Here is a 287,323-nt window from a genome sequence, read left to right as displayed (position 1 = left end):
TGCTTTTGTTTCTGGCAAGAAGGAAGAGTGAGCTGTGGTTTGATGACCAAAGACTCAAATTATACAGGGTTTTGTTACCCCTGCGGTGACTCAGTTGTCTCACTTGGATAATAAACCAACTTGCTGCTTTGGACTCCAACTGCCATCCTTGGAGGCATACTCATCCATAGTTTCAGAAGGTGATTTGAAGCAGGATCCCAACTTAAGTGGTCCGAATTGCCTTTTGAAGGTGACTTCCTTAACTCCAGATGGAGACTAGCCTCTAACTTAGCTGATTCAGAGAAATACACATGTATATGAGTGGTGGTACTACCTCCTCCCTTGTTGATTTTACAGTCTCATCAGTTCTTCCTTAGTTCCTTTGCACTGTAAAGTACCAATCCTAGCCATTCTTTATGTGAAGCTCTTTGGGACACAGTCTCTTACTACGTGATTGCACTATGCTTGGTGCCCTGACTGGAGCAAGTGAGCATTTCTCAGTGCTGCTGTAATACAAAAACCTTTGGTAGTTCTAGAGCCCAGAGTGAAAACTGAAGGCCTCAGTGAATTAGCTATGGTAACCACTATAAAAGACTCCATATTTCTGCTAGCCAAGAAGAAACGAAGCTGCAGGTGAGGGCAGACTGTTCTCCCTGTGCCCTGTCTCCATCTGGAGGGGCTTAGACTGCTTGTGGCCACAGGCAAGGTGGAAGTTCCCAGCTAGCAACACCTCCAAGTGCTTATCTGGAGTTGGCAGTTTCCAGCATGGTCCCTTTCTGCCAGCTGTGTGTTGGGGGGGGGGGGGGGCCTTTGGGTTTTGTGCAGGTATTTTGCAACTACAGTCCTTTTAGCACAAAGACATTTCCTGGTCATAAAGAATATCCCCTCCTCATTTGTGCACTGTTTGCTTATAGAAACACATATATGCATCAAAATGCACATACAATATCAGGCACAGTAACACAGAGATGAAGCTCTGTGCAGCAGAGAGTGGAGTACAAAATCATGATGGCACCCTACAATCATCCCTTTTTGCTGCTTTCTGCTGAGGCCTTTCCTGTAGATTGTGATCGTTACATTCGAGGTTTCCTCTGCTGGTCTGGTAACACAGACTTCACTCTACCATTATCCTCATTGCATAAATGGGAAAAGTGCAGCTGGGAACCCAGAACTGAGAGTCACCAGTGTAATACCAGGCACCTAGTGCCTGAGTCATCCCAGGAGTCACCCAGGAGAATGAGCTTACTGCCTTAGTCACCACCAGAACAAAAAAAAAAGCCTGAATCAGGTAAATTGCAGTCAGTGGTGGTAAGAGATGAGGAATTTCTGGGTTGCTGTTTTGTCTTTAGAAAGCATGGTCAACCCTATCCTGTGTTAACAACTTCCTGGGGTCCTAGATTTGCTAAAATTATCTCCATGAAAGAATGGGTTCACTTATTTACTGATAATTCAAGTATCTCAAGTAATGACTCAAGCTGATAAGACCCGTGGTCATTCTGGTTATTGAGGGCAGATGTGCTGCATTTTACCACCTGATGTGGCTCATTTAACCATCACTATTGAAACTCACTCAGAGTGTAGCATTTTTCTTGATTGGATTAATGATATGTTTCTTTACTGAAAAACTTGCATTTAGCCATAGGAACCTAGCCATCCACCCCCAGTACAATCATCTTTGTTTCAAGACAAGAAAATAATTAAGCAAGAACTTAATAAATTGATTAAATAGAGACTTTATCAAATATAAATAGCGCTGTATGTTGATGACCTGCATCTTCTGCTTTGCATCTTCAAAGTCCTTAACTAGTGTCCACTGAACCAGTGGTGGGTTGTGGTTTTTTTGATGCAGAAGACATTGCATTAGCATCAAAAGCTTGGAAACTAGATTTTTTTTTTTTCTTTCTTTCTTTTAAAGACAACTAAAAATGCAAGTATAAACTTCCTGGGATTTTTAGTAGTCTCTGTTTTTGAAGGGCTTCAGTGTGTTTGGGGCAAACATGATGCATTTGGAGCTCATTTGATTAAAAAAAAACAACCAACCTTTAAAACAATCATTAGCTACTTGCCCTCCAAAAGGAAAGTTTTGTCTCATTTAATACTAGAACGGCCAACTAGAGCTAGCTTTATTCTAGCCTGCTAGAAAAGGCTGTCATTCTTCAGAGATACCACAAGAGGGTAGTTAAAGAGAGACTGAAATACGTGTAAGCTGACGGGATGGGTATGCTGTTTCGTGCAAGGTGAATGTAGCTGTAAATTATTTTTATGGGAGTCTGATCTGTGAGGAGCTCTCCTGTTCCTCTGCATAAATGACAGAAATCTCAATGGTGCTGTGGCAGGCAGTGATCAGGTTGACTAAGGAGTGACCTTGCTTTATCGCATTTAATAGGAGGGACTCGAAGTGGTCCATACCCAGGGCATTCAGCTAGATAAAGGCAATTATATTTTGGAGAGTCAGACTTATATTGCATGGTGCTACAGTCTAGCAACAAAGCACATTGCTTATGTTAAGGGAATAAAAGATGCTTTTCTATAGCAGATAGTATGTACGATATGAGTTAGTCTATGTCAGCTCCTCAAAGCCTCAGCTTTGAGTGAGGACAGGAGTCTGGTTTTTTTCCATTACCTGGCTTTTGAAAGGATCAGCCAAGGACTAAGCAAGAGAATTGCTTCATTTGGAGATGGGAAAAAAATATGCCAAATTTTCTAAGGGCATAAATTAAAGTGGTTTATTTAAAGTCATCAGAGCTGTCTGCTTCACACCAGAAAACTTGGCCCTGATTTTCCTCTTCTACCCTTGTCACTGTTGACATGTCAGAGGTGAGCTAACGTTTCCCTGATACTATAAAAGCCATCCTGACTCTCATGAGGGGCTGCCTGCCTTGAGGGGCATCTCCTTGAGCAAGGCCTGAGGAGCAGGGGGCACAGCACGGCCCCACAGGGCCCCAGCTGCTTTTCTGTCAGGCTGAGGGCCACAGCGGGCCTGGGAGGGCTGTCACCTCCCTTCCCACCAGAAGGCCAGACCCCAGACAAGCACCTGGAAATTGGTCTGTCCCCATGGGCACAGCCAGGCTGGCATCTGACCAGGACCCATTCCCTCAGAAGGGGCGATGGCCCTGCATGTACCCTGCTCCCAGGACCCCCAGGGTATGAGCCCCTGGGCCGGCCAGTCTCACTGGCGACAACTGCGCTCCTCTTTGAACAGATCAGCCCTACCTTCTCACAGCCAAAATCCGGGTGCACAGCTCTGCTCACATGGGAGTCACAAAAGTGGTTCTCAGTAAGCCAAGCAGCAAGGTGGTTCGGTGGTGGTGGGGTTGAGCGTGGCGTCGAGGAGATGGCGGCTTGCACCTGCGTGCCCCGGGGAGGGCGGGAGTGGCTCAGCCCCCCGCCGGCTGCGCAGCCCTGCACTGGGCTCCCTTCAGTGGCACGGGGGGGGGCTGCAGGCACTCAGCCCAAAGACAGAGCTTGGCAGGACCAACGGCCCTGATCAACGTCTATCATCCACCTTGCAGCATTGTTGTTGCGGTAGTTTGTTGTCAGCAGAGTCATGCTATGATAGTCATTACGGTTTTAAATGACTCATTTTCCACTTAACTGTGTTATTGTGGCTTGCAGAGCATCTGGAGCTTTGCAGCAGTAAATACATTACTGAATACTACTACTGTACTAATCTATTTCTCTGAAGCATCTATTTAGCAAAATACAGTTGGGGTGGGCAGGTGTGTCTGTGCCTGCGGTTCCCAGATCAGCTCACTGCTCACCAGGCATCTGTTCTGGTGGTACCACACCACAATGCACTGGCACCGGGCAGAAATGCGTCCGGCTGGTGACATGCAGAAACTAGTTGATCATCTTTAGCATGACTTCATGCTGCCTGTAGTTGGCATCTTTTTATGAGAAAATAAGAGATTCCTGTCAGATGCACATGAAAGACCCTGTGTTGGTGCTGAGGCAGCCAGGCTTGTGAGGTGTTGGTGTCCAGGGAATGATGTGGCTCTGCTCTGATCAGTCCTTTCTGACAGGAAAGACCTCTCTGGACTCCTTATATTTTTTTTTTTTTTTTTTCCCCCCCTCTGCGCCTTTTAGTTGGGTGCAGGCACGGCCGGGAATCGAGCTGCAGAGGGCAGTGTGGGCGAGAGAAACCGGAGCCAACATGGCGGTGGCGCTGCCGGCCCGCGGGCGCATTCAGGCACTAGAGGGAGACGCTGTCCCAGCCTGCCAGGCTGCGCCTGGGAGCAGCGCTCAGCCGTGGCTGAGGCCCTAAAGATGGACTTTTTCTTTGGTGGTGTGTCTGTTTGGGGAGTTTTAACCCCGAAACGGACCCTGCCTGCCGGGAGTTCTTGTGCCAGGCCGCAGAGAGGCGGCAGCCGGTGCCCCTCAGGCAGCCGGGCCTCTGGGTCTCCCCAGATCTCAGCAGCCCCTGCTTCTGATTTTAAACCTGCAAGGTGTTAGCATAAGAAAAGTTTAGGTTGGGAGTTATTTTGATAAAAGAAATCTTGAGAAACATCTAGAGGAATGCAGCAAGCTGGAAAAAAATGCACCAGCTATAAGTTCATATGTTGCCTGCGGTGATGGAAAAAATGAAGAACGAAAAGAAGCAGGTATAAGAGACTGGGCTTTTGCAATGTATTTATTTATTTGCCATCAAAAGAGGCAGTAAACGCCTTTCTTTTTCTGCCAGCTCCTCTGCACACAGTCCCTTGTGTTTGGGCCCGGTGCCCTGAGCCGTGGGAAGGATGAGGTGGAGGACGTGGCTCTCCTGCTGCTGCCAGCCTGTGCTCCCCGAGGCGCAGGGCTGAGCCGGGCCTGGCCTCTGCTGGGCCGGTGGCTCCTGGCCTGGCAGAAATGCTGGGGAAGGTCACTGTCGTGGTGGTCTGCAGCGCCATGTGAAACTGGTTAAAAGTAAGAATTAAAGAAAGAAAAAAAGACTGTTTGGGAGGGGAAGGAAACCCCCAACTCCTCTCCCTTTTTGAGATTTTTTGTCGCTCATGTTCAGCTTATTGCCTGCTTAATTTCCCACTTTTATCTCAAATTAAGAAGGTGGGGTGCTGGAGAACACTTTGGTGTTTTGTTGGTTTGTTTTTTTTTTTTTTTTTTCACCAAAGTTGAGTTTCATTAGCCAAGTTTGAATGGGAAAAGGTTTTTTTTCAAATGCCATCCTTGCAAGTCCTCCTCACCTGCTGAGGCAGCATGTTGGGATGGCCAGAGAACAGAACAATGGGTGCCAGACAGCTTGTCTCCAGCAGTCACTCCAATTCTGTACCAGGATGGGCTGTATCCTCCACCTTGGCTGTAAGAAGCAGGACCTCCAGATGGGTTTTTGAACTGGAGATTGTATGCACCCTGGCATTGTATATGTTTAGTGTGATAGCGGGACTCACGGGCTTTGGTAACATGGGAATACAGCCAGACCATGTAGAATTAGAGATAAAATTTGTTCTCATGCTAGTTGTGTGGAGGTAAATGAAGTGTGTATTGTTCTGTAGTGTGTTACTTCAGTTGATTGTGTGTTCTAAAGTTGTATTTCAAAGCAAAGGACCAGAGGCTTCAGGTTTGATTTCTGTTCTAGCCTTCTGGGGAGTCGTAAGAAAGTCATAGTGAGAATCTGTGCCTCTGCTTCTTTCTCCGTGATATGACTCTTCCCCCATAAAGAGCTTTTAGATCTATTATTAGAAATTCTGTGAGAGGTTTCATCGTGGTGGGTTTTTTCCCCCCAGTTGTATTTTCTAATACCCCTTAGCAATGCAGTAAGTCTGTTCTGGCAGATTATTTAGTTTTATCTTTAGGCTGACTTGAATTTGGAGGGATTACAGTCAAAGTGGGCATCGGATTTTAAGAATTATTCTGTAATGATTCCAATAGCTTTATATTGCTGCTAATTCTAAACTCCATTTGTTTGGAGTCAAGTGAACTTGTTCCCTGTCTCAGCAACTTTAACTTAGTAAACTTTGCTCTGAATAGCACCAAGTTTGCTTGATAAAACAGAGAACAGTCTATCTCCAGTAAATCTAGCACAGAGTAGTTGGATCTCTCTCTAATTGATCATTTGCCTTAGTTTCCATGAAATCCTGGTATCTAGATTACTGTGGGATCAAACTGGACTTTGGTTTTGTCTATGTACCTTTGACAACTTTAGTTCTACCCAAATATGCAGAGCTGAATTTTCCTGCCACCAAAGGGCTAAGTCATGAATGTTCTTGACTTCCACTTCCAAAACACCTTGCATATGAATGCCTGCAGCGTTTTGGCGTGTGAGCTAAGCACTTAGCTAAACTTGGGAATCCGACTTAAAAATAAGAAGACAGCTCTGCAACACTATACTTGTTGGTGATTCATGCTTTTGATTTTCATTTTAAACACATCCCATCAGTGAAATTGCAGTGAAAGACTATCATATTGCATGCTTAACTCACCCAGACAGGAAAAAGACCCTTTCAAATACATGTATTAGGAGGGACAAAAGCCAAATGTGATGGTTAAATTTAAGATTGTAGGATTTTCTTTTATCTAGAATACTAGATTTGGGGTTTGGCTCTTAGAAAGGAAGATCAGTTTACTGTTATCCTTTCTTTTTGGCATGTGGCTGTCTTCAGGAAGTTCTGATGGATTCTTTGGATGGCTTAAGTATTGGCAAATATGGAGTTAGTAGCCTGTAAAAATATCTGATGGGTATAAAAGCAGTGCTTTAACATCAGTCTGGGAGAGGATGCTTTATGAGGATATTTATGCTCTTGAGGAAGGGACAGAAGATTGTCTAATGGGGAGATGAACAGGAGATCTAAAAGGAATGAATGGGAATGATTTGTACATAATAGAATACTCAGTTCCAAAATAAAATGCTTTTTTATGTGAATTTCTGGTGCAAAGACAGGTTAAAGGGCTGATGATACTTGTGAACCTTTTCCTCCTGTAGGTAGCTGAAGACCTGTTGAAGATGGTAATAAACTCTTTCACTGCTGAGCATCAGAGAAATCCCAGGAGTTTCTAAATTTGCCACAGGTATGAAAAAATTTATTAGTGATGTTACTGGAAAAGTTATGGCAAAATCACCTATTTTGATTCACTCAGTAAAGCTGTTGCATTTGTATTCTAAATGTGGAATACAAAGGGAAGAGGTTATCTGGCAGTGGCACCGCTGTGGGATTGCAGAGTTCTGTATTGTCTTTTCAGTTCAGGCAGAGACTCATGGGCTTACATAGTTTACCCAATATCAAAATGAGCCTAATTTTCCAAAATTCGCCATGTATGTTATACATTGTATTAGATCTCCATCCTGTAGATCTATGAAAACAATAAAGAAGAAAAGTCACTCTTCTGGGTGGAGAACAAAACTCTCCTGATAACTTTAAGAGACAAAACAGGAAATGTCATTTTGAAATGTCCTACCCAAAATGAAGTAATGGTTTCAGCCAGTCTGAGATTGTTTGCCAACAGACCAAACAGAGAGCTGGGACCATACTGGCTTCGGGAAGCAGAGTTCAGCTCTCTGTGAATCCCAGTTTTGCTATGCATATTCCAGAGCAGGACAAGTTTCTCAGGGCTGCTAAGTCAGGAACTGGGTCTTTGCAGTAACCAGACTTTCAGGTTCCCAAAATACTGATACATATCAGTCCAGAGGAACCCAAAGTATTTTCTAATGAAGATATTTTCATTTTGAAATCTGAGCAAAGGCTCACTTGTCTTTTCCCTGAGGAGCGCACAGACCACAAATTTGAAATCTCTGCCAACTTCAGCAGACACAAGTTTCCTAAGGCTGCTGATCCTGTAGCAGTTAAACCAAAAGCCCTTTCAGGTAATTTACATGTCTGCTCTGCCTGTGATGTTGTGAAATCCCTGCAGCCTACTAGGAGAGTACACGGGGAAACTTGCCCCTGGTGCTGGAAGCCAGTAAGTTTCCATGAAGCATTTTCATTTTGGTTCATTGCCTTTTTCCAGTGTTTTCCTGGAAAATTTTCAGCTTCTGTCATTCTGCCTGGTGTACTAAGGTGGCAAACACCTCAGGGCACAGCCTGGCACGCCGAATGTGTGCACATGGTACTGAGCCCTGTTTGCAGCTGAGTTGTAATGCCCAAAGGCTACCACAAAGCTCTAAATACTTGGTGAGCCTTGTATGCTTGGCTAAGGCATGTCTTCCACTGTGTCACAGATAACATGTCATATCTAGCTGAAAGGGCTTTGATACTTTGCTTAGGACCTCACACAACTGCAGAACTAAGGCAGGAAAGGGAATTGCTGCCTACCCACCAGGAGGATGCTTCACCTCAAAGCAGCTGCTGCATGTTGTGCCATGATGACTTTAGCTGATCCCTATGGGGCTATTTGCTTGTTTAGATTTGCTTCATCTTAGTAACCTGTACTAGACTCTGTAACACAGGAAAAGATGTCTCACTAACCATGTATGAAACAACCAAGACTGTGCAAAGACAAGGATACAGCTTTGCCTTAACAGGATGGGCTTTGGTGCCAGAGTGTTTTCAGTGGTTTAAGTGTTGCCCAGCTTTTTCAGGCAGTAAAAAAACACTTGAAGGCAGAATTTGATAGATGCTCAAAGCAATAGCTTTGCCTACCTTTTCAGGTGAGCTTCTTGCACAGGTGGGAGGTGATAGTATGGGAGAAAGTATGTAGGCATTTGCTCATCAGCTACAGCTGCAGCCTGGAGGAAGAGGAGGGCTAGGGGGTTTGCTCTGTTTCTTCTCTGTATTTGGTCATCCTAAACTAGGTCAGGGTACGGGTCACTAAACTTAGCATCTCATTGAACCATAGAGAATAGTTGAAAAGTTACAGTTACACATTGAAGACAGAACTCTGTCCATCTTGTGGAGAGTGTTTTTATTCCTAGCAGTCTTGGTAAGTCTTAGGTTTTGCTGATATCTTGTAGTATGTATTGGGCTGATTGTCTAATGATCAAAATGGCTCCTTTTTGTTTAGGATCTCTGTATCTCACAGCCTTGAATGCTTTTCTGGTTGTTTGGGGGTTTTTTTTGTTTGTTTGTTCTGTTTGGGTTTTTTGGTCATGATTGTAAGAGGAGCTTTATAAATGGGGAACCTAGTCAAAGAAAAATGCATGGAGGTGGTAAAGGAGGAGGGGATGAGACCTCAGCTGTGGTTTCCTAAGTCCATCCTTTTTCCTGGTTTGGTGTAAGCACCATTAGTAGTGTTGTTACTCTAGAGACCATCTAGCCAGATGAATCGTGTTTTTTACATAATATGTAAAGCCCTAGAGCTGGTGATTTCAAACCATGAATGACTTTTGGGTTTGATGAATTCATTCTGAGGCTACTAGTGCTCAGGCTGCTCTTTACATGAACAAAGGACTTATCTCTTCTGGGTTGCAATGTAGCATTTTTTGCCTGCCCTAAATTCACTTAATTTTAACTTAATCGCTCCGTATTTTTTAATGTTTCTGTGAGACTACCATGTTGCTGTCTCAGCAGTAATAGTGAGAAGTTGAAAGAAGTTAATCGTGCTGTGTAGCTCAATGCCTTATGGTTTATTATTAAGAATAAAGACAAGCACTCCACTATTTTATCTCTAATGTGCAGTTAACTTAATTCCTAATCCTCTAAAGAGATGGTGTTCTTCCTAACGGTTTGGCTTCTGCCTTGCTTTCAAGCTGCACATGAAACTTAAAAGCTGAAATGCTCAGTGCTGAGAAAATTTTAATAAATGCATGCATAAGTCAGTCTTCATTAGCTCTTCCTTAAACATTCAGGGAGAGAAGTTTTCATTTTACTGGAGTGCCTAGTTGAAATTAATGCTTAGCAGGCTGTTTTCCTGTTCCTCTTGTGCATATAATGGCCATTGATTCATGGTGCAGTGCAAACAGATATCCACGGGCTGATACAATGTTACCTTAGTTCTCTGCTTTAAGTGCTGGTGACTGTCTAAAATACCTGTTCCTCCTCAGCTGCTAGTTCTTTTCTTAGCCTGGCCGCCGCCTCCTCCCCATTATTTTCATACCTCCTTGCTAGATCTAACTGTTTGAGTATTCACTGAGGACATGTGGGCTGTGGTACAAGTTAATAAGCTTCTGCAAGCAGCTAGATCTTTACAATGATAGTTTTCTTTCTTTTCAGTGTACTGCAGTGCAATGGTATTTAGCAAACAGCTTAACAAGCTTCATCTGCAGAATTTTGACATTGTTGTGTTTTCACTTGTGGAAAAACTTGCATGTTTGTCCCTGTTCACTCTCCGCCTGGGATACGAGCTCCAAAATGCTGAGGTGACATCTGTGCTTAGGTTAAGTTTTCAGCAAAACCCCATTGTTTCAGAATATTGTGTTCATTGCCTCTCTCTTTTGCATACGTTTAATTTTAGCCTCTTGCAATCTTCCTGTTTCACTAGTATCCCCCACGTTCATCTTACTCCACTCAGCTAATTGGATTAACGCACTTACTATATTTACTGTACACTATTGATTTGATAATACCAATCTTCCATCTTAATCATAATCTCATATTTTATCTGGCCTCAAAACAGCCTTGCTAAATGCCCCTCCTCCTCCAGCTTTGCACTTAGACTTTGTATAAAATCACAACAGCGATTAAAAGCCCTGAAGCTAATCATGCTCTGCCCTGCAGGCCCAGTGTGCCTTGCTGACTTCATAAGTGCTGAAAGCTAAGGGGTTGGATAATGCTCCCGCATCTCTTCATAGCTGCTTGATGGTGACATAAATGACCTCCCAAAATCAGAGGCTTGTGTTTTTTGCAAGTGGTTAGTCACTTGGGTGCTTAGCTTTGGTACCTTCGGGGGAGGTTAAATATCTCAAATATTTGCTTGCCTGTGCTTCAGTGTTCAAACTTCTGGCACGAGCTCAACATCCAAATTCCCTGGTGACCTGTGAAAATCTCTGCCGAAGTGTCTAAAGCATATAAATCTTAAGCTTTCCTAGACTCAAGAAACGTTTGCAACAAGGCAAAGTCAGATTCACTGAAATTATCAGCAGCTTTTCAAGAATTGTGACAAAATGGAACCTGTGTTGATCCTCCGTAAAGGAAGTCTTTTGTTGTTTGACAGTCAGATGTGCAAGTTCAAGTACATACGGACTCTGCAGAGTTTTCACCTTCATGTACATCTTTATTTTGATTCCTGATTCCTGAAAAAAGCATGCTCATAATGTAGACTGCATTCTCTAAAAGCCTGAAATTGTGCGCTGGGCTGGACAGTGGCCTTCCCCAGCTTCTCAAATGAGCTGAGGCTTCCTCCTCCCTCACCTTTGCTTGGCTTTGTGTGGCTCTGAACACGTTTGAGGCTCCATCTGCCCTGCCCCAGCTGACAACTCGTGCACTGTGGAGGGGAGAGGGCATCCGAGGCTGATCCTTTCTAAGAAGCTACTTGCCCTTGGGATCCTGGCAGTTCTTCTGTCTCCTCCAAAACAGTACTGCAATCACGACTTATTTTGGCACAGGGAAATGGGAAGCAAAATAGTCTGCCTGCCCCTTTTTGCTGTTGATCCAACATTTTATAAATAGGGCTCGTCCCCACTCAAACTGGCTGTACAGTCCAAAACAGAGGCTATTGTGCTCACACACAGAGTGTACAGTCTCCAGGTGTAGGCAGGTTCATTTTCTGTCTCACTCTGCAGTTGTCACAGAGTTTTTAAGAATATTTTCATTACACTATGGCAGTTTTAAGACACTTCCTTGGTTTGACAGCTTCTACACCAGCTCACTGCTCTCATCACACAGATGAATTTCTCTTTCATGTTCAATATCAACATTTCACTTCTCTGAGATCCAAAGCTGTAGCATAAGCAAGGAGAGGACATCCATCGGAAAGTGACAGACTGTAAACCCAAGGTGTGTGTGGATGCTGTCAGAGGGATACCAAAGGAAGATGGGATTGTGAGGGGATTTTTTTTTTGTGCTATTTGATGTTAAATTGACTTCAATTTTAGTTCATTCCTTAAAGAAAACCTCCTGAGGCTAAAACCACAACCCAGGACAGCAAACATCTTGTGATATTTTGCTCTCTTTTGCTTGTGTTGGTGGGGAGTTAGGGCCTCCAAATCCCTCTGGAGACTGTATCAAGGATGTTATTTTTAAAAAAAAAATTTTTTTTTTTTTTTAAAGCTGGGGTCTTTGTTTGCCCCTTTCAGAGACTGGGCAGTGTCACACCTCATTTGGGAAAAGAAACAGAGGCAAAGTAATCTCTATAGAGACAGTTGAGCATTGGAGTTTTTTGTCCTGGTCTTCTAAAGCTTGTCTTGGGCTAGCCTCTCTGCTGTTGTAAGCTGTGACCTGTTCAATGCCAGTCCCAGTGGGGTGGCGTGTTCTGAGTTAGGGTGCTGGGGCTGGGTTGTGCTAGGCTTCCTTGCACCTCTTTGCTCCCTTCTGACCTTTTGCACCCATGCAGCTAATGCCAGACAGTGCTTCATCTTGAAAGCTCAGCATTTTATTTCCTTTACTTTGTATCTAGTAGATGGATAGCTGATCAGTGCTCTGAGGTGCTGCTGTAAGTCTGTTTCATGGCAGCTTTGAGAAAGGAAAACTTTGTGATGCCTTTCTGAGTTAGAGAAGCATTCCTTGGGTAAAAGTAACTCCTCCTATCTGCAACACCTCTTCCAGCTTCTCTCTAACTCTCATGTAGGCTGTAAACAACTTTTAGCAGTCACTTTGTTATTTTTCCTCCTCTAAAGCATTTTCCAGATTCACTTCCTACCACCTTGCTTTCTCCAAGGTCTCGCTTCCCTGGGAGCCCTGTGAAATACTTGCCACAGCCGCAGCGTAGGCAGGCACAGAAAGGAAGGCAGGCAGTGGGACGGGGTGGGAGTGCTCGTAGCAGCAGCTGGCTGAGCCTTGTCCCATCTCCTTCCTCCCACCTGTGCTATCAGAGGTTACAAGTGTGCATTTGGGGGTAGTTTCCACCCCCTACAGACAGGGCTGTGGGGCTGGGATCTGGGTGGCCCAGGTTTGCCAGTGGGATTTTGGGGGTGATTGCTGAGGATTTCCACATGCAACCTGGAGGTCAGGGGTTGGCAAACAAGGTCCTGTTGCATCTAGAGGGCTGGAGCTGTGCCTTAGGGGACAGGCATTGTCAAAGTAATGAGTGCTGTTGCAAGTGGAAGAGCAAGGTTTGGGGAGCTGTGTGTGGGTTGGGGCATAGGCTGGAGGGGGTTGAGCCGAATGGTGCAAGGGCTGACTTTTTTGAAGCCTTAGTGCAAGTATTTAAGAAGATAATGTGTTTAGAAGAGGCTGGAGCTTGTGGACAGGGCTTAGGACAGGCCTAAGATGAGGCGGGGGTGCCCTCTGTCTATTACCACAAAAAAAAAAAAAAAAGGCTGATGCTTGTAAAAATCTGATTTTCATCTGAAATGAGTGTAAATGCTGCATTTCTGATTTGATTGTGTTTGCTGTCTGACTTGATCTTTGTTGCCATATGGGGCAATGTGCCCTGTGGGGCAGGAGAGCAGTGGCCTCTGTTAGAGCTGCTGGAAATGATGGGGTTTGAATGAGTCCTTTAATAAAATTCCTGCCTTTTGGACTGGACAGAAGGCAAATATTGACTGCTGCTTCAACTGTTTAAGCACATCTAAACTTCATTTTGCAACATCTTATTTCATGTTCTTTATACTCTTGTGTGGTGTCAGTACTGCTGTCATCCTCTGGTGCTGCATTGTTGAAATGGTTAACAGTAGAGTTACTTTAATACTGAAAAGCAAAGTGTCAAAGTACTGCAGTGCAACACAAATGACAAATGGCTTTTAAAGAACAACCTTTTAATATTGAAGCTAAGGGACTGTGAGCTTTCACTTTTGGATGTGGGGGGACATATGACATTAACACTAGTTGTATTGAGGTATTCATGTGGTGTTACTAGTGTAACCGCAGATGAAGTCATTTTGTCTCAGGAAATCTCATGTTTTCTGTGGTATAGTCTACAGTGATCCAAGTCTGAGGAAATGGGTTAGTCAAAACAACAAACTCCTGTTTTGGATGTCTTTTTGATATAAGTTTTCTGAGGAGCTCCAGCTCCCGCACCAGACTTAGATTACAAAGGAGGAGGATATGCTATTGCTGCCACTTTGCCATGAAAGCACCTGTGTGACCCTTGTATTCCCATTGACTATGACTGTAACCTGTAGAGCTCTGCTCAGAAACAATCCTACTGCGAGCAGCTTTTGATGCCCAGAGCCAATTCTCAAATTGTGCATTTCACTATTTCCTATTCAGAGATCATGCCTGAGTTGTCTGTCTGCATTTGATCCACTGAACCTTTTTTTTGGTAGTTTGTCTGTTGCTTTTCTAGTGTGCACTTCAGAGACTGGGTAGAAATAGCTAGACTGCTGAGAATGAGTGGGGTGGGAGAAATACAGCAGAAAAAAGTACTAGTTGTATCTGTTCAACCTTAGCCATTCTGTGACAAAATAAACTGTTTTCACTTCCTTCCCTTGTGACAACTTATCTTGGATTGAAGTTTTACTTATATTTCTTAATAAAGAAATAAACTTACCCCTCAGAGAAAAGGATTACTTACTACTCTAACTTGCTAATTCCTTGCACTTCTTTTAACAAACAGTGCAGTAGCTGATAGCATGCAGTTTTTGGGAGGCCCAGCCCTAGGCTGCGGCTAGCTCAGGAACTGCGAGCAAATGTTTTTTCAATCTGGTTCTCTGTCTCCAAACAGCAGTGCAAGGCTTGTGAAATGGGAGTATAAGTTAATTTAGGGCAAGACTTTCAAGGAGTGGTGGAGGCCCCTTGGTGTGTTCAGCTTGGAGAAGAGAAGGCTGAGGGGGGACCTCATGGCAGCCTACAGCTTCCTCAAGGGAGGTGTGGATCTCCTCTCTCTGGCAACCAGTGACATGAGGGAATGGGATGGAGCTGCGTCAGGGGAAGTTCATGCTGGACATAAGGAAAAGGCTCTTCGCTGAGAGGGTGATCAGTCACTGGAACAGGCTCCCCAGGGAAGTGGTCAGGATACCAAGCCTGTCAGAGTTCAAGGAGCGTCTGGATGTTGCTTGTAGTCATATGGTTTAGTTTTAGGTAGTCCTGTGAGGAGCACGAGTTGGACTCGATCCTTATGGGTCCCTTTTGACTTGAGATATTCTATGATTCTATAACATAACATGCTTTTGATTCATGGAGTAAATACGTTGCAAAGCAAGCACATCAAACCAGCTCAGCTACCTGCATCTGATGAACGTACTTTTGGGTGGAAAAGTTAGTCAAGCATTTCTGAATTGTGTGCAAACAGGCTTATTATGGCCTGGAAACATTCACGTCACTACACAGAAAAAAGTATCTGCTAAATGATGTTGCTTTGTAGTGGATAGCTTTGTTTTAAAAAACTGAGCTTGCAAATTAGATTTTGTTTCTCATAATAGCTTCTCTAGAATTTAAGTAGTGCTTGGCAAGTACCTGAGGGGCATGGACATCCTCTGGTGTAATTTAGCATTGTCCATGACAGGTAAGTATTACTTCATCTCAGAGCAGCAGAAAAGCAGAGCGCCTTTTGTGGTGTTTAATCAGGGGATTGGTGTTAAGAGCCAGATTATGATAAAAATGGGGAAAGTTTATATAATGGAAGTGTCTAGTTGTGTAAAAATAACAGCTAACAGGTGGCTAGTACTAACCAGGCAAATAGGAGTAAATTATGATTTGGATGCAGAGCTGTTGCCTTGTTGAAGATATCCAGCAATTTAATAAGCTCCAGGAATGTAGCAAATTCCTAAGGGCCCAGTCCTGCAATGCACTCTGCAAATGGACTTAATTGAATGGTAATGAGGCTAGTTATGGGCAACTGTTCCACTTATATTGCAGCATTGGGTTCAAACTCATGAGTGCAACATATGTTAGAGCATTACTTTTAAAAATAAAATTTCAAGTTGTCAAAAGGCCATCTGAACACCTTATTTATGCATTTAACTTCATGTAAGACTTGAAACGCACGTTCCTGCAGACAGGCAGCTGATGAGGTGCTGCCTGAACCCAACCTGCAGTGGGAAGGACAGTTGAAATGTTTCTGGTGAACCTTGTAAGTTGATCATGTTGTGATCTGGTACATAAGTGCTCCTGTTGAGAAAAGATATGTCAGTCCTTAACTAAATATGACCTGAGGAGTTTCCATGTGCAAAGGTTTGAGGTGGGCTTCTGGTTTTTAAAAGCTGTGAAGCCAATTGAATACTGAAAGTGGTGGCACACTCTGTGCTCCTGTCATAAGTCAGTGATTTTATTAATAAAAAGTAATACATTCTTAAATCTATAAATATTAATAGCCAAATTTCTGAGTGTAAGAGAGATCACTCTGAACAAGATTTTGTTGTGGTGGGGTTTTTCTTATTATTATTCCTGGCAGTGTTTACACACTGACAGTTTAAAAGAACAGCAAATACCTTCAAATGTTTATTTAGAAATAAAATTGGCAATAGGGCTGACTAATACTGCTGAGGATTGGGATCCAATTACGTGACATATCAAAGGAGACTGACAAGCACAATTCCCTGAATGGGATCTTGGAGGGAAGATGTGGTGCTGCAGTGATAACTTGTGCTGTACAATACAATTTTCATCCTAAGATGCTTCCTCTGGAGGTGAGAGAAGCATGTTTTAGTAAAATGCATGACTTTATTTTATCATATTTTGGGTGGAAAGTAGGCAAAGTTTGAGGCTTCTATATTAAGAGTGAGTTGAAGTCATTTAAACTGCATCCCGCACATCAAATTCTTTTCTCCACACTGTAGGTGCAGTACTTGTCCAATTCTATTTCACATGCCCTCAGGCTTATATATAAATCTCAGCTGAAATATAATACTATAATTACTGTCTAACTATTTTTAAATAGGTAAAAATTACCTATCAATACATAATAAACAGAGATAACAGAATATTTTATTCATGTTTTCTGAAAGCTTCAATTATTTCTATTTGGATATCAATTAGAGTTTGCTTTTAAACAGAATTCAGAGTAGTTGCATTCAATTCACTTACTCTAAATTAGATGGCAGTGTGTTTCACTTAATATAAATTGCATGTGATTACTTACAATCAGTTTAAATCAATAAGTTTGTGATGGATTTTTACCCTGTGCTGTGGTTTCTCAGTAATAAATCCCTTGTTTAGTCCAGCAGGCATCGCTTCTTTTGGCAGCTTTCCATGTATTTCAGTAATGAGTATTGGATAGGCACAGTTTCAGCAAATCAGCATTTAAGAAAAAAAAAAAAGTCCCTATAGAGGATAAACGCATTAAAAAAAATCAATTTAACTCAACTAGTCCCAATTCAAATGAATAGAATACTTGGCTTTGAGAATCTTAGAGTCTGTTCCTTGTAGCAGAAACTTGTACAGATCCTAGCCTAATAATTTAAAGGCAGGGAATCAGAATGTGGTCTGTAATTCAAGGGTTGGAAGCTTTGTTAGAAAACCTGTGAAGGATACGTGCTGAATATCATTTTCATGTTGGATTGCTTGAACTGAGTCACAAGCTGGCTTGACCTGTTCCTGAGGCTGTGCCACCTCTCTGCAGAAACCATTGTCTTCACCTCAGAAGATGAGACTCCTGTGTACTAGAGGAGGAGTTACTCTGGAGAAATTGCATAGTGGTCATAGTGCATAATAAAAGATAGCCTAACTGCAAAACTCTTTGTAATTGAGTTTTAGCAGGAGTAGAGAAAAGAGCCCCAAGAGGTGGTGGTGAGGCAACAGGCACTTTTGGATTGACAAAATCCAGGATGTCCCCATCCATAAAGTATGGATTGAAGTATGGCTTGCCAGTGAGATGGGTAGGAAAGTTGTTTGTGAGTTCCTTGAAGATGAAGGAAAATGTGGGCTCGAGGGATGATGGAGCACAGTGAAAGCCAACCTGGTTATGGCACTGCATTGGTGTGAATGGCAGCTCCAGCCCCACATACTGTTGAAGCTCCTGGCAGAAAATCTGTTGATCTAAAGCATCTACTCAATCACATAGGGATGGCTATAGTAATTAATTGAACCAGAGTGGAGAAATCAATTTTCATCTTCCTGAATGGAAAGCTGCTTCTAGGCCAGGAAGCTGTTGCCCATCTCTTATGTGAGCTCTATTCTCCAACTCATTTATGCTATAGTGTGAGTATATGTATGCTCAGCCTTTCTCCCATTTCACGCTTGAGCTCCTGGTTATAAAAGGCACACACTAGCACAGTGTTGCTTCCCAAGACTGAGCAGACTTCACGAAGGAATTCTTAGAAGAAATAAAGCATGGAAATGAATTAGTGAAATCCTGAGCTTCAAAGACTGCCAAAAAAGTCAGGGAGTGCCAAGTATTGCAAGGTCTGGCAGTGGGAAGGCAGCGAGGGAGCAATGTAGTGAAGAATCTGTAGAAAGAGAGCAATACAGTGTAAAACAAGCATTTGTTTTGGTGCAAGCATGGTAGGTTAGGGATAACTTGCATAAAATTACTGAAATGTAATGCAAGCACCAGGGTTAAATATATGTACTATTACCTGCTGGATGCTCTGTTTCTTTGTATAAATTGGTCTATTTTTTCATTCTTTTCTGGAGCACTTGGGTTGGTTAGGAAGCAGGTGGCAATTATGGAGCTCCTGCAGCCAGAAGTGTGGTAAAGGGCCATTTGACAGCATGGGTTGCCTTTTTGTTTTTAAAGGACCTGCAGATCTGCTGGCCGTCTTGGCAAGAAATATCAGCTGTTTGTGGCTATTTCTTTTCAGCAGAATGAAGCGTACTGGGTTGGGTGTTGTCATGGTTTGTCCCCAGCTGGCAACTAAACTCCATACAGCTGTTTGCTCACTTTCCCCCGGTGGGATGGGGCAGAGAATCAGAAGAGTAAAAGTGAGAAAACGTGGGCTGACATAAAGACAGTTTAATAGGTAAAGCAAAAGCTGTGCGCGCAAACAAAGCAAGACAAAAAATTCATTCCCCACTTCCCATTGCAGGCAGGTGTTCAGCCATCTCCAGGACAGTAGGGCTCATTCACACGTAACGGTGACTTGGGAGGACAAACACCATCGCTCTGAATGTCTGCCCATTCCTTTTTCTTCTCCCAGCTTTATTGTGCTGAGCAGGACATCATATGGTATGGAATATCCCTTTGGTCATCGGGGTCAGCTGTTCCAGCTGTGTGCCCTCCCAACTCCTTGTGCACCCCCAGCTACTCACTGGTGGGGTGAGAAAAGGCCTTGATTCTGTGTAAGCACTGCTCAGCAGGAACAAAAACATCTCTCTTATCAACACTGTTTTCAGCACAAATCCAAAACATAGCCCCATACTAGCTACTGTGGAGAAAATTAACTCCATCCCAAGCCAAAGCAGCACAGGTGTTCTGGTCCTTCATCTGCTTTCCCTGTGATGATGCAGAGGTGCTTAGCATTTGTTGATGGACTAACCTGCAACCTCCACATATGTGTTCTGTGTCTGCTTGCCAGGCCTGTGTCCCAGGCCTTTCCCCCTGCTGTTTTTTCAAAAATACATTATTAGTCCCTGAACATGAAGGATTATTTTGTATCTGGGCTGAGTGCTCTAATTTGTAAAGTAATTGCCACTGGATCCAGGCCTTGCATCAAGGCTAACACCAAAATAACTGTTCAAGGTGTTCATGCATGTATATAATTTTATGCTCTTAATTTGATTTAAAAGATCATAGATCATAGAAGATCATAGAATGGTTTGGGTTGGAAGATACCTTCAAGATCATCTAGTTGTGTGCCCCCACAAAATGACCCAGATGTCTCTGTCCTGCACCACATCCGACTTGCAGCATGTGTGGCAGTTAGTCACTTCCACTCAAATGGAAACTAGTTTTGAGAAATACTTGCCTGGGAGCACAGCTGAAAGTATAATTATAGCACATGGGAAGACCACATGCTATAATTGAACTGTTGCTGATAGGCAATGAAAAATTACTGTCCTTTGAAGACTGTGCCCATCCTTTTCTCTTTATCATGGTATCTGTTTTAAGATCAGTTTGTGGTAATCATAGTAGTTGGCATTTCTCATCCTTGGAGCCTTTCAGTTCTCATCCTTTCAATGCAATACCCACTCTGACTTCTTAACCTGTGCTTTAAGCTGCTCTCGAGGTGTTCCAAGGAGATAGTGTAGGGAAGAAATATGTTCATTACACTCACTAATATGCCCTTTTTCTCTGCGTATGGATACCATAGCAATTGCACAATAGCAAGAGCTACAGGTAAGGTGCCCTGTGATCTTAAATGAAGCTTCTGTTTCTGGTGTTACAGTGCCAAAGTACACAAGTCTGTTGCAATGGTGCCTAAGGGTCTGCAGTTACCTTTAGCATATTTACCCTATCCAAAGTAGGGCAGATGGAAATGGCTTCTTGTGACAAATATTAATCTGGTATATAGCCTTGCACCTGCCTCTGCTTTTTTTTTTATTGCTCAAGACCATTTGCCAGTGCATCGCAGCTCAACATGCGGTTTTTCTTTCCTTGCCTTTTAGGCAAATGTTTCTGTGATCCACCACCTGCAAAAAGTTTTGCGTAACTGTTACCAAAATCCCTACTCACAGCCATCTATGCTCCTGCTGAAGCCTCTGGCTGAGCAGTCTTGCTGTCTTCAGTAGGAAAGGATGCTAAAGGCAGTGGCTGAATCCTGGGAGGTAGCAAGGCTGCAGAGAGGCCTTTTTTTTTGGGGGGGGGGGGGAGGGAAGTGGATGGGGAGGGAATTGACGTTCCCAGCAGAAGCAGTTACTAAACTTTCCACTCAGGATGGGTGCTGGTGGTGCAGGATGCTCTGAGCAGCGGAGTAAGGGTCTTCTCTTCCATGTCCCCTTGCAAACTGGTGTGAAACACTGTAATTGGCACATGGTTAAGCACTTCCAGTCACACAAAGCTGGTCCTTTGCACTATACAGCTGTGTGAACAGACTTTAAGATTTCCCCTAGCCCTTGCATGTGGCTTGAAACACATGGATGGTTCTGGTGTGGGTATGCTTGAATGCCTTGCGATATACCATTTGGAAATCTGGTTTTTCTGTGCCTTGTAGAGTAGCAGTTCTTTCCAGGCAGTCATCAGTATGCTGCTGTGTTGCCTCCCAAACACTTTTCATCTTTGGGTAGCTGTGCCCGCTACTTCAGGCTTGCCAAACATCTTAGATCTTTGCCACTGTTACAGCTGATCCATATTCCTATGGACGATTTTGCATTTCAATGTTGTGAAATTTCAGAGGGGACTTCAACCCGCCTTAGCCTTTCCTTCTGCTCATGAGTCATTTCTGGGAAGATACTGACTGAAGCAGGCTGAACCCTGACAAGTAATAAGGCTGCAATCAGAGGAGGCAAAAAATGTTCTCTGCAAAACTTCTTCCCCTTGTTCTCCTTTCTCTGAGGAAAAAATGTGCAAGTTGGCAGGTGCTGAATCTGAACAGCAGAAGATTTTGCTCCCCTTCACCTCCCTGGGAGAATGGGGAGTGACAGGCCTGGCTCTTGTGTGCCCCCCTGGCTTGCTGGAAGAGTGGTGTGCAGCCTTCTCCCAAGTAACTAGCAAAAGGACAAGAGGAAATGGTATCAAGTTGCATCAGGGGAGGTTTAGATTGGATATTAGGAAAAATTTCTTCACCAAAAGAGTGGTCGGGCATTGGAACAGGCTGCCCAGAGAGGTGGTGGAGTCACCATCCCTGGAGGTGTTCAAAAAATGTGTAGACGTGGCACTTCGGGACATGGTTTAGTAGACATGGTGGTGTTGGGATGACAGTTGGACTTGATGATCTTAGAGGTCTTTTCCAACCTTAAGATTTTATGAATCTGTGATTTGTATTCCCAAGTCACGGTTAATGCGTGATGGAGCCCTGCTTTCCCAGGGATCACTGAACACCTGCCCACCATGGGAAGTGGGGAATTAATTCCTTGTTTTGCTTTGCTTGTGTGAGCAGCTTTTGCTTTACCTATTAAACTGTCTTTATCTCAACCCACGGGTTTTCTCACTTTTACTCTTCCAATTCTCTGCCCCATCCCACTGAGGGGGAGTGAGCAAGCGGCTGCGTGGGGCTGAGTTGCTGGCTGAGGTTAAACCACGACAAGTTTGGAAACATCACAATTACAGTTGCAATCATTTGGTGCTAAGCTACCGAGGATTCAGAGGGTCCGTGGCAAGTGCGTTCACGTTTCCCTCTCTCCAGTCTTAAACTGTTTCTTTTCTTTCAAGGAAGATTTGGAGATAGCCTATTCTAAAAATACCTGCTGGTGAACAAGCAATGTGCTAAAGAAAAAAAAGTTTCTTTTACTATTCTATTTTACATCTTTCTGTAGGTACTGTTGTGTGAGCTTTGTTTTCTGCAAAGAACTTGTGGTTCCTTTGGCAAGGGAGGACTTGACAAATGTGCGGTCCTCTTAAACAGAACAACTATTTTTAGAAACAGAAGTCTTTTGATCCTCAGAAAGGACAGATTCCACCCTCCATCCCCCCCACCACCCCCCACTGCATTCTTAGGTTAAATTGCAAGTCTAATGGATGAATCAGAGACTTGACTTTGAACAGTCCGTATTAATAAAAAAAAAAAAAATTACAGTGAGGTTTCTTCTCTCTCCCCCTCTTCCCTTTCCTTTGACTCTCTGTCAAGGTGGTGGTACTAAATTTCTATTGTCAGTAAAGATTTGGCCAATGATTTACCCTGTGTGTGTGTAATGACCAGTGAACTTGCCTTGAATGTGGAAGCTTTGAGAAGCTTAGGTGGGAGTTTGTAGGTTATCTAAGAGACAAAGCTCCTTTTCATAGTGGCACTGTGCTCAAATAAAGTGTTTGGGTGTTTTGCTGTAGCTATGCTTCTTGATATCCAGCAGCTTGCATCCTATCTCTACTATCTGAGTGACAGAAAGTATTGTCTGCATGGTTTCTGCTGCAGCATGTCTTCATTTCAATTGCAAACTGTGGCTATTAGTATTCCACAAATAATCGTTTAGGCACTTGGGTTTCTCAATAAAAGGAGAACTTAAAACAAGACCGGACGTGAGACTCTGGATAAATGTCTCCGGGAAAGCTTCTGGGTTTTGCCCAGAGGCTCTCTGATATCATCAGCAACCTGGGCTTATTTTATAATTGCCCCCCAATATTCTTCACACGCATTTTTTCTCTTTGTAACAAAGGCAGACTTTGAACTTGCATTTTATTCTATACTTTTTTTTCCCTTTTGGGTACAGGAAAGATTTCTCTTGCTTAGCTACCAAAAAGCAATACAGAATTGAGTGGTTTTTCCTGAAGGAGCTGAGGTAGCTTGCTACCTGTGGGGACTTTCTGAGGCTACAGGTCAAGCTGGTGAAGGCAGGGGGTGCTGGGAGAGAGCACACTGCTCCTCTTGGGCTGTGGCCTCAGGGAGCTGTTTTCTGGCTCTGTCTTGTTTTCCATCCATCCTGTCTTCTGATTCCAGTTCATCCATGTCAAATAAGCGTGGATAAAGCTGAATTGCCGAGCCCCTGGGTTGGTACGGAGCAGCTAACTCCACTGAGAAGAGGAGCAGTTGGTGCTTGCCATGGCTGAGTGCATCTGAAGAACATAAAGGAATTTGGGATGCACAGACTGTAATGTCTTTCATCTTGCCAGTGTATTACCCTACAGGATCCTTTCCGGGTGCTTTAAAATTTTTCAGGATTAAATGGGGCTCTCCAGTGACCTATTCGCTTGCTCTCCCATTCCTGTGAGAGAGAGTCTTGGATCTCTGGACTGTTAGCATGACATGTTTTTAATGCAAAGTTGTTTTGTTTTTTCTCCTTTTTTTCCCTACTTTTTCTGATAGTTGGATTGGGCTGGTTGTAGCCTAACTTTATTATAAAGCCTTTCTGTCTGTCGTGAAGGGCTGAAGACATAATCACTACTTTCTTATTTTAATTCTAAAATTGCCTTTCAAATCTTACCTTTTCATTTCTTTTGTAAAAGTCTTCTCTGGCCTTTTGAGGGATGAGCAAACACAGTTTCAGTACTGCAGTTTCGGTAAAAGGCTATAAATCGCTCCCTGTGCTCTTAACACAGAATTTACATAATCCCAAATCGTGTCATTGGAAGAGTAACTTCTAACTGCTTAACTACATTTAAATTCTATGAAGCTGGATCCATGTCCAGGGATGGTTCTAGCTGGAGCGATGTGGTTTGCTTGTTCACTCTTCATGGTTTGCTTTGTCCAAGCGCAGCTTTTAAAAATAAGAGAGCGTGAAGTACCCCTCTGCCTCTGTTCATCACTGTGCAAGGGAGCTACTTCCTTTGTGAAGAGCTGCAGTGCTCAGCTGGGACAGACTGAGGTGCATGGCAAGCACCCCACAAGCAGCAAGGGGGGGACAACGAGGGGAACGGGGAGCAGACCCGCAGCCCAGCCTCAGAGTAGGGAGCACCGACTCCTGGAGAGACTGAGAAGGTGATGAGGAGGGAGGAGCCCCTTGGTTTATCCCTGCCTCCCTCTTCGTGTGTTCACCTGGGAATGGCGATACTTGTTTCAGATCCTTTTATTTGAATCCGTCAAACTCAAAATTTGCTGTTGCAGAATTTAACCTGCTTTGGTTTGTTTTCTCCCAAGCTAGCTCTGGAGAATCAGTGCTCTTTTGGTATTTTTACTGTGTTCACTTTAAAGGAAAGGTGTAGGCACATCCATCTCCCAGCTCTAGTTGACGCAGGATACTGTCACATAAATCAGAGCGTCAAAATGTGTTCGCTATGGAGGAAGGTCTGCTTTTTGATTATACTAGCTTATTATCAAATATATTGCTCTCAGGCAAGTGCAGGGAACCTTTTCCTTGCTAAAGGCTATATAGACCTTTCAAGTAACTTTGACAAGCTATACATTAAAACACACAGTTGTGGTTTTTACCCCTTATGTTACTATTGAATAATTTTGCTGTGGGCTTTATGAAATAAGTAGTTAGCTGTAGTCAGCCGGAGGGTTGCAGATTCACAACGTAAGCTTGACAGACTAATAAGCTTTCTCTTAATAGTGTCTATAAAGCTGATGCTGCTAGAGCTGTAATGTAATTTCTCAACTTGAAGTCAGATACATCCAGACATGCCAGCCATTTTTTTCCCAGCTCTGTTAGCCACTGCAAAGCAGCCACACCTTGTTGGAAATGTTGATAACAGAGGATATCTTTTGTAGGAGGATAGCCAGAAAATAACCCTGAGCAGCAGCCCAATCTATGTCGTAAGGGAAAGAGAGAGGTCGCAACTGCATGCAGGCATCAGGATTTGGAAGCTGGGAAAAGCAGAAATTCCCTTGTGAATAGAAACTAAGTTTTGGCAGATGTCCTATGGGCCATGTGAATTATTTTGAAAGAATTAGATTTTTATTTTTTATACGAGAGTCTTGAGCAAAGTCAAAGGACTTCAAATATGGCAAAGTTTTGCCGTTAATGGCACTGAAATGATTTGTCTTTGGAGATAGCAGCATCTTTATCACTGGTGGTTGCCACAGTCAGACTGGGTAAACACCTTTTGGGAATGGTGTGGGTCACAGCTGACCGTGTCTGAGGCAGGGGGACAGATGAGGCAAACTTACTCCCCTCCTGCCCCCTTGCCTGGTGTTCTAGCACTTGCAACTTTGAAAAGTAACACCGGTCTAATGCGTCTTCCTCATGGTACACACTGGCCCTGACCCTCAGCTTTTTTCCCTTTCCCAAAGAGCAACAGGGGCACTAACTGTTGCTTCTGTAGGGAAGGCATCCCAGGCCACATGTAGGTCAGCAGTGCTGTTTGCTTTTGGAGAGCAGCGCTGGGAAAACATGTTTCGGGATCTAAGGCTCCAAAGGGACTTCTCTAATTCTTGAAGTTTTTGTGAGTTTGCAGCTTGTTAGGAGTGTGAGTAGGTTATGAGTGAGGTCTGTAAGTAAGCATTATGTTGAAGCTTATCTCCCTCAAACTTTGAAGGAGATATCTTCCTCAAATTACTGGCAATCTGTATAAAGGAGGGAGTGAGTATGAAAAAACTAATGAAAGCATATAATAGTTTTTGCAAGCAATTAAGTAGGAGATAGTTTTTTGGCTCTGGAGAGAGTAAACAACTAGAAAATTATGGTCATTTGACAGCAGGAAATCTATTTTTTGTCATTACTGTATATTGGAGAGATCAGTAAATGAGACTGTTTAAACCTTGATCAGTCACCAGCCCCCACAGGATCACTTTCTTCTTTCCTCTCTCTCTTCATTTCATTTTGTTGCCAAGATTGACAGATTCAAGTATGAAAGGCTTTAAATATGTGATCATTCCCGTCTCAAGGATTTGCCTGGCTTTTTAGTTTTCAAATCTCATTTCAGAACACATTGCATTAAATGACATGAAATTACCAAGCACTTTAATTACTTTTTTTAAAACAAACCGTTCTTATCCATTGCTATTGCTTACAGACTCTATGACGCAGAAAAGTGTAGTAGTTTACTGGTGCAATAGCACATTCCCTAATTGTATTGTGCTTCAGGACATGAAGAGAAGTTACCCAGCTACAGCTGGGTAACTTTGGGAAGCACAAAGCAACTTCTAGTGCCAGAATTACAGCTTGCTGTAGGACTCGTCCTTTGAAAGCGTCTCCACATTTTGAAGAGTACTGAAGGGCCAGCTGTGTCTCTTGAGCATCTTTTGCAGAAGGGAAGACCCTGATCATTGATTTGGAAATGAAGATGAGTGGGTTGTATTATATTTGTAGGTGTTGCTGCTAATACTGTCGACATTGACTTGCTGCTGATGTAAAGTTTTGTTACCTGGGAAGGAGAAGTGAAGGAAGGCAGAGCAAAATGGAGCACGGGATAAATTTACAAATCTTCTAATAAAAAAGAATGGTGATGAGGAAAGAATTGTTGTTTCTAATTGGAATGGATGGTGGGATCTTCCCATACAAATTACCATTTCTAATTGACTTGTAGGAGAGTGCTCGCTCCGGTTTTTCTGCAGTGGTGTTGCTAGGAAGTGTTGCTAGGCAACTATTCAATGACTGAACCGACCTTTAAGATAAATATATGTATTTTTTCCCCATTTTGATGCTGGAGAGCAAACCTCTATTTTGTCTCTTGTACTGGCCTTTCTCTGGGCAGTAGGGAGCTATTTGGGCATGGGGATTGCTAAATAATAGTCTGCTTAAGATTTGGCAAAGCTGTTTTATAGGCACAATCTTTTTGTGCTTAACATTCTCAGGAGCTCAATATCTTTCTTGCAATGTGAGTAGCAAAAGTTGGCAAATAACGTCATGAATAATTTATCTGATTAATTTTGTGATCTTTATTGAATAGATCATTGAAGAAACATTCTTCGCTATTCACCTGGCTACACAGAGGCAGGCAGGGCAAAAGGAGAGCATGAGATGACTGTTGGTACAGTCTGACAAATAGGATTTTAAAGACTCATGTTGATTAGGCCTTCTCGTAAGAAACCTGGTGGCATAGCACAAAGCAGCCACTGGGACCTATTGGCAGTGTTTTCCTTTTACCAGCTGTCTTTGAAGCAAATCCCTTTGTTTATTATCATATTCAAATGAATCATGCTCATAATTTTTGCAATGCTTCTGCCTGTCTAAAATGAGTTATCACATGCTTTTTTTTTTTTTTTTCCCCAGAGGAACAGTTTGAATAATCTGTAAGGCTCATAATTTAAAAGCACCTCTAGTTAAAGACAAGTTGCAGAATGCTATAGGGATATTCTAGTTTTTTCCTTGGCTAGGGCTGAAGTCTCAAAACGCAGAGGCTTGCTGAGAGAGCATTGAGTGCCAGCCATATAGGAGTCCTATACTTTGTCTACAGCCCTATCAGAGAGCTGATACGGAGGGGCACCTTCTGCTCCATGGAAATGCCCAGGCAAAGTTCACATCCTTCAGGGATGGGATATGCGGTCCCTCTCCAGCACAAAGCAGTGAAGAGGAGGAGGAGGAGGATCCTGAAAGCTGAGGCAGAGCAAGTTATTATGTTGCTAGGAGCTGGATGGTGCTCTTCCTTCTTACAAACGCTTGAGTATTGCAGTGGCCGGCTGAATGAAATAAAATAGAAGTCAAGGCAAGGGAAAGCACCTCTGAGGAGGGAAAACAGAGAGCAGCCACCGGCTGCAAGGGAGGCAGGTTTTGCTTGGCTAGTGCACAGCAGCTGCAACCTGCCATGTGCTATATCGTTCTGCTCCCTTCTTTCCTCCTTCCACCCAGGCCTAAAAAGAACTGCAAACAAGAATACTCACTCCCCATCTCCAAACTTCCCAGTAACGTCGCAACTGTCCCTGGACCCACATGTAACCAGTCTTGGAGGATGCTGTGATTGCTTTTTAAACTATTTTTGATATTCTGCCTCAGCCCTGTTGACCTTCAGATCTCTTCTTGCCCATACATTGCCCCCCTCTCCCATATATACTCTGCGCAGTGAAGAGACCTGATTTCTTGCAGTGTGTGACAGACACCCAGCTGATGCAATCCTTGTTTTGACATAAACCCAGGTATCTACCACTGTCCAAATTAAAATAACCCATTTGTTCCAAGCTTTAAGTTAGCTGATGGGGATTTCCCAATGCATGTCTCTACTGTGCTTGTTGCCAAGGAGGATGTCCTTGGATTCTGCTTTTCCAGAATTTAGGCATTCAACCAGGTGAGACTGAGACTGCCAGGGAGGAGGAGGAGAGTCTTGCAGTGAATAACGCCGCAATAATTTCTGAAAGAAGGTGGCTTTTGCAGCTCTCGGGGCACAGTATGACCTGTTTCTACTACATGTAGCAAGGACTCGGGATCATTAGCATGAAATTGAATTTTGTGTTAATCAATTTAAGGCAGTAGTACAGCACAGAACTGACTAGCACATAATTTCATTCCTTCCCATCCCTTAAATCACAAGAGAGCTTCCATCCAAACTTGAAGGGGAACACCTGCTCCTGTGTGGCCATGGGAAAGAGTCAATGCTATGACTGGCCTTTGTAAGGGAACAGAATTCAGATTCAATGAAGCAACCCAGGGCTTTACTGGCGATGAGGTGGAGGCTGGCTTATTAGCATTTGTTTTTGTCCTTGCTTTGTGCTCTATGCCTAGGAACACCAGTTGTTTTAAATTAGGCCAGAATGGAAGTATTAGAGGACTGTGACAGGGTATTGTGTGGATATTCTATTGCCAAATTTTAAAATCTAGTCGGGTGTAGTAACCTTATGTTTACCAAAACAAAAAAAAATACAGTCTTCAGTCTGAATGTACAAATGGACTTCTCTTATTCCTTTTTCAGAGGAAGCATCATGGGTGCACACAACATCTTAGAGGCTAAAGATTTGTGTGTGGAAAGTCTAGATTCTGCAAGTACTTAACTCTCAGTGCATGTGTAGTCACAATGAAATTAGGAGAAATCATAGAACAAAATCATAGAATCATTTAGTTTGGAAAAACCCATAAGGTCATCGAGTCTAGCCATTACCCTAGCACTGCCAAGCCCACCACTAAACCATGTCCCTAAGCACCACGTCTACACATCTTTTAAATTCCTCCAAAAATGGTGACTCCATCACCTCTCTGGGCAGCCTGTTCCAGTGCTTGACAACCCTTTGCGTGAAGAAGACTTTCCTAATATGCAATCTAAACCTCCCCTGGCACAACTTGAGGCCATTTCCTCCTATTCTATCACTTGTTCCTTGGGAGAAGAGACCAACCCTCACCTGGCTGCAACCTTCTTTCGGGTAGTTGTAGAGAGCGATAAGGTCTCAGCCTCCTTCTCTCCAGCCTAAACAACCCCAGTTCCCTCAGCCATTCATCACAGGACTTGTGCTCTAGACTTTTCACCACTTCGTTGCCTTTCTTGGGACACACTGCAGACCTCAGTGTCCTTCTTGTAGTGAGGGGCCCAAAACTGAACCCAGCACTCGAGGTGCGGCCTCACCAGTGCCGAGTACAGGAGGACGATCACTGCCCCAGTTCTGCTGGTCACGCTATTTCCGATACAGGCCAACTTACTCTTTTAAAACTTAATTTCTGGAGGAGAGACACTTTCATTTTCTTTCAATTGTAGAATGCCTGTCAGTTGTTTAACATTTTAGCAAGTATTTATAATTGTTTTCAAAACTATGGAAACATAGTTGCTTTGATGTTTGGGTTTGGATACCCCTATAACACCTAGACGTTATTGGAAATAGAACATTAACATGTATTTGGCTTTACAGTAGACTACAACATAACTCAGTCCTTTCTGCAGGCTACTATTCTCTAAAACAGCGTGCTGTTGTTCAGAAATGACTTTTAACTGAAAAAAGCAAAAATGGGTAAGTTACAGAGCTAGAGAAAAGGATTCAAAATTCTACAGCTTGCCACAGACTACCATAGCTTTCAGGATATATCGATTTTGCAGCATTAAACAGTATATGCGATGCCAGGGCCTCAATTGAGAACGTGTAGAATGAATAATTTACCACCTAGAGAGAGTGAGCTTGTCTACAGGAGTAAGAAGAAAAACAGCACTGTGAACCAAGAATCTGCTCTCAAAGCTGAGTGCTTTCTTGAAAGTAGGAGCATCTGATGTTGAAAGACCTCTGGAGGGTGAGGCTTGTATGTGAGAAATTCTACACAGCAAGCAAGAGGAAATGTGTGTGTCTCATCTCATGGCTTCCCTTCCCTGTGTGAAAAGATGAGAAGCTCTACAGATGCATCTTTGACCTGGGCAAAGCTTCAGGTGGTCCTGCTTGGAGAAGACAGACTGGGGTTAAGGTTCAAACCTTCGCCTCTTCATGTGATCCTGTCGTGTAGAGGGTTGGTCAGGAGAGATGGATTACTTGCACATCAAAGGAAAACACAGTGTTGGAAAGGCTGCCTTTTGTTTAACTCCTTCAGGCTTTGGGTGCTGGTTTGTTGCAACCAGCGCGGAGATGACTGTTAGAGAGCCTTCTCTCATTTCCAGTTGTTCAGGTTAAAGGATAAATCTGTCTGGAATAGAGGGTTAGCTAGCACAACTAGCCAGACCTTGGGATCAGCTCACAAAATGAATTGTGAGAACAGTGTGTGTTTCCAGTTCTGTGGAAACATTAAAACTTGGCACCTGCATAAAACTTCAGCAACAGAGATGATTTTCCGCAGAGCTTCTCACATTGTCTGCAAGGCCATTTTCTGAGAGGTCTCTGACTCTTCTGACTTGCTCACTTAATTGGTATTATTTAAAAGGCAGCAATTCTTCTGTCCTCTTCCATCACCCAAAGCACATATATACTCTACCTCCCAGCATCATTCTTTCCTGTTTCTTAAGGAGAGGACAAAAAGAATAGGATTAAGGCAAGTGATAACGGGTAACAGTTAACATATATTTCAAATAAACCAGCAAGTTTTCACTTAGTATGACAAGTGAAGGAGGAAAGTGGAAGTTGATAAATGTGAAATGAAAATGTTTTTCTACAAGCAAACTATGGGAAAATACATGGTAGAGAAATGTCATTTCTTCCTTCTGATCTCATCTGTCTCTTTAGCCTCCCTTTGCTTGGATTTATGTGAAAACTTGTGGATCAGAAAGTGTCATGTCTTGCTGGTCAGATCACCAAAACCAAGGAATCTGCAGCCATGGGTTCGTACGCTGCTCCACTGTTGGTTTTGAGCACATGGTTTCACTTTCCTGGGCCTTCTGTTTCCCTCTCTCTGTAAAAGGGAGCAACCTCACATGCCTGTTCAGATGCGGACTTTAAGGAAATTTATAGAAAGAGACTTGCAAAACCCAGCAGGCTGTATCTGAATCCCTGGGGAGGAACCTCATACGATTTTTGACATTTTTCTAACCACAATTATACACAAATGTTCATGTGTCTTCTGAAAACTAGACACAGTTGGGGAAATTGAAATATGTGCTGTGAAACTCTCTGGGATACGTAGAAGTGCTAATAGATAGTAGTTGTACTGAATGGTTCAGGTTTTGGTTTTCCAGAACTGGCATTGCCACCCTTTACGTTGACTTGTGTTTTGTTCTAAGGTACAAGTTGTTTGCCGTAACATCAAAGCACAGATTCTTTATTATTGTAATTACTGTTATCAGTGTAAAACTTGAATTCACTCCTAACTTTATTTGAAAGATGCCTCTAGTAAATTGAAGTTCTGGGCTAGAATAATATCAAGAACTGGAGAGGTCTTTGTCAATTCACTTGTGTGATTTGTAGAGGGTAGTAATGCAGATGACAGATCGCACTATTTTCTTGCAGGGCTATAAGCAGGTAAACTAGCAGGGAAATGAAAACGCTCACCTGCTTGAACAGTCCACTCCTCTTGCACCTTTCAGAGGATTGTATTATCCTTACAAAACATGGGTGTTTACTGTTGAAAAAGCTGGTGCTAATTCTGTTGTTGCTTGCCCAAAGAAAATGACCTTGCTATAAAAGAGGCTAAATGTTTCCAACCACTCCCAGAAATGAAGAAAGCTATTGCTCTGGAATGGCTGTAAATTTGTAAATAGAGGCAAAGAAATAGCCAGTACATGTTGGACAAAGGTTTAGGGCAGTACTTCGCTTTCCTTATCTCCTTATGTTACCAGAGAAGTAAGAATGCACTGTAATATGAAGGCAGATCTAGAGGCATGGAGACTCGTGTGCGTGCCTGGGTACAAAGAGCCTCGGGTTGTTCCTGTTCAGCAAGGAGTCCTGACTCTGGTGAGTGATACAGCAAGAAGGCAGTATTTAGAGGGTTATTCTGAAAGTACAGTTTTATCAAGTACTATCTTGTTGGGGATGTCAGATTTTGCAATTGCCCCTTCACTTCAGAAATCTTTGCTTTCTGGATTTCTTTACTTCCATTTCATCCTTCCAACCCAATTCTTGTATTATAATATTATATATATAATTATTATATTTTCCAGGTTTGCTTCTGTGGCTGGACACCAGGTGCCCCTAAAGCCGCTCTGTCTCCCCCCCGCCTCCGTCAGGCAGGGGAGAGAAAACACGAGAGGCAATTACCGTCACGGGCAAAACAGACTCAACTCGGGAGACAGTCCTCCACCAACTTCTCCAACGTGAGTCCTTCCCACAGGCTGCAGTTCTTCACCAACTGCTCCAACGTGGGTCTCTCCCACGGGGTGCAGACCTTCAGGAACAGACTGCTCCAGTGTGGGTCCCCCATGGGGTCACAAGTCCTTCCAACAAACCTGCTCCAGTGCGGGCTCCTTTCTCCACAGGTCCTGCCAGGAGCCTGCTCCAGCGCGGGCTTCCCACGGGGGGCTTTGCACCTCCTTCAGGTGCCTCCACCTGCTGCGGCGTGGGGTCCTCCACGGGCTGCAGGTGGAACCTCTGCTCCCCACCATCCTTCCTCCATGGGCTGCAGGGGGACAGCCTGCCTCACCATGGTCTTCAGCATGGGCTGCGGGGGAATCTCTGCTCCAGCACCTTGAGCACCTCCTGCCCCTCCTTCTGCACTGACCTTGGTGTCTGCAGAGTTGTTCTCTCGTATCTTCTCACCCCTCCCTCTGGCTGCAGTCTCCACAGCAGTTTTTTCCCCCTCCTTAACTCTGTTATCCCAGAGGTGCTGCCACCGTTGCTGATGGGCTCGGCCTTGGCCAGGGGTGGGTCCATCTTGGAGCCGGCTGGCGTTGGCTCTGTTGGCCATGGGGGAAGCTTCTGGCAGCTTCTCAGCCCAGCCGCCCCTGTAGCCCCCCTGGCTACCAACACCTTGCCATGCAAACCCAATGCAGTTTCTCTAACTAGGGACAAGTAGTTTCACTTCAGGTTTTGTTGGTAAACACCACCAGTGGAAAACTGGCATTTTTTAATGGGAAGACTTCAAAAGCTTGTATCTGCATTAATTTCTCCCTTACAAAAATGTTCCACAAGAAACGAAGTAAATGACCCTTTTTGCCACTGCATTATTCTTGATCAGTGGCACCTACAACGGAAGCAGGGTTTTTTTCAGACCAAGAAACTGAAAAATCCTGAACTTGTGATTCCTTAGGTGACCCAGAAAGAACATGGGTCTACCTCAATCTTTGCAGGGTGGGTGATGTGGAGAAAAGAGAAGGGCGCCCACATCTGACTTCTGCATGCTGGTTTATAAAGAGAGCACTCTGCTCTAGAGGCAATTGTGTAGGAGGGGATGCAGGCTGGGGAAGTTGTGCCGATAGCACAGAGGGACTAGTGAGTGCTCGCAAGACGCCTTTGCCTTTTCACTTAGCGTCGGACCTGATGCCATCTGCATTCCATCAAGAAGATGTGTTCTGAAATTAAAACAAGTCTGTGATAAGTTTAATAGGATTCATGAGTTTAATCTCTCTTGACAAACTGAATTCATCATGATAGTAAGAGGAGTTACTAGGCAATTAAATTGTTTTAGTTTCTAGACAGGGTATTTAATGAACAATTGCTATGAACATATTGCCTGATACCAGGTTTTAATACTAGATGATAAAATTATTTCCTGCCAAAAACTTTCTGAATGTGGGAAACTAGAAAATATATTTAAGCCTAAAAATGTTATTTAAGTATTCATGAAAGAATATTGGAAAAATGCTAGAGAGCATATTGCTAACTCCACTTCTTTTTAAATGAAAGGTCTTGTTAGTTGGAAGACCAAATATTCATTTTTCTGTTAAAAATCAAAGAGGGCTTTCCACGCTGGATTAGAGAGGCTTCTGGTTTTAGAAGTCCATGCTGAACCATATCAAATATAATGGTTAAAACTGAGAAACACTCTGCAAGCCTCCAGCTCCAACATCTGTTGAAGAATGAATAGAACAAAGAAAACATAATGGCTGTGAACAATATGAGGGAGATAGTATTCTTTCATTGCTGAATAGGATTTTTTGAACCACAGTCACTACAGTAACATTTGAACACTTCCCAGTAGTAAATTAAATAATGGGGCTAACATCTGTATTCTTTTATCTACTTTTAGATTGCAAGAGAATTCATCTGGCTTGCACGAGTGGCTATCTCTGTTCCTACAGCCATACACACCGTTGTTGCGTATCGCATTACTGCGATATGCAGTCAGGTCTCTTCGAAACAGCCTTTATCTGCCTGTTTGCTTTTGATACAGTTGTTCGCAGCACTGCGGAGAGAAGTGCAGAACAAACACGGGGGCACTGTGGAGTTCAGAAACCAGGTAGGGCTGGGGAGGCTGCTTGGATATAAGTCTGCCTGCACCAGCATCTGCTTCTTGCCTGAGCAGGACCTCTTAAAATGAACCTCTGAGTAACATAAGAAGGCTCCCACATGCTTCGTGTTGGAGCTTCTCGTAAACATAGATCCTCACACGCAGGCAAGTAGACCGAAGAGGACAAACATATGCTAAAAAGCACCATATTCTATAATGAGATACCTACAGTTATGTTAGGCTGTAAGGGGGGGAAAGCTTTGAAAAGTTGAAGGAAAATGACTGCACTGTTACCAGCAGTTGTTTCCTTCTAACTTCAGGGACAGAGAAAGTGTAGTGACCCCCTAATGTCTTTAGTAATCTACTGACATATGTCAATAGTATACAGAGATGCAGCAGAACCAATTTACTGCTGTTTGTGTGCTATTGAAGAGTAAGAAGTTCACAGTGCCTTTTTTTTATTTTTTGCTTCAATCCCCAGGGAGAAACTTCAATGGCCTGTATCCACACTGTGTGTAATAACTTTTATGATAATCATATTCATATTCTTGACTCTACACAGAGAAATATTTTAGGAAAAATAGCTAAGGAAGTTTTTCTTGTCCACAAGAGAGTCTTTGGCCTCTGGAGAGGATGCTTCTTGGGTTAAAACTGAGACATTCCTTGCATGTATCTGGATAATGTTTGTTACATAGACTCTGTGACTTGCTTATGAATGAGCATGAAAATTAATCTCCTTCTTAAGAGGATATATAGGTTAGGGGAAGCTTGAGAGATTATTATATCCTGTTTGAGAACATATCAAGTGAATAGAGCTTAATATTATTTGTAATGATACATTTCTATCTGACACTAGCATAATATACCTGTATAGAAACTTAAAAATCTATAACTTCATTAGTGAAGCACATTCACATGTTTACTATAATGCTTCAAACCGTCACTTTTGGCTATGGTTAAAGGTACAGATAAGGCAATTGTCTTTTCGACGGAAGGCAGCTGCATATATTGCTAATAAAGTCTGTTGTATTAATGTGTCTCTGTTTGAGAATCATCTTGGGGCGAAGCTCCTGTTTAAAGGCCATAGCCACACAAATGAGCTGCAGATGGAAAAAGCAGGATGCGTCTCTGTTCATTTGCTAATGAGGGAAGAGTGGCTCCTTGGCTTCATGGATGAACAGTGGCTTTCTTTTAAATTATGTGAACTGAGGATATGAAACTTAGGATAAATGGACAGGTTTATGCCTCTATGAAAAAATAAAAGGGATAGCTATCTCTAACCTCTATCTTCTTGTGCTCCATTATTTGTCACTTCTTGTGGTATTGTCAAAACATGTACAGAAAACACTGAGCTAAGAATTGCTCAACGTGCATTTGGTGGATGTTGAGATTGTCTTGGGTTTTCCCCCCTCTTTCTCAATACCTAACTGAAATATTAATTAACATCTCCAGTTCTGATTTTGTCTCATAATTAAGGGTTTGCATAGCTGGGAATCTGCAATTGTTGGGAAAGCAGACTTTAGAATCCCTGAGGATTTATATTCCTTTTCAAAATCATAAACAATGTTGGTGTTGACCTACATAACCTCTGATTTTTATTTTTTTAACCTAAATTGTTGCAAAGGCTACTAATTATAGTGTACTCAAATATAAATTAGTAAGCCATCAGTAAAAATTACATTGAAAGCAACATTATTTCCCATAACATTAATAAGCGCTTTTTGGGGTGTGATTTATTTTTGCAATAATTACTGTAAATTCTCCTGGAAGATGTATTTCTGTGTAGTTAATGTAATATACATGTATGCAATTTTCCATTTTAGTGCCTATTGATTGCTTCATTTTTCATCTGTATTAGGCTATTCTTATAATTTCCTCTGGGCTTTCAGAAATGGCAGACATCAAGGGAAAATTGTAGTCGCATGTCCTATGGGAAATGCAAAAAAGCAAATAGATCAGAGTCTAACAGAAAGGACTGAATTCAAGTGCACTTGCATCATGAGAATTTAAACTGCCTTCCAACCTTTTAGACATCTGAAAGTATTTTATTGAAGGAACTTTGCTTTTATGTATTTTACCGGGAAATGAATTCTCATTGTGAGTGGAGTCCTTGTGCATGTAAGAGAAGTGTGTCCATTCTGCTCTGTTTGACAATCTGTAAGTTCAAAAGGTGAAGATGAATCTTTCTCACTAGCAGCTGTATCATTTGAAAACTCAGGTTCAAGTTATGGGTAGCTCAGGGAAGTTATATCATAGAAGATTCATTCCCAAAATTCAGATTTGCTACTTCAAATCTCCAGGGTTGTAAGGCACATTAGTATCAAAATATAAGAGAAGGTAAATCCACTTGTATCCAGTGCAGGTGAACTGAGAAGCAACTGGTTTAGATCAAAAAAAAAATATATATACATCTGCAGTCTAGATCCTTGTAGTTAATTGGTTCCTCTCTGCTTTCATCTCTCGTGGCCTCCCCGTGGTGGTCTGCTCGGAGGGACAGGCTCCACTTTCAGGTTAGGTGGTGCAATGTTAATTACAGATGTGAATTTGGCTTCACAGCTCTGAGTAAGATAATTAAATATCTTCTTATTAATATATCCTGAGTGCCACAGTATGTAGCTGTTTATAATACAGTCTGAGATAATGTAGTTAATTTACATTACGTTGGTAGTAGTAGCTATAACTTTTTGCTGGTTTAATGGTAACTTGTGCTTTTACAACCACTTGACAAAGAGAGTCGGGGCGGGATTTGGCTGCAATTGAAGAGTGCAGGGACAAAATTAGAGCAAAAGGGCTGACACCCAATCCTTTAAGATCACATTATTCTGCTGATATGGAAGCTGTTGGTCAGGGACAGAAAAAAACTCAAAACAGTAGCATTAGAATTGATAAACTGGTCCTCGTGTGATGAAAATGAGATTTTCAGAGGTGCCCGTGAAGGAGTCAGATACCCAATTAACCTTTTTGGAGGGATTTGCATACCTGACTTCTTTAGCTTACTTTGAAAATCCCAGTAACCGTAACTATTCTGTAACGAAGACCTTTGCAAGTTACATGGCAAAAGTCTGGCGCCTTTTTGATTTCATGCATTTCTTAGTGCACATAGCAAAACGCTTTAAAGAGGTGTTTCCTTGTGAACAGTAATTTGGAGGTTATTTTTATGCCCTTCCCGAAAGATCAGCTTAAAAACTCCCTTGCAAGGTTAAACAGGGGGCCAAAATCAGGTATCAACAAATGGTATAAAAGATAGAAGTTCAGTTCTTTTTTTTGAATTAATTTCAACCTCTTGGTTGAATACTGCCCTCTGCTCGTGATTTGGCACTGTTAGTGCTTTCTACCTTTGCTATAACCTTTTCCACTGGCACTTCAAATTCAAGTGGGTCTTCCAAGGCCACTAGCTCCCACTGTCTTGGAGGGAAAAAAGACTTCTAGCACTGAAACCTTCCAACTGAAAAGAAAAAAGATAATTTTTTTTTTTTTTTTTATTGTGGCCTTATCTTCTGTGGAAGCTCCTTTTCTACCTTGATCATGCACTGGCCCGGCACACTCTCTGGTAAGCTACTACCTAGGACATTTTTGATAAAGGATTTATTATTAGATGTTACAACTTTTGTAAGCTTGTTCCTCAAAGTATTTTGGCCTGTTTTGTACTACCTCTACAGTCAGCCTGCTGGAGTAGTACGTGCTGCTTTCTATTTGGGGTACAACTTCACCTTGAAGCCTCAGTGTAGTGTTGTCTTTACGTAACCTTTCTGCCATCTGCAAGGATCTTGCTCTTTCTGACTGCACTTCTGAGGTGTATGGGGGTTTTCTGAATTTAGTTCAAGTTGTTCTTGATTGCAAAAAGTCTCTCATTTTTCTGTTAATCCAAGATGGACCTTGAACTTAAACACACAGGGATCCACGGGCCAAAGTTGATCTGCATGAACAGGCATGAAGAACTGGATCCTCAGTGATGGCCAGGGCCAAGTCAGGGGTTGCTGTTCCTGTGGCTCCCTAATTAACTACTTAGTGAAATAGTCATTAGTGGTACTGAAAAATAGCCTTGGCATTATGCCTGGGTATGACATTTACTTGATGCACATGGGGGGATCTGATTCTCCCATTACAGCTGCATTTTTTTGGCACTAAGTTTCTCTGCTCTCTGTGAGCACACCAAACTCATGGCTGCTGCCAGCAACAGGCAGTTGCTAACATAAATCTGTTCTTGTATTTCTCTTTTTAAGGCCTTGAAGATGCTACTGCTAGCCATATGTGCCAGAGTTCATTTGTGTTGAGAACAGGCAGCTGGGACAAGTGTCTGTCTAGCTCTTTGTACAGTACGATATCTGCATGATGAGGCGGTGGGTGTGCATAAAGTAACATCGTTGGATTTCCAACTTTCTACACCTGAAAACCTCTTTTCTTTATCCAGGTCCATGCACATTAAGAGCAAGTTCATGTAAAATGCCAGATGTCCTCGGGAAGAGAGATCTTTCCAGCTAAGACTGGGGAGGATGAAGCACTATAGAGTGCACTTTGTGCATACCAGCCTTGAAACCCTGATCCAAACTCCTGAGAAATCCTCACTCTGAGCTAGCAGTGCCATGCAGATGGCAACTGACTCATTTAGTGTCATTGACTCTTCAAATGTTCTCCACTCCAGCTGCAGGAACATGCCAATTCTAGTGGCACAAACCTTACTGTTATTCCCTAATGCATTGTCCTTTCCCTACCTTCTGTGAGCCTGAGGAGCTTCATGATTTAATTTACTTTGTAATTTTTAAGCAAGTCTCCCAGAGCAGTGGACACACATCCTGGTCTCTTTTTTTGATGGGTGTGATACAAATAAAGAGAGGATTTCTGCTGGGGAGAAGAAATGCTCAGAAGACCTGAGGGTGAGAATATCTAATTACTCTTCTGCTTCTTGCTTGACATAACCCATTTAACTCTTCAATCACTTCCTCAAAGGTGACTACAACTAAGAACTGTTAAGTTTGGCTATTTTTGTGAAGCAACTGAAGATATCTAGGCCTGTCTGGCATCTTTCTAGGCTATTGTTCTATGGCAGTTCCTTTACTGGGAAAATATAACATTTGCTAAAAACTTAATACCTAGGACAAAGTTGCTTAAGTAAATTTGCTGAGATAAGGCTGGAGCATTTTAGCGATGAGTTTAAAAGGAGGACTAAAGAGGAGGGTAAGACACAGAAAATTAAGTAGGCAAACTGTGTCTTTGCTGGGCCGACGCTGTTCTCAGGAGTGCTGAGACTTTCTTCTAGCATATGGGAAGTTTTATAAGGACATAGACTCAGGCAAAAAGCAGAGCAATTCAAAGATCATCCATCTCTTCTAGTGATAATAATTTTTTAGCTTTTATCTCCCTGTGAATCTAAAAGCACTTATAAAGGAATTGGTATAATTTTTCCCCATTAGCCTGTGGTCAGCTAATAGCCAAACTAGAAATTGAACTTGAGCACTGGGTTGTCAGTCTGGTAAAACACCGGGATCGGGGTCTTCGCCAAGCTCAGGAGAGGAGACTCCTGACTGACGGAAGTGGGTAAGGCACTGAACTTTGCTGTAAGCTCCCATCTGTTCCCGGGATCGCAGGCCATCCGGTATCTGGTGTGTTCGCAGCATGCACTGTTCCTGGTGCTCTGCCTCCTCGCTGGTGGCTCTGCGCAGTGCAGGGGACACTAGGGAGGACATCAGGACCCGGGTTTGTGTTGGAGCTTTGGAGCCAATTGGCTCATTTTTTGGACTAGGCAAAAGGGTGCGGAAGTCAGGTTTTGTACAACAGGGCTTTACGAGGCTGTTGTGATTGCCTTGGGAAGGCAAACAAGCCTGGTAAATGATTGTTTCAATGTTGTTATTGCTTTGCAATAGTGTTGAGTGGAAAAATCTAGTTGTTTGGGTTTTTTTCAGTCTCCTGAATCCGTTGTTATCAGATGATTTCCTGTTATAGGTCCTAAATTTATTCAGGAGATCCATAAGGAAACCCTAATAGCTACAGTTGTACTCCTGTGTGTCTGAAGGGTAGGCTGGTTGTTTTTGAAGAAATAAAATATGACAGACAGAAGCTAGTTAAAAACCCAGTGATTTCAATACATGAGATAATGTGGCAATGACTACAGGCTGATTAGCTCATCTCATCTCCTGGATCAAATTACTTACGTGTAAGTAAACCATTTCTGAATCCCCCAAACAGGTTCTGATATTATCAGTGGATTTAGGCAACTCCAAAGGTTCACAATAAGCATGAAGAAGTAAGTATTCTGTCTTTACGCAAGAAGCAGATAAAACCTTACCCTAGGTATGTGCAGTAACACAAATGTACGTTGTATCTGGTTTCCTTTTATATCTTCTTATTCCAGTTGACAACAAGAGTCAGATGTACCAGATATCCTTAATCTGGAAAAGAGTGTCAGCAGTATCAATTTTTTCTCTGCTTTCATATTTCCTGCTCTTCTAATACTCAAACCTGCTGATCTTATTTTTCCTGGCCATGCTTCTCTATGTACTCTCTTTCCTATTTCTATTTCTCTGGCTTTGTGCAGCTCACTGTATATAAATGTACACATAGCTACCTTTACTTGGTTCTTCCAGGAGAAAAAGAAACTACAATAATAAATGAAGTCTGGTAGGTGGAATGAAGGTGGAAATAATGTTGCAGAGTACATCATGTCTGTGACTGTAGGCTACTTTGTGGTAGATCTGTGTTTATTTTAGAAGCGTCTTAGTTAACTGCTAGCTTTCTTTTACCTGTTCCACACTTTAAAAAAAATATACTAACAATTTTCATGCAGTAAATAGAAGGGCAACACTTTATGGCTGTAAAAAAATATTGGAAGAGAAGCCATTTTTCCATACTGAAAACACTGTAAAACAATAATAATAAAATCTTTCTTCATCAGAAATAACAATTGAGATCAAAATACTTTAACACTTTTGAGAGAAAAAACTTGTAATTTGAAGTGTTGAATTAAAATTTTCCTGTTGTTCTACTTTCAGTGCGAGAGCCTTAGTTTCCAGGTTGTCGATTAGCGAAGGTTAGTATAACATAATCTCTGCTCCTGGAATTTATTCCACTTTGTGCAGTTTCAGTTAAATCTCCCATGTAAGTGAGGGGGCTTGCTCATCTTCATAGGTGTCTACCAAATCACTCCCTCAGGTCTGACTTTGCAGTAGCATTGCGAAAGCACGCACGAACCTTTGCTGAGGTTGGGAAACAGGTATTGCGATAGGGGAGATGTTGGTGGCTTGGCCAGAGTTTTAACCTCTGTCCCTCGGTGTTATTCTGAGATGTTGCTCAGAAAGCATTTGCAATGAGTTGTTTTCTGGAAGGTCAAATTGAAGGTGATAGTCAAACCGTGAATGTGGGAAGGGTGGGGCAGTGAGACATGGGGTAGTTTCAGTGGAAATGGGTCTTTCAGTTTGAATTTATGCTTGGCAGATATTGTAAAGAAATTACGAGGAGGTCAAGGTCCAGTTCCTTCTGCAGAGGGAGAGGAGTCGGGAAGAGAAAGCAGATCTTGGTAGAATTAGGTGGAAGGAATTGGCACTTATATCTCTGGAAAGAAGGAAGAGAAGTCCTTAGTGCAGATGGGCTGGAAATTGCATAAAGAGGTGAGACGCAGTGAGCAGATGCACTAAAAAGGCAAGACCAAAGTGGGGTGTGTGAGACCGCTGGTTCAGCTATTTGGCTTGGGCAAGCTGAACCAAAGCTACAAAAGCAACAAGGACGAGGGGCTCTCCAGGCTTGCCTGTGGGACTGTGACAGGCTTTTGGCACCCTTGCCCAAACCGCGCTGCCGTGCAGAAATCCTCAGCAATACAACCACCCATCTGATCGCTTCTACCAATGCTTGCATGTTCTCCTGGTCTTTGAAATGAATCCACAGTGAAAAGGAGAATTTTATTTGTTTCTCTCTGAACCTCTCCCCATATTACCCTACCAGAAGTGGTACTGAGCAATTGAAATCATGATGAATACAGAGACTTACTTCTATTGAGGGCCCAGCTATTTGTTTCTGAAGGGAGGGGAGAAGATGGATATTTGGGAATAACTTTCTGTTGTGCTGGTTTATAATGAAGCAAAACTGCATGTTTGCATAAGGAAAAGGAACTAGAGAAGTTTAAACACTGGTATTTTGTTTGAAAAGCAATTTTTCATGTTAATTAAACCTATGCAGAGCAAACCTTCTATATGACACTTGGTGTTACAGATGGCATGGGCTGGCTTCTGAGATCTCTGGTTTGAATCATTACCTCTATGTAATATACCGTGGGCCAACCATGCATGATATTCTCGACAAGGATAAACCCAGCTGGCTCATATGAGCAGAAACCAACATTTATTTCAGTTGGCTATGGAGTGATAGTCCTTTCAACATTGCTCTTGTTGCCAAGTCTACTTTCCAAAACCCCTGAGGATTTTGCTGAATGTTGTCAGGAACAGTGATTTTTCACACTTCTGCTCTTTGCAACCATCTCAAACTTACCCTTACTTTCCAACTGTAAAACTGGTTTTTTCATCATATAGCCAGAACATTTTGAATGAATTCATATGGTAAAATAAATCTGGGAAGCTCTTCCTGTCTGTTCTGGAGAAAGCTGCATTCCAGACATCGTGGGATGGGTATACAAAAGGGAGAGTATTTTGGTGCATGCGATATGCTTTTTAAAAAAAAAAAAAAAAACAGCTTAAGAAAGTACATGAACAAGAATACAGAATTTCAGCTCATGAGAACTAGAAGATGAAATGGCTCCAGGATCTGTGGGTCAAGAGGGAAACTTGGTGAACTTCTGCGTATAAGAGATGCTTTCCTAGTGCTATGCCTGTCCTAAAATGTGAACTGTGCATAGTGCAAAGAGAGCCAAACATGCACAGTGACATTAAGGAGGAAAACAAATGCGGGGGGGTGGCGTGGGGGGTGGTGGAATGAAGCTATTCAGGCAGCGAAATGCCAAACAATTGGCGTTCACTTTGAGGGTACTGTGCTGCAGCCTGATTTGGTCCAGAAGGGTACTTCAGGCCCTGTCTAACCGAGAGCTTGTAAACACTGCTTTTATATCTTCTAATCTTGTTCTTGCCTTGATTGATCTTACTGAAGAGCAAGAGTAAGTCTAACGAAAATACTCAAAACTTGAGGAAAAAACCCTGTTTTTACAGTAACACTGAGAAATTTCTCTTTTAAAAAGAAGTTTATTTCTTGAAGCAAGACACTTTATTTTACTGTTACCTACGCATTTAAGAAATTTATGTATATGAAATTTGATTTTCCTATAAACCTGTTGAATATAGACTTTGCATTAGTTTGAACATACAAACATTCAATTGACTCTCCTTAGCATACAATAAAATCACCTTAGTTTGAGTTTACCTTTATTTTATCCCTTGTGTATGCCGAATTCCTGGTTCTTGCATTTGAAACGCATCCAGGATGGAGCCATTGGAAATGTAAGCAAGGTGCTGCAAGCTGAATTGCAGAGGGAGTGTGTGAGGAGTCTCTCAGCTCAGGGACATAAATCCACTCCTAGAGAGCGAGGAACAGGATTGTATTGGTTATTATTGCAAATTCCAGGTGCTCTCCCATCCACAGAAGAGCTGCAGGGGACAGAACAGGCAGGATGATTTAGACTTTATCATTCTTTCTTGTTGACCCACCTTGCTCTTTTCTTCAAGACTGAAGTCCCCAGGAGCTCCTGCGTGTAAAGCTCGTGTCATTTTGCAGAGGAAGAAAACCCCATACGGTGTAAGTGTTCATCGCACAGAGGAGAGCGTCAGTGGCTTTGCCCAGAAACCGTAGGGTGGCAGCTGGTTGCGTTGTTCAGCTCATTCGACGACTGCCCCCGTTACTGCTCTGTCCAGAGAGATAGCCAGTTTAACTGTGGCCCGTTTGCAAATAATGTGCAAAAACTCTTGTGCTTGGTAGGAGGGGTGCGCGTCTAAGTGTTGGAACTGAGTGTGTTGCCTAAATGAATGCTACTTGATCCACTTGGCTGTGCTTCTCTATAAAGTATTTACATAAGTGCACCCAAAATAAATTACATTTTGATTACTTCATCACTGTGAAGTTATTGTAATTAAGAAGATGGTCAGAGAAGAGTAGCTGAGAAATTAACAGGAGCCTGAAGGATTTGATTAATAAGGAAAATTGCTAGAAGGTGCGGAGGGTGACGGAGGGAGGGATGGAACATAATACACTATAAATATTTGAAGAACAAAAATATGAAGAGGGATTACACAAGACAGAAGCAAGGTGAAACTAGAGAGGTACGAAATAAATGCAAGGAAGAAGAATGTTGCTGACAGCGGGATGTTTCAGACTGTGTACACAGTAGCTCAGAGGGACACTTGCCCAAGAGCATGTCTTGAACCTAAATTGAATAGACAAGGAATAACAACCTATAGCAGGCAATCCTCTATGGTGAGGCAGGAGGGGAGGATGAGTGACTCAGACATTCATGGCAAGATTAAGTACTGATAACACGGCTGGCGCTCTGCTATTTTAAAGTCGAAGCATCATGCAGGTGTGCAAATGGGAACAAGATGGTCAAGCAGTCTGGTGCATAGACCTTGTGGAAGGGAAAAGCTGAAAGCTGTCAGTCCTGAGATTTTGGGAAAAGCATTACTGTCAGTGCAGCTTCTAATTTCATCTTAATTAAAGAAATGTATTTTTGTGATAGAAAATGGATTTTTAATTGCATTTTAGATAGCTATGATTGTGTTTTAGACCTATCCCAGTTGCTCCACGGTGCTGCAGCTGTCGGAGGTGTGCATGAAGTCCCAAAGCCATGTTGCGGGAGGAACCCTGCGCTCGTGTGTGTCTCAGGTCTGCTGCAGGACAGGACTAACAACCACTTGCTGTCTGCTCAGCACACTTTATAGAAAGCGTCTTTTTAAAGTGGCTCATACGACTTCAAAATGCAAACCAGTAGGATTGCAAAGTAAGTGTTCAAGAAAGTTATCTGGCAGTGTGTAACTTCTCTTACGTGTTCTCCACCCCTGGATGCAGAATAAGGTCTCCCTTCAGCCAGCCCACAGGCTCCACATCGCTACTCTTCCCTCCTTCAGCCCCCTCCTTTCAGTTAATTCCGTGCTATCAGGCACCATAAAATGAAATGAATAAACTCAGGTCTATGTGATATGTCGTTATTTTATAATGTTTCTCAGTTGTCCAAAATCCTCTGCAGAAACACATCCCAGTAGATCTATATAACTATCTCCAGTATTTAGTATAAATTCAATAATAATCAGCAAAAAAGATCACTTACAATGCTCATGTTGTATTTTACGTTTAGTGAAGCTGTTACTGCAGTCATGTCTTTTATTTATATTAACATGTTAACTGTAACCTAATAAAGATGCAAAATGCATGAAATCAATATGCCTACAGATTTAAGGAGTGTATATAAAGGAAATTTTCAGATTTACCTTCTTATTTGTTGAATACAGACCTTGCATTAGTTTGAACATGAAAGCATTCAATTGACTCAGTTTAATTTTGTTAATTAATTTCAGTTATTGTTTTCCTTGCCTCTCTAATTCAATTTTAAAATACTTGGATCCCAGTTAGAAAATTCCCTTAAGGTGTAACAATTTCAAATTATAAGGTTTATTAAAAAATATCATTTGGGCTCTAAGAGCTTATTAGTTAAAACCTGTGTTCCAAGATAATCTTCAACTTCACAGAAAGATTTCAGTTTTTTAAAAGCTTTTTGTTTCTATTTTTCATTAATTTGTAACTTGAGAACTGTGGAAAGCCTCTTATTCAATAGAGAGAACTTTTCAAAGCGTGCCCAAGCCTATATTTTTTTTGACAAGGGAAAAGCATATCAACTTATTTTTGTGCAGCTTTTTATCCAAAATACTGAGAGCTCTGTATATAAATGCTAATCAAATTAGATCTGGTAGAAATACAATTTTTTCCTGCACTGTCTAGTAGTGAACCTGATTTCCATAATGCTTTTTTGTTGTTGTTAAAAGCTGTTGCTGAACTGCAGAGAACCTCAGGACCGCAAATAGCGGCAACTACAAAGCATTTGGGAAACTTGTTTGTTGGGTGGTTTTGGTTTTTTGGTTTTTTTTGGTGGTTTGGTTTTTGTACTGGCCGTGGACACTATGCACATTCTATAACTTTACTGACAAGATAAGCGTCAATGAGTTAGCAAATTATCTGGAGATCCGTCCTGTGAGCAAGTCATGTGTGAAGAGTTGCTAGTGCTGCTGTGCTGGCCTCGTTAAGATTTCTACATAACGCAAGTTGGAGGGGTTGTGCTGCTGGCTGGCTAATTACCCTTCTCTGTCACACAGGACAAATGAGGAGAGCTTGGGCAGTTTGGTCTCCTGGGGCTGTTATTGGTGCTCACCTCGGGTACCTGCAGTCAATGGGGCCCCTGTGCTTCCCCTTTGCAGAGCCTTGCTGTCCTGCTTCTGGTGTGAACTTCGTCACGTTTCTTTCAGATTCCGTACGAGGATCATTTCAGGTTGCATCTCCCCAGGTACAGTCTCTTGGTCCAAGTGGAAGAAGCTCTGCCCTCTGCCTGGTGAGCAGACCTGGTGTCCGACAGGACACGTTACACTCTCTCAACCGCCCGTCTTCAGACTTGTGTGACCTTTTCTGTGTGTGTGTCAGAGTGAGGATCAGGCCAGTGCGACTTGCAGCTGTCAGGAGCCTTTCCGTAAAATCCTTCAAAACTTGGATCTCTAATGCATTGAATACTGTGCCCCACTCTCAGGGCACCTGAGTGATGTTTAAATTTCAAGGATGTGAGTACTTGCTTCCACAGGCTTCACTGCGACTTCTATGTGTCAAATTTAGTAAATGCTTAAGTGATGAGTTAGGGGCTTGGAGACTGGGGCTCTTGTGCCAGACAGTGTAGCATTGGGCCCCCAAGCCAGCTGATAATCCTAAATCCCATAAGGGTTTATTTTTACAATTAAAAATGCAAAAGCTCATGAATGTTGTATGTGGTCACATCAGTTGTGCACATTCAAAACATCAGTTAATCACAGAAAGAGAATCAGGCTGTGTACGATGCTTTAATGTTCACTATTGGGAAATTAGGAGGGAAAAGGCCACTTCTGTTCATTCTTTGGGAGTAACAAGCAGCAGCTATACTTGGCTGGGGCAGAGGCTTGTGCTATGAGATCACTCTGGAAAACAGAATTCGTAATGGATCAAAGTTGTAAAGTTGTGATCTGACCTATGGCTGTGTCACTGAGCGTTTTCAAGGGAAGTGCATTCAAATGTGCTCCTAAATGCTCATCATCTAATGAGACAGAATAAAGAGTAATTCTTTAGGGAAAGAATTAATAAAAAATAACTGATATGCCACACCACTCGATTTACAGGACTTGGCCAGAAAAATAAGAATTTCTAAAAGGCACTGGGGCGTATGTGTATTGGTGTGCTTAAGGGGGATATGCCATGCCTGGGTTAATTAAAGTTTTTTTGTCCACTGGGGCTCTGTACTGGCTGAACTCCTTAGCTGTTACAATGGAAACGGATTTGGCTGGGATTTTTTCGGTGGGTTTTTGGTATTTTTGGTTTTAAAACCAAGTAGTTTTTTTGGGCTTCCTTCATGGCAGCTGGTTGTATATGCTAACTTGGAACAATTTTCTAGGTAGATCTTCTTTAAGCTATAAGTGCTCTTGGGGCCAACTGAAGCCGAGGAACCCCACAGCTGTGGATGTTGTCTCCCATTACAGCTGGAGGCAGTGAAGTGTTTAGGGATTAAGAGAAAAATCCCACCAGCACCTGGCTGCATCTTACAAAACCCAGGCCCTAAGTGACTTTCCCAGTATCTCACTAAAAGTCCCTTGGCACAGTGGAGAGTTGTCATGGATACTCCAACTCCAGGACATTATAAAGCCTATCATTTGTTACATTTATAAAATCTTCAACACTTTAAAATCTGCTCTCAGTACCATTACAAACCTACATCAAAGCATATGGTACAGCGCTACAAGAATAACCTCTTTACCTCCTCAGGCATGGTGAGGGCTTTGTTGCTCAAAGAACTCCAACAGTGGCAATGAGCCATCACCTGAGCACCATTAGGACACTCTTTAATGTAAATAAAGGTAAAATTTGTCATGGTTTGACTAGAGATCCCTTACTGCTATGGATGTGACTGCCTTTTTCAGTCTAAAGTGTTCTGTGTTCCCTTAATTGAAGTGAGCTATTTTGGATACGTGACATCAATTGATGAGCACAGACCTGCAACCCCAGAGCTGTTTTGTATATTTTGGAAGTTGAGGCAAATGCTAGGATAAAAGGTTGACTTGGTTATTTGTTTTAGTATAAAGATGTAGGGAGGAATATTCTTCATGTTAAAGTTGCAAACTGGAGAGCATAAGGAAAAGTTGAAAACAAGACCCATTATTAACCGGTCTTGGCTTTGGAGTGGGTCTGTGTTTAATAGTCTGGCAATCTCTACCCGATTTCCCTGTTTAATTGCCAATTAGTGCAACAGATCTCTATGCATCTCTTCAGAATTAATGTTAGCTAGGTGCTGACAGATCACAAGGAGAAGCGAGGTGACTAGAGGATGGGTCCTGAAAGGCAACTTCTTCCCTATCTCCTTAAATATTCTTCCTAGGAGCTGACAGCAACAACAGTACCTGTGTTATTCCTCTATTGAGTAGATGGAGGGAAAACAGATACATTTTTTTCAGAAAACTTAGCTTTCGGGCTAGGTTCTAGTAAAAATATTTAGGTTGACTCTCCAAATGACTAAGCTGTCAAGTGCACCAGTATTCACATGTGATTCTCCCTTTAATGTTAAAAAGAATGAGTTGTAACTTCTCTGGGAGCATGGCATTGATACTTCATGGCCTGAGTGAAGCAGATAGCCAATGAAGGCCCGATTGAAAAAATCTGTGTGCTAATCATAACTCCTTCTGGCTGTACTTAGTATGGGCTAATAAATTTGTAACTAAAGCATGAGCACTGTCTGCTACTCTGTAGTGAAGAAATACAGCCTTGCTTGTCATCGGCCGCTAGGAAGGCATCTCCGGTTGCCTGTAACTCTTTAATGTGTACATCTGAAGTCGGAGCAGACCTGTGGGTAACTGCTAAGGAAGGTCATGTTTGACAGGTTCAGACCCTGTCCCAGGGCAGTCGTGGCACGCCGTAGGCTTTGTTATGTGAAGAAAGATGAGTGGGTGAGGGTTAAAACTGCAGAAGAGCTGCAAACAAATTCAGAAGAGAGCTGTCTGCAGGGGAGGACTGCACTCCTGAGCTGGAGAGGATGCCCTCCTTTCTAAGAAAGAAAACAGAGGGGGTGAGTTGGTACATTTTCCTGATGAAAGTGCGTGCCCACTGACATCTCCTGCCTCATCCTGGCCCCGAGCTAAGCGCTGCAGGCAGAAAGGACGCAACCGTACTTTTCTATCTGTTCTCAGTGCTAGGAAGTGAATCCAGTGACAGCACATCCCTACAGAAAAGATTAAGAACAAATACAATCTCCTCCTGAGCTGTGCTTCAAGGTCTTGTCCAGGGCCTGTTAGAGATAAGACATTTTCTTGCAGCCTTCACTGCTTTAGGCCCTTATTCTATATATGCAATGCATTTTTGCAGGAGCATTCCGTTATCTCTGGCTTCGTCCTGTTTTCCAGCTTTGGGGTTCGTGATGTCATATTCTACACTTTGGTCAAATCCTGTACTACTTTATTTTTCTGGTCTCTCTCAAGTGAAGGTGAGCAACAATATTAGAGAGGATTAGACATGCTGTCAAAATAAAAAGTCTTGTTGGTGGTTTTGAACTTTAAGTGCAGGAATAAATACAGGAAGTTAGCATTTCTTTCGATCAATGACTGAATTGAACTTGGATGAATCATTGATTTATTTATTTTTTATTTTTTTTGTGGCAGAGATGTACTAAATTGCATCAAAGAATGCATCTGTGCCATAAAATTAGAAGTAGTGGGTTTGTGTACTTATAGAAAATGGTCTAGTCTTATTCAGGATGATGGTAATAAATACCAAAAGCCATGCAACCTACGAGGAGATATGACAGACCTGTAAAAAGAACTACTAAAATTTGAAGACTCTGCCATAAGCCTCCTTTGGTATTTGGTGAGTCTGCCGAGGTTAGCAGCAGTAGAACAACTTTGCTTTCAAAAGGGATCAGTTTCTTGAGATTTTGGTGCAGATGCTGGCATTGGCCATGGGAATGAACCAGTGTAAAGATGCAGCATCCTTTTGTAAAGCAAGAGGAAACTTTCTAAGAATAGTAACTTTTACAAAATAGTTGTGCGGGTTGAGACTGTGAGGGGTTGCAGCATTTTTTCTTGAACGTCCAGGAGAAACTGTAAAGCTGCCCTCATGGTGGGGTTGAAAAAGTGATTATGGTAAATCTACACTTCAATGGCTCTCCAGTCATTAGCTTCAGCCTCAGGTATACTAACCTTTCAAGGAGAATAAATCAAAAATGCTTAAAAGTTTTAGATCTGCTGAAGGCAACACCCACCTTCTGCGTAGTTAAAAACATCAAAAGGGAAAGAGGGCTTGATAATAATAAAGTTTGGGAACTTGAGAAATTATAGAGGTCACTTCAGATCCCATTGGCCCCTGAGCAAAACTGTTTCAAGGCATTTTAGTTTTCTGACCTTCTTTGTACATATTTGAAAGCCACAGCTTTTTACCTAAAGCTCTGTAAAGAAGATTAAACAGCTTTTTAACATCTGCTGTGTTCATAGTGTGTAGGAAGAGCTATCAGTTTGGGTTGCTATTAAGATGGATGGGTTTTTTTCTTGATTTGGAAAAGGTATTTAAACATATTTTGGTTTATGTTTTTGTGTTCTATTATACTCTGAAAATGGGGGGGGGGCGGACGGACAACCTTGCTTTAATTTGGTGACTTTCATTCAAAAGGAAGTAACTGCTTTAAAACCAAAGCACACCCATATCTAGGGGTCAGTTCTCTTGCAGGCATAAATAGCAGTGTCTGTTTAATAGCAAGCAGCAACTCCACGTAATGATGTAGTATAGTAGTATATAAATACAAAGGAAAACTGGGAAAAAATAGACAATAAAAATATAGACTGGTTGTTGATTAACAGGACCGTGTTCCTGGAGAAAGGTGCCAGGCATAGGGCCCAGAGGTGCAGGGAGAGGGACTGAGAAGAGTCCAGAATTGCAATTCTCAACCCTTTGGTTCGATTCTTCCATGCTAGTCTCGTTTTCCCTTGGTTTTGACTTCAGTCAGTAGAAAGTGGCTGCACGTATGTTTGACATCCTTCGTGGAAGCCCCTGCACTTAACAGATGATGGTTACCCTGTTACTGGATGTCTGGGCTAAAGCAGAGCTTCCAGCAGCACAACAGCATTGGCCTCTTGGTGCGGCTTTGGCTCTGGCTCTGATCCAGTGGAGGAGCTGGGTGGCCTTGCCAGCAGCAGCTTCCAGCCTTAGGTGGGTTTTTCTCTCCAGGGACTCTCTTTCCAAGCGCAAATCTGAATTCAGGGGTGTACACTGCTCAATTTATAAATTCCCCAGGGTTCATCTCATGGGACAGAACAGCAGCAGACATTGAGGGGGAAATGGTGGTGGTTACAGTATGCTCTAGCGCTGCTAATTACAACCAGCATTGCAGCGCTCTGATTCCTTGATGTTCACATAAATTCCCGCTTCAGGTTTATAACCCAGGGATACAGGCTTCTTGCTTGAAATAGCCTCGCAATCGCATCTGGAGAACTGTGGATTTGTGAACTTCAGAGGAAAAGCCAGTTGCCAAATCTCTTATTTAGCTGAATTTCCCTTAACTTTAATAAGAGTTTGAACTCAGCAGAGGATGCAGAGATTCAGCCTGAGGTTTCTGGAATTCAAATTTGCTGTCGCCTGATATGAATTGCCTTGCATGAGTCAATTAGCCTGTATTGAGGATCAATTTTTGTTCCTATTTTATATTTACATGCTTTGCTCAGAGCTTGTCTCTGCTGGGATTAAGGAATTGCCTCTTTGTGAGGTTGTTCCAGTGATGAGTGTAAAACTAAAGTTGAGCAGAGTTGTCTGATGTCTGGGCTCTAAATTACAGCAGTGGTTCTCTGGGCAGGTTATCTGCACGTGTAGGATGCTTCTGGTGAGGAGCAGGAGGCTGATGCATCTGTGTCTGGATGCTTTTGTATCCCACAGCTTTTGGGATGGGGCTTTGAACGCAGGCTTGAACTTCTTGGAATATTCTTATTGTCGGAGCCAGCAGGAGTGATCGTGCTTCCCTCAAGTCTGTTTAATGAATGTAGCGCATCAGAGTTTGGTGTGCTTTGTCCCAGGGGTAAAAGCTTTTATAGCTCAGCGTATTTGCTAAGATCTCCACTGCTCTCTCAGGAAGGAGATTAGCTGAGGAAGTAAGTTTTGCTCCCTTAGGAACTGTGGTGCGTTGCCAGTTTGTAAATACACAGATGTCATCACAAGAAAAAAATCCAAATATTACATCAAGCTGTGATGTCTGAAACTTTGTTTTATATTCTAAAACACTCTTGCTTTGATACCGAAGACTTAGATGTCACAAAAGTGAATGCGTATGATTTTTTTTTTTTGCAGGGCTACAGCTAAAGAGAATGGTAAAATTCCAATGGTGGCTACTGTTAGTATATTTGCAGGAAAAAACCCAAATGTCTTCCTAATGTAAACTTCATGCTGTATTTTCTGTAGTGTGTTAGTCACAGTGTAACAACCATCAAGAAGGGAGATAGGAATATAACCAACCCTCTCTAGCCTCAGACTAGCCTCTATAATTGCACATCTTCTCCTTTGCTTTAGCTCATAGCTTGAGTGTCCCAGATGATTTGAATTCTTATGTGGAGTTGGAGGAGAGTGAAGTTGCCAGATATTTTAATGTAGCTTTATATTTGTGACATGAGATGTTGGGCTCAGAGAAATTGATTCCACAGCTTTGTTTTACCTGAAAAAGGAAAAACGTGCAGCACTCTTGAGTGCTGTGAATAGGCTCAGATTATTTCATGCCTGAATTTTCTTTCCGATTACTGCGCGACAACAGCCTTCTGCAGTGCTCTCCCTAAACCGCAGTGGTAGATGGGGCTGTTGGTGTATGAGATGTCACCTGGCACCGTGGTCTTTGGGACCTAATCCCCTTTATTTCTGCTTCCTTCTCACAAAGAAGTAGGTCACCGCTAAGTTGCTTCTGGTGCTGCTGTACTAGGTTCCCTTGTTCACCTCATTTTTTTTCTCTGAACCGAGGGAAAAGAAGATATAATTTGCACTAATCTTCAAGAACTGATGCAAAATCCCAGTGTTGAGATATGAAAAAATGAGGCTATGTGAATCTGTGAGAAACTGTGGTGCAAACATGTAGGTGATTCAGGAGAAATGATAAATTTAACAAACGTATGCCATGTATTTTGATGCCATCACTGCTATCATCAGGCTAAAAAGGTCCCTGCTGCAGCTTTGACATAGGATTGGCTTCTTTGGGTTTTTTGCTTTTCTTTTCTAATTGCATGCAGCTACAGTATTGCAGAAATTCATATAGGTGGTGGCTGCCAAGCTGATCCAGGCTATTGTCTGCATCCAGTATCTCAGCGCTGACTGCATGCTCTGCCAATGCTGCTGCACCGTGTCCTGCAGTGATGCTGTTTGTCCCCAGCCCCTCGGGACTGCGAGCAACCTTCCTGCTCATCTGTCCCTCACGCTGCCTTAAAAAGCTTCAACACTTCAGGTCACTGCGCTGCAAGGGGCCCTGCTGTTTTCTCCTACTCCACCGTATGCAGGTAAACAAGCCCAGACTCTCCTTGCAGACACATTTGAATAGTTCACTCTTGTTATCCTCATCAGGAAATGTAGGTGGGGGGAGAACAGAAAGCATCTTCCTGTGCCTCACTTTTTTAGAAGCCGTAAATAATACAATATAACTTAAACTTTCCTGGAAGGCACTTTGTGCAATCTGAGCATTTTTCACCCTAATTTATCATCTCTGTAAAGTATCTTGTTTTCTTATAGATTTATTGTTTTCCTTTGCCCAGTGATTCCCTAAGCCTGCCAGTGAAGTAGCACTTTATTTAATGTATATATAATAAAGGGCTTGGCAATTAAATAACAAACACAAGAAAAAACCCTACCCAAAAAATGCTTTGGGATTTCGTTATTCAAACAATTGCCTTGTCCCTGTGGAGTATCTACAACTGAGACGAGTAAAATCTCTCAGGTTTGATTTGGGGATAAAGCCCCTTGGAGAAGGGTGTTGGTGAGGAGGAGGAGGAGGGTCTGGAGGCTGTGCCGTGAGGCTGGACCCTTGTTCTCACCGTAGGGTGCTTGGGAGACCTCAGCACGTTGTTTAGAAAGGAAGTTCTGCTATCCAGGATGCCCCACTTTGGTCTGTTGGATTCATTAATGTTGTGGGCATGATCCCTTTAATAAAAGTGCCGATATGAAGCAGTTTAATAGGTAATTAAACCTGATGAGCCAGGAGGAGGTCCTTTCCCATGCTGTGAAGTGCTCTGAGGCAGAAGGAAGCTATTTAAATGACTCTGAAAGATGGGGGTTTCACTGGGGGTTACAAGGGCAGCTCAGCAAGGACGCTGGTACAGAGGACAGCACAGCAGGGTTGGGTGTTTAGTGGCAACCCTGCTTTGGACTTTGGCGTTTTTCAGTTTATCTAAGTCACAGAGAGTGCTAGGCAGGCAAAGCATCAAATTAAAATAAAAAGAAAATATTCAGCCACGTTGGACAAGTTAATATGCACTAGGCAAGTACATACACAGATCAAAGACAAGTGTTTGGTGATGTCTGAATAATGCTGCCCTTTAAGGGACATGTGCTGAACTGTAAGGTTCCTCCTAGGACACGGGTATGGGCTAATTGCTGCGCTGTCAGTCTGACAGCCTCAGGTGCAGCTCCCACTTTCCGCTTTCTTCTCTGAAAATAATCAAGATGTTTTATTCACAGGCTCTTGCTTGTGGCTCTCTATAAACGACCACCAAAGTCTGCTTTCAATGCGCTTAGACGTTAGCAGGTATGGATATACCTAAGGAGGAGTGGGCAAAAGGTACATTCCCCTTGGTATGAGTTGCTGTACACTCTGAAGAGCTGTGATTTGATGTTACTATGCTCATGCATCTTCCTGTTTAGGTCAGGGCTGTGCCCTTAGCAGCATAGCAGGGATTTGGTGTTTGCTGGTTATTCTAACTGTTGTCCACTCAAAGCTGGATTGGCCTTGACCTCACAGGCTCAATATAATCTTAACTGCTGGTTCTATCTTCTGGAGTATCCATCTCCTGTTCCTCCTAAAGGATTCTCCATCACCTCCCTTCAAATACTAGCCAAGAACATTTTCCTTGTCTGTAGGCCATTTTTCTTCCTCTTGTTGTTTGCCTCTAGATTTGAGATGTGCTATAAAACCCAGTGTGTAACAGGATACCACATGATATCAGAGTTAGTGTGTGAACCTGCAGGCTGCTGCAGCAGGCGTTAGACCTTCAAGTCCACCTTGAGTCCTTGAGTCAAGCTGCAGCTACGAAACACAAGCCTCTTGCTGGCTGAAAAGTATGGTGGGCTCTTTAATAATAATCATGGAGTCATGCGGATCCAGGATTTGGAAAAGGGCTATAACCGCCAGGTGTAAACCACTGTCATTGTAGCAGTTGCACTAGAGGTATGGCACATTGGATATACTTACAGGAGACCAGGCTTTGCTGTTCTTATCCACGGTTCAGAGTTACTTTGTGATCTGTTCCAGGGACGTAAATGGGTTTTACTAGGTAAAGCGCTATCTAGTATAAATAAAGATGTCAAATATTAGTCCATAACAAAAATCCAAATAATGGGTGGAAGATGATGGCTTTCACTGTGTACCTAGGTGTCTTATAGCTAATATGCCATAAAAGTGTTGTCTTTTATAGCCATGGCTTATATGGAAGGTGAGTGATGTTACATTACTCAGCCTCCAGTATTCCCTTTGAACATGCTGTTATCCCCAGCTATACACCAGCACTTGCAGGGCCCAGGAAGGTTTTCATTTACGGACCATATGGAAAATATCTCTTTGGCTGACCTGTCATTTATTAATGACACCTTATGAAATCTTTTGTTTGTTTGTCTTTGCTGAGGTGTTCTTGCCTTCTCTTGAAATTCAACTCTCCTCCCCTGGGCAAGCTGATACTGTTGTTTGCTTGCTGGGGAGATGAAAAAGATATGTCTGCTGAGGGTTAAACTTCAGTTACGGGAATAAGCAGCGGTAGCAGATGAGATCCCTAATAAGGCTCTTGCTTCTGTGAAAGTGCCCTTGATGATGCAGATGGAAGGTAGATCAGTATGGAAAACATGACCTAGATGTTCTTTCTAAACAGAGTACTTACATATACACATAAATATATATATATATATATATATATATATATATATATATATATATAATGTTGTTCCAGGCACTGGCAGCTCTTTAAAGGAGCGGCGAAAGCTCTTTTTCTTTCAGAGAAATACCACATCAACAGGCTTATTTGCCTCAGCATAGTCCCCAGTGATTAAAGCTACACCTCCAAGAAAAGCTGAAAGCTTTGCCTACAAGCCTTCCTCCTTGCTAATGCAGCTGAGAGACCATTCATTATCCCACCCAAGGCAGAGTTTAAAAACAGATCCTTTTCAGGATCCTTTTGCTCCCTGCATCAAAAAAAGAGAGATTCAGGCATGCTCTTGTTCAGCAGCAGAACCAACTATACAGAGAAATATTTTAACCTTTCTGCATTGATTTCTGTGTAGGACACCCATACTACAGGTATATAGACCCTATACTTTCTGTGAGTGGTCAGTTGATGTGCTTACTCAGAAATTTTGGAGAAAGCTGTTTTGCATTATTGAATGTTTTTTAATATGAAGTCTAATTGTTGAGGGTTCCTGGATAATTGATAAATTATAGCCATGAATAGCTTGAATATGGCTAATACGAGCTAGAGAATTGCCATTTTTATAAGTAGATCTGTCAAGTTATTAGAGTTCATAGCATTTGAATAACCATTTATTCAACATTCACTTAGTTAAAATTAACCCTTTCTTGGCTCATTGCATGTAGTATGTCAACATTTATTTTGTTCCCTGCTTGAATTGTAGTCCAAGTTAATGTTGTGACCTTGTAGCTGTTCATCACAAATGATCTCATAAGCAGAATGGAACTAGATAAACAGCCAAGACAACTCAAACACAGACTTGTACATACTGGTTATTCATGTGATTCAATTCAGTGAGCTACCATAGTGAAATTTTAAATATGGGGCTTAAATGGGTTTCAGTTTTATGTAGGTATTATCCTGGCCATTTGCACAGGAGCGATTAATGGTCTGTAAATATGCCTTCAGGTTCCTATTGCACTACTGAAACTGTCCACACGAAAGAAATAAAATGTATCTTTGCAACAATTCACAAATGCAAGAATTAAATCCAGTAAATGGTGGTGTTTTATTCACTGAATTGCTCAGTCTGAGTAACTTTTCTCCCACCCTGCCAGTGAAAAGTTTCATGCCAAAACTCAGTACTTGGGATCCCAGTTCTCCCAGCACTTACTGGTATAGTACATTTTGTCTAAATGAGTGGAGTAATTGACTTCAATAGGACTGTCCACGTGCTTGGAGTCAGGTGTGCTTAAGCATCGGGAGTGTCAATAAAGTAATTTTTCAGTGTATGGACGTCTGACTCAAAAGGCCATTCTGTGCCCACGGGCTCTGGAGACCAAGCTTTCCAACTGGTAGCTGTAACTGGTAAGCTTAAGACCTGAAGTCCTTAATTTCAATTACCTCGAGAGGTACTCTAGCCAGACTGCAAAATAATTTGTATGTGGCACCTCTCTCTGTTAATCCCGAACAGTGATAGCTGGTGTACTCTGTGCACTTCTTAGCCTATTGAATTTAACCTATTGAATAGTTTCTTCTGATCCTGTCTGTGATTCCTCCTTCAGGGAGGAACCACTGCTGGCAGCTTAGTAGCTAAACTGAGCGAGTAGCTTTTCTGTTTTGGTTTGTGTGGTTTTTTGTGGTTTTTTTTTTTTTTTTAATTTATGCCTATACATAATTTTGAAATGACCTACTCAGTTTTTACCTAATGCAATTTTGTACAGGCAGAAAAATCCATCCATGGAATTTTACCATTCAAGATTACAAATGCGCAGTTTGAAAGCAGGCTTTTTCCACCTCTTACCTACCAAACAGGGATAGTCAGGCGTGTGTGTTTGCCTGGAGCGATGCCATGTGTATCCCACTCTCCAGAGACCTGTTTGCTGTGTGCACGTGCCTTTCTCCACACCCAGCTGGTGCAGAAGAGGGCTTACAGCATCGGAGTGGGAGATGACCAAAATTATTTCAAAGAATCTTTCTGCTGTCTTTTTTCTGAACACCAAAACATTGAATACTGAAAAGGAAAGATATACATTCAAATTTAGCTGTCTTGTCTTATCTGGTGTGAATATGCCCTAGAATAGTTGTGAACGGCACTTCTGAATAGCCAGACCAATGTGAGCTCTGGAAATGGGAGGATGCTTCCCAGTGGGAGCAAAGCGGTTTGCAAAGCTGCTGTTGGGATGTGTTCAGCCTCTCAGGCCTGTGGATCTTGTTCCTGCTTATGTACTGTAACCTCTGTGGGTCATAATAACCTTTCTTTCTTTCTAGAACTGTCTCCTCTGTACCTCAAGTACTCTCTTTGAAATTTCTATACTACTAGTGACAGCACCATGGAATGAGTCAGCTCCATGCTGCTTATACTCTGTTGAATGAAGTGATGCTGAAAACATAACTTCTTTATTACTGAAACCTGGTTTTGACAGAATTTTAGAACTCAGCTCTTCCTTGTAGATATGTGTGTCTAACTGATAGAAAGCAAACACTGAAACCTGATGTAAAGATCAGAGTTACACCACCACACTGATGAGTTGTATGCCCAACACTTGCCAGTGCAGGAGCACGAGAGCAGCAATGCTCTGGTTAATTACTCTGACACCTCTCTTCCCTAAAAGGCTCTGAGATGAGTGAATCTTGGGAGGGGGGAAGAAATTATGGTATATAGTAAGTTATTTCCCAGAGAAATACCAAAAATATTTTTCCCCTGAGTATTAGCTTTCTGCAGTAATCACTCTGTGTAGAAAATGCAAATACACTGTCCAGGCCACAAATAAACCCAGGCTGGAACGGCATCGCAGCTGGTCCGTGGGCCTGGCTCTGCTGCTCGGTTTCCTCCGCCGTTTCCATTTCCAGCTCCGCTGTCTCTAGTGAGAGGTTTGAGCACACAGCCACAAGCTAGAAACTCACCTTGCATCCTGCTTGTGTTTTCCATTTCTCTGAGATTTTGAGGACCTTAAACATGACCTTGCTTGAAATATTTGAGAAAAGTATCCCTACCCTGTGATAAGGTAACTCCTGTACTCCTCACCAGAAGCGTTTTTCCATCAGCCTGGTCTCTTCATGCTGTCTTTCCCAGAAAATTTACCTTCCTCCTCTTTTCTGTTTCATGACCTGCATCCACTGGCAAGAGGAAAGGACAAGACCAGGAACTTGTAAAGGCCGGGGAAAGAAGCAAGTTAGGAAAGATGTTTAGGCGTTGGCTCTATACATGAGAATCTCAAACTGTATTTCCCCCTTGCATTCCTCAAACACTCTTTCCTCCCTGTCCCACCATGTCAGCTTGGCCATTCATGTTGCAAAGCCCTGCACAAATAACCAGGGTATTTAGGATTAATAGGTGCGCTTTACTGTTTCCATCCACAAAATGGATATTGCTCATCTGGAGGTTATGGTCAGTGCTGATTGCTCTAAAGCTCCTTAGAGTTATGATGCTGTAAAAAAAATGCAAAGGCTATTTATAGCTTATTATGTTTTATATGTAATATTTACTACCTTCCCCGCCTTCTTGTGTAATGTAACAAATGGCGTCCTGTTTCCTGAAAATGTGTGGTAAATCACTTGTTCAACAGTTTTTTCAAGTATCCTTACTTAATGTTAGTTTTCATACACACATTTTGGAAACTATGTAAAATATGCCTTAAATAGCAGAATAAAATCAATGCCAGGGCTCTTACAGCTTCTTCCACCTGCTTTCAATGCAGAGTTGCCAAACAATTTCAGTGTTTTATAGCCTGTTGCCCCAAATCAAATTCCGTGTTGCTTTTGGTTTAAGGGCTAATAGCTTTTTGAAATATATTAGTGCTTTCTGGTGACAGATCCAAGATTAGCTGTTTATCCATAGTTCCAAGAGGTATTCTATAATCCTGTGGCACAGTGAACTTTATGAGGAATTTTACAAGCTTTCATGAGTGCATTGTGTTTTTAAATGCTAAAAAAGCAGTTAAGGAGAGAAGAAAACAAAGCACTGCAGTGTCTCTGTATGATGTTCCACTGGTCTTTGAGTGCAGCACTGCTAGCAAGTGAGGAGGAATGACTGCAGGATGTACAGTGAATGAGGAAATCAGCAAGCTGAAAGCTTTAAGCACTGCAGAACTGGTTTACTAGAGGCGTATAGACCTTAACATAATGAACAGCAAGAATAGCGTAAGTCTTCCTTGAGCTGAAGTCGCTGGCAAACCTTGAGCGTGCACTTGGTAGCAATAGCACTGAGAGAATGAGATCCATTTGATTCACCTTCGCTGATTTTTCACTTAACGTGATTTCTGAGGCAGCGCAAAAGCAGGACCTTTGGAGTGCATTCCTTGCTCTGCTGCCAGTCCTTGTGCGGGTGGTTCGTGCAGGGCAAGGAAAAGGGAGAGCGCTCCTGGGGCGAGGGCAGGGCTGAGCACACCCATGTTTCTTTGTGTCGTTGCAAAATGTGGATGTGACTTGAGTGAATCCCTCCATCTCTTAATGCCTTTTCCCCTTCTGCGTGGGGAAAAGGGGAAATACCCAGGTGCTATGATGAGACAGATCAAAGGAGAGAGAATTGGATAGGATCAGCACAGCCTTTTTCCCTTAAAAAAATCCTCTTCTCTGCAAGATCTTCAGCCCCAGATGCGGATGTATGTGCCTTCAGGGGATGCATTTCAGAGGCAGGGTCTAGCACATAATTCTCTCTCTCTCTGCTTCCTTAAGGATGTCATATCTTTCACCCACAACAAATGCTATTGTTGGAAGGAAAACAGAAAATCTTTCTGGCCATTCTTCTGAAATGAAAGCAGCAATCTTCAAAGCTAAAACAAATCCCTTCAGGGTAACTCAAAACTACTTAGACCGTATGAAAACAGGCAGTTTGTTCTTGTGAGGTATCAAGATTCGCAACTCTTTTATCAAGTTGGCGCTACCTGCAGAGATGTTTGTATCTAGCAGTGGCTGGAATGGTGTGGGACACAGGTGGGCTGTGCTTGGTGGCAGAGAGGATTGCTTGAATCCTGCTTTTATAACTGGGGAGAAAATAACAGCCTATTTTGGGCACCAGTTTTCATTTGATGGAGCAAGTTATAGGTTTTACTCAGCCTTGGGATCTGCTTTCCTTTGCAGCTCCACCATCCAGTGACTGACCCAGCTGTAGCTGGTCATCCTCTTCCCATGGTCTTGCAGCACAAATGAGCCTGACAAGAAAGCACAAGGCAGCCAAAACTCGGGCTTCTATTGTCCCAAATCTCCTAAGGCAGCTTCACCTAAACATTAAGCAAGAGGAGGAGACAGGGTTTTCCCCTGAATCACTTCCCAGCTGAGAATATTTGCAAGAAAAAGGAGAGTCCTACCTGAAAAGAGCTGCTTTCAGGAGCCTCCACGCTGGGGTTGGCAGTTTTGTGGACCCCACCTCCCAAACTAACCACCCTTGGCTGGTGATGGGGAATGTTTCAGCACCATGGCCGAGCTCAGGATTTCAATGTGTTTAAGAGCTGCTTAAAAATACGAAGGTAATAGCAGAGAATGAGTTTGTGCGGTATTTGTGCAAGAGGACCGATCTACCAAAGATGTCCCTTTCTGCGTGAGCACCAGCTGCTCAGAACTGCTTGGCACTTTGGGGATTTATGTGCAGAATGGAGTTCAGTTATTTAATTCAAAGTGTAAACATATATATGCCTGTTTCTTGACCTACTTGATTTTCTAAATGTTAAGAAGTGCTTTGAAGTATTCTTTTTGCTGGGATGCAGACTTCCTGAAATTTTTATGAGAAGCATCTTTTAGGTTCTATAACAAGAATATTATTCATATCTATCAATGATATTTAATCAGTGTGATGCAGTACACAGACTGGCATTCATTAAGCAGTTGTTGCAATCTGCGATACCTCTTTATTAGGAGGTTTAAATTTTTAAGGTTAAAATAGTGTATTATTTCCAGATGGTCAGCCCACCATTCATAATCGCAGCAGGATAAAAGCTGCCCTAGCATGACTGTAATGTAGTTTAAACACAAATCCAGTGCAAGAGATATCTTAATTATCTAAAAAAAGAGTTACATGAAAAGACCTAAAGAAGCAAATATTCATGCACACTGGCTTGTAAAACTCACAGTAGTTGTTGGTTTTTGTTGTTAGTTTTCTTGAAGATGACGCTCTATTTTTGACATCAATACATGGAGAGCTCTCACAGATAAGGAAAAAAGAAAAAAGCAGGTGTGTTTTCCATTGATACCTGTGGCTGCAGCACGGCCAAATCCTGACTATGTGTCTTCAGTGCAATCTCCATGACTCCGAACCACCGTCCTGCCCCAGAACTGGTCTTCTGGGGGGAGCAGGGTGCTGGGGGAGCCATGCGCTGCACCCCCAGGAGTCTGTGGGTTCAGAAAAGGCTTGGAGTCTTGACCCTAAGCTGAATACTTGATATAAGGCATAGGATACGAAGGAATTCTTGAGCATGAGCTGTAGCATGTAGAAAGTCCTCAGAGCCAGGCTTAATGAGCAGTGGAGATGGGATACTTCGTTTCTAGGATCTCTTCTGCTGTAACAGAGGCCAGATTGCTTACAGGAAGCAAAGTCAGGCTTTTAGGGAGAAAACAAACCCTGAAAGGTTTTATTTTATCCAAGCTAACTGCCTTCTTGTCGACGCCTTCGTCGCACTGTCAGATCTGCCCTTCTGACAGTCACGTGAAAGGCAACCCCAGTGTTAGTAGGTGCAGGGATAAATTGCAAAGTGGCTTCGGGGACCTTTCTGGATTTCCCTGCTTTCCACTGGCACGGATGTACTGCAGTGCTGATGAAGGGGCCAGCAGCTGAGCGTGTTAGCCTTGAACTTCAAAGGCTGGTGGCAAACTGAGCTCTTGTTCTAAAGGCTCTTGGTTCGATCCTGGCCAGGTCGTTTCTGTCATCTCTTGATTTCCTTGGGAATTTTTAAAGCTCACTTCTTCAAAGGTCATGTAACATGAAGCAACAATAGTATTCCCTGGCTCAATGAGATGTTCTGAAGGACAATGAGATTATTGGGTGCTGAAATAATATGGGTCATATAGGTGTCTTCTGTAATAAAAAGAAATAAGTGGGGATTTTTCTTCTAGTCACATAAAAAGTCAATATTTAAAACAAATTTTCTTATTTTTTAACAATTTCTCAAAATTTCAGTGAACTTGCTCTTCTCCCTTCCCCCCTGCTTTTCAAGAAAGAAGCCGAAACTTTTCTAACCAGCTTTAATAAGAATAGAATAGAGTAGAATAGAATAGACTATTTCAGTTGGAAGGATAAGAATTAGATTCTGGTCATCAAGCTGAATACTGAAGTTCAAAGCAGCAAATCTGAAGAGTAGTTGAGCTTTAAGCTATGATTTTGCTTTTTCTGAGTTCTTTCATTTCTGAACTCAGTCAAGAGTTGAAGCCATTCTAGAAGCTTTAGAAATGCTGATCCTGAAAGATAGTTATTGATAACCATTGCAAAGATCTCTTTTTAATATCCTCGAGGGAACCAGAAAGCAATCTCATAAGCTAAAAGTACAATAAGTTGCTTGTTTTTTCACAGCATTTGCCTGATGTGTCAGCGATGAGCTGTCCATGCCTACAGCCTGATCTTAAAAATTCATGAAATATGAATAGAGTCATTGTAATGTAGAACTAAATATGTTCCCAAACTTTGAAGATAAAACAGAAGAAAGTTAGTTTTGTACATTAGCTGTTCCTGTAGTGGAAGAAAATTTTGAGGCTGGAGATAAAGGGTTCGCTCCTTGATGTTAAATACTTGCCTAAATTACTGTCAAAAATGAATCCAGAGAAAGCAGGCAATGTGCCATCAACTTTTTAATGTTAGCTTCGGGAAAAAAAAATAAAAATCCTTTTTGCAAGCAGTTACTCATTTCAGAAGATCAAGCCTCGCACGGCCAATAACCCGGGGGTACGGGGAAACGTACCGATGTCGGGGCAGCACGGGGCTGCAGCTCTGCACGCGGCCAGGCCTTATGCTGCAGCTCGTGTTGCGATGACCCTTCTCCAGCTGTTGCTGGCAGGCGAGTGCACGCTCCGTGCCTCCTGCGGAAGCTGTTAGCACTTCATGGAGCAGATTCCTGCAGGGAGAAAACACCAGTGTGAAAAACAAAGAGTCCATAGGTAATATGGAGGCTTGAATTTACCAGACCTGAAGGGGGAGGACTTTCTCAGAGGTGGTTTTGGGCAGCGAAGGAACAGAATTAAAGCTGAATAATCAGAAATTCTTGAAAGCCTGAGAGAAAAAGGAAAGACTGGCAACTCCGGAGCACCACCTGAAGCCTGAAAACAAAGAAACCCAATTGCGCTAACAGTACTCCAGCCAGAACTTTAAGATTTTGAGGAAAGAGCGCGTGGCTTTAAATTGAACCCTTGTGGGGGTTTTTGTTTTGGGGTTTTTTGGTGTGTTTTTTTTTCCTCTTGCAGATCACAGTTTTCATACAGGGATTCAAAGTCACAAAAAGCCTAATTTATGCAGTTCAAGCAAATTTATCTAGGAAGCCCCAAACATCTGCTTTCTTATGCTGGTGTTTATAAGGTTGGAAATGGAGATGTTTAGACTTCTCCAGGTGGGTGCAGGGTTCCCCCCAGCAAGAGCCTCACTGGCTGCCAGCCCTGGGAGAGGGCTGAGCTGGAGCAGAGGGGAAGGCGCCTTTCCCCCGTGCCCTGGAGAACGCACAACGCTGGCAGCGGCTCTAGGAAGTAGCAAGAAACCATTTTTTTCTGCCTCGTTTACATCTACCAGAACGTGAAGAGAGTCTGCCCCAGATATGCCATGGTATCATACTACCATCCTATACTTCTAAAGTGATCAGGAGGAGAGAATTTCTGGAAACCAAGTTATTTCTGTATTTTTAATTCTTCTTGTAACTGGCAGCCAGTGTTCACTGTATTTTAAGGAGCAGAGATTTTAGCTAAAGGGTTACTATGTCATTAATCAATCCATTGAATATTCATGATTTAGTGGATTTTTTCCCCTCACAGAAGGAGAGAAGTAATTATTTTGGCTAGCACTTGGAAAGTGCATGTGCGCTGTTGGTAGAACTCCACTATGTTGGGCAAAAGTAGAATTTTTCTATTAGACATGCAAACTGATCTTCTCTCCCCAATACTGATAAATATCCTTTTTGTTCTTCTCTATTTAGTAACAATGTTTCATGCTTTTTTGGTACCAATGTAATGAAAATGGAAAAAAATGAGGAAAAAACCCCAAACCAAAACCCAAACCCTCCAGTGGAGGTTGAGCTACTCCTTGTTGAAACCCTGATTTGGAGAGTGGGGTCTTGACAAACCTTTTCACGTTTATAGCAAACTACCATTCTGTATTTGTTATTTAAATTTTGTTCACTCTTGCAGTGGTGCGAAGCTCAAATGAAATACTGGTTGTGGAGCGTGTGGGAAGCTGTTCTCAAGACTTATGCCACAAAGCAGAACCTTTTCCTACAGCCATATCCTCTTGGTGTCCATCTTCATTGGACTTTTCGGTCCTTATTTTTTTTTCTTACCAAAAGTATGCTGCTTTCTCCCGTGTCGCTTTAGGGGAGGTATAAAGGTACCTGCTAGTTGATATTACTGCAACTCTTGATGATGCAGGTAGCATTAGGCTATTGGGAAATATGGTAGAGTTGGCCAAGTCTCATGTAGAACGTGCGAGTAGTGGTTTCTCAGGACATGCTGAAGGGCACGTAATGATTGGTGCTAATTCTTCAGGTTTGCTTGCTCATTGGGCCAGAAGCGACTGTAGGATGACTGAGCAAAACTGAAATAACTTCCTCTGGGTAAAAGAAATTAAGGGAAAATTGTGGCTGGTGCTTGAGAGTAGCAGAGCAGAAGGCATCCTGTGGAACACACAGCATCACAAACCAGGTCAGGAGAGGGGGATCAGTTTTTTACAGGGTGTCCCTCCGCCCCCGAAAGGCCAACATGGAATCCGATCAGGGGTTTTGCCCCCTGAAGCCAGCGGAAGAAAACCTTCCTCCTCTGTCATGGTGGTGTTTGGCGGCTGGGTGGGTGAACTTCCCCGGCGGTGACTGTTTGTGGTCAGCTAGCAGAGCTTCAAAGTCTGTACCGGTTAGTTCTACCCTTTGTGTAAAGAAAAGCAGCAACAACAACAGATACGTGGGAAGGTTTTTGAAGTTAATTGCTGGACAGGGCAGCGGGGTTTTCTGGTTAGCTGTTGAATGCGCGTGTGTTCTTAATTTTTAGGGTTCATGTTATTTCCCACACAAATATAATTTCTATTTTTTTTGTAGAGGATGTTGGCCATGTTTATTTCGTCCTGGCATGCTGTCTCCATCGGGACCACACACTCTCACAGCGCCAGGTGTCCTGTAACTGTACACAGCAACGCAGGGTCACCATAAGGGGACTTGCGGCTTCCTCCCTCCCTGCGTTCTTTGGGGACTTAATTCTGCTCCTTTCTTGGGGGCAAGGGTGCAAAAATACTCTCCTTGGTCTTCAGCAAGGAGCTGCTTCCAACCCTCACATTCACTTTTTTTTTTTTTTTTAAAGATAGTAAGATGTTTTGGGGGTTTCATTTTGGGTTTTTTGGGGGTTTTTTGCATTAGGGTCATATTAGGTAATAGCCATGTGCCAAACGTCTTTCAATCTAGCTTTTTACAACCAGAGTTTTATAATTAAAACAGACCTTGCTGTTTCTGTGTAGTACAACAACGCTGACTTCAGTGGGAGCGCTGCATAATGAAGGACTAGCAGGAATGGATCTTCTTTATCTGAGACTGTTTTAAAATAAGCAGCAGGTAGTTTTCTGTTTGCACAAATATTTCTGCTCCTAATAGTCCGAGGCCATGAGGCTTCCCTTTTGGTAAACAGCTCTGCAAAGTTGTGGTGGGTTTTGTGGTTTTTTGTTGTTTGTTTTGTTCTTTTGTTGTTTGTTTTGTTCTTTTGTTGTTGTTGCTTTTTGGTTTGGTTTTTTTGGGGTTTTGTTGGGTTTTTTTTTTTTTTTAGTAAAAAGTGCTTTCATTGATAGAGAAAAAAATCTCAGTTGACAGCTCTGGAAGCAAAACTCTTCTGTCCCTCACGTGCAAAAACACCCCAGAGGAACCCCCAGCCCTGCAGGTGCCACGATAAGCTTCCCTCAGTGGCAGCAAAAAGCTTTCATGGTTTTCAGGCATTTGTAAGGCAGTTCTAGCTTCATGTCACCAAAGTCATTCACAGCTTTAACCTCTTAGCAGAATAATAAACCTAAATGTGGATGATGGACTGAGCATGCTATTTTAGGGTCTGACTGTGAGTTATGTGCTTGTTGCCCTTCTCCAGGATTGTAGCAGGGTCCTGGGTCTGAATGTAGAAACCGTAAAAGATTTCTTGTCCAGCGAGTACTAAATTAAAACTCCAAATCCTTTAAAGCAATCTTAGCTTTGTTTCCATGGCATTGATTTTTTTGTTTCTTTTTTTAATTATGCCTTGAAGGTGAGAGGGGATATTCTTACATCTTGAAAAGTTGCCTTGGAGGATACAATGACTCAACATTGTTTGAATTTCTAATCCATTTTCACCTCATCTTGCTGAAAAGCAGGGTTGACTGTGGCAAATGGATAAAGCCCTGAATAGATAGGTTTTTCTCTTCTCAGATAAGGATATTCACCAGTCTGCCTTTCAAATTTTGGATTCGAATCCTCGCTTATGATGGTTAACACTACCTCATGATGATGTTTGAAGTCCGGAACATCCTCGCTAACCACCCAGGTGACAGTTCTGAAGCCATTCCCTTGCACTGGCACAGAACATTTGCCGAGACATAGCAAAGCGGGATGGTTTGCTTCATGTCCGACTAAACGCCTGTGCAGAGGAAGCCAGGTTTCCAAGTGAGAGGAGAAAGCTTTCCTCCGGGAAAGCCGGGGAGCAAAGTTCGCGAAAGGACCGCGCACCAGCCTGGAGGGCGGCGAAACTTTCTGTGAAACTGCACAGCGAATTATTCGTGCCCATCCCCTTCTGACCAGAGCAGAATTCCACCCGGGGCAGGGCTGGGGCCGCTGCCCACCACCCGCTGCCCCGCTCGGCCCCGCCGCCCCCGAGCACCCGGCCCTGAGCGTCTGGCGGCGGTGCCCGCGCCGGGCTCGGGCCTCCAGCCCGGGATTTCCCGGCAGCCGGGCCGCGGCGGGGCCGCTCTCCGCAGGCGCGGGCGGTGCGCGGAGCGGCGCTTGCCGCAGCCTACCGGCCCTGCGCGCCCGCGGCGGGTCGTGGGGCGGGGAGACGGGGATCCGCCGCGGTGACTTTCCCTTTTCCCCCCTCCCCGTGCGCCGAGAGGGGGGGGAGCTCCGCGCCCGCCCCCTGCTCTCCCCCCCCCCACCCCGCCCCGCCGCGGTGCAGCGAAGCGGCGGCGGCTCCGGCCGGGGCGGGGCGGCGGCGGCCGGCGGGGCATGCCCCGTCCGTGCAGCGCAGGAGCGGCTCCGCGCCCCCCCCGCGCGGCCGGCGGAGGCAGGCGCGGCGGCGGCGCTGCCGCAGGGCTCTCCGGCCCCGCGGCCGCCCCGGAGCCGAGGCGCGGGCGCTCTCCGCGGGGCATGAAGTTGCACCGGCGGCAGCGCGGCGGCGGGCGGAGCGGGGCGGGCGGCCCCCGCAGCGGCGTCTTCTCTGCGGGGCCGTAGCCTGGGGCGGGCTCCGGCGCGCCTCGGCGAGCCGCGCTTCTCCTCGCCGGCGCCCCGCAGCCCCTCCGCTCCCCGCCGCGGCTGGTCCGGCGAGCCCGGGGCCGGGCTGGGGCGCGGGCGCTCCCCGCGCAGCCCCCCGCGGCGTGTGGCGGCGTGGGATGTGCGCGCAGCGGCGGGCACCTGCCGGCCCGCTCCCCTAGCCCTGCAGGCAGCGCGGCGGCTGGCGGTGCCCCTCGGGAAGTTTGATGGCTTCTTTGAGGAGAGTCAAAGTCCTGCTGGTGTTAAACTTGATCGCGGTGGCTGGCTTCGTCCTCTTCCTGGCCAAGTGCAGACCCATCACGGCCAAAAGCGGCGACTCCTTCCATGACATCCATCCCAGGGCAGAAGTGGCCAACTTGACAGCCCACGGCATCAGCTCCATCCAGGATGCAGTGCTGAAGAGACTCTCCCTCCTAGAAGATATAGTCTACAGGCAGCTGAACGGTAGGAGTAGTTCTGCTCTTAATGCCTTTTGGGTACGGTCACGGGTGGTGAATCGAGGCAAAGAGCGGGTGCGCGGCTTGCTTGGAGTTTGCACGATAGGACCGTGCTTTTTCCTGTATTTTTGTGTAAACAGAGTCTCAACAGACTGAATGAATTTACTGTCCGATTTCCAAGTTCCCTTTGTGTTTACATCTCAGAGTACCTTGCACAGGATGGGAGGAAAAGCATAATAACGCAATGCTGCCTTTCAGGTTTATAGTAATGGTCAGGAAATTACAGCATCGTGATTTCTGCATCAAATGAGAAGGATGTTCAGTGAGTGAATGCGGGTTGGAGCAGCACGCGCTGTATTAATTGAGGGAATGGCTTTTACTACTACAGCGTTGGTTTTTTGGAAGGGAGTTTTTAAATGGCTAAAGTATGTTGCATCATTTGAGTGCAGAAGGTCAGAAAGCAAAATGCATTTTTTCTAGTAAGTTAAGGAAACTATTCAGCATTTCCTATGGCTCAGCATTGACAGCTGCTAATTAAAATCTCAAGTAATGCTTTTCTTTATAGCATAGTGAAGGGATTTCTATTAAAATCTCACCAGGTTCAGTAGTTCTGAGATGTAGAAAGGGAGTTTTAAAGATGCCGTGCGGGATAGAGAAACGAGTTGTAAAGATGTTAGAAATCTAGGTGAGGTATCTAATTAAAACACTGATTGTGGAAGCCAATTTTTTTTTAAATTGTTCCCCATAGATTCACAACTGGGAATGTAATCTCAATTAAAAGTCCCATTTATTGCTTCCAATCTCTGTAGCTTTAACGACTGCAAGTTTTCATATTGCAGAACTAGCAGAGTTAATGTTTTTGGCAATGTCAGTGTGATTCCCTCTCTGAGTTTTGAATATGAAGCTAATGCACGATTCTGTGCCGTGTTGAGCCTAAAGCCGGCGTGCGCTGTGTCTCCGTACTGAATCAGAGCTATTGCCGCACTGAGGATGCGAGGCAGGTGCAGGAATACAACGTACCTTTCCTGGTGTGTAATAGTTGTCCTGGTCAGTGTTTGTGCTTTGGGGCAGGCACTGTACAAAATGAGAAGCACTCGGCTGAGTAGCAGAGTGTTATTTATATTGCTACTTCATACACTTGCATGCAAGACCTGTCCTGCCTATGGAAGCGCCTAGCACCACAAGATGTTGAAGCAGCGCTGTTGGGTGAAAACAAAACACTAACAAGGAATAAGGTAGAAGGCTGGATGTTTTTTATAATCAAACTGTGAAACTGGCTGCTTCTGGATATTGCCAGGGCAGAAGTTTCCAGGAAGATGCAGGCACTTATTTAAAAAGGGGCAATAGCTGCAGTTCATGACAGGAGACCTCATACTGGGACCTTGGTATTGGACAAGTAATCATGATACCGTCTACCATTCCCCCAAATACAGAGGGAGAGCTGAAATTATAAGTTATTACCCTTCTGTGGAGATTAAGGTGGGACTCCCTGCTCTGGTGCGCTCTGGGATCTAGGTGGTGCTTGTAACGGGAGCCGCGAACGTCAGGACAGCTCTCAGTGTGCCGTCTCGTCTGTAGGCTGCTGTGGGCACTCGGCGTACGTTTACGCTGTAGTACAGGAGTGTGCTCAGTGCTGAAGAGCAGTCACGCACCGAAAGACCAGGGGAGGCAGAGAGGTAATAGATGTGTCGCCCACATCACAAATGTTTTCTTAGGGCAGGCAGAAAGCTGAGCACATAAATGTGACATCTTGTATGGCCTCCGCATACCAGGGTGATTTATAGCGACACTGATGAGTCTGGCTAAAAAATAGCTCTGGCATAGTGGTTATGTAACTTTGGGTCAAGTATGTATTTGTACATGTAATTTTTAGAAAAGTTTGATGTGCTCTGTTCTCTGAGTGATGTCTATGTGTTGTGCTTCAGCAAGAGGTGGGTTTAGAGCAAGATGTGGGGGGGCCAGGTGAACCCCCCCCACGCTGCCACTAAAAGGAAACAGTGAAGTGTGCTGAGACAGCTTGTTGGACTGAGGATGCAGAGCCAGCCGGACTGGCTTCCCCGCCAGGAATTTTCTGTGTTCGAATCAGCATTCATTCTGGGCACTTGAAGAATATCTAAACCTGAAATCCTAGTGCCTGCTTGAAGTATGCAGATATGAACTCACTTCTTTTTTTTTTTTTGCTTTTAGGATAGGGAAGTTGCATGCTGGTGCGAAGTGCTTAACAAAACCCACCATATGCTCTTAGACAAGCTCCCTGCAAAACGCATCCACTGAGAGAATTCTCTTTCTGTTGCATAAGGTTTTAAATTCCATTGCGTTTTGTTTTAAATCTGACCTGTAGTTTAGCATGTACAAAATGTTAGAATGTGGTATCCTATAGTGTGGCGTATGGAAAGCCTGCACCTTGGGGAGTATCGGGAAGCGTTTGGCCAAAGAGAGAAACTAAAACACAGTTTGGGTGCAGTTAGCTATGGATTTTTTTTCTGCGTTAGAGGACTTGGCTGGATTTCAGTGGGAGTTGAAGCCATCTTTAAAAAACAGAATCTCTTAAAAAGCTCCGTTCTGTAAAGATCAAATGAGCAATTTGATCATACCACTGCAGTGTTTTTGTTTTTCGAATCATGTAGTGTAAAGCATATTGGAAATACCAGCACCTTCTGGTATGGCAACCCTCATTTTGTATGTACGTATATTTATTCATTTCTATAAATGTTGGCCATGAAAACAAGCTAAACAACACTGCCTTGGGTCTGGCAAAGGAGCAATTTTACACAATCGTTCCTTATGAATGGCATTTCTCTGCAGCACCATTCTGGAAGTAACACTGGGCCCCCTCTTAGTGCTCTCTGTACAAGAAGAGCTGTCCCAAACGTGGCCCAGTCTGCCTCCTGCAATGACTCCTCGCTCTCCAGGTGATGCATCTTGCTGATCTTGTAGTGTTTTCCAGCCACTGTGAGGTGGGGTTGCAGTTCCACAGTTACTTCATGTCAGCTGTGGGGAGCTTGTTTGAGGCGGTGGTTGCAAGAGTACCTTGGGGATGCTGAACGGGACTGGGGAGTCATCACAGCCAACGGTGGCCTTGCTTAGTGTTCACCTCCTTGTAATTCATAAAGTATCCATGAGAAGACTTGAGTTTGTCCAAATTTGTCTATTCAGTCTTCGTTTAGCCTAAAACTGATTGAGAACTGTACGTGTGCTTTATTCTTTCTAAAAGTTTATTGCTCAAGTCTTGTGGGTTTTACTTTTTGCTGGTCTCTAGTTGGATGGCTCCCACGGTCGCAAAGAAATACGAGGGTGCCCTTTGCAGTGGAGGGTTCTGTATGTGTATGCACTTACCTGAGAATTCAGAGGATTTTTAATTTCTGTAGGCACTTTTATGGATGGAATTTTCTTGTTCAGCAGATGTTCAGAGAAAGCTAATGAAGGCCTGGAAGGAACGTGTGTGTTTTACTCTGGGTATTAACTACAACTTGTCTTTTTGATTCAAACCTAATTTTTTGTGTGCTGGCATTTACATAAGCAAAAATTGTGGTCCAGATTATCTCCAACTTTATGGAGATTCATGCAAATGAACTTTTCAGTTGGGTCTGTGTTTACAAAGAGAGGGTTCCTGTGCTTATGTGCAAACTAGTTAGCTAGTGAGAAGCTGGAGTGAATAAAGACTCGGAAGAGCATTCAGCTTCTGCTGCAACCATGGGCTTCCTGGGCAGTGCTGGGCAAACTCTTCAGTTTACCTAAACCCTCTCCCTCCAGAGGAATTTGAGGAATTGTGCATTTTGTAGGCTCCCGAGACATCAAAGGCGGGCCAACTTGTTAACGTCAAAGTGGTGTATAGGATGAGTGACATGACTTGAGGAAAGCTGCAGTTTGCCTTGTAAAACTGTGTACAAAGATTTTGCTCACCATGACACACCTCTCAATGGGATGGGTCCCAGGTCCAGTGCATGGTGAGAAGCTGCTCGTCTCTCCTCCTACAAGCACAGCCTTGTGGGAATTGCCCAGGTAGCTTTTGTCTGGCTGCGTTTCTTCTTTCTTGAACTCTCTTGAACTCTCCACCTCCCTTTGTCCTCTTGATGTTGTGTTTCACCCCACCCAGGGTGTGGGAAAGGGAACTGTTGACAGCAGTGCAGCATGCGTTCACCCCCTCCCCAGAAGGAGACAGGATAAGGCTGACGCATGCCCTGAGCGGTGCCTGCCCAAGGTGGGAGAAGTGCTGAGAGGTTGGTCATCAGCAGTGAGGCACTAGGAGGCTGGTATAGTGCCCATAAGCAGGTTTCCTTACGTGTGCAGGGTGCTGGAGCTGCACCTATGTTAAGTATTCATCCCAGGTAGGAGGAAAGAGCCAGAATCTGGGTTTGCGCGTTGGTTTTTGTCCTTGTCCTTCTGAGCCTGATCCTGCCCAAAGGTGGGCAGTCCCCTGTTCTAAACCCTGTTTGCAAGAAGCTCTTTAAGTCAATATATAAATACTTTAGTAATGAAATAGTGCTGCTAGTTTGAGAATAAGAAATGCAGGAAGGAGAGTACTCGAAGCAAAGCCTTGGTTTGCATGTGGGGAAGCCACTATCCGTATCTACCCATAGCTGAGCGCCTTGAACAACTATCAGCAGATCAGTTCTGCTGGTCACTGGTGATCTAAGGAACCTCCTGCCCAGCCACCCTCGGCTATGTCGGGGTAAACACCTCCGCGTCTGCTGGAGCGCGTTCAGCAGAGGGCTGCGTCTTGGATTAAAACCTCCGAGGAGCACGAAGGCTATAAACTCCCTCTGTAGTGCTTTTTGGTTGATACACAACAGCAGCTGAATTTAGTGAGCGCTCAGCTGCCTGGAAGCCAATGAGACGGGAATGATGTGGCGTCTTTCTGAGTAGTGTGAAAAAAAAAAAAAGTATAAAAATTCTTTACTTCAAGCTAAATACTAGTAAGACAGAAAACACTGTGAAAGGGCACTGCTGACTTATCCTAAACTGCTCTTTTAAATTTTATTTTGTAAACTCACAACAGATTATGTGTAAGATCAGGGAGAATAAAAGCTATTTGCAAATTGTTGGAAACGAGAAGCCAGCGATGAAGAACCGCTGAAATAAAGCTGGCCAGAAAATGGGTGAGCAGAGTGGCTTTTTCCCCCTTGCGCTAAAGAAGCGCCCAGAGAGTGAATTGCATCTTTACCAAATGTTAAAAGTTGAAGAGGAACTTTAAATTCCTTGGTGGTTAAATAACCCTATGTTCATTTTTCAAACAAGCTTGCATCTGTGCTTTGCACATGGAATTATTTGCACATGCTGAGATATGAACAAGTGCATGCCAGCAGCCTCCTTGCATACAGACTGCGCTCTCATCTGCTTATCCAATTAGGAAATTAACTTTGCGAGGGTCGGGTATGGACATCGAGGCTGATACTGAAACAGCCTCTTGCACGGTCTTGCTATCCCCCTTGTAAAGTGGCACTTAATTAACTTAAACCACTTCAGAGATATGTGGATTTACTTCCCATAAGGATAAGATAATGCTTATCTTCTGTAACACTTATCATCCTCAAAGTACATTACAAACTTAACTAACTACCGATTATAAAAATTCTATATGTAAATAATGCAGATTAAAAGCGGTTCTATCAGCCATTTAGTAGTATGTAATAGCGTTACACCCACAGACTAGTAATACTAAGATTTTAACTGGTAGGTAATACATTAAGTAAAAAGCTAAGAAATTCTCTGATTACGAGAAACAACTAAATGTAAATAATTGAGAGTAGGGAAATGCTATTTGTAGGCAGAAGGGCCCAAACTTTATTCATGTTAATGAAATAAAATAGCTTTTTATACGAGCACAGCCTCGCTGGGTGAAATCTTTTGATAGAGGAAATGATGATGATGTGATGAAGTGATGACCTACGGGGATGTGACTGTGACTGCTGTATTAACTGGGGGTATCACTCAGGATCCGAGGTGTTATTTCCCTGTCTACCCCACTACCGAGATATTTCTGAAGTAGAAACTAACTATTATTTTGTATGGCCTTACATAGCAACTTGATAAAAATTGCAGCTTCGATATTTATTCTACACCTAACAGATTTGGTTGCCATATTCCCCATTAGGAATAATGCAAATTATCCAGATTCTGTATGTGCTTTTAGAAGTTCTCAGCCAAAAATTATAAACTGCAGGAGAGGGGTCTGCGTAAGCTCAAGACACCTGAGAGCTGCTGTCTGGAAATTATTCTTAGCGAGTTCATGGAAGTTGGGTCTGATACTGATCAAAGAATGAATAAAAGAAATACTTCTCAGCAAAATAATAGAGTTAAAAGACGAGGCTTCAGATAGTCATTTAGGAAGCATCTGGAAGCTTAGACGTTAACATGACATTTAGTTTACAACCCGGCTGACTAGGAACTGATAGATAATTTTTGTTTTCGATAGTTGTTTGGCATCATCATCTGAATATTCACTGTCATTGGCAATGAATGAGTAATAAGCCACTAACACATTTATCATGCAGAGACAACACAGGATTCATGAGATGCGACAGCAGTGACTAGAAAATAGTGACAACGTTGGTATTTTATTCTTGCATATTAATTCAGGTCTGCCTGAATGGAGAAACAGAACCTTACCTCAATGGTAAAATTTACTAAAGGTACGTTAGATTTATGTTGCCAAATTGGTTAGGCAGCCTTTATGAATGTTTTTCTAAGGATACAGGAGAAAAAAGAAAAAAATAAAAAGAGTACTGTAATTATGTGAATTATAGTATTATTTCTAAGCCTCGGTCCAGATCAGCGATGGACTATGTATTGTGTCTCCAGTAAGAACATTTGGAACTGGATGCATTTGGCAAAACATGGGCATCTAGCGACATTTGAGTGCCCGAAGGCATCCTGCCTGGCTTCCAGCTGCCGCTCCAGAAGGGCACGGCTCAGCCGTCGGTGGAGCGCCACATCTGCCGGGCTGCGCAGCAGCTCGGGTACCCCGAGGCCTTTGGGATGGCAGCAGGCATTGCTGAGATGACAGTCCTGCGCTTGCCGTCTTGGAAATCTTTTGCTTTGATCAGGGAGGACAGATGGACAAAGTTGACTTTAGGCACATGCTGTCAACGCACGTGGATTTTGGGGAGTCCTTCTGGTCTGCTCTTGGCCACTGTCTACCCTCAGTACTTGTCTCCTGGCAGAAAGCGCATGCATTTCTAATAAGAAAATGCTGTATGCAGCCTGTGAGCAAATCTACCTGTTAATAAGGTGTAGCGCAAAAGAAAATAGAAATGAGCCTTCTCAGGTAATTAAAAAGGTTTTACTCATTTTGTGATTTATGCCACTAATCTTTATCTAAAACTGAACAATCTGGTCCAGATGTTACGGTGGGCTGGCAGGCTGCCAGTTCCCAGCTCCTCCAGACACGCCTGGATCCCGGGGTAGGTGAGGACGTAAAAAGGAGACTTTTTTTTTGGTAAGATGTCCTTATCAAAGTCTGTAGAGCACTGTTCCAACTGAATACACATAGTATTGACCCTACAGTGAGTCAACAGCAGTGATTCAACTTCAGTAATGTATCCTAGCGGTACAGTATTATTTTTCCTAAACAGTTTTGGGAGTACTAGCAACCGTATTTTCTAGCCCCAATCCCCGTGGTCAAATTTCTTCAAGAAATTGTTGAATGCTTTACATCTTATTGCTACAAGCGTAGCTAGTTCTGCCTATAAATCTAATAGCTATCGACCCACATTCTGACATTCACTGACGGTTCTCTAAAAATAATGCGGTAAAGATGCAATGAGAGCCCTACGTGCAACTTTACGTGCAAGGAGAGTGCTATGCTGAGCCCTGCTCTGCTGTCATTGAACAATTACCATGCTTCTGATGCAATCTTAGAGCTTTGATGCTTGTGTTGGTGGGGAGATGCAAAGTTATCTGAAAAAAGAAAGACAATTCCCTAAAATCAGGAGTGAGTTGGATAAAAATCACAGTTTGCCTTTTCCTTTTTAAAAACTTGATGATCTGTACTCGCACGCCTCTTGCTGTGTAATGAGTACCAGTTCCTATGATACTGCCCTCCCAGGGATTCGCTCCCTGTGATTCACTCCGATACCTGATACCCACAGGCAGCGATGCTAAAGGCTATCTGCTGTAACACAGCACTCGTTCAGTCCTGGAACAGGAAATACCTACGGCTTCACGGGATCTGTGTATGGGAGTAATGTGATAACTCTTGGTAAATGGATTTTTTAAAATTAGGGATCTTCGTCGGTTGTCCAATGCAGGCTGTTGTGTAAGAGCGCCATTCTTCCCGCTGACAGGGAGAAGGAAAGATCTCTTAAAAGCTGGGGCTGTGTCACACGCGGTAAATCACCGCTTCTTACTGCACAGCTGGCATGCCTTGTTGCACCTGATTACTGAATTTTAGCACAGTAAAACCAACTGTGTGACATGGCAGCATTTGATGCTGGGGCAGGAAGGGGAATCCTTGGTCCCTCTTCCCTTTAGTACCCTCAGCTTACACGCAAACAGAAATGTTTTGTGTTCCTTCCTGCGGTTTGAAGCACGATTGCCCAGCACTAGCATGTCTGGAGCCTGGTAGAGAAAGGCGCTGGGCTCGGGGGCAGCAGAGCTGGGCTCGGGGCTCTGCTGTGAGCCACCGTGGTGGTTTGACCCCAGCCAGCAGCTGAGCCCCAAGCGGCCGCTCGCTCACTCCCCCCTGCCCCAGTGGGATGGGGGAGAGAATCGGAAGAGTGGAAGTGAGAAAACTCATGGGTTGAGGTAAAAACAGTTTAATAGGTAAAGCAAAAGCTGCACACAAGCAAAGCAAAACAAGGAATTCATTCCCCACTTCCCATGGGCAGGCAGGTGTTCAGCCATCCCCAGGAAAGCAGGGCTCCATCACGTGTAACCGTGACTTGGGAAGACAAATGCCATCACCCCAAATGCCACTGCTCCTCCCGTCCTTCCTCCTCCCCCCAGTCCCTTATATGCTGAGCGTGACGTCATATGGTACGGAACATCCCTTTGGTCACTGGGGTCAGCTGCCCTGTCTGTGTGCCCTCCCGACTCCTCGCGCACCCCCAGCCATCCCGCTGGCGGGGTGGTGCGAGAGAAGCAGAAAAGGCCTTGGCTCTGTGTCAGCACTGCTCAGCAGTAACAAAAACATCTCTGTATTATCAACATGTTTCCAGCCCAAATCCAAAATGTAGCCCCATACTATCTACTATGAAGAAAATTAACTCCCTCTCAGCTGAAACCAGGACAGCCGCCTTTGGGCCCTGCAGCATCCTTGTTCTCCCTGGCTCCGTTCCCCAGCACCTAAACGGGATACAGGAGTTTCTTTTCTCCCGTCTCATCATAACAGTAGGGCCTTTTTGTGTCTGTGGGCAATGGAAATCCAAATTGCTTTTCCTTGCCGTGTGTAAGTGCTGCTGAAATACAGAAAGCGGAAAACCATTACAAGAGAAAAATGAACAGTGGATTAACAGCCACCAACAGTGCCTCGGCTGAGTTATTTTGGGTGTTTCCTCAAGCTGCAGAGAGCATGAGGAGTCAAGCTAAGTCTCTTACCTGACGGTCATCAGAATTTATTCAACCTTTGTTTTAATCTTCATTGCGTGCAGTGTTTCGGGCAGCGTAATAGCCCACCATGGTTGTGCATGTTCTCAGAGCATAAAGATGAAGTGAGAAGGTTAATTTTAAAATGAAACAATTTGCATTTCTTTCTGGGTCTTTGCCTATATTACACTTTAAATTAAATCATGAGAGCACTCATGTTTGCACCAAATTACTACAAATTCTTCCAAAACAATTGCTTGATCATACTCTAAAAGCATAAAGGAGGAAAAAAAAAAAAGAAAAGTCATTTAAAGATATTTTAAAGCTAGCATATATTCCTTTGCTGGGTTTAAAATAATTTTTGTTGACCTTTGTGTGTTTTTAGTGCGTACCACCTTTAGTAAAGTGCACTGGAACACTGAATGCTTTAAATAGCTTGGAACATAAAAACCCTACTCTGCTCGATTTTATTTCAGTTTTTCATATTTGCAGTGACAAGACAATAATAGTAATAACCATTACGCTTGTTTGTCGAAACCTGCAGTCAAGGCTGGGGCCGTGTTGTGCTTTGCCCTTTGCTAAGTGTAGACCAAACGCCATGATGCGGAATTTCCGTTTGCTCGTAGTTGTTATTCGTGTAGTCAGGAGGGACTGGTGTCCCAGCAAGGGCACCAGGCATTCTGTAGGAAAGGGTTAGGGCTCAGTTTTGCCTCCAACGTTTTGTGTGATGCTGGACAAGTCACTTACTTAGAATAATATTAGAAAAATTATGCAAGTTAGAGATTCAGGTTTCCGTATGCATTGCTGAATGAGAGTCTCCAGGACAGCCAGAGGTGAAGAGGTTTATATGTGGGGAATGGCATGAGAACGAAGAAAAAGTTGCAGATGTGTTTTGGTGAGTTGAAGATAATTGGAACTTGCATCACAGAGGTAGGAACAGAAAAAGTGAAGAGGAGAGAAGTTTGACTGACTTCTTGTTCCTTACCATAACAAACGACTGGAATGTAGCCTTAATGAAGTGATTACCAGTCACTTACATTATGACCCTGCCCAGCGGCCCTGGCTGGGTCACGTTCCATATATTTGGTGCTATAAAGCAGTGAGAAACAGGCCATTCCCAAACCGCTTCTCATTTAGTGAGATAAATCACACAACAGAATGAAGCGGAAGATGGGGGCAGAATTAGACCTAATGTTGTGTTAATTCCCTGTGGCTTTTGGATTTAAAACTCAAGTTGCTTTAAATCTATATTAAATTAATCTATATTAATTATGCGTCTACTAGGTTGAGGGGGAGACGTGTAAGAAAATGCAATAACGGAGCAGGAAGATCTGCAAGCGAAGCTGGAGGGAGGGAGGACGGCAGTAACGGTGAGAGCAAGAGGCAGCGGTGAGGTTTCATTCAGGAGCAACCTGCTGAGCCAAGTCATGCAGCTGAAGGATCTCCATGGGCTTTGAGGGCTGGGGCAGCTCCTCTCTGTACTTCCTCAGGTCTTCTGCCTCCAGAAGCTTTACCTGCCCCTGTGAGTCACGGGGGACAGCTTCAACATTCAGTTCAAAATTAGGAAAATATCCACCGTGCACCATTCCTAAAGGGACATGCAGTGGGACCCCCGTTGTCGCAGGTGAGGGAACCAGAAGTCTCAGTTTGGAGGAGCAGATGCTGGTGGTGGGGCAGCTGCCCTTTGGCTGAGGCCAATTTAATTGAGCGTGTGCAATGCCCAAAGGGACAGAGCAGGTTTTTAAGCTCTGCAGGTGGAGGTCAGAAACAAAACTGTGGTATCTGGAGAAAGAAATGAATAATTAACCTAATGGGCCAGGTGAGCTGCTTTTGCCGACGTGAAAGGGAGATGGTTCAAACGTGGTGCTGCTTGATTAGTGCATGTGGTATGATGGGACAGCATGGCATCTGGATCATGCAGATGATTTATGAGCATGCAGACAGCTTTCATTTGGGAATCTGCCCCTGTAAGGAGCGTCTAAAGGTACTTACCAGCTTTTACAATGTCTTACATGGAAGGTGTTACTGGGGTCAGGTCATATTGACTTCAGTTGTCTTTGGATCAAGCGCGGAATCAATAAGTGACTTTCTGGGGGAGTTTAAAAGCTGTTCTGCACAGACATAAAAGGGGTTAGACAGTAAAATGGGATTTTACACTTCTATCAGTCTTTTCTCAGGAAGTTGCTCAACTTCCAAATACTAATTAATGCTATGTTCTTTCCACAAATTTTCCTCCCTACTGATGCTGCCTGTTTGATCCTGTAGAACAGCATCAGACCTTGCAAATTAGAACCAGCTGCCAGGCTGCAGTGAGGAAAGAGGCAATGAATGGAAAGGAATAAAACTTCGGCATCACATCCCAATTTGAGGCATCCAGCGTAATTTACGCTCTTTGTGCAGCTGCATGGAAAATCCTGGAATTCCCTTGAATGTCCAGCTCTGATTATAATTACCAGAACTGCATATCCCAAAATACCCAGTTCCAATTACGATTACTGGAACTGGGTGGCTAAAGACAGTCATTCACTCCTAAGCTGCACACCCAGTGTAGGCATCTCTGGTAGCATCTTATTCCGAGGCTGCCCAGCCTTTTCCATCAGGACAAACTGCTTTAATTTGTTTATAATTTTTCCAGTTAGGCTGAAATGGTCAGATATTGTCAAGATCATATTTATCTTTAATCCCAGCAAACTGGTCCAGATATTTTTGGAAATGATGGATGGGCAACATGGGAATTGATGGGGAGAGGCGGCACAGGATGAGGTGTCCAGGCAGGGAGGAGTGGCCCCAGGAGCGCAGGGTCCTGGGGGCATCTCTGTATTGTGACAGGAACGTTTGCAGCAGTTTCTTGGTGATTTTGTTACAAGTAGTGAAAAAATGGCCATCTGCAAAAAAAAAAAAAAAAAAAAAAAAGTGTTATTTTCAACTCGATATTTTATAGAAATGAAGTATAACTAAAAAGATAGGTTACTTCCAGAAACCTTAATGCCAAGTGTGGTTCTTGGGTATTTTTGCTGGTTTGATGATTAAAGTGTTAGCCTTGTAGAACATTCAGAAGATGTGTGGGTATAAAACCAGGGCAGGTATTATTAGCTGTGTAAAGCAAAACAATACAGTCACTGTGGAAAAATTACGGGTTTTGTGCTGAAGCAGATATTTAACCTTTGTTTTTACAACTCCAGAAATGAAGCAGTTTGTTTCTTAATGTAGGCTTAATTCTCAAAGTGTACACTGACTGGATTTTCACATCTGAATGTATGAAATGCTGGGCTATTAAAATCTGTTTTAACGATCTCTTTTCCCATAACTCCTAATATTTGCCATTTACTAATTATGATGTGCCTAAGTAGTTCTCATTTGTAGTAGGTATTTTAAATGCTGCAGCTGTCCTAGTTTCAAGCTAACTGCTGGTGCCTTTTTTTTATGTCTGAGAATTGAGTAGTATTGGTGATTTTTGCAGGTTGGCATTAAGTGCTCACCTCATACTGTTCTTCATTAGGAGGTTTTTGATATACAGGTCCCCAGTGGAAGCAGAAATAGTTGGAGTTGGCAGAGGTGCAGCAGTGTTGGAGAACACATACATTTTCAGCGAGCGTTGGTTTGTGGCGTAAACTCATGCCAAGTCAGCGAGGGCATACCCAGGGTGGTGATTGGTGTGGAGCATTTTGGAGTTCCTGCTCTATTTATCTTTTTTTTTTTTAATTCTTAGGATTTTCCAACAAATTTATAATAGGGGAAATGGGGCTGTTGAAAAGGTAGCAGGCTGAGCAGCAGCTTTGCCAGCTTCCCAAGTGGCTTGTGGGGAAGGAGAAGGCAGGGTGGTTCGTTCATGGTCCATTGTGCTGCTCCAACAGCTGGTGTAATGGGACCATGTGAACTAGTTTAAGGCCCCACTGATGTTATTGAGGCCATTGACCTCATAGTCTGATGGATCTCCTTGCAAAACAGAGAGCCAGAAATGCAAGAAAAGTGGTAATAAAAAAAAAAAAAAAAGAACTTGTAAAGTGTACATTAGGAAGCAGGAGCTGTACTTGAAGGTAAAAAGGGAAATAGGCAACTCGGAACAATTTAGATGCTCTGCAAGCAAGGAAAGCCTGTTAACTCAGTTGTCTGCGTTGCGTTTCATTTTATCTTGAACTTTACCTATTTTTTTTTCTTTTTCCTTAATCCCATTTCTCAATCACCTTCACCAGAAGCAACTCCAGCTGTGACTTCACAGCTGCTACTGTCTTCTCCAGCATGTGCTGCCAAAAATCCCAGTTGATTCTAGGGCTTAAGGCACAGAGCTGTCTATTTTCTGTATTTCTTCCTACTATAAAATGATGCATATTAATAATGCTCTTTCTAAATTCAGAAGCTTCCAGGCCTACTGCAATTATGTTTTTTGTTTTTTTTTTTAAACCTCAGTCTTTGGTAGGTATGTCCTGGCAGTAAACACAACTTAAGCATCCCATAGTGTGGATAGTGCTTTAGGGTTAGGTGCAGTGGATGCTACTGAAGTCTGGAACCAAATCCTTAAACTCCTAAGGAAGCTTGGATGTAAGTGAAAGCTTTGAATACAATCTTTTCACTTCACATCTTGTGAAATAATTCCTTCTGACTTGGAAGAACAGACTCTGGTGCCAGGAGTACGATGTGCTGCAGGTCCTTCTTGTGCTGAACGTTGCCAACCAGCAACAGCTCCTTCTGCACAGACCTAATGTGGTTATGTATTTACTGAGCTTATTTCTTGCTTCTTAGCCATAGGCTCCCTTTCTGCTGTCTAGAAGGCAAAATGCTGCTGCTCTTAGAGGCAGCATCAGACCTACAGCCTCTCTCTCTCTCCCTTTCCTCCAGAAGTTATAAGAAAAAAAATAAAAAAAGTTTTTTTCCTTTTTTGCCTGCTCCTTCCTTTGCATTTCTCACATCTCCATGCTGTGCCTTGGCTTAAAACCTGAAGAGTTGAAACTCAAGAAGTTGGAAAAAAAAAAAAAAGCTGATCTAGGAGTCTTCTGACTGGATCAATGGAGCAAAAAAACAGGCTGAAGTTACAGAATTGTGAGTTAGAAGTTTGCTGAACATGCTGTGTCAGGGTCTTGTGCCACACAATTATCTTCAGAGGTACATAAGGCAAATGCTTCTCCAGTCCGAGGAAATTCCTTTATACTTGAATTTTAAAATGCTTTTTCTTTTTTTTTTTTTAAACAAAATTGCTGATAGGGGCATTCAAGTGATAATGAAATTCTTGTCTTTGACTCATTTTTTGGCTGTTATTAGATAAAACCTTTCAGTATCTACTTTCTGTGAGCACTGGACTTTCTTTTCATGCCTTTAGTTGCATTTTCTGCAGTGTGCGTACTCAGTCCTGCCGGGCGCGCAGACCTTCCTCATCGGAGCTGAGCGGCAGCCGCCGTCCCTGCCATCTGCGGGAGCCCAGGGTGCCCCGAAACCCAGAGGAAAGCTGGGCTCCTCCCGGCGCTCCCTCGTGTGTTCAGTGATCTGGGCTGAAATTAGAAGCAGCTCCTTGGTTCGATCAGCATGAATGTTTTCTGTGGATCTCTATGGGATCAGCTCAAACTGCCGACAGTGTTTTAAAACCCCGTGGCCCAGCCTGTCTGGATTGTCGGTTCTTCTGAGCCTGCATCCCTTTGTGTGGGTGTGGGGGGAAAACCCAAGGCACTTGCCTTCATCAGTACGGGCGCACGCTGCGCTGTTCCCAGGGACTTCAGCGGGGTTGGGATCAGGCTTGTCTTAGGGGCTTTGTTAATTGGTGGTACGAATTGGAAGGCTGTATGTTAGGTTAAAGGAATAAAAAGGTAGGGCCTAATTTTCAGGCTGAAATTGGTATGAGCTGGGCTTCTCTCACATCAGTCCCTTGAGCTTTTACAGTCTAATTCAAGAGATTTTTTCTTCTTTTTTTTTCTTTTTTTTTTTTTTTCCCTCTTGCTAGGTCACTAAGACCCTTTGTATTTCATTTGCATTGTGTTATCTGTCAGCGACTTGGACTTGTAGCTATCTATGTACCAGATTCAGAACTAACTGTATGGCAGATACCTTGCAAGCTCTCATTCATTTTTCATGTTTCAGGTGTTTTTGACAAGTAAATACAGTTTCATATTTATACCCATGCCAGGAAGAAATCAAATTAGTCTGAAATTAGCCTTTGCTCTTACAATGCTTTGCACATTTCTAATATTAAAGAGATAAGGAAGGAGACGAGCAAACCCGCTTTGAAGACGAGCTGATTTCCATAGCAGGCAGAGTGACCTACTTAAAGGGAGGGGGAGAGTGAGCAGAGTTGAAAATGGGCTTTTTATTTATTTATATAATTTTAAAGTATCTGCATCAGTGCTCCCCTGGCTGAGCCTTCTCCTGCCACTCACCTGACAGAGAGTTGGAGAACTAGGAGCTGAAGAAAAGCTGTTTGTCCTTCAAGAGTCTCCTTTGTTTTAAAAAGACTTGCGTTGGCGTTGCAGCCGGGGTGGAGCTGTGCAGCTCAGTGCGGAGGCATTGGGTAGATGACAAGATTCAGACAGGGCTTTGGGGGAATGTTAATCACAGCCTAACATTTGTCGGAAATCTACTTCGTTGCTTCACTTAAACGAGACGGAGCAGCGTGCCTTGCTTTGGGGCTCTTGAGCATCATGTTCAAGAGCACGGGATGTTCGAGAACATCCTCGTGGAGAATTGCCAAACACAATTGCAGCAGATCCAGAGATCCCCCAGTAGACAGCCTGGAGCAGCAGATGGGTTGTGAGGTGCATTTGCTTCTAATTTTACACACTCCTAGTTGGTAGCCAGGAGACGCGTGGAGTCATATGTATGTATGTGCCATCAAACAAACACTGGCTGGCTGGGTATACGGTTTGTGGCCTTTTTTTCTTTGAAATGAGCTCCCTTAATAATATTGTATGTCTGATTCAGGTCTGGTACCATCTTAGTAGGGGATCTAACTCTGCAAAACACCACCGGGGGCCTGGGAGGCCAGTGCTGTCCCTGGGGATGAAGTAAGCAACACAAGCACGTGCAGTTACAGCTTGTTGCCCCATCTCTAGTATGGTCATTTCTTTGGGTGTGAAGTCAGTGTAATGTGCGCCCAGATCAGAATGACCACGGGTCAGACCAGACCTTGAAATGCATGAATTTGTACAGTAAAAGGTGATTCGTCAGTCCCACTGGTTTTATAACTGGTTTAGAGAACCAACACTCACCTGGTTGCTGAGGGCTGGCAGTTGCCCGGCCAGTGCTGGTTTCTGGTCTGCAAACTGTGTTTGTATCTTAACGTGATTTGCACCATCTGCAAAATAATTTATATACCCAGGGCCTGAGTTGGGTGCAGCTCATGCATTGCAAGAAACTGTGATGATCTGAGCTTTCACATGCTCAGAGATTGATAGGTACTCTGCTTGTGCGTTTGAAGTATTCTGATGTCCTGGTAGGCAGCAGGGGAGGGACAGGTTGTTGGTCTGAGCTTCTCACTAACACAGTCTTGTCTGAGCTGATCATCTTAAGTTTATGTAGAGATGAAGATTCGTTCACTTATTCAGAGAAGGTACTAAAAAGTTTTCTTTGCTCACCCTGCATAGTGATAAATATTTTGTAAGAACAGCGTCTGTCAGGTTGTCTTTGCCTGAAATCTTTCTTTCTTCCAATACCTGAGTGCAACGTGATGAAAACTTCCCTGCCCTGTGGGTAGTTGCATTTCACTGGAGCCATATGTTGAGTTTGCGAAGCCTGTTGGGAATTTGGCAAAAATCTGTGAACTAAGTTAAAAACTAAGAACTGACGAGTAGGTGAGAAAAGACTGCTCACAGCCACCTCAGGACATTAATGCTCCCGAAGCAACTTTGCTCTATGCAATTATTGTCCCCTGTTGCTTTTTTAATAGCATTTCTTTTTCTATGAGTCAAAACGCAGCTCCTTTTAACTTCCATTCTTCACTAAGAATAGCAAATCCGAGAAGTCTAGAGGAAGTCTTATGGCCCGTTTTAAAAGTTTTATATGCTTTAAGTAACATATATAAAATAGAAGTTTATTGACCCATTGCAGAGAGGCAAGTACTTCAAGTCAAGCTGACAGAGTGATGGGGAGACCTGCTGCTCCACTGCCTTAAATATCACCTGGTCGTGTTGTTCCTCAGCCTTTCCGCCCTGGGCTGCGCTGCACAGGGACTTTGTGTGGCTTCTTGGTCCTTCTGTGGGTCTGGTATAAGGTAGACTCTTAACTGCATGATATGGAGAAGAACATTTGTTGAGACACCTGAATCAAACACTTTATTCCAGTGGAAACACTTTGCAAAGAGCATTTAGGTGCAGCGTGGCCAGGAACAAGTGGTTATGGCAGCGACGGGAGAGTGGAAAGGCCACAGAATCACAGGCACGGTGGCCAGCAAGGGCATTACCCCTGTGGCAGTCCTATGGTTGTGTGAGAGAGTAACTTCCAAATGTGGCCAAGCCGAGGGACCACCTTCCTCAGGACTACCAGTAGCAGGGCTTTGGGGAAGGACCACAGGAGTCCTTCCTTTTGTCTTTCAGCAAGTTGGAAACTTGCTGCCTGGTGATTTCATAGGTGCTCCTGACCCCTGAGGAGGTGCAGTGAGTACCCGTATCTTGCTTTTTATTTTCATCGTTCAGCACTGCAGAGTTCTCTCGTGTCCCTTGAGCTCATCTGCCTTCCTGCCAGGGTGAAAAGTTCTGATTTATTTAACTTCTCCTATATAAAAATAGGTTTTTTAAATCTTTGATTTCCTATTGCTTTGTATTGTTAGATTTTTTTTTTATACTCCTGTTTGTTTGTTTTTAACCAGAGATGACTAGAGCTGCACCTAGTATTCGGGATGTGAAAGCAAGGCCCAAAATACAGAGGGAATGCTTGGGCCAGACATTGGCAAGATAGCATCAATATTTGCAGGAAAGTCAAAGGCATTCCTTTATGTATAATTCCTACTCTTAATGTTTAAAGTGGTCCAGGCCTCAGGTGGACAGTTTCTCACACCTTGGATTGAACGGCTGTAATGCTCAGAAGTCCTCCTCTTCCCACCCTCCTTCCCGCAGTGTCTTGGTGCTGCAGCAGGCAAGACTGGAAGGTCCTTTGAGTCTCCCAAACCCTTGGGCTGCTCGAGAGGATCTGCAGAGTCTCAGCATGTCAAAATAGAAGTAAGGTGCTTAAAGCTGAACCTAAAATGACATGGAGTGTTCGAGCTGCTCCTGGAACCTTTGGCCATTAATTTTGTTAGTATCAGGATTTTTGGAGTGTTTGGGAGCTGATGTTACCATCCCACCCCCCTGAGGATGTGCCTTACCTGTTGTCGGTGGGGCTGCAGATGGTTGGTCCTCCTGTGGTCTGATGTGCATGTTGTGGAAGTCTGCAGGGCTCTCGCTGAGCACAGTTTGGCAAGTCTGCACTCGTTCCCATCTCTGCTCTGCAGCTATCCCTCTTGCACAGTGATCCTCGCAACTCAGTCTTTTCCGATCTCGCACGATGGACTCCCTTGTTAATGTCAGAAACCAGTAAGGCTTTGGTTTTTTGGTAGCAGTTGTATTTAATGTGTATGTTGATAACGATGCACTTCAGGTTTGCGTATGCTGATGCTGCAGCATATAAACAGTCCAAACAGAAATGTAAAACATAAGACATTTTACAACGTAATTCTGTGTCATTAAAACAAGTTGTGTCTATGGTAGGAATTTAACAATTCCTTTCAGAAGGATTTATTTTAATATAGTATTTTTAAAATCCCACTTTAATTGGCTGAACTGTTGGTTCTCCAACAAGGCAATGCTTTCTTAGCCATGTTGCCATTCGATTGAACAGTAAAACAGGTAAGTTAAGTTTCAATGAAAATCTTATTTTTACAGAGCACTTAGAGAATTAAGTATTTCAGAAATACCAACTAATTCATTCTTGTATAGCCCTGCGTGGCCAGTTAGAGAGGGGTATAAACTGAGGGGCGAGTATTTGATTTATGAGACTGGAGTCTCAGGGCTGGATTCTGCATCAGCCTCTCTCCCCTTAGTGCCTGTGCTGTCAGCCAGATGGGGCGGCTTTGAACCCGAATGATTTACAGCCTTGGGCGCTTGTGTTGAGGTTCAGGTTGTCGTCCTGAGCCCTGGGCCGCCTTGTTTGCTCTGCCTTAGTTGGGCACGAGCCAGTGCCAGCCTGGGCTGCGGCAGGATTAATGGTTGTGGATGCAGAGATAACGTGTGCTGGTCACAGGTTGTAGCTTGGTTTTGTCTGCTCGTGAAGTGGTCTTAACCTCACAGTGCTATCAGAGCCAGCAGGAAAATATAGTGGGGAAAAGGGTGAGTCCTGCAGGGTAGCTCTGCAGCACCTCTGTTTTCAGAAGGAATGCAGCCTGGGGGGATGCAGCGCGCTTGAACCCTGTGAAAACATTTGCAGGCAAAAGATTGTTACACCAGCAGTGTCCACATCGCTCGAGCAAAGAGTCCAAAAACTTGCTCAGGCTCACTGGCACTGACGTAAAGGAGAGGTTGTGAAAGGCAGGATGTTGCCCAAATGAAAGCAGTTACCAAAATGGGGTATTTTATACTGAACCAGAAAGCCCGTTGAGAAGGGAGGGGTAAGAAGTGCCTCTGGCTCCTGCCAGGATTAACTCTGGAAAGGCTGGCCTGAAAGCAGGACTTGGGGATTGGTACAAACTGGAAGATACCCAGAAAGGGAATCCAAAATCAAAGCTGTGTTATTGTTTGTTGTTATATATCTGTCTTCAAATAACTGGTAAATGAAGTCTTGGATTTTAGTATTGTAGCCTCTCGCCTTTAGCCGAAGGCAGTTTGTTATGGGTAATGGCTTCAGATGGCCGGCAAGCCGTTTTCAGGGTCTCTGGGGTCCTAAAGCGGCAGTGACCATCTCTCGCAGTGCCCGGAACATCAATCTGAAATCAAAGGTAGCAGGGGTGTTATGGGACGCTGCGAGCTGGTTTCATTTCAAAGCTGAAGGCTGAGGCATTGGTGAGATGTCTCCTAGGGATGTGATTTAATCCTTGATACACAACTAGATGAAGAATAAGTCTCCCCACGTCTTAACACTTGCTTTGGGTCAGCAGACTCTCTGCTTCTCACCATCTTTCAATTCAGTTGTTTTGCTCTGTGGCGAGGTTATAAAATACAAGGATTAAGCCTTATGCTTTGAAACCTAAAGCGTTTCTGTTTTCGGTTGCTCCATGTGGATGGCAGTGGACAAACCAGGCTGAAGCCTGACGATAAATGCCCCAGAGTTTCTGTCCTCAGTGTTGGGTGGCTGGCAGAGTTCAGCTCCAGGGCGGGAGAGCGCAAAAATAGTTGAACAGTGATGATGACAGTGTCCTTTTTCAGACACGCTTGTCCATGGTGTAGGATAAAGACGTTCCCGTGGGTCTGGCAATACAAATAAAAACAGCGGAGCTCTTGGATCCAGTTGTGAGAGATGGAACAGATGGGCCCTTGTGTGCAAACAGAGCGTGTTCCGCGTTCGCTGGCACAGCAGCCAGTGCGTCTGTTGTAGGAGTGGAGCTCCAATAATGCCAGACCCTGTAAAAGCCCTGGAAAAATCATATTTTCTTGAGAAAATTAATTAAATAGTTGTTTTTTCTAATACATGTAGACTGACAACTTGTGCTGTTACATATGGAGATTCTGCATCACTGAGCCTTCTGATTTCTTCCCACTTGCTCCTGCGATTCCCTTGTGCCGAAGGGCAGTGACACCACTGTGCTCCTGCCTGCGGGCTGCTGCCTCTAACCTCTGCCTGCCTGCAAGAATACGTGCCGCTTTCCTTGCCTACGCGCTAAAGAGATATAGCAACTTTCTGGAGCCGTGGAATGGATAAATAAACACAATAGGACTTAGAGATCTTATCTTGGATGGACGCAGCCACTTTGGAAGGGTTAGCAAGCGGCTGCTGGGATGCCTCTGAGCAGAGGTCTCTCATCTGCACCTCTGGAAGACAGAGGACGGTGGTTTTAAGGGCTGATATCTGCCATCAACTGAGGTTGGAGAGACATCTCTCTTAGGGACAGGAGGAGGGAGTGGGTTTGGATTTTGAAGAGAAATTCTTGTATCATGTTTCTGCCCTTAAAACCATCTGAACTGCACTTTGTGCAGCTTGATGTGAGACCTTGCTGACGTGGCTTTCCAGAGGGATGCTGCGACTGGTGTTCCCGACAGATCTCAGAGCCAGAAGAGGGGAGTGATACCAGTTCCCTGCCTCCTGTGCAGGCGTGCAAGGGGCAAGTCCTCCAAGTAGCTCGTTGCCGTTGGGCCTTCCTGAAGGGTAAAAACCTGAATGCTGCAACATGTGACCTCGAAGTGGAAAGGAAGTGGAACATTGGTATGATGGGTTGGCCCTGGCTGGACACCAGGCCAAAGCCACTCTGTCACCCCCCTCCTGAGCTGCGCAGGGGAGAGAAAACACGACGAGGGGCTCGTGGGTCGAGATGAGGACAGGGAGATCACTCGGCAATTACCGTCATGGGCAAAACAGACTCGACTCAGGAAAATTAATTTAATACCAATCAAATCAGAGTAGGGTAATGAGAACTAAACCCAAATCTTAAACCCCTTCCCCCACCCCTCCCTTCTTCCCAGGCTCAACTTCACTCCCCATTTCTCTCCCTCCTCCCCCAGCGGCACAGGGGGACGAGGAATGGGGGTTGTGGTCAGTTCCTCACATGGTGTCTCTGCCGCTCCTTTCTCCTCAGGGGAGGACTCCTCACACTCTGCCCTGCTCCAGCCTGGGGGCCCTCCCATGGGAGACAGTCCTCCACCAACTTCTCCAACGTGAGTCCTTCCCACAGGCTGCAGTTCTTCACCCCCACGGGGTCACAAGTCCTGCCAACAAACCTGCTCCAGTGCGGGCTCCTTTCTCCACAGGGCCACAGGTCCTGCCAGGAGCCTGCTCCAGCGTGGGCTTCCCACGGGGGCTTTGCACCTCCTTCAGGTGCCTCCACCTGCTGCGGCGTGGGGTCCTCCACGGGCTGCAGGTGGAACCTCTGCTCCCCACCATCCTTCCTCCATGGGCTGCAGGGGGACAGCCTGCCTCACCATGGTCTTCAGCATGGGCTGCGGGGGAATCTCTGCTCCAGCACCTTGAGCACCTCCTGCCCCTCCTTCTGCACTGACCTTGGTGTCTGCAGAGTTGTTCTCTTGTATCTTCTCACCCCTCCCTCTGGCTGCAGTCTCCACAGCAGTTTTTTCCCCCTCCTTAACTCTGTTATCCCAGAGGTGCTGCCACCGTTGCTGATGGGCTCGGCCTTGGCCAGGGGTGGGTCCATCTTGGAGCCGGCTGGCGTTGGCTCTGTCGGCCATGGGGGCAGCTTCTGGCAGCTTCTCAGCCCAGCCGCCCCTGTAGCCCCCCCGGCTCCCAACACCTTGCCACGCAAACACAATGCAGCAGTGTCCAAAATCCTGTCTGGTTTTGGAGGTGAAGTGACAGAGTGTGTTGGGTTTTTTGGTTGGGGTTTGATTTTTCTTGTTTGCTTGTTTTGGTTTTGGTGGTTTTGTGGCTGTTGGTGTTTTGGGTTTTTGCAACCCCAGCACAGCACTGCTGATAAAGCAATGCAACAGTGGTCGTGCAGGGCAGGTAGGATTTGACTCTCAGTTGAACATCCTGGAACCAGTGCAGTCTCCCTGAAAAAAAAACAAAAAAAAAAAACCCAAACCAACCAGCAATTCATAATGATAAATGATGTGGCCAGTTCTATACAGAAGCAAATGTAGAAAACTGTCAGAAAGAAAAGACATGCTTAAGGTCTGTAAAATCAGGCTTTTTATATTTTCAAATATCCTTAGTACCTGTTGTCCAAGTTTATCTTGATAATTGCTTTCACTTACTGTAATTTTTTGTGTGGATGCAGCATACCTGAGAGCTTTCAGACTCTACCAAGCCTGTGATAAGCAGCTTCCTTTTGGCAAGAGGTCTCTGCATTCCTCCCACCGCTTTCTCTTTATGGCTTAATTTCTTGGGCTTTGCCACAGTTTGATTTTATTTTACGGCTTTGCAGCATGAGGTCCCCAAATCATTTATGTCTGTTAAGCAAACATCTATTCCTGGGATTGATGTTTTAATTTAATAAAACACTTTCTAATGGGGGTCAGCTGCAGCCGTGAATTTGTAATGAGCGTTTGTTGGAAGCCCTGTCAAATGGCAGCGTTCAGTACCGAGCAGGCGAGGGTGCGTGTTCCAAGCCTCTGCAGATGGGTGATCTGTTGGAGGGGCTTTGCGTGGCTCCCGCTCCTCGCCGCACTGCTGGTGTTGGATCAGCCGCTCGCGCTGCCTGAGTCCCCACGTTTGCCCTTTGCTGTAATCTCAGAAACTGTACAGGGCTGACATCTGTATGAAGAAAGGCATCTCGGAGGCTCAGTTTTTGGATCCAGCTGGACACGGTCCCAATTGGAAAGAGCAAATATGCATGCAAAGGAGTTGCATATTAAAAGGTAGTAGGAGGTGTTTCTAGGAGCTCAACTAAGGGATGCTTTTTTGTAGCACACATGGGAGATCTTGCCCTAAATATTTCAGAATCTTTAGGTTCAGGTTACAGCAGGTGGAGCACCCAGACATAGATGTTGCTTTTGTACCTAGTCACTGGGAAGACCCCCAGACCAGCTGCTGTTGGCTGCTAGCTTGGCTTAGGGACACAGGGCCAGGGCAGAAAGTCAGCGATGCCTCGTACCGGCTTGGGATAATTGACTTGTTGCTTAGCATCAAACCCCCCAAGACACAGATTGCTGGTCCAGGGCTATGTTTAGGTAGAGTGCGCGTAAGGCAAGACACGGCGTTTTTGTTGAGCTCAGTGTCTGGTGAAGATAATTGGGGTCTTGTTTGTTTGCTAAAGCAGCCCAGAGTGCTGCTGGCTCTGTTCTTGGCCCCCAGGACACCAGGCAGAGCGATCTTGTATAAATTATATGATACATATATTAGTTTGTGTATTCTTTCAGTACGTCCTTTCCCATCTTTGCTAATCTCTAGTAAATCAGTGTTTTGGGAAAGAAAAGAGGCACATGAAAAATCTCATAGTAATAGGCTTTTAATAAATTCTCCTTGAGCCCTTCATTTCATTTTTCACTTCAACATACTCTGTCCTACTGCCAGTCCCTTCTCTTTGGGTGACATTTTAAAGTGTACTTCCTTTGCCAGACTTTTCCAAATAGATTTGGGATGGAACGTTAAGGATCTGATTAAATTTGGTGTTCTTTTCCCCCCATACCCTCTAAAGAAAATTCTGACTTTTTCCAGAAGATTGAAATACATTTCTAATGCAAGTCAGTGAACTTTTACCACCGCCCTGAAACAATTTGCTTAGCGATCTTCCTACCAACTCTGACCAGGGTATCTCTTGTGAGACTTGGAGTAACCACTTCATCCTTATGCTAGTGCTGCCTTCTTGGATATAAAATTCCCTGTAACCTCTGATTTTTATTCGAGGGCAGCTGTCAGGGACCCATCGGACAGCAGAAGTTTTGTTGGCCTGTGTTAAATTTCAACTGGTGGCTTTAATTGGTGAGGCTTTACACCTTCCTAAGCCTCGCTGACTCACCACAGTCACTTGTTATGGGTGATGCATCGTGCTGTGCTTGCCCTGTTTTCTCTGCTTTTCCTCGAGAGGTCTGTCACCGGCTTATTTGGACCACACGTGTGACCCAGCCTGGCAGCTCTAATGATCAACACCCATGCAACCTGGACTAACAATGTTACACTTTTAATGTTGTTTTGGTTTTTTTTTTTTCTTCACTCTTCATGTCTTCTTCCTTTTCCTTCCTACTTCTCTTGCTCTTTTTTTTTTTAATGTATTTTTCTTTTTTTTTTAATGGTTCTGCCCTTTTTCCCAGTGATTGTTGGAGTTGTGCTTCAGCACCTGCCTGCAGTAGGACTTAAACCTTAGCAAACAGACAAGGGTACCCATCCTGCACTATTAGTGAGCTCTAACTGTCTGTAGGGGAGGAGGGAGAGGAGGAAGGTGATGGCAGAGGTCAAGTAGAAGACATCTAGATCCAGACAGGAGGACATTTAAGCCAAAGCTGAACTTGCCAACAAATGTCATAATTCTTTTCACTGGTTTAACTGGTGTTGGTACTCCAAGTTATGTAAAAGGGTCTAGATGCTTAACGTTACCGTCTATTGACCACCCACAGGCACCTGTTCTTCTCTAAAAATGTTGTCGTTAGCTTCCAGTGAGAATTATGTTCTGCTTATGGCTGGAGCTTTGCACATAAATAACTTGTTAAGAGCTGTGGGAAACCTCCAGTTGTAGCCATCGTCCTCTGATTGCAAGGAGTTGACGCTTTCCTGTGTTTGCCTTGTATTTCTCTATTAAGGACATACGATTATCCTGTAGCAAGTGGCATTGCTGTGCAGAGAAATCTATGCTTGATATCTCCAGCCTTAACCATTATCATGAGAAGAATGGATTTCTCCTCTTCTGTGTATTAAGGACGTGTTGTGACTTTGTGGAATCACTGCAGGAGTAAATGATGTATGAAATGAGAAATCTCTGCTCCGTGTGCGCAGACACAGCCAGCACTGTAAAATGTTCAGCTTAGATGCAGCCAGAAAAATCTCTGAGGTATCCAACGTGACTCCCGGTTCTTCCTCTGGTAAAGCATGTTCCACCAGGTTTGGCTTACATTTTTTCCTGGTGCGCTCACAAGTCTTGATTGATCATTATAGAGAGAGATGTCCATGCCAAATGTGGAGAGCACACTGTGTGCACGTGATGAGGCTGTTTCCCTTGAAGCTTGTAGTCAAGGACGGATGCTCGTTAGCTTGGGAGGAAGTTTCTTGTTACTTCAGAGTCCCTAACCCTTACAAATTAAAGCCCTTATATGAAACTTCCTTTTGTAGATGTCCCACCTTCCTCCTTTCCCCAGACAGCTGAGCTGGATGAACTGAAACTGGCAGGTGTTATGTGGAATTAATGCCCAAGTGAGTCCTGGAAAGTTTTGCAGTTTCCTGACTTTTATTGCCATATGTGGATAAAACCTGAGGTTAAATCCACATACCGACATGCAGCTGTCCTGCCTCTGGCCCCCTATCCTCCTCCCTTGTCTCCCACTGGAGAGCATGTGTTTCCCTTGCAGCTCAGAGCAGCATTTGGGCGAGGGTGAGAAGCTGATGGCTCACAGCTCGTGCTGGTTTGATGACCAGTGTCCAAGCTGCATATGGAAAATCAACCATTGCTGCCAAAGGGCTCGTTAAGGCACCACCTCCAGTTACAGCCCTTGCTGGCTTCAACCTATGAGTGTCCAAGGCGATGGTACGTTACTCAGCTCAGACCCAGTTGCCATCACTACTGTGGCTGCTTTGCAGACTTTCATCCACAGCACTTCTCTGTTGTGCTAGAGAGATGATGAGGCTTTGAGAAAAGAAAGAAGTACTGCAAGTGGTGAGCTTGCAAGGTGTTAGGATCTTGCAACTTGTTTCATCTATGTTCGGTACTACAAGACAGGAAGGAGCATGGGAAGGAAGAAGGTTACTAATGGAAGGGAGGTCAGAAAAATGCAGAGGAGGTCTTGAGAAAACATCAAAATTTTAAATGTCAGATTTAAGGAATTTTAGAGAAGAAAGCCAAGCTCAGTAGCAACTATAGGAAACAAAAAAGGTTGACATCAGAAAAAGGGTGCAAAGTGTTTTAGTGGTCATTTCTGTGCTTTGGTGTATGGATCCACCAAAAAGCAGGTATTATTTACACTGAAAAATGGCAGAACAGGAGTGTACAACTTCTTGCAAGGTAGGTTCATGGGGCTAAAAATTTAGGACTACATGTATTTTCTAAAATAACCTCACCTCTCTTTCTGGAAAAGAAGATTCTGTAGTTCACTGTGGATCTCTATAAGATCCTTAGGTAATTCAGTTGGAGAACAATTTGGAATTACTCACAAAGGACATTTTTCTTCCTATCTTTAACAACAAGGCAGAATGACTGAGAGATAACTCCCTTGGATTCATACCAAGAAGCTGCATCAGTTTTCCTGGGAGGGTGCCTGGAACTCGCAAAAAATATATCATCTTTTTAGCCAAGGCTAGCTGAGTTATCAATTCAACACAAACTGTACCTCTCTTCTGCTGTTGTAAGTGTGTCCTTCCAGCTGTACTATTTGAGATGAACCCTTTCCCCTCTTCAGACTTCCTGTGTCACAGATAGGTGACATTAACCCTTGGGATGCTTCAAATCTGCTTCGCCTGTTCCCCTGGTTGAAGATGGTGTGAGGGATGGCACCTTGCAGTGGCGGTGACCGCGTTGCCTCCTGCTCTAGCTGCTCTTCATCCCTCAGCTGTGTCATGCCTCCCCTGCATCCCCTCGACTGTGGTCCCCAGCAGCAGGTGCTCTCCATGCCGTGCCACGTCGACACGGGGCTGGGACCGAGCAGTGCTAACTGCTTCTCCACCATAAGGTGTTAGAAATCACCTAAATGATGCTTTTCTCCATCAAAATGTTAGATACGGATAATACGGGTACGGCTGACCTCTTGCTGTCCTGGAAACACCTTGCCCGCTGTTTTTGGTGGTGGCTTCTTGCTGCGTTTGTCATGCGTGGGGAAAAATGAGGTTGTTCTGTGCCATCAGTTCCTTAACTGTCACCCTCAGTGTCTGCCAGGAACAAATAAATCTAAGCTAGCGATGGGGGAGAGATGGAGGAAAAGTAATTTTTTTTTTTTTTTGTCGTAGCACTGATGTGGCCTTTTTTGCTTTGCTGTGCATTTCAGGCATGCTTGATCAGCTCTAAGAGCTACTTCAGTGATTGCAGAACACGGCTGCTCACATGAGACCCGTAGCAAGGGTACCTGGCAGTTCTTTTAAGGTTGTTCTTTTAAATTTTAAATCACAGTTCTATATGATTTTCTGTTGAGAAAATAGCTTTGTCAAGCATTCGTTTGGTGGCTTCCAGTAGGCTCTGAAAACTGTTTAACATAGATCCTCCCGCCATCTGATCTCTTACCAGGGACTGTTTTACAGAGTTGTGAGATTGGCTCTTATGTCTTAAAAACATTGGATTTGTGTCCGTGGGCGTTCATCTGGAGGCCGGTTTGCTTTCCATGTGGCATGTGGTGGTCTTTGTATTTTTGTGCTGCCATTTCATCCTTGACCTTCTCTGCCTTTGTGCGTTGAAAACAACTGCCTTGTTTATCCTCCAGCTGCCGTTTTCTACGCTTGACCCCCTGTTCTGCTGCTGTTGAGTGAAACCCAATTTAAAACTTCTTCAAGTTGTCCTGGGTGTTCTGGGGAGAAACAGCTCTTGCAGGGCTTTTACCAGCACAGCAGCCACTTGCAAGGGGCTCTTGAAAGAGCATTTTCAAGAGTGCCATCCCCCAATGTCCCGGTTTGTTCTCCTCAGTGCACTCTGTAGCAGGGTTGTTGTGTTGAGCCTCCTCATTGGCGTTATGCAGCATTTCAACATTTTGTATTCCCCTCGCTTCCCGATGCCATTATGTTTGAAGATTTTTTTCAACATTATTTGTTGGGTCAGTGCTGGCAGAAACAGTAGCTCAGTAACTATCTCCCAGTTAGCTTCCAAACCATCCTTCATTTAACCTTCTGCTGAAATGTGGGCTTTTTTGGGTACCAGACAATATAATATATGGCAATGACTGAGTAGATGGGGAGATATCTGCCTGTGCACCAACAGGGTGGTGGGCCCAGGGCCACTGCCATGGTGGGGTGGCATTTCTGGGCCTGGTTACCGATTACGTACACGTAATTGTTAATAATATGCAAAATGTCTGGCCATTTAAATTTAGGGTCTTTTTGGCAGTTTGTGTCTTGTAATTCATGAATGCCAGACTTCTGCAAAGTTTGCTATGAACATGCAAAGGCAAAAAACCTAAATTTACATAGCCTGCATTTTTTTATAGAGTGCATTAAACCCCAAGTTATTTATTTATTTATGTATCCTGACAGGTTCTGATCAATTTGCCCTCAAGAGTAGTAGCACCGTACTTCCTTGTCCTTTAACGTAAACTCAAGAGAAAGTCTTTTCAGTGTCATGTGGGAGGTTTGGCCATCATTAGGAGACGACAGATAACTTCCATTTGAGAAAGGCGCATTTAATTTTTCCCTAGGATAGACCTGCAAAAGTCCTGGTGTAGTGAGCAGTAGTGCACAAGGAGGTGTCTGCGAGGCTTTCCCTTCACTGTTTTGGGGTTTTGTTTTCTTTCCTTGATACAGGCTTATGTTTATGAAAAATGGTAAGTAGCTTCTTTGGTTTAGGCTTTTCGTCACAGTCTAATGGTTTTAGATCCATGCTTTATAGTAAAATTAATAGTCTGCTTTAAAAATACAACCACAGAACTTAACTGTGGTAGTATAGTACTGTTTGCAGAGAAATTTAATAAGCTTGTGGTTGAAACCACTGTGCCTGGAAACCTGCAGTGCATGGCTGTGAGTGGGAGCCTTTCTGTCTGGGTTTTGAACCGAGGAGGGGACATGGCTCTCCTGAGTTCTGCAGAATGGGTCAATAAAGCTCATTTGGTGACACTGGATAGGACCTCTCCATCAGGGCAAACTGATGGCGCTGGAGGCTCAAAGCCCTCTTTAAATAATGCACAGAAGCAGCATTGCGTGATCTGTAACTGTGCGAGCTTCCCAAGGAAATGGATGGCTTTCATAAGCATAGCTCACAGAGGCTCATTTTTTGTGTGTGCGTGCGGGCTTGATGCACCTAATAAACCCAGCGGCGTGTTGTGCTATAATTGTAAATCCTGGAGATCAATGTATTTCTTTTCCATTTAACAACTAGTGAATGAATGCAGAGCTGCACAAAAGGGGATGGTTAATGATAGTGGTTAAGCAAGATGTTATAGGCAGGTGTGGTAGTTAGATGAGGCAGCAATCCCATGGGTGAGTCTGGACCCTGATTTATATCAGCCTCTGCCAGTAGCTAAACCTTGACTGTCTTTATACTAAATGCCCAGGACATTTTGGGGCAATTAGGAATTGTTTTTGTCTTTATTTTCAGGAGGGAAATCATCTTACCACCCATGTTCATGGAGCGTAGCATTTCAACTGTCTTCCTTCCTTGTTGGGAGGGAGAGGAGGAGGCGGCAGGCAGTTACTGTCAGTCCAGCAGTTTCATATTCAGGTTTTGGTTACGGGTGTGCATTGGGACAGACAGGCAGAGTGGCTGCCGAAAGGCTTAATCTGTTCGTATTAACTTGCATGCTAACTTTTCCCGAGAGCTTTTCCCTTCTTCACTGCTTAATGGCCTCACATCTTTATCCTGTGAAGGAGGGGAGGATTTTTCAACCCACAGGAGATGATGTGCTGAATGATTGTTATCGCGTTAAATCTGTAGGCTTTGATTCCTGGCTTGCCAGAAAAATGCTGTCTTCAACGTTTCAGCCACGAGCATCTTTTCCCTGGCTCCTCTGTACCCTGCGAACCCTCTCAGCTTTCCTCTTATGGCCATCTCCTGGAGAGGTCTCCAACCAGAGGGATGTGCTGGAAGCCAGCCCTAACGGGAGGGAGACCCTGTGTAAGGAAAGCACCGTGATGGGGATGTGAACCCCTCTCTGGGGCTGAATTTGGGGTAAAGTTTTGGAATAAGGAACTACATTGATACTTTTGCATTGTTGAGCGCTTGAGGAGCAAGAGTCACGCACAGAGGAAGGCTTGTGTGTCACTGGTTTTCCAGATGGGGCTGTAGCTGGATTAAGTTGTTGGACCCACAATTTAAATCCTCTCTGGGCCACCTAATGTTCAGAAATGCTGAACAACAGCTTGTAAGTGGGCACAGATCGACTGTGTGTTGCATACCCAGGGTTCGTTTTGGACTCCGTGTACCTGCAGAGCTGATCTGTGCACGGGTACTTCGGTCACGTGCAGCTCCCGCTGCCCGAGCAGCAGCAGAGACTGCAGTCAGATGTGCTGCGGTGCCACGGTTAGCGGTGTCGGGGCGCCTGGCACGTCGCACTTCCTGATTTGTTGTGCTGTTGTTAATGCTAATGTTGCACTGTTTACATTAACATAATTACATTAACATAAACAAAATATTTATATTAAAGTCATTGCAAGATAAAAAAATCACCTTCACCTCCTTATCCTGTCTCGCATCTCCATGTTGCCCAGTCTTTTTTCATAACACCCCTCTTAATCTTCACTTATATTCTTATTAAAAACCCCCAAAGATGTTGAAAGTGTAGCTGATAAGGAGTAAGATAACTCATGCTAGAGCAAGAACCATGTCAGTCTTTCAGATACGTCTTCCAAAGCAAATGGTCCTGAATCCTGCTTTCTGTGTGAGGAGGAGATTTCCAAGCGCATGGCATTAGAAGATGTCAAGAGGAATCAAAGGCTGCGTTTTGCAAAAGAATCTATGTGGACCGAAGGCCAAATTTTATCAGGAATCAGTTAAGACTTAGTCTTTTACAGAAGTTAGGCTTAGACAGTTGCATGTGCTTAAATTAAGTTCATCAGTAGAGCTGCTCAGCAGTGTGTTAAGATAAAAAGATACATAAGATTCTGCAGGATTGCAATTCTAGCCACCTTTGGAAAAATCAAAGCATTTAACTTTCATATTTGTTTTTGGAAATCTCTTCTTTAATCTCAAGACATAGCGTGAAAAGCCTGGCTTTAGGTATACAGTACTAAAAATCTTGGCCTCTGCGTCTGAAGCATACTTTTTTCCTCCCAGAAAGCAAGGCCATTTTACTGTACCAAGACCAAAGTTTATAGTAATTATAATTAATAATAATAAATCTTTTTTTTTCTATTGCTCTTTTCTATCACAGGAGGATCTTAATACATTTTCTAAAACAGTTGCTCCAAGGCAGAAGCTTGTATGTCAAGTTTCACCCCAGAGCACATTCCCATTTTCAACTTGAAGATAGAGATTTTAACGGAACTGCTGACAGCTTGGTACCGGCACAGCTCTGCAAGAGCAAGGGGGATAATACATGATGGTCTGGATCTTCTGTGACCTTAATCTGTGTGAGAGAGGAAGAAGATTCGATAAGCCCAACTACACCAGTCATGAGTTGTTAGGCCTCTTCTGTGTCTTGAAGATGAATGTCAGGGAGTACCTAAGGCAGCCCATATCCTTTAGACTTTTGCCCTGAATTATTTAGGCATATTCATATCTACTTTTGCACCATATTACATCTGCGGCCGTGTGACAGAGATACAGGACACTGAAGCAAAAAGACAATTTTTCAAGCAGCGGTCACTGAAGAGGGTACTTTTACTTTGTCCACCTTTCCCATCTTATCCATGATAATTCGTTAAAGGCCACATTTTTTCCTTTGCTGTCCTTCCTGTTAAATTATTACCTGTTCTCTCATTTGACCCCATTACAATTTGAGGTTTTTGCTTGCTTGTTTGTTTCTGTGTGGTGTTAATCCTGGCTGGTACGTATGTGTTCGAGTTTAAGCAAATGCTTAATGGCTTTTGTCCAACAAGGCATCTGTGTTCCCTTGAACGTACAGGTGGGGGCTTGGGGGCTTTTTCTTTTTTTTTTTTTTTTTTTATTTTGCAGTTGAAGTCCAGGGAAAGATGCTGTGTTGCACGCAATGGGAATATTCATGTTTTTAAAATTAAGCACAAAGAAGTAGACATAAGTAGTTGCTGGATCAGTGCTTCTGGCTCTGGTCCTGCAGAGGATCTCTGTGCACTGGCTCCTGCATCCTCATGGAAGTCAGACACGTGGGATCCATCAGGACAGGCAGGACAGGAGCTCAGGGAGTGGGGAAAGGTAGTTTTAGTTAGGTTAGAGAGGAAGAGCAGGGAGAGAGGATCAATGGTGACAGCTGGGGTCATGAAGGACCCAAGTGTGGCCTTGGCAAGGGTCTCCTGCAGCCTTCATGAAAGCCTTGCATCCTTTTAGACCACAAACCTCAAAGAATTTACCAGTGCCTCAGAGACTTACCGCTCCTGGGTTTTCTCTCCTATCCCTTTTCCCTTGACCAGAAGCAGAAAACGGTGCAGATGCAATGAAAAACACTTCCACACAAGTGGGCATTCTGCGTGTGAGTTGGGAGGAAGCATGTACAGCCCACCTGTGCCTTTGCTTCGCTCCCTCATTCGTGAATTTTACAGTGCTCTTCTTTCAAGTGCTCGTTTCCACACCGAGAACGGCTCCTGGGACAGTACTTGTCGGGATTTAGGTTTCCAAAAGCATCAGTGCAGTACCTTCCCTCAGACTTAAATTCACTTTAAAAATCCATTACAGGCCCTATTATCAAGGGCACTATTAAACCCCTCTAGCATTCATCTCTTTGGTACATACATTAAGTGGATGATCTATTTCCAGACTAGAAGATACTATGACACCATATATCACAAAGCTGCAGATATTTCCATGCCAGCACTTAGATACTTGGCTTGATTTGCAAGGATGCTAAGCACAGGTAGTTTCCTTCAATGCCAGACATTGTCATGTGTCCAGGCAAATTTGGTGTGAATATTAAGCAAAGCTGGGACAGACTGTGTTCTCCCGTGAAAAAATTGTCAGTCCTTACTGACAGGTACAAACGGCAGCAGGTACCAATCCCATGGGGCTGTATTTTAGCCAGGCATCAGGCTTCCCTTCTTGCCTGTATGAATCTGCCTCACTATTTATTTGTTTCATTGGCCCATAGAGGTGTTTTAAGACTCAGATCCACTTAAGCACGTCTTTAGCTTTAAGTTCGTTAATAGCTGCAAGTTAACGGGACTGTTCACACGCATAGGGAAAAGCACGTTGGGCTACCAAAACCACTAACTGCCCCTTTACCTCTCTTTAACTATAATTCAGAGTTTTATATTGCTGCTGTTCTCCCAAACCCAAATGTTTCTTGAAAACCAAGAGTGTGTCACAAAGCTTTACCCTGAGTTAAGTGCACATTGTCAGCAGTATTAATTTTCTCCCCAGTGCCGGGTGGGATGGGCTTTGTGCATCAGAGTTGTCTGGTTTTTATCAGTTGAAGGCATTTTTCAGACAGGCCATTCAGGTTGTAGGGTAGCGTGGGTGAAGGTGCTTGCTTACCCCCTGTGCTTGTGGGATGGGGTTTGCACCGGCACTTCGGACCCCAAACCTTGATCTGCGAGATCCACGTTGAGGTCCCTGCAGTACTGAGGCCTGGGACAAGTTACTTGGTGCATGGTCACACCGCCTTGGGGAGCTGCTGGGTGACCAACGGCCGTGATAGCACTGGTGCTGTGCCCGTGCCATTGCAGTGAAACTAGTTTTGCACCCTGGTGAGGAAGATGCTGTGCCATGCTGGGAGGAGATCCCTGCGCTTACTCATCACCGGGGTGGTAAATGCATCCACAGCTGCAGGGTCAGGAGCTACAGGAGCAGCCAGGACCCCAGTGGGAATGGGAACACAGATGGTGTCCAAAGTATCTCCCGTTGTGCCCTCAAGGTCCCTGATGTAGGGAGGAAAGATTAAAACTAGTTAAGTTTGCTGCTGGACAAATTGAGGTTCTGGCTCTTTCCAGAGTTCTCCTGTGACCTCAGGCAGCTCCTTTGGCCCAGACCCTCATAGATCATTTGTATTTCCAAATATGATTTCACATGTAATGAAATTGGTGAAAATTGGACTCTAAATACCCTTAAACACCTGGCTATAGGTGCTTGTCTGAAAAATCTCACAAGGTATGCAAATTGTCTATCAGATGCCTAAAACAGAGTTCTCATTTGGCCAATGATGTAAAATGTTTTTTATATCTTTCTGTATCACAGCTGGAAATATCCAGTCTGTAAAGGAAATGGTTAGTAAGAAGAGACATATTAGATAATTATTTTTTTTTGTCAACCCCTATAGCCACCAGATGATTCTGCATTAGATGTATTTTATATGCAGCACGATTCAGGGCGGCCAGGATTTTTGCTGTTTGCAGTGAGTTCCATTCAAGGTAACAAACACATTTGTGCTGCCTCAGTGGGAAGGAAAATCAGTTGCTTCGAGGACATAAGCTTCCGCAGTTTGCTGTGGCACGTGTAAGCATCATGCACCGACGTAAGATGGAGTGGAAATGAGTTAAGAGCTCCCAAGATGACAAATTTGCTGATGTACACTGGTTTAGAAGTGTGCGGCTCGTGCTGTGAACGAGGCCGGGGTGTGTAACAGGTTGTGATGTGCTTCAGTAATCTGATGAGGTGATGACATGGGAGATAACTGGGGATGTAGTAATGGTGCTTGGATCCGCTCCAGCAAACATGCCTTCTTGCTTCTGCAGCGCCTTTTCTTTAATCTCTGCACATTCTTCACCTTTCTTATCTTAATCACGTCTTGCTGCCTTTGAAAGGCAGTACTCTGATATTATTGGTATTTTATTTAATATTTGTGCTAGCATGCTAGCATTCTGCCAGCTAGATCTGTTGTATGGTTTGGTTTTTCAAGAGGTGCACAGACGTATTGAGATATTAGAAAAATAGCAGTTTTCCCAGGGGGAAGTTCACCCTGCGAAATTGCTAATTTTCATTCTGATCCATTGAAGTATCACTTAGTTTTATGCATTTTAAAGCAAAGGCTGTTCTTCTTTTGCCTTTTCCTATGTTGTGTTTATACTTGCATTGGAAGTTCTGAAATGTTCGTGCCTCAAAAGACTCAAGAAGTCTGCAACTATATTTATTGTTGAGATAACATAAAAATGGGAGAAGCGCCAGCGAGCTCAGGAAGGCACGTGTTGGGCTCCTGCCTGGACGACTCTCTTCAGCCTCCACCCTGGCCGCTGAGCACGAGCCCTGCGTGCTTGCCTGCTCCTTTTCTGGCAAAAGAATCCAAAAACGAAACGCAAAGAGGAATTAATAGCAGTGTTCTTGCCTTTGTCTGCCTTTAATTGCTGTCGTTATTTGTTATGGACCAAGCGCTTGAGTCCCAGTGCTGTCGTTTCTCCACTCTGTCGTCAGTCTGGTGTTGCAAGGGATGGCAACAGCAAAGCAGTGCTGGTATCGCTGCTGTAACGCCAGGCTGTAGGCAGCTCAGCTTCCTGCAGTTGAGTGGTCGCCACCTCAAGATTAAAGAACATCCTTTATTTTGCACTGTCTCAACACTTGAAAATGTTTTATAGCCAAGCCCAAGTCAGACGCACAGAAAGAAGTGAGAAATCTGTGGTTCCTCTGCTTGTCTCTCCACCTCGCTGTTGCTCGCTCCTCCGTCTGGCTGCCGCCTTCAACGCTTGGCTGCTGCCTCTGAGACTTCTGTTTCTCTACGTACTCCCGGTTCCTGTACGCGCTCTTTCTCCAGCGATTAGGGAACTGAAAATGCCTGTCTTTGGACTTTTTGGGGTATGATTGGTGCCGCATTAGATGGGAATAAGTTGGGCACCTGTCTTACTGATCTGCCTGGCTGACACACTGGTGAGCAGCAGCACTTGGAAAACCTGACTGTTTGCAGAGCGGCTGCGGTCAGACGTTCGCGGCTTCCTAAAGCTGTGGCTTTTGAGGCTGAAATTCCCCAGACTTGCGCTGGACTGTGTTTAGTTAATTTATGTATATGTATGCCTGTGGACTATTTTTTCAGGCATAAGCAGATTTAGTGAGTCTCCCATCTGAAGGTGATTTACCCAACTCGTCTGTATTTCTGTAGCAATAATACGAGGTGCAGAAATGACTGGAAAAAGGTCATTGATTACTTGCCTGTATCCCTGGTGCGGGGCAAGGGGGCGGGATTCCTGTTCTACCTTTAGCTCAAATCATTGGAAAATAAAAATAAGCTCAACCCACTATGGTGTAAGACTTTTGAGGCTGCTCAGCACTTTGGGAGGTTAAATGACACCAAAGGATCCCGGGCTGTTGGGTGGGATGCAGAGAGGAGTGTTCGTGGGCTCTGTGCAGCCCTGATGGAAGGCAGGGGGTGATTAGACTGTCTTCCTTCTCAGGAGCTGAGACAGCTCTAATGTGTTAGATAACACCGCAGTTCAATAGCCGCATGCTAACACAAACTCATCTATCTTCATTTACTATCCTGCTGCTCTTCTTTCCTTTTCTTTTCTCTTTGTGTTAGTGTTTTGGTTAGTTGACATGACTAGTTTATCAGCTCAGTAGAACTAAGCCGAGGTGTCGCCTGGTCGGCAGCCGTGGAGAGGGGGCAGCGGGGATGCCCGTGGTGTCAGAGAGCTTGGAGTTGGCAGCACGCCGGCATGTGCGTGGAGCTGTTGCTGGTGATTGAACTTTGAGAGAGTTTTAATCTGTGGTCCTGATCGTCTGTGACTGCTAAAGAGCTTTGGGCTCTTCCAGGAACCTGGTATCAGCTCAGCTGGCTGCACTCAAATAGCAGATTTTCTACCTAAACCTGGATGCAGTGTCATTCGGGATTTATTTCCCTTCCTTCTTTGTCACTAGGATATTGCAACCATGTGTTGTTACTTCAGTGTGGCTTTATGAAGCAGATTGCTTGAAAGAGTGCTGTGCTGGAAGGAGCGAAAAATTAGCTTTCTGGAGTTGGTAGTTTGGGCCATGAGGTATCTGATGCCAACGTATGGATCTTGTTTAAATTTAACATAATAGCAAAATCATGTGAATAGAAATATGATGTGCTTATTTTAGACACGGGAACAGTGACTACGTTAGTCTGCATATGGGATGAAACCTGAGAAGAAAAATTACTGAATTTTTTCCTGGCCATTCGTTAGGATTACCTGAAAAATTTTACTGGACTCTCAGAATTTCTTCTGTTGCTAATAGTAGGAAATAGGACAGTACTTGATTACTAAGTCTAGGATATCATAATATTAGACTTCATGTATCTGTAATGATTTGCAGCTGTTTATTATTTCATTTGACTAATGCATAGACTAATGCAGAATTCACAAAGGCAGTTTTAATAGATGCCAGAAATATGCACAGCAGCGCTTTGGATTTGTTTTTTTTTTTTTAACATAAAGAGCAAGTCACTTTCTGCAGACAATTACAGGCATGTAACATATGGGGAATTACGGGATGAGGTCTGCAATTGCCCTGTATTTGTTTCAAAGTTCATATGGGAAGCATTTATCCTGTTTCTTTGTGGACAGACATTCCTGTGCAAGCTGCTCTTTGGCACGGACGCCAAGGGTCCTTTGGGGCCGCCGTGCCGCCCCGACTGACGCAGCCCACACACAGCCCCGTATTGGAAAATTATTTCCATGAGGGCTTTCAGAGTGGCGACTTCGTTGCCTTGTGAACTCCTTGTATGGAAGGAGGTAGACGATGCTTGGCAATGTTGGCTTTATAGGTGTTAAGGTTGAAGAATAAGAGAAAATTGTAATTAAAACCACCGAGTCTGGTCAACTTACCCTGGGAAGTTACATGAGCATCTCTGACAGTGATACCAAGACATAGGTACGTGATGCTCCTCAGACACTAATAAAAGTTTCCTGCTGTTAATTCGTGATGTGCTTGCCTTTCCTTCCCCCTCTACGTCATGTAGCCCAGCAGCAGTCAGCAGATGGGATTTTCGCTCCCAAATGAGATGCAGCTCTTCTCTCCAGCCTTGAGAGGGGAGGGATGTTCATTTTATAAAACACAGGCAAGTGTTTAAAAATAAGTCAGTGGAGTGGCAGCCAGTCTTGGCTGGAGATGGGAGTTTTGACATTGCAAAAGAGAAAACCAGATTTGTTAAAATTCTGTGTAGTCCCTGAAGTCTAACCAATGCAGTAATCAAATCCCATACAGTTTACCGGTCTTGAATTCAGCCGAGTTTGCGGTTACCATCTCTTTTTGTTTGGCACTAGCACACAGAGAGCCCTCAGTCCAGGGTCAGATCCCTGCTCAGGCACATATTGAGGTGATAGATTTATACTGATTAACGTCATCTTCCTGGAGTCTTGCGATCACCTTAAATATATTGCATTTACTGATGTTGTCATTAGTTATTTGTACCTAGGTAGTGTTTAGGAGCCCCAGTCGTGTATCAAGGTCTCATTGAGTTAGGCTCGGTACAAATAAATAATAAAACGACACACTGCTTCACAGACCTTACAGTTAATGACTTAACTAATTACTCCAATTAATCTGTGCAAAAACTTGACAATTTGCCCAGAGACCTTTTAAAAAATTAGTAAACATATATTGTCCTTTTTTCTGTCAGATACTCTCATCCTGAGGTTTTTATCTCTGCTCTCTGTCATTTGGGAGCACAAAAACAGCGGTGCTGGGACGTCAAAGCGAAGCCACCGGTGTCCATGTGCTGCCCTTACGTTCTCAAAGTACCTGGTGGTGCTTCGCTCCCCAGGCAGGCAGTGCGCTGGCGGTGACCGGGGCGCAGCGGTGTCTCTTTGGACTTGCAGGGAATCGGCTCGTGTTGGCTGATAGGAGGCTCAGGGTTATTTTAGGGGGTGTGGAGCACGTTGGCTGTATAGCACGTGTGCTGTTTCGCTCTTTCAAAAGACTTGGTCTGGGAAGGATTGATTTTTTGGGGCTAGCCTAGTTGAAATGAGCACTGCATTTCTTACAAGAGTGCATGTATTGAAAGTATGACAAATTATTTCCCCTAAAGGACATGATACCGTCCTTCTAAAGGTATCCTCTTAGGAATCTGACCTTTTAAAAAGGATTTTTTGTTGTTTTTTGGGGTTTTTAGCAAGTTATTTTCTAGTAGCTCAAACTACATGCACCTTTCTTGCCAGCCCCATAACTCTACCCAGTTTGGAGCTGAAACCTTGAGCAGCACAATTACATATTAATTATTTTTGTGCTGTATTTTCGTGTGTCTTATTCCTCCCTTTCTTCCCCCCAGCATAGTTCGTTAAGTATCTGCATGTGCCTAAAAAAAGCCTTCAAACTGCTACTTATCTGCCTGGGACCAAAATTAGGTTTGTACCTTCAAGAAGTGATGACAGGTACAAGTAGGTAATGGGGGCGATGTGTCACAGAGAAAACTTTTCCTGCATCTGAAATGAGATTCAGTAAGCATTCAGCTCCAAATGGTAGTGACCCTCAGCAAATTGGTCAGTTTTAGATAAAAAGGAATCTGTGTTGAGGCTTACTGAAATAAGGCGAAGGACTCCTGCGAAGTCAGACTGCTATGAACCCATTAGCAACTTAGGTTCAGTAGTTCAGATACTTGTTTTAATCTGTAGAAGAAGGTATGGAGAGTAATTGCCAATATTGCAGTGCCTTCAGGTGCTGCGATGCAGGTTGCAAGCCATGTGCCCTTCCACCCAGGGATTGTGACTTTGGTTTGTGAGGCATATAACTTACTTTTACTCATGCAAATTAATCTAATGGCTTGCTTTAAGTTCATGTGGAGGCGCAGCAAGACGCCGGCAGCGCGTTGGGTTCACAGGTCCCTTCTGTGCTTCCTCCAGGGAAAGCTCTCGCAGAGTTATGCAGGTAAACTCCACATTTCCAATTTAAAAGTCCTGCAGTCTTTGTTTCGAGCCCAAGTGCATACCTGAATTGTGGATTGATGCCAAATCAGCCTCTGAACATGTTTAACTTGGTAGTGTGGAGTCTGGAGTTCCGATGGTAATAATACGTTTCTGTCAATAATTTGAAAACTGAGTAAGAGTTTTATATCCAGAGGAATAAATCCAGAGCAGCCTGACATTACGCTTAGCATGGCTACCTAGAATAAAAGGGTTTTGGTACCCAGGGTTGTCTGCTGATAAACTCATGTGGCAGATTCAAGTGAGAAGGATCAGTTTTGAGAAAAGAGGGATGAATGCTGTCAGCCATTAGATGCTTTAATAGCAACAAACACCAGTATTTCCCTCTCTGATAGAAAGTAGGTGCTTCAGCATGCCGGGTGTCACTGGAGGATGTTTCTAAACACCTGGAACACGTGCAGGGGTGAGATGCCTGAGATGAGGGGTAGATCGTGGTATAGAAAGCACAGGAAAAGGGAAGGGAGGGGCTGGGTGGTGCACAGGTAGCGTTTGTGGGTGGGAATCTGGGGCTGTGGTCTGGAAAGCCACTTGACCGTGGAGATGCGAGGAGGACCATGAGCGCAGGGTTATTGTAGAAGTGTCTGATGGTCAAAGTGGGAGCAGAGGTGTGAACTTCTGGCATGATGGAAAACTTGACGCTGGAAAAGCAGCACTGAAGAGCAAGTGCTTAAAATACTTTAGTCTTCCATGTTGCACTTTGAGAGCGTGTACTGTAAACTAAAAATTTAAGCCCAAAAGATGAATTGGGAGAGCAGCTCACTGCTCTCCCTGCCTCTCTTTGCTTCCTGCTGAACATTTCTTATTCTCTTTGAATTGTAGATCCAAGTTGCTCTTGGGTGTTGTCAAAAGGTGGTATATCCTTAATAAGTAAACATGGAGAAATGAATGTAATGCTTTTGTTTTTTCTCTCGACCCGCATCTGTAGCAGGAGCTGTGTTTTGCTTATAAATAAATAATTTCCCCAAGGAGAATGCAATCTCTGCAATCTCGGGGTGTGTGTGAAGCTTTGTCATGACAGGCAGGAAGAAAAAAAATAGCAGATCCTGGAAGGATGTCTTTGGGAAAGAGTGGGGGAAAAGAAACGATCCCCTTCAGTCCTCGTGTGAGTCGGGAGAGTGTGACCCTATCCTGCTTGAGGAAGGTATCCCCGGGTTAGGTCCTCAGCTCCCTTTGTCTACCCCGAGCTCCTCGTAAACTCTGGTTTTCATTCTCTGCTGTAAACATGGGATTCGTAATTGTTTTGGGGATTGTAAAGCAATACCCTCCTTTTCTGAAAAAAGCATCTTTTTAGGGCATCTTTTCCACAACATCTCCAGAACCTGCTCGAGCGGTGAAGGGATGGAGCTCAGGATTTGGCAGCTTGATGTCCACTGCGGCTGCGTTTTCCACTGGGAATCTGATTCTCTGGTAAACCTGACCTGGAAAGGCAAGGAGCTGCTCGATGAGGGTGGTGACCCTGAGTATCGTACAACAACCTTTTTTCCCCCTTAAGTCCTTTAATCTGCTGAAGGGTGAAGAGGGCAGGCTCTGCAAGGTGGGTGTGCATTGCATTCCTCCCTAGCTAGGTGGAAGCGCGAGAGGGAGATGTAACATGCTGTTAGAGCGGTTGGAGGATACTTCCCAGATTGCTTAAGATGATTAATTTAGGGATTAATTAAAATATGGCCTTAACAACGTCTCTTCCTCCTTGCATGTCTAGGACAAGCAATGGCAAGGTATTTAATTTATTTTTTTTTAACTGTAAGTATCGACACAAAAAGAACATTTGATTCCTGTATGCTGGGGAGCTACAGGGTTACTCATTAGCACAGTTTTTAACAGTGAGTTTGTTTATTTCATGGGAATCTGGGTGGAAGTCTCTGGCCTGATCTCGGCTCCTCCAGGGCAGGATCCGGCCATGACATGGCACAGGGTGTGCGGTTTTGGGGACAGGAGGTGGCTGGTGGGGTGCAGGGGCTGTGGTTCAAGGGATGTGGTGTAGAAGGGAGACTGCCCTGATCAGCAGGGGCTTTAAGGGACAGAAATAAGGTGAAGGTAGGATGGAGCAGTATGGAAAGTGTATGTGCTAGAGGGCAGGGAGGGTGGGAGAGAAAATGGAGATGAGGATTGTGTCTGCATGGGAAGTTGTGGCACCATATGGCAAACGCAGGGCAGTTCTTCCCAGAGAGGAGGTTTGACAAAGGCCACGCTGTGTGAGACCTCTTATTTTCTGCTTGGGGACCAGACGGCAAAGTGGCAAGCATGCACTGTTCTGATGTTGCTGGCGCTGGACACTTTCCTGGGCTGTGCGGGAATCTCTGCCGCGGGGCAGGAGGCTTATGGAGGCTGGTCTATGGACACGCCATGCACTGCAGCGCTTGCTCCATCTCTGAGCTTCTTGTCATCATTTTAATTGAATGCTTTGCTCTCAAAAAAAGACTGCAATCATGCCGCTTTTGCAAAACCTGAAATCCTGTCAAGCACTGTAGCAGGTGAAACTGGTGCACTGGATTGATCTGGTCCTTCAAAATCAGCCATGCAGCTGGGGGGTTGGCTCTCGGGGCAAGGTGGTCAGAGTCCAGCGGCCGTGCAATCAGTGCTCGGGCGCTTCCCGTCATTTGGTGTTGGTCACTCAAGAGGGAGGGCTGCTGGAGGAAGCCACCCTGCCATGGTGGCCTGTCCTGAGTCAAGTTCCTTACTCCTTGAACAGACTGACTTCTGCAGGACTTGCTTTAGGATTTGAGCAGCTTTTTCTGCTCTAACGTAGCCCAGATTTTTGTTCGGGAGGCAGCAAGCTCTTTAATTTCATAGGGCCTCAGATGCTGTCTCTAAACACTGATGGTGGCTAAGTCACCTTGGACAAATTATTTTCTGTGTTTCACCATCTAGCGAAGGAGTGAGGTATGTTTTCTCTTGTGTTCTCTTGGAGCACCAGACACGACCGAGCCCCTGTTGTACCGTGTACCCTGTTGTACCAAGTGTTTTTCAAAAAGAACAAGGACAGTCCTACTTCGGGTGGCTTAAAAATCTGAGTCATATATTTAGCTCCCTCTCAGGAGTGCTTTGAGCATTAATTATGTTTTTAAAGCACTTAGTGCCTATCATCAGAAGCTCTCTATAGCAGCACAGAGTTAAATAGTCACAGATCTGTGGCCTCTTAGGAATTGTTCCCGATGCTGTACAGCATAACCATTCATAAATTTGCATTGACGGTAGAGAGCAAGCTCCGTTTCTCCTTCCTTGAGACCCCAGTCTGACAAAGCATTTAAGCTTATGCTTTACTTAAACACTTGAATACTTTCACTGAGTTCAGTAACTTGGGTTTGGTAGCAAAGCACTTGAACTTAAACAAAGCTCTGCCTTCACCGTATAGAGACTAAGAGGTTTTTATCTGAGAGGTATCTATTGTGCTTGTATGTTCGTTACAGTAATACGTATATTACGTAAACCACCTTGGATCCATTAATAGTGGGTGTTTTTGGAGAAGGCAGATGTGAACAAGAATAAAGGCATTGCAGTGGAGAATATTTCTCTCTGATGACCAAATTAGCGCCTTTATTTCTGTCCTTAGATGTTGCAAGTCATGGTGTGTCACCCCTATGACCTATTTGCAAAGCACAAACAGATGGGAAGAAATTTGAAGAGGAAGAGCGCTCTCTGGGGCGTCCTGTGTGTCTGAGAGCGCTGAATGCGCACCAGTAAACCAGCAACAAATTGGCTCGGTCACTGAGTGAGAATAGCATCTGAGCACAGCCAGAGCAAGTATTATAAAAGAAATTAAATGCACTAAGCAAAACCCTGTAAAATACACTTTCTTGACCTTAAAAAGTAAGTAGTAAGTTCACAGCTCAGTAAAACACAATTAGCAGGGAGAAGCATGAACACGCTGGCACGTTTCAACTCTGAGTTTCTCTTTCTGCAGCTGCGTTAACATCATAATTACATGTTGGCTTCAAGGTGTTCGTTCTTCTTTTGGGAAAGGGCATTGTGGGCAGTGTCATCCCTTCTCCAATATGTTGGTCTTTAAAGAAGAGCTTAATGAACCGATTTAGGGGTGGCCCAGGGAGGGATAATACGGATCAAAGGGCCCCTGTAGAGAAACTTGGAAGCATGCTGAGGACCTGTCTGAAAAGTGATTATTTCTCAGGGAACAGTCCCTCATACCTTTTTTTGTCCACTGATTCCTAACTTTTTGGCATGTTGTCTCAGTGACACGGTACTCTGCTTGGGGCCACGGGTTCAAAATACCCTTCATGCTTGCCTCCTTTCCCCAGCTTCAGGAGTGGAACTAGGGAAGAAGGAGAGAGCTCCTCGGTTGGCTTCGTCACCCTCGGTAGGGTTTTATAGCCCAACCTGGTGCAGCAGTTTGGTGACCGTCTCTGGTTTTCAGCCCTTTCCCCTTCCCTGGCTCCCAGCGGCTCCATGGAGGAGATGCCCTGTGCGTGGGGCTGACACAGTTTGTGTGCGAAGGTGTAACCTATCACGTAACCAAAAATCCCCAAATGGAGTAGCCAGCTTTGTGTTTCTGATGTCTGTGCTGAAGTGCGATGTTTCTTCATTTCCTTTCGCACCAAATGGCAAGTTTTTTTCCCCTTTCCAAGAGGCTAATCTATAGAGAGAGGAAATGTTTTACAGAAAGGAAAACAAGAACGTACATTAAAAGAAACCACAAACACTAACAGCTTGTTATAGAAACACGATCTGGAAATAACAGATTCCTTGTGAAAATAAAAGTGCAAAATATTATTTTTAACCTTTCAATAGGGTTTAAAAATGTTGGCTTGTGGGTTTTTTGGGTTCTGTTCTCCTCCTGTTTCCATGCTAGTTCCTGTGGCTCTGCTCAGGCTCCCAGGGTAGTCCTGTCCTGCTGCAGGTGTAACTCCAGTCGCAGTTTCTCTGGAGGCAAGATGGGTTTAAGAAATTCTTGCTTCCCCCCTTTGGTGCGTGGTCCTGTGCTGGCCCTGCAGCTCAGCACCTCTGTGGTGTGCCCAAGCAGCAGCTGTGCTTGGATGCAAAAGGGTTGTGATGGGGGTGAGAATGGACTGCAGTGAAGGTAAATTTTACACTGGAGCATAAAAGCAGCAATGTGGAGTCAAACAAAGGTTCATCTGTCCATGGGGTTCTGACGGGGACTGGCAGGAGTGACCGCCTGAGGATGAACAGTTTGCAGAGTGGCCTCACAAATCACTGCATCACACAAATGAGAGGGGAGATGTTTTTCTGCTGCAGGCAGAAGAGTTTGGGAACTTCTTAAACTGCCTATGCTACAGAAGATGTTATAATGAGCAATGTATCATAATTTTCCTTTCTGCTTTCTGATGCTTGGATTTGGTCTCAAATGAGGAGACCTCAGTGCAGATTCACAGAATTATGGAATGGTTTGGGTTGGGAGGGACTGTTAAAGATCATCTAGTTCCAACGGTTGCCCAAAGCCCCATCCAACCTGACCTTGAACACTTCGAGATATGGGGCATCCACAGCTTCTCTGGGCAAAAGAGCCGCTCTTGCCATCTGTACTGCTCCTGCCATCTTCTCTGAGCAGGTCTTGCACGTAGCCATGTGTCCTGCCAGACTGATTTCCAGGCAGCTCAAATAGGAAAGCAAGATAGTTTGTACTTGCTTGAATTGCAATCTACCTTCTAAAAATAAAGCTGCAGACAATTGCTTAATTCATCACCCAAACGGGCTCACGGCTGACCAGCATAAATATGCAAGATTGCTTCTACCCTTGGCCTTTCTCATTCAAGCTCTCGTGTCCCAAGCTATCCTACAGTCAGTCGGTGGGTGTGGGAATAGCTTGGGTGCTTCAGCAAAGCCCTTGAAGTGCAGAGCCAGCACTTAGGTGTTTGCTGAATCAATATACCATTAGGTGCATGGACCAGGGACCTTGTCTTTCTTTTGAATGGTGACGCACCCCAAATTGATCTTTGAAGTTACTGGAACAGCATCAGATTTTTAATGTGAAGTCCTGCCACGGTTTATGTTATATTGCATTGGTAGGCTACTAAAACAGGCTCTTCTTATGATACTTCATCAGTTTTTAGATAGCCGTATGTTAACTCATAGCAGATGTATTGCTGGACAAAGCTTTCAGTGTTGCTCTTTAACCTCGCTGCTGTCAATGTGAAGAGAAGCTGTGATATCTCGCTCCTGTACGGAGAATTCACCTCTTACAGAGCATCCGCAGTAGCAGTTGTGTGCCTAGAGTCCCCCTCTTGTCCTGGAGCCTCAGCAGGTAACTCCCAGATAGATGGAATACGTGCCTCTCGCAGAGGAGCAACCATCGCTGCTTACGTGTTACTAGTCTGGTCTTCGGAGGGGAAAAAGGCAAAAAGGGTCCTGGGGGAGAAGCCTGGGGAGCATTTTGTCTGCAGCCGCTTGAGCGACCAACGGTGGAGAGAAAGGGTCCTTGAAATAAATTGAACGCAGATTGCTGATGCTAGAGCGTCTCACCAAGAAGGTGGTTTTAAACGGTACAAATCCAGTCGTATTGCCTCTGACACAAGCTGGCGTGCCCCAGGATGCCGTGCTGTGCTGGGGGGGGACTTGCTCTGCTGTGCTGGGCATCTGCTCTCTCTCTAATTAGTTCTCATCACTTGTGTCTGGTGCGTTGGGTGCTCTTCTATCGATTTTCCCCTCCCCTCTCTGAGTATTCTTTGCTTTCTTATTGCTACTTGGGCATGATGGTTCTTCGTGATGGTTTATGCCAACTTAAAATAACAGCGAGGAGATTGCTTTAGACTGTTCTAAACACTTCATGGAAATATGTTGCTGTGTGTTGGTGGGGAAATGTTCTGCCTGCATCCCCGTGAGACTGAATCCTGGAAAGCAGGCGGGCCTATTAAGTGAGCTCTCTGGAGCTCTTCAACATCTCGAACATGGATGCAGTGTGCCTGGAGTCAGACATCTCGCTAATTGATCTTAGTGATGTTTTTGACCCTGATTTCCCTTTTTGTTATACATTGTGATCTACTACTTTTTGCCTTTCTTCCCCCCTTTCTCTCCAGTAAATAACACAGATATTTCCAGAATATGACGGTCCCATATGTTAGTCAGAGATATAAATTTGTATTTGTGTCATAATGTGCAAGTGAGATTGCTACGACACATTCTTTTCTTTGCCTTTCCTGCAAATACACTTCATCCATCCCCCCTCGCAGATAGATCCGAGTCTGTTATCTGGATTCGAGAGTCAGCTGCTGGTGCTGCATATGTCACTCCATTACTTGGCAACTGCCTCAAATATATCAATGCCTTGCCTGCAAAATATAGCTCCTTTCTCACAACGCATGTATCTTGCACCTGCTGATGTAATGATGTGGCTTATTACAGCCTATTTCATCCCCAGAAGCACTATGAACTGCATACCGGTCACAGGGGCCCCTTTTCCCACTGCTGATACAGGGATGCTTTGGGGTGCAAACACCAGCTGCTGAACACCACGCGCAGGGGGGCACGAGGTGGGAAGAGCATGGAAAGCCATCTCCATACGAAACCGTGGAGCTGCTGAGGGCAGCAGAGTGGAATTGGTCATTTTGAGACAAACCTTTAACAACCGTAAGCGACTGGCCGCTTGGTTTGAATTTCTCATTGGAAAGGGGGAGCTCCCGGCAGCAGGGCATCCCCTGGGGTGGTTGTGTTGGGAAGAGCATTGCTCTAATTAAATTGCCAGGAATGCTTCGCACCTGTCCAGGGTTTTCCTTGGGATATAAATCACCTTCAGTCTTGTCTTTTGGATCTGAACAAGATAACTCTGCGTAAGTCTCCCATCGAAGCACTGCCTGTTCTCCCTGCTGAGCTGCAAAGAGCTTTTCCTAGCCTACGGTTTTCTGACTCTAAACCAGTTCCGTTGCTGAGTCCTGCCTTTTTTTCAACAAGTTATTTTAAAAATCCGAAGCAGAATGGTAGGCGCTAATACCTTCAGACTTTCGGTGAGCATAGATCTATGTCCAAGCCCTTCTACTAGTCCCAGGTTTTAGAGTCAACTAAATCATTCCTCTGAACTAAACAGCCTCAGCCAGTTGAAGGATTACTGTTATTTTGTGCCTGAGGCGAATCTTGATCGGGAAATTATCATTTGGAACCAGAACTTGGTAGTGTAATGGCCTAAACAGGGCGAGACTGGCTTTGAAATTCTCCTGATGACTATATTCCCCTTGCAACGGGTGCTGATCCTCCCTCTGGCTCTGAAGGTAATTTCTCCATGTTTCCATTTCCATATAGATAAGAAAACTTCAATTCTGAATATGTGTATGTGTGTACATATATACATATATATGTGTATAAATGTATATTTATGTTAAAACATTTCAAACAAGACTTTGAACTCCATGCAGTTTGGCTGTGCTCTCTTCTCCCATCTTTTTCGTAGAGTACAAGGTGGGAAGAAACCTTGACATAGTCTGACGGTTCCCATAATGATGTAAGCGCAGCTGTGCTTAAATCATTCTTGATATAGATGTTCATCTAATCTGTCCTTAAATATATTTAATAATGAGGAGCTGTGCTCTTCCTGGGCAGCCTGTTTTGGTGCTTGCCTGGCCGGGCTGTGTGAAAATGTGTACGATTCTCGCACATCCACCTGTCACAACGGTCTGTTGGAAAATTCATTTTAATGAGAATTATTCAAATAATTTTACATAAACAGGAGCTTCTTTAGAGATGAAATGTGTTGGATTACAGGTAAAATACGCTAAATTTTCGGTTCATCTGTGTGGCTAAAATCCCCGCTTGCCAAGCATAGGCCCAGCAGCATTCATCTCCTGCTTTTTTTAAGTTCACATTTGTCATTCAGCGTGAAGCCAAAGGTTTGAAATTTTCTTGAAATCACCTTTCACCAGTCATCATGTTCGTGTTTGCTTTGCAGTAAACCAACAAACCATTTGCATGGCAAAGGACACCAAACAGCTCGGTGGATCCTTGCAGCTGGAGGAGATGTTCAGCTATGTTAAACGACAGCTCGGTCCAAGTGGAAGGTGATAGCGTTGATCCTTTAGCAAGGGGCGGTTGCTGGAGGCCTGCTGCAGCATCTGGTTTTGGGGAGATGCTGCCTTTTGATAAGTGGTCAGCCCTGGGAAAAACATACCATAGCATGTACGCTGAATAAAATTGTCCAGGGTTCAGGGGGAATACTGATTTTTCTACTAGACTCTAGTATTTAAGCTCACTTATAAAATTTGTATTTTTTTTTTCCCCCCAAGAAAGTGATCTCTTATCTTCTAATCCCTTTGCTACTCCTTTTGGTTTCCTTTGCAAGAGCACGAGGAGGGTTTGAGGGCACAGCGAGAGCAAAGGAAGCTGACAAAGCCAGTTGTATTTGGTAGTCCTTAGACAATTTCCATCGCCCCATGGTTGCGTGTGACGTAGGTGTAACCTACAGTCAGAGGAACTCGGGTTGTTTATTCAAATAAACAAAAGCTCTGAGCAAAGACTGGGTAAAAATTGTGTAAAAACTGGTGCAGGGAGAAAAGAGAAAATCCAAGGTCTCAAGTTCCACCAAAGCTGCAAAGAAAAATTGGTGCCTGTTAGTCTGCCAATTACCCTTAGCGTTAATGAGTCCTCCCTTTAATAGTCTGTATTTGCAGCGTTCAGCAGGACAACACTAAAAACTTCAGCAGCTTTCCATAATTTCTAGCATTACCTATGACATTTTGCCCTTTGGTATCTATTCTGGTTTCTCATAAAATACTCCTAAAAGCCTATCTGTTGTATCCTCTCCTGCCACCTTCACGGCGAGGTCCCGCCGAGGCGATATCTGCAGTGTAACACACGGCACGTATCGGGCCGTTTACCTCATCACTTTTGTTTTTTTTTCCCTGAGTCAGAAATTCCTTGTTAGCCTTCAGATCTCTAACTGAAGTGAGGCCAGAAGCGCACGTCCCTAGGAGGGCTATTTGTGCTGGAACATCCATGGTGCTTGGCTTAATAAGAGCTGTAGTTTTCAAAGACATCTACTTTAATTTTGTCTTTATACTTCCCTTATTTTTCAGTACCATTTCAGTATTAGCTATTTCTTCTTGAGGGCTTTGTGTTCCTCTTTCCTATAGGAATGTGCCTTTCATACTCTGTAACTCATGCGGCAGGATGACGTAAACAAATACGGAAGGATGCAACTAAACAAAACTTACTTTCCCAGAAATCTTTCCTAAATTATTTCCTCCGGTTCTTTTCCCTCCTCCATCCCCAGTGTTAAGGCTCAGGACCCCTGTTTCTCAGAAACGCCTTTCAATTTCAGATACTTTTCCCTCTTCCCTCGCTTTCTTAACGAAAGAGGTTTCCTCGGCTAAGGTGTGTGTCGGTAGGGTTAACGTTGTCCTCCGTCTAGGCTGACATGTAGCAAACTGCTTTTCCAACAGGCTGGGTTGGCTGGGTGCTTTATAAATGATGGCTGAGTATCGCATTGTATTGTATTTTACCAAAGGTTTTCTCTATCTTAGAAAACTCCTGTCTCCGTATGAAATATACTGCTAGTTTAAGGAGAGAATAATATATTTACTAAAACTGTACTCAGTCTAGGAATAATTTTGCTGTAGAGATTAAATTTTTATATCATCTTGAAGAAAACCACCTCTTTGTCAGTCCCCGGGGGATCTGGTGTCTGGCTGTTTCAGCAGGAGTGTCTCAGATCTTAGCAGCTCTAAGTGGTGTCTTTTTTTCCTTCTGTTCCTGCAATGTGAGAGCAATACACTCCTTTTGTCCCAAGGTTCAGATGTTTTAGGAGATTCTGAAAAAAAAATCCTGTTTTCATTTCTAAATAACTTGTCGGGTGAATGTGGCTTAAGGATGAGCGAAGCTCAGAACTGTTCAGAGCTCTGATCTACACTGAACATCTAATCTTGATGCAGCCCATTACCATCTCATGAGCTTGCAAAATTCACTAGGGAGTGAATTCACTCCAAAGATCAAGCTTTTTTTCTGGGGGATTAGTGCTGTTCATCGCTATAGATAGGCTGGAGCAGGCATCAGGAAAGACTTTTTGGCGGCGGTTCACTCTGCTTTAGTGCCTGCCCAGAATGATAAAGGATTTGGTCTATGACTTGGGAACGGTTCCCACTCCTTACTTTGTAGCCCAGTTCTTCAAGACAATAAGCTGATGGGATCATGCTCTTGCTCTTCCTTGTTTGTTGTGTGCCTGCGTGTAACTTCTGGCCCTTCCGGGCCAATTTCAAGCAGGTTTGGCGAAGGGCTGAAGGTTTTCGAAGTGTGAAGGTGCTACAAGCATGTGCTAGTACGGGGCCACAGCAGGAAGCTGTGCTGGAACCAGCCCTGGATGGTCGTGTGTGGGCAACTGAGGGGCTTCAGAGGCCACGTCCCCTTTCTGCTCCTGCATCACTTAATATTTGTTGGCAGCATTATGCCATTTGAACACGGTAAGAGAAATCACTTGTCCTTTGAGACCCAAATGGCGTTTCCATGCAGGCTGTGAAGGGCAAACAGAAAATGGAAGAAGGTGGATGTGCTACCTCCAGAAACCTGCAGTCTGTAGCTCTCGGCTCCTGACGCGGGCTGGGGCCCTGCTGCGGTGACAGTGGCGTGAGCAGGGATGGAAGAAGGCAATTCAGAGATCGGGTGGGAGGAAGGGGAGCAGAGCACTCCCACAGTTGCCCATGGCAGTCCTCTCCAGAAGATGGGCTGCTCATGCTCCCTTCGGCTTGGGAAACGTGTGGGGGTGTGTGCACCCGAACGTGGGTTAGTGCGAAGCCCAGGGAGCTCCTGGCTGAGAAGGAGCTTTCCCTGGGTTCCTGCCCGGGCGAATGAACCACACGGGCTGGACTGAGGATAATTTCTGAAGTTACAGCAAAACCTTGCAGAAATGTGCCCTTCTTTGTGCAGCCCTAAAATGGGGCTAATAAAAGTGAATGAATTAACTAATGGATTGGCTGGTTCTGCTGTACCCATTTGTTTTCAGCCCTGCCTCTCCTGAGTCATCTTTTCAGCCAGTTGGAAGCAAATTTCTTCCTCTTCTGTTTGGACACGAATTATCATTCTTGCCAAATGCTACTTGAGTCTTGCTTCGAAGTGCCATACACCAAAGTGACATCCCAGCTGCACGGATGAACCCTTCTGACAGCCTGGGCTGGAGGATGAAATGTTTCATCGGCACAGAGACAGGCACGGAGATCCTCCCTGTCACATCGCACCTGGGAATAATCATCTTTGTGACTGTCCCTGCGGGTGCGTTTCCTATCCTGGGTGGCATTGAAGGAGGATGATGGTCTCACAGTGGTGGCCTGCCCAACACATACGAATCGATCACCTTAATTGATCCCTTTGGTGAAGTGACACGGATTTATCTGTACTTACTGAGACAGGGTTTAAAGTAGTAAAAGGACTGAAAAGTTCGTATGCAGAAGTGAGGGAATATCCTTAGTGAGGAGAGAGGAATGTATGCTGGCATGTGTGTGTCTGGTTGTCACGATTATGGTCTTGGAATAAAGCAGTTAATGGCATTATAGGCTCGTCAGTCAAAGCTGCTGAATATAAAGTCACGTCTTGGCATCTCTCTGGTGCCTCTGCAGTCAACAGAGAGGCTCCATTTCGCCAAGACCTTCATTTTGCCTTCTCGCAGCGGAGCCTGCTACATTGCGACAGCCGAGGGCATGGGGGCACAGATGGGTCTATGCTGGCTCTGCCCACGTCTTGACTGTATTTTGGGAGAGATGGAGTGTGCACCGTCCCCTTGTGCATCTTTATTCTGTAATAAACCCACAGATGGGTGAGTAAGGAAGGTGTCCTTGTGCTCCCCAGCAGCTCCCGCCCTGCTGTCCCCAGCCTGCATCGCTGGTGGATGAGGATTGAAGGTTTGACAGTAGAGTCCACCCAGCCTGCAGTTTGGGTGCAGCCAGCTGACTTCCTTGGCAAAGATATCCTTGCTCCAGGCATCTCCGACTGCTGCCAACACCAGCTCAGGTCCACCAGGCTGAGCAACATGGAAAAGGCTGGTGTAGCTACTTCCTGTGGTGGTTGGTATTTTGAACACTGAGAGAACACTAGATTCCTCGCCTCTAATTTCAGATACTTTACCGAGATGCTGTAGTTGGGAGCCCAAATACCTTAGTCAAGACAGAGATAAGCACCTCTGGGGACTGATTCGGATCTTGTCATGGATGAGTTAGCCTTGGAGGGATGAGTCTTTCCCTGTTGACTTCAAGTGTGGAGCTCTGGGAGAAATACTGCCTTGGGTGTCTGAGTTAAACAATTATAATCTGCTGATAATAACCCGAAGCTGTGTTTTTTAAAACCTGCTTTAAACAGAGCAAGGTGATGTGATGTTAGCGATTCTGATGGGGACCTGGGGTTCCCACTGCCCAGCACCAAGGTCTTCTGGCGACGGAGCCTCTGCCAGCCCTAACCCAGCTCTGAAAGTTCCCACTTCAGCCCTTCTTACAGATGTGTAGATTCAAAGCACTGATAGCAAAAGCATTGAGGAAGTGAGAAATGTGTTAAAATGAATGAAGAAAAGCAAACCCAAGCTTTAAAAGCAAAGTGGTAGATCCTGAGGACACCTACAGTAGAAGGATGAGCATGCTAGATGCCGTGGAAGGGCTTCCTAGCTCGGTATTACAGCCTGTCTGACCACGAACCAGCACTGATACAGTAAGACGATTTCTTATGGATTTCGGTGGAAACATTTCATGGGAAAGGTGAAGAAGGAGGAATTAAAACGATAAACTGTATTTCTGTTAGAATGTGTCTGTTATAATGGTAAAACCCTCAGCTGATGAACTGAGGAAGCTGTTTTGTCTTTTTGGTGTAACAAGAAGCAAGATATGATGTAGGGTACCCTGAGGAAATTTATGTATCTACACGTGCACTGTTCCTGAGTAGGAAAGATCTGATTTTCATAAAGAGACATTTTGAGAAGAATTATCTCTTCGTACTGTTTGAATTCCGGTGGAGTCTGTGTCTGAAATGAAATTGGTATCTCTTGTCTTCACAAGCAAGCTGAACCTTGTCCCTCCAGCCATTTGGCGTTAGGAGGTTCGTGGGGTGAAGTTTCACCTTTCCCAGCTTTCTTGACTTACTCCTCTGGCTGTTACTGAGCCTGGAGGTGGAAAAAGGCAGCCTGGGTATCTAATCCATCCCCACATCACAGCAACTGCTCCTTGCAGTTGATTTGTTATTATTGTCCTCGGATAAAATCTAATCAAGCCCAGTGCAGTCAGAGGGACTCCATCAACCCTCAGAGGCTTCCTAGCAGGGAAGGCTGTTTAGAAGTTCCTTGTCAGAAGGAATAATAATAATAATAATTTCTATTCAAGTGCTTCAAACTGTGATTTACATTTATAGGTGATTTTCTTACTGCCTCCCAATACTACTTTTTGAGGAAAAAAGCGTTTAAATCTGTGTCTTGTAGATGGGGAGGCAGAGTGTTTTGTCCAGGGCAAAGGAAATCCATGGTAGGTTTGGGAGCTGGACCATACCCTTGGATCATGAAGCCCTGTGCATGGCTTATTAGGTGCATAGGTTATTGTCCCTTCCTAAGCGTCAGTGGTGACGACAGTCTGTTCTGCTCTCAGAGTGAGGGCTCTGCCATTACAACAAAGGGGAATATACCCTGGTGTCTTTATTAAAAAAAAATTAAAAAATCAACAAAATAACCCATCAAATTTTTTTTTGTTCCTGATGAAAGGAAGAGCGTGAGTCTCTGATAATGAAAAATATTAAAATTCCAGGTGTCCTATATAATAAATAATAACATAAACATGAACTTGGCTTCCCACAATCACTGCCAGATCATCAATGTGGCTCATTTTGAACTTTGCCTAGTTCCTTCAGCTATGCAGATATAAATAAATAATTCTGCTTGATAAAGCTCTGGGAATGCTATACTTAAAAAGATAAGAAAGCTTTGAGGGGAATTTGTTTTTAAATCCATAACATTTGTATGCTGTTCGCTGTTCATACTGAGCAAAAATTCATTCAGTTGGCAGTTAACCAACCCTATTTTATTCTTATTCTGTGTTCAACCTGTCCTTCTCCTGGGGACATCTAACCTTATATGTAATTACCTCTCAGAGAGCGGGAAGGAGGCCTAAATAACCTTCCTAACAACTAAATAAATGCACAGATCCCTGGGACAGGTTATCAGTTGGATGCTGGTGGCAGAGCTGTCAGGAACAGTGTGTTTGAGCCATGAAGAGTTTCAAAATTTGAGTCGTTTTCTTTCCAGCATTGGGCCAAAGGACTAGCATTTGAAATGTTTTCAGAAAACCAAAATAAATCACCCTGGGTTTTCAGATGATTTTTGTTTCTCTGATAGTTTGGAAATAACAGTGATGAATTTTAACAGTAATGATGGGGTTTTTTTCTCTTAAGGTCTGTCCAAGTCACTTGGTCTCATTGAAGGCTATGGTGGACGTGGTAAAGGTGGGCTTCCAGCCACCCTGTCCCCTGAGGAGGAGGAGAAAGCAAAGGGACCGCATGAGAAATACGGCTACAACTCCTACCTCAGTGAGAAAATTTCACTGGATCGTTCCATACCAGATTATCGTCCAACCAAGTAAGTACCAGTTGCTCCATGAAGGAGTGCACGTGTTTCGGTGTCGTCCGAGATCCGGGAGTGATGGTTGCGTTCACACTCTCGTGTGATGCTGTTCGCTCCTCTCTCCTGATCGTTCACAGGGCCGTGCTCATTGATGAGCAGCCGATGTAGTTTGGCTGAAAACAGAGCTAGTTCATAAAAAGGATTTATCAGAAAAAGAAAGCGAGTTTCTTCCCACTCCCTCCTCTCTCTCTTTTTACTTTCCTGAAGCAAGACATTATTTCGGGTGGTAGTAATGCTCACATCTGCTTTCGTCAGCAAAGGGCTCTTCACTGAGCTACTGGCCTTTGGTGCTTATTACCCTGTAAATGTGCGCAAAGACTGTCCCCCTCTCCTCCCTTGTCAACTCCTTCATGTCCCCACAAGACCTGCGGGACTCTGGCTGCCTTCGCGCTCCTCCCAGCCCAGTCCTCCTCCTGGGACGCTGCCGCGGGATCTCCCGTTGGAGATGTGTGCAGGCACCTTTGAAGGGAGCCCAGTGCCTCAGGTGGCAATATCCTTGCTCTGCTATTTTTCCAGAACAAACTTTTAAGATGATGGCGGTGATGATGTTTGCCTGCTAAGCACCGCAGAAAAATAGACTTTAAATGAGATGCCAAATCATTTTGTTAAGAGTGTGAGACAAGACATACTGTAAGTTTATCTTTATGAAAGTTAATTTTAGATATGGCTAGCAGAGTGTTCCCCAAAATAGGAAAGTGACAATTTGTCCAGGCCTGGAGTGAAATCCCTGATAAAAAAAAATGAGGTAAGAGAGATTTAGATTCTGAAAGATACGTGTCCAGTGCCGGTGTCATTAGGACAGTGACAAAGCCATTGCTTGGCATCTGCAAACCATTGACAACCATGCAGCAAGGGGATGCGGCTACACGTCTCCGGCGTACTGGCAAATTGTTAAGGATGTGAGAGCATGGAGAGCTTTTGTTCCTTCACTTCTCTGCATGCTGCATGAATTTCAAGCAGCCACTCAGAGTTTCCAAGGCTGTCAACCACTGACAACAGAAATATTTGGATGAGTTTTCAAAGGAATTGGAGGCCCAGCCTCCAAATCTGCTGGTACGGTTTGTCTGGACAAAATGAATTGCAGGTACAAATTGCGCCTTTGGCTATATGATATGCAAATCCCACTACAATGACAAATCCTTGAAGTGAGACCTTCTCTAGCAGTTACCTGAATCTGAGCTCCTTATTTTCATTTCTCATCCAGAACTCTGACTTCTAGCAGAGCCAGTATTACTTTGTGAGAATTAATTTCAGAAGTAATGTTGGGGTTTTTTCCAGATCTTGGGGGGAAGAAAAGGATTAATTCTGACATTTTTAGGTTTGCATTGTATTCTTCCTCAGTGCCACTATCTGTCATTTCATGGGAGGGTGGTGGAGAGGACAGAGCAGACATAGCAATTTAGTAAATGTGCATTGTTTTGGAGCTGGGCTAATGTTTTGGAGAGAATTTGTGGGTACTGACTGCAGCTGCATAACTTAGTGTCTTTTATCTATGTAATAACTTCAGGAGTGTGTGTTGGTCGTTGCTTTTTTTTTTTTTTTTAGGAATCAATTGTTTTGGTATTGTAAGAGTGGTTGGCCTGGTTGTGAAATAGCCTTGATTTTGCTGGAGGATTTGAAAAGTTTCACCTTTTTCTACTTGTGACTTCAAGATCCATTCGCTATTTTGTGCATGCAGTTTTATGGCTGATTTTATGAAGGGTTTAATACAAACCATTTAAGTCAAGTATCCTGGTCTCTGATTAAAATAGATTCAAGTCAAAGGAAATTAGCCTAAATGGTTTTGAAATTGCGGCATTAGTGGGGAAAAAATGTTGAAAACCCTCCATCTGATAAGCGTTACAAAGCCCGTATTAGTTTTAAATATAATAGTGAAGCCCGTTTGGTTCAACTAAAGGCTGTTCAGCGTCTGGAATGCCGATGGACTTGGACTGTTCCTATCAATGGCTGTCACTCATGCGTTCTTTCCTTTTAATTTTATCTGTTTTTTAAAGAAAAAGATTAACATGATCAAGTGTCACTCTGCTGGATGCTGTGCTATGCTGAATCAGATCTCTTAGTCCTTTTCCTGCCCCCTCTTTGTGAGCGTGGCCAAAGCCGAGGAGAGATCAGGGGAAATTTGGCACGAGGAATCTTTCTGTATTTGGACTCTCTGCACCTCAGCGTGGTCAGCATCACTAAGGGTTCAGAGATGCAGGTGTCTCTGCTCAGAGTGATTTGCAGGCAGATGTTGGCAATGAGGAGGCATTGCGATCCCAGCTGATGGCCTTTCGAGTCCCTGCCCAGGGGCAGCAGAAAGGATGGAGGCGAGTTTCCCTGGAGAAAGTGTCCAAGAGGTGTTGGATACAGGATGGTGCTTAGGAGAATGTAAGGTCTTTCCCAGGGCCAGGAGTGGGGGCAGAGTATCTTGCTTGATTTGGGGAATTGGGGTGTTTCTCTTTGGTAGTTTGGATTATCGTCTTCATTTTGGTTATAAAATGCAGTTTATTTGAGAGATTTCTCTCTTCTCTTCCTGCTTGCCTGGGCTGGAAGGTAGAAAGCCCACCCTGCTGTTCACCACTTGAGCAGTATTGGGCTTTACACTGGAGGGATTCCCAAAAAAGTGCTGCCGATCATATGGATACATGAAATAGGTGTGTGGTACCGATACCATAAGGGAGCTGTGCCTGTGAGACCTTAGTCTTGAGCTCATTAATACTGATGTTTCTGATCCTGGCCTTCTGCTGAGTAGGAAAGGTTGTGCTGGGTGTGCAATGCGATGTGCTTTTAGGCTGAATCAGATAACGGTATTACATTTTGAATGACTGAGAAAGCTACTCTTTTGGTGAAAATAAGGGAGGAGGAGTATTTTGGTGCAAGGGACCTTATTTCAAGTCTTGCTGCGGAACAGAGGCGTAATGAAATAGGCATAGGCAACACATTTCTATCTTGCTTGATTGGGTTTTTGGACTTTAAGATGAGATTCCTGCGTGTTCTGGAAAACAATTACTGCTTCTAGATTGGAAGTACCCAAGGTGCTGCCCGCAGACTGCAGGACTTCTACACAAATCTCCAAAAAAATGAGCTGGAGAGATTTTCTTCAATTTTCTGCAAAAACTGCGAAGGACAAGGCTGATCTGTGAGTTTTATTGTTGATCAATTCACAGCATTTCTGCTTGCCTATGAAGGATGGGGGGGTTTAAGAAGATATGTTGTTTTCTTTATTGAAAGTGAAACACATTTACATGGAATCCTAGGGGCTGCTAACATTCCCCGCTTTGATGCTAGATTTTATGCACCTCTATTATATTCTGTGATGGATGATCTAATGGGAGCCCCTCCTACGTGTAGCAGGAAAATAAAAATTGCTGTGTTAGATCAGTCTGCCTGTCCATTTTATCCAGTATCTAATCTCTGATAGTGGAATTACCAGATGCTTCAGGTTGAAGAAATCATATTAAGGAAAACTATGAAATAATCTGCCCATCTGGTATGTTCCATCTTCTCTATTCTCTCTTTTCAATCCTATCTAATATAAATGTGGAGTTCTCATTATCTCTTTAAAAGTCTGTTCCTTTCTGGAATCCTGCTAAGCTCTGATTCAGTGGTATTTTATGGCATTATGGGATTAAGGAGTAGATTTAAGAAAAATAATACCCACAATTGTTAGGACTATTGAATCATTGGGTGAAGATGACATATTCCTGCTGCTGCGAATCTCTCAACAGCTGTTCTCATGCAGGCAAGCTTCAAGATATAAAAGTGAAGAGGAAAAATGGTGTAAGTGATAAGCAACTTCCACAGCTGGATTTTTCTGAGGTTTTGAGGGCTTCCCAGCCAGGAGGCCCTACCCGTCCTCCTGCCCGCCTTGTGGGTCCTGCGCATCGGTCAGGCAAAGCATGGAAGAGCTTTGGCAGTGTGTGTTGGGAGCTTAGTCTGGTTTGTGTTTTTGCAGCGTGCACCTGGTAAAAGGTTTGCATTTGCTAGCTGGACCATGTGGCCTCAGAGCACCGTCCGGGGTAGAACTATACCATCACCTGGAAACCATTGCTAAAGATTCAACAGTTACATATCACTGACTTGATTTTAATTTTTCCCAGTGGCGTGTTTGGGGGTTGAGTCAGAGTCATTACACTCAAGTGTCTCAAGTGGCTGAATCACCCGTTATTTCCGTAGCTGCCTTCCTTGGGAGCCTGGGAGCAATTGGGCTTTTTAGCACCATCTGGCTTTAGCTGGTTTTATTACCAGAGATGTCTGTGTAGCTGCTAGTTGAAAGTCTGTCTTTGGGATATAGAGGAAAAGACAGAGAGTTTTAGAGAAGACTTTGGGTTGTTCTTTGACAACTTAACTAAGTACTAAATCCATTCTTGATTTTATTTTTGTTTAAAGTGGTCTGTGCGTACCCCTTGGGGGCTCTCAGCATGTGCATAGTGGGTGCTAGAACGTACTCTGGGCTGGAGGGAGCAAGCCGTGGTGGGAGGCACTGCTGCCTTTGGGGTCCCTCCCCACCCCTGGAGAGCCCCTTGCCCTCTGCCATGGGGCTGCCTTGGGGTCTCAGCCTTCGCTCAGGTTCCTGGGCCGAAGAATTACATTTTAGTTTCTATAATCAAAACTGAATATGTCTTTGGAAAGTCATGAATGTGGAGGTAACTTAGATACATCAGGACCGTCCAGGAGGATGGGCCTTGGAGACTGTAGTTCAGTCTCCTGCCTATGAGATCGCACCTGCCTTCACGACTCCTGGTGCTGGACCCAAGATGTTCTTGTCCTGCACTGGCCGTATCAGCCCTCAGGGGCTTCCCCTGCAGACTCCAAGACTGGCAATGTTTTGTGCCATGAGGCTCATCCTGTGCCCTGTGGTTGGCTCTGATGGGCCTCCAGAAGGTCTCTGTAGGGTTCACGTGCTATCATATTTATTTGTTTTCTTGTGAAGAAGAGCAAATCTCTTCCACTACAGAAATAACTACAAAGACTGGGCTTTGCAGGTGCCTTCGTCTCAATTTTCTCTTGTACCAAGATAGTGAAAGGAGATACTTTCTCAGCACATGTCATGGCTTGGGCAGACTGCCCTGTACGCTGCTTCGTACATCTGGCATCACATTTGTCTTAGTGTCTCATTTCTTCCCCAAAATAGAAGGCATAAAACCTCCTTCAAGCTTTGCTTGAAGCAAAATGCTTTTTGCCTCCCCCCGCCACCCAACCAAGCATATTCTTTTTGGTAGACATGGCTGAGAACTCCAAACATTATTGCAGCAAGTGAGAACGCTCTTTATTGGTGGTTTCCTCAAGTTTTTAGAAGCCAGAACGTTCCTGGAGTGGCACATTTGTGATAGTATGCCAGTTACTTAGGCATGTCCTGCCCTAGGGTGTTTAGCCAGGCTTGATGAAACGAGTCTGAGGAGAAGGACAGTGCTTAAGAAGACAAAAACAAATTACTTGAATTATGCTGGTGATATTTGCTGGGAAACAGTTTCATGACTGTTTATTTGTTGTCATTGCTGTTTATTGCAAACAAAGGAGGTCAAAAGAGCTTTCTCTCTTGCATGCATGATACGTTATTTTACCTTTTGCAAGGAGGGTTTTGTTTTGGTTTATTTTGCAATCCTACATACAAACAATAGCAAGGAAAAGAGAGGCAAGACATAGTGATTTTTCTTCATCAAATATCTGAAGGAAAAACTATTGAGGAATCAAGACAGTATAAGAAGGAGAAAAAAAAAGACTTTCAGATGTGAAATCCTGTTTGAATAGCATGTGGGAGTGTATTAAAAGATACTTTCATCTCTAGGAAAAAGTGAGAACTAGTTGTGTATCTTCTCTCCTACTAGATAGTTGTGGTCTGGTCCAGCGTTGTGTGAAAAACACTCTTGTCCTTGGCTTTTTGTGGCTTAAGCCATAAAAAAAGAAAAGTAATATTTTCCAATACTTGGAAAGATGCCACCTGAAAATTTTCTGGGAGAGCAAGTAAAGAAATCAAGCAGTGAATATTGCTGTCCAAGCTCTGGCATAAAGGAAACGTGCCTCAGAACAAGGCTCACCAAAACTAGATTGGTTTTGCAGTTCAGAGACAGGTTGCTGGATACTTTCTGTCCGTGCCATCCTGCCTGGTCTCTGTGTGGCTTCAGGCATTTCTACTCTGCCAGGCTGCACGTGTTCCTCGTGCTCTCCAGAGGAGCGCTGGAGGTTGTGCTGAATCTGTCCCCTCTCTGCTCTGAAGATCGTGAGGGTGGGAGGGTACTTGCAAACCAGTGTCAGACCTGAAACAATTTGGTTTTTCTTTCTCTGGCATCATCAAGTCACTTGGGATCTGAAGAGCACTGCCTGGCTCCGGGGAAGCCACGTGCACCACCCGTCTCCCGGGGGACGGTGCTGCAACTTTTGGTGATTTCTGAATGATTTGCACGGGAGGAAAAAGCTGCTTTATTGCTGCATTGCTTTTCCAGTGCTAATACAAACCAGCGTGCTATTGAATAAACACTGGTATTGATCTTGATTCCTCGGTGCATACCGATATGTGTGTACGGAGCGATTGTTATTGGACTTCCAGTAATTCTTTGTCTTGAAAACTGAGCAAGTAAAGTCTCTGAAGACACGCTTTCCCAGCTGTGCTTGGTATTTGCTGATTATTTTTTATGCCTACTGCTGTGACCTCTCCGAGGCAGCCGGCTCCGTGGCACAGGTAGGGCTGGCTCCACTGAGAGCTGCGAAAAGTCACCCTAGAACTGAAAGTATCTGGCTTCCTGCTGAAAAGTTTAGGGGTTTATTTTTTACTTTGATTCTGGATTTAAAGAGGGACACAGGACAGATTTCTTTTTTCTTTTGAAGTGAAGATCGTTGAAGTATACTTTGTCTGAGTCTATGTGTCAAAAGGCTTCTGTGCTCAGAACTCCCAATATCTTCTTCAAACTCAGTCAGTAAGAAAGTGGGAAGTAACTCTAGAGTTTGTTTAGTGGCTGTTATGAGATTCTCTTACTATCATTATGCTGCATAGTGTAATAATGAAATGCTGTGACCATGGATTTATATACACGGTACCTAATTTTTTTTAATGCAATAGATTCCACTAATTGTCAATTTTCCCTTCCTGACTACAAAATTATTCCCTGTTCTTAGAAGTTTGGAACATGATGCTTCAGGGAAGAGTTCTATCTATGAAGTGTGCTATAAAGCATTTACTAATATAAACATAAGTATTAAATGCACACTTTGGCAGAGGATGGGATTAGTATAATTTAACAACTTGCTTTTGTGCTCTTCTGAGCTCCGGCGCTGAAAAATACCTGCGTTATCATGAATACTTCTGACTAAATTATACTTATGAAAATAAATGAACCAAATTAAGCTTTGGATACACTTTCAAGTTGGCTTCCAAAGAAATCAAAGCTTGTGTGTTTGTGCTACTGATCTGCTTCCGTGTATTGCAGAGAGCTTTTCCGCTGCCACGGGAGCGTTTGCCTGGGGTGCACGTTCTCAGCCAACCCCGGCAGAGGCATGAGTCAAACACTGGTGTCTGACAGCGTTGGTCCCAAAGTGATTTATTTGGTTTTCCAGCATGCACGGCACGCTGGTGTGTTGGCTCACTTGGCCGGGCGCCTTGTCGCCTTGAGGTGCCTGTCTGAACGCGCGCAGCTCGCTGGGAGCGCAGGGGGACGGGTGACCCGGGTGGTGGGTGAGCCCGTCCCGCCGTCAGTGGCGTGTTTCAAAGCACAAAAAGCGTGAATCCTTTGAAATAATTTTAGAGTTCACTACTCAACTTTCCTCCTCTTTTCCTCCCTGTTGTCCCCAAATTGTGGCTGTTTGATAAATCCCATCCAAGGATCTCCCACTGACTCTCTCTCTTCATATCTGCATGGGGAGAGATGGGTAAGTGGATGTGGCGCTTGTAATTGCTCTGGCTTTTACTTCCTTAGATATATCTGAACCTAATAACTTCATTACAAGAGCCCCTCACAAAAATAAATCCTGTTCTGCATGTTCTGTTTTTACAACTCAGTAGATGATTTCTTGTTAGAACTTGCTGAGTAAGTAATGTGCATTTAGAAATGCCTATATATCCCTAAATATTTAAAGTGTAATACATATTTTTGTTACCCTAATTCTAAAATATAAAGCATAACATTTCTTGAAAAATACTTAATGAAAATAAGGTAGGTGCTTTAAAAAACAAATTTTGTGGGGAAATGTGGGGAGTTTTAGAGGTTTAATGATCAGAAATAGTTTATGAGAATCTAGTGTTCTGAGTCTGTAAACACTAAAGCGTACCAGACAGCATTGGGTCTTACAAGATGCTTGGCTAATAGAAAATGGTTTGCTTTTCCGTTTACTTCATAGGGTAGACACAATTGATTTAATATTGATAATCTCTTTTGCAAGAAGACATGTGCAACTGAATCAGCAAAATACAAACTAAAATAAGCAATCAATGAATGCAGCATGATTAGGAAGTGGCAATATGAATAGCAGCCTGAACACTTGCTTTCTTTTAAGCTTGTTCGTAATCTTTACAAAAGCCAAATGAAGATCAATTCATTTCCTGGTGAAGCTTTATTTTTGTGGGGAGAAAATGAATGAAGCTTGTTTGAAATCAATAGCTTTAGTTTGTGGAATTACTTTCCACCAGTTCAGAAGGATGTCCAAGGTTTCTCCTTTCCTACTGAGATGTAAAGCCACAAAGCAATACAGATGGGTAAGTAACAGCTGAGAAGCAGCCTGTGTGACCGGAGTAAGGAAACTTGAGCAAGCTTGAACCTGCCTGTGTGTGTTCGCACACGCGATGTGTGTGGAGGCAGCCGAAGATTGTAACGTGATTTATAACGTATTGTATTTCAGCTGTGGTGCTTTGCAGCCCGATCACGAGTAAATCATTCAATCCAATCAGTGCACCATTGAGATATAAGAATTTACCTCCCAGGTTTTCAGCTGCATCAATACAAAGTACATATTGGTTTTCTGTGGCAAAGCAGAGCGTGCGCTGGGCCAGGAGGGGATCGGTGAATAGCTGCCAAATCTCAGTTGTGTGTGATGTGTTAAGTTTGGCTGTGCAAGTGGGAGTTTTGTGTTAGGTTTTGCGTTAGGTCTCGTGGGAAGAGAGTAAATCAGGTGGAGACCCAAACCTCTGGTGTGTATAGGTAAATGACAAGTATGTATTGGGAAGGTGTAGACCACCTGTCATTGTATGTATTTCGGTACAAGTTTGATGTTTGTGCTTTCTTTCTACTCACATCAAGTATATCATGACCAGTGCTGCCTAAAACTGCGTCTAATAAGGCAGTCCATATTTACAACCTGAAGTTGCAGTGTGCGTCCATCTCCTTTGGGGCTGTTGGTGCTGGCAGGGTGAGAAAGGAGCTGACTTCAAGTGTGTCAGGCTTTAGATACTCCTGTTCGTGTCTCTGTTGTGGCAGCAAACAAATCTATAGCCTTAAATCATGTTCTCTGGGGTTAAGTAATAGTAAAAGACTTTCTAAAGTGTCTGTGCTCGGTACCTGTGTATCCGTTGTCATTTGGATCTCTGCAGATCAAGTCAGGCATTGAATAGGCAGAGCAAAAAATTCTGATAGCTGATTCCTGGGGCATCTCCAACTCATCGCTAAAAATCACAGTAGTGTTTTATTCTTAACCCTGTAGCAACTCAGTTCTTGTTTGACTGGTTGCATCGGGCTGGATCCCTCCCTACCCTGCCTCGTAGGTATGTAAATGGTGTTACTGTTTTGCACTGGGGTAAACTGGATGATCTCTCTTCGGTATGCTCGGGCTCAGAGTTGGCCAGTTTTGCCTCCCAGTTTTACCTCTGTTGTATTCTGTTTTGGCAGAGGTGGAGCATGTAACCCATAACAGTACGGAAGTCATACGGGAGCAAGTTTAACCACAGAACAGCAGTGATGGCATGGATCTTCATCTGTGGAATGAAGGGAAGCTTCTGGCACACCAGAGCGAACGCTTGGCCTTTTGCATTTATTGCATCAGAAAAAATCTGTTGCACGAAAAACTAGAGTACAGCCAGACAGTGTGGCCAGTCGTTGCTTTTGAACTCTATCACTGAACACCTATGTTGTCTTCAAGTTTATTAACCTCTCCATACTTAATTGTCCCCTATTGTTAAGAGGGCACCAGTATTTATAACCAGTTAATTGCATTCAGTTAACTAGTACCTGAAATGGGAATACGAGTAGAAATGTAAATTAAAATCAACCCCATCCTCTGTTTTTTGATGCTTTTGAAATTGCTTGCGACTTGTTTCCTTTTTTTTTCCCCAAACGAAGCAGTACGTCTCTTTTACCAAATGATGTGTTGTCATGAGCTCGGTGAGCAGCCCGTGCTGCGTGGATGCGTGGGTGGGTTGCGGCGGTGCTGGCTCCAGCAGGCTGACGCTGGGCTGGGGAGCTCTCCTGGTGTGACTTCCACCGTGCAGCAATCTGCCAGATGGGGCTGAGCAGCACCCCTCTGCCGAGGCTGATCTCATTCTGACAGAGGTTAAGTAAACTTATACAGTGATTTCTGTACATAACAGGAAAGGTTTAACAACCTCTTCATCTTCTCACTTCATAAACGTGTCAGCAGAGTGGATCTGTTATTACAAAAAAAAAAAAAAAAGCAGCTGTCTCTAAAATCAGTTGTGCCTTTTAAGTTCATCATTTTTATACTACCTCTTCCAGCCATGGCATCGTTCCACCCGATCTTCCAGACAGCACAAGCACTGGCCACTTTTCTTATTCATTGTCCTAAGTACGTACTGAGCATGTCAAAATCTTGAGTTCCCGTCAGATCTATTCTAGTATGATGCTCCTAAGGTATGGCTACATACCAAGGATTTCATTTTAAATGTAGCAGGTAAGGCTTCCAGCAGGGACAGTTTTATACCAACCTACCTGAGCAGAGCTGTGAACCTGTTGGTAAAGCTGGCTGGTGTGATTGCTGCCCCAAAGTCACCGGCCTGGAGGTTCTGCCGGGAGGGGATGGGTTCACTGCAGGGGACGTGCCCCTCGGAACGTTCAGCCTGGGTCTGCTGGTGATCAAGGGAGAAAAAGGCATTTCCACCTACCCAAAAAATAGCTGCATCTGTCTGATACACCAGACAGCAATATGCTTGTGCCTCGGCTAGAGGGGTGGAATAAATTGTCCTTTGGCAGTGTCAGTGTCTCTTTGTTGACCTCGAAGGGAGCTTTGACTTCTGTCTTAGACTAGATGTCTTTTAATTAGCCCTATCCAGTATTGTGTCTACACGATCAGCTACATGAGTAGCAGACACCTCTAATAGAAGATGTCAAAACATACAGCATTAATTTACAATTTTACATTACTGCCTTTCATCCTGTGATCTCTGAGCACTTACAAGCTTGTAATTGTTGAGGATTTGGTTGCCCTGTGCAGCAGAGTCAGCGTTCCTCTGCTTGATGGCGCCGGCTGGCGCGGTGCCTGTCCTTCCTCTGTGGAAGCACAGGATCTGCTCAGCAGTTTGGCGATGAAGTCAAGAGCAGACCTTGCATCACAGCCTGATAGCTCAGGATCTGCACCACACAGGAGGTCAGGGTGCTTCTGGCTTTGATGCAATGATGCCCATCTTTGCAAAATGCCACAGACAGCCTTTTTCAAAGCCTGTTCCTTCAGTCCATGCCTATTTGGACATTCTTCAGCATGCGGAGAGGACTGTTTTAAAACACACAGACAAAACGTGCTCCTAAATTTTCTCCCTGTCAGATGTGTTTTGCCTGGGATGACGAATAGGCCAACAGACCGGCAGAGCCATTGCAGCAGGACCTGTGGGTTTTGTTCCTGAACCCCACTGACCTCCTGTCATCTTGGGGCTGGCACTTAATTTCTGCATTCCCTCATTTGGAGTGATGATTATAATCTTAACTTTGAAGGACATCATGTGGTGCTTAAATCATTGATGCCTTAGTTAAGGGGCGAGCAGCCTCCGTCTCCTGAAGACTCTTGACAGGCCGAGAGTCCTCAGCTCACTGTGGATGTCCGTGCTGTCCAGGTATGTCCAGGTGTGACCCTGAGGAAGGCACCTTCACCTCCTTGCAATGTGGCCCTGCAGGGCAAAGGCACTGGTCTGTGTCTAGCCCTACCTCGTCACGCTCTGTTTTGTCACGGTGGGACTGATGCGGAGCCGGCAAAGAGCCTGGAGGCTCTACCTCTATGCAAGACACCGATACAATGGACGTCATTACTTGTGCTATGGTGCAAAGCGTGTACCTGGTGATAGGCACCCATAGGATGGCTGTGGGATTATAAACACACTGTGTGTTAACCTGCTCTCGGGATGCCGCTGCTCCAAACGAGTCCTGATGCTCTGTCTCTGTCACGGGGTAAAATTGTTGGTACGTCATATTTGGGGAGTGCTCTGAAAGTGCAGTTCTGGGAGCTGAAGGCTCAGAGCTCCCTAAGTGCTGAGATGTACTGATAATTCTTTTAGTTGCAAGATAATGTTTGCTCCAGCTTGGCTTTATAAGAGCTTAGTGAAACAGTAATCTGTACGATAGTAATTTTGGGGAGAATTCCACTTAACATGCAGAAATTCTAACCAAGTTGTCTCTTACGCACCCTTAGCTTTAACGTTGCAGTTCCATATATCATTGTAGGAAAGGCATTTAAAAATGTATGAGCTTATTAAGTTGAACTCTTTCTCTGCTGCTGAACCACGTTTTATGGGAAAATCTACAAAATCCTGTAACAGCTGTGCCAACATAGTTGAGTACTTTCATGACGCTAACAGTGTTTTTAAGGACAGTAAGTAACAAGAATCATTTATTCTACTAATCAAAAGACTATTTGCCTATTTAAATATTCAAACCCTCAAGCCTTATGCAAGAATGAAATGTCAGGAAGGGATAAGCTCCTGATAAGCACGCTAGTTGGATTTATTTTGTGTGATGGCCAGCAAAGAAGTGATTAATAACTATACTTCAGGAGCAAGATTGGGGAACTGCTGGGTGCTCAGAATTAAAAATAAAAAATGTGTGTGGGGGGAAATCTAGCCACTCTAATATGTAGGAGAGGAAGAAATCTTCGAAAACCCGTCATCAGGATCTTTTGTGAAGACGTGTGATCTCCACAATCAGAATCACCAAAGTCTTTGTCTACCCTTTCTTCTTCCACATAGGATCTGGGTTCCTCTGTCCATTTTGTGCCACCATACAACTGGTGCAGATTTGCACACCCAACTATTTATTTCTGCCTGGTTCATGAGTGTTTATTATGACTGATCACAGAAAAAAGATGGAGAGGGGTCCAGTAGGACCCCCATTAGTAGCTATAGGGGTAGCTTCCTAGGATGTGGCAGTAACGTAGAGCCCTAAAAACTTGGGGTATTCTGCAGGCCATGGGTGTTCACCCTTCTCCATGGCAGTTCCAGCTGTTGGCATTTCAAAAGGGCACATAGAAGGGATGTCACCTTCATGCAGTGGGGGAAAATTGTGTCCTGAACAGCTCTAAAGGGCGTTCCTGCAAAGATGAGTAATAGCATAGGGCCAAAGCTAATGGTGATGTAGCTCCTAGATAGCTACACTGGTCATCAATCAGCCTGAGCAGCCGTCAAGGCTAGCACAGAGGGCTTCTGCTCCCGAGAGCCTCAGCCACGTGGCCCCCACAGCAGTGGGTCCAACACCCGCATGTGTTCTCTAATTTAAGAGTATAGCACAGTGCTGTGTCCTTCCAAAAATTATCTCACGTGCTGCTGCCTAATCTCTACCTGATCCAGGCATTAATCAGACCAGTTAAATTGTTCCAATGGCTGCAAAAAAGCAGCCTACTCTTCTTTTGTCGACCTTTTCTCCTGTGTGTATTTTTCACACTTGACATCCATCCAAAGCAGAGTAGAGCCTGGCCATCCTGCGTATAGCACGGACACTCTACACAGTGTCCTTCGTGTGGTGGGTTAGAGGGATGGGGAATCTTAGCAGCTTCATGCTGGAGGAAGGACACAAAGCAATGGGTAGGCCAGGGATGGCTGAATGTTGGCAGGGAGGAAGAAAGAAAATCTTCATCTGATGTGATACCAAGGTTTTACAGTAGACTTCTACGTTCCTGGTCTGCCAGGAATTCACTTTTGGGCAGTTGTGTGTGTTCTCCTGCATCACCTCTTCGGCTGTCAAGTAGTGACCATTCCTGCACTGGTGGAATTGGGAAACTCAAAGCCTGCGCCACGCTGAAGTCTCCAAATAGGACATGCTACTTTTCTCTTAACGTCAATGGTTACCTTGTACTGATGTTCAAAATGAGTAGGAATTGGTCTAATTGGGTGGGACTTTGTGTTTGGGGGATTTTCAGCATTCTAGCGACCTTTCCTGCTGTGTTGCAGCATATAGAAGGTTTTGCTAGCTCTTCTCGGTTACTGATAAAATTCTCCTGTGCTTTGTGGAGCACTAAACAGGGGTGCTTTCCTTCCAATCAAGGTACCCGTGTGCTCTGCTGGCCGTCTCGGTGGTACGGGGCAGGGATGCGTGCTGTGTTACAAGGTGAACAAGTTGCAGCGTAAGTCTGAACTCTGCCTGCGCCTGCCTGGTGCGCCTGCCAGGACAAGCTCTGCTCTGACTGTGACACGGGCTCAGGAGATGTTTTCCTCTGCTGGTTGCAGGGATGGAACCCCAGCCTGGCCTGCAGTGGCTGATTTGCCTTTGCTGCCGTTCTGCGCTTGCATATATTTATCTTGAAAACAGCGTCATGAGTCCTGGAGCAGTGGAGCGAAGGGAGTGCTGACGTTGTTACCCAGAGCGAGCTGCCCGGAGGTCAGAGCTCGCTCCCGCTCTGTGTCCGTGTCCGGGAGAGGAGCGTGGGAGCTGCCGTGGCAGCTGGCAGTGGTTTCGGCGGAGCCCCTCGGGACCTCTCCTTTTGCTGCTGGCTGAGGAAGGTTTCGCTGCTGAGGCGAGCGGCTGACCTGCCTTGCTGATCGTCTGTGCTGGAGGCACGATGCCCGATTTTGCTCCTACCAGATCATCGCGTGCCTGTCAGGCAGGCTGACGTGTTTGTGTCAGATTGGGGACCTCAGCTACAGCTCGTTTGGGAACGGCTTTAAACCAAGGGCAGGAGAGTGATGGGGGGGGCGAATCTTTCCTCTCGTATTTTAAGACACACCCCCCCGATATAACTGCACTGTCTTTCGCTTTCCCTCAATCTTTGTTCTTCAGTTACTGGTTAGATCTGTGTTTAAAAATAAAAATGCAGCTTGGGGGAAGATGGTTGTCCTCTCTCCAGGCTCTGAGGTGGCTTCTGCTCTCTGGCTCAGGCCGTGCTCTTGCCCAGGACCCCTGCGCGTTGCTTCTGCCCTTGTGCTGTAGGGCATGTTTGAGTGCTTCCTTTCATGAGAAGGGTTTGTTTTTCATCGACGTTTCTTGCGCTTTCTCTTTGGCTTCTCTTGCTGTTGTGTTGGTATCTCAGACAGAAGGAACTGAGTTGAGTGTAGAGTTGGAAGTGACCTTTGCAGAAGGTGGAGATCAGCTTTGGGGCGCTCATTTGCAGACTGAAGGGCGAATGGCCAAATCTGCAAGCAGAACCTCTGCTTGTGCTCCAGACTGTGCCTCAGCTAGTGCCTCGGTGGCACCAGCCTGGAGGAAGACAGCTCGTGGCAAAATGTTGTGTCTGTGTGGTTCCATACAATGCAGAAATGTGTCTCAAAACAGATGGTGAGACTGCTTTGCCCCACAGCGGGTGTGAGGTGAGATTTTTCTCTACCTTGCTTAAAACTGTGAGTTAAAAACATCATCAGTGTTCTGAGGCTGCAGTAGCAGATCCTTCTCCTTCAGCGGTGTTTTTCTGATCCCTCTTGAGCACCCTGATACTCCTCCCAGTTTGTCTCTCTCTGGATCTTGACAGACTACCTCTGTGTGTTGGTGCACTCCCATCCCTCAGTTGGAGAGATGGCTCCAGGCCGGATAATAGTCATTAGGTATGATTTATTAGAAAGATATCATTAGGAAAATCAGGTTAGTGATGGATCGTTTTCAGATAGCCTGTTGCAGCCTGTTTTTTATCTAGATCCAAGCATTACCTTTAAACCATTGGACATATTTGACAACCAGGGCACATCTGACCAAAGCAGGCTGGTCAAATTTATGGAGTTCTGCCTCCCCACTGGAAATGAGGACAGCTATACTTTCTGCGTAATGGTATTTAACCTCCACTGAAAACTTTGGTAGGCATATTTATGTTGGAATTGGGGGGAAGGAGGCAGTACAAAAGGCACAAATTGGGAAAAAGGTGATGGGCTTGAAGATTGGAGGTTCTGTGCAGAATAGATGCATGTGCTGCCAGGAGCGGATGGCCTGAGCGAGGCGTATCGTGGAAGGTGGAAGATAATTTCTAGAGCCAGTGATGAATATAATCTTTGATGCAGCATCTGGGAGTAGTGATCTCTCAGTATTAGCAGTATTTTTGCTTTGTGATCTGGGGAGGAAAGCAAGCTGCAGGTCTGTCTGTCCAGCTCTTCTCTGGACTAACACCTGAACGGTGTTGCTTGTTTTTTCCAGAGTATGAGCTGATGGACCTGTTGTCTGTGGTTATGGACTTTGAAAGAATATAATGCATTATTGTCTCTCATGAAATTGGTTTTGTTTTTGTGTAAGGTGCTCCCTGACAGCACCCGTCATCCGTAGGAGAAGATGCACCAAGTCACACCGTTGGCAGAAAAGTCCAGCGTCAGCTCTCTGCAAGCAAGGTTTGATCTGAAGGATCAGACAAGAGGGGGCCTGTTCTGTCCTGGAACAGTCCTCTTCCAGCTTTTCATAAGCTGCACTGATTAGTGCTGATAAATGGCTTGTGTTTGGGTAGTGAAGGTGTAGAAACCGTCGGAGTTTGGCTCTCGGTTGCCCGGTACTGGGCAGTGTGACTCTAGGCGGGTGATGAAATAGCTTTGTGCCCCAGATGACAGTTGATATGTATTAATCGAGTAATAGAGTGGATCACGTTAAATCACTGAGCAGGAAGAAGTGGTTTTTGAATGTGACTTGCCATTTTGTGGCCTCTGTGCTCCAGGAGTGCTTGCTGTGATTCCAGGTTATTTTTCTGCTGTGGGATCACGAAGCAGTAATGATGTGATATCCCTTTGCTGTTACGGAGACAGCCAATAAACAGCCTCATCTTGCTGCGCTGAAGAGTAGATTTACAGCTGTGTGGTGAGCATAAAACAAATGATCAGAGGATGCAAGACAGACTCCTGCAGCAGACAAACATACGTAGTAGCAAAACTTGATTATTTTATTTATTTATTTATTTGTGTTTTCAAATTGGCTGACTTGATTAATGCGGCCCGATGTATGCCAAGCTGTTCAGCATAAACTCAGCCATATTTCCCCTTCCTCCATCTCCCCTTCTCATCCTTCATTTGTTTCTGAATTGGCTTCTTACATAAAGCAGTAACTGCGAAGAATTCATGGTAAAAAATATCCTCCATAAGTGTATTTTATTCCATGTGTTTCTTTGCATGTTCTCCTGATTGTAGGCTTGGGCTTCACGTACAATAAAGATCTTGGACCCAAGAAAGGTGACAGTGCCCGCAGTCCAGTAGTGCTCTGGCCGCTGCCCCGTCCGCCTGCCTGGTTCCCTTGTGGGGCAGCTGCGGGGAACGTGGGGATTTGGTCCATGGATGAGCTGGGCAGAGGTTTCTGCTGGGTCTGGTGTCTCTGGTCAGTCTGTCAGTCTGTTTCTGGAGTGAAAAAAGACATGTCTGAGCCTTGGACCAAGGATGGAGTAAACCCCTTCTCTCCCCTGTTTCAGGACAAGCGATGCTTCTCAATGAGAGCTCAGTGAGGTCCTTAAATTAAACCCAATGCCATACGTTAAGAGGTTTTCCCCAGCCTCTCAAAACTTACGGAGAGTTTTGTGAGCGTGATTTAATGGGACGTAGTCAAGCATGATTTAATGGGACATAAAATGCCTCTTACTCTGATATCCCATTGATCTAAATGAGAGACAGAACTGTAAGGGGTCTGTTTCTCTTTGCTCTTGATTCACGATACTTTGATATAGATCCTGCAAGCAGGTGCCAGCCTACATTTAAGTGAAGAGAGCAGGATTTAGTGGGGAAAACGTCGATGTGTACCTCGCAGTAATTAGTTTACAGGCGTTGGGAAGTAAGTAGCGTTCCGTGCTGCACCAGTCGAGTGTTTCTCCTCTAGCAAAGGGGGATTGTGAGGGATCAGCTGCAGCCTGCTTTGGTTTTCTCCAGTCAGAAGCATTTTCAGATATAGAAGGCCGGGTATCGCCCTTTGGTCAACTGGCAGAGCACCTCTGTCGTGCAGCTCTGCCTCGGGTCCGCGTGCAGATGGGCGCTTGGCTGATGATACAGGGGCAGGAAAAAGTTTCTTAGCCTTTTGGTAATGATGGAAAATTGAAAGTGAGCAAATTTAAATTTAAAATGAGGTGCTGGTCTTTAACCCTGTGGGTCACTAATCACTGACACTGACAGGAATGTATTGTGGGGGTTCTCCATTGTATTTCATTTAAATGTAACAGTTTTCAAATGTATGGAGTGTTCCCTTGGAAATCCAACTAACTGGACTGAGACTTGCTTGTGGGCAGACCAGATACTGTGTGAGCTGAGCGTTCTCGAGATTCTCCTAGAAGATGTTAGTGGCTGCAAGGTTTTCCAGCCTACCTAAGAAATGGATTTGCTTTGCTGTTATTTCAGGTTCTGGAAAAGATTTAGAAGAATCTCAGCACAATGTTTATTCCTAGAGCATCTTGTCTCCTGTGTGCTGCTTAGCCTCGAGCTCCCCTGAGAGCCTTCTCAAATATCACATTTATCTCATTAATTGCTAATCCCCAAAGAGACCAGCCCACGGTCCGAGCTGAGGACCACAGCTGTGCTAGAATCCGTTTCTGGCCCTGTGCGTCCCTTTTTGGGTAATTAATGAGACTGGAATTCTGACATTAGAAGTATTTTGACCTGGGATCTGAATTTTGCAGGTGCTTCTTGCCCGAGGGCGATAACTGTGGGCAGAGGGGGAAGATGTGTCTCAGGCGTGGTTTGATAACCCGTGCCTTGCTTGGGGCTCATCCCCGAGCCCCTCGTTGTCGCTCCTGCTGGGACCCGGGGTTGGTGCTGGCTTTTCTGTGCCATTTCTCTGGGTTGCACGTGCAACGCTGAAGGCAGCAGAAATTTCACCACATCGTGTCTTTCCACCTTACACTGTTAGAAGAAAATGCAGCCCCTTCGGGTTGAAAAGGTGTTTGTGCTTTGGGGTACAGGGAGGGAGATGGAGGCTGGAGCTCCGTGAGCCGGAGTGATGGGCATCCCGGCAGGCTCGCCTGCCCACGGCAGCCAGCATGGTCCCGACCTGTTGACCCGCTGCCAGACGGCAAATCCTGCCCAAACTGCTGTCTGAAATGTCTGTGGGAGTGAAACAGTCAAACCTGCCTGCCTCCACCTGTAAATGGTCTGAATGATAAGGCTGAACCACAGAGTCCAGATCAGTCCGTTTAAAATGCTTTAAATAAATGAATAACCAAACCCCACCACCCCCCATCTCACGTACTTATTTTTCCTGCTGTTTCTGACAAGTTCTCCACTGGTCCCTCTACTTATATTTGAGCTCAAGCATTACTGGTTGGTTTGTTGGGTTTTTCCCCCCTTTTTCCGCCCCCGGCTGCAGGAGAGCCCAGGAGCACCAGGTGTTTTCCTGCACGCATGCATGCATATCTGTTGACACATCAGCTTGTCACTAATAAACCGCTGCGGTGGAGCCCGGACGGCTGAAGTCCGAAGGCACGTGGCCGCGGGCAGAGAGCGTCGCTCAGCCCAGCTGCTTTTTGCACCAGCAACTGGAGAGAGCTCGTGAGGAAGACTGACAAACTTGAGGTTAATTTGGTTTTAAATCGCTGCCTTCCCCGCTCCTGTGGTTGCAACCAAAGCCACCGTCCGTCCCGTGTCCTTCCCCCTGCCTGCCTTTGGAGGATTGCAGCTTTGTGCATATGAACAATGCGGGTATTTGGCATGCCCGCTCCTTCCCCGGACTTATCTCTTCTCCCTGTATCTTTGTTCGCCTGTCCTCAGCAATCGGGGAAGGAGAACTGTGATAAGAGTGGTGCAGGGCGAATGGGAATGAGCAGGAGATGAACCTCAAAGGACTCAGTTTGGATTTTCCTCCAAACCTCTTTGATCACAAGCTGAGCTCTTTATCCCCCCCGAAGCGTGCCCCGGGGGAAGGCTGCCCAGAGGGGTGCAATGATTAAAAGGAAATGCTCTGCTCCTGTGACCACCTTCTCCTCACCCTAGCAGGTATCGACATATATCAAAAGCAGGTTTTTAATCTCAGAGTCAGTTTAGTTTGACTTTCATGGCAGGATTTCAGGGTCAATTGTCACTTTACCCCATCACGACTGTTCATTTTAAAGAGAGCGCTTCCCTTTGGAAGATCCTTTTCGGCATTCAGTACGTTCCCTTTTGTAGAGAGCTTGGCTTGCTTTAGGCGAGGCAACAGTTAAATCAAGAAATACAACCTTGTTTTTATCCAGCATACTTGTTTAACTAAAGAAGATTCATAAAGTACTGTGTTTCTGTGAAAATCTTTGTCTCCCAAGTCTCGTTTTGGAGTCTGAAGAATGCCTGCTGTTGCCTGAGAAACACCCAGTACAATTAAATACAGAGTCATTGCTGGGGAGTCAATGAGCTTGAAGTGACGCTGGGATGTCATTCCTGCGTTCAGTCTTTCTTTGCTTATCTGGGCAGGATTTACTTGGTAAACGCTCATTGTAATTCTGCGAACACTGCTAATGTTGCATGTCTAATCTGTCATGAATGTGGAGAGGGAGTGAGGAGGCTCGTTTTCTTCTTCTTCCCTCGCACGTATTTATTGTAGGGAAGGCTGGAGAGTTTGATTAAATTGTTTGACGCAGTTAAAGATCACCTGTTTGCTTTCTGCAAGTACTTTATTAAGATCAGGTTTCTGGGTAGGATAAAGTGTGGCATTTAAACAAATCTGCCTCTCTTTGGAAATGATGTGTGCTCCTTGGAGAGCTGTGGGTTACCTGGAAGAACCTCTTCCACTTAGAGCTACCCCAGTTCTGCGCCATGGGTGTCCTTGGTCTCAAAGTCTGGTGTATCGATGTAATGGGAACATGCTGCTTGCCAGGGACGATGCTGGCTGGTAGGCGACCTGGGAGCTCCTTCTACCTCTGTCCCGCTCTCATACGCAGAAATGTGTGTAAGCAGATAAAACCACCTCCAGTCAAGCAATTACTCCTGCAACCCAGAGAGGCAGTTGCACATTTTTGGTTTTAACCTATCCTGGCTGTGAAATACAAAGACACCAGTTCATGGCAAGGCTCTGCTGGGGTACTTCAGAGACAGGAATGTGTTCAGAAGTATCTGCAGAGAGACCTAAAACATTTATTAAGACTATTTAACCAAGGGTCATTTCATATTCATTTCATTCCAAAGCAAATGGGAAGAAAATTCACAAGTGCCGTTTAAGAACAAAGCTCATTTCTGAGCACCTATTAATCTTAAAACAGAATAGGAACGTGGAGTTTCACTTTAAATGGTAAAGCCATTTTCTCGGTTCTGGAGGCTGCTTTTTGTTGCATGCCCACAGACATGCAAACGCACCCTCAGCTAAGTGAACTCTGGATTTGCACCCTGCCCTTGGTGCTCTCTGGCCCCGTAGGACACTCTCCATCGCTGCCATCCCTTCGTAGACGGCACTGCTGAAATTAGGCGCAGGCAGCTGTAATACGTGGCTGTGCAAAGCTGCGGGATGTCAGCCGTCGTCTTGTGCTGTGAATTAAATGCGTGCCCGACTCGAAGCGCTGCTCTGTGTGCTCTGCTAACCCCGTCTCTCTCTCTCTCTGCCCTTCGTGCTACAGGTGCAAAGAGCTGAAATACGGCAAGGACCTACCCCAGATCTCCATCATCTTCATCTTTGTGAACGAAGCGCTGTCGGTTATCCTGCGATCGGTGCACAGCGCTGTTAATCATACGCCGGCTCACCTCCTGAAGGAGATTATCCTTGTGGATGACAACAGTGATGAAGGTTAGCAGCACTGGGATCTCAGATCTCCAAAACACCAGGAGGGTGTTTAATTCTTAAAATCTCACAAAGGAGTCATGCTTCTTTGGGAGCGGTGCCACTGCTGGGAGGCACGTGGCGTGAGGTGGCAGGTGTGCTGGCTGGCACTCCAGTTTTCTCCAACTTCTGTGGCAGAAAAGAAACAGGATCAAACCAAAGTTTATCATAATTATCAGAGATAATTATTGATTGAAAGTGTAGCTGAAAGCTAGAAGGCTAAAGGAAACCAGAAAGCTATCTTGGCTTTCTCTCCACGTAGCACCCAGAAGTTCTGGTTCCAGGTGTATCCTTGTTTCTAATAACGCTTTGTTTGTCGCAGAGCTGCACCTCTCACTACTTACCACAGAGCTGGGGGACAAGACCCTGGCGCTTATGAGCTACTCTGCTTTGGCCCCTTGCAGTGGTGTTACATGAGACATTTTCTCTGTGTGTGCCTCAGTTTCCCTGTCTGTAAAATAACTTCCCGGGCTTTATAAATAACTGGGACCCTGTAGAGGCTCTCCTTCCTCTTCCAGTGTGTTTTTGGTACGAGAAGTGTAAGTGAAGAGGAAGAGGAGGAAACGAACACCCCCAACCTGCTCACGTCAGGCCATGACAAAATGTGGAGGGGGATGTTAGGTTTTCCGTGTTACACGCATGTGTCATTTGATTCAACCTGCTCTCGGTCACTGTTGCAATATCATCCCTTCTGGCTTTTAACATCACAAAGCCGCAGGAGGTGGTTTCATGTGGAAGCGTTTTCAGACTCTGATTCTTCCAAGATTTGTTTTTCCCAATATACAGTTGGATAATGTCATTAGGGTAGTTAAAAATCTTCATGTAGACCAGCAAATGGTTAAGTTGCTTTGATTACTGCCTTCTTTATTTGTGCTGCGTGATTTTAATATTATTTTTAAAAAGAATAGACCTGTGCTGTGGATGCTGTGATCGAAAGGGAAGAACAGGGAGGGTGCAGGACATGGAGAGCTCATTCCAGAGGGAGCCTGAGAGGTTGCTCGTCTGTCTGCAATGAGATGAGATGGTATACAGCAAGCCACTCAAGCCTGTAAAAATAGGCACTCAAATACCACAGTAATGAGCACCATAGAAAGCTGATGAATTATAATTACCAGTAAAAAAACCAGGAGGGCAGCTCCTCAGCTGATGGAAATCACAGCAGCTCTAGTGCAAAAGCTAGGGTGACGTGCACCAGCGTAGCCGTGGGATTTTAGAGCTAGAACTATTTGGCTAGTGAAGAGAAAGTGCAGGTGATCTGTTGCTGCAGTATTTAGCATTGCCCAGTACTTAGAGGGTTTGAAAAGCCAAAATGAGATGCTGCTTCTTCAGATTTTACCATATCAATGGGGTGAAGAGAAGCACACTTTACAAGAGAACCCATTGGTAATAATTACTGAGCTGCTCTACCCATTGCCACACACAAAGAAATATGTTTCTAAACAGCCTCCACCCATCATTCAGTATGCAGCACCAAGGCTAATATTGAGTCAAGTACTCTGGAGACACTGTTGAAAGGCATAGGACAATGAAATGAAGCCTTTCAAAAAGCACCACCCCCCGCCCCCCCCAGGAAGCTGAGACTGCAGCTGGCAGCGAGGATGCAGAATGAAATCTCTTTATCCGCCGCTGAGATTGCAAGGCGCCGGCTTCCCTGGCTGTTTGCTGTGAGGGCTGGGCCAGTGCTCGTGGGGTCTGGTGGTGGGGCTGGCTGGTGGCAGGCTGTTGACAGGGCAGCGAGATGCGTGGCCAAAGCTTGTAGCATGCTCGAGCGCTTCCAGCTCTGGGATTTCCTCTTTGTGCCTGTTTTTGCAGACTGACCAAGCTGCCGGGGTTGTGTTGGAGTGCCTCATGGCAGCCACCTATCCAGGGAGGCAGATGCAGGTAGATGACCTAAATTGAGGGACAAATTCATACATCATGTGCAGGAGGTGGGAAAATCCCAACTTCCTCGCGCATCTAGGCAACGGGCACTCTGCATCCCACCGAGAGAATGCGCTGATTGTGTTGGGAATGCGAGCAGCCAGGGTCCTTAGCGGTGGGCCAAGGTTGTCCTGAGGGTTGTACGACACCTGTACACCAAGGTGACTCTGTCCTCAAAAACCTTGTGATGGAAGTACACGGGGAGAGTGGGTGTAGGGAACGAGGCGATGCTGTTTGCCAGTGGGGTTAGTTAGTAATGGCAGTGCTATGCTGTTGAGTCTTTGTAGGCATCATGACAAATGAGATTTTTAAGGAGGGATTTGAAGGAAGATAATGAGGTAACTTGGCAGATGTTTATGGAGAGCTCCTCCCAAGCGTGTAATAATCTAGTTTTCTCATGTAAAAGAAATGATACAAACCAGAACATATCTCTGGGACCCACGCATTCACTCTCTGCATCGTCAAGGAGCTTCAATGACAGCAAAGAATTATTAATGGTAATAACATTGTCGTATAGTTCCCACTAATGGTAGGAAATAATTGTGAGCAGCAATAGCAACATCATATAGTTGATGCTTTGGATATTACAAACAAAGTCGTTGCAATATATGGATTTGGCTTCTACAGGACAATAATTACATGAAAACAGTTTCTGGTGAGCTCGAAGATTTAGAGATGAATCCTGGAGAATCAAGTGCTGGTGTCGAGCAGAGGATGGGGTTGTGTGGGTGCGACTTTGGTGGCTATGATGGAACAAGAGGAGGAATTACTTTAGCCTCTTTGTGAGCAGCCGTGTGTGTTTGAGGGACAATTTCTATGGGTGTACGGCTTGTTGCTGGAGCCTGAGCAAAGCCTTTGGGCTCAGGTTTATACCAAGAAAGAAGGCTGACCTTAGGGGCTCAAAACCGGTAGCTGCACCCTGGAGCGTCACCAGAAGCACCTTCTGGGGAAGTTGCTAAAGGCTGACGGAAGTCCTTGGCTCAGGCCTGTACGTGGAGGGGTTTCTCTGTAAATTTTGTCAGGGATCACTTTACACCAACGTGAAGAGGAAAAAAGGCCTGTATGGGTAAGTGAAGAACAAACCGAATCTTAAAAGACCTCTGGGATTGCAAGTCAACTTCAAGTGTTAAAATTAGTCCCAGGGATGGAGGTAAGAACTGCACACCCTGGCACCTCTGGCTATTATTTGCCCTTCAGGTAGACCACTGACTGCTTACACAGCCACGATCAAAACCTTTTGGTGTTTTGTAGTTTTCAGCCTGGAACAAACTGCTTCTGAAGCCTTATTAGACACTTCTTGCTCTATCTTTGTTGTACCGTGGTATGTACAACAACACTGCAATATAAAAGTATGCAATGCGAGATTAAAAGTTAATAAACACGGTCTTTCTGATTCTTTATATCTGAGCTGTAAATAGATAAAAGATCCCAATGTCTTGTAATGGGGGGAAAAAAGAGCCTCCTTGAAGGAAAAAGCTTGGGGAGTTGTAGTTTGAACCCCTTTCTCCCTCGAGCTGTACGTTGTACTTCATAACGACTTTTTTGGAGGCTGCTTTTGTTTGTGTTTGTTGCAGGGGTGTAATTACAAAGCCAGTGCGCAGGTTGTGTTTCTGAGCGATAACATGATTCCTGGGTTGTTGGAGGGATGCAGCTATGTGCCCCAGAGATGTTCATTATCTCGCAGCTGCACACTTTGTCTGAGTCTGTTGCTTAATCATCACCTGCTTTTTTTTTTTGCTGTCTGTCTTTTAGTGTTTTTAATCTGGGATAATATCTCTTTGAAAAGCAAACCTCTCAGTATAAAAGAAAACCTTTGGATAAAAGACTGCTTAAAGGAGCTGGCTACACTCAGGGAGACATGCTACGGGTTGTAATTTACCTCGGTGTAACGTATTAGCTGTGACTTGATATATCGCTGTCTTGTTTTGCAGCTCATTTCAACAGCAACAACAGCGGTTCGTGCACGCTCTCCTGGGAGCTGGCTCGCTTGCGTTTCGCGTGTGTTTGTGTTTAGAGGAGGGCTTTAACGGAACTGCAAGAAGCTGAGTCATATCACAGCTTTTCCTAGGTGCTGGTCCAACCCAAGCGCCTCATTAATCCAGATGCTCAAACTAAAGATAGGTTGCTTAATTGTCGCTGACCTGGTGCTGTCCCACTGGTGTTCAAGTCCGAGGCTTTCAGGCCCTGCCAGGGCGTGGAGGAGAGCAGCAAACCTTGGGTTGTCTCTGTTTGGCTTTTGGTGAACCAAATGAACCCGAGACTTGCAGCCAAACGCATCTTCTGGGACCAACTTTGCCTGTAACCCTGGCTGAGAACTGATCCATGCACCTGCTCCCCTTTTCACAGTTTCCTCTTCAATATTTGCAAGCAAACATTAAAAGCTTCGGGACTCACCTGGCTCTGAGTCTTGCTGCAAAAATTCTCATGTTCGTTTGTTGCCTGTTGAAGGAGTTTCTTTTGTGAGCTCGTGCTGCAGAAATCCAGCCCACGATGGCTTTGGTGCTTCAGGGAGGCGAGAGCGTGGGACAAGGGAGTGCTGGTGTCCCCCGTGGCACTGGAGCAGTCCCAGCCCCAACTCCTTGGTCCTCCAGCTCTCAGCGTTTCTGATAACAGCCTTGGGCTCTGTAGACTTTTCCCACCCAGCTCAGCCTGGCAAACACAACTATGTTTTCTTTAGGGGTGTAGAGGAGGTGCGGTCCGCTCCCGAGGACAACCTGGGCATGGTCGTATGAGAGATTTTCTGCTGTTGGTAGTTCCTTGAGCTCCTCTGGTGCCCTTGGTCTTTGCTCCTTGCTTTGTGCGGCACCAGGCAGTTCCCACCTTTAGTTCTGGGGACTTCAGCAGGATTTGGGGAGGTTTGGGCAGGATTTGTGGTGTGGACCACTGAGCAGTGGATGTTCTTGCAGTTGCTTCTGGAACGATGTCCGTGACACGGTTACTTTTAGTGGTGTCAGGTGGTTCAATTTCCCTGACAGGCCTATTTCCCAGAAAGCTCATGTAGGTGACAAAATACTTTGCAATAGATAACATAAGTCATTGCAGCTGGCAGATGGGTTTTTTAATAGAGCAGCGGGTCTATTGGATTCTAGTTCCTTGGACATGCCCTTCAGTGAAGATCAATACGGATGGGTGGAAAACAAAAGGCAGGACTTGAAATTGAACCCGCTGGCACTTTCAGTAGGGTTTCTCTCTGCAGATCTTCCCTGGAGGCAGCTCGTGCAATGGCAGAGACCAAACCTTCGCAAATACCTCCGCGTGCAAATACCGATTGCATCCTTACTAAACGTGACTTGGAATGACGTGAGTGTGCTCTGAAGGATGGTCCGGTGGGCTTCCTCAAAGGATGCGTGAGTGGGGGGGAGGAGTGCCATGGGGTACAGGAGAGAAAGGAGTCCCTAGATTCCTTTGCGGTGCTTAGTTTGGGTCCGATCCCTGGTGGTGTAGATCCACCCGCCCAGGTACCTTGCGAGTGCGTGGCCCAAATGAGTGCTCCTTTCATTAGGGAGGATGAAGGTGAGCTGGGGGGCCACTGCTCTGCTCCCATCTTGGCTCCTGACTTTGTCATTACTTTGCCTCCAGAGTTTCAGTTTATGAACGCTGGGCTGATAATCATGCTAACATTATCATCGGCTCAGTGTCTAGTGGATGTTCTCATTTTCAGCAATGACCTGAAAGGGCGAAAGCACCGCTATGGCCCTGTGCAAGGCAGAGGGGAGGAGAATGGCAGCAACTTATCTGAGCTGGGAGATGCTTTCTCCCCTGCTGTAGTTTCCATGAAGTCCTGAAAATAGCAGATCCAAAGGCCAGGTCGCCAGTTTGCATGAAAGCTGACTCCCTTAAGCAAGAGTATCTGCTGTTGTCCATTAGTGCAAGTCATTTAATTCCTGGCATACCACTTCAGACCTCCCAACCCTCCTGTTACAGCTCTGGGACATGCTGCAAAGGTACAACAGTTGGGGATGAAACATTTCTTAAGTTAATATGACAGACGAAAAGCTTTGCTGCTACCGACCTTAATGCAACAGCTCTCCGCACGCTCAGCCTGGAGCCAGGCGTTCTGACAGCACACGTCAGAGCCACCGCCAGTTGTTTTCTTGTTACGCTAATGGCACTCAATGAAGCGACTGCTGAGTGAAGGAAAACGCAGGGTAAAATTAGGAATGACTTCAAATGACTTGGATTAAGATTAGATTTGTGACTGAGTTATGATTTCCAGCCCGCCGGAGTTCACGTGGAGGGAGCTGAGCATGTCTGGTCCCGCAGGATCAGCATCCGCAGGACCAGGGGAGCTTTGACAGCGCGGCTGTGCTGGTGCTGGGGTTTCCACTGATGCTTTTTGACGTGGCCACGTCAGTCCTGCTTGTTGGCAAGGGGAGACCTGGGCCAAAGCTCGCTTGATACTTGAACGGGAGTTTTGCAGAGCATTCCTGAAGACTGGCAGTTCATTTTTGTTACCTAATACTGGATTTTTCACACCTGCGCTTCTGGATGTGCTGAGAAATGAAATGCAAAGCCCACCCCATTGCTGTGCCGGCTGGCTGGACGCCCAGCTGAGTGCCAAGTATGTGGCTCATCATACCAAATAGCGCTCAGCAGCCGCTGTGCACCATCCCCTCCTCCTGCAGAGCTGCAAACCAGCTCAGAAGGGCGAGAGACTGGCAAAGGCCAGCACAGATGTGCAGCCATGCTCTTTGTTAGGGCTTGCACAGGCACGTAAGAAAAGTGAATTCTCACCCCGAAGGTGCGTGCTGTGGGCTGAGCCAGGCTGGGAGGGAAGGCAGGGAGCAAAGCCTGGAACTCTGCGCAAGTTGTACAGGGAGCCCTTGGCAGAGAGGGGGTCTGGAACCACGTTTCCCATGTCAGGTTAATGCTTTCGTCTCAAGAGTAGCAGCCCGTTAGGGATGCTCGTAGCACGCACTGTGGGCAGGAGAGGGGCACTCTGGCCTCTGCTAACGAATGTGGTGCTGGGTTAGAATGACGCTAATCGTGAGCATCTTCTCCACCGGCTCTTCGCGGTCACCTTGTGCCATCTTGCAGGTGCGCGGGTGTGCTGGTGCTCTCAGCAGATCGGTTCTTCACCTGTTGGCACCCAGCATCCTTTCAGAAAGGAGGAGGACGTGGCTGTGGCTCCCCGGGGAGTTTCTGATGAGCCGTGTGTGACACAGCACAGTGGGCACGGGAATCTCTGGGGCTTCACCCCTCACTGCGTTTGAGACGTGACGTTACAATTCCTCCCTGTTTCCCTACAGCTGTCCTCTCCTTTGAGCTGCTCGAACAATTCCCATGAAGATTTTCCTGTTTTCCTTCAACTGAGATTAAAACTCCAATTTGAAAGTTGTTTAAATTGTTCAGTCTAACCTGTGATGCCGTGGTCTGCAGCATTAATGACTTACCTTCTGACAAACCACATGAGATGCTGGTGCTATGCTTGTGGGGTTTCATCTGTCAAAAAATCTGTGTCTCTGTCTCCTTAAAACCATGCAGCAGAGTTGTTGTCTCCATAAAATATTGGTTTTTCTCTGAGTGGCTCAGCATGAAATGGAAGTTGCTGAGTTATGTATGTATGTGATGCAGATGCTTTGAATTGAGGAAGGGGCTCATTTGCTTTATTCTTTTTATTCCCACTTCAGCATAAAAGAGAAATGAGACTTTTGGGAAATTGATATGTGAGGGGAACCGTCCCAGAAAGGCAGCCTCAAGAAAGCACATTTTATGTGCTTGGAAGAAGGCGTGGAAGGGAAGGGAACAGATAATCCCTTTTCCTTTGATGATTTCTTGGGCTGAGCCCAGCAGATGGGACTTGCTATTTACTCTTTTGCTCTCCATCGCCGTACTTCCTTCACATAGGAACCCACGTGTACTCATCGTATGTCTCTAGTATTTTCCCCTGTGGATTATATCAATGGTGACCTTTTTGAGGTCACAGACCATATCTTAATTTTGTGCTCTCCTGGAGCCTCATAGGGATAAAAGACCTTCTCAGGACCTGCTGTCATGGTGGTAAGAGTCCGTGTTGGTACACACGGTATTGTTCAGCTTTTACGGAGCACATCTCATCAGTAGACCTTTGTGCACTTAACTGGTGCACCAGGAAGTAAAAGGACTCAGGTTTCTGGTGGAGCATTAGCACTTTTCCAAATTGCTGAAAAAACATACTCGTACTTACCCCTTCTTGTAACCTTTCCCATGTTTCCATGTTCAAAGTCCTGTGTGTCTTTTATACTCAATACTTGTAACTATCAGAAAGTTTAATGCCGGTAATGGCTGCAGACTGACAGATCCATTATGTTCTCGGTCGCAGCACATACACATGCTTAGACAACATAATTAAATGATCTGCGGTTTCCAATGAATAAAAGATACATGGTATGAGCATCTTCTGAACGAAGCCAAAAATCTCTTCCATCCTATCATAAAAGCAGGGGAAATTTCACCTTTTCTAGTGGCAAAGCTTGGAAAACAGACAGCAAATTCCAAGGCTCCAGTAGCGAGGCTGAATAAAAAGGACAGTGAAGCTCATACGCAGTTTGATGCAGTTTAAGTTACTTCAGATGGGTTTTGCAGCATTTCTAGCAATCCATTTGGCTAAAATCTCCATCAGAAATGCAGAGCACTGGTGTTTGGTATCCATGGGTGACTACTTTCTGTTCTTGTCTTTCAGCGAGGTGATACCCAGGTATTGCAAGGCTGGGTATCTGGCTGGCCTCTTGCTGCCCTTTGCCTCTAAAGATGGGCTCCTTAGTTGTCCAACAGCGATGTTTTTGTCAACCTTGAATTTCTTTTCTAAGTGTTGTGGTCAGTCCACCTTCAGGTGCTCTTTAGCAAATCCATATTGATTGACCCTAAATAATTACATCCCTCCCAGTGGTGTTGAGAGATGTGTGGCTCCAGTAAGTTATGCTCGTATCCATCGAGAAAGTGGGTTTATTTTAGGTGAAAACTGTTGCACCTTTTCAATGGCTTCTCTGGCATTTCTTCTCTAGAGGAACTGAAGGCGCCGCTAGAAGAATACGTCAATAAACGATACCCGGGGCTCGTGAAAGTGGTGCGCAACCAGAAGAGGGAAGGCCTTATCCGCGCTCGTATTGAAGGCTGGAAAGCTGCCACTGGCCAGATCACTGGATTTTTTGATGCTCACGTGGAGTTCACTGCCGGCTGGTAGGTGCTCAACCTCAAGGTCTCGGTCAGAGCGTGTGTGCGTGATGCGTTAAACAAGGGACATCATTTTGCAAGGATGCGTTTGCAAACAAGTCCACTGGTTTATCAATCCTGACTTCCTTCTGTACTGAATGGCTGCTGATGAGATGTGATGGGAGGATGCACGGGAAATCTGTCCGTGCCCTTGATTTCCGTAATCATTTTCTATGCCCTCCTTTTATGCGTGCACAACCCCCCCGCCCCCTGTTTATATTTTTCAGGTTGATTTCCCATTCCCTTAGCCCCAAGCAATTTCTGTAAGGTTAAAAAAAGCCCAGGCAGCAAGAGATTGAAAGAGAAAGTGTTTCCTGCTTCCTTGGCCGGTGCAGCTGGATCCCACTGGGGAAGGCTTAGGTTCTTTCCATTGATTTGTTTCTTCTGCAGCTAGGAATAAGTGCAGAGGTGCAGAAGCAGCGGAAGGTGTTTCATAAGGATTTTTTCAGAGATTCAAAACATTTGAGTTTAAGCCACTTGAACTTGTGTCTAGATCATGAGAGGAGCCTGAGAGCGATACATTATTTTTTTTTCTCTAACCAAGTGTAAAAAGTAAATGGTCCATGTTTAGAAAAGTGGAGGTAGAAGAAAGTAACTTGCGTCTAATTTGAACAGAGTAACATCCACCAGAAAAATGCTTTAGCAGCTGCGAACAGAGTTCTGTGCAGTTATTGAATTCTTTGTAACGACAGTGCAGCTGAAAGGTGTATTTAGGAGCCGTTTCTTATGTTGATACCTGTATTCCCAACTAAACGTTCCTCTTTTCGGGTCATTAAGTCCTCACACCTGATGTTATCGATGTATATCAATACAGATATAAAACAGAGGAAGCTCCCATTCGCTGAGCTCTTGAAACATCATTTCTAGGGGTAGAGTGAGCTTTTCTGCAGCGTGGGCTTGACTCACCCTGGTGTTATGTACCCGCTGCTGTCGCTGGAGGCACCAAGAGTGCAAGTTACTCCTTGTGTTGGTAGGCTGAGCCCAGGCCGATCAGCGGCTCTTGGGCTGCAGAGGCGAGGCTGTGCACACCCCCTGAGTGTCCCAGAGCTGAATTTTGTAGCTATAGAGTCCATATATGATTCCTCGAACTGTGTTCCAAGTTAAAAAAGACCCTTCAGATAGGCCTGCTTTTACCAATTTACCCTGTTCTGCCCAGGGCCATGGATTTTTGGATTTGGGGGAAGTCCAGACTGGTTAAAGCATGGTTTAAACAAAACACATCCTTCATGGCCTTGCTTTACCGAAGGGTAGTGTTTGAGCCAGGCTTCCCAGCCTGTGGATCGTGTTTTCATGCAGGATGTCCACCCGTGCGTGACAGCACGGGAACGTCTGTGCAGTTACCCTGCAGGTGCCCGTCAGGGCTTTGCACAGGATAACTGTCCAGGCAGAACAGAAGTACTTGAGAGTGGCCGTGTCGCAGCAAACCCAGGGCCTGTCCAGCCTCCTGTTGTGCCACTAACCGTAGCTGGAAGCCTGGGAAGGCATGTACGGGTAGGGCTAGCACACACGTCCTTGGACAAGGTGCTCCACAGCTTAACTGCCCGCTGTGGAAAGAGCTAACTCCTTGTTGTCCGTCTTGAGCCTGTTTCTTTGGGTGGTCCTTAGTTCTTGTATGGAAGGAGTCTCCAGGTGGGCATGGAGCACCTTCGTTGAGCAGCTCCTGGTTGTACAGTCGGCCCGTGTGGCAAAACTGGCGCCTAGTTAATGGATTGACTGATTTCGTTGTTACCTTAGTAAAGATGTCAGGAAAGCTCACATTAAAAACATGGAAATTTTGAAAATTGGAAAGTTCAGCACATGAAATTATTATTTAATAATGCTTTTTAAAAGAAGCATGGTGTGCTAGCTCTGCGGGAAAGTATAAGGTCCAGTTTCAGAGGCTTTAATTCATTCCCACAGCTTAACCCCTTAGTTTGTGGAAATAGTCCTTTCCTTGTGCTGATAGCTCCAGCTGGTCCATGAATTTGTGTACTCAGTTGTGCAGGAGAGCCCTAAAACTCCCCAGACGTGCAGGGCAGCAGGACCTGAGCTCCGTGTGCGGTGGCTGGCCCCTGCATTCCGATGGCAGCTCCGCGCCAGGGACGTGTCCGGGTGGGAAATCCCATCAAGTGGAAGCGCTGAAGCCTCTTGTAGCATCTCCCTTGTGGCTGACAAAGCTTGGCAAGCCTTTCAGAAATAACCTTTTAAACTTGGCAGCGCGAACGCTTTGCCTCTCTGCTGTTTGTGTGCTGATGAAAGCACGGGCGAGTGGAAGGGTGAGGCAGAGGCCGGTGCATCACAATCTGGGGGCACTCGCTGACCCCGTGAGGAGCCTTGTGACGTCGCCGGGCTCCTCAGACAGGGTGTTGCTGTGTCTCTCTGAAGACATGACGCCACGTGTGAATGGGAGCAGAGGGGAGTCCACATTCTTCCCTTCGGTTTACCAAATGGTGACAAGAACGCCTGTTTTCTTGCCCTCGTTTAAGTGCACAAGCTGTACGAAAACTACAGCGTCCATCTGCAAATTATGGGAGAAATTAATGATCTTTTCCTGCGCTTTTTTCTTTTTTACCACTCAGGGCTGAGCCGGTACTTTCACGAATTCAGGAAAATCGGAGAAGGGTCATTCTTCCCTCGATAGACAACATCAAGCAGGACAACTTTGAGGTGCAGCGTTACGAGAACTCTGCCCACGGGTACAGCTGGGAGCTGTGGTGCATGTACATCAGCCCCCCCAAGGACTGGTGGGATGCCGGAGACCCCTCGCTGCCCATCAGGTATGTCGCAGAGCCCGGGGCCGCTCGCTCTCCGTCAGCGAGGTGCAGTGAGACAAAATGTAGAAAGAGAAGGCGAGGAAGCCAGCTCGGTGGGGGTGGATGTAAAATATCCTAACACGAGCCAGCTCAGAGAGGCTGTACGCGAGCCAGGAACGGTTTTGCTAGGGTGAAGGGATTTGGAAAGGGGGTTTATTTGGTAACAATATGCAGAAACACTGAGGAAGTATAGGAACTGTGTAGATTTGCACAGTCTTACATTTAACTGCATATATAACAAAGTCACTTTACCTTAATTACAGCATTAAGTTTTTGCAAATCATAAGGAATGAGGTGATTATTCCTGTGTAATGAACTGAGCATGAATTCATGAAATACAACGCTGTTTTCTCTTGAATAAAAAGTACGTCTCCTCTCAGGGCAAACTGTAAAACTGTATCTTAGGTTGTTCTAACACTTCAGCTCTGAAATGTTGCCCCCAGCCCCTCCAGACTTAAGGTGTGGGACGAGCCCCTTCGGACAAAACAAAAGCGGGAGAGGAGGGAATAGCTCAGTGTGGGTGGGAGACTGTGCTGCTCTGGATGGGGAGGTCGATGATTTTCCCTTGACAGCCCCTGAATATCAGAAGTGCTGCTATGACCAGGAGTGGTTTTCTGCCCAGGTGGATAGGATATGTTGCTCCTAACTTGGTTAATATGGAGAAGGCTTGTCCTCAGGCATATAACAAATGCATATGTACAAATCCATGCTTGATCTGAATCCTGGACCAAAGTATCTGTGCTTCGGTCAACGATACAGTCCCTGGAAACTGAAATTAGGTCTATTCCCATTTACAGAGACCTTTTTATTCCTGTGGGCTCCCTTGCTCCAGACAGCACATTCAGCCATCAGTGGAGGAATTGACAGTTTATTCTGGACAGGAATCAAGTCTTTGAGGAATAAACAGTTATTTTAACCCAGCGCAAGCTGCTGGACTTGTTAAAGGAGGGGCTGAATGGCTGGGGCATACAGAAGGTGAAGCTGAGGAATTCAAAAGCCTTTGCAAGTGTGGCGTGAGCACTGGGTGCTGCAGTCCCTACGGGTGTGTGACTCCGGTGCTTCTGGAGGATGATAAAAGGGGACCCTCTCTGGTGGGACAAGCCTCTCAGCCTGTGGGTGTGACAGTCAAGAGAGTTTTGCTGGGAAGAGCAGCGTCTCTCATGTGACTAAACTGCTGTAGTTGGGAGAAACAGCCAGGTTTGGGCGTATGGGATGTCCCCTGTGGCTGCGACATGAGCCCGGGAGCTTGCTGCGGTTCGAACACCGGCAGGCAGGGTGCACTGACACTGGACCCACCTTAATGGGGCATTTAAATACGTGGCATGGTCTTCTGTTATATTGCCCTGCGAGAATTTTGGTTTTAAGTTCAGTTTCAGTGTGCTTAGGAGAGTGGTTAAGCTGTGGCAGAGAGATGGGGAGGGACGGGCTTCTTTGTGGAAGTTGGTGTTTGATGGCAGGGGAGTGGAGAAGGCAAAGAGGCAGGGAAGAAGAGTGAGTGAGGAGGAGGAGGAGAGCTGTGGGCAGCCGAAGGGCTGGATGGCTGTGAGGAGGCGGAGCGGGGAGGTCAGTGCCTAACGCAAGGAGGATGTCAGGTTTTTAGGATGTAGCTTTGCCCCAGGCTCCCCAGATATGAATTAGCTTATAGAGGCGGCTGCCAAGGCCAGGAGTGTAAAAGGGGTCACACGGGTGTTGGACACTTCCACACATCTCCAGATCTACCAACGGGCTTTTTTTTCCTTGGCTCAGTGCTGAGAGCCAGCCGGTACTGCTGAGCTTCGAGTGGCATTTGTGTATTTCTGATCTGCTGCCACAGAAATGAAGGGTTTGCCGTGAGAGCTGTCTTCTGTTGGGCAGAATGGCATGTTAGGTTGTTTTGGTCCTTGTTTTGCCTTTAAAAAAAAAAAAGATGTTGCTAAAACGTGGGCAGGATATTGAGCATTGTATTTCTACGTTTAAGCAGAGTGCAAACAGTTACTGCTTAGGTGGAGTTGGCAGGTTTATCAGTCTGCTCTGGGGTTCCTGCAACTTTCTGCTCCGTTTTCGGATACAGCCTGGGAGCAGGTGATGTCCTGAGCCCCACGGCATCTGCAGCCTTGTGATCCCAAGGCTCTGCTTGCTCAGCTCTTGAGCGCTGCTGAGCTGACCCACCAATAAATTAGAGATCGGAGAAGGCTTACGGAGACACGCGGCTGGCGGCAGCAAGGATGCACGTTGTGATCATCTGCTTTGACGTTGTTAAAGGCATCTGTAATGCGGATGCTGCTACCTGAGGCCACGACGTGTGGGAATCGGGGCACGGGGGCTAAAGGGAGCCAGGGTGGAAGGGCACTGCCTCCGGAGCATGCTCTGGGAAAGGGCTTCTCTAGCAAACTCAGTAGCCTCCCAGCGATGCTAAATAATTAAACAACTTACTAAAATAACATTGTTAACATGCACTGGGGTAAGGATTATGAGAAAGATGAATGGGTAGTGTCCACAACAAAAAGCTAATGAAAAATACTGTCTCATTGCATTATGTTGCATAACCACATACAGACCTGAAATAAATGACTACAGTTATTTTTTTGTCATATAATGCTATGAAAACTCTGCACTTTATGGCAATATTTGCATGAAAGGGATACCAGTGTAGTGCTCCATGTAATTATGCATGGAATTAGAGGAAATTCTGAAATTATAGTATACAGAGGTACATTAGTTTTTTAGAGAATTTTTAGGACAAAAGAGTGGGAGTGAAGTAAGGCAGTTTATTCCTTTTTCTTTTTTTTTTGTTTTACTCTCTTGGTGCATGGGGATGATGGCAGCCCCAAGAGAAGTTGCCCTGCCCGTGAGGGGTGCTCCAGTGTGCTGCTGAGCCGCGGTGTGTCAGCCCCTACCAAATTCTCGGCAGCGGAGACTGGAGACAGACAGCTGTGTGAATACGTTTGGAGGCAATTTTCTCTCATGGATAATTCACAAGATATAATTATCCAGGCAAAGAGAGCTGATGGCATGAAACCCATCTAAAATATGGCCCAGTCTCAAACTGGCTCCAGGCTCCTGCTTTATCCAATAATTTCTGTACAAGAAATAGTCTCTCTTAGTGCCTAGGAGGGATGCTGGTATAATACCTGTATTCTGTAATACATCTTCTTTTGTATTTTTTTTTCCATTAACATTTAAAATCCTGATACACAAAGATACCTTTCATCTTCGCGCTCAGTTGTGCGTGCATTTCGCAGCTAGACTTTCCTTGCCAGGCTTACAGACTCTGACTACCTCTGCCCAGAAGATAAAATTGTGATTACAGCATAATGTGTCATGTCTAAATTAGTACTCACAGAAGAGGCGGAGAGTAAATGACATTTGAAACGGTCATCATCTAGATCCTGATCTTCATCAGCACGAGCTCTTGCAGAGATGTTTTGATTTCCTAGTCCAAATGGTGCTAATGTGTGTGTATAAATGAATACATGGCTGCATACATATCTGGACACACTTTGCTCTAGGAGATGTAGCCAGAATTTATCCAGTATCCTCAATAGGTTATTAATGATAGACATGGATCAGAGTTTACCGAGAGTCCAGAAAACTTCCGTGTCAACCAAAAATGGAAGAAAACTGATGCGTTCCATATCATAGAATCATACAATCTGCATTCTCCTGATCTCCAGGAACGGTTCATTTCCCACCTGGCAGAGTGTGAAGGTTTTGGGGCTTCCTGGGGTCCAGAGCCTGTCACTGCAGCAGCTCTGGTGGGCTGCGAACCTCAGTGCCAGCAGTTTCTTCTGCCTGACTTATTTAGTTCATGCTGCATCAGGTTTTGTCAAAAAGCAGCTTTGGAGGAATTGCTGATATCTGGAAGATTTATGGCTAGATGTGCTGATTGCGTTTCAGTTGCAAGACTCATGATTTATAATTACATATGTGAGATATTGATGGCTCCAGGGGTCTGATTCAGGAAAACAATTAAATGCGCTCTTGCGTCTGTGTCTCTTCAAGAAGCCAAGCAAGCAGATAGTGCATATTAAGTAGCCTTGAGGATGAGGGACACTTACCTGAGCGTGGAAATTGGGGTCGTCGCGCTTTTCTGCTGGCAGTAGTTCCTATAACCCACCAGAGAGAAAAGAATCTTGAATCTTTGCTGCTCAGTTGGCGAGTCCATCGACAGCGCTGTGACCTCACTAGTCCCAAACGATAGATTATTTAGAATATAATGCATTTCCTGACTTTCTCCTTGTGTTTTCCACACTGGGCTGGGCAGATCAGTTGAGTTCAAGAGACAAAAGCACTGCTGAATAGCTCCAGTAGTTAGCAACGCCCGGTCGTGTCTCAGGCTGGAGGAGAAGTCCTTGGGTGACTCCAGAGATGAGAAGGAAGCCTCTTTCCAAGCCTGGGATGCACGGGGTGCCGGCTGGGAACCAGCTAGCAGGTTAAATTGCACTTTGGATGGAGCCTTTCTGCAGCTGTTTTATGTGGTACTTAATCTTTACTGGTGTTGGAAGACAAAAGCTCATTTAATTAGTATTAAGATCACTGTGAGGAGGAAATCAGTTTTGAGAGTTATGGATTGTAAAAGAATAGAAAGGCTGTTAGGTTTGGGGTTTTTTAAAGATGAAAATAATTTGAATTAACCCACCCAATTACCTGTTATCTCAGCCTCACAAACGCTAATGGATTTGCTCTTGCAACATACTTATGAAAGAGCTCATCCCCGTTGTGTAAATGATGCAGAGGCTGAGATGGAAAAAACCGAGGGGTTTTAGGTTATTGAACACAACATGTGAGTGGAGAGAAGATATCCAATTCTACTACTTAACAAAATGCTTGTGGTGTTTAATATAAACTGTTCTCTCAGTCATAGGCTGCAAATGGTGTTGAGGTCTCCCGCTTTGGTTGCTGTGCATTTCACTTGCAGTACGACCATAGGAATTTGTGGTGATATTATTATTATTATATATATTTCTATATATTGATATTTGTGTGTGTGTGTACATGTATATATATAAATTCTAGAAACCACTAGCTATTGTTTTTCCTTGGTACTTCCAGCAGTCATCATCCCATGATGGCTTTCAAAAGCACAAAAACTTGATGTCTTCTTGATAAATGGTGTGTTCTTTCCTGTTGCAGTCTCACCACTGAGACTTCCTCCAGGCAACTGTTAGACCCCCAAATTTTTGTCCACTCAGGATATGCACAAACCTTGAAACAGCCATTGGAGTAACCTAGTTCTCAGGAATAACCTCTACAGCCATGCAGAATGATGCAAGTAGATCTCCATGCCTGGGACAAGTTGTTCCTGCAGTGCATCCACACCTTTGCAGGGATAAGCATGTTACGGCAGCACATCGAAACCTCAATAAATAGGTTTAGACAGACTTGCTTAGACTATTATAAGTATTTTCACCAACATTTGAGTACAGTTTATCAGAAGGCATCCGGCAACTCAGAGATGTTGCAGACTGTTAACCATAGGTGACATGTGAGGACAGGGCAGAATTTCAAGGATTATTTCCTTGGTTTCTGTTGGTTTGTTTTGAAAAATCCCAAGCTTCCTAGAAAACTGTTCGTACAAAATGCTTAATATTTTTAAAATCAGTGCTTCCTTTCTATATGAAGACAGTCGTAAGATGTTCTCGCTCTTCTGGTGTAGCTGCTTTGGAAGTCAAGGGGAAAGCTGATTTCCATAGGAGCTGGACGTGGGGTGAAAATGATAACTTGTGTTTGGAAGCCTCACCTGGTGCATCTGAGACGATACTTGTGTGCAGGTGTTGGCTTAGAGGGAACGGATGTGTGTGAATGTCACAACAGCTGCAGACCCTTTATGGAGCTCTTTAATGGCTTCCTATAAAATTTTAATCAAACACAAAGATAAAATAATGATACTGGCAATCCATCTCAGTCTCTAAAGCCCCTTTTCGTAAGCAGCTCGAAGAAAATAAAGCTCTGTGGTGACCGTCCAAACACTTTTTCTGTTCTTTGAAGTTTGATTCCCCTCCAAGCCCTATGCTCACTGCAGTTGCATGTCCAGGGGGTCAATGTTCTACTGCCAGGTTTATAGCAAAAATCCCCATGGCTTAGAAGTACATTGGACCAGACCTTGGTCCAGCATGAGAACAACATGGACATTTGTCTGCAGGCAAGGTTTGGTTAGTGCTTCTGGAGAGAGACCTTCTACAAGCATCTTCTCATGTAAACATCTGAATAAATCAAACCCCAGCCATCCTTAGCGTTGCTGGAGACTCATTGCTTCCAAGTATGTAGCTCTTAAACTTAAGGTCTGGTCACTCCTGGCTGGCACGGGTCAGAACGGAGGTCTCTGAAGACTTGAAAATAAGCTAACAGAAGAAGAAACGGAGGGATTTTTTTTCATGAGTGTTTAATTTGGGGCAGTCTTGTTTGGGCTTAGATTCTGAGAGAGGGAATATTTGGGTCAGAATCATGACTTCTGTAAACTTTCTCATCCATTCTTCAGATTAATTTACAACCATCAAGTGCTTTGCCAGCTTAAAAAGTACTGTGATGAGAACCTTTTCAGTTTTCCCAGTTTGGGTTTTCCTTTCAGCCATGAGGCCACAGAGGAAAATAAAAATAAAAATTTAATTGACTAGCCTGATTTTTATTTTAAAGGTACTGGGGAGAAGTGAACCCCAACTCACTGTACAAAGTGACTTTCACTCACTGGTGTGCTAATTTTAAGATCTTAAACTTCACAGAGATTCCCTGTGGTGTAAGAAACCTGCCGTGAGCTTTGGACGGCTCGCAGCTCAGATTGCCTGCGTCATGCCTTTTTATGATGAATTCTTCGTCAGGTCATTTTTTAATGTTACAAAATTTAGTGCAAAGCATAAAAGAAGTGTGTCTAATAATTTGTAATAGTGTGAGGTTTTACAAGATGAACAGATTTATGTCGCTGCCTGAAAGACTATAAAGCCTCCGCTGAGGGTGCACCTGAGATTTAAGCATATGTAGCTGGTTTAGCAGCAGCCCATGTGATGACCAGCTATCTCCACGTACGTTAGTGCCGCGTCTTGGTTCAGATCTTTGGATTGATGTAAGACTGTCCTTGGGATTGCGAATGTTGGCCGCATCCAGAAGCTGGGGTTGATCCAAACCTCAATGAAACAGGGCAAGGTTCCCACCAGACTCCAGGGTTTGGGAGTGGACATGCCATGTGATTTTTCCCGTAAACTAGAGAAAAGCTGCTGGAGCGAAGGATCAGTATTTCTGCAGTTTCTGAGCCTCGTGGCTGGTGCTGTCATCATAGACGCCAGCGTGTCATGGTGCGGACACAACGGAGGCACCTGAATGGGCTCATGCTTGGCTGGTTTGGCGAAGTCACCTTGAAAAGGCAGCACTTGTGCACTTTTTAGCTAGACCGCTCTGGAGCACGGAATGGGATTTGGGTGCAGTACTGAGCTCCCCCAGAGAAGGCTGTTTCTCCTGGGACGGAGGAGACCCATCCCTTGAGCCCTGAGCCTTCAGGCCAGCTGGGTGCAGATTTGACCCCTTTGCAGCCAGGAGCCCTTCACAGCCTCAAGTAGGGGCTTGTTTTCATCGAAACCACCGCCCTTTGCCAAACTAGAGGGGTAATTGCAGGTAAAACTTCAAGTCCATCTTCGAGCACCGAAGTCAGCAGGACTTCTTCCTGAAGAGCCTTTAAAACTGGGTGAGGGACAGTTAGCCTGTGGGAGGTGAACAGAGGGTGCAGGGAAGGGAGCAAATCCTCCTTCCTGAAGGGAGTTGTAGTTTATTGGTATAAAATGTTAATGTAATCCATTTCTGTAAAAAAAGCAAGCTGGCCATACTGGAGGCATTTGCTTTTGTATTTTTAAAGTTTTGCATAAGAGAAGTATTTTGATTAAAAAGCAGGGGGGGAAAGCATGCTCCTGATTAAAAAAAAAAAAAAAATAGTCGCACTGACAGAACTTTTAATCTGAGCCCAAGTCACAAAAACAGCCTTTATTGATGTCAAAGTTGCTTTAGAAAAGGGAAGAGTAAACAGGATTTGGCCTTTAATTTGTGAAGGGTTTTGATTTTTCAGAGGCATTAAAGAGACAGAAAAGATGGGTATTGAATTATTTAACAATTGCTTGTAAAATTAAGCTTCAGTCAGCCTGTTTTCACCGAAATAATCTTATGAATAAAAACAAAACAATCTGGGGCAACACCAATATACAGAGCTCGTATCCCGCTGACTGAATTGTTTCAAAGTAGTCCATGAAGTGGTTTTGCAAGTCAAAGCCAAACGGAGCCTTTTCTGTGGTCTGTTCACACTTCCCCTAGGAGAAAGCTGCCGTTGATGGATTATACAAACGTCTTTTCTCTCTAAATCTGAAACCAAGGGGAAAATATGCAAAAAGGAGTTGGGGGAATTTGGCGCTTTGAATTTCTTTTTTTCTTTGGCAGATGGCACTTAAGTGATTTATTGGCCAAACCCAATCTATTCTCATTAAGAAGCGAGTATTTAATGACTTCCAAGGTGGGCATTCAAAACAAAGAAGTGATAATCGAGCCGATTGCGCTCGGTGACAAAGTAGAGCAGCCCTTCATCAAACAGACTTAAAAGAGTGTTTGAGAGCAAGTGCTGAGGGCTATGATTTTCTTTCATGTGCACTTTAATTCACTGTCCTTTTCAGTCAGTGGCACATAAATAGGCATAGTTTAAATTAAAGGAAAAATAGATCCTTACTATCATACCCATGGATTGAAGCAGTAAGTGTTTGATGCCTTGGGAGCTCCCAGCTGCTTCTGCTTGGGAGCACGGGAGAATTTTCTAAACTATCCCGCTCTGTCCCTGCCCGGAGCACCGACTTGCTGCTCCGTGTTGGATAGTCTAAATGAAACCTTCTCCAGGTTAAATCTCTAAATGCTTTCCCGGTGCTTGTAAAGCATGTACACACGGGCGTGAGCAGCAGGCTTGCACATCACGCGTTTCATGGGGAAAACGTATCTGGGGGGTTGGCCGTTAAACTCGGGCTCGGCGGGCTGGAGCAGAAGGCTGCGGTCGTGTCTCGGCGTGCTCGCGTCGGTCGTCTGTGGCAGTTGCAAGTGCCTGATCTCCGTGCTGGTGGAGTCTCTCTTCATCCCAGGTTTCCAGGGCAGACACGCAGGTTTGGAAATCTGCATGTGGCAGAAGCTAGGGAAGGGCAACTTTACGAGTTCCTGAAGGTTCTGCTGCTGTCACTTGTTCAGGTCACTGCTGAGCCTGTCTGTGTGTGCTTTTCTGAAAATTTAGCTCTTGGAGTATTTTAAAATTCTAGCATTTCAATTTGATTTCTTAGAGCTTCTCTGGGAAGTTGGAGGGAACGTTGCCAGTTAGGCTGTGTGGTGGCTTTTTGCTTTGCAGTGGGGTAGGATCAAGACCACATACCTCCTTCTGCGGGGCAGCAGCCCCCGGCCGCTGCCTTGGAGTGGGTCCAGGCTAGTGGGCTGGTGTGGACCAGCAGCTCCAGAAATGAGTGTCGTGGAATCTTGAGGACCTCGGTCATGTGGAAGGACATCTGATAAGGTAAAAGTCACCTAGAGAGTGAGCGGAGTGGACAAGGTGGCAGGGTGTAGCTGTGGGTAGGGTCTGATGTGGTGGCAGCAGAGCAGTGCCAGCTCTCTCCAGTCAAACACCGCCCGCTCTGAGGACGGGACTTTCCTGGCAGGATTTGTTCGTGCCCAGATCGAGCAGTAGCTGTGAGAGCACTATTCGTTAGGTGCAGGTTTGGTTTCTAGCAGGCACCGCTGTTCTCCGCAGTGGGCCATGCGCACGCATCCTACGGATGGAAGAATCACTGCTTTGAAAGAGACGGCTTGTCTCCAGAACACAGTCCCCACGGCCCCATCATTTGTCACGGGAAGTGACACATCAGAGAAGCTCAAACTTCAAACTGAGCATCTCAGGTTGGGATTAAGGAGAGTGTTTCAGGCTTTGACAAGAGGCTGGCTGTTGGGTTCTGGAGACGCGGTACTCCAGGGTGGTGATCCCCCACCCCCCGTACACATGGGTGCACCCACCACCTCCTGGTCTTCAGGAGTGTGGGGCGTCTTCAAAGAACAGCTTGAGGAGTGGCAGACGCTATTGTTGCCAGTGAATTTTTTCATTCATATGTGAATGAGAACACATTCAAACATGTTTTAGTCGCTGTTTTTTGAGGTTCCAGAATGCAGCTCTCATCAGCGCCTCTAAATGACGGTGTGTAGCGACTGCTGTGTCTGGCTTTGTGCTGCCTACCTGCAGAAGCGCTGCTGGCTTGCTAAGCCCTGCTGCACAGAGGATTTGTAGAAGCTTTATGGAGGAACATCAGCTGTGCTGATCCTAAAGCGCAGGGTGGGGTGCTGGGTCATCACTGCTCCTGCTTCCGCTGCCACGAGCCCCGCAGCTTTGGTTCATTTGTTTGAATCCTGTGCGGAGGCAAGGTGGGGTGGGGAGGAGTCGTTAAGATTTTTGGATTCCCCAAATCATAAACCTGTTGTACTTACAGTTCCAAGAGGATCTGAGGAGACCAAAAGGCTGTTTCAGAGAAACGGGAGGCTGGGAGCAGAGTTTTGCTCTGATGAGCTCTCTGGCTGAGTCTCTCCCTTGACACGACGGCTGAGGAAGGCTGGTTTCTCTGTGCTGGGCACCGTGGTGTTTAATGACCACCTTTCTCAGATCCCAGTTGCCTTGTAGCTGCTCCGCTCCTTAGGAGACGAGCAAGTACTTGCTAATGAGCAGTCAGGTTGGGGTTGTTCTTAGCTTGATCTGACTAGCGCTCGTTTTGCTCTGATTAATGCCCGGGCAAGCTCACCTCTTTTTGGGGGGAGAGGGAACTGGCCCGAGCACGCCGCATTGAAGCAAAAAATCATCTGTCTGCAAGGAGGGCTGGAGGCTGGGCTCTGCACAGGGCTTGTCTGCCCTGGGGGGAGCAGCTCGTCCCCTGTCCCGCAGCCTGTCCCCTCCCTTCGTTAGTCCTGTCTTTAAATTCGCAAGCATGGAGGCAGCAGTAATAGTCTGGCGTGGCATCTCTATTAACCCAGCGCAGCCTGTAGCACTCCTGATAGCATAACATCGTGGCTCGATGCCAGCGTAGCGTGTCCTTCTCCTTCTTTCTCATTTCTGTCTCTCTCTGTGGTTTCCTTTCAGGAAAAAAATAGTTTTTCGGGAAAAAAAAAAAAACCACAAAAAATCCCCCAAAAAACCTCCATGAAATATTTAAGTGAACAGCTGTCAGTGGCTTTGCGTGGTGCCAAAAGATCTCAAGTTTTTGTAGTTGCCCAAAGGGGAGAACTGGGCTGAGGAGGAGGTTTCGGCGCTGGGAGAAGGTGGGTGTCCTGGCTGTCACACAGGTCAGGCAGAGGGGTGGGCTCCTCCACGGTGGGCGTCCCGCATCTGGACGAGCCTCCGGAGAGGTTCATCGCTCCCCGGAGAGGGGGAGGCTTGGGTTTGCTCGTCTTTATAAATCCTTCCCCAAGTCACTACGTGGAGGTGTTCTGAAAGAGCTCTTTCCTCTGCTAAGCATTAGATTGATGTCTGCAAAGGCAACAGTCCGTTCAGTTACCGTCGCTGCACCACCACCACCGCTCTATTTTTCTTTGCAATTAGAAAAGCCATCAATCATTTTCACAAATGTGCACCTTATAATTGCCTTCTCTTGCTCCCTGTTTAGCGTCAGTGTTCTTGTCAAGTCCAGCCCTGGGAGAAAAGAGCATCTGACAGGTTTCCCAGAGCTCGGCGGAGATTCTCCACAAATGCAGCATCCACGTGGGATTGAATGACCGTGTGATTTCGTGTTTCTGGCTTCTGTTTTAGGGGAAAGGAGTTTTGGTTGGGTTTTTTTTTTTTTTCCTATTACAATGACAGAAATTTTTCTTTAGGTGTGGGAAGCCTGCTAAGGCAGAGTGCCAAGAAGCAGTATTGTGAAATCCTCGCGGTACGAGCTTTATGCAGATAGAAAAACAGAGGAGTTGGAGAACGGCAGGCTCAGGTGCCGCTGGGGGCTCGGAGCCTGGTGGCAGTCCTGCGCGGGACTGGAGTTCAGCCACGGGCAGCGGTGAGAACGTTCGTGGCCGAAGCAGAGGCAGAAGCAAAGGCTAGCACTAAGAAAGGGTTTGGGGATGCAGCTTGTTATATTTTTCTCCAAGTTTAGAGGGAATTTGGAAGTTCCCTGGTGCTCGGTGGGCTCTGTGCACGGGGAGAGACAATAAGACGGATTTTGATACGAAGCTGTTCAGAGTAATTCGTACAGCAAAATGGATGCGCTAAAAACTGCTCTTACCTGCGTGTGTTTGCATTTCATAGAGGGATCAAACGGTTGGTCGTAAGAGCGAGTGCTACCATGATAGTGTTAATTGTATCAGCTTGAAAAGCGGGAGTTAATTTGGTTTAAGATGGAGGATGAGGTGGCTGAGAGCAGTTCCCCAGAATATTCTTCTCTCTTCTCAGTATAGCTGTGACTTTCACAATGACTTGGGATGTCTCGCTGCATTTCCTCCTGGTTTTGGTGAAGGAAAGGGACGTGAACACTGACTGACCAATGTTGTATCAACCCAGTGTTGAGGCTCAGCCTTTTGCTGCGGTATCCAGCTGCCGTGGGTATCATCTCAGAAGCAGGCTGAAAATACAGAGAAGAAATAAACTGCATGAGCACAGGTTTGTCTGTTCTCTTTGTCTGTAGGCGTCTGCACTTGTCTGTGGACAGTCGTGAGCTTGGTCATGACTTTTTTCAGACAGCAAAAAAGATAATCTGTTTTTCTTTTAGGTGACAAGGTTTGATGAAGGTATTTCACCTTCCTCTGAGTGGAAGGTCTGTCTAGTCTCCGTGATGTTTTGTTTTCTTTGCATCGTAAAGCTCTCTGTCCGCTGGTCAACAAATGTAATGTTTCCGCTATAATATTTCTGCTGGAAGAAAATGTGGTTGCAAGGAGAGAGAAGCACAGAATATGCAGTGCTACTTACTGATGGGGAACGGAGCTCTGACTGAAGGATGCTCTAAAAATAAAATGGAAAGTGGAAGGAGAGGAGAGATTCCAGTTACTTTTGGAACAGAAATGAGGAGATGGGGGAAGCAGATGGCTGGCTTGCTGCTGGCCACCGTGGATTGTTCCAGCTGGTTTTGGGATGGGGTCTTGCAGTTATTGCCGAGGAAAATCACTTGGGAATTCATGGAGACAAGTGTAATAAAGGATTAATAGTTTTACTGGACTGGGGCACCAGGCTGATGGCCCCTTCGCATCCGGGACAGCGAAGCCGTGATTGGAAGGGGCTCCGAATGCTGCATGTGGTAAAAGACTTATGGTCAAGATTTCTGGGGAGGCCTGGAGCGTTGCAGACCTATTAGTTATCAGGGCTGTACAGCAGAGGCACATTTTCCATTTTAGCAAGGAATAGCCTTGCCGAAAGACAATGTAGTATGACTGCTTTTTTTCCAGTGCGCGGTCCTCCTCTTGCTGATTTATGGCTAGCTCAGTCAAGAAATTCCTGCATGCCTAGTAAAATGGGTTCATTTTTAACTGCGAGGGAGCCTTTTCTTTTTATACAGTAGTTTCTTTTTGTGCTTTTGTAAAATAGACTTTAATATAGAAATAAATCATCGGAGCATTACTAAATTAAAAATAAGTATAAAACCAGACAGGGCTGCCAAGCCAAGGTTAAACTTGGATCAGGAGATCAGATTATAGTTTCATCAGTCTTTCCTCCCACTCTTTGCTTAATTTGGTACTTAAATGAACTTAATAACCATTTCAAAGCTATGTACACCCAGCTGCTTTGAAGAGCAGTCTCCTGGTCCTCATGTTCTTATTTTGGGTCACGCGCATCGTTGCACTAATGTGCTATAACTGTACTCCTAGATGCCACAATTTATTTGGATGCAAAAGAATTACGCTTGCTCGGAGCAGAGATTAACATCAAGTCTACCTATCTTCTCTGTAAAGCAGCGGAAGAAAAGGAAGCGGTTTTGGTCTGTCGGCAGTTTTTTGGTTGATCTTGTTTACTCTCGGATCTGTCCCCTGGCTCGCTTTTTATGGGTGGTGAATGACAACATCATTAGGAGGAAAACTTACCGCTGCTAACAGGGAACTTGGCACTTAACGGTCCTAAGGGACAGATTGGCAAAAGTATATAGGTGCCCGATGATTTACCGGTGCTGTAGGGGATTTATAAAAATCTGTCTGGAGTATGTTTTATTCCTCGCAATCAGTCTAACCCAGGAGACCTGAGCCAGTGTTTCTAGCAGCCTTGTATCTCAGAAACATTTTGTCCCTGTCAAAGGCTGATCTTTAATTACACTGCACCTCCATTCCCATCGGTTAAATGAATGCAGTGATATTTGCTTCCCACTTTTCCACTTTCTTTTACTGAAGTGCAACGTGGCAAAATACTCAAGCACGTTCTTAACTTGGAGAGCTAAACTGGGAATGTTTAAATGGTGTAAATGGGGTACATGGCAAAGGGCCGTGCTGAGTCCTGGCCACTGTTTGCAATGGCTCCTGTGCAGGTCTTTTTGCTGTTTGTTTGCCGTAATCTCGATCAGTTGTCTAGATGCCATTGCTAAACAAATGAGATGATAATTAGCATAGCAACATCAGAGGAAGTTGATTTTCCATCTGTAATAAGGATGATGATAATTAAACATGCATGACCTCATTCGATTGAATATGAATCAATTAAAATTAAAGCTTGTTGGGAATTCTTTTTCTCCTGTGAAATTTTTCAGAGAAAGCAAGAACAATATAACAAGTCCTAATGACAAGAAATTGGGCCAATTTGCACCCTCACTATTAAAAAATGAGAATGATGCGAGATTCTTCAGGGGTGAAATATTTAGTGGTACCTCCCCTGCCCTGCCCCAGCCCTGTGTATATGTCCATTTCGATGAAGTTTTTCATGTGGGGAAAAAAAAAAGTTAAAAACTTCTCAGCTGTTTCTAAGGCTGTTTAGCAAACCTCAGATCAAACGTGTCCAAATGCTCCCAGAGTCTGTGTCCAGGGAGGCATATTCCGCAGGCACTGTGGCCAACACGGCGCATAAATTAGTTTTATAACACATTTTAATTTCCTATGCATGAGTGAACACTGCACTGGAGCAGTTTATTTTAAAGGAAAATGATTTATTAAAGGCAAGCTGCAGAGATGAAAGAAAAAGGGGTTTAATGTTGGAAGCCCAGGTTTGGTGCCCCAGAAAGCAGTGGGGATGCACTTGCCCCAGCAGCGGAACCCGAGAGGGCTTCTCTGGAGCACAGGTGGGCAAGCGTTGGGTCGAATTCCTTCTTTTTGCCATTTTTCAAAAATGAAAATTCAGTGGCGCCGTAGCACATCTGGCCAAACTTGCCTAGAGCTTTTGGGTTTGGTTTTCGAGAGCTGTGTGATACCTCTTAACTGGCGGCAAGATGCAGCCTGGTTCAGTTCAGAGCGGTGACCTGAAGAATGGGAAACCGAAGCTTGTGTAGTCGCAGGTGAGCATCCAGCACTTTGGGATGGGCCGCCAGGCCCTTTGTTAGAGCTCTTCCAGTCTGTATAATTCATCAAACGTGAGAAGGGGTTGGAAGCAAAATGCAGTAACTGATGCTGGGGTGAGGATGCACGGGGCATGTTCTGCATTCAGCTGTGGCTTTCCCTTTTTGATGTCCTGGTTGAATATTCTGAACAAGAAGATACTCAACGTGTTTGCTCTGGGATAGTATTGTCCTTTGATTATCTCTCCCCCCTCTCCAGAAAAAAAAAAAAAAAAAATCCCAGTGCAGAATAAAACAAATGCTGAAATCTTTATTTTTCTCCTCTTTTGAAAGAATTTTGAAATAATTTACTTTCTTGACTATCCCCAGTAACTGGTAATGTGGGGTGCGTGGTAATACGTGTGCGTGTGGTGGGAGGTAGCTGCTTAAAATCTAGATACGGTCCCGTGTGCTGGCTGGGGTTTGGCACTTGACCGTGCTTGTGATGGGGACATTTCTGATTCAGATTCTCAGACTGCCTCCTATCTGATAAATAAGCGTAACAGAATGTCTATGCGGGTAATAGTCCTAACCACGGCGTATGCCACGCGTTGTCCTGGTTGAGCATGTATGATGCGTGATAAAATAGTGTTGTGGCTTTTGTTTTAATACATCAGTTTAAACTTATGTGTTTTCCAAATGGATTTTTTTTCGTCTGTCATCGGCATCTTCTGTGAGCACGGAGAGCCGTTTCTGAGGAAAGATGTAAGATGCATCTCTGATAGCATCAGAGGAATAACATATCTTAGACTAGCAAATCCTGGTTTTATTTCATTTTCATCTCATCCTGGCTTTGTCTCTTTGTTTAGGCTTCGTTTTTGCAAGATGGGGCGGTTCTAACCGAACGCGATGGGTGTATTTTCTGTTATCTTTATAGACTTGGCTAAGAACGCAGAAACTGCTGTCCCCAGGTACCAAATAAAAGGGGTTACTAGGAATGCAGAAATTGCCACCAGCTGAGTTCAGATGAAGGCAGCATAAAACGCTAACTCCGAACAGTCATGCTGTCTTCCACGCGCCAGCCCCGTGCACGTGAGGCAGCTCCTGCCAGTGCAGAATACTTCCAAGTTTCCTTTAGGAAATGTCTGCCCAGTGCTTTTTATCACACACCACATGAGCCGTTAATGTAAGTGCTTTGGGTTCAAATCCGGCCCCGTATAAGCAGGGGGTGTGTGCTCACGCTCAGCACCGTGTGCTGGGGTACGGGGTTTCGCTATAGCACCGTGCCGTTTTCTGAGCTAAAGCCCGCTTTTAGGGGGGAGAGGGCAGTGAGGAGCAAAGAAGGTATTTTACTGATCCTCATCCTCATCAGTGGATCTCTGTGGCAGAAGGATTTATCCACAGAGCAGCTCCCCTGTGGGCTGAGGATTTGCTGCCCTCCCCTACGCACAGGCAGGGCCCCTCTTGCTGGTTCGCAAGGGAAATTCCAAGGGGAAAGTCCGGCGGGGTCAGCACGCCTTCCATCCCGCCCTTTGCTCTGCCAGCAGGAAAAAAGCTTCCTTTGGTTACGTCCATCCGCTTCGCTGTTGTGTTATCCTCAGGGCAGCGGGTAAATCCCCAGCTCGGGCTGGGTTGCTGCCATCATGCGTGACCTCCTGGGTGTCTGTTTTCGGTGGCCTCTGGGACAGAAGAGACCAGAGTTGACTCAATGGGAGAAGATTTTCAGTGCCAGAGGTTAGAAGTGGGGGGAAAACCGCTTTTTAACTTGTAAACTGAACAGGCTTTGCTGCAGGAGTTGCAGGGAGACAGCGGATGTCGCGTCCTGCCAGATGAGCTTATTGTCGCACTGCTTTCTGCTTGGAAGAGGAAGTTAAACGTGTACACTTGAAGTGGGTATTTATAAAACATAACGAGTTTCATTAAAGTTGAGGGCTACCTTGGGCTGGAGGCAGCAACCTGATCAAAGGAAGAGGTTTAACATCAGAGCCTCTTACTGTTCATTAGGACAAATCTTGGAAAGAAGTTCTCCCTTTTGCCTCTTAATTGCACTATCAAGGCCAGTATCAAAAAGGCAGGATGCAAGTGACTGCTGCTGCCCAAGATGCTATTATAATTAGAGTAGTCCCTGAACCTCATCCAGACTTACAATGTAGTATCAATTCAGGTTAAATTGGGAAACTGAGCAGAAAATTGCTGTCTGGTGTTTTGAGTGGTTTTTGCATCTGAACATTATCTGATATTGGATCATTATGTACTGATGCAAAATGCCAACATGTAATGGCACAGCACTGCGAGTAATGACACTGGGACGTAAGAGAAGGAAATAGTGAGAGAAATTTGATTTCTTATGCAGTTTCGTGAAATAAAGTCAACTCAGGTACACACTCGTTCAGATTAAATATAATGATCTGTGTCTGCAACTGAACTCTGCCGGGAAGGCATATCTATAAGTTGAGGAGAGCGGGGGGAGAGTTGCCATGGAAATAACCACCGATGTCATAGTTGCAGGGCGTTGCAAATGGCTCGTGTGTCATGGCTCATTTTCCAGAAGAAGCGAAGAAGACCGGGAATTAAGGAAAAACGTCTTTAAGTGTTTGCAGCAAGACACGTCTGGGGTCTCCGCAGGGACGGCTTAATACACAAATGTTGCGAGTCGTAAGTACTTTGTTGGGAGAAGGCAGCCGAAAGCACATCTGTAACAGGGCTCTGCAGCTTTCACGCACTGCCAAATTCCTTCTCCTTCCTCCTCCTGACGGCAGCTCTCCAGGGCCAGCACGGGACGAGGTCAGACGAAGCTCCTGCGGTCTGGCCGGCTTCGCCCTGGCTCTTGGGAAACCCGGCTCCTGCGCAGGACCCCGCCATTCCCCCCAGTTTGGGCCTTTCAGGTCTTTGGCAGCCCAATTTCTTTCTGCTTGCTTTTCTCTCCTCGCTCTCTGTCATTCTCTTTTGGCCTGCAAAGGAAACCTCAGGTGTCTGCGGCAGGTTTCTGCGAGAAAAGAGTTTCTTGCAGTTGCAGAAATGTGCCTGTTCCTTTCCAAGTTGCTTGCAGTATGCCAAATGGTCCAGAGTTATTGTTTGATCTAATCCTTTAATTGAGAATTAAATTGCTCACTGTTGTGTGAACTAACACATCACTTGCTTTAAAATTGGATGAAGCACTCAAGGGTATTTTTCTTATTTTTCTGATTTTTGGGGGAATAATTTCTTTGCCATGCAAAAATAAATGAGGCCACTAGACAAACAGCTTGGATCTTTATAGCCTCTCTTCAAGTAATTATGGTGTAATTCAGGCTTCTGAAATAAGAAGCGAACAATAAATAAATGATTAACCTATCTTTATAGTATTGAAATCTCTATGTATTTTAACGCAGCCCCATTTGCCATAGCGGATAAATACGAGCAAATGCATATTTGAACATGCAGTATAAGAATGACATGAAAATCAGAGGATTTGATGCCAGAATCCGTGGGAGTTCACCAGCTCAGGATTTGCCTGGCTCCCTGCGCTGGGGTTAGTTATCTCTATTTCTGGTGGCGGAGTTTCTCTGTGGTACGGGTAGAACAGCCCTGTTCTGGCTGGGGTTCACCTGCGCTTGCAAGGTGACATTGGGGGCGTGCACGGAAGTCGCACTAGCTGGAAGTTTTCTCAAGACCGGTCTGTTCTGCAGAGCAAGATTTCCAAATGCAGAGGAATGCAAGAGCCGACCGGTTCTTTCCTTTGGTGTAGAAGGCAACAGCGCTGACGTATGCCAACGGGCGCTGGACCCCGGGCACAGGGCGAATTGGTCTGTTTTGTTGAAATGCGAGTAAATTCTCAGCTGCGTGAGACCCAGTGTCACAGCACAGCCTCCAAATAGTGCATTTAAAGACATGGACAAGCTCTGCCGCTGAGTTGAAGCCTGCAGAGACGGCTTGACCCTGGGGGTGTAGAGCAGCAGAACTGGGAGTGAGGCACAAGTCAGTGCACAGAGAAAAATATACATCTTCCCTCCCCCCCCATCTTCTACTCCAAGCAACTTGTCAACACCAGCACCTTGGGGTGAAAAGTGAGTAAAATTGGAATGTAAATCTTCGGTTCCTCCACCGTAGCGACGATGCTCTTGTTCTTGTCAGCTGAGAAATGCCAAATCCCACCTGGGAGGGAACGGTGGGTAGATATCCCAGAGCTGCAGCTCTGAGTCTAGTTTATTTTCTAAAGCAAGGTGATGCTCCTTAAAATTAAGTGTCATTTCTCTTTTCTTGCTGATATATTTCCTTTACCAGCAAAGAAAGGTTGCAGAAGAAAATTGAGTAGAGTTTCTACTGAATTCAAAAACTGTAGTGATAAATATGGTTCTGAATAAACCTCCTTGTAGTCACAAATCAATTAATCTTTTTTTTCCCCTGTGCGCTCCATCCTTTTTCATTGAGCTTTTGCTAGCTAGTGCACTATACCTAATTCTTCACCTGGATAAATAACTAGTGGCATTTTTATTCTAAAACAAAGCGGCGTTATCTTTCTTGCTGTGTACAAGCAAACAGAAAATAACCTTCTTTTTCTTTTTTTTTTTTTTATAATTATTTATTTTCCCAAGAGCAACCTCTTGTGATTTGTGGTTTAGACTAAAAAAAGAGTTCAGGGCTTGGCTCTGAGGAGCGGCGCACTTGGTCTCCGATGACAAGGGGTAGTAACATTGCTCTGCTTGAGCCCTTTGGTTTGCAATTACCCCGTGGCTGATGATCTGCCGTGGATTTTTGTGGCAAGGGCTGTCCCACTAGTCTGGATAAGATGGTGGGCAGAGCCAAGTTTGCTCTTTTTCTGCTTGGAGCCAGCTAAAAGCTCTGCAGTGACTTTTGTGGAGCCGTGCGTGGGCTCATCAGCTCCCGGGGGAGCAGTGGGGTGTGCGAGCTGAGCGCAGGGCAGGGACGGAGCAGACACACATGTCTGCGATAAATGATGGAGGCACACCTCGTGTGATAGAAGCGCTTTCTTCAGCCTTTGGCTTCTCTTTAAGTGAGTTAAAATAGAGACTGAAAGAAGCCTCGGGATGCGCAGGCAGCATGTCGCGCATTGCCTCAGTGATACCTGGAGGTGCAGCACGTCCTCAGCGCAGGTTGTTGCTTGTGCTGCTTTTCAAGCAGGGAGACAATCTGGAGTAACTCCAGCTGGTGATTTGCTGACTGCGCAGGTTCGGATTTCTGGCAGAGGAGATGTGTGCCCACGCTGAGGGGCTGGGAAGTAGGGCAGAGCTTACCTTGGAGTTAATCAGAAAATGAAGCTAACTGGAATGGAATTGCTGTGTGTATCCTGGCTTCTGGCCTCTGCCAGCTAACTGCACTGTCCAGTACAAGAAAACCTCCAGAGTTTCCTCTGCGCAGTAACTTCTCGTTAAACCCTTTTCTCTCCTCGTTAAACCCTTTTCTCTCCTCTTCCTCCTTTCCCCTTCCCCACACTTACATATTGTGGTCTGGACTCTAACAGATCTGCCTTTGTTCCCTGCAAGAAACGGGAGAAATGATGAGAAATAATCTGTAGTGTTGTACTTCAGTCCAAGCTTTAAAAACTACTTCCAAAGGTCTTCTGTATGACCAGCTTAATACTGGATGGGAACGTGTATTACTGAACGGCTTGTTAATTGCAGAATGAATTTTTCAGCTCGCTTTTCTCTGGTGACTTAATATTTGGGAGGGGGCTTCAACAAGATGATCAACATCTTCATCCCGCAGCCTAAACACTGAATGCCCGTTCGGTTCTCTCCTCCGCCCAGGTGACGAAGGCGAAGGATGCTGCGGTGCCCCGTTGTACGCTGTTGTGCATAGCAGGGGCAGCCCAGGAATGTCGGTGTGACGGTCTTCGGGAGTGCTGAGACTGTGTTGATGACCCATGGTAGAGAATTCGTATTCTGAATTATGACACCACCTGCATTTTGCCACTGTGGTTGCCTATACAGAAATATTTCTAAGAGGACAGAGCACAGGAGTGGGAAGCTGGATTGCAGAGCTCCCACGAGCTCTTCTTTCATCCCCTCTAGATGTGAAATTTTGATTGAGTTCTGAAATCCCAAGAAATGGAGGTATTTAAAATCTCTAAAGAGCTCTTCTGCTCTGAAAGATTGTCTCTCATTAACATCCAACATCAAGGATGCTCCCTGAAAAGAGGAATCTTCCCTGTATATAAGCGCAGTGGCCCATTAAATACCCTGCTTGGCGTGTACCCTGCAGTTTATGAAGGAGAGATTTTTTGGCCTGGTTCTGGGTGGGAGAGAAAAAAAGGCAAGGGAATAGTAATTACTTGCAAACGCTCTTTCAAAAGTCATGCAAACTGTTAGCCACTGGAAGCGACCTTTGTGGAAAGCACCGTGTGTGGGATCCGGGGTTTTCCACCGCAGGGTTTGGCTTATTAGGTTTAACCAGCAGATGGTAGAACCTGTTGGCCGCCTCTTAGACGTGGCAGGGAACGAGGTGGAACTGGAAGAAGGCAGAAGGGTTGAAGGGGGCTGGCTGGGCTACCTTTTCTGTCTCAAAGAAGTATCCTGCTAACAGCAGTGTGAGTCATACAAGCTAAAATTAATTTATAGCAACATCAAACTATCTTAAAATGACAAAGTTTAACAACTGCGAACATTAGCTACATCTAACAGCAAAAGTAAGCCAGCAGCAGATGGTTCATAAAAGCATCACATCGGTGTATAAATGGTCGCAGTTTAATTTACTGATGGGAATTACAGGCCTTTATCGTCAGCTTGACCAACTGAATCTCATTTTGGTCAACAAGATCTATCTTCTCCTCCCACTCCGTTCTGTTTGTGCCCTGGGAGGAAGGCGGAGTGCTCAGCATTCACTCCTGTGTGTAACACGTGCGCTGGTGGTTCCCTCCTCGACCCCTTGGTACTGTGGTGGATGTTTTTCCTCTGCATCACAGTACTTCCCACGCAGGTCCCAAACAAGATGAAGCGTTTAACAGGCATGCGTCAAATACGCAGCAGAAGGAATCCATGTTGCAAAGGCCTTGGGGTCTGAATAGCTAGAGAAAGGTGTTTACACGTGGAGCGAAGCGGACAAGTGTAAGTGGCTGACCCAAGGCCGCGCAGCAAGCTGTAAGGAGGACAGGAATAGAGCCATAGGCCTGTACCCCCAGGGCAAAACACTAATTCACATCTTCTCAGCACATTTATTTACTGTGCCTGTCTCCTTTAAACTAGGCTCTTTTGTAAGGCGGTGCGTGTGCTCTGTCTTGCACAGTGTGAAGCAGGAAACAAATGATCCTACTGAGAAAAAGCACGTTGTATTATATGCCATCCCATGAAAAATCTGCCAGGGTGTGATGCATCATCCTAGCACGTCCGAGACCACCACCTTTAATGTCCTAAAACCTGAATCAACCCTGAAGAGTGATGCAGGCGCTGGATAGTCCAAAAATGCCTCAGTATTGCCAGTAAATGGTGGCAGTCCCCTGGGCTGACCCCCACCGCTGGTGTGACTTGGCAGCTAAGCACCCCCGATGATGGCATGGCGTCATCCTGCTCTTTGTGGCAGGGCGCTGACAGCAGCAGGGTGATGAATTCGGAGCCGCCAAGCCCGCTCTGTGTGTATAATTCATGAGGCTCGTGTTGTGACAGTTTGAAGGACATCGCTGTCAGTCCGGAGCCGGATCCCTGGGGCTGTCGTGGCGTGAGCCAGCTCCAGGGAGCCCATAAGGGGTTTTGCAGAGCTAAACTCTACCCTGCTGCTAAAAGAGAAGCTGCAAATGTAATGGATGGGAGGGTTTTCTGATCTGGTAGCAATCAGCTGCAAAGCACGTGTAAATGCTAGTGCAAGGCATCCAGGGGAGTTGGTGTTTCCCACCTTTTGCCCCTGAGGCACCGAAGGAATCCAGTTGTGGAGCGGAGAGGTTTTAAGAAGCTGTGGCGAAGTGCAGCGAGTTTGTACCAATTTTGTCTGAATCAAAGGCTGCTGGGCAGCCCCAAATACAGCGTGGCGTTGAAAGAGGGAGAACACCACCACAGTCTTCCAAAAAAATGTCTGTCTTTGGGAAGGCTCTGGAATAAATGTCTGCTTACTAACCGCAGGGTTGTGGTGGTGTAATGCCTGTAATGGCTCCAAAGTCAGTGGTTTGGCGTTTGTCCCGGCGCACCTAGGGCTAGCTGTTGGTTGAACACATCTTTGGGCTTTAAGAGTGGTTTCGGAAGGGCTTGGGAGGGTGGGGTGAACCTGGAGGGGCCATATTGTGGGATATCTCCATGGCCCTAAGGACAAGGCGGGCCTGGGTGACCTCGCTGTCATCGTTGGGAGCTCCTGAACGTGTGGTTCATCAGTCTTGATGCCGGGCTGCAGAGCTGGTCGGAGGGGCTTTTGAGTGTGTTATATCAGGGCCCAGCCCCAAATGCACAAACAGCAGGAAGAAACCTGAAAATCCAGGTTGCTACCGATATCTCTTAAGGTATTTTGGTGCAAAAGCTTCTTGCTGCATTGCTGAGAAGAAATACTTGACCAGCTAAGTCCCATTAGTGTTGAACCTCTCCTGCAGCATTAGGGAAGCCAATGGCGTTGCAGAACCACTTTCCTCATTTCTCACAGCAGTAAGAGAAAAGAGGGAATCTGCCCCAAGTCGATGAGGTTCAGGGTTGTAGGCATCCAAGTCACCTTTGAAAATTGGATTTTGGTTCTGAAGACCTCTAAGCACTGTTGAGCGATTTGCTTCAGTGAAACAGTTGAGATTTTAGGATGCAATTACTATTCACTGCGAACCAAAACTTTGTGAACTGTTGTAAACTGTCATTCACTGTAAATGAAAACAGCATTTATAGAAAATGAACTTGCCTTTAGACAACTACTCCTGCCCCTAAACTTTAAGCCATATCCCTTGGTTTTCTTACAGAGGTCAGTAAGTTCTCCTCCAACATCAGAGCCTTTTCTGAGTGCTACTGAATATTCAGCCTCTGAAAGAAGAGAAGGGGAAATAAGTGAGGCAGTGAAGTTGAAAGCGCGGCTTGACAAGGACAAGGAGAGCTAAACTCTCCCAGCAGTCGAGGTGGGCTGCTGATGGACAAGAGGTACTGAGCATCCTCATTGCCCATGAGATCAAGCTCTGTGGATCTGTCTCGAAAAGGTCGCTGATGATCAGCACCTGGCAGGATTTGGCCCGTTATGCAGTAATAAGGATCAGAGAAATACTGGCATATTTATCTTCTTCCTGAGATTTCATCAGAAAAATGGATGAGTTCTGAATTATTCACCATATGTTTCACATTTGGACATCAGGCTTTGCACTCTCTCTCCCTTGCCACTGGGGACTGGAGTGATGGAGCAAGGGTGTATCTCAAACCTGGCTACCATAATCTTCCTCCTTTGCTCAGCAACTTTGAAGCACTAATATTTAATGCAGTGTCTTCCCTTCCTTCTGCTGCTACTCCCCCCGGACTTTTCCACCCACTCGTGCAGTCAGCATGTTCTGCTCCCCCTCGCATATGGCGCACATAATTTCCTGTATATTAAAAACCAAACCCAGGAAATATTTAATGTTTCACAAAACATAACAGCGAAATTAGGAACATCAGAATATGAAGACTGCTGAAAGGGAAGGGGATTCTACCCAGGAAATAACAAAAAAATCTGTCTGTAACGCGTCCTGTTGCAGTAGTGAGCAGTATCTGGATGGAGCTCTTTGAAGAGCTGTGTGTTTAATCATGGTAACTTCGAACATCTGGCTTTGGGCGAGGGAGTGGAAGAGGCTCTAGTGTCTTGGTAAATGCCTTGCAGGTATGGGAGGCCATTAGCAGGTGTGTGTCCCCAAAGCCTTTTCCTCCCCGGGCAGAGCCAGCCCTGTGCTCACAGCCTCTCCTCCACCACCTCGGGGACCTCTGCTGAACTCCCTTCCCCCTGGGCCAGTCCTTCTCTCACCCAACACTGGATGATCTTCTAGATGTGACCTAACAAGCGCCAAGTGGAGAGGAATAGTCTCCTTGTCTACGGGCTGTTGCTACAGCCCTCCAAGCCTGGGCTGCTGTTGGGGCGTACTGCTGGCTAGTTGTCCTGTTGTCCCCCAGGACACCCGGGTCCTTCTCAGCTGCGCTACCCGCAGCCTGTCTTCATGCAGAGGGTTAGCTGCTTCAGCTGCAGGACTGGGCATTTGTCTGTACTGAATTTCCTGAAGCTCCTGCTGGTCCATTCCTCTCATCCAGGTCCCTCAGAGTGGTGATTTGCTGCTGGAGTGTTGCTGGAGAAGTCACCTTGGTGTTAACCAAGCAAGAAATTTTGGGATGGGCAGTCAGGGAAGCGTGCTGTTGCATTTGTAGGGTCTTCAAGTACTCTGAGACCACTCTAGGCAGTGAGGACGTCCATGCTGCAAGCGTCACAGGAGGGTTGTTTCCTGGCTACTGTCATGACTGGTGAACCAAGCTCCGTTCTCCGCAGGGACCTCCGGGCCCATGACCTGCTCAGTCAGACCTTGTGGCTGGCCAGCAGTACTGGAGAGGTTTGGCAGGGGGGGCAAAGGAAAGCTATTTAGCGGTCATTTCAGCTTCTAGGGAACAATGCCCCAAACCAAAAAGCTCCAAAGAATATTAGATCTGAGATCTGTTCAAGTCCTATTATTATCATTACTGTTTTTTGAAGGCTCTTCAGTTAAGCAAGTCCATCTTACATGCTTCCAACATATGGCCTTAGTCAACGACTGCCCTATTTATATCCCTCTAGTTTTGTCAAGCATCTGTTTCAAGCACAGTGTGGCAAACATGAAATTTTTGGTCATAGAAATGCTGTGTACTGTATGTATTTGTTAAGAAGGCAGATGTGATTTTTAGGTCAGTAGTCTGGAGCGAGCAGCTTTATACAGCTTTATATATGTTGGCTGTTGCCCATACATTGAATAATGTTTTCTGTTCATCCTGGGACAGGAGTCTGGTTTGCCTCTACGTGATTCTGCGACGACAAGGGGAACGGTGGACTCTGTTTTCCAAAGATGTAGTAAATGTATTGACTGTACGTGAGCCTGGATCCAGCCTGCCTGGGATGGGGGCTGTCAGCGAGGCTGAATTACTTTGAAAACTTTGCCTCTTTGTTCTCGAGGTCCTGATCGTACCTAGCTGTTAACTAGCGGAGTGGAGTTATTGCTACTGTGCTAATGCACATGTCATGGGAAACGGTATCAAAGGAAAGCAGAAACGATGTGTGATTGGGATAGCGTTGCTCTCCTGAATTAATCTCATGAGTGGTGCTGAAATTCCTTGCGCAGAGTGCCGGTTCATCTGAAACGTGCTTTCTTTTTAGTTCAGTCATGCATGGAGCAGCACAGAGCTCTTGCGCTGGTTGGAAATGTCAGAAGTCAGAATTTCAATGCCGGGTTTTTTCTGAAATGTTGCGTTTTATGGAGAATGAAGGCAAGGTCCTTTTCAAGAAAACAGTATTGGAAAATATGCTGCTTCTGTCTTTTGATGAGCCACCGTAACGTTGAATGTATTGATTGTTGATGCGTTGAGGATACTGCATGAAACCTCACCTTTAAAAATAGATAAGGAGATTAGTTGCCTAAATTATGAAGTTTTATAAGAATAATCATATTTAATGTAATGAAACCCCCATGCAGCTTAGTGTCCAGCCTCTGTGAGCAGGTGACAGGGTACCTGTGAAAAGCACAAGTACGACAGGCCCAGGGTGCTCCTTTTCCTCCTGCCTTGGGCTACGAGTGACGTTGGACTTAGCAGTGATTTGTGCCTGGACCTGGGTGTTGAAAATGTGCTACTGGACTTACCCTCCAGAACTCCTGAATATTCACCTTTTCCCTGTGCTCTGTGGCAGTGCATCCCCAGCATCGCTTTTAATTCCAATAACCTTTTCTTTTTCTAATTCCTTGTAGCACGTTCCTGCCTTCTGGCATCTTCTCTGTAAGAAATACCAGGTAAACTATTCCCTGCTGAACCTTCTAATCTTCCAGTTCACTTCACAGTATTGCACTTGACCTGCTATTTTTTTCCTTCTTTTCTTTGTTGCTTGGGAATACAGAGCTGAGACAGTAGAATTTGCTGGCAGTTCTCATATTCCATAAAAAATTCCAAGTAATTTTAAATCTCTTTCTTGGGCATGGCAGATTGATGGAAAGAACTCTCACACCACTACTTTTAATTTTCTGAAGTACTGTATTAAAGTGCGTTCCATGTTTGTATAAATGGAAATATCTTCTTTTAAAAATGCAATTGAATGTCTCCAGTTGTTTTGCAAACTGGTATTTGCATGGAGATAAGCACGCATCGGTGCGCAACGTTAAGATCCTTTAAAGAGAAAGATACTTGAAGCGGAGACTGAAACTTCTCTGGAGGCTTTGGTTCGTGACCTGTTTTACGTGAAGCCACTTACTGCAGGTCCGAGGGTCGCCTTGACGTGCGTCTTGGTGGGGGTTGGCTGGGTGCAGAATCCCTGGTGCCTCCGTGTAGGTCATTCCCACAGTGAATTACTCTGCGTGTTGGGGGAAAAATAGCCCAACCCCAAAGGCAGTCACCTCCAACCTCACTGTCTTTTTAATGCGTGCTAAGCCATTACGTGATGCTTGTGAAAGAGTCCTCGAGCAGGTAACTCCTGGGGTGGGTGGCACGGGAACCTCGGGGATGGGTCTCCCTGCTCTGGGAAGGTGTGGTTCAGCTTTCCCTGGCTGCATAGGTCGCTGTGGGCAGGGTAACTGCTGCTGGCAGTCAGAAGTGGTAATTTTAATGTCTGCATCATCACACAAAGCCTGGTGTTGAGTTCTCGGTGACTTGTGTTTGTCAGAGATTTTTGTTTCTGTCATTATGACCTGCCCATGTCCTCACATGAATGCAGCTGAATGAAAACCAGGCTGTCATCTGAAACAAAAATGTCACTTTGGGGATTTTTGGGGGGTTAATCTAATCTAAAATCAAAGTTTTCACATCTGAGAAAATAACTAAGGAGGCTGTAGGTGGCCTTCTTTAGTTGAAAAGTTAAAGAAGTTGGGTCTTTTGGTTGAACAAAATGTATTTCTTTGGATTAAGATCTTTTTTTGTGAAAATGGTTGCCCACCTCTGTCCATAAAGTCCACCCGGCACTTGCCTTTTGCTGTTGACTTCAGGTAGAAGGCATCTGTTACTGGATGATGCGAGATGGAGAGGTAATGCAATAACAGAGCGACAGGCAAGTAGTTACGGTCACAGTGCTTGTAGTGCAGTGGGTACGATGACATTAAACTGGCAGCTGGTTGAGGGTTTCGTAGTGTATCTCTGGATCTCGCCTTCTCTTAAAGCCACCAGAGATGACAGTGTAACCACAGACACGTGGTGTCTGTGCACGTCTCTCTTGTTTGACTCAGTGCGGTTAGTCCCTCACAAAGAGATTCTGTTGGCTGTTTCTCACAGGGCACCATCCTCTTTTAGCCGTAGACCATTTGCCATCTCTCAACTACAGAAACTTGTGGAGCAGCTGGCGTTTAATTTGCGTGTTCCTTACGTGGCTGATGGGCCACCCTCGGATCTCGCTGTGACTGGGCTCAATCCAGAGTCGTTCACTTGGTCGTGCTGGACGTTTGCTGGGGTTGTGTAACTGAGAACATGAATTAGCGTCATATGTTTCTGCTTTAATTAAAACGTGCAGTTGCTAGGAGAGGTGGGGCAGACACAGAGGGCTTAGCTTTTGTACCGAACTACTCTCTCAAAATCCTGAAGGTCGTGGCTAAAGCCCTTTCCCCTGCTGAAGCTGATTGCAAAACTCTTTCTCCTCTTCAGCCAAGATTTTCCATTTATTGAAGAGGGAGGGGTAGGATTTAGGCCTGGTGTGATTTATTGTTGCAAGAGCTCTGCTATGGGATGTGCTTTGCAGAAGGAAAAGTTTGAGTTCCCAGTTTTCATTTGCATATATCCAAGTTAGAACTCCTACGCGCAGTTTCACTTGGCAGAGAAAGTCACCTTGTCCCTTCCCCACTTGGAAGCAGTGAGCTTCCAAACCAGGACTGAGATTAGACCTCAAGCCTCCTTCCAGTCTGGATGCGTTTCAGTTTGGCTGAGATGTTTATAAAGAAATAAAGGAGCGTTGCGGCTTGGAAGAACTTGTGCTCAAATACGCTGCTGGGAGGTCAGAGATGTTCACGTTCAGATTGAACCCGTTGCTGCTGCACAGGGTGTAAATGAGCTGGTGTCAGCAACCGTTGCTTAAACATGTCTTACTGTAACCAAGAGTAGGTGTGGCGAATAAGATGCTCTGCTTTGCGTGTCGCCTGCTACGGCTTGTACAGCGTGTCTGCCCTCACTGAAAAACATTCAGGAAAAAAATAAAAACAAACAAGGTTTTAAGATCTCCTCCGCAAGAATAGTTGTGATGCTAAATCCATGCAGTTGTGACCGCAGAGCTACACAAATGTTTTCCCATTTAGGAATTACTCACTCCTGCAGATTTTTCTGAAGCAGCAGGATTACGATTTGCTGCTCTCGAGTCCGAATCCGGTGGATGTGGGGGGCGGTCGGGCAGTGGTGGGACACTGTCTCTCCTCCTCCATCACAGGATCCATCATGGGAAATGATCTTCCTTGAAGAGCACTTTGTGTTATTTTTTCCAATCAAAATGGTGTAAATCAAATGCAAAGGCTAGGTTGAAGTGGGCGAGCGGTAAGCATGAAAATAGTCTTATTATAACATGCAGGGCACGGAGAATGGGGTGGGGGAGAAGGAAACACAAAAGGCTGTTAGCCAGAGCACCAACCTCTTTCTTTTCTGTTTAGTTTCAGCTTCCCTTAAAATTCCTGCTGTTTATCCACTTTGCCCACACGGGAGCCAGAAGCCTTCCTGCTCTTTTCTGTCAAATTAAATTAATGGGGAGAAAAAACAACCACACAGATGCTCTAAATCCCGGGCTAATACTGCAGAGTTTTGGCTCTTTGCATCTGATTCTCAGCGTGGTTCAAAAGCAACTCTGGAGACACTCGGGGCACTCAAAATGGCAAAGGAGCAACAAATTTTGTGTTTAAATTGAGAGTTGAATTTTTCATCCCGTTCTGGAAGGCGAGATGTAGAATCAAATCCTGGGTTTGTCTGTGATCTCTTTCTGCGTATGTGTGCCTGTATGAGGGGGCTCATTTGCTGTGGGCAATGCACAGGAGTTTTCCATCGACTGTACTGGCCAGATGAGCTTTTTTCTTAAAACAGTTGTATAAAAAAATTTTTAGGAAGCTTCTGTCAGTGTGATCTGCAGCTCCCTGATTCCAGCAAACCACCTGGGAGAGACAGAGGTGGAAACCCAGCTGCTTGCACAGTGCATGTGCTTTGGCGATTTGACTTTGTTTGGAGCAATTTGATTTTTCCAAGATCACTTGAAGTCTTCTCTCTGCCCCGTAACTCTTTGCAGCCAGCACAGGACTTGGAGAATAGCTCCAGATCCAATGGCCCCAGTCCCAAATGCACCGGCATGAGCTGCTGCGGCCGCTGAAGGGCAGAACCGTCGTGTCCTGGGGCTGCAGATACGGGTTTTGGGCAGGGGAGTTATTGCGGCAAAGGTTGTGGCAGTTGCAGCACGGCACCAGCCATCTCCTTGCTTTTTCTCGTTGTGGTTTCAAGTAGGGAGAAGAACCAGGGGAAGAGTGAAACGCTTTTGGCTTTAACCGTATCTAAGAACCCAGATCAACCTTTGGCTTTGATTTGGCTCTTTATAGGCAGCTCAGACCTTCTCCTGCCATCATTGCAGCTCTCCGATAGCACGTGCTCTGCTATCGTAGTGCCTCTTTCAGCACTTTCTTTCCTTTTCTTTCTTGCTACCTGGACGACTGGGTTACAAGGGATGCTCTCGCATGCTCCAGATTTAGGGCTGGAATCTTATGGTGCCGCTGGGGGTTTTGCGTAAGTGATGCTGTGTGCACAGATCGGCCTTTTCTTGTGAAAACTGTTGGAGGGTGAGGGGAGTTCTGCAAACCTTCAGGTGGATGGAAGGAGCTTATCAGTATTAATTATAATGAGCTGTGGTTTGGCCTCCGTGAAAGCTGAGGCTCCGGATCAGGGTGAGAGTGAAACGTGTGGCGTCTGGGATGTGAAGCTGTTGGAGCTACTCGTGGTTGATGCCAAGGAGGTGTTCAGGGTTTGGCTGAGTTGGAGCCTCTGTGAAGATCAGGATCAAGCACTGATCCTGTGGAAAATACATAATCTGGGCTCCTTTCACTTAGTCATCTTTTAATTGAAAACATATTACTAAAGTAGGTAATGTTTGCAAGATTTAGACCCAAATTTGCAAGATTTAGACCAAAACCAGTATTTCTAAATTCTGATGGATGGATGGGTGGATACATAGATAGATGCATACATATGAGAGCAAAGCTTTGGCTTGGTTTGTTTTTTTTTTTCTTCTCCAGTTCGGAGGTGCCGCCAGCAGGACAGCTTGCTTCCACAGGGTCTTTTGCTGTACCCTGCTTCCCTGTTAATGCTGCACATCTGCAGGCATAAAGCAGCAATTTCTAAAAATGTGTATGCTAATGCAGTGTTTTGTATGACAGCATTCTTTAACTTTTTGAAAATTGCTAGGCAAGAATCTCTAAAATGTATCACAAGCCATCAGTATGGGTTTAAATGGTTTTCTTAATTCAGAGTAAATGCTTCAGCGAGAGCATGCCATCCACAATTTAGTCTCTCAACTGTTAAAATGTCAGATTCTCGCCTCTCAATTAAAGCAGGGATGGTAAAGTGGGACCTCAGTAAAGAGGTTCTTCAGCGTAGCATTCGCGCTGAAGTGTTCGGATGCGTGTCATGTGCAGATTATGAACCTTTTCATTATAGCACTTGTCCTGTGTAGGTTATGTACAGGTTTACCCCGTGGCTTCAGGAGAGTTTGGCTTTGCTGTTCACTCTCCATTTCTGATCGACTCCTCAACGTCGCAGCCTGCCGATAAAGAGCAGCCTCCTCCACCTGGCTCTGCCAACCAATTTGCTATTCTGTGCTCCGTCCTTAGGCTGTTAAAATCAACACATGTGTTTTTCTGGTTAAAGGCAAAAGTGGAGTGAAAGTGCTTTTGGCTCTTTTGGCACGCGGTGCTTTGTAGAAAGAGAGGGCATAATTGTTATTCCGTGTAGTAAAACTGGCAGTGATTCCTTCCACATGCCTTTAATTTTTGTCTTTCCTTCCCACTGGTAATTTTGCACAAGCAAGAAGCCTCTGCAAAGGCACTTTAAAAATGCAATTTAAATTAATACTTGTTTGTCCAAGAATCAGAAAGCAGTTTGGATTAGAAGGCGTGGAGCGTGTCCTTATGATATGAACTCATTGCAACTCTTAGTTTGGTTCAACAGTCTTTGGAATCATCTTGGACATGTAGGAGTTTGCAGACGATCCGCTGATAAAGGTTTCCCCACGAGTCTGACTTCTCTTCTAGGAGTTCAGACACTGACATCCACTCTCTCCAGTTTTTTCCAGACCATGGATTCAATCACAAAGTCTTGATTTGTTTAAAGCCTGCAGCGTGTTGGAGGTCTGCCAGGGCAAACTGCAGATCCTTTCCCCCAAGGAAGCTGGTGCTGCTTCACTTCTAGGCAAAACACAAATAAAAGAGTCAGCCTTTTGGCCACAAGCGTATTATGGCGAGGGACAAACGCTTTGTTAGCAAAACGAGAATGGCAAAGCACTTGGGATTCCCTCTGTAAAAATGTCACCTTTCTCTAGAAAATGGAAGCGGCTCCCTCTCTGCTCCCTGTTGCACTTTTGGGCATCAAGCTACAAAACCGTGTGGCAGAGCTGAAAGACCCAACCATCTCAAATACCCCTCCGCACACCCCCAGCGTGGTGGGTGACGAACAGTCCCCTCTGCCTCCTGGAGAGGAGCCTGTGCCCATGCCAAGCCCGGGGTGCGAGCAGCCAGCCTTCCCTTGACCTTCTTCTTGTGTCCTGGGCACCTCGCTGCCAAATGGGTTGTGAATTGCAAGAAAGCACCTGCGAATGCAACTAAACGAACATTGGCGCTGACTTCTCCAGTTTGACTGGGTGCAGTCAGTGAATGACGTTATATTCCTTAGGATGACAATTTGAAAGGGAAAAAGGTTCTGTTTTCTGCATTTCCTTTGCTCCCTGAGGATGCTGACTTCAAATGAGTTCCCGTCACGGTAAGTGTGTGAGTGAAATCCCGGCTCTTCGTCAGGTCCAGTTCTTCTTGGGCCAATGCTGCCTTTACACATGGTTAAGCCCGTTCATCCCAACTTGTGCAGTCGCCTAATTATCGGATGCCAGAGGGTGCAAGCTGGCTGGTGATGTGCACTGCCTGCTGACGTGAGCAATCTGTAATGCAAGCACTTTTTTCTTTTTTTTTTTTTTTTCCCCCTCTAAACATTGAAGAAGGTGAACTCTTGCCACCAAGGAGCTTGCTGAGAGTTTTGCCAACAACTTTAAGAGGGCCTTGAATCCAAGTTCTCCATTTAGAAAATCAATGCATTTAAAAAAACCAAAACCAAACCAACACAACCGAACCCCCCAAACCCAACAAAAAATAAAAAAACCTACCTAAAAAACCCAAAAGAAACTGGCTGAGTGGGCTCATGTTGGGTGTGCTCCATCCAGCGGAAGTCAGGCCCATGCTAGGCTGTTGTGCTCGGGCTTTGAGCTTTGTACCACCTTGAAGTCGGTGGATATTTATAACAATTTCGTTGTGTGCACTGTGATCAGCGTTGCTTTACGCCACCTTTTCGAAGAGCTCTGGCATCAGAAGTACTGGTCCCCGACCTGCACGCATCCCTGGGAGGAAACGCACAGAGCCTTAAAATTTTGATAGGTCTTTTGGTGGGATAGATGTTCCTGGATGGTTTGTGATTTCTGCTGTTAAAGCTGTTGGCCCTAAGTTGTCTGGCTCTTAAACAGGCAGTTTGGTTAAATCCCTTTGTAAATGTTGGGAGATCTGATTTGTGGTGGGGTAGATCTGCTCTAATCCGGATGGAGGTGAATCCAAAACTGCCTCTCCACCTCTGAGTTTCCCTACCCGGCAATCATCTTTACCAAGTTTGCCTTTCCATTTTGATACAGTTCTTCCCATATTCATTTTTCTTTTCTATCTGCTTCACTCAGTGTTTAAAATAAAATAAACCCCAAACCCTGAGAAATGAGAATGACATTTACTATTAAACGCTGGAGGCACAAAACGTATCTGTTATATTTCTCAGGAATTGTGCTCCCGTGCTATGGATGCATGAAGGGTAAGATAAACCTGAGAGCTGCCCTCCCTACGAACAGGCTCGTATCAAGTAGTTGTCAAAATAAATGCATTACTCAGCTTCTTTGCGGTGCTTACAGGGCTATTTCAGTGCACTCTCATTTACCCACAAAGTGAAACTGCTCCATCTGTCAATAACCATTCCTCACGTCCCTATTCTTAGTACCAGCCTATCGTGAACGCAAACGCGTTCGCCTAAATTCTGTCTGCGGAAATATCCGTGAAATTCCCAGTCACTTCAGCCTCCTGAATCTTTAACTTCAACGTCCATTACGGCGCTATATCAGAGAGCAACACGGGGCTGTGCAAAACTAATCACGAGGTCAGTCGTCAGCCAGTGCGTATTTCTGACAGTACCTTGAATTTAGCATTTAGGAGGAATTTAGGTTCAGGGGGTATTTCTGAGTGTTTGAAGGAAACTAGGACCAGCCGGTGAGTTCTGGCCACACCGTAGGTTTGAAAGTGCGGAATAACGCTGTTGTGGAAGAGGTGCTGTGTGGCCGCATTCACCAGCACAGCTCGGCGTAACGATGGCATTAATCTCTCACTGCTTTTATTCATGTTGTTTCTTAGGGGCCAGCTGAGCCGACAGGGACTTCAGCTCTGTTCCTACCTGTCAAGGAAATTACTTTCTAACTCTACTTTGTGATAGCGCACAGTTTCATTTCCGTGTTTGTCCCCAGACGCGTGGTTTTGGCTTGCAGCATCTTTGTTATAGGCAATAATTCACCAAGAGAGGTTTCTCTCTTGATTTCTGGGGTTTGGCTGGAGCGTTCAGAGAATAAAAAGAACATTTCAGCCCTAAACAGAGCAGGTTTGTTTTAGAGTGACGCTCACGTGCATCGACCTCAGAGCCCATCTTCATACCGTCACCACCTATAAAAAGTCAATTTAACTGTAATATTGCAGTTTCTTTCATTTTGCATGTGATTGAGCCAAGTTTAGAAGCTGGAGGAGTAATTCGGTGTAAGCTCTGCATTGGAGAGATGCTTTTGGGCGTTGTGCGATTAAACACGAATGTGTTCCTTGCGATGTCGCACATCTTCATCCCAAAAGGGTGAGAAGGAGCCGCGTGGTGGGGATGGGACACAGGCAGCGCGTGGTATCTGCCTCCCGAAGCCCCGCCTGGGACTGGTCTGCGCAGATGTGCGTCAGCGCGGGCGTGCGCTTCGTGCGACAGACGGGCTGGGGGCACAGCCTCCCCCAGCTGGGGTTTTGGGAAGAAAGGAAATGAAACGGGGACGCTGATTTTCCTGTTCTAGGACCCAACACGCTGTCCAAGTCCCGTTTTGGGTACTGCGGGGGGTCTTTGGCAGCTCGGAGCAGAGTGAAGGATCGGGGGGGTTCGAATCCTGAATCCTTCAGCTCCAGCTCGGCGCTTTACCCGGGGCGCGGCTTGTTGCCGCGCTGGGCTGAGACTTGTGTCCAAGGCAGAGAGAAGTTTGTTTGCCTGTGAAATTTGTTCGCTGTGATTTTTATGCTGGGTGGAGAGGAGGAACATGACTGCAAGTCAGCTGCTTTGCTGCCCTTGAGAAAAAACATATTCACGTTAAAAAAAGAAAAGTAAATAACATGTTCCTGTTAAGTGCCTGTTAGTTATACATATTACATCTAAAAGTAATTATCATTTAATTAGCAGTCTGGCAACAGTGGAAGGAGATGAAGTTACAGTTACATCGCATTTATTACTGGTAGCAAGCGAAGGGCTGTATTCCTGGTGCAGCAATTCCTGCAGAAGCGATTCGGACCGGCCCTTCGGCGAGGGTGAGCAGCACCGCGGAGCCAAACCCCCGGGGCCGGGCGCTGCAGTGAGCGGGACAGCAGGACCCGGAGGTGGTACCAGAATGTCCCCGCTGCAGGTTTTCCATGATCGGTATCTGCTTGGTCCAGTCCCATTTGAAACCCAGTGGGATTTGGATTGGGGTTCAATATTAGATCAGATGAACACGTGAGGTCTTTGACACCCAAACTCTGGTCTCCATCCTAGGTATTTCTAAGGATAAGCATTAGGTCTGTTTTGGTTTTTTTTTATCTTTCCCTTTTCCTGCACCAAACGTTTTGTTGTAAGTCAGGGGTCAGAAGTGCCAAAAGATCATGCGTTAGAGGAAATAAAGTACAAGAAATCTTTCACCTTCGTAGAGGTGAAATCCCAGCATTCACCTGCTGTCGTGTCACTGGATGCCAATGCAAATCCTCAAATCTAGGGCTGTATAAAAACATTGTCTTCCTGAGGGGCTGGGACATGGTTTGAAGGTGTCGGCTGCCTGGCTGTGCGTGTGAAATCCAAGCTTTCGGGAGGATGGGTGAAGGCACCTCTGTTCTGCTCGGAGCTGCCCAGGGAAGTGGATTTCGGTCGCTGCCAACGAACAGAAATGAGGTTTTAAACTACGTCTGGCAAAACTTTGAAGCCAGTCCCTGTCGTTGCCCTGGGGAGTTCTGCATCTCTATGTGGAGTAAATAGGTCTGATTCGCATAGACAAACACTGCCCTTAGAATGAAAAGTTCATGCGGGATTGAAAACGCCTGAACCAGCTGCTCGGGAGGGGACTTGCCACTTGTGTCGAAGAGGCGACCGATAGTCATAGTAGGAGACCGTGACCTCCTGTCGATTAATTTTTGAAGGTGTGCGCCCTCCTTACCTTCCCCGCGTTAAGTCGCTGCAGCTTCCCCGTGCGCATGTAGTGTGGTGATACACAGCGTGGGGAACAGACTCCGGTTTACTCTCACCCCCCGGCTCAGATTAAAATTGCAAACTGCTTTGTTTTGCTAGAATTTTATCTCATGTCGGTTAACGTGTTTTAACTAATGAGATATAAGAAAACATCTATTTTCCTAGTGGAGACAAGGCTTTGTAGCTTAGCTCCTGGGTTTGATTACAAGATGTACTCCGGCTGGATAATTTCTGTGCAAGTAAAATGTAACAGCACTTTCCAGATCTGCTTTGAGTGTAAGACCTTTAGGGGACCAGTCATAGAGGAGAAGTAAAACCAGGTTAACTAAATACTGTGCCTTTCTGGCTCTTCATCCATGCTAATCTGTGCTCCCCTTTGCATTCTGTCTTGCTGAGCAATAGCTTTCCAGGCAGGGAAAGTATTTTTCTTGCTATCTTTTATGAATTTTTCGGTGGTTTCCAATATGAGCCAGTGCATATATGAAAATCGTGTTCTGTTTTATCTCAGCCTCTGAAGCTGAGACGCTGTGTCGCCTCTCCTGTAGGACTGTCCCTAATGCATCACTATGAGCAGTCGCTATTATTTCCCCCAGTTCTGCCTTTGTGAATGAATGGGACACCAGTAAGGGCGTGCCGATGTTTGCTGACGGCCAGTTGCGCAGTGGGAAGGAGCCTCTTTTCCCCCATGGGCTCATCGCCGCGGGCCAAAGGCTTTGCACCGAGTGTGAAAGACCGGGTTTCCCCTGAGTGCCTGTCTCTGCGCTGCCTCCAGGAATAGCTCTGCAACTACCATCAAATTAGCGAAAATGAAGAGCCATCTTTTAAGTATGTCCCAAGGGAGAATGCTGTAATTGCAACTATCTCCTCAAAACCTGAACAGAGACTGAGTCCCATTTGAAGGGTAATTATCAAATTTACTTTCTCCAAGGTGACTTCTTCAGGTCTTGTACTCTGAGTTACCGTTTTTAGAGACAAAACCGCAAACCTCAAACGCTGTGCCGCAGCGTTGCTCCCCCGTGTGCACAGAGAGCGCAGGCCTGGGACCATTGGAGTTAGCACCTTGCACTGTTGCCGGCGCTCGGCGAAATGATGGAGAAAAGCCCCAAATGCCTTTGTGTGTGCGAATTCTCGTGACCCTGAGCAAGGCTCGCTCCCATCTTACGGCTGTTGGTCTGGAAGGGTTTCTCGAGGCTGGTGTCTTTTGCTGAGTCCCACCAAGACGGGAGATGGTCGGGCCGTTGGCACGTTGGCCTAAGTGTCTTCTGCTTCCAAGCAGCTGACGAAACAGGGTAAGTCCAGATCCGTGTAATGGAGATCTTTGGGGCTGGAGTTTTACTTCAGCTGACAAAATACGTAGAGTTGGGGACTATTACTACCTGCACATGAGCATTTTGGCAGCCTATAGCAGCCCACATCTGTACAAAAACCTCCTGCTAAAAGTGCCAAAGAAAACGGGAGCATGGAGGTGGGCGTTCAGACATCCCGTGATTTTCAGTGCTGGGACATCCTTGGATTTTCCAGAATATACGAGGAAGGAAAATGCTTTTAGGCAATGACCTTGGCAGCAGTTTTTATCCTGGAGGGGAAATTTTACAGTTGAGTTACAGTGCTGAAGCTCGTACGTGTAAATAGAAATCTGCTTCAGGCTCGCACGCTGCATCTTAGCACCCATGGGTGCCATAAGGGTGTGCGCCCAGCTCTCCTTGCTGCTGGTGGCTTAAAGCAAGGCTAGAAACAGCAAATTGTGTGCGCGATTCCTCGCTTACAAGGTTATTAACTACCAGCTCTTTTCTCACCGTAGATGGCTTAAACTGGGGGGGTTTCTGGCGTACGTAACAATATCGGTAGTTAATTCAGCAGCCCCGATGTGGAAGTCACTGAAGTGATTTATAAATGCTTTTTCTCAAGAGCATCTAGGTATTATACTCCTCTGACAGATGAGGAAACAGAGGTACAAAGAAGTTCAAGGCTTTGCCTGAGGTCCCAGAGTGAGTCTCTTCTAGACGTGGAAATCGGAGCAGGCACACAACAGCGACAAAGTCAAATCTGGCTTGAGCAAGGTCACAGACATGGGTAGACATAATAGGTATTTTAAAAAATACATAGTTTTCACAGCTTCTGTGCCATTAAAAGTTTAAGTCGTATTAATCTCCAGTAAATTCAGAAAAGACATTCAATCTAGCATCTCTTTTATGTGGTATCTCTTATTTTTAATTTGTTTCGCAGATTCTGTAGTACTTGGCAACAGCGGGAAAATAAACCCATTTGAAACAGACAATTAACCAAGGTCACTGGGGCAGGGAAGCTAGAATTATTCAAGAAACAACTATTGCAGATGCCATCCTGGGGATAATATTAAGCAAGGTACGCTGCTGTGGGCTAAAATGCCGTTCCTTCGTAGAAATTTTATTACATTCTCGTGAAAGACATCCGGCTTTTATCTGCCCAAGCCATTACGCAGGCAGTGAAGGGAAGCTGAGAGCGCGGCTCCTGCCTGACTCCGCATCTGCATGTAGATGCCCCGCTGCAGGAGGCAGAAGCAATATATATTTCTCCTTTGGAGATGCGCCTCGCGCGTGACATTAGTTTTTGGGCTGTTGTGATCAGCATCCTGCCCTCGTGCTTGTGCACTGCCGTTAGCCGCCTGCCGCGGCTGCCCTGCCGCTCAAACACTCTTCCGTTACTGCAAACTTCTTAAATTAATGACCTGAAGTTCACTTTTAAAGCAAATACCGCTCCACAGCACGCGTCCAGGCCCTCTCTGCCCTGCGTGTTTGCTTTTGGGAGAAGCTGGGATGGGGCACCACGCATTTGCCATTGCGCTTGAAGAGCTTGTGGGGAAGGAGGGCTGCCGGCACTGGGCGGAATGGTGCTGCCTCATCCTTCTCCTCATCCTGTCCTCATCTTCATCATCCTCACCCTCACTGGTGCCTCCTGGATTGGCCGAACACTGAGGACAGAGGAAGGGGAGCAAAGCGGCGGTGGGGTAGGGCTGATGAAGACTACAGGTGAGGCGGGCAGGGCCAGGCGTGCCTTTGGCCTTGGCTCACCCTGCCTGGCCCCGTTCCCCTGCACGGAGAGTTGTCCTGCCCTGGCGTGATCTCGTTTCAAAGAACAGGGTCGCTTCCAGCTCTGGACTCTGCCTGAACCTGAACTCTGCTGGCCCGGTCAGGCTCCAGAGGGCAGTTCCCAAGGATGCAGATGGTCACCAAGCCAAGTACAATTGAAAGACGGGCTTGTTGTTTTCCAAATTTTTAATTAATTTGGTTCTTTTGGCCAGGAAGGCCAGCCGGACGGCTCCAGCCTGGAGTCCCTTCACGAGCCCAAGGGGTCCCCGAGCCCCCGGGACGCAGCTTGTTGCCAGTGGAGCGAAAGGGTTTGCATGGTCTCTGCCCCATGAAGGTCTACTGCCCATGGCCAGGTCTGGTTAACCCCATCTTAAGACCAGAGGGGTCAATCCCGGCTGCCACATGCTTGTATTTAATTTCCACGCACGTATTCTCTTGCTATAAACCTGTGTTACACATCCCGTCTTTATTTATTCTGCAATATGTTCGCTGTGCCACAAATGGAGAAGCACAGAGGTGACGGCACTGATGGTTGTTTCTGTTTGCAAATTTGAGTCCTTAATTTCGTCTGTGGCCAAAAGAAAATCAAGTGTTTTATCACAGAGTGCCATGTAAAAATAAAGATGTTGTTCTCCCTGACCCTGGCATAGTTAGGGAAATAATTGATAGACCACTATTTAAATCCACACATTTAATTTGACTAAATTCAATAGTTGACCTGAAATTTTCTACATATTCTGAGTTTGGTAAATTTAGACCATAAAGCTCAGAGTCTCCCAGTGTTTCCTGCTCCCCCCAGTGACCCCCAGCTGTACCATGGAGGTGCAGACGGGCAGCAGAAGTGGGAAATTGTGCGTGTTTCGGACAAGTCTGAAATGTCAAAGTGGAAAATAAGATGTTTGAGTTTGGTGTGTTAAATTCGGAACGGCAGATTTGGGAGAGGGACGAATAACACCTTTCTGGGCAGGTAAGGACCGTCCCAGGTGTGCTAAGCGCAGTGCCGTGGCTCCTACAGCAGTGGGAACGTGCTGTTGAAGGTAGAGCAACTCCGTGATTGAAGTTTATTAAAAACAACAGCGGTTTAATGGAAACTGGACACCCCAGCAGTTCTTAAAGTATATTCGCAGCCTTCCCGCGCTCAGCGGTATGACCGCTAATTATTTTTTTAATATCTTTTTTTCTACATATTTTATAACTTGCGCTTTAGTATAAAATTGGAAGCAAAATCCAATTGTGTAGGAAAATTAATTTCCTGGAATTGAAGAAGCAATCTACTTGAGACTTTTTAATCATTAGATGGTAACTGTGCACTAAAGAAAGGAAGACCATTAAAGTAACTTAATAGACTAGGATAAACGCTTTTCCCTGTATCTTCTTCATCTTTATTTAGAGATTCATGCTGAGGATATTTCATAAAAGCTGCTCTTCTTGACCTTTCGTCACTTCTTGTATGGAGGAGCCAACAGAAATAATGGCGAGGAACTAAGGCTGTGGATTTCTGGATACAAACCCAATAATTCTGCTAAACATCTCTGTTCATTCTTTTCTGCCAAATTCTGCTTTTCCTTTCTCATTAAAGAAAGAATAGCTATCGGGACAAATAAAAATGCATTTAGCTGAGCTGAGCTGTGTGATTTTTAAAAACAAACTGTGTTAATGCTTTTAATTAAGGGGCAGAGGAACAAGAGGCTTTATCAGCGCTTTGTCTGCAGGCCATTATTTCATTGCGGATGGGCTATCTATTATTGTAAACGTCCACCTTTTCGAAGGATTTACTACAAAATCAAATGGTGTTTTTATTTAAATTGCTGAGCGCCGCTTGATTCCTCATTTATTTAATATGGAGGCATTGTTACAAAGAAGAATGTAGCACTTGATTTGTATTGCTTGAGGGACCTCAGACCCGCTCGGGAGCGCTGCTTTGCATGCTTCACCGTGTCGTGTGCTGGAAACAGAACGTGCAGCGAAACAGGGAGGAGGAAAATTTGAAGGTGAAGTTACAAAATCCCCATCAGGCTGATTCCAAGAGCTTTTTGGAAAGGTTCGGTGACTCTGTGGTCTAGAAAGTGAAGTCATGCTGCAAAATAACAATGAAAAAAGCTTTCTTGGGGTACAGCTCCCGTGCATGGCTGTTGAGCGGCTTCCAGGTCAGAAAACCTTGCGTTTCTGGTGGTGAGTTCCCAGTCATCCACGTTACCGGATCTGAAATGCAGTTTCATGTGTCTGAAACTTTCACCTGGATTTTTTTTTCTGGCTTTAGCTGGTGTCTGAGTGCCTTTAACAGATCTAACAGGTTTTGACTGGAGAAGTCAGAGGTTCCCATGCTCCCCCACACCAGTTCCCAGTGGAGGAGATGAACTGGGTTGTTCATGCTCCGTGTAAAACCGGAGCAACTTACCCTTCTATTTAATTCCAGGAGGTATTCTAGGATAGTGGAGCTATTAGATTTGGCATCTCTAAGGTGGTTATCATTTCAGAAAGAATTGTTTCTGCTAATGGCAGTTAACTTGCTACAAATAAAGCAATAGAATTGAAATCTTAAGTACTAGAGTGGCAGCAAACCATGAAACATTATCCTGCTTATTGGAAGGAAGGCTGAGCTGGCTGTCAGGGAAGAAATCTATTGAAAAAATCCTCTGATGGATTCCAATTGTTACTAATTTAATATGGCAGCAGCAGTCAGCTGTTCTACCAGTCTATTAAAAGTATTAAAATGTCTATAAATAATAATACTTAAGTGGCTAGAACTCTTCATCCAAGGAGCTCAAGGGTTTCACAGAGATTAATTTGGGCGGCTGTCGGCAGCACCGAGCTGTAAGGTCCTTGGGGGGATTACTGAGCCCTGCGCTGCCTGGGGCGCACCGGGGACCCCAGATGCTCCTCGGGCAGAGACGGGCAGTTTGTGCGGTGGGGATGAGCGGTTGAGCTGGGCCTGATCCTCACTGTCTGTAAGCTGCGTCGGGGTAGATTCGAGGGTGCATTCCTCCTCTGCGAGCCGTAACTGCTTAGTTCAGCCTTGAACGTGCTCCACAGCACGGACATGTGTTGAAACGTGCTTTGAGCCAGGACTCTGGGGCTGCATTAAAATACATGATCCCATTGCCCATTTCTACCTCCAGAGCAGGTTCCCTCTGGAGAACGGGCATTTCTAAGTGGTGTGAGGTTTGCACAGGCTACCATTGCCTTTGCGCCCTGCAAGTCTTCCCCAGGCAGCGCAAGCAAGTGTCCCCTGTGCCCAGGCGAGGAGCTGCAGAGGTGATGGCCATCCCATCTGGCGTGGGGGAGCTTCCCCCATGGTGGGGAGCTCAGGGGGGCAGGGGGGGTCCCGTACCTCCCCATAAGAGCAGACCCTGGCAGTACCTTGGCATGGCTTAGCTGTGAAATTCATTGTCTCCTCCCTGCGGAGTCCCCTGAGTGGTTCCTTGTGGTTTTTTTCCTTTACAGCATGGATTCAAATCAAAGCAAGTTAAAGGGGAGAACAGTTTTTATATTTCTATATATTTCTATTTCAGTACAGAAAAAACCCAAGGGGTAAACTTTCCACATACCATAACCGCAACAGATCAGTGTATCCCCAAGCAGCAAGAGCATAATGATACGGTTTTGTTCAGCGCCATGCTCTGTGGCAAAGTGTAATTTTATGGAGAGGGTCACAAGCGTTTAACCACTCAAAAAATACCCTCCAACGTGCTCTCGGCTTGCACGAATCAGAGCAGCATCCTTATCTCAGGGAAGCTCTATCAGAGGGAGATCTGGTCCCGTGTTTTGCAAGTTAACGAAGGAGGGACGGTGCGTGTGCATGTGGCAGCCAGCGTCGTTAGCAAACACAACCATCTATTACATCCTTGAAATTGCATAGTTATTACAAATTAACCCCTGACACTGAGTTTTTCCTCAGTCTTTCCTCTATTCTATTGATGTCAGTAGTGTTAGCACTGCTCTCATTTTTCTCTGTTGTTTTCCCTGACCGGACGCTGTGCTTGGCTGCTCGAGGTTTCGCAGGGTGAACGTGACAACTTGATCTCTAACCCAGAGCCCTGTCGATACTGGTGGAACTGGGCGAATGACACAGCAGATGTTTCTGCAAACAGTTGCCTTGAGGTTTTTAAAGGATTCGCTTCTGCAAATTTGCAATTTAGCTTCTTGTCGCTGGTTCATGAGGACTCCTTTGTGAGATATTATAAAGATCCCAATCGGAAACGCTGTTTCACGAGGCACTGTAAAAGCTAGTGTCTGTCCTGAAGTCTACGCTGTTACTAGACGTGCTAGAAGAAAGTAAGAGCAAGGAAATGCCATTGTTATATTTCTTTCACGTAGGAGGAATGGAAACCCAAAGAAGTTGTGCCCTTGCCTGTAGACACACCAAGGTGTTTGAGACAGAGCCAAGACCTGAAAGCTTTTCAGTAATTGCATCCCAGGAGAACTCTTTCTCCAGTCTATACACAGTGGAATGAACTTGAACTTTGGACAGTTTCATTGCAGTGGTAAAATAATGTCTTCGGAGGCACAGAGCTCACTCTGTCTGCGATGGCTCTGGGATAACCGATGGCAGGAAGCATCCGAAGCCAACAGGAGCTTTGCAGAAATCAGCCCTTGGTCCGTTAAAGATTGGAAAATGTCAATAATTGTGCGTTTCTGTTGGTTTTCTCTTGTACAGGACGCCGGCGATGATCGGTTGCTCATTCGTTGTGCACAGAAAGTTCTTTGGAGAGATTGGGCTTCTCGATCCTGGGATGGATGTGTACGGAGGGGAGAACATAGAGCTCGGCATCAAGGTTTGCGACACATTTGTGAGAAAAATTGCACCTAACAGTATTTAAGGAACCCAAAGCAACACTTTAATGAGTTAACATGAACAGTTATTAGAATGCTTCAGGGGAATTGAGCATTTTATAGCATTTTAATTTAATTTTAAGGGGGAAAATTATTTGCTTTTAGGGGTGAGTGCAATTTTTTCTTTCCTGGACACTTATCTGTCTGACCTGATGCACAAACCTACTGATATGAAATGCCATGCCAACGTATACAGGCCCTGGTCATGTCACACTGTTACTGTAAATTATAGGTATCTTAAATACAAAAAATTACAGTGCCGCTTTTGTCATGTGAGCAGTCCTTAGGGAGGCAGGTGGGACTCCTGTGAGTATCTTAAGAAGAAAGTATTTTACGGGCATTTAGCGGCTGCAAATAAAATATGTTCGCAAAACCTGCTTTTAAAAGTGAAACCCTAATAGCCGTGGGGTTAGAGCTGCCTCAGTGCATCCGCACAGACGTTTGTCGTTACGGAATCCACTGTGACAGCATCCCTTGATTACTATGTACAATATTAGATGTGGCTTAGTGATTCAAGTGTTTGCATACAACAAAGTGATTCATAAGCAATGAATTCAATGTTCAGAAGCAACTCGGGATGGCAAAGTCTATGGAGATTCTTCCAGGCGTGTTTTAGAGTACAACACTTGTACGTTAACAAGCTGATAGGGAGAGGCTTGAGACTTATAACTGGAAAATTGAATTGACTGTGCTGTTGTAAAAATGAAAAATCATTGTTCAGTTCGTAGATTTACCAGAGGATATTTGCTTTGCTGGTAAATCAGAAGAAACTTAAGAAATCTATTGTTATTGGCTACGGGGAGCAATAATCTCACTTAAACAAGGGAATAGAAATTAGAGGCTTTAAATGCGCCACATAGCTCTTCTCCATTTGAAGTAATTATTGCACATCATCGTGCAGCTCGCTTCTTGGGTCTAGGGAGATCCCACTGTAAACCGAGCTTCTCTTGTGGCTATCCTTATTTGTTTGTTGATGAGATTTTTTCATAATATCGTTGTGAAAGTAGTCTTTTCACAATTAGTAATTCAACTTATCTGCTAGGTCTTGGGATTTCATCGAAGATTGGCTTCTTAACTGGAAAAATAAGATGGATGTCTCAGGGACAAGTGATGAGCATATGTCCTCTTTTTCACATGCTGAACTTTTCAGAAAGGCTATCTAACAAACTTCTTTTGGAAAATAATAATCCCCCTCTTCCCCAAGTGACTTTCCCAGGCTCGCTTTTCCAACCCATATGTTTCCCTGCTGTTTGTGCTCATATGCTGTGTGTTCTGGTCAAGCTTTTAAAAATATCGGTGGTTTTGAGAGCCAAAATATTTAGGATATCCACCTTTTAGGACTACGTAGGAAGTAGATTTTCAAAGATTCCCGAGCTCCAAAAATGAGTCTCTGTGCAGGTGTTGTATTTAGTGACCAAGAGCTGATGGCACATCGGTCCCGTTTGATATTCGTTGGCTGTTGCGTATGCAGGTCAGGTAGCTCACACGGAGAGCGGTCCTGGACGTGGCATGTCGGCGCTCGCCAGATATTTTGAGTTCCACTTCATAGTAAGATTTCAGTTGCAAATAGTTTATCCAAGGCTAGCCGTTGGGTGCGTAAGGAGTGTCGGTACGGATTGCGGCAGATGGCAGCTCTCAGATGGATCTCTCTGTTTCCAGTAGTCCTGAGGCACAGAGGTTGCCAGCCCTTCCGCGCGTGCCTCCAACCTGCCGTGGCTGGGCTCCATGGCAGCCGTGTGACATTACCGGTTATGTAGGACTCTTTGTTCATAAAATGGTTTTAAAGGATCAACTCAAATGGAAAATTAGTAGGCTTTTTGTGGGTGTTTGGCTGTTTTGCCTGATAAGTGGCTGTCTGTAGTCAGAAAAGTAATTTGGTGGTTCCTTATTTGTTTCAGTGATTCTTGGATGAAGATAAATACAGAAAGTATTTCTTTTTCTTTTGATGCTGGTGCAAATTACATCATCTTTCTGAGAATCGTGTAGCGTTTTTTAAACATTATATGCTTGTATTACCAAAAGCACTCAAAGAACAAAAATGAGGTAATAAACCCATTGAGGCTGTGAGGACATGGAAAAATTACAGTTTCAGGCAAAAGCACAAGCTAACTGTATTATGGTAAAATTAAATGCAAGTAATCTGAATAATGAAATAAATAATCGAGAAGGATGGGCTGTCCTAACCTAGAAAGGTGAAGACCATATACTGTACAAGACTCTGGTTTTATTAATACGCTTCAAATATTCTGAAAGAAGCTGTACTGTACCTATGTGTGGTGGAAGAGACGGGCCATATGTTTCTTTTGGTGGCTGAATTCGGTTAGCGAAACGAGAAAGCTCCTGCATGAGCCACTTAAAAACCCAAACCCCCGTTACTCACGTTCACAAAGGTGGCTCTGGGCTCGCCGCTCTCCCGTACATGCTGGGAAGCATCCTCGGATCGCTCAGATAAGAATAATAAAGCCATTAAGCATGTTGCTGCCCCAGGCAAATTCCTGTTCTGCTTGCGGGGTAGCTTTGGCCCTGACAAGGGGAACACGCTGTTCTCTGTGTTATTGTGTTGTCTGTTATCGCGCTGGAGTGTCTCCAGAAGGTTGTGCTTATTCCCTCCTCTTGTCCCTGATGTCCACTACTTCACTTCCCCAGGCAGAATTGCGTCTAATTCCCTTTTTCTTGGCAGAAAGCAGAGAAGCGTTTGCTAAGCAAAGCAGTTTAAGCTAATATTTCAACGGAGGGGTTTTCAACGTGTTTTTTTTTCGTCTCTCCCCGACCCCCCCAGAGGGTGCCTTGCAATCACACTGTAATAGCGCCAGGACTTTCTTACTGTCTTGTCAGCCACGAGGAGCAAAGCTTTGGTCTGTCCCTGCGTTAACAACTCCCCCCGGCAGAGCGGGGTGGAAACCTCATCCTCGCGCCCGGCTGGTGACCCGACGGTGCCGGTGAAGGCGCTGGAGCCGGAGCGTGTGGGGACATCCCTTACGTGGGCTCAGGCTTGCCGCAGGAGTAGGGAGAGCGGGTATTGCTCCGAGCTCCCAGGTTTCCACGGCCTGAAAGTGTGGGCGCTGTCTGGGTCCCCACCAGCTCCACGTGTGAATTTTGGCACAGCGGCTTCTCTGACCGTCTCTGCTCCTTCCGTTGAAAATTTTTATTTTATTTTAAAACTGTTTGTAGCCCTGGCTTTTAGTGACTGTGTGACTAAGTGGGAAGACTGCTTTAGCTGCGTGTCTCGCTTTTTCTCTGCAGGGCGGGCCTCGTGGGTTTCCATGGTTAGTCACGGACATTCGCTAAAGATGCTCCGTAAAATTGCACGTGTCTATTTGAATAAAGATGCAAAAGTCTACTGCATGACTGTTGCCATGATTTCAAAGTCTGGGATGGGTTACAAGGTTGTTTTCGGAGTATTTTGTGCTTCTGTCATGCATTGCTGATTAAACTTGAGTTGTCTTTTAGAGATTAATTTAATCAATAGGGATATTATTACTACTTTGATGGTATCATTTGTACAAATTGTCATTCGAAGAAAGCAATTAACTGAGAATGCTTATTAGCTGATCCATCCCACACCTTATTTGTGTAGTAAGAATCGATTATTGAATTCATTAAGAAAAGCACAATTCAGGGATCCTTTTGAGGTTTAACGACTGACTCGAGCTACTTTTTACTATGAATGTTAAATTGTCAGAAGTTTGGGTTGCATCTTTTTAAACGATTTCCAGAGGAAAAGCACAGCATGTCCTCTTAATATCCCAGATTTTTTCCCCCAAATTTGTCATCTAGGATCAGTAGGCTGGGTTTCTGGTGCTGTGGGGTGGGTTGGCCCTGGCTGGACACCAGGTGCCCCCAAAGCCACTCTGTCACCCCCCTCCTCAGCCGTGCAGGGGAGAGAAAACACGACGAGGGGCTCGTGGGTCGAGATGAGGACAGGGAGATCACTCGGCAATTACCGTCACGGGCAAAACAGACTTAACTCGAGAAAATTAATTTAATACCAATCAAATCAGAGTAGGGTAATGAGAACTAAACCCAAATCTTAAACCCCTTCCCCCACCCCTCCCTTCTTCCCAGGCTCAACTTCACTCCCCATTTCTCTCCCTCCTCCCCCAGTGGCACAGGGGGACGAGGAATGGGGGTTGTGGTCAGTTCCTCACACGGTGTCTCTGCCGCTCCTTTCTCCTCAGGGGAGGACTCCTCACACTCTGCCCTGCTCCAGCCTGGGGGCCCTCCCACGGGAGACAGTCCTCCACCAACTTCTCCAACGTGAGTCCTTCCCACAGGCTGCAGTTCTTCACCAACTGCTCCAGCGTGGGTCTCTCCCACGGGGTGCAGACCTTCAGGAACAGACTGCTCCAGTGTGGGTCCCCCATGGGGTCACAAGTCCTGCCAACAAACCTGCTCCAGCGCGGGCTCCTTTCTCCACAGGTCCACAGGTCCTGCCAGGAGCCTGCTCCAGCGTGGGCTTCCCACAGGGGGCTTTGCACCTCCTTCAGGTGCCTCCACCTGCTGCGGCGTGGGGTCCTCCACGGGCTGCAGGTGGAACCTCTGCTCCCCACCATCCTTCCTCCATGGGCTGCAGGGGGACAGCCTGCCTCACCATGGTCTTCAGCATGGGCTGCGGGGGAATCTCTGCTCCTGTGCCTGGAGCTCCTCCTGCCCCTCCTTCTGCACTGACCTTGGTGTCTGCAGAGTTGTTCTCTCACATCTTCTCACCCCTCCCTCTGGCTGCAGTCTCCACAGCAGTTTTTTTCCCCTCCTTAACTCTGTTATCCCAGAGGTGCTGCCACCGTTGCTGATGGGCTCGGCCTTGGCCAGGGGTGGGTCCATCTTGGAGCCGGCTGGCGTTGGCTCTGTCGGCCATGGGGGAAGCTTCTGGCAGCTTCTCAGCGCAGCCGCCCCTGTAGCCCCCCCGGCTCCCAACACCTTGCCACGCAAACCCAGTACAAGCTGCCGAGCCAGCAGGTGTGTGCACGGAGCAGGCAGAGTAGCATCTGTGTGCGTAGCTGTAAGGGATGGGAATACGGAGCTTTGAAAATCAAATGGGTACAACGGGGGCATTGAGCGTATTGTTGTTAGCGGGGATTTCTTTAATCATCAGACTCTCATCCCGCAGCCGCTTAGGCACGTAAGTAACCTCATTGCACTGGCAGTGACATTGATCCTCTCCCAGAGGGTACCACGCCTGTGTACCCTTCAGTCTTTCAGAAACCCTTAAAATAGATTAAATAGCATTTTGATGGTACAAATCTCTTCCGTGCGTTTCATCCATGAAGGAGCCCATTTTGTTTATATGGGTACAATTATTCATATGCTGAAATGTTGAGAGGGTCAGGCAAAAAAAAAAAAAAAAGGAAAGCCATCAAATAGGTGTGTTTAGATTCCATAAGGGAGCTTGACTCTTTCTGCATCCAGAAAATCAAATCCTTCTCTTCCTGCATACATTTTCCATAAAATTATGGTTCTATCTTTGTGTTAAGAAGACTACAGTGAGGATATTTTGAGCAAGCGGTTCTTTCAGCATCCGTGGCTTTGTCGGGTCTGAGGCGAGGGATGGGCAGCCTGTATCCAGCCCTACGGGAGGCAGAAAATCCCCCCTCCATGGGGTGCTGGCTGGGTTTTTTATTTTCCTCTCTTTTTGTAAAAAAAAAATATGCTAGCACAGGCTTGCTTTCCCAGCCCAATTGGAAGCACAGGCTCCGGTGCAGATACCCTGTGTCTTTATTGTGCACGTCTCTAAAATGGAGAGTGATAGACACGAGCATAATGGGGAGCACGTAAACACCATTGCTGGATGGGTATTTTGCCAGGTTTCTACTTGCATGAACCTAATATCTAAATAGTTAGTGCCTGTCAACAAAATGTAAAAATATCCCTGGTTAGGGTGGAATTTATTTTTATGTCAACCGAATGCGAAGACATCTAATACCAGGTGTCACGTTTTGACTCTGCAATGTGTGTTACTGCTGTCATTCGAAATGTTGTTTTGACGGGGCTTTTTGTTTGATCATCTTCAAATGTCTCTCTCTCTCTCAGTTCTTCTGATTAATATATTAAAGTCTGGGTGCAGGCAGAGATAGCTGACGGTAGGCAGCACCTGAAATCCCTTTTTAACCACCCTGTCCATCAGCGCCTGGCTGTGAATTCCAGTGTTCCTCCGGCGACTGTCACGTCTGCTGGCTTCACCAGCCGCTGTGCGACGCGCGCGCTGAGGCTTGCAGGATGCGGCGCGTGGTGGGATGCGGGAGATCTGCGATGATGCGTTGTTACATTTTTTATCACTTTGAAAAATAGGAAGCTGAAAAGCATGTAATTTATTCATAAGGCTTTATTAGGCTTGTGAAGGTTCGCTGAGACGCGGTAGTTAGTGTTGAATCAAGTTTCTGGTGATGTGCCGGGTTTTTTTTTTCCCTGTCTGCACCTAGCTCTGCTGAGACTGAATTAGTCATGAAATTACATATGCAGCAGTGAAGGGTTTTTTTGGGAAATGTGGGGACAAATCAGCCAGAACTTCTGTGGGAAGGACATTGAGGAGCACAGATAAGGTTTGCTGCGAGATATCTTCCGAGCTTTATTTTGTGGTTGGTTGCAGGAGGTGCCGGTGCATCTGCTGATACGCATTTCTGGTTGCAAAGTAGGAGGGAACATGTCTTTGACTAGTTGAAGGCTTTGGGGTAAAATTACCAGGTATCAGTTGCTTTTCCGGGGAATATGTAGTGTTCAAATATCCACTCCTTTGACATTTCTGCGAATTTATACCGAGGAACTGCAGTCTTCACTAAGATGATGCAGAAGTCAGTGCTGGTGGTGGGGGATGCTCGAGTGGGGGAGTTGGCAGGAGGGAAGGGGATGACACGCTGGGCTCGCCTATCAGGGAAAGAAATTTTGGAGTTAGAATCATAGAACGGTTCAGGTTGGAAGGGACCTTAAAGATCATCTAGTTCCAACCTCCTGCCATGGGCAGGGACACCCTCCTCCACTAGACCAGGTTGCTCAAGAGCAAGACCCTGTTTGAAAAGCCAGGGGCTAAACTTTGGTAAAAGTAATGAGGGAACCATCGAAGCGCGGGATAAGTTTTATTTAACAGGCGTTGGAGTTGGCCCAGCCTGATCTGCAGGACAAAGCTGCTTGGGCACAGATCCCATCTCCCTCCTTTATCTCCAGGCACAAACAGCCTCCCCGTAGCATGGAGCAGCTGTAGCAGCAGCAGGTTTGGTGCAGGCTATCACAGACCTGCCTGTGGCTTCCCAGAGTTTAGGAACCAAGAAAACCCACCACCACCCCAAAAACCACCCAACCCCACAACCCAAATCTGCCCACAATATAAACTCCACACCTGCTTTTAAGAAGTATTTTATCAGACAGGCACCAAAATCCACTTAGAAATTGGGGCTTAAGGCTGTTTCCAAATAAAAATCAAGTTGACTTGGAACAAAATAAGAGGCAGAGTAGGACTGACCTTGGAAAAGGTCTTAGAAATATAGCTTTAGAAATAGGGATACACCGGTAATACGTTACCTTTGTGTGCGGCCACAGTCTACTTGTACCCGTATCCCTGTTAGAGAAGTTGATTCTGCTCTTCCAAGTGATCGTTGTGTGGTTGGAAGAAATATTTCCACCACTGAACAATATCCAATCACTGCCTGCATTTATTTTAAGAGCAGGAATCAGTACAAGTACGAATTCAGATCCTATGTTTGGCATTTTACTTGTCAGCTCAGTATTTACTGTAGGTGCTTGAAGATGCTTTATAAGAAGCTCCGGTGTAGTTTTCCAAACTGGTAAAATGCTTTTCATCACAACTGCCTCCATGGAAATGGAGCCGTGTTTTGATTATTTTCTAAACAGGCTGTAACCTCTGCGCTGGGAGCCGGGGAGCAGCTCTGCTCTTGCCGCCGCAGTGCTTGGGCGGTTTATAGCTGTCCCTCCTCGGGAAAGGAAATTGCAGGCAGGCAGCCGCAGAGCTCCTGTCTCTCTCTTTCCTCTTGATGGAAAATGATTTGTCATCCCTGCCTGTTACCCGCTGACAGATGGGGACAGGTACGGGGGGGGAAGGGACCGCTATTTTCACCCCACTGGATTCTAGTGTTTGTACTGACAAGTTGATTTTTACGCCGGGAAGACACTGATCATCTTTGCTGGGAAAGATGATAACTCTTGCCGTGCAACGGGCCGCGTGCTGCGGTTGAGATTCACTGGTGGATGAAGTAATCCATTTCAGGACTCAGCCATGCCGTATCTTCACTTGAAACTCTGGCAGGTGTCAGCTTGTTACTGATGGTGCTGGAGCACCTCTGCTATGGAGACAGGCTGGGAGAGTTGGGGTGGTTCAGCCTGGAGAAGAGAAGGCTCCGGGGAGACCTTAGAGCCCCTTCCAGTCCCTGAAGGGGCTCCAGGAAAGCTGGAGAGGGGCTGGTGACAAGGGCAGGGAGTGACAGGACAAGGGGGAATGGCCTGAAGCTGCAGGAGGGGAGATGGAGATGGGATGTGAGGCAGAGATCCTTCCCTGTGAGGGTGCTGAGGCCCTGGCACAGGTTGCCCAGAGAAGCTGTGGCTGCCCCTGGCTCCCTGGCAGGGTTCAAGGCCAGGCTGGATGGGGCTTTGGGCAACCTGGGCTACTGGAGGGTGTCCCTGCCCATGGCAGGGGTGGGACTGGGTGGGCTGGGAGGCCTTGTAGGGAAATAAATTACTGAAGTCCTCTTAAACAGCAGTGATGGGTATGAGCAGCTGAGGAAGGATTCCCACGTCGTTTCAACTGACATATTCCCTCTGTACTGCAAGGCACATTGGTTTGCTTCTTTATTGGCCCTCTGGGCCCTGCTGAGTGGAAGCAGCCCTGGGACATCCCTTCCTGTCCCCCATTGCCTGGGTCATGGTCACGTTTCCAGCACCGAGCACTCATTCATGTGGGGATGATGCATGAGCTGGAGTGGTCCTGGCTCTCCAAGTGCCTGGCAGCTGCAAGTCGGTCAGGAATTGCTGAGATGTAGGGAAATTAGGCCCCCTGAAAGCTGGTTTTATGGCATCACTCCCTGGAGGACAACTGTCCTTTAAAGTATTTCTGGGTGTCTGAAACAATAATTCTCTGAAATTTGCTTTCTCCTTTCACTCATCACTATACAAGGTGAGCAGCAGCACATTTACTCTGTGCATGTGCCTACGATGTCTGGGATATAAATTACCCTATAAAACAAAAAATAGGCTTGTGTCTTCCTAAAAACCAAACTGAACTTTGTCTTCTTACAAAAAGCACGCTTGGGAAATGCCAAGAGAAAATTTGACTTGAAATTACGCACCAATAAATGAGGCTCATAATAAACTGAGATGAGGAATGAGGTTTTTTCCATCCCATTATATTCATAAAGCTTTCAAAAAGCTCCCTGTTCATCATGACTGCAAAGGCAAGGTTATTTTTTTTGTCTTTTCATCTGTCCTGTCTTAGAGAAGATGAACTTGCGATGCACTTGCTGGGGCTGTGGGACACCGGGATCTCTTCCCTTCCTCATCCAGAGCCACAAAGTTGATTTTATCACTCTCGCCGGCCTCCGGTGACTCGGGCAGGGCGGTAGCCTCAGACCTCGGAGCGGTCCTGTCTCGTAATCACTGAGCGTCGGGTTTTTTCAAGGATAAGACACTCTTCATCAGCTACAGATTTCTCCTAGGCCTGAGGATTGTTCCTGGTGAAAATGTAATCAATGCTGTTACACTCCTGTGATTTTCAACCAAAAAAGCTTGTAGTTAGAAATTCCCAACCATCTTTTAGTGTGTTCGGTGTCCGTGTAAGGCTTTGCAGTCATCCCCTCTCAAGGACTTTCAGGTCAAACCTGTTCATTTTTAGAAATGAAAACACCATTTTCCAAGAGCCCCTGCTGCAATCGCAGCCTTGGCTCTGAGAACTGTTCAAGCCGTATTTCTTTTCCTCTGAACTCCTCACCAACACGGGACGCAGTTAGAAGGCAGCTGACAGCCTGACGGCTGATGGCAAGAAACAGAGACCATCTGCGTTTCCCTGTGTACGTCCATCCCGGCTCTGCCGAGTCAGCAGAAAATTATAGAAACAGTAATAGTATTCATGACCAAATATTGTCCCAGCCCTGCAGCGAGGCCAGCTTCACTCCCGAATTAAGGAAGGCCTTTCCACCCTGCCTCCTGCACATGTGTCGTGGTTTTATCCCAGCCGGCAGCTCAGCCCCACGCAGCCACCCACTGCTCCCTGCCCCGGTGGGATCGGGGAGAGAATCGGAAGAGTGGAAGTGAGAAAACTCGTGGGTTGAGATAAAAACAGTTTAATAGGTAAAGCAAAAGCTGCACACAAGCAAAGCAAAACAAGGAATTCATTCCCCACTTCCCATGGGCAGGCAGGTGTTCAGCCATCCCCAGGAAAGCAGGGCTCCATCACGCGTAACCGTGACTTGGGAAGACAAACGCCATCACTCCAAACGTCCCCCCTTTCCTCCTTCTTCCCCCAGCTGTATATGCTGAGCGTGACGTCATATGGTACGGAACATCCCTTTGGTCACTGGGGTCAGCTGCCCTGTCTGTGTGCCCTCCCGACTCCTCGCGCACCCCCAGCCATCCCGCTGGCGGGGTGGTGCGAGAGAAGCAGAAAAGGCCTTGGCTCTGTGTCAGCACTGCTCAATAACAACAAAAATATCTCTATATAACAAAACCATCTCTACATTATCAACATGTTTGCAGCCCAAATCCAAAACGTAGCCCCATACTATCTACTATGAAGAAAATTAACTCTACCTCAGCTGAAACCAGGACAACGTGCCCTTCAAGCATCCCAGTTTTGCTGGAAGACCCTCGATCACCTCCTGGACTCCCCCTTGAACATCCAAATCCTTTTGAGACCGGTATTCTACTCTTTGGGATTGCTTTATAGCACTTCCTTTTTTGTCAGCTGACAGCCAGGTTTGGTGGATCGTGCCATGTTACAGTCACCCGTTCCTCCAGGAAACTCAGCCCAGTGTGTCTGTGTGCCAGTCACCTGCCTCCCGACCTTTTGCTTTCCAGTGTTACTGGGCATGATTTGCTGTTGTGCTGTCACAAGCTCCAGCATGCGGTGAGTGCAAAGCAGATGTAAAACACTTAAAAAGGATGTTAACACTTGGTACACGTTCGTGCCCGGCGCTGAAGCTTTGCAGAAGGCCCTGGAAGATCTCTGCCTCTGGCAGATTGTGCTGCATCCAGCCCGTGGCTTACTTTGATCTGAAGAAACCCTCTGTGCTTGAGCTTGTTTTAATATATGTGAAGCTTGATTAGGGTAGGAATTGCATCGTCTCATGTGTTCGGAAAAGTTGTTGGTGTCTTTGGATTCAACCAGTATTAATGGCAGTGATAAGAAGTATCAGCTTGTTCAGTCATCTTCTCAAATTGGTTGGCTCATTTCTTCCACAGCTCTTTCAGTACCAGCAGACTTGAGTGACAGCTTCAGCGTGACAAGGAGGAGAAAATTCCCAGCAAAATTCAGTGGGAACTAATCATTTATCTCCTTCAGTCATCCTGGAAAATCTCTCTCCTTTTGTGACTAGCAGGAGCCTGGCGCTGAATGCATGTCCCTTGATGTGATATCACTTGAGACTTGCCCTGTGCATCATTGAGAATAGCAGTGGAAATAACTAGACATGATTTATGTTTCCCAGTGCATTTATCCTTCAGTCTAGTGTGTCCTTGTGATACTCGATGGAGACTGCAGAGGTGGTGCTCTGTGGGACTCATTTTGAACAGCGTTCACAGTCAGAGCTCCCTGTAAAGCGAATACTATCACAGCAGTGAACTTTCTGGCTTCCCCGTGGTGCATTTATTATTCATAGCAAGACTATTGCCTCATAGATGATCTAATCGCTACGATGCACTACTGCCGTAATACCTAACAGGTAGTTAACCCCAGTAACGCTGCACACAGTTTTCCTTCCTCTCCTTGACTTCAGGGGTTTCCCCGGAGGCCCAGGGCAAGGGAAGATGTCGCAGCTTGGCCTCTACACCATGGGCCGCCTCCTCGGCTGCCTCCTCGCACTGGTATTAACCAGCCAGCCAAACCCCGTCCTCAAGTGCTGTAAGAGTTGGGGTGGTTGACCAAAATTTCCTTGGCTTTGCCCAAAAACTTGTCCACTGAGGTATTAGATACCATGGACCTATATCAGTATATATTAGGGGGTTTTCTGCCCTCAGGATTTTAGGACTATTTTCAGCATCCAGTCGCACCCTGAGCTGGTTAGAAGCAGCCAGTCCAGGAAGCTGGTGAGGCAGATCAGAGAATAAAATGAAATTCCACCTTTGGCTACCCAGGCTGTGATCCAGCAGAGCACTTAACTTTCAAGCACCTGGGCAGTCGTCTTAATGTCTGGGGCACTATTGCACCTGCTTAACTGTAAGTGGTTTTTAAGTGAATTTCTGGATTGAGGCCTCTAGAGCTGAACTTGAGCCATAAGGGTTAATATTTTCAAACGAATTTTTTCACTGGAAGAAGGTGTTGTTTCTCATCCTTCCCCCCTTGCCCCCTCCAAACAGTTCTTCCATTTTATGAGCTAATTAACTCATCTAGCTTTAAAACACGAGTGCATCCTTCTTGGATTTTGTCATGTGTCACCACCTTCTAGAGAGTTATTATGTCTTATTTGCACAGAAAATACTGGGAGAAGACACCAAGAAGTAAACTAACCTGTTCATTGAATAAATTTATACCTAAAGCTTCAATAGCAAACCCATTATTTCTTATTCATCTACAGACACAAAATACGTATTAATTAACCAAAGTACTGCTAGTGGGCATATGCAAATGAAGTGGCATCAATCAAGCCAAGATCACCCTTTCTTTTTTTACTTTATTAAGAAATACTGCTTTGTGCTGACTGCAATTCCTTAATATCGGATCTGTGCCTTGAAGCTCAGTGCTAGGACCAAAAAGAGAAAGAAAATCAGAATTTCCTAGCGCTGCAGAAACTGCTGCAAATAATGTAGCTTATAATGAAGAATTCCTATGTAATCCCATAGAGGAGATAACTGTCTAGATCTGCCTCAGGCACAAAGAACCCAAGTTTATTTTTGTAGGAGGTACTTTGCTCATTCTGTCAAAGCAACAGAGTTAAATGGAGAGAGACAATTAGATATAAATTCACATTTGGACTAAATATATCTAACTTAATATGTAAAATAGGAGTTTCAAGCCTATAGTTCTGCTTTTCCAAGACACGAGGTGATAGCAAGACCCAAAGCAATAGATAACAAAGGATTTCCCGCGTTGGCCTGCTAAGTTCTGACTTTAGGTGGATGATCCTTGGTGTTGCCACCCTTCCCTGCCCCCCAGGGTGCCAGCGGCCAGGACACCAGGTCCAGCAGCACCTCCCAGGCTCCTGGCCAGAGGCACTGGGGATGCTCCTAGGACGTCAGCTCTTAAGTGCTTCAGGTCTTTGCCCAGCACTTTGCGTGTCCGTGTCCTGCACATCTCCCAAACCTCCCACGGGAGGTGGGTATCTGCCTGCAGGAGAAGGTTGGGCGATGGTCTCATTGCTGACCTGTTCAGCTCAGCAGCCTGCTTCCAGTATCTTTTTTCATCTTGTTGCTTTGGCGTAATTCAAATATTGATTCTGCTAAGGGCATATCAGTGTTTTTATAATTGCTTCTGAGGATGCATTTTGTTTGCTTTCCAGTTGAAGGATCTAAGCTGGATATTACATGATGAATCAGGACTGTGGGTAGGTGCTGTAGCCTTTAATGTTTAAGAGCAGCAAGCATTAACGTTGCTGGCAAAGACATTGCGAATGGTAAAGAAACTCCTTGCTATGTGGTCTTTTCCATCCAGAGATGCCGATCCACCCACCAAAGGTAACTGTTGATATTCTCCTTTTGCTTATGGGGTCCTGTTGCACAGATATGTCTGTGTTAACTTCAAGTGCACCGTATGTCCCCTGTACCTGCCCATTTTGTCCCTGGAGCTCTGCATGGAGAGAATTGGTCCAAATCCCCAGGTTGAAACATCGCTCTGTGGTTCTCCTTGGGTCCCCTGTGCTGGCAGGACACATCCCCGTCTTCTCAGTCCTTCCAAGCAGCCGTGAGCTCCAGGAGGGTAAATCTAAAACCCCACCTGAGGCTCGTCTGTGGCCCCTGTTTGGTCTGAGTTGGTTGGCTTGGCAGCTGGAGAATTACGAACAAACACAAAGAAAGTTTGCATGCAGAAGTAAAATGTTTCCTTTCTCCTTCCTGAGATTTTGGGTTTAAAACCATATAAATGTACAGATTTACATCTGTTTTCTATTCAAAACCTTAGCTTTGGCCATTTGTACTTGAAACTCGGTGCGGGTCTGCAAAAAGCTTATGTTCCTTATTGGATTTTTCCAGGATCAGGAGCCTTGGCTTTGGCTGTGAACATAAAAAAACGTTCCTGTAGCTTTGGTTTCTGCTCAGCCAGCTCCAGATCCCATAATATCTCACCATACTGGCGAACTTGGATTTTGGCAGGCTTTGTTTTCTCCTTATCTGTTCTTGCTCCAGTGGCATCTCCAGTGGGTGCTCAGAGGTAGTGAGTCACAGGAGGTGACACATTGCTGCCTGCCCCAGGGGTTCCTCTCTCGCCTGCTTTAATGGCCAGCACAGATGTCTCTGTTCAACACAATCTGAAAAACCCAGAGCTGGAAAAAAATGCAGAGATTTCTGATCTTCTAGCCAGCCCTCGCACTGAGCTATCCTGACAGCCCCCAAACCCTTCTGTTCCCACTAAGGACATCCTGCAGCCGTACCCACAAGCAGTGTGTGGCCGTGGGACCCAGAGACCAGCACATTTTGCCAGTGCACCCAAAAGGGTGACCAGCCACATTGTCCATCCCAACCCCCTTCACAGCTCTCACTACCTACATTATTAGAGGGTTGCAACCACATTTCTAGTCCAAGGTCATCACAGCCACCGAGTCCCCGGTAGTTTTCTTGTGTTTCTGCTGCCCAGAGAGGGAGGAACCGCTGCCCACCGTTGGGGCTGTTGATGTGCCGTGGTGACAGGTCACTGGCTCTGCTTCCTGCCCAGCCTTGCTCCTTGCCACACCATGCGTAGCCTCTCTTACTGACCGTATCTGCTTTACTTGGACTTGGCCTCTTGACCATGGTTTGCTGAACCCCCGTGTCTGCATGCAGGGCCCCCATCTTGTCTGATGAAGCATCTCCATGTGCTTCCAAGGCCATGGAGCACAAGGTTCAAAATACAGAAGACTTTAAAATGATTAAGAAAACAAACCTGTCTGATCGCTGCCTCCGAGGTCTCAGTTACTCAGATTCGTACAAGCTGCAGGAACAGCATACAGACCTTTTTAAGCAGGACATCTTAATGGTAATTTTTGATGACAGTCTAAAATCAGTCAAGTGAACCATTTTAAAAGCCATTCAAAACTGTTCATTTACATAATCTGCTGCTTTTGTCAAATACACGAAAGAGCGTCTTGTCATGTCTTTTGTCTCATTTTTACAAGAGTTATGTTGTCTATTTAGATCATATCACAGGAGCAAACAGTTGTTCAGGGATTATCATTGGTGTGATATGAGGAGAACATTCAAGAACAGTAACAGGGTGGTTACCTCCTCAGCTGGATCTGCCATTGATTTTATTTTTTTTCCTAACATCTAAGTACAGTATACGGTAACTAGAGCTGCATCCAGCGTTGATTCTGGTCCCCAGTATAAGGTGGAGCACATGGAGGAGAATTTTGGATGAGCAAAGTGTTCTTTTTTGTCTGCCCAGGCGAGGTGAGGGACCAGAGGCAGATACGGGTTCAGCGTGTTTTGAAGGCTCTGTGGAGCAGGTTTGGTTGGTGGGGTGTGTTGGTGTAAGGACCTGGTGACATGGGGATGTGTCCCCATGGAGGGCAGTGTGGCCATGGCAGGGACTGAGGGGGACAAGGAGTGTCCTGCTGTGGACTCCGTGGGCCAGACCCCAGCTCCCTTGGGAGGGACATGCTTCTGAGGAAAAGGTCTGTCGATGGGGTGGAAGATGGAGCAGGTGCGCCCGTCTCAGTCATGCCTTCCCTGCCTCCAAGAGCCGCTGCTCTTGGTAGAGATTTGCACATCAGGCCAGGGAGCGTGGCTGTATATTCTGCTGTGATTTCAGCCGGAAAGTGCCTCTTGTTTCTTAAAATCTCTGTTGGCTTTAAAAACATTTACGGCAACTGTATGTCCATTTTTTTTGTGAGGGACATTTAGACACTGAACCGCTCCTCTCCTCCCCTCTTGCCAGCATCTTTCTGAACAATAAAATTGAGATCTACCTACCTAAAAACTGAGCACCCCAGGGAAGCATGTGTCTGGGTGCTTTGATTTCATTTGGTCTGGGGGAACGCCTCCTTCACGGTGTGGCAGTCTGCGTGTTTAATGGATTTGCTTGGCTCCTTCTGTGACACGTATAAAGGGAAAAATGTGTTTATTGGTATCAAATTTAGAAGACCTGTAACGTTTAAAAGGGAGATATGTTCAGTGCTTCTGAAAATGTGATATGAAATGGGAAATTGTCAGTTTTGCTATCTTTGCAGAAGTTCTCTCAGCTTTACTGACCAGGCTTCTGCGATGCGGTTATAATCCAAGTCCTAAAAACCTGAATGTATAATAAAATACCTATGGCATGTCATCATTTTCGGTTATATTACTGTAACTGGTGTATATATCTAAAGGCAATCATCGCTATGGAGGAGGGAGGAAAATGCAGAGAGTGCTTTAAATTTCTTTAGACATTGAAACATCTGAAGGAGGAACTATAATGGTAATACACAATAAACCTCTTTTTTTATCTTCTCATAAAATTGCATCTCTCTTCCTTTTTCTCCTTAAGTTGATCTGACTTCCAGTCTGCAGGTTTCAGAAATAAATCGATGATTAACTAAACAACAGGTATTCATAAAGCCCCTTGGTTTATAGCAACATTTGAAGTAGTGCACAGAACGTGCTCTTCAAGCAGATCTACACACCTTAGGTACGTTAGTCGAACTGTAGATAAATGAATAGTTATATCTGGTAGAGCTCGGGTTCAGTTGTACTTATCCTGCTGGTGTAAATTCATGTAGGTTTATGGAGGGAGAAGAGCAATAGTTTTTTTTATAGCTGCGGGAGACCTGGCCCAAGGCAGAAGATCTCCAGGCATTGCACTGAGGGAATGATATTGCTTCTGCTGAGTTTTTCTGGCTTAAGAGCACATCTCAAGAAGTGCAAATGAGATTTTTTTTTTTTTTTTCCCCCCTGGATTTCCATATTTCAATTCCAGTTAAGAGTAAGTCCTGGGGCATTTTGGGACCAGCTGCTTTCATTACTGGAAAGCATTACTGTAAAGGAAAAAAGGAGAAATTTATTCTAAATGAGCAGCGTGTAGTAGATTATTCTCATTGAAAGCATTTAGCTCTTGGCAAATGTGTGTCATGTAAACAGAATAGATTGTAAAGAATATCTGATAACGTCGACTGACGAGCGTGAAAAGCCCATTGTACAAATGCTCTTGATAATCACCTGGAAGGGCCCCTGGCTCTCAGAAGTAAACACACGTGCAGGTCTCTCTGTTGGCATTACTTCAGAGGTGTTTGGTACTTTCAATGTAGAGGTGTTGGTATGGTTGACCCATATTTGCTGTAGGGTCATATGCGCCCCACTGATTTCTCTGCTGATGTCCATCCTTTTCTTTCTGGAACTCTGTCCTCTGTGTGGGGAGGTGGGGATTGGTGTTACAGCGGCTCGTCGTGGGCAGCTTCTGAAAACATCATCTCTGTGTCAGCGGCAATTGAAAAGGTAACAAAACCACGGGGATTTGTCAGGGAAGGAGCTGAGAATAAAGGTGGGGACATTGCTGTGGCTGCCCACACCCTGAACTACGCTGCATAGCTCCAGGACCTCAGTGTCAAAAAAGATGAGTTAGAGTTGGAAACGGTTCGGAGGAGGGCAGTGGGGGTAATGGAGGGTACAAAAGGCTCCTGCTTGGGGAAGCGCTCAGCGGAGAGGGCGCCTGGAGCATGGATAGCGGAGGAGAATGTGGGAAAGCTGCAAAATCTGAAGTGGCACAGGGCAAGTGAATGGAGAGCAGCTTTTCCTTGGGCTCTTTCAGAGGGACACGTGCCGGAGGGAGCACAGGGGCATTTGGAAGTGCTGCAGAAGATGCTTCTTCACGGTGTTTGTGGGCACTTGGCTGCTAAAACTTCACTTGCTCAGCAAGTGCCTGGATTAATTAATGGATGAAAAATCCAGTGAGGGCTATTAAATTTAGAGAGACTGTCTCTGGCTCTAAACGTCCCCCACATCTCTGCCTGAGGGTGGGCGCGAGCTCTGGGACAGCAGCACCACACGTTTCTCCTCTTCACCGAGCAGCAGCTGTTGGCCACATCCAGCTTCACTTCTCAAAACCTTGGCCTGAATTTGGCTAAAAGCAAAGAGGTTGACTCCTGAATGTTATCCTTGCTCGGCTTATTCAAGTCTCTTCTGCCCTGCCTATTTCCACCTGGTTTTCCGGTGCATGCAGACGTGGTGCCACCTCGGATGTGGCCACCTGGTTGTGGCCGTTGATGGTGCTGCAGCGCCAGGCTTCTTAGTTGAAGCTTCTCCTCTTGCACCTCTCGCTGAAAAATCCTGGAGGGGAATGTGTGTCCTTTATAATGAGAAGAAAGAGTTGGGCACTTGGAGTGATTCATCCTGCTTAAGTTTAACTCCTGCAGTGGGAGTTTGGATAAATGCCTGGGTCTGGATGCCTACGGTTTGGATCGCTGAGAAGAGACGCGTCTTACAGTCCTTATTTCACCTCTGTTTGTGTGGCCTCGCTTCACAACTCGTGTGTGTTTATAGGACAACTCTGGGAAAGCCATAAAGCACAGAAGATGCACACAAGTTTACAGCAACTGATTTCCAAGTTGTTTCTGCGTGCTGCCGCCAGCTACATCGTAATGTGTAGGGGAAGCGCTCAGCAGCAAGGCAGGATTTCTTCTGACAGAGCAAATCAGCTCAAAATCTCCTTGCAGGCGAGGTTAAGCACAGCAGACCCAGATCTGTCAAAACTACACTCATTTCATCATCGAGGCAGACAATGTCCTCTCTCCTGCAGTTGGGAGTGTGGTATTTGTTAACCCTTTACCCCCTTCCTTTCTCAATCCGCGTCCTTTAATCACCTGTTAATCAGATTAGCATGCCTGACTTCATCCTGCTCGGCGCTGCCGTACTTGCCAGCCCATCTGAGCTGGTTAAAAGTCAGCCTTGGCAGATATTACAGATTTTTCTATTTGATTTTTTTCCTGCTGTTGCTCCCCATTTGACCCTTCCTTGCACATCACTAGTAGAGATGCTCGAAGATTGCATCCGTTTCCTTTTGCGCGGATGCTGGATTTGCCATCCTGTTCCGCAGCGAGGGCTGATGCATCAGCACTTTCATTTTAAAGCGCTTTAGGCAGGTTGAGATGTGCCATAAAAACGTGCGCTGTCTGAAAGCTGATGCACAGGTAGCAGGGACATGCACGCTGGCATTGATGAGTTGTGGAGATGCAGCTGACAGAGTAGACATCTCAAATGCAATTTGTGGAACTGCCGTTGTTGCCAAAATTTGTTTTTTCACGTGAACAGTAGGTTAGAAAGAAGACGAACAGAATCAATGCGTCACCGGAGCTTAGGTGAAAAAAATCACTGCAGGAGACATTTATACTCTCCAGAAGACCAGCTTTGAAAAATTGTCCCCACCTTAGAAAAGATGTTTCTCTTCTAACAGTGATTGAAGTGTTGCTTTAAAAAGAGAAAAAGGAAAAATACTGAGGATGCTTGAAGTGTAGTGAAACAGCTGATACCTGACAGTCCCGGGGCTGGGCCAAGGAAAGACAGGTCTCAGCGGCCTTAAACCAGCACTGCATGAAAAGCCTGCAGCCAGCAAACGTGACACCACGAGCCTGAACTATCAATGTGAAGCAGTTCTTGCCTTCCAGCGAACAACGTGACAGTCGATCCACTTATCTTAAATACTTACTAACACACTGGGTAAGAGCCAGACACTTCACTCCTACGGAAACCGATCGCTGCTTCTTCCTCGTTTATCATCTCAACTGTAAGTTTTCCTTTCTAATGCTCAGCCAGTGCTGGACCATCCTGTGCCGTAACTGATCCATCACCTGTTTCGGATAACCAGCTCCGGCCCTAATCTTCAGCGCGTTTTTTGGGATTGCCCTGTGCAGGGGGAGGACCTGCCTGTAAAAGTCTCATTCCCAGACTGTCATTATCTACTTTTTTTCTTTTCTACATCAGTTTCTTTGAAAGGCAATGCTATTTAAAGGCAACAAATGTTCCTCCCAAACATGTACAAATATAAAACATATTTCACCATGTCTTGCCTTGCGGTTCCTGCCTGTTGCATAAGAATTGCTGTTTAAATTATGGTGATGTCCTGGAAGTGGCACGATCTTAAAGAAGTGAGCTAACGTATTTCCCCATAAACACGTGCAAGGCAGCAAGTAATAACTAAAGTTACTAAAAAATGCCCATTTTTCTGTTCTCATGCTTTTCTGCAATGAATTCCCTGTAGGCAGAAAATGGCAATTCCTTGGTGTTAGCTAAGGGGAAGTCTTCAAGCATAAAACAGAGTAAGCCCACCTGTTTTTATGAATTTTGCAAGTATAAAAAGGGAGTCTTTATTCAGACATTTTCATGTTTCTCTTTGTTACCATCACAGCAGGTGGAAATTTTTTTGTTGAAACAGGATGTCTGGATCTTTGGCATCTTTATTGTTCTCATCAGCATGTCCTCGGATTGGAGTATCGCTGAATTTAAGGAACTGCAGAACCCAAGTTTATTGCCAAGGCCCTGTTTAATGATGAAGTAAGTGGCGATGAAATAGCAGCGATGAGCATGATGAATTCCTAAGCAAGGAAATACAAGATCTTGCACCATGCAAGAAATCTTTTAAGCATCAAGAACGCATTCATAGGCATCATTTCCAGGGCAGGGACCTGCTCCCAGTGCCAGCCCCTCCATTTTGCTCTGCTCTTCTCCTTTCTAGATGCCTTCAACAGACAGCAGAAGGAGATGTGGACAGGTGCATGGTTTTCTTTATAATCCCGTTGGCTCGTCCTCGAGAGAGTTGTCCTGGCCTTCTGCTGGTTGTGATATAAATGTTTCCAATAAATTGAGTCGTGTAACATCCGCCTTGCTCTGCTCTCAAGGTCTTTGGAAGATGTGTGATTGTGCCTGCTCACGATATAGAACATAATTCCCCTGGCTGAGGATGATTTAATAGCGTATTTGAAAATGTATTTTCCCTGAGTGTTTCATCAGTTTCCTGTTTTGATAATTGCTGCTGCATTGAAGTAATGCTCCTGGATGGCATCTGAGTCAAACCACCGGTCCCGGTGGAACTGAACCTTCCTTTTAAGCGTAGGATTGATGCTGATAATAGTAATAACACTTTGCACTTCTCTGGGTCATATTTTCCATGGGAGATTTGCAGAGTGCTTTCCAAACCTGTGATCTGGATATGATAAAGGATTTGGGTTAGGCTTGGCGGTTGCTCAAGTCTCCAGCGCCTGCTGGTTTCCATGAAGTTTGGTTGGGGTCTGTCATCCCAGCGGTGCGTTTCAGAGGATCGGGGCCGTGCAGAGGTGTGGTGCTGCCGCCGTCCGGGGGCACGCTCGGGACCCCCCGCTCTCCTCTCCAGACTCACTGCGTTGCTGGAGCACCCATGCTTTGCGGTTTCGCAGGTGGCCAGAAGCTATTGAGGCTCTTGAGGCTGCTTGGGGGCGGTTTGCAGAGGGATTAAATGCACGGCCTGATGTCAGTCCGTGGGACCGCAGCGCAGCGAAGGCAGCTCTCCCCAAACCGCCCTGCAGCACAAGCATCCCCACTCCCATGCTGGGGCTCCCCTGCCCTTCTGCTCCCTTCTGCTCCAGAAACGCAGCCTGAGCAGGTTTTCTAAAAGCAGGAGAAGATGCAGCTATAGTTACTTTTGCAGGAAAAAAAGGCCAGTGAGCTTCCACATCCAGGCAGAGGGGGTTTTCGCAGGGTGAGAACCACATGCGTCAGTCGTAAGAGATTGTGATTTCCAAGAGCTGTGTGTGAGTCCTGTATCAGCCCGGCTGAATCTTCAGGCAGGGTTTCGCTCAGGCTGTAGCAGAGGTTAGTTGGTGTCATTTGATGTGGATACCCACAGCACTAAATCCTGCCTGCGTGAACTTGGCTTGCACCAGCATCATGTCAACGTTTCTATCTGGTCTCTGGATAAAATATGTTACATTAACGAATATTGCTTGTTCATGTAAAAATGCCATGAAAAAATCGTCTCCCTCCCTGGCGTTGCTCCATCCTGGGAAAGGCTAAAGGGAAACGGAGACTCGGTACCTCTGCACCACATCCCGCGGTTGAGCCAGATGTCGTTGAGAGCAACACCAGCGTGTTTCAAAGGAGTGCTTTTTGCTGAGGATGAGCGTTACAGGCTGATACCTCTGTGACCTGTGAATATCTGGGACTGGGTGGTCTGGCAAACATTGCACGTTATAAAATAGGTCCGAGAGGGAAGCGCAGCAAACCTGGCGACGGGAAGGGCAGCTGCAGCCTGGGCGTGGAGTGTACGTAGCCTGGGGCAAGGCATTACTTAAACCTCTTGCTGCTGTGGACAAAGTGGCTCCTGGTGTTTTTCTGCAAACAGTCTGCTTAATCCCCGGGGAAGGCGGGTTTCTAATTGAGGAGCTGCGTGCTGTGTATTCACCCCGAGCTCTGATTTATGTGTGCTGCTATTGGAATACATATTCATGACATTTTTTGCATAAAGTAAAGCAAATTATTGTTGTGAAAATATATAGGGCAAGAATCCCTTCAATTTGTTACCTCCTGAAGTGTCTCTTGTGATTCGAATGAAATGCAAAGTGGCGGGTTTGGGTTTGCATTAGTCGGGGAGGGAGGGGGGGTGTCATACATTAGAGAGGCGTCCTGTCGTGAAAGAGGTGTGGAGGATTCATAAATGCTGATAGACCCTGTCGTTCATACTTGGTTGTATCCTCAGTTCCCTCTCTGGCTTCTATCAGAGTATGACATCGGTTATATCATTATTGGTTGTACTCCAGTCTGGGAACTGCAGAGGTTGCCATAATACATTCTGCTCATCGACGTGGCAGGTATAGAATGCGGGCTAACGGAGCTCCAAACATACCTGAGACCGGCTTTGCTGTCCCTGCGCTGTCCCTCGAAACCAGCACCAGGTTCTGTACGGTTTTTGGAACATGTTGCGGTATTTGTGTGGGGCTTCGGGGTTACTGCTGAGTCCCGTGGCCTCACAACCCGTTTATATTAACGTGTTCATCCCGCAGCTGTAAATACGTTACGCGCTTACCAACTATCCAAGTCTTCTGGCAATACGCAGAGAAGGTGCTTGAAATCGTTGTCTGAGCTGGATAAATTGCTCTGCGTGCGTTGTTTGCCCAGCCCTGGAACTGGCCACCGTGTCGTTCAAGATGAGTTACGGGGGGTGCGGGTAACTCGCGCTGCCTGTGAGTGAAGACCCTTGTCCTTCATCATCCCTGCCAGAACCTGGCAAATCAAAGAAACGAGGGAGAGGTGGTGCTTAGCAAGCGTGAGGCTGATTTCTGATTAAATGTGAGCTTTTAGCCTGCTATGTTGACGAGATCTACTGTTAAATTAATACACTGTGAACTCTAAATAATTACTTGAAGGAAAAAAAGAGCTTGAAATGATGGATTACTTACCAGCATGCCGAGTGTTTCCTGAATGGAAGACAGGTTGCTACTGCTTCTCTCCTGGAGAGAAAAATACTTTGAAAAAGACTGTGCCTGGGTCTGTCTTGTGCAAATTCAACCTCCTTTCCTCTTCCATTTGAATTATAAAATCTTTCTGTTTGTTTTATACAACCATTCGATTGGCTTTGAGAAGGAACACGATGTTATTTACTGTGCTTTAGCCTTGTACTTTAATCTGTTTTTTAGCAGCAGAACAAATTAACTGCTTTCTCCATCTCTGGTGAGGGAGCTCTGGTTCAGAGCCAGTTTAGCCTCAAAACAAAGGATGCTTTTAGTCACCGCATCTTCCCAAGCTCCCATCTTCGGTGGATTATTTTATTATTCTTCCTCTGATTTGATATCAAAAGTGGATATGTTTAAAGCTATATAATTACAACATACTAGGCGTAAGCCCCTGCAAGCTAGTGCAGTCTGGCTTTACGCAATTTAGGGCACCCTGCATTACTCCGGATCGAATGCTTTGCCGGCTTAAGTGTGTTCCGATGCACGTGAGATCCCTTTAAGTGGTAAAAGTTGCACGGGTAACCAGATGCAGCAAGTGATTATTAATACCAGGAATTAGCATGCTGGGAAAATAGAAAGTTAAAGAAAACTCCCCAAAGGGGTCATCTTTTGGAGATTGCGTTGTAGCAAGAGCGTGCCGTCCTGCAAGCTCAGCAAGAGTGAACAAACTGATGTTTGCCCGGGTAGGGAAGAGTGTACAACTGCTCCTGACACAGCTGGGAGAGAGAATACCAGAGGGTAAAAATGGTGGTGGTGGTGATGATGAGAGTAATAATAGTAGCACGATTACTAAAGAGAGATGGTGGTTCAGGAGGCATCAGAGTCCTCTGCTCCGGGCAAAGCTCCATCAGCCTGGTGTTACAGGGATGCTCGTGGTCTGGGAAATCGGGGAAAGCCTCGCCATTGGTAACCCAGTCCTCCGTCCCGGAAGGCAGTATGTCAGGAGTTCGGAGTAAAAGTGGTGGAGAACTTTGGAGTGTTGCAGGTACCTGGCTTTGGATGAAGCTTTCTGAGAAGATCCTGCTAGAAGGAATTTCACGTCCCAGTAGCAGTGAAGTGCCCCAAACAGGCATTTTATTCTGCCACTGGCCAACATTATCACAAAAAATATTCTTTCCGCACTGGAAAGCTGCGTATTGAAACTTTGCCCAGACCTGATTATTTCCTGGTTCTTTGGAAAGGATTGAAAGAAAGATCATGCTTATAAATTCACTTACTTTTTTTATTTTCCTGCCACCTTCACAGTGAAAACCTAAAACCTCACATAAAATATCTCTTTTTTTCTCAGTCTTCAGTTACAAATCACTGGATTTCATGTGCTTTCCCACTTGTCTTGTTCAAATATAGATTGTGCCATGCATAAAAAGGCATAATTATTTAAGGCTAGATAAAAAAGAGAATACAAAGCCATTAGTTTCTCTAGGTATTTCTGTCTTTGGGCTGAATTCAGGAGGGAATCGTATCCCTCTGTCCAAAGGGGTACTGTGGACCTTAATGAAGCTTTTCAGAAGTCAGAATAAACATACTGTAAATTTTTATCCCCATTTTAGTTCACGTCCCTTGTCTCAATTTCAACCGTTGCTTGGCAAAGCCAGACATAAAATTCCTGAAATAAAACCAGATGCTGCGGGAATTATGTGAAATAGTTTCACTGAGAAGAGAGGACACTTGGAATATTATTTTCCTGACTATGAAATGGAAACCATTTTTAGAAAATGCACCATTTTTCTTACCTAAAAAGCAGAAAGGCACGATCTGTGCTCGCTGGAAGGCAGGCCTGTTTCTGGGCAAGTTTTGCGTGTTTCACTAAATTGGCTGCAAAGTTACTTGGAAGGAAACCCTGAAACTTTCTCCATGTGGAAATGTTTTCATTGGTTTCACACAGTTTCTTGGGTGATGGAAAACTGTGCCGGTAATGGATTACTTGCCTCAAAAGAGAATGCAGTATGGAATTTTTACAGCGCCTCAAACTCTGTTTTGTTTGAATGGCGCGTGGTAGTCCCGTAGCTCAGGGGACACCAGGATTTCTCGGTGGTCCTTCCCTGCTTCCCACCACCAACAGAGGTGGGGGCTGGATCCATCTGCCTCCGCAGGCCATGCCCCTTCCCTTCCAAGTGTCAAACAGTTTCCAGCAGCTCAAAGCCTAAGGAAATCTCCTCTTTCTGTGTAAGAGCCCCCAAACCCCCACATGGATATGGATTATTTGGATCCAGCTGGGTAAGGAGGTACCATTGCGGACAAAGGTCCGAGGTCTTCAGCGCTGAAGGTGTCACCCTGCATCTCCAGGCACCAGGACAAGGGGGAGGGTGAGCTGGGGCTTGTGGGAGCAAAGTCTTTTGAATACTTATTGCAAGCATCTCCTAAGCATGAAAGTGCGTGAATGCTAAAAGCTCTCTTTTCCTCTGCAGAAGCCACAAATGCAAAGCTGGGAGACCCTCTTCCAAGCTGGGAGACCCTCTTCCACACTTTTCCTTCAGCTTAGGTGGGACTGGCTTCTCGATCAGCCAACCTAGACGATACCCACTGTCTCCAAATTTCAAACAAAACCAGGGACTTAGAAAAATACTTCTCTGCAAAAATACTCTTGCAGAAATAGCTTTCATGAAATTTCATATATATCTGTACAAGTCCCAACTTGGCACTGTGCTAATAGCTATAAGCAGTTTTTAGAATTAATTAAAATATAATACATGGTGTGGGAAATGAAACTCAGTTTCACATTCAGTCTTTAGCCTAGTTATTCCGTTATGAACGCAGTAATAAGTGTTGAAAATGCAGGTGAATATCATGCAAATTAAAGGGAGGATGAAGTATTTTCTAATTTTATCTGGAAAAACACATTAAGGACTGCAGCGGGTCAGCTGGTGTGGTATTAATCACTTCCCAACCCCTGTGGTTGGGCTTTTGGGGCACTTGAATGGCTGCCAATTTGATCAGGGAAAATAAAGGGAGATTTAGGCATTCTAGGCATCTTGCCCAGCAAAAACAAAAGGTGTCATTAACTGGCTGCTAGTGCCTAGTTTTTCCAAGTTAGTTTTCCTTTAAAACTTTTATTGAAGCAATTTTTTCTTTTTTTCCTCATGTAAAATAATCCACGCAAAGAGCCGAAATGTTTGTGCAGTGCGATTACTCCTTATTATCTTTATGAAGTTTAAACTAGTACAGAAAAATATTGACTTCTTGCGCTGAGCTAGCTAACAGCATTTATTTCGTACTCTACAGCAGCCAAGAAGTAAGCTTTCTGGCTCTTTCTGTTACAATTTTTTCCATCATTTTGTTGGTATGGGTCTGAACTCCCCTTGACTCTTAGGTTTATTTTTTGCGAGCAAAGCAGGCACATCCTATTGAGCGGCCAAGCTTGTAAAGAGAGTGGTCAGTAAAAAAAAAATAAAAAAGATCTGGCCTAAATTGTGGCCTCTTGGATGGGCGCAAGCTGCTACGGAAAAGAAAATGCAGCCAGCTTGCTGTTTTTATAGCTGGTGTAAATCATTGGATTTGGCTTGGAATAAAAATCCTACAGCCCAGCATGATCCTGGTCAGGTACGAGCCATCTGGAAGGGCACGGGTTAGGGTGGTGGCTGGGCTGCTCCTGGGGACACTGGCTGAGGGTAGGAGGTGTGGTACTCCCGCTCCCGACCAACCTGCCTTTCCTTGACCCCCTAAGCTTTCATCGTTTTGAGAACGGCGGGAGGGGGCGGGTGTGCTTCAAGAGCGACCGAAGACGGCAGGTTAGATCACCCAGCTCAGAGGTAGAAGATCCAAGTCCCAGCTGCCTGATGCCCTTAAGGCCACGTGTGTCCCTGAGCTTGTCACTTCAGTTGGCTGCAGGAATGGGGTTGGATTTGCTGATTCCGTATTTTCTGATGACTCTGCATGCGTACGCTCTTACGGGGACCTGCCCGCTCTTAATCCCGTAGTGTTGCTCATCACTTCAGGCACGCTGCTGCTCCTCTGGTTTTCTGGCCTGCCTTCTTTTCAGAGAAACGGTCAAAGTGTTTCATTCACCTTCCTCTTCTTCCTCCCTCTTTGCACCAGCGCGTCACAGCGCAGGACGGAGCCCACAGTCCTCAGATTTTGTTCCTTAGAAAGAGTAAGTAAAAAGTACGTCAATGCTTTGGCCTCCGACCGACCTCGTCTTCCTCAAGCCAACATGTCTTAAGGGTTTGTCATGATTCAATGGACAAAATCACGTCTGAATGGAGTACGTTTTATTATGGCTGGTTCCAGGGCGAAATGTGGAGATATATTGCAGGTATATTTTGTTTTACGATTTTTTCACAGACATAATGATAGTGTGGCTCTTCTGCAAACTGAGACTTTAAGGGCTTGCCCATGCTTTTGCCACCTTCAGCCTTTGGCATTGCCTTCTAAGGGTACCCTGAACATTGCTTATCTCTTCCTAACTGAAAAGAAACCCCATAACGACTGTTGAAAAGGGAAAGTTACTGGTTGGTTCAGCACGTGTTTCATCACAAGAGTATTCTACCTCTTTCAAATAAAAACAATTTCCAGCACTTCTTTTTCACTGCAAAGTGGCCAACGGACAAGACTAAATTATCCCCTGGTATGTCGAAGGCATGGGAGGAGTCTGTGCTGAAATCCCTGCGAAACATGGCAGGAGTGGGGAGGCTGTGCAAATCCGTATTTTATATTACACGTCGTATATGTCATACTACGTATCTGAGGTGCTGGGGTCCACCGAGGACTTAGCAGTGGTTGCTGTGGCAGTAGGGTGGGACAGAGAGTTGTTGTCTGAGCTGGCGTTTGCTGGAAATATCCATTTCGAGGTCTGTATTTTCATGCAGTTTCATAAATTTGAATGAAAATCCATGCGGTAACAGATTTTATGTGTTTAAAGTATGAGCTTGAAAAACTGTGAGCGCTTCAGAATTTAATTTCAAATTGAATTGTGTTAGGTTTAACGGGTTTATATTTATGACTTGTACATGGTCATGAAAGTCATAGCAGCTGACTTTTGAAGCTAATATTGCAGTATTGCGTTACAGTTAAATCGTACTCTGTTCTTGTATTCTACTTTCTGTTTTTCTCTTTTACTCTAAGACATGGGAGTGTTCCTGCGCATAATACTGAGCGAGACACCTTTGTGTCCAGAGCAGACTCTCTCTTCCATATTTTTGCAATAAACCATTTTAATGCTTGAAATGATGGCAAAATGATACAAAAATTTAAAAAAAAAAAAGCAAACCACACAAAGATAATATTTTTCTGATTTAAAATCCCAATGGGGAAATGAATTTTTGAATAGCCGATTTTCTGAATTTTTTCCAGAACATATTTGTTGTTGCTTTGCCTCTGAATTCAAACAATTTCCAGTGTTGAATTTTTCAATATTTCCAGAAGCTGCATATTCTGTGGCGCATAACGCCGCTGTGATGGGGTTCGTTTCTAGGCTATTCGGGGCAGTCACTTATCAGCAAATATTGAAATAAGGAAGGAGGGACTCACCAAACTTTAAGACTTTTTTGGAAGCACTGAATAAATTTAGTTTTATGATCTGAATTAAATCTTCAATCAACATTCTACATTAAAAAAAGCCACCGCTCATCTAAAAGGACATTTTGATTAGCAGTCTTGGCTCTGGTGACGTCTCATAAGTGAAGCAGCAAAAGGAATAAATGAGCCCTGTCTCTTGCTTTACCTTTTCTCTTAATATCACAGTTGATAAGTTTTAAGTGCGGGCAGTTAAAATAGAGGAAACGAAAGGAAAGGGTTCGTCAAGGCAGCAGCAATGTGGCAGTGAGGACCACAGTCCTCTGTCTTCCATCAGTTATGTGTTTCCAAAGTCTGCATTGAAGTCAAAATGATTTGAGGACTTCTTGAAAAATGGAACAGTAAAGGGAATCTAAAGAGCTGAAGAGAATTTAAAAAAAAAAAAAAAAAAAAAGGCAAGGGAACCAATTCACGATGTAGCCCGTCACAATGAGGAGTATTTGTCTTGGAGGTTGTTTAGATAATCCTGTTCCTTCTCAGCGGTTGTGTAACCTCCTGTCACGCCGCTTCCCCACAGTCTTTTTATTTCTCTCTTGTCACTTTGAAGTTTTCCCTGGTTTGAATACCAGCTCCAGCGTTTCCTGCTTTCGATGCTTACTCAGACTGGTTTGGACAAAGGTGATGGATTGACAGTGACCTTTATCTGAAAGCAAAGTATGAATTTGAGTCAATAGAGAATGAGGGTTGCTCTCAGATTTCATTTTGTTTTTTTCACCCTGGTTAATTGTGAGCAGAAATTGATGTGCCTGTCTGGGCAAAGCAGGAGGAGAGGCCGCCTTTCAGTTCTTTAATTGAATTCCTGTACGCGAGGAACCTTTGGGGCTGCTGCGAACGCAAAGCCGGGCTGTATCACCCGTGAGGGACCGAGCGTCCCCGGGCCAGTCGTGCTCGTGGCAGCCGCCCCTGGAGCGACACTTGTGATTACATACCGGAGCTTGGCATTGTTGTAAGAGGCAGGGCTGCTTTGGGTGGCGGAGAGGGAAATTGGGGTAACATTAGGAATTGGCATAGGGGGGAATAAATGCCATGCATTTCTCTGAGAGTGGCTGACTCTGTGGACCAAGTCTTGCACGAGCTGAAAATGTTGAAATTTAGGAGTCTGACGGCAGAAACGCTGAACCGGCGTGATGGCTTATTGTTTCTCGGTTTTCTTCCTGTTTGCAGCTGTAATGTGTTCAGAGGGTAAATTGAAACTACAGCCTTTTCTCCTTCCTGATGATACTCAGTGCAGTTGGACATCCCAGCCAGGTCCAGCCTTGTGTTTCATTCCAGGGGCATCGTGAATTTTGCCGTGTTCGCTGCAAAGCAGGGCTCAAGGCTGTTGACTTTTCTGCAAACTGAATGCTGTCAGTTTGAGCCTCCTGATCAGGAGAAAAGAGCCATTTCCATCTCCCTCGCGAGCCTTTTGTGGGGAATTTGCCCGTCTGGCTGTGGTTCTGTACAGTCCCGTGGCACACACTCTCCTGCAGTACAGAGAGTGGCTATAAATAAGCAAAGAGCAAGAAATTTTTTTTTTCCCCTCAATTCCTCCCATCCTTGCTTATTCTCTGCAGTAAATGAAAGATTTCACTGATTTCCAGTGCATCGGAAAGGTCAGTCCTTTGCACAGAACCAGCACTTGAATTTTGGTTCAGGCTCCAGCAGTTCCAGGCTCCTTCTGTAATTCTGAGTCACGTAACTATTTTGTCCTTTGGTTCCTCATCTTTAAAATGGGAATAAGAAACTTTTTATTGTGCCTTTTTACCAGCGTATGAGCAGCAGAGAATTTATTTGGAGACAGCGCTCAGCAAATCCAGCTTCCAATTAATTGACACTAATTCAAAGAATAAAAACCCTCGTGTCACCTTGAACTGCCCAGCTTCCCACGGCACTGTCAGATGATGATATGCAAGGTTATCGTAACACTGTGTGATTGTTACTGGCTTGTTAGTGTTAATGATACTGTCAGCGTGGAGGATCCGGTGAGCTTCCCACCCCGCAATCCTGGCTGAAGGCCACCGTGAGTGTTGGTTGCACTTTTGCCAAGCTAAACGCTGCTGCTGGCTGCCAAGCTCTTAATTCTCCTTTCGCTCCTCTGCAAATCAGGCTTCCTGAAAAATCCCTTCGCTTGAGTTGTCTGTGGCACCTGCAAGACTGTGTTCAGTTTTGGGCCCCTCACTCCAGGAAGGACATTGAGGTGCTGCAGCATGTGCAGAGAAGGGCAATGAAGCTGGTGCAGGGTCTGGAGCACAAGTCTGGTGAGGAGCGGCTGAGGGAACTGGGGTTGTTTAGCCTGGAGAAGAGGAGGCTGAGGGGAGACGTGATCGCTTTCTACAGCTGCCTCAAAGGAGGTTGTGGTGAGGTGGGTGTTGATCTCTTCTCTCAAGTAACTAGCAAAAGGACAAGAGGAAATGGTCTCAAGTTGCATCAGGGAAGGTTTAGATTGGATATTGGGAAAAATTTCTTCACCGATAGAGTGGTCAGGCATTGGAACAGGCTGCCCAGAGAGGTGATGGAGTCACCGTCCCTGGAGGTGTTCAGAAAACATAGACATGGCACTTCTGGACATGGTTTAGTAATCATGGTGGTGCTGGGTTGATGGTTGAACTTGATGATCTTAGAGGTCTTTTCCAACCTTAAGATTCTATGATTCTATGATAAGAGCAAAGGGCCATCGAGAGCACATTTTGAGAGACCTTGGGGCTGTATGTATCCTGCCTCAGCCCCGTCAATGTTCCTGCCTGGGCTATTCGCTTCCAAGGGGCTGAGGGTGCTGTCTGGTTAATGAGCTCACCGTGCATTTATAAGATAAATAAGCAGCATATATTTCAGGGGGTCTTCAGATATTTTCTGTGAGGCTGAGCTTCCAGCTGGGCTGAGAATGAGGATTTTTTGAAGTGCTCAGCTGTGGCCAGTACTGCCCCAAAAGCCATCGTGGGCCATCACAGCGATGGCTGTGCAGCGATGGTAGCTCACCGACGCTGTTGTGTGTGCAGTCTGTGGGGTATTTTGGTCTGTTTGTGATTTATTTGGAGTATTCATACTGTTATCAGACGGATGTTGAAGGAAACAAGACAAAGTAAGCTTCAGCCGCTGTTCAGGCTGCTGTCACCAAGAGGCTGTCAGGCGCAGGGAAGCCTTTACGTGGCAAGAAGCAAGATAAAAAATCAAACCCATGAAGATTGAATTTTCTCATCAACTTTAATTTGCAGGGTCCACGTGCTCGAGTCGATGTGCACGGCAGCTCTGGGAGCCCATTTGCTGAGCTAGGCAGCAGCACCGTGCTTATTCATGGGCTTCCTATTAATATATGCAATAACTCATCATGGACTAATTAAGCAGCTCAATTTGTAAAAGAGGCATCAGGGAATTGGATACAGGGCGTTTGTTTAAAGAGCACAATGCAGTGTTTTGTTTTGGGCAGCCGACCGTTGTGAATCCCGCTGTCCCCTTGACACTGGCAGCAAATCTAGCGAGCGTGCCTGTCGGCAGCGTGGGTGTTCTCGGTGTTACGCTGTCACCGCGTTTCAGGTAACAAATAACTTTTAACTAATCTGGAGTACCTTTGAGAGCAAGAGGAAACACTTATTGTCAAGGTGACGTGGTACCTTCTGGCCTGGAAGCTGCCAGCTCTGAGCGCCAAAATTCCCGGTGCCAATCACGCTGCCGGCTTCCATAAACAACGCAGCCATCTCCGGTGTGAGCAGCTCGTCTCTGAAGCAGCGTTAGTAATCCTGCAACTTTGTCAAAGTGAAGTGAGCTCGGGTTGCCTGGCTTCGGGTGAATCTCGAAGGAGCTGAGATGCCGCGGTTCAACATGTTCTTTCACATAAAAACTGTCACAGAGGTGGAATTGGTCACAAGTGGTCTAAGTCTTACTCAAAGTCATCATCTGAAAGGTAGAAGAAACCCTTGGAGGATGTGAAATTGCCACCGATTTACAAGAGTTTGGCTGGTTTATAAAAAACCCCAACCTTTGGGCTGCTTTAGTCTGTTCATCTGATGGTGTTTGGGGATGAAATGGCAGGAGAGAGCCCCGGGTGGGACCAGCCACAAAGAAGGGAAAGGTGGAAACGGAGCAGAGACCCTAACGCTGATAGCTGGGCAGAGGGAGAACCAGCAGCACTGCAGCCGGTGCTTACGGGAGAGGCTCTCTGTAACCGCTCAGGCTAATTACGGCAGATTTTTTTGGCTCAAAAGGATACTACCCCGGATAGTCCTAATAGCTGGAGCACTGCTGAGAAGCCATACCCTGCTGGTGTGTTTATTAATCCCGATTCTCCTGGTTGCTTCTGTCAAAGCAGTAATCCTGGTTGATGTGTCCGCTGTGTAGTCTCACATGCGTTACGTGGGTGTCCTGCTGGAAATCATGTCTTGTTTACTTGCCTTTAATAGACAATTAGTATGATGTGTTTCCACAAAATGGATTAAAAAGTTAGCAAGTAAGAAAGTAAAATCCTCCTTACCAGGGAAGACATCTGGAATGACTGGCAGTCATAAGTGTGTACCTGCACTGCGTACGGAAAATATTTTGACAGTTCAAACTGAAAGCAGGCTTTGGAGTTTGGGCTTTTTCTTAGTACACTGATATTTTTTTAAAGAACCGTGGTGTGGAACACAGCTTTGATGCTTTAATGGAATCTAGAGAGCTCAATAATATATTTCAGGTTTGGATAAAAGAGAGGAAAATTGCTTCTAGCACTTTTATGCTCAAGAAAAACAAAGCCAAAATCATCCCTCTGTGATGTCTTATCTATAATATTTTATCAGTGTGGTGTCTAAGTGTAGCTTTGGTAGAGCTCACTGAGACTTCTCAGCTCAGAGGGGAGATTCAAGAAGACTGGAACATACTTTATATTACTTGACCTTTCTTTAAAAAAAAAGAACAAAAATTAAAGAGAGGTCTCAGTGAATGGGTTCGTCGTAACATGCAAGAAGTCAAGCAAAGGTGGCAGAAGGCCTCTGTGGATGAACAAGGAGCTCCTGACAAAACTTCCATATAAAAAAGAAATGTGCCATGGGTGAAAGCAGAGTCAGGTCACTCAGGGGGAACCCAGATGCTATCCAAGTGTGGGAGGATGGGGTTGGGAAAGCCAAAGCCTACCTGGAGTTGAATCTGGTGAAAGACATGGAGGGCAAAAACAAAGCTTCTATGGGTCTATCTGCAGTGGGGGAGGCTAGGGAAAATATGGGTCTGCTGCGAAATGGGGCAGGGGAACTGGAAAAGGTTGAGGTCCTCCATGCCACCTTCATCTTGGTCAGACTGGCCCTGAAGAACCCCAGGCCCCTGAGACCAGCAGGGAAGTCTGGAGCAAGAAAGACTTGCCCTCAGTGGAGGAGCATCACCTTCGGGAACATGTAAACAAAGTGGACGTACACAAGTTCACGGGGCCTGAGGGATGCGCCTGTAAGTGCTGAGGGAGCTGTCTGTGTGAGGCCACTTGATTATCTTTGAAAACTCATGGCAACTGGAAAAGGAGCCTCAGGACTGGAAGAGTGCAAGTGTCACTCTCGTCTTCAAGAAGGAGGATCCAGGCAATTACAGACCAGTCAGCCTCAACGCCATCCCTGGGAAGGTGGTGGAGCAACTAGTCCTGGAAGTCATTTCCAAGTATCTGAAGGACAAAAAGGCGATTAGGAATAGTCCGCATGGATTTACAAAGGGGAAATCATGCGTGACCAACCTGATAGGAGGTGGCTAGCTTAGTGGATGAGCGGATAGCAGTAGATGTTTATCTTGATACTAGCACACTGTCTTCCATAACATTCTCATTGACAGACTGATGAGGTACAAATTAGAGCAGTGAACAGTGAGGTGCCGGCTCAAGTGTGATCAGAGGCACTTGTCCAGCTGGAGACCAGTCACTAGTGGTGTGCCCCGTGGTCAACTGTTTAACGTTTTCATTAATGATCTGGATGATGGGGCAGAGGGTACCCTCAGCAGGTTCTCAGAAGAATAAGCTTTCTTCACGGCAAGGTTGGTCAAACGCTGGAACAGGTTGCCCAGAGAGGTTGTGGAGTCTCCATCCTTGGAGACACTCAAAACTTGACACAGTCCTGAGCAGCCTGCTTTAGGCTGAGTGTGGGGTGGTTGGACTAGGTGATCTCCAGACATCCCTGCCAACCTCAACAACTCTGTGATTCTGTGAAAAACAGGAACAAAAAAATCCTGTCAAATTGTATATTGTCGTGAGACAGATACATTTTTTCCAAAGCTGCGCTTTCTGAGGGTAAACACATGGAATCACACAGGGAAGTCGGTACAGTCCTCACCTCGGCCGTGCCTCATCCATGATACATCCCTGCTCAGCAGCAGCTTTCAGGTTCACTGCAGGTACCTCAGGAAAGACAGACAGATAACGCTGCCCAGCCCAGCTGGATTGAGTTCCGGCAATAAAGATTTCAAAACAGCGTGGCAGTACACTGGCGAACGAGCGTTTACGTAGCGCTGAGATTTAATCTTCAAATCCCCCCATTTGCTTTAGCTGCTGCTAATTCTGCCCTGGATGATTTTCAGCAAGAAGCCCTATTAACTCAAGCTGTGTACAGCGCCTTCATAAAATTGAACAACAGAAGTTAATCTTTTCCCTTTCATCTCTGTTCCTGTGTTGCTTCTGAGCAATAGCTTTGTAGGTTTTCGCCCTTTTTAGCATGCCAAAGCATTTCCTCCATCTCTTTATCTTCTTTCTTTCCTTTATGTCCTTATCCTTCTTCCTGAGACAGCCTCATCTGCAGGGACCACTGTGCTGCAGACATAGAACAGCTCGTCTGAGGAGGTTTAAGAAAATAGTTATCTGAAGATGAAGCAGAGATGGCGAGCAGCCGGCTCTAGTTTTATCTGCTTTTGCGCCTTGTTAATTGCGATTGGAGAGAAAAAGGGATTTTATGTTTCCAGCGATGGGGAGCTGATAACTTGTTTAATCTTACAATCTCACTTGTTCCAGTCTCATGACTCACATTGGAAAGGAAAAAAAAATATGTCTCAAAGATCATATGAGATAGCCGCTGAACAGCTTCTTTCTTTGGGCCAAGCTTCTCCCCCTCATTCCCAGGATAAAATGAAGCCAAAGACGCAAGTTGTCACGCCAGCCCCAAAGGCTGCAGTCCAGAAGCTGTGGGTGTGGGTCAGACATCCTCCCAGATGAATTCTTGCTGGCCGTCTTCAGCCGTGGAGCAGCCCCGTCGGTCCCTGGTCGTGCACCCCATGCCTTGCCAGGGACGGGACGGGACAGGAGGTTCCTGGCAGGGGCACGATTTTGCCCCACGCTGCCTCTTGCAATGCTGTATATTAATTTTGGAAGTCGACTTGAGACCTGAAGCCCTTCTGGCTGGCCCAGGGTGTGAGCGGAGCTGTGTGTCGGCAGTCGGTGCTTCGGGAACGTGTCGGGTGGGCTGTGCTTGTGCAGAACGGTTCTGCAGCAAGGTGCAGGACGCGTTTGCTCTCCTTTTCCCTCTGCTTTGGAGGCACCCCGTTGAAAGGATGGGTGGACACTGGCTGCACACAGGTCTTTTCTCCTCCTTTTCGGCTGCTGGTATAAATGGAAGGAGCTAAGGAATTTCTTCCCCCTCTTGTAGCCATTTGCACTTAATTATTTTTATGAAGGAGAAATAATGATTTGCAGATGGCAGCGGAAGAACCTTCCAAGAATGTGCCTTTCATTTTGGATATGCCTTTTACCATGGTTTGAAGCCAGTAGATTTAAGAGGCGGAGTGAAATCACATGAAGCCGAGCAGAGACTGCCAGACGCGATCTGCCCAGCTCCAGATTTTCGAGTCCTCCTCCGCGTTGGTGGGCTCTTGTCACCAGAGGGGCTCACCAAGTGCCCTGCCCGCCCCTCAATTTGCCCTCCTCAGCTGCAGACCTCAGCAAGAGGGTTTCAGTCGGGTGGTGCCTGAGGGAAAGCACCCAGTAACGTGAATCATGGATTAACGCTTCGTCCTTTAAGACTTGGGGTTCATTATTCTGCTTTTTTAAATCCCAGTTCCTACCAGTTCTTGTGATCCCCGAGTGAGTCACCACTTCAGTTTTCAAAGATGTTTTCTTCCAGTTTAGCCTGCGTGTTTCCTGCTGGTTTATAGATCTGATTTTATTTTATTTTATTGCGCAGATGAGCTCAGAAACCTTATAATCGTTTGGCCAGCAGTGGCCACGACAGTGTGAATCTCATCGTGCCTGTATCTGTGCAGTGTTTGGGTTTGTTCCTGTAGTTACTGGAGGTATAGTAACGTGTGAGTAACAGCCCTCGGACTGCACGCGCCAGACAGCATTTGCAGCTCAATTCCTCGCTCTGACGGCAAACAGAAATCTCTTTCTCCCATGGCACAGCGACACTGCAAGTGGGATTTGTTGCACTGAAACAGAGTTGGGTAGAAATTAGATACTGAGTCCTAATTAGCCTAATTAGCACTGGAGGGGAGCTGGGTACTCCTGCGGGTGCAGTTCATCCTCCGACGCTGCCCGTCCCTCTCCATCGACAGCAGGGGAGGCCTGGCTGACCAGCACGGACGAGGTGCATTTCTTGTGAGCAGCTAACGGCAAACCAAAGTGAGCCTTGCTTAAAATTCAGTCCAATAAATCACGGGTTTTGGAAGGAATTCGCAAAGAGGAGGTGTGGTTGTGGGGAGGAGGAGGGAGGCGTAGGCTGGGGGGGGGGGGGTGGTCCCCAGCGAGGGTGCTGCTGCGGCGTGTTACCCCCGCATGCATCCCGGGGGAGCGCAGCACACGCGTGGTCCTGCACGGGACGGGCTGCACGTCCTCGGCCATAGCGTGGCTGCGTCCGCCCTGCAAAGGTGAAGGCCTTTTATTTTTTTCTTTTTAAGATAATCTCTTTATTCTGCTTAATAAAGACCTAATAACAGCTTGAGGTTCTCTCTGGTGACTAAATATTTTAGTCCTTATTCAACGTCTGGTGAGGTTTGTAGGAATTTTTTAATTGATTTTGATGGGCATTGCCTTAGGCCTGAAATACACTGCTCCATCCAGGCCCACGTAGAAGTGCACTGGTCTCCAGAGAGCCAAGAGCACGGGGATGCCAACCCCGACCAAAGCTCTTCCTAAATCATCCCACGTGTGGATGAGCTGTATAATATCCACCTCACCTATTTTGAAACATCTTTCTGTGTCTGGCCCCACACCTGGACTATCTCTGCAGATCAGAGGGGGAAGAGGACGTTTTGAGGGATGACCCATCCCACCCTGACGTCGGTGGATAAAGCTCTTTGTGGAGGTGCCTCTGTCTGCATGGGTCTGGGAAGAGCATAGGTGATGAGCTTGGGTTAGAGAGTCTGCGAGGGGCAGAGATGCTCCGTGCTAAAATCTTTTTTTCCTGCTTTAATGCAAAACCAAATGTAGGATGAAAGCCCGGAGCTAAATAAGAATAGCATAGACTGGCCTTGAATTTCAGGAAGGATCTGCCAACAGTGGGACACCATGTGCAAGTAGGCTGGTTGGCTTCATGACTGCTTTAGGCTTTGCACAGCCGTGACTGCAGGGGTAAGGCTCCCAGTTTAGGTTGTTAACTCAAATCCAGCGCTAGATTAAAGCTGTCGCAGCCATCGTGGCCCTTGCCGCAGCCGTGGTTGAGCAGGATGCGCCTTGGCTTTGCAGCTGCAGCACTTTACAGCTCAGGTATGGAGATCGGCTGTCCGTGAGTCCTGTGCTAACTCGGGCAGGCGACGGTGTCGGCTTCAGCTGCCCCCTCCCAACGGCTGCGTCCCGATCTTCCAGCTTGGGAAGATTAACAGTGTTATTCTTGCCCATGCCAAAAAAAAAAAAAAGAAAAAGGCTATAAACTGGTTATGAAAGTATTTGACTTGTCAAAAGCTTTTCAATACTTTCTTTCCAGACCAGGAAGGGAAAAGCAGCAGAAGAATGGTTTTCAGCTTTCTTTTCCTTTTTTGGTATATGAAAACTTTGGGGTTTGGTTTTCATTTAGAAGACGCAAAAAGGGAAACTACCAGTGTGAAAATGAAATACAGCAATGGGTTTTGGTCAAAGCAAAGCACTTTCAAGAAGGACAGCAACTACAATACCATTGTCCTAAGTAATCGTTGCTGCCTTTGGGAAGGAGTTAAATACTGCTTAATTGTTGATCCGCAGACAGTGTGGGGTGCAGCCTCTGACAACACGTAAATTAATTGCTACCTTTAAACCGTACATTTGCTTAACAGCTGCTATTAGTTCATTTTAAGAGATTTTACAGATCTGGGACTAAAACCAAGTCCCTCTGCTATCATCACAAGATGCCATTGGCAGCATCAAGGCTTCGGCTGTGCTTTGTGCAGCACGTGTGTGACCCAGTAATATGTAATCTTAACGCAGACGAAACGAAATCCTGTCTCTCTCCTACGTGGATGGAGCTTAAGAGAAATAAAAAGCAGCTGGTGTTAGACTGGCTTGCCACCGACACTGCTGACTGAGGGGTTAATTGCTGGCATGGTTGTACGGGTCCATAATTAAACATCGTGTACGTATTCTCCCAGTAAATCAGTGCAGTGGCAGGTCAAACCCGAGAAGTTCCACGACAGCAGGGTCTGTGTTTCTGTTCTGCTCTGGTGCTCGTATCTGGGACTGGTGAGAACGAAAAAGAATTTCCAAATTGCAGTATTTTTCATGGAAATGGAGTTCCTGGTACCTGGCAAGCCTGCCCCGACTGGGCTGTGGCTCCTCGACGGGATTTCTGCTGGGACCGCTGTGCCTGCCCCATTCTTGCCAAAGCCAGGCTGGGCTTGGACTCCTGGCCAGCACAAAGCCCAGGGCAAGGCTGGGGTTTAGGCAGCGGATTGCCCCAAAGACCTTCAGCAAGGTTTTCTTACAGCAAGAGGCTCTGGAGAAGTAGAGCGTGCTGGTCTCTGGGAAGCTGAGTCATCTCTCCCTGGTGAAGGCATCTATCTCAAAAGTAATTATACTGAGATGAAAACAGTCAGCGACAAGCTTTGTACCGGCAGTTGGAGTTCAGATTCTCATTTCAAGCCGCAGAAGGATGAGTAATTCTAAATAGCTCTAAAGACATTTAAAAGCACCCAAACCATGACAGACAGAATGTAGCAAATGAAAACAAGGTAAGTTGTTATATGCTTTTTGAGCGTATACAAAGCCCCATTATCACTGGTGCACCGATACACACGTTATTGTTGTGCGTGCGGACCCGTAACGTGTGCTCTGGCGCGGGGCAGGTTCGGTGACACCAAGCCCGCTCCTTCCTTTCCCCAGCAGCGCTGAAGGCTGGGGCAGCCTCGTCGACTCTGAGCTGGGTCACGTAGTGATGAAAATAGCTGTGCAGCTGCTCCGTCCTGGCGCCTTCCGCAGGAAACCGCTTAGTCAAAAATACGGGGGAGCCGTTTGATGAAGGAAGGAGAGTCTTGCTGTTTACCCTCAGACAGAAAGCTAAAAATGCATAGAAATGGCAGGGAGGCAGGAGGAGAACCCCAACCTTTCCCTGTCTGGGCTATCCACGGCGACGAGGAGGACGCGAGCAGCCAGGCGTGATGCGCATAACTGTGCTTAACGGCGTGCTAGGGCTCGCGTGCTTACGGGAAAGATCAATGAGCGGCTTCTAGTTAAACTAATGAAGCAGAGCTGAGAGGTACTTTTCAGGCCCAGAGCCTCGGAGGAGCACATCCTTTTGCACCTGAATGCATCTTTTTAATTAAAAAAAAAAAAAAAGAGAAAGTTTTACCAGCATATTCTGATTGAAATCTCAGCCCTGGTAGGTAATGATGGCATTGACACCTCCCAAACGAACCGCTGCTGAGTTCGGCATGTGGGACCACGCTTGAGGCTGATTTAAAGCCTATCGAAGTGGATGGAAGCATTTCCATTTTCCTTTAGGGACTTGGCTCACACTTTACAAGTGTCATTTGAAGTGGAGCCAGAACGCGGCCCAGGCTTCATTTTAGAGGGAATTTGGTTGAAGGCTTTTCATCGCTTTAAGGTCTGCAGTGACTTCAAGGCTGCCTGGTGACTTACAGGTAAAATAAAATGTCTTAGCATGCTGGTATGACTTGCAAAACCATGAGCAGCGGTGGAGCAGCCCTTCTCCTGCATGACCTTGCTAGGGCAGAGGAATGCAGAGAAGGCAACGGCTGCTCAGCCTCCGAGGCTGCAGCAAGAGGCATGTTTTCCAGCAGATGGTTCTGAAAAAATTTGGTGACAGCAATCTGGGAGCAATCAAGGTGGGATCTTTTGATTTTATGCTTTGTTTCCTTCTCATGTGGTTTTGTGTGTTTACAGGGAATTGCTATATTTGTCATTTTAAAATCGTACCAGACCCAGGAATGCTGATGAATTAGGCACTAATAACAATTGGTGTTGAAATCTAAACAAATGAATGAGAAGTGAGTCATAATGTCGTCATGACCTGAAGACACAGCGCTGCTCATTGTCTCTTTTCTCCAGCATTATTCACTTTATACATTCCAGTTTCCAAAACTCATTATTTCCATTTGGGTTTTGAAATGCGTTTCAAAAACGCCTGAAAAGTTTCCAGAACTCAAGTTAAAAAATGCTCCAGTTGATGAGAATGTTTTGTTTTGCTAAATCTGAAATTTTGCTCTATTCACAGCTTTCATATTTATTATAATTTATTATAAATTTTGAACTTAATGCAAAACCAAACCCACAGACACTCTCCATTCTGATGAGCTCTAAATGAGGCTTGATCCATTATCTTGAAATGCTACATTACCATTTTGGCAGAATTTCATTGAAATATTCCAAATTTTTAAAGAAAAAGTTTTTAGACTCGTCTCTGTTTTCAGAGGTGGCCAGAGCTTTATATACTGAATTCACAGCAAATACCTGTAAGGTAAAAGTGTGAGAACAGAGCGGGGCACCTCACACCCGTGTCCTTTGTAGTCGTGGTGCAGTAGAGTCTCCCAGGGCAAAACTTAATGCACGCGTGCCGTAGAGCTGTTCTTAAAAACGTGTCCTGTGCTGCTGCTCTGGGGTTTGTAGCCTCTGTCACGCATTTGAAAGGAATAAAATAGAAGTAGCTGCTTCAGCAGAAAAGTTATTAGTGCTGGTGCACCCTTGAATGGCAAGCCTCATATTTGGAGGCAAAAGCTGAAATGAGACATTTTCCATTTTATGATTTTGTCTGTGGAGAAAGTCCTTTTAATCTCAATTTAATGAAAGCCAGCTCAAGATGTGTAAGTGACTGTGAGTGCTTGGAAAAGGCAGGGGTAAAGCTTGAAGTGGGCTCCGAAGCAAGATGAAGCTCTTCTTTAGACGAGGCAGAAGTTGGAATGTGGTGGGTAACCACCGTACGCTTACTTGTTTGTAAGCGTGTGACACTTCATTTAGATAAATGGCTTGGGAAATACTTCATATACATGGCGGAAAATGTGGCAGGATAAATTATCTCAGTGACAGTTACATCAGGAGCACCCATCCTTTCAGTCTCTCAGACCAAAATAACTGAGAACAGTCTGGCCTCGTTAGTTGTTTACTGTTAACGGGTGATGTCTTTCATCCTTCTGCACTCCTGCTGAAGGACGGCGATTGCGGTTTCCATGGCACAGCCTTTTTCCAGACACAGCATCTTGAATGTGTTGGTGAGAGTGCTGCTATAAAAGCACCCACCCGTCCCACCTGGGCCTGGGCTCTTCTGGGACTTGCTCTTGTCCTTCACCAGTGCCTCGCAAAAGTCCATGAGCCACCAGAAGGCCCTGCACAAGAGGTCCCGTTGTCCGTCCCATCCCTGCTGTGCCAGCATGTTGTAACACATGTGACTTTCAACACATTAGGCCAGCTGAGAGAAGGAACAGGAATGTCCCCTCCATGGACCAGGGCCATCGCAGAAGCTGTGGTGCCTTGGCCTGACTTAGATGTATATCTAAGCAGAGTTGTACCAGGAACTTGGCCAGATGGGTGGACAGCATCATGAAGAACCTTAAACTTGCTGATTTTTGAGGGCATGCTATCTGGTGGAAAAACTGTTTTGTCCCCACAATGTAGCATGATTAATACAGGCTGTTAATTTCCAATGGTGGAAGCCTACCTCATTGTCCTCTTGCTGGGAGCTGAAATGAGTACTTGAGAAGCAGCAATGCTTTTGCTGGGTTTCTGTCCTGGTCCAAAACAAAGCGCTTGTTGCCTCTGGGTGTTGATGCTACCAAAGTCCAGCCCGGGGAGTCCTCTTCTGCTGAATTGCTTCATTGTAGAGGCAGAGCATGGCCAAACACAACAGGACAGCCCTGTGATGGTGTAGGTCATACTGTACCATCCTAGCTGCACCCACACCACGCTGGCTCCTGTTTGTCTGTTTTCTCTCATACATTCCTTGGTCTGGAAACTCTCACTCTTCATCTTCTCCCCATGAAACCACACTGCCCACGTCTTCTCAGCTGCGCTCTGGAGACAGCTGATGCGGAGGAGCTGTTGTAGCATGGAGTGAAACCCAGCTGCATCAGCCAGCCCTCTTATAAGTGAGCTGCTTATATGAAAGAAATTCAGGCTATTCCCTCAGCTCTTTGCTCTCTGACTCTAACTGCGGGACAGGAGAGCAGTTCAGCTCCTATGCAGCCTGCCTTCCTTCCCTGCCTGCTCCACTTAGCCCTCCCCGGTCTTGGAGCTGCTGGAAGGAGAAGGGATGGAGAAAATGGCTTTCCCACAGGGCACTGAGTCCACAGCGCAGATGTGGAATAAAATGAAAAGAGGGTCTGCTGTCCAGGAAATTGCAGCAGAGCTGCTCTGGCCTCACGTAGCAAAGCTGCTGAGAAGGAGCAAAGCCCCCAAACTCAGCCCGTCCTCAGCAATCCAGAGCTTTGCTGCTTATCTTAGAGGCCAAAGAAAAAAGAGAAAATGTTTTTAGAGAGACCAGCCCTTCTTCATGAGGTGGCATGTCCTGCTCCAGTCAAAGAATAACAAGTATGGGGTTTTTTATTAAAAAAAATCCCTTCTTTGTTGGTGCCGGCTCAAACTGAGCATAGGCAGTCTCACATGGCCGAGGAACACAACAACCCTACCTACTGGGGTCATGGATAATCCCACAGAGCCTCGTCACATTAAATGCCATCAGAGCCCTCTTCTGGCAGTGGCCTGGAGCAAATTAGTTGGTGAGAGATGGGAAATAAGAGCACAGATTGTGATGTTCAAGATGTGTCATGGTCATGACATGCAAGGGCCCTGGCCTGGCTTTTGCAAACACTTAAAAACAGTGAGCTGCTCTCCCCTTGGCTGCTCCGGGAAAAAAATATGAAATTAAATCTGCAGAGGGTTATGGAACACAAAGACTCCACCTCTTTCTCAGGGAGGCCTTAAGTCACAGAGTGCCTGAAGCTGGGAAGGACCTGGGCACAGGTGTCACCATGTGCTTGTCCCGTTCTTCATTCTCATCCGTGGATACCATTGCGGTGGCCAGCCTCAGTGCGTGACCAAAGCCAGGTTGTTGTCGTAACCTCCCCACAGCGCAGGTGAGGCATGTCTCCCTGCAGAGCACAGTGCAGAAGGTGGGGTTTTCCCACCGGGAGGCCATGGGAGCCTGCGGTCGGGGGACAGTCCGGTTGATAAGGATGCCTGGAGTCAATCAAATAGGAAAAGGGAGAAAATGTGCAGTCAGACTGCGTGGCCCCGCGGTTGCTGGCTGGCTGTCTCATCAGATGTGTGCAGTCCTCCCCGTGCTGCCTTCAGCCTTCGCAGGATGTCCAGCATGGGCTTTTGGAATGCCCGGTGCTCTGGGCATTCATAACGCTTCCGAGATGTCCACAGCCAGAGCGGTGCGGACTGCGAGGGAATGAGTGGGACTGCATGGGGGAGGCGGATGCCACCACGTGGGGTAGCCTAAAGCGCAGCCCAATTTTGGCAGACTTGGAAAATAGCGATTTTGACTTAAAGACAAATTTCTACAGTGAGAGTCTGTTTTCTGTGCTGTTCCAGGCTTCGGCTGAAAAAGTAGAAATATTCTTCCTGGAAATATCTGATTAGAATATAATCACCATTTTCATACTTCTTGGGGCTTTTTGAGGCTCTCAGTTACAGAGAATGGTAATTGGTTTCTTCGTGTTAGAGTAAAATATCTGAGTTCATGAGTATGTATACATAGAAATAAATAAAAACAGTCATTGTTTTTATCAACATGCTTCACTGGGAAAAAAAAATTTCTTGTGAGCTCTTTTTATGGCTGTCTAATAGCTAGTCAGGTGACAATCTGCCTGAAACCAGCGTTGTGGGATTGTATCGCTGCCACCGCAGTTATTTCTAATTGGCAAATCAAGGACAAGAGGAGTCAGGGAAGAACGGATAAGGACTGTGCTCCCGTTATTAAAATGCAATCTCGAAATTGGCCTGTGCTGAGGGAAACACAGCGCCGCTAACCAGGCTTGCAGTACCTTTTGCAGGGGTTGAGGGCATCGCTAATCTGCAGGGCCTTTCTTTTGGTTTTTGTTGGGGTTTATTTTTATTTTTGAGAAGTAAATTGGTTAGTGATTTTTTAAAAGGATGTAATATAAAAATAGAAACAAATGGATATTAGGTGATCTTAAACAACGACTATGCATTTGTGGACTTAGGATTGAAATTCTTAAAATCTGTTAAATATTTAGTGAGACTTTCATACATAAGAGGACGAGGGGAAGCACAGAACTGTGGTAGCCACGGTAGTATCAAATGAATAAACAGCATCCTATCAGATTGAAGACATGAAAGTGTTAGTGTATGTTTTTACCACTATCTCTATTCTGCACATTTCATGCAAAATAAATAATATTAGTTCCTAAACTTTGTAAATAAATCAATGAACTGAGTCCATGACCCATTCAGAGGTGTTTTGGTTTGCTTTGATCCAAAGACTTCAGATGAAGCTCCTGCAGCTAAGCTCTAGAGCATTTTGGGAAATGACTGTTCTCACCAGCTTCCAGCGGTTTAATTCACTTGAGAGATTTGACTGTTCAGAAAAACAGCGCTTTTACTGCACCTCAGAATTCCATAAGGTTTATCCTTCAACACTTGGCGATATGCTTGTGTTGCCCAACTCTCTTCTCCTGATTCAGCTTCTCTGTTACAACTTTATTGAAGAGCTTCGATCAGTAGAAGTAGAGACTGACCTTCAAAAGACTCCTAACCATGTCTTCCTTGACCACCAACCTGTTGTTCTTACAGACCCCAGCCACAGTTCAGGTCCCTGTGTGCTATTTGCTATGTGGACAAAAGGGAATACATACCCAGATCCATCTCACTTGTGTTTAGCTGTCTGATCTAGCAGAATCACACGATCGGTGGTCCCATCTCCTCCATGCTCTAAGGAATTTAGAAAGCAGCTCAGACCGGGTTTTCAGTCTGGTACCTGTGCACACTGGCTGTCCGGGAATTATTTTACAGCGTCTGTGAAGAGAGTAAGAAAAAACCCGTTGTATATGCTGTACCGTAATCTAACTTGGAGAAGTTTCTGAAGGGATCTGCTCAACTGGAAAATTTCACAGGACTCAGAGATTAGAAACGTCTGAAAAACACCATGGTAGACATTTAAGTTTAAAATATCCCTCAGAGTCCTACTGTACAAAATCATTCCTTATATTCCAGGATCTTGGCCGGGCCCCAGCTGAGGTTAGACCGCCGTAGCACTGGGAACAATCCGCATGTGTTGTGGCCTCCGTCCTCATGCAATTGTATCTCAGTTAGACTACACAAGTTGTAAATGGAGAGAACAAAGGCAGATAGCACAGAAATAACTTGTCAGGATGCTCGTGGAAGAACCAAGACAGTATTTCACGCTTTCTCTACCCTAGCCCAGTGGTGTCCTCACTGTGACCTCCGAACATCTGTCTTAAGCATCTCTGCACAGGAATTGTAGAATAATTCAGGCTGGCGGGGACTTTTGGAGGGCTGCAGTCCACTTCAGCACAAAGATGGTCAAGCTTCAAGATCAGATCAGCTTTCCCTGGAACTTGTCCAGTCGAGGATAAAGAACAGAGGCTCCACAACCTCTCGTGGTCCCAGTGCTGGATGCTGCTGTTGTGCATCCTGGCTGCAGGAGATGAGCATGGGGAAGGCTTGGGTTCCTGGTCACAGTTACAGAAACGGAGCTGGCTGTCAGGTGCCCAGAGGAGGGCAGCCCTGGGGCGCTCACAGCCACGCACCCAGCCAGCTGGCACTGGAGGGGCGCAGGGCTATGCCTCTGCTCCCCAAGGTACTTCTAGGACTACACACTGCATATGTATATATATATCTGCAGGGGAAAAATAAGGAATTTGGGATATTTCAGGGTTTTCATAAGCACAAACAAATACCTGAACGCCAAAGTGGTGGTGCGTCAGTGTGTTTTATCTTTTGCGTAAAGCTCCCGCATGGATCCATCAAATCCAGCTGGATTGATTGACAGCAATGTTGTGTGTGTAGCTTAACCTTCAGCCAGCGTTCAGGGCAGCGGCCAGACACCGTGCCAGCGTGAAGACGCACCTAGCTGTCCCTTCGGGGAAAGATGAGGACAGCACAGAGGTCCTGCTTCATTTGGGTCTCACTGCTGTTAGATTGCACTGAAGAGGTACAATATAACGAGCACAACAGCCAGCCGGCGTTTGCTATGTGAAAAATCATTCATTGTGATGCTCTGCAAAGTGGTGTCCAAGCTGTGACCAGACCCCGAGGTAAGCAGGATGAAATGAAGGAGATGCTTTCTGCCTGGGCGTTCGGGAGTGGAGGAGCATTGGAACGTGCTCCTTGGGAATGGGGTGCCAGCTCTAACAAGCTAATGGAGTCTGCAGGCGGCAGAGGTAGGATTTCAAAACCACTTTGATCTCTACCTTGGTAGTTTGGTGCCACGGATCAAAGGAGCAATTTGCAGTGTGGGTTATAAGAGGACTTAATGTGAAGCAAGATGCTTTCTGGGCAGCCTTGAAGGACACTTTCCTGCTGTAGCATTGGGATACATGAGCATGACTGATGCCCAGTTGGAGGTAGGCGGAGGTGGATGTGGGTGCTGGGGAAGGGTTACTGCTGCTCTTCTGGACATTAATGTCATCTCAGATCTCCTAATGGAGCTGCGACCAAAGGTGCTCTTCTTTCAGTGGGTTGGGTCACCCTAAACAATAAATATGTTCTGTCTTCTTTGGGTTTTGTTGAATTAGTTCAGGGAAAGCCAATGCAAGCAGATTTGCCAGCAGATTTGGAGTATTTTCTTAAGGTACCCTGTGTTTAATTATTATAAATAATCCAAACGTGCAAGTTCACTGTAGATAGGGGAGAGCGTGAATTGACCAAGATACATTTACCTTTTTCATGCCACCAACACAAGGCCCATTGTAACGTGGAGGATGTAACACCCGGGCATGCAGATGTGTCCACAACAGCCTTCATCAAAACCACGTGAATCCTTTCTGTGTTTGACAAAAAGCTGTTGCTGTTGCTGGTTAAAGAGAGACCCTGAAATCCTGGCTCTAGGAAAGATAACGGGAGTTGTGCTGCTCATCTCAGCGAGGTCAGGACTTCATATCCAAACAAGGCTTTGATCAAGATTAGATTGTACAGAAGCAGTATTAATACTGTTATTAATAAAAATAGGAATGCAGCTCTGTTTTTAAACAGTGCCGTGAATAACAGGAGGAAAAAAACAATTTTGCATCAGACACATTTTTTGCTTCCATCCCTTCCAAATCTGTCCCCACTCGCTGCGCAGCCTTGGTCCTCTTGGCTGTTGCTTTTGATGTGCTAGCTGAAGGGTTGAATTCCTGGCTGCTGTGAGCAAGTTCAAGTCCTCTGAAGTCAGTGTCCATGCACCCAAAGTATGTCTACATCAAGGAAAGGCTGTGGTCTTTATGAAGCCAACATCTAATGGTGAGTACGAGCTCTGGCTGCTTGCTCTGGAAACTTTTGAAGATGAAAGAGAGAGTCCAGATGGATGGCCACCACGGTAATTCGATGGTCTTGGAGTGTTTCATGGATAGATCAAGCAGCTGTGCCACAGTTACCACCCTAAACGCCGCCTCCAAAGACAGGGCTTCCAAATTCAAAATCACAGCTCTAGCTCAGCGGCTGTTCTGTCCCGATGGGAAATGTTTAAGGAGTTGGCCAGACTTGAAGGAGTGATGTTCAACAGATGATGGTGCCTACCATGTTGAGATGAGCAGCTGTTAGTAGGTCATTAATCTTAGAGAGTCTTTGCACAATGCTTTACCTGCACATGTACCAGAATTTTAACATGGTTTTTCGGTGGAGGTTGACGGCTGGCTGTGACAATCAGTTTTCAGTGGGTTTGCTGATGATAGCTTCAGAGCCACAGCAGTTGCTCAGGCTTTAAACTTTCATACTTGCTTTGAGTTGCAAAGTATTCATTATTTCAAAGTACGAGACAGCTCCACTGAAGAGGGGATTTTAACGCTGCCAGAGAAAATAAGCAGATGGCAGAGAGAATGGCAAAAATATGACAGAGCTGCCCTGGTCTCTAACCATCTGGTTTGGACCTTGGTTTAACATTTCACACTTGCACGCACGAAGTCCGTCTGTAGCAGACTTGGTGCTGGGAGGGAGAGCGCGTGGGGCAGCAGCCCGCGGCGGCCCGCGGACGAGGATGACTTACCTCCGTAACGCGGGCAGATACGTTTTCTCCTCCGCGACAAGGGCCAGGCGACAGCCGGGCTCCACATTTCGCTCGCCCTGCCCATAGCTCGTCACCGAAGCGACAGCCGGGTGTCCGTGGCAGCCCAGCATCGCTCCCGGTTTTGGCAGGACCAAGAAAACAGGTTTAGAACAAGATGTAAGACTAAGGTAGAGAGCCTTAGATAAACCCGACAGTTCGTTTCAGCACTGTTGTTCAGAATCCTTTCCAAGCACAATGAATGAGAAAGACTGTGGCAAAAACATCGGCGAGCTTAGGAGACATTGTCAGTCTGGCTCTGAGGTGTGAAGCACCTCGTGCACGTACGTGTCTGTACGTACTCGTAGGCACCCACGCCAAATAATAGACACATGCAGGCAATGCATACGTTTCCTCCCTCTATATTTGCGTGCTCCTGTTTTAAACTCATTAGCTGCTCGTTTTGATGAGTTACTTGAGCAGTTTTCTGCGGAGAGGGTAGGCTGAGTCACATTCAGTCGTATCCATCTATGAACATCTACAGAGGAGCTCGGCTTCCTTCCAGCGCCTTCCCCATCAGCGTCTGATGAGAGGGTATCTATAATTACAGATCACAAAAGCCGCAGTCGTGATGCGCTGGAGTTATGAGGACTGGAAAGAGCTCGGTGGAGCCGGGGTGCTGTCAGCTCAGGAGCTGCTCTATCACGCGCCTGCTTCTCTCTGCATAAATAATTCTGTTTCAGAACTGCCTCTTATGGTTAAAATGATGCATGGCACCTTCCCCCCCTCCTCCTGCCGCTCCCCACGTGGAATCGTGTTAGTCCACAGAACAGTCTATGGATAATTTTCTCTAAAGGCTTTTTTGCATGAAAAATAGATCAAAATTCTGTTGAACTATTTACGCTATTTTATTTTTACAGCTTTGACAGAAATGGTAATAGGAAAATGAGATCAAGATGCTTTTGGTACATTACTGGCAATAAAAAAAAAATAAAAATAGAGCAATCTCCAAGTAGTTCAGGGTCAAAGCCTGCTGGTAATTTCTGTACTACGAGCGTATAAAGCCCAGCATGTTCTTCTTCTTCTCCTGAAAGGGCTTACAGGTATTGTTGATGCTGTTTTTGAGGCACTTGTCTTTTATGAGTCTGTAATAATCTTTGCATTATGCTATTACAACATAATCAGGTCCTTGTCATGCTGCCAAGGCTGATCAGATACCATCAGTGTACTGAGGAATTTTAGTACTAAACTTATTAGGAGAGACCCAGATTTATACCACGATGGTTGCAAACCACTCGAGCGTGTCCCTGGAGCGTTGCGCTCTGCAGGAATGCGGGACTCAGCCCTATGTACGGGACCTGGTGATACAGATTTGGGCTCCTGCTCCAGCCAAGGCTGGGAGTTCAAGTGTGAGAGCGTCTCCACAGTTTCACCGAGTGTTTGCAAGATGTGGATTTAAAAATACTCTGTTCCTCCTTTTTAAAAAAAAACCCCAAACTTTTGGAAGCAGTAAAATGACAAAGCTACACTCACTCTGATTGCTATAGCTTAATTTTGCAGCAATTAAAATGTCAGTCCTGGTGCAATGAGAAGCGAAATGCTTCTTTTCAGCAGTTTTTCCGAGCCAAGAGGATGCGGACACTTGTCATTACAGCTAATCCTCCCCGTGCTGCGCTTTGTGATTGGAGTCTTTTAAATGTAGCTTCCCACCAAGCCCATTCTTACGTATCTTATCTGGTGATAGAGTCAAATCAATACCTATTGTGGCCAGGAATGATGCACTATTTCGAACAGGTTGTGTTGCATTTGTTGGAAAAGCACAGCATAAATTTTTCATTGGAAAAGCCTCCAGTTTGAGCAAACACAATTGCGGTGTGTCTGTATCATTCTCCTTGAACTGTGGCAGCACAGAGAAATCACTGCTTTGCATTGACGTGAAGCTTGCTTTATTCTAACATCTCCAAAATGTCAAATGTTAAACTATTTATGTTCCTTGCCGAGTTAAGAGGATGAAAACTGTGGCTATTACCCAGTATTGCTGTAGGTTAGGATTTGTGGAGTGAATTGTGCACCTGAGTTCCACTCTTATTTGGCATTTTTAAGTGGCCGTTATAAAAGGAATGAATTTAGTAGTCTCAGCAGGAGAGGTAGGACATTTGGACACTGGACAGTCTGGGCATTTCTGTTATTGGTCTGGCACAACATAGACAGGAACCTGTCCAAAGTGGTATCATCCATGAGGATAAAATGTGAGAGAAGGAATGCCGAAAAAGAAAAAGCATTTATTGTTTTAAATGTAGTATTGCCCTCTCCTCCCGCTTCCATTCTCTGCTTGAATGGACATGGTCCGAGATGGTCAGGTTAGGAGACGTCCATTCAAAGATCATATTTTGATGTGAATACCATACCTGATCTGGCTGCTTTGCCCTGATCCTCTCGGAAAGGGTTTCTGTGGCCTCATGAGAGAGAAAACAAATCTACAGGTTTAGCAACAAAATTCCTTTTCCCATTCCTTTTCAGCTGCAGGATGCTGACTCTCACTTCTTCACAGAGATTTCCAAGATAATTTATCAGTTGATCAGGACAAACTTGTGTCAAGATTTCCAACAAGAGGAGGGTCTTTGTTGGGTCCATCAGAGCAGACCTTGTCCCTACCCACGTGGCGTTGCCTTCTCCTGAGGCTGACGTAACCGGAAGGTTTGTCCCTCCTTGCAGAAATGTTTCTCCTTGTAGAAATGTGTCACCATCCGGTTGGTCTGGCTGTTGGTCTTGGCTGTAGATACACCACCGCACGGTTTCTGGGTCTGTAGCAAAACGCCCTCAAAGGTGGTACATTCACTGCTTTTGTATAAATTCTCATGCCACCAGTCCTCCCTTGATGTGATCTGTAAAAATCCACATATCCAAATTAAAAGGCAATCCTCTTCAAGGAGCGCTGGTGCCCCCCTGCAGAGATCATGAATACTATATTCCACTGTGGTGGAAATAAAAAGTTCCCAAAGAGAGCTGATTTTCCTTCTTTTGGTCCCCCCCCCCCCCCCCATATGTGGTTTCTTAACTCACCTTCATGTAATTCAGCTCAACATTTCTACTAAAGTACTTGCTGTGATTGTTACATGAGACAGTGGCATTCACAATAGCTTGAAGGAGCACTTCAACAATGATATAGGATATAACATGTATATATAAAAATATAAAATATTATCCAGCTTGCTGTGTGTGAGGGGTATGCGACTTCTGAACGTCACCCATAAACAGCCATCAGCTAACGAAGTGGAGGTGTTTAGTTGCCAAAATTTGGATTTAACAGGCTTGCTGCTTGGTGTGTCTCAGCGCTGTGTTACACGAGCCTGGTGCCCGGGGAATGAAGGCACTACCGCTAAGTTACACGTGTACGTACCACACCGTAAGGCTTTCCAGAGGAGGCAGCACCAACACACCACCTCTAGATAACAGGCGGGTACTGCATTACCTCTCTTCTCAAGAAGGATTTTAAGTGTAAAAGGTGGTTACTCCAAAACCGCGGCGTCTTTACCTCTCCTTGCACAACCCGTCACTGCCTGGGGGTGAGGTCTTTGCCCTGGGCTGCCTTGCCTCGCATCGGCATTGCCCGCTCCAGGCTCGTCCCCGCGTCGCAGGGCGCCGAAGAGCAGCGGCGGCCGTGCGTTGGGCGCGAGGGATTACAGAGGTTTGGGGAAGCGACTTCTTCAGCCCATTCCTGACCCCTTCGCTGCTCCGGCATCTTGGGGAGCAGGAGGTGGCAGTGTGAGCTGCGTCCTGCGGGGACGTGGGATGGAGCACGGCCATAGCGGGAACAGAAAGGATAGAAACTGCTTCGGATACGTAGCTGGAAATGTATCCGTATGTGGTGTTTCTTCTGAAAAAAGGAGTAATCTGGAGAGATACTGTCTCTCAGAACTATGCGAGGGAGCATGTGGAGAAATGATTATTTCTTTGCCTTTTTTGCCGTTTCTTAGTTTTATTATTTAGGTCTTTGTTCTGATACATTCCTTATTATTTTAGCTGCCCTGGGTAATTGTGTTTTTCCCTTAACTTAGGAAGTTACTTTTAAAAGAAAGGAGGGGGGCGAAGATAAGGCAAAGCTGTTAAATGGGAAATCTATTGCTAATTAAGGCACAGTTTTGCTAATCACCTTAGAAATGAAGTTATCAGCTGAAAAAGCCTGGAGTTAGTGTAATGAAAGTTAGAAGCGGGTTCCCCCTCACCCCCCCATTTCCTTCTGTCACAATACATTCAGAGATTAAAAGTTTACCTCGCAGACTCATCTCGACACCATTAGACATGATGTCTCTTTGCATTAACTGCAGGTGGGCGCGAGCTGGTTTAGGATATATTTCAGTCTGAATAGTTAGAATTTGGCAAAGTTAGAAGCAACGAAAGTCAGGATCCTTTAACGGGAGCTGTCAGCGTTCATCGTGGATGTCACACTGAGCTCCAGCTAGAACTCCGCGTCCAGGACCCAAGGTAGTCACTGTCCCTTCTTATTTTTTTAAATTATTATTATTGTTGTTATTATTAATGATATCGCAGGGATGAGGAGGAAGCACAGCATTATATAAGGCAGCAGCCCAGCAATAGTATGGTTTTTCATCTGGAGATGCTGATGGATGAGAGGAGAAGGTGCTGGGCTGGGGCAGGGCATCGTCCTGGCACCCCGTGGGCTGGAAGGGAGCGAGGGGCCAGCCCCAATTTTGCCCCTGATTGTGCAGAAGTCCTTCTGTCTTTTTTCTGATGTTGGCTTTCTTTGTGCAAGGAACAGATGGTGAGCCCGAATTCCCTTGTACAGCTTGCAGCCATGTGAAGAGAAGCGGGACATACAAGTTATTCTGCCATCCCAGGGGAAGCAGCCCCTGCGTCAGTATTTTCTGATGAAAATATTCTCCTTAAGTTATAATTTTATCTTCTGCTTCCCTGCCAGTGGGTACCATGGCATAGCAAAGACTGGTTGCAGAAGGCTGGAGAGGAGAACAAGGTTTTCGTAATATATATGCATTAAACCTCTGTTTTCAAAGTTAATTTTGTCACCCATTCTGCTGCTAGAGCTGCAGCCGTGCCTTCCCCTGTGTGTCCCTTGCCGCTCAGCGGGTGCTGGCTGGACTTCACCCTGCACCCAAGGGAGGGACCCCTGAGGGTGCACCTCCACGGGGTGAGCGGAGGGGGACAGCATGCGGTGGAGAAAGCAGCTCTGACCTGCCAGAAAGGATGGGGTGGGACAAGACAGCAGCCCCCAGTGCTCAGCAGCGTCTTCCTGCTTGCCCCAAGTTGTATCCAAACACATCTTCTGGGTTGCTCCCCCCAAGCAAACCAGACCTGTAGAGCACTAAAAGCACCGGCACCACCAGCCTCAAGGCATGAGCTCGGCCAACCACTCCAACACGTATTTCTAGCCCTGCTTGACTGAGGAGCTCAACTTGGACCATGCCCCAAGCCCAGTGTGGCATGGGATGGGCTTTTGGCACCCTCCTGGGTGGTGGGTCTCCCCTGGGTCACCCTTTTCTGCCTGGCTGGCTCCTTTGACATGAGGCAGAGTGCCAAAAGCCCTTTTGTTTAAACAATGCTCCTTGGGACTAATTGGTGGCTCGGGCAGACAGAAGCAAAGCAACTTGATAGCTGTAGTATATTTTTGAGGGCAAAGAGGATCATGGACAGTAATTGTTCTTAACTGCTTGACACCTGGAAAATGGTTTCTGTGGCTACTGCAATGAGCTGGTAAAGCGAAACTGGTTTTTTTCGCTGTCTCTATTACATGCACAAAGGACAGGGTGTCTCTTCCCGCGCCTTGCTCACAGTCCCGTCTGACAGGCCTGGTCACCACTGTTTTCCAGGATGCTCCCAAACACTGTGGTTACTCGTGTGCTAGCTGAATGAAGGACATCTCCAAGGAATGAAGGCACACAGAGTGCTCTATAAGAGCACTGTAAAAACTACTTTGATTTTGCAACTGGAGGCCTGAAGGCTGATGGCAGAGGAGATGCTGGTGTCTTGGCTGGGAGGTACACGTGGACAAGAGACATGCCTGGACCTCCCTTGAAGCTCTCCTGCCGTATTGCATCACACCGAATCTGCTCCCCGTTTTCACAAACACTTTCTCACACCCATGACACCTTCCTGCTTCTGAAGGGTGATTAGAAAGTGAAGCTGGGTTGCCCCATCACTGGAGCGTGGCGATGAAGTCTCCTGCTAACCAGTTTACCTCCCACATGTGCAACAGCTTCTAGAAAGCAGATGGCCGATGGAGCTTCAGCTGTACTCGGACATTTCACTGCTTGAGAGGAGTCGCTGCTTTTCCATACTGAATTCTTAGGACAAACAGATTTTCTTGGAAAAGAATTGCAAGCATATTACCCACAAGCTTGCTGAAAAACACATCAAAGATCTCTGGGTGATGGATTTGTTTTCTGTTTGTTTCTCTGGGATTTCTTCACTGGAATTTAGTGTTAACTGGTTATTTATAAATCCAAGCATCTTTCCGTATGTTTGATTACTCCTGTGTGTAGACTGATGGAGAAGTTATTGAGTCACCGTCATTTACTGGAAGGGAATGCTTCTATTTTTAATTCTGCATCTCTTCACGGGCGGATGAATGGCAAGCTAATAGTCGTGTTGAAATTTGAATGTCAGAAAACAAGGGAGAAACTTGAGACTTGCTCATCATATTTAACCTGCTGTATTACATACTCTATCTTGAGTCTTTAAACATGGCGTTACATGCCATCCATGCATGTTTTATAAAATGAAGTGATCATGATTTCATCCTTGGTAGGAAGCAATATAAAAGACTCTGCCTTGTTAAATAGGCTAAACATGAATTAATTTGACAATACCTTATTTTTCTGATTGGTCTTAATGTTGTGCTGGCTCTTGATTACTCATCTACTAAGAGATAATTCTTCAAGGAATTGGCAGAAACAACATGCTGGACTGATTGTCCTGTTAATGCTGTTAGTTGCAGTAGAGTATCTTAAGCGATTGTAGGTTTATTTGCTATGAACATGGAAAATCTACTTCACAGGAAGGTAATCTCTTTGTTAAGGGTCTTTGCTGGGACAAATAGCTGCTTGATAGGGACAGAAATGAAGGTTCCCAAAGCACCTTCTGCCCTCAGGGTTGGAGTGCCACAGGGGTGGAGTTGCTGCAGGGTGGGACATTAGTGCCAGTGAACTCAGCGGAGGCGGCTGCCTCTGCACGTGTGTGCACGACTGAGCGTGGCCTTTGCCTGCGGCACGTGGTCACGAGTGGTCGAGATGCATCAGATACATCAGGACATCAGCGAGGCAATCACTTCCAGCCTTGCTGGAGGATGGAGAGTCTACTGAGACCTTTTGGTTGAGGTGTCTTCTAGCTCATCTCATGCTGGTGCCAAGAGGACAAAGTTTGGGAGCTTTCTCGGACCTGTTCACCACTCCACAGTCATGGTTGTTGCACAGATAAAGCATCGTGCTGAGCTTGTAGGGCAAACACGCCTCGGTGCTTCATGGCCATGGAGGATGTCTCCCGGATCACAGTCCCTGTGCTGTCACCTGTGGACCTGTTCATGTGTGGGTTTGGGTGTCAGCAGGAACAGAAGGTCCTTGCCAGGCCACAGGAACAAGCAACGTCTTCCCGGGGCCATGGTGTACTCCTCTGTACACTGAGGACAGCGACGCCGTGTGCGACTTGGCGTTTCCCGTGTAACGGTTCTCTTTGCTCCCGGTGTTGACAACAAAAATGGTTATAAATGCCTTGTAAAAACAGTTAGATTTTTTAATTTATAATGACAGTTTAGGCCTTATTTAGGAGATAGATAGAAGTATGGCCTTTCCTTGCATAAGTACCTTTTTCAAATTAATTTTTTATTGGTTTCTCTGGAACCGGCTTGTGTAGATGTGAATAACCAACGCCCTTTGCACATCGCCCAACACTCTTTCTCAGCTTATTGCAATGTGTGCATTTCAAGATAGTTTCTACAGATATTCCAGAAATCTAGGAAAGCTGTCTAGCATAAAGCCATGTGAATTAATGAACTAAAGCATGGAAAGACAGTATTGCACCTTTACTGCTAGAGGCAAGCTTGCTGCAAAATGACTTTTTAATTATGTCACCTTTTTTACATTTTAAAAATAATTATTCTGATCTCAAATCAGGACAAACCCCAACAAATCCCCAAAACTGCAAAAGATCTTCCTGGGGATCTTCCAGGATTGCCAGTTTTATTCAGTGTTGTGGTTGAACCCAGCGGCTTCGGGAGCACCCAAGGGCAGAGCTCGATGCTCCTGTTTCACCGAGACATTGAGAAACTAAAGAACCGAGCAGGGAGGAAACACAGCCAGTTTCTATCAAGCTCTTGCCTTGGGAATATTCCTTCAAAAATATATATTTTTTCTTTAGAACGACCTTGTTCAGTTCTAATTTGCTTTGCCAGCATGTGGCCTGTTGCAGAGCTCCGAGCAGACCTTGTGGAGTTTGGTGGCCAGAGGTGAGCGTGGTTGAGGCTGGGCAGGAGGGATGGACACGTCCCTCGTCTCAGAGATCAACTCTGAATTCACTCTGGAAATTGTGTTTCAAAGTGTTCAGAAAGGTCAAATGGCGGAACAGGAGTAAGATGGGATTTTTTTTTGCTACATGTTTATGCACCAGCTAATAAACGGGGCTCTGATTTTTTGACATGGGCTCCCATACTCTGCAGCAATCCCAGCGAGAACAGCACAAGATTACCCCAAGGGACGACGTCTCCCTGCTGTACTGTCACTTGCCCGTGTCACCTGGACTTGGGATGTGCCCGTGCCCCGCGCTGCGTGTGCTAAACCCACCGCTTTGAGATTAAACCGTGCAGCCGATACGGCCAGGAGGCTCCTCGTGGTGCCGGGAGAGCGGATTGAGCGGGGTCGGTAAAATTTAGGGAACGCAGATGGGATAAAAGGTGGTGAGCCTGGAAGAGAGCCCAGAAACGATGGGTGTTATAACAACTGTGCAAAATGGTAATGCGGAGCAGACTGCAAAATATGCGGAACTGGGATTATTAGGCCTGTTTGGCATATGTGTTTGTAACGATTGCCCGGTGCCTGGCGTCCTGGATACGCGTCTTTAATTTAAGATAAATAACTTCTTGGTGAAGACAAACAGGGAGGGAAGAACTCAGGTATGGCAAGTCTTTCTGTGAATTCCCTTTCCGTGTGATAAAAGGAAGATCTCAACAATTTTATTAACTTGTAAACTGTGATTTAAGGGAATTTTAAACAGCATGTGAAAGAAAAATAATGAACAAATGTTTTCAAGTGGGAGAAATCTGTCCCGGCCATATGTTTCACTGAGTCATCCCTTCTGCAGGAGGGGATCTTGCAATTGTTTCAACTATTCCGGTCACTAATCCTTTTTATTTAGTAGCAACATCACTGTAAACTCAGCACTCAGTACTACAATGCAGTAATACCACGTGCTGGCTATAGACCTGTTCCTTCTGAAGTCGACACGCGTTTTGTCTGGGCACGGGTTAAGTTCTCCCTGTGTGTCTCACCGTTGAGCAAAGGCCAAACCTGGCCGCGGGTTTCCACTTCCCACCTGGATGACGCGATGCTCTGAGCTTGTCGGGATATTATAGAAAACTCAAACCCCGCCGCTTCTTTCTCTTTTAATTTATCCGTGGACCTTTTGCATCACGGCAGAGCCTCTTGCTGACAGTGTGGTGCGGTTGTTGCAGGTGTGGCTGTGCGGTGGCAGCATGGAGGTCCTGCCCTGCTCCAGGGTTGCCCACATCGAGCGCAAGAAGAAGCCCTACAACAACAACATCGGTTTCTACACCAAGCGCAACGCCCTGCGGGTGGCCGAGGTGTGGATGGACGACTACAAATCGCACGTCTACATCGCATGGAACCTGCCACTGGAGGTATGGCCGTTGCACCCTATCCTAAGTTTTCACTTTATTGGGTTAAAAACTTGAATTATAGAGCATGTAGTGCCCCGGATGAAGGAGAGCCCTAAATACCCCAGGTTACATCCCCAGCTGTGGAAGTCAGCAGAGCTCCCTCAGCTTTGACAGAGGTGCTGCAAAACCTGCAGACTTTGGAGGAATTCCTAGGGTTCGCATCAGCCTTTTTATTTTCATTTCTAAAAATTAAACCTGTATTGTAGTGTTTATCTCCCCGTCGAGGTGTTTACGCAGCATGAGTTTATGTCATTACACTGCTCCACAGATGGAGTCTGTCTGTAAAGTCGGTTGGCAGAAGATGATGAATATCAGCATCGTTAGTGCCTGAGGTTTTTTCCCGCGGCTCGGGCAGGTCCGTGTTACGTGCAGCCCAGCTCAGGTTTCCAAGCTCACAGATGTTGTCGCTGCCCAGAGCTCACTGCGGACGGCGTGTGGTCCAGGTGCCTGGGCCCTTTGTTTTCCCAGCGTTGGGGAAGTTGAAGCCATCAGCATTTAGAAACCATTGTCAGAGGTAAAGGATTTGAGGTCGGTGGCTCACAGAAGGAGATCCCTTCCCAGCAGCACCACATGCCAATGCACCAAACCCACTCTCTTTAAAGAGCTTTGGTGGTTATCTTTATTTCTGTTCAGAATCGGTTAGATTTTCTAGATCTGACACTTCATTTTTCATGTAAATTCTGCTGCGTGGCAGCACGGTGCATCTTTGGAAAACCATGGGCTCCCACCGGCAAGACAGGCTGACCATGCCCAGGGGACACATCCTGCACGTGGACCTCTAGGTGATTCCCTGCACTTCTACATAAAGCTCTACAGGGTCCAGGAGGACTTTAAGTAGGTCCAAGGCTGCCGCTTGAGCTCTCGTCTCTGTGCAGGTTATGTCTACTCATGAAACCCAAGAGCACCTCCAGCCTCCCGGCTCTGATCGCTGCCTGGAGCACCCCCGGCTGGCCCAGTCCCCCCAGTCCCCCCAGTGCCCTGCCTCTGGTCCTGCCAGAAGGAGAAGAAGGAGTGGTGGGGAGGGGGAGGCTGCGATGCTCTCCAGTGATGGGTGGGACATGGATTTGGGGTGCCCTGCAGAGCCCCCTGCACACACTTGCAGTGTACATTGGGACGAGCGCTGGGTTGCACTGCTGAAGTGTGAGGAAAAGCCATTGCCGTGAGTAGCCACATCCCGCATGAGCAGTTATTTACAGCCGCCCTTTGGTGCTAAAAATAAACACGAAATATTCAATCCTTGCCGACCAGACCCCTGCAAAGAGCTGCCATGGTCCTGATCCTGCTGCGGCAGCATCCCCGGCCGGCAGCGCTGTGTGGCGGCGCGTTTTGGCATACGTGAAAACACGAGCTGCTGCTGCCGCTGCTTTCGGAGGAAAGGTCCCATCTGGGGAGAGTTACTGGCGTTTGGAGCCACGGTGGTCACAACTTGGTACTGCACTGGAGAACAACAGGGACCTGGGAAGGGTGGATGAGCTGCCGGTGCTGCCGGTTTGTCGTCCTGGGGGTGGCGGAGAGTCCTGCGTTGGTTTGTTATTGAGAAATGGATGAATTGAGACGGAAAGAAACGCTGTTTACCCAGCGAGCTGCAGGAGGGCGCTGGCTGTGACAGTACCGCTCCAAGCATTCGGAGAGGCACAGAGTTGCCTGCAGGACTGAGTGGTTTCAGGTGTTGCTTAAAAATAGGCTGCAAGATCCAAACACCCATGGGCAGGGATCGTGAATTACCGCGGGTTCAGCCCCGATCCCTGGGCTGATTCCTTTTTAGATGTGAGGCGCCGTGCTCCTGCTCAGGAACAGCTTTGGAGCATGGCAAAAAGGGAGGAAAATTCGGCATGAAGCCGCGGGTCCTGTACGGCTCGGAAAAGGCAGCATCACACGAATCGGCACCGGGAGTGGGTCTGGGGACACAGATATGGGTTACCCTAAAAACAATTTGGGATTTTTATATAGATCATACCAGTAAAATTGAGATTTAATTTTAGAGAAGCCTTGTTCGACAGGTGGCGTTGTGCAGGGGGTTATGGATATACACTGAATTTTTTTGCGATGCAGCTATGTTCAAAACCAAGCCAAACCTCATGCACTGAACGTTTCAGGTGCTGCCTGGTTTGTGGTCCTGCTTTGCTCTGCATCCCATCTCACCCACTCAGATTTCAACCTGTCTTACCTGTCTACACTGAATCATCTTTATTTTTACCTATGAGCTACCAGTCGCGCATTAAAATGGTGTCTTCTCTAAAGCAGAGTGAATAATTCATTAGAAGATCATTACAAGCGTTGTAATGGAAAATTGCTTTCCCAGCTGTATTTAATGCTTACTGCAAAAGACAAGAGCAGGAGCTAAAGCAGAGTAGAAACCCAGACACCTGTAGGAAGGAGGAAGAGGGGCTGCGCTGTGCCTCTGGTTTCCTTCACCTGGCTGCTGCATTAGTTCCCCAAATTCTGTAATGGAATAAAAGGTGAAAGGGGGGCGGCTGTCTTCAGCCCCTGCTCCCGGCTCCTGTAGGATTTTTCCTCTGGGGACAGCTATCGTCGCTTTGTCTGCGTTTAAATCGTCTCGAGCAGTGGGGTTCCTCTGTGTCTCCAGGGAGACTATTTCAGCACATAATTGTCCAAATTGTCAAGAGGTTTTTCCGAGGTTCAGCCTCAACTTCTCTTCTCCTGTAATTTTTATCTTTTATTCTTAGCTATCTGCCTCTATTGTATGTGAATCTTAAACCTTTCTCTTTTTTCTTCTTTTCTTTTTCCCCCTTATTTTATACCTTTTAACTGTGCTGTCCTCTGCGTTGCCTCTTGGGAGGGTCACACAGCCTTGGTGTGTAAGGGGAAGGGTTTTGGTGCTCAGGGGTTTGCACTTCCAGGAGTCGGCACAAATCCCGATGTACCTTTGCTGTTGAGCTCTTCTAGAAAAGTCCTGCACATCAGTATCTAACCGGGAGGTGAGATCTTTTAAAAATACTTTGTCACTGTGCCCGTTAACAGATTCAGTCTTTCTCAGATGGATCCAAAGCCCAGGGCAGTCGGTGGGAAGAGTCACCTCTGTTACACTGTGCTGCTCCGATTTCCTCCAGACCCTTTTCTTCTCCATTTGGGTTCTCTTTTCTAAACTACCTCCCAGGACCAAAAGGTGTCCAGCATCAGTCTGGTGGCCATTGCAAGGATGCCTGTGAGAGAAGTACACGTCTCCTCCTCGCTGCGGCTGTGAAACCCAAGTCTTCCTTCAGACTTCTGCGAGGATGACTTCAGCTCGGACACATGTGCCAGAATTCCCTGGTGTGGCCTCTGCGTGGAGTTACTCAGCCGTTGGCAGTTCCCAGGCGGCTTGGAAGTGATATCAAACATCAGTGAAACACGCTCGTCTTTAATCTTTTTTAAGAGTAACCATTCAGTGACGTGCTGTGTCTTTATTTTTCAGAATCCAGGTATTGACATTGGGGATGTTTCTGAGAGAAAAGCGTTACGGAAGAGCCTGAAGTGTAAAAATTTCCAGTGGTACCTGGACCACGTTTATCCGGAAATGAGAAGATACAACAACACCGTCGCTTATGGCGAGGTAATTAAGGCTGAGCAGTCCCTTAGATCAGACTGCTAATATCTACAGCTGGTGAGTCTCCGAGGAGAAATAGCCTCAAAGGAGAGGAATGTGAATCAAAACCATCTATTTGTGTATGATTATATAAAATTGTATAAATCTGTTCACAGTTTCTTCTGAAAACCTATTTTGGGATTTATTTCTGATCTTGGAGACCACATACAGTAAAATATTTTAATATCTCATTTATGGAATTGACAGAAAATTATCTATATTACCCATTGACTCCATGGATTAAGCAACTGTATGTATATTTTTAATACAGAGTCGTCTTATAAAACCCTTTGACTTAAACTCAGCCTAATTCCTTACAAGGTCTCTGTAGGATACAGTGCGTTGTCACAACAGCTTAACGACGAGATAAAGTAAGGAGACTTAATTCAATCTCTGCTGGCTTTGAGACTGTACTGGGAATATAAAACCCGGCATTTATGGGAAATAATAATACTCTGTCGCAGTAGGTCTCATGGAATGGTGGCAGTTTGAGAAGGCTTCTTGAAGCACAGCCCGAGCACCCCAGATGGGCATTAATTTTAAGAAAGATTTATTATCAAAGTTACTTAATGCCTTCAAGCTAAAACCTCCCCAAAAGCAGTTCTTTTCGAAGGCATTATTGCCGTTGCCCTGCATGGGGAGATGGGAGAGGGGAGGGCTCTGCCTTAGCAGACCGGGTGGCTGGGGTTCAGCGCCCGTCGGGCTTTGCAGCATGAACCCAGCGCTTCGGTACTCCCCCCGGAGCGAGTCCTTCAGTACCTGACAGCTGGTTTGCCGTCCCTCTGTCCCCTCCCGCATCCCTGCCATGGTCCAAAGGGGCTCCTTGTGCTAGCTGGACTGTTTTCCCCGCCTTGTCAAGCACGTTGAGATTTCAATGAAATACGAGCGATTCTGCATTGATTTCAGGCTCCTGGCAACGTGCTGACAGCAGTCTAAAAATACGTTTGTTACCACCACACATGACCAAATACAAAGAAAACTCTGTTCGAGGAAGTTGGCTCCTTTGAATGGTGATTATTATATAAAAGCAGTCATCATTAGGCCCTGTATTTAAAGAAAACATATGGCACACTAAACCTTTCTCTGCCTGATTATGCCCGGGGATATAGCACCGTATATTCTCCCCATAGCAAGAGACGCTGCAGACGTTGCTGCACATCAGTTTATTGCTTATCTCCGAAGAGACGGGGCCGTATAACTCTGCGCTTTTTATTTCTTACAGCTTCGAAACAACAAGGCGAAAGACGTCTGCCTTGACCAGGGCCCGCAGGAGAACCACACAGCAATCCTGTACCCGTGCCACGGCTGGGGACCGCAGGTGAGGAGTTACGCTGCTGAGACCACGCGTGCCGGGAGCAGGCGGTACCCGGCAGAGACTGGATGGACGGAGGACGGAGCGTGGATGTGCAACGTGTCCGTTGGCTTCTCTTAAACACCTAAGGCCCAGCTTCTTGTTAAAAATACCTCAGATATGAAGGTGCCTTTTCCCAGCTACTCCTAAGAGTAGCTATTTTCTGGATTATCATAATCACACCAGTGCTGCAAGTAAAAGCATAATTTGAAAAAATCTTCCAGGTGAGGGTAAATAATGCTGAAAGCAAATAGCTGGTGAGCAGAGCGTACACAAGCAGAGCATTTTAAGATGTTTCCTTTCTTTTTCACCCAGCAGAGTCAAAACGTACCAACTGGGTAAAGAAAACAAACAGTGCTTTTTAACGGGATGCTAATTAGCCGTTTCAGCTTGGCTGGGATTTACCATAGCGTTATTTTCTAGCACTCCTTTTGCTTCTCCAAAAGTTTTGGAGCAACCCAAAAGCTTCTTATCCTAATTTTAATATTATTCTAGATTAAAAATCATCATTCCAAGAATCACTCTAGATCTCATATCTTTCAGAAGATTAGTGAATGTGGCAAATACTGAAATGATGATGAACTAATTCAGCCTCATCTGTATTTTTATTTCTTATTATGTTTTAAGAAGAAGAAAGCAGCACGTGAACGCTGCTGGTTTGATCGCCATAGTGTTGGAACTACCCGGGGTACAACGCTAGCTCTGCTACTGCTGGCATCTGTGAAACCAGTGGCAGAGTCTAAGCTGGACTTTCAGGATCTGCAGGCTCCAGGGACAATTTACCCACTCCCCTGCTAACTTTTTCTGTCTGTTTTTCTCTTATCTCCACTCATATCCACACTTCAGTATTCTAGCTAAATCCTGTGATTTCCTTTGTGTTTTTCTTTCTGTATGCCCGGTGGTCATCATCTCTTCATGCAAAATCCTTAGCACGATGTCCTTCTCTACAATCTTTAGGGAGAAAATACAAGAAGTTTCCTTTTAGGTCTGAAGGCAGAATGGCCATCTCATGAATTTTCCAGAATTATGGTGAGATTTTGAGGTTTTTCTTCATTGCCAAAACAACGCCAGACCTCCTTAAAGCCACGGAGCAGCAGCACTTGTTCTTCTGCTGGTTTAGTTCTATCCAGTGAGGTTGATCATCGTTGGGGTTTGACACATGTATGTGACTTCAGCCTCCTGCTGTTGGTTACATTGCCCATGTGCATGCCGTGGCTGTCTATGTTGGAAATGTAGCTGCGGACAGGAGGTTACAGATGATGGGCTCTACCGTCACTGTGCTGGCATGGTGTGTAGCGGCGACGGGTGGAAACAGGGATAAACTCCTCTGTGACAAGGCTGTTTCTTCTGTTGCCTTTCATTTCTCTTTGTTGGAAAGGCCATGCTCATCCCCAGACTCAGAAATATTTCCCTGGTACCTTCTCTGGACCAGCCACCTTTGTACCGAAGGGGCTGCACCTACTGATCTGCTTAGAAATTGGGGCAAAACGGTACCTAAAAGCTGTCTGAACACCAAGTTTCTAGGCTGAAGCCATCACCTGCATTCTTTCAATAGAAGGCAAGATATGCCACAGGAGAAGACCCATGGCACCTCGCACGGTGGGCTAGGTCCTGCCGGTCGCTCTCCATTGCCAGAGGATGGGTCTTACACTGGAAGCTTGACGTTGCTTTGGGTGAGGTTAGGTGAGACAATCCCATCCCAGCTGTGCCCAGATGCTGAGTTAGGTACGTTTAAGGTGTAGACAGAGATTTCTTTTTATTTGCAGGACAACAATCTGTCTTTGCCTGTTTTAGGGACGTTTTAGGGATGTTGTACGTATTCCGGTTGCTGTGCTGTGTGGGCTTCCCTCACCCCCAGCGAGGCAGCCCTGGCGTGTCATTCCACCATTTTCTGTCTTGGCATCATGATGTTTGTTACTCTACTCTGGCATTGACCATGCCTTCCAACAGCTTATTTTAACATCAGAACCCCACAGCAGAGCTATCTGTGCTGGCACATGACACGGGGTTTAGGCTGAGAACTGCTGGATGGGCAGGACCACGTGTCTAAAGCGTTGTGAGCAGCTAAGTCCTGCTGCAATTACTGCGTGACAGCAAACTGCTGTGATGAAGCACCACGGGTGATACGGCAGTGTACCATCAAAGGGAAGTTACTGTATCAAACCTTCATCTCAACCCAGAAATGCATAAATTACATAGAAATCCTCAACACCAGTGGCTGAATTCCTGCTCCCAAGAGCTCTGTAAGCCTGCCCTGCACCTCTGCTCCAGGGTCACAGGGATCTCCGTGCAGATATGGAGAGGAGAAACTTCTGGTTCCTTCATAATGGTAACAGAAGAAAGCACCGTGGTTGCATTCACTAAGACCAAAACTGTGAAATATTGCATAATAAAGACCATCCCATTAAGTGCCTGCAGGTATTTGCATAATAAAACCCTGCCTGTGAAAATTCCTCCCATGAATCAGAAAGGAGAGCAGGGCGAGGAAGAAAAGGGCCCCCCCAGACAGTCGGGTTTCCCAACGTATTTGGGGTCATTTTTTTATTGAGCAGATTTCCAATTTAAGCATCAAAGCTTTCCAGTTGAAACAGATGCTGCTCCAACTGGTTTGCTGGCTCCAGCTGCGTTCTGGCCCATGATGGGGTGTGGCACATCTTGGGTTTGGGTGTCTTTTTTTGAATACCCAAATATTGAATACCTTTGTGAATACCAGAGGTGTGTAAACGCGGTCTTGAAAACAGAACTTTCTTTAATCCATTGGGCACGACAGATAATGTCAGTCTAGCACCTTTGCAGCTCTCGTGCAGCCCGTACGTGGGAGGAGGTCTTTAGGGGGGAGAGAGGTGCTCAACTGCTGCTTTTCAGGTGGGAAACACATACTAGAGTTCACAGCAGAATCTTGTAGCCATTCCCTAGGGTGTGGGAACATGCGATCCCATTCCTGGTAGCTTTCCTGAGATAAGATCTGATGGTTTTTGTCACATCTTAATGAGTAGCTCGTCAAATCTGGCTGAAAACCTGGAGCATTAATCAAGGCTTGGCAAGACGGGGTGTCAGTTCTCTGTTCTATCGCAGGCTTCAAATATGAGTTAAATATGTCTCTCAATTCTCCACCTCATTGGCATGAGGGTGAGTTGAAGACTGAGATGGAGCGAGTGGGGACGTGGAGCTGCAGGACACTGCAGCTGTGGCAGCCTTAGTGACTATCTGGGGGTCCAGCACGCTCAAGGAGGTTCCTTTTCAGCTTAAAAAATGTTTAGTTTGGGTGATGGGAAGGCGTGAAGAGCCTGTTCTCACAGTAAGGTCAGCCTGGGCTCTCCAGGCTCTCCAGGACGAAGCAATCCCAGAGCTCGTCGGAGCCTGAACTGCAGAATTCAGGAGCCACCTGAGCCTGGGAACTGGCCGTGGGAGTCCTTCGGGGTAGAGACAAATCTCACTTTGGTTTATGCTTGCCTTTACACAAAGATCAGTCAGCTGTGGCTGATGGAGTCACTGCTAAATATAACCTAGGCATTGCTGAAAATGCATACAATTTTTTTTTTTCTTAAATGGCACAAACTGCCTTTTGGACTTTCTGGATGGAAACTGAAACCTCTAAGTGCATTATAGTATGAGAAACTCAATTAGCCTGACATTGTCTGCTAACCCTGGGCTTTAAGATGAATGGCTAAAAGCAGGTTATTTATTTTTTCCTCAGCTGTTTTTGTGATTAAACTTAACGATGTTTTCTTTTCCTACCTGATGTTCTGGAGTCAAACCTTGCAGCGCTGCTGCCTCCCTTCAGCTCGCCTGTCGCACAAGCTCAGCACAGATTTTTCTTCCTGGTCTTCCACCTCCACATTGTCCCTTCCCTCTCCAGCTGAGAGCCAGTTCTTGGCAGTTCTTCTGTTTCGCGATACAATTAGTTTAACTCCTTGAAAATGCTTTTTAAAAGTAGCTATCAGTGAGTGCAGAAGCTTTGAAATTAGCCTTTTGCAGAAGCACAGGCGCTGCACAAAAGAAATTGGTCTTTCGCTACTACTGTTTAATTAATGGGCTGCATGTTGTAATTTATTGCTGGGAATATAATTAGAAGTACTGTAAACACTTTGGTCAAATAGCACGCTTGGGTTTTTGTGTGTGTGTGTGTGTATATATATATATATAAAAACACAAAGAGTTGCAATTCCTTTTGAGTTGTTCAGCACCGAAAGCACACGCAATGTTCACGTGGTCTCCTAAAATCTCTGCTTCTCTCTTTGATGCTGAAACACATTTAAATGGATTTCACAATTAAAGAGCAGGTTCCTCAGCTGCAGCGGGCGAGGGTAAGGTATAGGCTCCCCACTGGCATTTTGATGAGGCGAGGACAGTGGTGTCGCGGGGTCTGTTCCCTGCCATGCCGGGTAACGTTGGGGTTTCGTTGGAAGTCCTCACTCTTTCTAAGTCCATCCCCAGACCGTGCTGCCGTCTGCGGTGGCTGCTGCGTGTCTGTAGATGAGCAGCCCAGCTCAGAGAGAGGGGGAACGACCTCTGCGGGGAGAGGTTTGTCCCGTTTGAGGCAGGGCAGCTTGCATTAGATCTGGAGGTTCTGCCCTCTCTACTGATGACTGCGCGTCGGTGTAAGCTAAGCGTGTAGCATTCAGATGGACGCAGCTCGGTGCGATGGATTGTTGTAGCATCTATCAGTGGGGGAAATTTTTGGGTTTTCTCTTGTTTTCCCTTTAGCTTTCCGTTCTCCCTGCTTTCATTCACTTCCAGGTTAAATCATTATCAGATTTCATGATGAAGTATCCTTTTATCCTGTAATTATATTGAGCCTGCTCATGGATTTTTTTTTTTCCTGATGGCTTCATCTTTTAAGCGACACATCGTGAAAACACCTTGCTGTAATGATGTATTACACTAATAATATAGCAATACCTCATTGGAGTGACAGAACTATGGTGATATATTAAGGTGATAGAAAGCACTATAATACTATAAAACTTAAGATAATGTTCACCCTGCAGAACATTTCATTTAATTATAGGATAAAATATGTTTTGCTCATTTAAGCATCAGAACTTCAGGACAAAACCATCAATACTGAGATCATCCGGGACACGGCAGTATCAAGGGTGACAAAATAGCACATCAGATTAAATTGTCTTAAAAAGAAAATACTGTACGCTTTACTTATGGTGGCTAATTGATGATCTGCTCGGTGCAGAAAGGAAGCTAAACAACCCTAAATTATTTTCCAATAGAGTCAATGAAGGTCATCAAGGCTTTTATTTCCCAGGTGCTAAGACATCTAATTAACTTTCTCCCATCCCTGAGATGCAGCCAGCCAGAAACAATAATCAAAGGAGATGTATTGGTGGTGCAAGCTTGCCGGTGGGAGATCAGCCCGAGCGATGCAGCGGGCACGTCTCCACTCTCCCGGCGTCAGCGGGTGCTGCGCGTGCCCCCGGGGCAAAGCAGCCCCCCAAAGCGGTACCTGAAGGTGGGGGGCTTGGCAAGCGGCCGTTTTACCTGGCAGGGCTGTGTGAGAGGCTGTGCGTTTGACCGTGGTTCTCCCTGGGGAGGTGGCTTTGGGCCGTTTACACTAAGTGGTTTAGGACCTCATCAGTACTAACCGCTTTTAAACGGGTAGCTCGTTAATCTATTTTCAAACTGTTTTTCTCTGGCTCTTCCTTGTGGTCTTTCCCTTTGCTTCTTGCCCTGTGCCAGGCTGGATAATTCCTCCAGGCGCTTCCTCAGGCTGGTACCTCCCTGGTTGTCGTTTTTCTGCCGGATTGGCCGTACCCTTCTCGGTTCATTCAGCTCGTGCCTGGCTTGGTCTGTTTTCTGGAGGCTGACAAACCTGTGTAACAGGCAATGAGACGCAGGACATATCACTTCAAAGGAAAACATATTTTTAGGGCAAGTAGAGCAGAATTTAAACTCAGATGACTTTGGGGATTTGCCTTTCCACAAAGCCAGGCAAACATGGCTTTGTTACATTAAATACCCCTGGATTTAACTGGTTATATGACGTGGGCTGTCATTAACTTCCTGTGACTGGACTGTATTTCGGCAAAACCTCCTTCTTCATCCATTAAATGATTTCCTTTGAGAAAAGACAAACTTTTATTGACCGTGTGAGGAACTCATTGGTGACTGCAGAGCAGCCATGGGATCTCCAAGGGCTTGTTCAGATACTTGCCGACAAGGGCAACATTTTTGGGGTGGTCAGCAATGAAAGAATCAACAACAGGAGGGACAATCCTTATGAAACGTTTAGGAGGAGAAAAACGGTGTGGTCCCACAGGAAAACATTTGGTGGAAGAGCCTGCTTGGATCCTGTGGGAAGAGCTCACCTGGCTGTGCCGTGAGGATGAGGAGGAGCAGGGAAGAGCACAGACTGTTCAGGTAGTGCCGGGTGGATCTTGCTCCTGGGCAAGAGGCAGGATTTACACAGTTACATTGCCGAGACTCCCAAACACGGTGCCCAAAGAAGGAGCATCTTGAAATTCTGCCCATGGCCCTTCTTGTGCTGCCCGAGCCCAGGAGTGATGTTACCCTGGGGGTGTTTTGCACTGATGCTGAATATTGATACGAGCATTTGCAGAATCGTCTCGCTATTACAGCTTGGTCCTTCAGCTTTCATGTTTAGCCCAAGGAGACGTTCTCATCAGCCACCTTCCCCAGAGATCGGCATCTGGGGCTGTGTTGGCCGTGTGGAGGCGGGCAACTTCGCTTGAAATGCTGAGTTGGTGAGTTGGTGAATTGCTGCAACCTGTCAAAAGGTTGTGATATCAACGGCAGGTGTGATTTACTGATATTGTAAAGCATTTGTATGGCATCTCCAGTTTCTCCCATAGGCTCAGGTCTTACATGAGCACACTGTCTGGAGCTGCTCTTCAGAATGTTGGTCAATGCAGTACGAGGCGATGAGACAGAGGCGCTTCCCATCGCTTTTCTTACTGGGAAATCCAGATAGAAAGTGCCGGCCAGGCTGCAGCTACACTCCCCACAGCTGCCTCTGGGGCTGTCTCGAGCGTCGGCCTCTGCTATGTATTTTCTCCCCTTTTATCGCTCCAGAAAGACCCATTGGCAGCAGGGTCGGTGCTTCACCGCAGGACTCCCGTTTACCCGGGTGCTTCACCCCCACTGTCACCTTGCGGTCAAGAACCCGGCCGCCGTGGCCGGCTCACTCTGGAGAGGAGCAAAATAACAAAAGAAGCATTAAGGCATCAAAGGCAAAATAGCCCAAAAGACAAAAATTCCATAAATGCCTTAGGAGCGCAGTGGAGCTTGCACTCGCAAGGTAGATGATGGGATTTTTTTGGGAATAATCACGCTCCGGTTTAGTGGTTGGACAGGCTCGAAGGCTGGAACGGCTGCTCCTAAGCCTCCGCTGCGCTCGCAGAGCGGATCAGGCGTTAGGCAGTGCGCTAGATCCACACGTGTGTTTGGGGCTTTATTTATCTGGCTATTACACATTGTAGGTGACACATCTAATAGATGCACTTAATGCATTTTTCATAATACCCGTGTTTGGTTTTCAGCTCGTTTTGTCTCCTTGCATCCCCCGCCCCACTCCCTTCCTCGGGAAAGATTTGGTTTTTGCTCTACTTATTTTTCCCACCACATTAGGCGATAACATGTAAGAGCAGAAATCATGTTGCCTTGTGGGCATTAGGCCAACTGTCTGAAGACAAGCTGCCAAACATCATAAAAAAAGAAAGTGTCTAGCACAATAATTATGTACATCGTAGGAAACATCTCGGAAACAGGAGAAGGAGAGCAACTTGCACGGCCCGTTTGGGACCTCTGGATGATTTCTTCCGTCTGTCATGGAGAGAGTTTGTCTTTTTTGTCTTTTCCTTTGTATACCTCTTTCTTTTTGCAGGGCAGGCGGCCTCATCCTCTGTGTTGGTGCTCAAATATTAATTCAGATGAATTGCATGGTTAAAAACACAGTCAGGCTGAGAGCACCGTCTCGCTCGAGGCTTGGCTCATCGAAACATCCAACTGCTAAAACCAAATAATGTGAATCTGAACCTTCAGCTGGGCTGGAGATGCCGGGGGGGGGGGTCATTCCCAGGCTGGTCCAGGCTCGGGCGCTGGGTGGGGGATAGGATCCCCGTCCCGCGGTCGGGCACCCCGCGCCCGGGGGAGGCGGTGAAGCGGTGGGAGGAGGAGGAGGTGATGGTTATGGCTTCCAGCTCTGCAGGCTGCCCTCCTTTCCACCCCTGCTGCGCCAGCACAGCACTTTGGAGGGGGAATTACTGTAAAGCTAAAGAGACGTGTAGTCTTCTGCACCGTCTTGCAAAGGGATTTGGGGGGTGGGAGCGCGGATGCTGTACGGCAGAACTGTACTTTGCCCCACACCAGCATCAGCTGTATGGTGGGGGCTGCCCCGCGTGCACACACCCACCCCCCTGCGTTTGTACCGCAGCTGGATCCACCGCTGGGGGTGGGTACCGTTGGCAAACAGGCTTCTGTCAGAGGGGGAGGAGGGGAGGTCTTGCTCCGATGCACAATGCCAAAAGAGTAACTCCACCAGCAGCGGGGAGCACGGCGCGCTGGGCACCCATCCCAAGGAGGACGAGCAGCACGGTGACCAGCCGGAGGATTCAGCACACCTGTACCTACAGCCGGCACCGCTGAGGGAGGGCAAAATTGGCTTCGAGCACCGTGACTGTATCTGCGGTTACTCGCTGGAGTCGGACCCCGTTACATTGTTTTAACTTGATTTTCAATGTTTAATTATTCTAACTGAGATAACCCGAACTCCCAGTGTGATTTACTGTCTGGTTTTAAGCATCTGGGTCACAGATATGCTCAGTTAATTAACGTGCTGAATACTCCTTATTTGTCTGCTAGATAATGGATTGATTCATAATTTAAATAAGCAGCTGTGTATATCTTTCCCTTGAACTATAAAAGGCAGGCCGCTGTCATTCATCTCTTTTCACTCCTGAATTTAAATACGTTCAGGGAAATATTTTGGTGGGATTCCTTAAACAGTGCAAACGGAGGAGCCCTTTGTGTGCGGCCGCGGCGGCGGGGCTGCCTCGGTGCCGTCCCGGTGCCAGCTGCGTGCTGCCTGCCCGCGGCCCCCGAGAGCCGTCCACGCTGCCCGATGCTCCCGCGTCTCCCTGCCAGCCGAGATGGGTCCGTGGGAGCGCCGGACGCGGGGGGGTGTTGCAGGGGGTAGCTGCAATCCTGAGCCTTTGCTTCAGTGCCGAGCCGTGGGGGAGATTTGGGCTTGCGTCCCCGGGGAACGGGGCCAATTATATATTGGCTGAGGTTGCTGCGCGGCTGCTGTCAGAGCTGCTGGAGGGCTGTGCCAGACACACCAGGCCAAAGCAAGGCTGGCTCACCGAGCACGCGAGAAGCCGCAGGCTGCGCCAGCGCGAGCAGCCAAGCCAGCTGGCTCCAGCCGAAAACCAGGGGAAATCATCCATTTCCCCAACCTGCAGAGTGGGGGGGCCCAAAGGAGGCTGGAGGAGTCGGCCCTGCGGTGGGTTTAAGGCTCAGAGTTATTCTTGTCCCTTCCCTGTACCCCAGCTCCTCACCTGCATCTGCAGAAAAACCCCAAAACAAGAAAAAAAAAGCTGGATAAAGTTGGGGTTTTTTCCTCCTGTCAGTTCTACTTTCTCTGGGCACCGTCCTCACAGTTTTTTCCCTGGGGCTCTGCAAACGTGTCCTTCCCTCTATCGCTCTGTGATGCTCCAAAGATACTGATGGTCTTTGTCCTCTCCTTCCGCACCCCCAGCTTGCACGCTACACCAAGGAGGGCTTCCTTCATCTCGGCGCCCTCGGGACCACGACTCTTCTACCCGATACCCGCTGCCTGGTGGATAACGTGAAAAGCCGCTTCCCTCAGCTCCTCGATTGCGAGAAGGTCAAGAGCAGCCTCCATAAGCGCTGGAATTTCATACAGGTTTGTTACGGGTCTGCCATCGACGCTGCTCCTCTGCTTCCCAAACCGTGGGCTGTGCCACCTCGTCTTTGACGTGGGACAGTGGGGGATGAGGACAGGATGGTACTGGGGACCTGCCAGGTCCTGGGGCAGAGGGAAAAGGCTAAGCGGGATCAGGGCAGGGACAGTATTTTAGGACAATTTCCAGTAGAAGTTTCCCTTTCTGGTACCCTCAGGTGTACGTAACCTGTCCTGCAGGTGACTTTCAGCTTGCTTTGTTTCTTACAGATAATCTATGGTGAAATCCATGAAAACATGGTACTTGTGTCCCAAAGCAGAGAGTAAATAATACACACTGTACGGAAGTGTCACATCTTCCTGACACAGGGGCGCAGCCTACGTAAAGGTTACCGATGTCCTTCGGTTACTGATGTGTTAGGGATCCATATTGTCAGTGAGAAAGGTTGCTCATTCGATTCGCATCGATTATTTTAGGAATGATTTTATTGTTTGCATTGCATTACCCCCCAGCTACGTGCTGTGCCCTTTCAGCAATGCACCAGGACGCAGCTGCACTCCTGGGCAGCACACAGTCCTGGTTTGCTTCACAGGCAACCCCATGTTTTTAATTTGTTTAATATTTTCCCCATATCCTTTAATTTCAGAACGGTGCCATCCTGAACAAGGGAACGGGACGGTGCTTGGAAGTGGAGAACAGAGGAATGGCCGGCATCGATCTGATTCTTCGCAGCTGCACAGGACAAAGGTGGACAATTAAAAACTTCATCAAGTAAAGGGTGAAAGAGTCAGAGGAGTTTGACTCAAAACACGGCAGGCTTGGACTGATCCAGCTGGACTCCTTTGGAAAGGACGAAATATCAAAACAGAGCTTTATTCATGTTATTAGGAGAGGACATGGGGGAAATGGGCATTTGTGTCTTTTTATTTTTATTGTATATTAGTCTCCCACAGCTGATTCCAACTGTGTGAAATTGGGTCAGAACTGCTATTTTCTTCTGGCAAGCACTCTAAAAGGTACCACTTATTTCTGCTGGAATGACTGTAATAAGCTCATGCAGTCTTGTGAGCATTTTACTGACAGGGAATTGTTGCTTTCCCAGCCGACTCCAAGCTCTCCCAAAGGGCCAGGTAGGATTGCACCAAGATCGGAGTCGAGAGACCCTGGATATACCTGCCTGGCAAGCATGAAAACTTACGTGCTTGTGAGAGGAGAAGGTTGCCAAGCCTCAAATGAGCTGAGTTTGAAAGATGTGATGTTTTGCATGGTCCCCTCTCTCTTTTCCCCTTCTTGCCCTTGCATCCAGCAGCCCCTTTCTTGAGTCTGGCAGAGGCAAAGCTCACCCTGGTATCTCCCGTGGATCTTTCCAACCCTTAATCACAGATGTCATTAAACAAAATCCTGTTGAATAAACCCACTGATCTCCCATTGCCTCCCATCCGTCGCCCACGCACGGCTTCACAAGCCAGCCCCGTGCAGCACCAGTCCTTCCCATGGAGACCCCGAATGGGTTCCCCTTGGAAAAGACCTGGGATGTCTGCCTGCTTCTTTGGGCAGGTGCCTGTTCTTTTGGGTGTCAGGCGGACTCACGCATGGTGAGCAGTGCTGGTGGGATCCTTCCTGCCCCACGGGAGCCTGTGGAGCTGCAGATCTACCTTGCCCTCCCAGCGGGGCCATTGGCCTGGCACTGTCCCCCCTGGAGACCCACCTTTACCCTTTTTTTTTTTTGCTCTTTTCTTGTAGAAGTGAGGATGGATGCACTGGTGTGTGCAACAGGCTGAGAGCAGGTAACACGAGAGAAGGTCCCGCTCGGGCTTCCCTCCCATGGAGGCTGTAGGGTTTGTTTTAAGGCATCCTTGGAATGAGGACATCAGTAACGGTAGTCTCCGTAACTCGGAAGTGGTGCTCTCTTCTGAGGCTCGAGCACACCTATCCTGCCTGGTCAGTGTGTGACTGATTGCGGTCCACCCCAAACCGTGCATGTCGCTGCAGACCTTCATGAGCTATGGTGAAGTAAGAAAGGGAGAGGGAGGGCAAGAGACCAATAAATGGCAGTTTGGCTGAAATTCTTGATCTTGAAGTCACTTGAGGTTTGTTAATATGGTGGGGCGATCTCAGCTGCTTTTTTTGGCCCACAGTAATCTTGGCTACCAAATCTACCCAGCCGTCATGGGAGACCGTTGGTTTGGGGTCCTGATGTCTGGCCACCTGGAAAAGGGAAACGGGGTCTTGCAAAGTTGCTTTATACAGATGCTAGACTAATGGGTGGATACAGGCTTCACTCGGTGGAGAGGAGAAGCCAGCCCATCTCCTGTCCTTCTCATGGAATAATACTCTTTCTGGTTGCCCTCTGGCTAGGGTGCACTAAAATATATTAATATATGAGATGTACGTGTAAATATGTTTCCCAAAGACGGGATGTGCACAGAGTTGTTTGCTGCAGAGCACTCATGCCTGTCTTCCATTTGCATCAGGATAAAGCTACCTGGATGTTTAATGAGTTTAATTTTCAATGCCATGCAGCAGGTTTATAACTGATGTTTTAGTAATTTATTGAACAGAAGCAGATATATTTCATTGTTCCTTCTACAGCAATGAGCGTCACGTAGGACTGATTGTTCATTTAGGCTTGACAAGACTTCCTCATCCATTGGGGTTGTCTCTTGACTTTTTTTTTCCCTTGCCTTCCTTAATGAAGCAAAACCTCTTAGTTGTCCTGAATTGCAAAGTAGGGATTCAATGTAGAATTTTACTCTCTTATTCGCTGTTGCATCATCTCTTGTGTAATAAATTTTAGCACTTACAAAACCAACAAGATCACAATGTCTTTAGATGCATGATATGTTTCCCCGTGCATTTGTGGCTGCCTTCTAAGAAAAGCAATTCACTGATGAAGTGGGCTCCAGAAAAGTGTTGGGGATTTAATCACAGCTAATGGTCAAAATGGTAAAATGCCCTTTAATTGAGCAATCAGTTTGCTGTCAGTTATCAGAGGAAGCCACATATTGTTCAGTGTAGGGAAAAGCCTGCATGTTTCAGGATAAACAACCAAAAAGCCTTTGGATGTTGCCTGTGCTATAATTCACGGTTCCCAGTTCAGCTCTAGTCCTGCCAGTGCTTGGGGCGCCAGCAGATGGGCTTTGTCAGATCTAATTGTGGTGGTATAAGGTGTCACTGCCCCCAGCCTTCCATCTGCTTCAGCTGCTGGAGGTTTCTGTCCCCATCACCGGCAGCAGAAATGAATGTGTGGCTGCGCCTCAGCTACCGTAATTGGCGGGACGTGCTTCAGCCACCAGGCAGGAGGCACTTGCTCTGTTTAACACCCCGATTGTCAGCCGGAGTCAGTCTGGGACATCCACGCGGCTCCGCTCGGGAGGCAGCAGCCCTGGCAGAAGCAGGGTGCACCACCGAGCACCTCCACCTGCCCGGTGGCATTGGTGCTGCCCACTGGAGGTGATGTCCGTGTGCTTGGGACCTGGTCCTTAGGCGATGCAAAACAACCTGGTGATGGGAATCCCATTGGTGATGGGCTCTTTGATCCTGTAAAAAATTAATGTTCGGATACGTGTTTCCTTCATGAAAGAAAGCAAATGCCTGAATATCCAAAAGGAAGGGGACGGTGGAAACGAACGCTTTGCTCCAGGACCCTCGAGTGGGGCAGAAACCCTGTTGAGGTGGTTTGCCCATTCTCACTGGTGTACGTAGAGTGCTTTTCAAATGACTGAAAAGAAGCAGCATGAGTAAAATCAGGATTAAGAGCGAGAATTTGATCAGCTGTGTCCGTGTAACTGAAGTTCTGTTCTGACGTTGGTTTGTGACATGCAGAGGTGATTGCTGAGGCGACGACCCGAGGTCTGCACCCTCCTAAACCGTAGAAATCTGTCTTAGAAATCTGGATCTAAATGTTGCATCTTGCGCTTATCTCTAATAATATGTTAATTGCTTTAAAAAGTGATATCGAAGTGGTTCTTATTAAATATATGATTTGAGTCTTGCCTCTTGAGTGATTTTAAAAAGATTCACTGCTGATGAGATACAGAGGCAGTCATTCTTCTCTGTTACTTATTTAATAGAAAAGCGCTGCTGTTTTAATGGAACTTCCATTTTAAAAAGAAATGGAAATGAAGGAGAAATCAAGAGAAATGGCTGATGCAGATTAACCTCCCGTTTCATCCATCCCTGCCGGCTGCCACTCACCAGGATAACGCGGTTACCTTCAAGAAGCTGAAAAGAGCCATTACGTGGTAAAAAAGCATCACTCGCAAATGCGTTCCTGTACCCAGGCTGCGTGTTTCTAAACGTAACCCGAAGCTTGGGGCACTCCTCACGCCCACTTTCTTACCTCCGTATTGTCCTAAAAAGCCGGGTTGGCCGGTGCTGTGGTGTCCCTGTAAGGACAGCGAGGTCTGGGTAGGTATTTACCCGTGCAGGAGGGAGTGCGTCTGTGGGTGCACCGTTAAGGGTTCCGGTGCCGTTCTCCTGATGGAGCAGGCTGTTAGCGCGGGTCCAGGGAAGTGTAGCCTCAAACCTCGGGCCTGTCTGTGCAGAGCTTGGTAAATAAAGCTCCCCCGTGGAGCGTCCCGTTTGCACCCACAGCTCTCTTGAAGGGTGACGCAAGATCGATGGGAGGAGAGCTGCGCTCTTGCTGTGTGTGTTTTACGCACTCAAGACCTTCTAAGGGGCAAGATCCAGGTTAGAGAGCGGTGCGATCCCATGTGCTTTACAGCAGACTGAAGTCAGCAGCCAGCTCTCGCTCCTTCGGGGCCCTTCGCAGGATCTTTGTGCTGCCTGGGGCGGAGAGCTAAACTTTCAGAAAGTTCCCTCTGAGCCCTCAAATGAAGTTAAACTGCTGTTGTTTCAAAGTCAGAAGTTTAACTCGCGGACTCCCAATAGAAAAGCCTCTCTGCTTGATAACTGAGCAATTTGGGCACTCATCCACTCCTAATAGATACAGATTTAAGTGCTCTGCTATGCAGTGTGAAATTAAGCATTTTGAAATCTCCGCAGCTCGCCTTTGCAGATGAGAAGCCATCGTGCATTGGGTTGGGGAGTGGGAAAAGTGTGTATGACCATTAGGATGCTCAGCTGGATTTCCAAGGACGGTGGGATGAAGTATTCAGGGCCCTTCCCTGTCACTGCTGAATCAAAGTGATCCGTAGATGGTCCTTTAAACATCAGAAAACCTTTGTGCTGGCTTTAGGGACGTAAACCCTTCTGACCCATTAGCCTGGTGCCGGAAAGGTGAGGGGCTGAGCTCTTCTGCATTTTTACCGAAAGGCCACGGTCTTGTAGCTGGGCCCATCCTGCGTGTTGGGAGGAGCTGGGTCTTGGAATCACTGTTGTTATAAATCAAAAAAATTCCCCAAATTATTCATGGCTTTAAATCTTCCTACAAGCAGGAGCCACCCAACACCTGAAGACGGAGAAGTTGCTCAGCTCGTTCAGGTTTGCCCCTAAGTCGGTGCTGGCAGGGCCGGGATCTCAGCTGCGCCTTCTGCTCAGAAGCGAAGTGGTGGCATCCTTCGAGCAGCGCGTTCACATGAAATAACATAGCAGAAATGACAAGCTTGAAATCCCAGCTCAGTGGTCTCCACTTATCCAGGGTATCTTGCCGAGAGCAAGTGGATTAAGTGTCACATCCCATGTGATAAATACCCACCGATGCCTCAGCTGGGTGCACCAGCTGGTGCCATCCATGGCTCCTCACCCCGGGGAGGTCTCACCTATGGGCTGAGGTAGGAATTTATAGCAGAAAACAAAGGGTCAGGTCCTATTTCCAGGACTGCTAGTTTGGGCTACCTGTGCAAGCCCTGGCTGGGAATTTGGCCCAAGTGCTTTGGATCGCACTTGGAGCTGAGATACCTGCACGCTGGTTGTGCTCAAGGCAGTGCTATTTATTGGGAAAATTATAACCTAGGCATTAGCTCCAGGGACTCCTAAAATGCTAAATATTTATTTTGAAGGTGTGCAGGAATCGCTACCTAGAACAGCCATCCTGATCCTCTGTGTCAAGTGTCGTTCCTCTGACAGAAGGCAAAATAACAAGAAGAAAGATTGTATAACCCAGAGAGCTTTCCAGAGGAGGAGTTTCTTATTTTATTCCCATCTGGTGGCTCTGAGACGTGATGGGTAATAGCTCTCCAAATGTCTTCCCTGGCTATTGTAATTCTAGGTTTTATTGTTACAGGCAAGTATTTCATAGTTAGGCAAGAACCCGTGCAGGAACTAATTTTTTATTGTGCTCTTCAGAAATCACAGCCGGGAGGAAAATAACAGCAGAGTGGGGACAAGGTGATTTGCTGTGCTGAGATGCAGAATTGGCACCCAGCACTAAACCGGTAACAACTTCTGGCATTTTGAGAGCAGAACAGCTACCGCAAGGATCCTTTTAGCCTTGCAAGCTCCCCCCGAGGAAGCTAGGTTATTTCCCGCAGTGCTCCTCAGCACTGGAAATGTGCTGAAGTCTCATCCTGGGAAAACTGGCCCAGTGATGCAGCCCCACGTGGAGATGGAGCAGAGCTCCCATGTGCCGGAGCTTCCCGAGGCTGCAGAGATGCTGAGCTGATGAGACGTGTGGTGGGTTTGACCTCGGCTGGCTGCTGGATGCCCACCCAGCTGCTCTCTCACCCACTCGCCACAGCAGGGCAGGGGGAGAAAAATAAGATGAAAAAGCTCGTGGGTCCAGAGAAGGGCAGGGAGATCCCTCACCAGTTGCCGTCATGGGCAAAACAGATGTGACTTGGGGAAAAGTAATTTCATTTATTGCAATTAAAAATGGAGCGGGATGGTGAGCAACAAAAACAAAATTAAAAATACCTTCTCCCCAACACTCCCTTTTTTCCAGGCTCAACTTCACTGTGTCATTCCCAGCTCTTCCACCTCCTCCCCACTCCCCAGGCGGTGCAGGTGGATGGGGAAGGGGGTTGCAGTCAGTCCGTAACACTTTGTCTATGTCGATCCTTCCTTACGCTTTTCCCCTGCACCATCTGGGGTCCCTCCCATGGGATAAAGTCCTTCACGAACTGCTCCAGCATGGGTCCTCCATGGGCCACAGTTCCTGCAAGAAAACCTGCTCCAGCGTGGGCTCTCCATGGGCTGCAGCTTCCTTCAGGGCATCTCCCCCTGCTCCGGCATGGGGTCCTCCACGGGCTGCAGGGGAATCTCTGCTCCGGTGCCTGGAGCACCTCCTGCTCCTCCTTCTGCACTGACCTTGGTGTCCGCAGGGTTGTTTCTTGCACATTTTTCTCACTCCTCTCTCTCACAGAAGCTGAGCAGCATTTTTTACCTCTTCTTAAATACCTTATCCCAGAGATG

At 45.7% G+C, this 287,323-nt stretch overlaps 1 protein-coding gene and 1 long non-coding RNA gene across 3 annotated transcripts; one reads left to right on the top strand and one right to left on the bottom strand.

Moving 5' to 3' along the window:
* Positions 1–69,499: 69,499 nt before the first annotated feature.
* GALNT17 (polypeptide N-acetylgalactosaminyltransferase 17) lies at positions 69,500–283,998 on the top strand. Its single transcript, XM_054847501.1, has 11 exons — positions 69,500–70,242; positions 126,315–126,498; positions 148,327–148,493; positions 157,430–157,604; positions 160,196–160,393; positions 205,356–205,473; positions 264,952–265,137; positions 268,592–268,729; positions 269,985–270,080; positions 279,844–280,011; positions 280,656–283,998. Exons 1-11 carry the CDS (start codon positions 70,005–70,007, stop codon positions 280,782–280,784), a joined length of 1,797 nt encoding a protein of 598 aa, XP_054703476.1. The 5' UTR covers positions 69,500–70,004; the 3' UTR covers positions 280,785–283,998.
* Positions 209,600–229,332, bottom strand: LOC129215011 (uncharacterized). Of its 2 annotated transcripts, XR_008579870.1 has the most exons (6): positions 229,204–229,332; positions 228,831–229,027; positions 221,780–221,898; positions 220,752–220,799; positions 219,442–219,661; positions 209,600–212,389 (listed from the first exon to the last, which is right to left on the bottom strand). It is a non-coding gene; the product is annotated as an uncharacterized LOC129215011 (long non-coding RNA). The 2 variants fall into 2 exon arrangements; XR_008579869.1 differs by lacking the exon at positions 209,600–212,389 and having other exon boundaries at positions 215,793–219,661.
* Positions 283,999–287,323: the final 3,325 nt, after the last annotated feature.

This window comes from Grus americana, chromosome 19, assembly GCF_028858705.1.
Source record: "Grus americana isolate bGruAme1 chromosome 19, bGruAme1.mat, whole genome shotgun sequence".
NCBI classification, from domain to species: Eukaryota; Metazoa; Chordata; class Aves; order Gruiformes; family Gruidae; genus Grus; species Grus americana.
Note: the sequence above shows the minus strand (reverse complement) of the source record. Positions and strands in the feature narration are given on the sequence as shown.

Excerpts from the sequence above, each read along its gene's own strand:
- GALNT17 (XM_054847501.1), top strand. The coding sequence starts at position 70,005 with ATGGCTTCTTTGAGGAGAGTCAAAGTCCTGCTGGTGTTAAACTTGATC. Across the intron at positions 70,243-126,314 it reads AGTCTACAGGCAGCTGAACG|GTCTGTCCAAGTCACTTGGT; the intron begins GTAGGAGTAGTT and ends TTTTCTCTTAAG. Across the intron at positions 265,138-268,591 it reads CATGGAACCTGCCACTGGAG|AATCCAGGTATTGACATTGG; the intron begins GTATGGCCGTTG and ends TTTATTTTTCAG.